This window comes from Astatotilapia calliptera, chromosome 20 (assembly GCF_964374335.1).
Source record: "Astatotilapia calliptera chromosome 20, fAstCal68.1, whole genome shotgun sequence".
NCBI lineage: Eukaryota > Metazoa > Chordata > Actinopteri > Cichliformes > Cichlidae > Astatotilapia > Astatotilapia calliptera.
Window position 1 is genome coordinate 7,202,572 of NC_137441.1, and position 272,802 is coordinate 7,475,373.

Sequence of the window (272,802 nt, forward strand, 5' to 3'; positions counted from 1 at the left end):
TTTTATAGCTTTAATTTTACCACACACACACACACACACACACACACACACACACACACACACACACACACACACACACACACACGCACACACACATAGATCTTAAGGTGACATTAGGTTCTTCAATTTTTCATATTTTCCATTTTTGGCTTAGTAAATTCAAGATGCCTAACTTGAAGCTTTGAGATATTAATTTCAATTTTCAGCTTAGCTCCCTGGCATTTACTTCTTGTTTACAATATTGACAGTAATTTCATTTAACTAACCTTTATGCTTTACTTTTTTTAAAAATTAATTATCTTTACTCTAAATATCTATTAAATTTTAATATTTTCTGTTTTAGACCACTAAAATAGACCACTGATTACTTATATCTAGCACTATTTCCACTTTTAAGATAAACCTTTGTTAGTATTTTAATGTTACTTTTAGCATTACTGTCAGTTATTTTGTAATTTTTTTTGTACAACTGTTTATCTGTTGTTGTTCTAGTCATTTAATTATACTCAAAAGCTAAAAATGTTACATTTTAGTATGTGTTTAGTTGTTTTTAAAATTGTATCTATTGCATGGGCTATGTATCAGTTTCTTTTAGTTTTTTAAAGTTTTGTCTATAAGCTAACTTTTAATTTATTGATTAATTTTAAGTGTTTAAAGATTTTTTTTTAATATTTTGCTTTTTTTTAAACTTATTTTCCATTTTTTTCTGAATCTGTGAGCTATCAATGTACAGTGCTGTGAAAACGTACATTGTATAAACAATTAAATGTTTTTTTAATGATATATTTTATTTGTTTTTGTTTTTTTTTAATATCATCAGTCAAATTCTAGACAAAGATAACCTAAGTAAATCCACAATGCAGTTTTTAAATGATGATTTTAAAAAACTCTCCACACCTGAAACCTACGTAATTTCTATGTGAAAAAGTAATTAATGATCCTTCTGGGGAAATATTCTGTTACATTCAAGCTTTCCGTTACATCTAGTGTAAAACCAACATGGCCTTTCATATAAAGTCAAGCAGACAAATATGGTGGTGGTAATTTGATGGTCTGGACAACTTGCTGTAATAGTTGAAACCATGAATTCCGAATGTTCATCAGTTTATACGCTAAACCTCAAGCACACTTGGCTTACAGCAGAATAATAATACGAAAAACAAACCCAATTCTTGCTGTTAGGAGTGGCAGAAACAGTTATAAGGTTTAGGGAGCAAACACCTTTTCACACGGGACCGCTACTTAAGTTTTTATACCACACTCCTCATACCCCCAAATCAATCCTTTTACTTTGAAAGGGCTGACCGGAAATTATCCTGTATTCCCAGTCATCCAGCGGTGTCCGGTTAGAGACAGCCTCTCTTAATTTTGACACTAACTGGAACCTCAGCTTGGACTTGGCGACTGACCTGGGTCTGTCTGGGCTTGTTTTCAGACTGAACCATCCCACACTTTGGAAAGAGAGTGTTGTGTGGTGAGCCACGTGTACAGGAACTGGATCTAGAAGAACCAGCGAAGGTCTGTTTGACTAGAAAGTTACTACTGGTATTAACAGCTAACTGGTAAGTCCAGAACTTATCTACAAATCATTTTCTGGTCATGTTTTAAGGTATTGTTAATCTCTGCGATCACTGTCTTCCTTTACTGCCGTAACAACAGTTATTTTAGTTCCTTAGCAGCGAGGGCTAACGTGTTAGCCTGCCCGTGCTAATCGTCAGTGTTTAAAAAGACATGACGAAGCTAAATTAGCATGCTAGCTGTTGTTTGCTTTACTAAAATGCTAGTGTTCGTGTAACTTTTCAGCTCCCAAATGAATATTAAGGCGGACATTAGGCAGGAACGTGAGTTTAGGCAGAGTTAAAATAAATAAATAAATAAGTAACGTTCCTGTTCGTTTGTAGCTCGGAGGGGGGGGGAGACATGTCCTTACTTACTATATAATTAAGTCTATTATTAGTTTTATAACTGATGAATTGCTAATAAGTCTGGAGTGATCTAATAAATTCGTTAAATTTATTTTGCTTTGGTGAGTTTGCTGACCAGTGTTAATTTATGATGGCGCTTGTTTGTTTAACTTTTGCGTATTTTTGCATGTTTTTTATTACTATGTGCATATCTGGTGCAGTTTTCCTCTGTTGTGTCCCCGTGGTCAATATTTCAGCAGAATAATGTACAGAAAATGGCTTTATGCATATTTCTGACAATATTTACTGGGTTTAGAAGTGGGCGTGTTTGAGTTGCGAAAGTATCGATTTGTGTCGTTGCGACACTGAAGTCGATTTTTGTTTGTTCGTTTCCCATTTTTGTATTTTTAATTTTTTTTGAAACCCTGAATGGTATTTAATTTAAAATGAGCACATGGAATATTGAATTAACCTAAATACACTAATGCAGTAAGTTTACCAGAGTAGGAGAGAATTTTAAAAAACAAAACAAAAAAAAAACTAAAATCTGAGTGATTATACTCGTCAAACAGAATAGGAAATGGGTTGTTGTCTTCAGCACTGAAACGAGCAAAGGAGAAAATGGCAACATATATATGAAGGCCTTACCAACACAGAAATGTAAACTGAATCGCTGAAAAAGCACAGCATTCATACTGATGCTCAAGAGGATGGAAGGGTACAACAGACAATGGTGGAGGCTATAATTTACATGTAGATGTTTAAATAGAGACAGAAAAGATCTCATCAAGGATCTGGATGACAACAATGTAGACTCTATATTGTAGATTAATGGGCTGAACATGGTTTTTGATTGGCAGAGCACACGTAGGGAGCTACAGACCGCCATGGAGATTAAAAAAAGAATGTGGTATTACTGGTCTGTTTGTTGTAGGGTGAAAAGAGCTTTCCATAGGCAAATGCCTACGCAAATGGATATGGCTGTGGTACCATTTAAAAAGAATAAAACACTGGTAAAAACAAAACAGGGTGATAGGATAGGGTCTGAGGAATAGAGACTCTGCCTCAGTATTGTTTATCAAATGATTTCTTGAATCTATCAACACACTTTAAACACATATAAAAACACCTTTGTCCTTTAGTTTATATTTATTGGATTTCTTGCATATAATTGTCTTAACTTATGATTTCTTTTCAGCCAGATTATGATATAAGTAAATATTTTATTTCCTCAGTTTTAGGGGTAGGGAGTAGTGGGGCCGTTTTCTAGTGTTTTCTGGCAGTATGACACCTATGACAATAACTCAACAACCTGTATTTGTTGAACGTTTAAGAAAATAGTTCTAGAATTTAAGCTGAACTAAATCTGCTGCCACCTTTCGAGGAATGGGTTTGGGATTTTAGAGAAGGGGAAATGCACATTTATATAAAGGAAAGGCAAAATTGGTGCATAAAAAAAGCAGGACAATAATTGTTATGTCTTGATTATTTTTATAGCCCTGCTTTGACCTTTCATCCAGAGGTAAACATGGCTGTTTGGAGGAAACTGTGGTGCAGAAACCTCCTGGCTGTCTCTCTGCTTTTCTGCATGCTCCTCCACATCATCGATGTGCACGCACGGCCAGCCAACATGTCGGCCTCTAAAGATAAGTCTCCATCCAGCAAAGACGAGAACGAGATTCTTCCCCCAGATCACCTGAACGGGTTGAAGATGGAGCTGGACGGCCACCTCAATAAGGACTTCCATCAGGAGGTTTTTCTGGGGAAGGAGATTGAGGAGTTTGATGAGGATTCAGAGCCGAGGAGGAACAGAAAGAAGCTTATTGAAATATTTACCAAGTAAGACGTGGTTTTAATTCACTGAATAGCACTTGAGTCACAGCATTCCTGAGCAAGATGCTCAAGCATAGCTGCAGATCAAGTTTGACGCAATAAACCAAGCATTCAAGTGTTGTTAAGTCAACGTCATCCTTCAGCTCAAAAAAGCAAAGAAATATTGACTAGTGACCAGTGTGGCTGTTCTCACAGGTGTTACAATAAAGTGTAATGTCCGCACATGCATTAAAAGAAAAAAAATGATTTAGGAGATTTAGCAGAGCTGATATAAGAGGATAAGCTTGGTTCTGGGTGAAGTATTTCTTTAAAAAAATGCAGCACTGCTATAACTTTGGAAGTAAACATAGACAGAAAGCTAAAGACTACTAACTTGGACCCAGTTTTATATGCTAATATAAACACTTTAGTTTCATTTTTCAGTTTTATTTGTCATATGCAAGTTAGCACAGGGTCAACATTGCAATGAAATGTGTTTGACGAGCAGCAGTCACTCAGCAGCATGGTACAGTAGAAGAAAATATAATAAAAAATAAATAAATAAATAGAAAAATAGTAAAGAGCAAAATATTAGAGAGACGTGGTAAAAGAGAAAAGATGACTAAATATATATGTATCTATAAATATATGTACACTAGTGATTAAATAAGAAAATCTTGAAAAGAAATATGAAAGGGGGGGCAGATGGGATATTGCACAGGAATGAGCAGCAGAAAATTACAGTATTGCACTTTTTAAATATAAATATCAATAACAATAAAGTGGAGTAACCAGTGCAGATTAAACAGAGTACTTGTGAAGCTACAAGGTAGCTTCTGAGTGCGTCCTGTGGACTGTGTTGTGTGTGTTTAAGTGTTGTGTTTGAGGTGTCGTATGGCTTGGTGGTAAAAACTGTTTTTAAGTCTTGTAGTCCGAGCAGACAGACTCCTGTAACGTCTGCCAGATGGTAACAAGGAGAACAGCTGATGTGCTGGGTGGCTGTGGTCCTTGATGATGCTGTGTGCTTTACGGAGGCATCGCTGAAGATAAATGTCCTGAATGGCAGGAAGCTGTAGGATGAGGGTTTAAATTTTTAATTGTTCTCACTAAAAGGAACATCATATTGTAGGAAGATTACATACAAAGCTTCAGACAAAAGATCATCTGAGAGGAGCCCATCCCCAACAGTTATGAATACATTGCTGCGTAGCTTGGATTACTTGCTATGAAAAATGAAAACATTGCTATGTTCCTAAGCTTAAAGTCTTAGTTAGCCTGAGAGCCATTCTTACTTGGCTCATGACATGCTGCACATAAATGGTAAAAATACAAAGCTGGAGAAGCAAAGAATGGCCGCTGATTAGTTTGCCTGTCAGTAACAAGATGAGAGCCTCGTCCAGCACAAGAAACACTTGGAGCCGGGTTGCAAGCCTTAAAATTCCAGATGTTAGGAAAAATATCCTAGGGCATGATATATGTGTACCTACTACGGTTGTTGTAGAGGTGCATTTGATTTTGTTATGTACTAGGTTGTAGTTGTGGACCCTTTTGCTGTGCTGTTTACTGCACAACATGTTTATCTGCGTAGAGGGCAAATTTCAGAAATACGAGGCAGCACAGCTGTATCCAATGAAGCAATATACTGAAGTAAAGCAAGCTTTGCACATATTTCTTCATGTAGTGGTCCTTTATTTTGAAATTAACTTAGTAAATTTCCTTTCGTTATTTGACGAATTCTCAGTAGTATAAGACCATTAATGTAAGAGGTCCCAAGGGTTGGGAAATTCCTGTGTTACAATATGACAAACAAATAATTCAACCTGATGTCTTTTCCAAGCTTTCCAAACCAGCAAATTTTGGTCATTGGGTATTGGACAGCCAGGGGTCAAACCGTGACTGCCACCCAGAATTAGATCATGGATACAAGTGGTGTAAAGTGGCTTCCTCCAAAGGACGAATGGACTCTTTAGAGAGAGTGAAGAGCTTGTTCATTCAGAAGGGAATCAAAGTAAAGTTACCCCTCTTCTAAAAGAAAAGAGCTAGGTGAGGTGGTTCAGGCATCTGACCAGGACGCCCCCTAAGCACGGATCTTTCAGCATGTCCTATTTGAAGGAGGACCCAAGGAAGACCCAGGAGATTTAGTCTCTTGTCTTGGTCCAGTCCAAGCGTCAGTAAATGTTTTTATTCGTTCATCCATCCAAAGGCAGACAACTTAAAGGCTGAATTTATTAAATGGAAGAAACTAATTTATTCTCTGGTTCTTCTGAGTCACATGATTCATGCAGCTTATCATTGTCCTGGATGTTTTTAATCTATCAGCTTAAATGGCAAGAGGAAAGATTCCTGTTCACGCCGGAGAAGCAAATTCATGATAATAATATAAAAAACAAGCATATATACTGTAAATATACAGCCAGGGTCATAAATCACTCGGTCACTTCAGGGCTAAAGTGCTTTACATGTGTGAGCCAGACAGACAAAGCCTTAGGTGGGTCATTATCATCGTTTAATTAGACGCCTAATGGAGTAGAGACGCTGCTAATGTTCAGGAACTGGAGCTAAATTGGGAACTAATTTATTATTTTAATGATTTCCTCACAGGGTCGACTTCAACAGGGACAGGAGCATAAGTGCCAAGGAGATGCAGCGCTGGATTATGGAGAAGACGGAGGAGCACTTTCAGGAAGCCAAGAAGGAGAACAAGAACAGTTTCCGTGCTGTCGATCCAGACGGCGATGGTGAGAGTCACAGACCATGTCCCAGACTTAAAAATACTTCCTGTCAGGTCAAATCTAAATTCTGATTTCATGGGTTGTGTGTAGGTCACGTGACATGGGATGAATACAGAGTGAAGTTTCTGGCCAGCAAAGGTTTCAATGAGAAAGAGATTGCAGAGAAAATAAAGAATAACGAAGATCTGAAACTGGATGAGGAAAGTAAGTTGAGTTTTTTCCCGTCGCAAGTAAAATCTGCAAAGCTCTGCTGTAAATCTGACTGTGGTGTTAATATTTATCCGATCTTCATCTCTACAGCTCAGGAGGTCCTGGAAAGCCTGAAGGACCGCTGGTTTCAGGCTGACAACCTTCCAGCTGACCAGCTGCTGAATGAGGAGGAGTTCTTGTCTTTCCTTCACCCTGAGCACAGCAGAGGCATGCTCAAGTACATGGTCAAGGAGATTGTGCGTGACTTAGGTATGTTTTACTTATAAATATTACTTTATAGTTGTACTGTCACAAGATAATGGTGTATTTACACACTGAGCAGATGTGGAGCAACCTAAGGATTAACAGACAGTCAACCTTTTAATGGCAATAAACATTTATTGCCATTGCATTAAAAAAATAAGTCAAAGAGAAGAAAATGCAACAGAAGACAAAAAGAGTAAAAATTCAGGACAACGTTATTAAACATCTTACAAAATCAACCTAAAATGGTGAGTTTTGCTAATTTTTTTTAAAAATGAGGAACTGATCTCTCAGTAAGAGGAAGTTTTTTTTTTCTACAGCACTGGGACTAAAACAGTAAAACGTTACAGTAAAGTTTACTTTAAACTTGCGTTTGAAACTGTAGTTGATTCTCTGATCTGAGGTCGGGAGGTAGCATGAAGTGTTAGGAGTACTGAGATGTAAAGTATAGCTGGACCAGGGAGTGATTTTTGAAGTAAATCTTAACCTGGGTGATTTCTGCGAGGTCTGGACTCAAGTGTTTTGTGAGGCCTCTCACTGCTTTGTACTGACTGCAGAAACCGCAGCATCATGCTGACATGTATGCAACGAGTTGTAGTAATATAATCGTGAGGAAACAAGGGTATTGAAGATTATTAAATTATTTGTAAGTGTGAGCTGTAGAGTGGTACAGATGTTTGACATGCTGGTTGGATTTCAGATTGCTTTATGTTGGTTATTAGTTGTCCGAAGTGTGGAGTGACACTAATATAGTGATAAAGACCAGTACAAAAGAGTTTTATCTGAGATCAGCTAAAGTAAATTAGAAGGCAATGTAATGAATTATAGTGTAAAGATGTGCTGCACACACACACGGCTGTTTTAAAACATCCTCAACCATGCAACTCCAGCAGTGAGTTTGGAATTGCTTTACATTATGAAATTAATGTATCCAATCAGAGAGTCGCACACCACCCTTCAGCTTGTAACCTTCTCTTTAGTATTTGGAGGGCTGATTTGGTGATTTTTTTTTTTTCTTCTCTTTTTAAGGCATTAACAGCACCATTGTGCTAAAATGTTTCGCTTCACAGTTTCTTAGATAGCAGGACAGTTCATTTGATAGAGAGAGGGACAGAGAAAAAATAGAGCAAGCCTTAGCTTTAGGCAATCACGAGACATGAGTTAACAACTTGAACTGATACAGCTCATTATTATTGTGGTCCTCTAGCTACCACGCCTAAGTTTAATAAGAGTTTCTTGAGGGTAAAATTGCTCCATGTTAAAAGAGAGCTTGAGAATGCCGCACATCAACATGGTCTCCTGAAGCCTCGTTTAATGGTTGTTTGACACAGAAACCGTGAGATGTTCAAAGCCCTGTAAACATTTATACTGATGCTTGAGGTGTGTCAGTCTCGCTGCAGTCTTCTCCTGACAGAAAAGCTACAGCATCAGCTTTCCTGGTAGAGGAACAAAAGAAGTCAAAACAGGATAATAGTTTCCTGAGTTTTTACAGCCGTTGCAGCATCTCTTTCTCTTCCTGTCATTTGGGAATCTACAGTGTGAGAACCTGCATCACTGAAATGCTGGTAAAGACCAACCTTTCAATGCACTTGTGTCTCCAACTCGGCCACACATGCACAAACTGTGCTTATCTGCTGTTGTGACCTAACCTTTGCTCCATGGCATTCATAAGGGCGGCAACAGTGCACACTCATGTACTGAGAGTCAGTCCCTCCCTACACTTCCCTTTTAGTTCAGAATCGGAGGTGAAGTTATTGTTCCCGAGGCAAACACTCCTTATTCACTAAAGGTCCCAGTGTTTGTTTGTTTTTTATCAAGAAGCTGTGTGTTGTGGAGCTGGAATAGCTTTTAAAGAAACCTGATGATGAGATGAGAAGCAACGTGGGCGACTGTGGCTCAGGTGGTAAAAACACTAAATAACATTCAGACACCTCATATAGTGGAGAAGAACTGGATAGTAATTTTATTTAGAAAGAAAATAAAAAATAAATGTATACAAGAGACGTACATGGTTTTTCCTGCTTAAAAATAACAGGTTACCTCAAACTTAACCATAGTTGAGCCACATGTAATTAAAATGAGCTTATTTTACATTATTAGATATAAGCCTGTCCATTTAATAAACAGAAATGTATTTTATTCGTGAGAAAATTTAACCCCACTTCATTAAATACTGGTTTACAATCCTTTCATCTCAGTCCTGGTGGTTTTTCTTTCACAGAGGGACTAAAGCTCTTGCATGAAAAGCATTACTGAGATATTTATTTGACAGAACTGGTTTGGTCTCTCTGTTGGCACAGACAAGCACGGTTTGTACCTGTTGGCATTTTGTCACATGGAAGTAAGCATTAACTTAGTTTTATCTAAGTGATATTTCAAGCCCAAATATAACAGGTTTTCATTTACATCCCATATGGGAAAAGAGTAAAATGTCCCGTTCCCTAATTTTCCATCTTCTCCTATAGTAAATGTTTAACGTTCTCATACTAGGATTGGCAGTTGAAAGTGGCCCCACTTGCAATTTTCTCATGCAGCGTAATGTTTACTTTTCATTTTTCTCATGAAACATAATTTTATGAACAAACAGGGCTGCTGTCATTAGGAAATCTTATACAATGTAAACATTTCAGGCAATTTTTTTGTATGTTCTTTCTTTTCCGTATGGAACTAAAAAAAAAAGAAAACGCAGTTAAAAACCAGAGGAAGGCATCAGCTAATGTAATATTTTCCTTTATTTATGTCATAATAATAGTGTCACCAGATCCCAGCAAACTAAATGTGCAGGTGTGGGATTAATGCTAGGAAGTTATTAACATAAAGATAAACACACTATGCAGGTTAGAAGTTTAACATGTGAAGGACTGAATGGCTGCAGCTTTCTCAACCAGTACTACAACAAAATACTTTTATGATCACTGTAGCTGTTAAACTGGTGTTAGGTTAGGTTTTTGTGCTGGCTCACTGTGGTGATTGTGACAGCTGATCTAAACAGTGCGCCGTATAATTCTGGGGTTTTTCTTTCAGACCAGGACAGCGATAAGAGGCTGACACTGTCGGAGTTCATTTCTTTGCCCGTGGGCACTGTGGAGAACCAGCAGGCTGCAGAGATCGAAGATGAGTGGGTCAGAGAGAGGAAGAAGGAGTTTGAGGAAGTCATTGATTCAAACCGCGATGGCATCGTAACCATGGATGAGCTGGAGGTGAGCGATGAAAAAGCAACTATAACCATGATAGATACAGAAATGATATGCAACATAATTATTTGATTGGTTTTGTTTATTTGTTTCAAATAGAAACACAATGATTGAGCTGATTAACAGAAACAACAGATCTCAACATCTCTACATAAATCAAAGCACAGAAAAGAACAAATTGATCAGTAAGGGTCCAATAATGCTCACCGGATTGATCACGTTGCACACAAACAGTCGCCACAGATCCGTACCATTACATACTAGTGATGAAGGCATGAGTACTTATGGCAGTACTCTCCACTACCACCACAATCACCACTCAGACAAAATGCCCATGTTAGTGATGGTATAAGAGGAGCAAAGATTTTGTTTCTTTTTTCTTGTTTTTTTTGTTTAGAATGCCTAAATTTTTCAAACTCTTACAGCATCTGCCTCTGTCTCTGAACTCCTGTACGTATTATATATTATTTATGTTATATATGGTAGTAAAAGGTGACTTGGTCATGCACCCATGTCTTCAACCAACGCAAGATGATAAAACTTCAGACGTGGATGCCGACCCAGAACGACACCAAACTGCAGTCACAACAGCGAGCGTAACCAGGCCATAACATAAATACTAGATATGGTAATTGAGAAGTATATAAACAATGGGAAATAAAAAAAGTAAACTAACATTAAAGATGATGGAAAAACTGAGTGAGCTCTTAAGTGTGATTTGGAGAAATTAAAATTAAATTAGTACAGGTTTTATTGTAATTTGTTGTAATCACAGTCTGCTCTGAATGAGCCCTGGGACTTCAGGGTTTGAGCTGATGTTGTCAGCAAGGTTATGCAAAGCCACCAAGCCAATTTCACAAAATGAGGTGGAGCGTGGCAGGAAGGAAGAAGCCGTGAAGTTGTTGTTCAGAGCCAGGTTACACTCCTTTAACACTTTGTTGGCAACTTGGAAAATGCCACCACTATTTTCCAATGTTTTAGCTTTTTACATTTGTCACTTTTTGTCAAGTTTTCACACATATTGTTTTATATGGTTCCACACTTGATAAAGGATTAAAGATGCGAATGAGTAAAAAAATGCAAAATACAAAAGCAAAAAATAAAAGAAACCCTTCCATTTATACTTTGAACTTTTATAATTATTACATCAAAATAAAAAGTAAATCAACGTGTGTGTATATATAAAGAAAAAGTGACTTACTGAAAAAGATAAATTACATTTAATTTCACTTTATATGTGACTTTTCCTTAAAAGTTCCAACTGCAGGTCTCCTTTATATGGCGTGTATGAAACAGCTCAATAAGATGTGGGCTGAAATATCAACATTTTATATTCTTAATTATTAACACTTTCAAAAGGAGTTGATAATTAAGCTTCTCTTCATAGTCCTTATAAATTCTCCTTCACGTCTTTTCTTGACCTCATGATGATTATCTGCGTTGTGAGTGGCTGGAAAACCTCCAACAGGAGGTATCCAGGTAGGCGTCATGGTCAGATGTACCAGCTCCCTCAGCTGGTTCTTTACAACGTGAAGGATTTAAAAACTAGTAGAGACCGAATAAAAACATTCTTACATATGTCCAACAAAATAGCTACAGCAGGTATAGCTGATATATTTTCCTGTTTCTCCGTGTTTCATCTTTCAGGAGTACATGGACCCGATGAATGAGCACAACGCTTTGAACGAGGCCAAGCAGATGATCGCTGTTGCAGACGAGAACCAGAACCATAACTTGGAGCTGGACGAGATTCTCAAGTACAGCGAGTACTTCACAGGGAGCAAGCTCATGGATTATGCCAGAAACGTACACGAGGAGTTCTGAAAACAGATCCAGCGTGAGGGACAAACCTGGAAGATTGGCGACGAGATGATCAAGATGTTCTAGTGTGCAATTCTGTATTTAAAAACCCTAGCATCAGCAGCCTTTGTCACTGCTGAGTCCAGTTAACACACTCCTCCTTCAACCCTGGACCAGTGAAGCTAACACAGTCTGCCTTTTGCGTGCCATTGGACTGTTTGAAGCGTTCTTCATTTTAAATTTAAAAGCGCTGCACCGATTCCAAAATTTATTTTTTTTTAAACCGTGAAATGTGTGTATATGAGGAATTTTCATTGCTGGTGCAGTGGTGAGAGAGACTGAGCAGCTAGGCGAGCTGTTTTTCTGCAGGATCTGTTGTCTGTATACAGTGTAAATATTCACATTTATCACACACAATGCGTCTGTCAGTGGGAAAGATAATGGTGCTGAAGGGTGTGACGCTTAGAGAGACACTAATGGAGTAAAAGCGTATATTTGTGCGACAAGATATATCACATAATTGCCCAAACTTAAGAATTTCATTTTTAGTGTAGTATAGTTCCACCGCTTTCCACAATAGGTCGAGTCCGTCCTTCCACTGTACTTAAAAACAGGGTGTTTATGTATTTAAACAGAAAAAGTAAATAAGATTAGAATAGAAATATAAGAAGAACTTAACTAAAAAATCTGTTTGTTGAAAAAGATTAATATATGAGTATATTTTGAAGGAAACTCAAAAGCAGCATCTAATCATGTCATTTCACCTGTGTCCGTTTCTAAATCTTTACTGCAACCACTCTAATTCAGACTTAATGTTTAGATGTGGAAGAAGAATACCTTATATATAAATATACATTATTATTTTAATTTATTTTTTTTTTGCATCTTTGAACGTCATGCAGACGTGTACTCATTTAGTCCTGGTGTCTTGGGTCTTATTTACCTCTTGAATCTTTAAATGCTCACAGTCGATCCATATAATTGATTTTCAGCTGCATGGACAATTATCGGATTTAACAATTTTCGCTGCATTTCTGTTTCCAGTAACCTGTGGAGTGTTGGCATCCTGCTGCAGTCTTTTCTGTCCTCTGTGCGATTGTAAAATAAGATTTATGATAAGAGAATGTGACACAGCTTTACAAAATGTACTGCAAATATGCCATAAACAATAAATATTTCTTATCAACTGATGACTGTTTGCGTTTGAGTTATGTTTATCCCCAGGCAGGAGGCAGGCCCTTTGGTCCTGGCTTTGAAAATGTACTTCAAGAACAGAAGAGGAAAGCCAAACTAAAGCACTGAGTGTTTGTCAATTTTGAACTTTGTTCAGTGGAACAAAGTTCAAACATGACCTTTTTTAGACATGGTACCTTAGGCAGATGTTGCATTTAATTACTGCGTTTCAATGTATCAGTCTGAAACCTGCATTTAAAAAGTAACTTTAAGTTAAATTTAGTCCCATTTAGTATCTTAAAGTCATTCGAACCCTTCGCTAATCTCCAAGACCCAAATCTGTCAGATTTTTCCACCAGTGTGACAAATTCTAACACAATGATGCCTCATTGTGTGTTATGTATCTAAAGCTTCTTAAAGATTATTTTATTGAAACCGTATTTGCAACAGTAACATGTAGGGGAACTCCTAGTGTTTATGTTGATGTGTTACAAAGTAACATCAGACTGGGATTTCAGTATTTGTAAAAAGATCAACTTCTGTAAATTAATATCTCTGTTCTGAGCTTTTGAGAAGAAGAATCAGAGAGAAATGTGTTGAAGAAAATCTGCCAGTGAGCAGGTTAAGTTCACAGGCTAACTCTGAGTTTAAGTAAACCCTCTTTTGTAAAACAGAAAACCCAGAGTTTCCCTCGTTTTTGAGTTAACAAACTCAGTTTTCACTAAGCCTGCTTCCTGGACCTAGGTCCTTGACTGCCGCTGGTTTTTCAATACTTTCCTCTTGTCATCATTCCCTTCCTCTCCTTCACTTTTTTTTCTTGCCCTGGCCAACTGCCTGTATCAGAAATGACCGATTCAGTAATTATCATGTTCAAAACCATGTGGGAACTTATCGTCTTCAGTCTGAAGGCTTAATTTATGCTCTGCCCCAAAAAGCTTGATGGAATTCAGGAAAAGGGCTCATGTTTAAGCTGCTCCTGTTTAACTAAATCTTCACCTGGTTTTACTAAATGCCTTTCAGTTGATTTTAACTGACCTGGACCTTTTTAAAGTTTTAGTGTTTTCTTTTTTTTTTTTTAAGGTTCAAACTCGTTTAAATCACCTTTCTTCTTCATTCTAATGCTTAGTTTGACATTCAGCAGGTTGTCTTGACCATACCGACATGCACCGAGTTGTAGCCATGTGATTGGTTGATAAAATATAATAAATGGTAAATGGCCTGTATTTATATAGCGCTTTACTAGTCCCTAAGGACCCCAAAGCGCTTTACATATCCAGTCATCCACCCATTCACACACACATTCACACACTGGTGATGGCAGCTACATTGTAGCCACAGCCACCCTGGGGCGCACTGACAGAGGCGAGGCTGCCGGACACTGGCGCCACCGGGCCCTCTGACCACCACCAGTAGGCAACGGGTGAAGTGTCTTGCCCAAGGACACAACGACCGAGACTGTCCAAGCCGGGGCTCGAACCGGCAACCTTCCGATTACAAGGCGAACTCCCAACTCTTGAGCCACGATCGCAGTTGAAAAGTTGTTTCTAACAAAGTGGCCGCCTTCTGTGCACTGTTGTATGTAATATGTGAAAGTATCGTGTTTTTAAAGCACACCTGAGGCTCGTATCCTGTTTTAATAAGGTTTTTATTGCGTATATACGGGTTAAGGTTCATTGTGTGTTCTATGTAATGTAGCACTTCACAACACAGCAGGATTGGAAGAACAACCATCATTTCACCAAACCAATGATTTGCTTAGAAGCAGTGACATACTGAACATCAATTAATTCTTATTTTTTTAATATAAATTGTCCTTGTCAGATTTGATTATTCACTATTAAAAATGCAGCACTGTGAATTTTTTAATCTAAATGGCTTCAGCTTCTACGTATGCCATACCCAATTTCATTTTATGTGCACGCTTTACTCCACAGACATCACTTCACAAGACAAGAACTTGTACATTTTCCCAGTATTATTAATGTGTTTGCCGTACAAATTAAACATTACTAATCTGTCTACAAACCAGCACGGCTGCAGATTACAAACCTCCCCTGAATGCTACTCCATGTCAGACACATGCAACCTTAATGTTAAACTAAAAAACAGACGAAAAGAAAGTCTCCTCTGATACACCTACTCTATGCAGAAATGCATCATTCAGTATACCAAACATACAAATATAGTCAAGTTAATGGCCAGTACTCAAACAATAAAAACACACAGACACATCATTATACAGTACAGTACGCTGCTTAGTCTCCATTAGCTTTTGTAATATAGTACAGATAAAACACACACATACATACAGTACATTCATAAATAAAACATAAAACACAGCAAGGTAACTTATCACAATGCGCAGACTTTTAAATTAAAAGAAAATGGTATAATTAAGTGAGGCATTTGTTTATATGTAAATGTGTCATTTAACCCATTATTTGATGAATGTGATGATTATTAATATAGCAGCATAACAGTAGAGTTCCACACAGCTTTCGTAAAATCAAAGTATTAGGTTGATATGTGACAAATAAATTACAGTCTGTAAGTAAATTTAGCTTTATCTTCTGCTTGTGTGCTCACAGCACGCTAACCTGTGACATATGACGCAAAGAAACCTCAAAGGTAGAGAATATTAAAGTAAAACTTGACGACGATTAAAATAGTAACACACTCTGGGCGGCAAAAAACAGTTGAGTTGAAGAAGAAGAAAAGTAATAAAAAGAGTCCGATCACAGTCGCCTGTGATGAGCTTGTGCTCGTCTCTAGTCGCGGTCTAAGTTTGGTCTTCATCAGTGTTCACAGGTAGGGATATTGGTTGAGTTTTCGCTGGTAAGCGGCACCGGAGCGTTGGAAAGGCTGTGCTGCCAGCTGTTGCTGCTGCTGCTGCTGCTGCTGCTGTTGATGGTTGTTGCCGTACTGTCCTGGAGCAGACCCCCCGAGGGCTAAGCTGCTGTTCTTCTGAAGCAGAGCCAAAGAGGAGTAAGCCCCGCTTGCCCTGCCATGGCGGGATGTACCGCCCTGCATCTGGTCTACAGCCTGAGACACTGAGGCCAAGGCGGCAGATGCCGGGTAGGCATACAGATTTGGCGTCGAGCCAAAGAGGGTGCTTTCGTGGAGCCGGTAGGACGAGTGGGAGGAGACGGGAGGGGGATATGTGGGCTGCCTCCTCAGGGAGCTACTGCTTGCTGTTTGCTCGTGAGAAGATGGCATCACAGACTGCTGCAGCTGAAATGAAAGACAAGAATGGCTTGTGAAGTGCAGAGTCAGTCTACAATACCTTTGGCCAGAGAATGCTAAGTAACGCCGTGCACAGAACATCATGCTGTTGAAAGCCGTTACCTGACTCAGATTCAGAGGCTGAGATCTGCTGGACGCAGCCCGCTGATTGCGCTCGGTTGTGGAATCTCCTGACCGACCAGACGCTTGTGTGGATGCCTTTTTGGACTTTACTGAGCCGCTTGTAGCTTGATCTAAAAAAAAAAAAAAAAAATACAGCCAAGTGTTAGCACTCAGAAGATCAGAAAAATCAATAAAACATAATTTTTTTCTTATTAAACTGCTGTTGAATAATCCAGTTTTGCATCTGCAGTAGCTCAATCATTTATGTGCTGCCTTTTAATAGGATGGTTCATGTACACATAGGCATGTCAACTCTAAATGTTTTTCAATCCCAAAACCAAAGAAGAATGTTGCACACAGTTTTCAAATTAAATGAGCCCCTCTGTTTGAACCGGTTTTGGACCTGAAGCTGCTGGAGCCTTGTGGGTTGTGCTTTCTCCAGGCTGGCTTTTAACTGAGGGCATGATGACTGCTAGAGACTTTGTAGGCTGAGAGGAGGTTTTGGGGCTCAGGGGGCTGCTGGTAGAGGAGTCTGAGTCATGGGAGTCGTGCACAGTCACACAGCTGATCACATTGGTTCTCTGACTTGTTCCAGAGCTGCGGGAGAAAAGAAGAAGAGTAAAAGGTTTTAAAAATAACATTTTTATTAGACACTACTAAAAGTTGGGGAAAAGAAAGCAGTGCAACATAAGGTGACCAGATTGAAAACGAGGCTCACCAGGCAGCAGGAAACTTTGTATCATCCTCATCTTCAGAGTCGCTGTGAATGGTGATGATGCTGACGGCAGGGCTTGGTGTGTCAGAGATAACAATGGGCTGAGACTGGTCACCGGCAAAGGAAGTGCTGTTGACCACATTGGTGGCTGATTGTACTGAGGACACCGGCCTGGAGGAGAGAATAAGCAGCACACTGACTGTCTTAAATCAAATATAAACATATGCGAACAATAAGGTGAGAAATGAAAAGATCGACAGGATACCTGGGTCTGCTCTCAGCGTGTCGAGCCTTTGATCTCTTGCCCTGTTGGGATCTCGAGTGAGCGGCCCCTGAGCTGTGGTTTTGAGTCCCAGTATGACGGCCAGCACCAGAGTCGTGCTGGTTAACGCTATCGTATTGGCTGCCATGGCGACCCCTACAAAGCAGAGATATCGCTTTAGTACAAGTAAGCAGTTACACTTGTGAGAGATGCTGTTCCATTTTAACTCAAAAATGAGCACCATCAGAATAAACTACCTCCAGCCTGAAGTCTGCTGACTGTCGGAGATGTGGGCTCCCATGGGTGGCTCTGGCACCACAGCCTGCCCCGGGTTGTGAATGGACATGCCAGGCATCTGTTGCCATGTGGAGGGGATTAGAATCTGCTGTGTTCCCGCTGGCCAGCCCTGCTGTGTGAGCACATGTACACAAGCATGCTGAAAAACTGTAAGAAACAGGTGTTAAGTGCAAAACAGAAATCTGAGAGAAGACTCAGTGAGCACATGCCTCTATCACTATGCCAGCTGAATAAAAGGCAGCATGGGTTCAGCTTACATATTGTTTTCAGATTTATTGCTGTGTGTAGAGAGAGATGTATTTTTAACTGCTAAAAAGGAAAGAGAAGTGATTTAACAGCTTAAAAAGAAAACATTTCACATGGATTATGATGCCAAGCATTTATGCCACATGAATCTGGGCCAAGCAAACGCTTTCTTTGTAACAACAATAATCACCAAAGCTTAGACACAGACGTGCACTGCTGTCTTCCACCAGGTGGCACCAAAGGTTTGCTGTATAAGTATGCTAGTAGGCTAATAGGTTAGTAATAAAGAGTCACAATTGTGTTTCCCACAATTATGTAGGAAAGAAGAAAAAACGGAAAAGAACTTGTCCCCTTGGACTGAAAATGTATGTCATCAAAGATTTCTTAAGCAAGACAGGAGGACCTGACTGGACACAGGCTTAAGCCAAAGGACCACTTGAGCCCCTTTTCCTCCTCGGATCGACTTGCCACGGTGAACCATGCTTTTCAGGGTTTTCCATTTAGTCATAGTACCTGGTACCAGGTTCTAAAATAGTACCTGTTCAGCCGCGGTTCCAAGCAATCTGAGCATATACTAAAAGGTGACGTTGTCAGACTGCATGCCACCAATTGGTTGGTCAGTGACGTCACTCAATCATGAGAGCATCTCATTTACGAAAATCTAAACTGCCATTTTTGAAACCTGGCAATGCTACAAAAACAACACCGTGGTCCCACAGACCGAGCAGCTGGAATATCATTGCTTCAAAGTCCACCTTTGTTGTAGGGTTTTGTGTTGCATACTAATTACGCCAAGGATGCTCGGATACATTGCTATAACAACAACCACGCACATTAGCTGGTACTTGATTGTAATGGAAAACCAGTCGATCCGAGTCGAGTCTTGGCATGCCAATCCAAGTGGGTAATGGAAAAGGGGCTTTAAAGATTGATAACATTAAATGATCTGTAATGCAGCATTTTCTGTAAGAAAACTGTAGGCATTTCATTTAAACGTTTTAAGTACAGCTGTCAAATTTAGCAATATTTCCTTCTTAAATCATAAAAAAGTAGTTGTAAATGTAAATGTAACATGAGTAACACATACTAGTAATTTAAGCATTTATAGGATCCTACCTGTGCCAGCATGCTGGGCTGGATGTGAAGAGACTGGGAGGACTGGTTCTGAGGGACTAAGGGTACTGAGTTTTCCATTCTCACTGGGTAAGCAGATGGCTTGTTAGAGGTTTGAAGACCTGCACGAATGTCAGATATGAAGAACTGGTCACAAAATATAGGTGGAAAAAGAGAGAAAACATAACTTTTTGTTTAAACTGTCCCATCATTTTTACCCTGGATGGTTGGTGGGCAAACAATAAGTGTCTGCTGGAAGGGCTCGGTCTGGGTGCAGAGCTGGGTGGGTCTGGTTTGCAGAGGAACTCCCTGCTGGGTCAGACCAGGGATGTTGATGGTGGCCTGCTGGTAGAGGCCAGGCTGATAGTTCAGCAGTGGGACATTACTACTGAGAGACAGGGACTGGCCTCCTGTAGAGGTCATCTGGAAGACACGACAAAGGAAATTTTTAAATTAATGCCTAAAAAGATGAATTGAGATTTTTACATTTTTGTATGAGAGTTGCATTTACAAGCATACAATGTCAAAGTCTTCAAGTGCCTAAAGCCAGGCTATGAATCAGAAATGGAAAAGTTTCTTTGGTGCATTCCTACATCTAGTACTTGTAAATAAGTTGTTTTTAAATGTCTCGCCGTTTGAAATGAAAGCGTCTGTACATAGAAGTGTACAAGCTAATAAATTAGCATTGTTCTACAAAATAACCAATTACATCTTCAACAGAAATTATGAATATAATCTTAAGATCAAACTGTTCCCGAGGCAGTTTAGAGAGGATCTTCTCACTTGATTGTGCTGATTAAGTTGGCTACTGAATGTGACAGTGAGGTTTGTTGCTGCACTCGGGGTGTTGTTGCTTGCAAACATATTTTTTCCGTTCTCAAAGGCGCTGCATCGGCGTTTACATATATCCATATTTTGGAAGCAGGACTTCACGCTGTGGAATAAAAACAAATACATATAAATATATACATTTAAATCAGACAGAAGCTAAACAACAGTCATCACAATCTGTAGCTTCATTTCTTTATCCACGCAGGTCTTACTGTGAGCTGTGCGGGAAGTGCAGCAGGTGGGTCATGGTAACAAATGGGTGGTTCAGCGTCTTCATAGGTGTGATCCTTTTGTCAGCGTCGAGTGTCAGCATCTTCTTCAGCAGGTCTATAAACTCCCGTCTGTCAGCCTTCTCTGCCAGGATGTCTGTGCCCTCCAGGTTTGTCATGTTCACCTGCAGGAAGTCACGGCCCATGTGACATGTTCACAGCACAAAAAAGTACCTCCTTTCAACTTTTACTAATTACTTTTCCCTGGCCTACATGGAAAACATGAGCCTGGTTCTTTACACCATGCTCCTTTAATATGCATAGCAGAACCTCTAGTAAGAAATACCAGATTATTCCCAAGGTTGTTATTTAAGTAAAAGGGAAAAGGGGAAAATATAATGCTTGTCACATTGTTGCTCATCCTGTGCATCATTTTGTTTCCCTGATTAAATGATTCAGTGTAGCTCCTGCCTTTCCAAAGCTTTTTGATGACCGAAGACAAATTAATTGATCATATTAGAGGTATCAACACAACAACAGCTATAACAGCAGGTTATGACGTGAAATGGTGTTAATGTTTGTTGGATTGTGTACTGCTATGAACTGTGTGACAGCACTGTTTCCTTTATTCATAGAGAAAGGTCCAGTGTATCCTCTGCTAAACAAGGTAATCCAAAGAAGCATTAAAGCAAGCAAAACTCAATCAGGAGAAGAAAAAGTACACGTCACAGGGGCAACTTGAACTCCTGACCACTCGCTCTGAGATCTATTTCTTATCCTATTACACATTAACACACTTAGATCACAGTTACCAAATTAGCTAAAGTCAAATGTCGGTCTATTTAACAAAAGTACAACAAAAAACAGACATATGCATTTCATTTCTTTGTTGCAATGATGCAGTTGCTGCAGTTTTTTGCTTTGTTGATATGGTCTGACTGGGGCTTTACCTGGAAACACTGTTGTTGTCTAAAATCTAGGGTATAGTTTTTGCCATCATGCCATTTTGGCTGCTGTTTGGGCCATGTTTGTGAGGGTCCTACTTTGCCCCAAAGAGGGAGCAACACTTAAAATATCTGCTTACAGCAGCTGTCTCTTAGACAGGATAACTCCTCACCTGCATCATGTCATCCAGACAGTTGAAGATGTATTTTCTTGCCTCCTTCGACTTGATGCCCATCTCTGCCTCGTGCTCTGCAGGTGTCTGCAGAAAAAGGAACCACAGCAACACTTCAGTACATGAAGTGTTTTTTCTCGTTTGGGGACTCATATCTGTGTCACCTACTTTGAGCCTCCACAGCGGGTAGCTCGAGTCAGGGCCTCGGTTGAAAAAGCGGCTGGTCTTGGTTCCTGCACTAAGGAGGTACTCTGCTGGAAGACCCTGGGTCTGAGAAATGTAGCGAATCTGAGAGAAAACAATGAAAAATAAGTATAAAATAGTGGTTAAATGATGGTTAAAATTAAAGGCACTGCCTCTTTGGTTGACAGCTGTCCCAAGACAGGCAGCTGTGTCTGATTTTTATGTAAATGTCAGTGTGTATAAGGGTGCTGCAGATGACCTGGTCATACTCTGAGGCACCGGGATAAAGGGGCCATCCTAAGAACAGCTCAGCAATGACACATCCCAAAGACCACATATCGATGGCTTCACAGAAAGGAAGGCCCAGGATAATCTCTGGAGCTCTGTAGGCCCATCAAAGCCAATAAATGTGAAGATCACAGCAAGTAATTCACAAGATATTTCATAGCTCTAGGCAAAAATGCTCACCTGTAATATCGAGACTGCAGGTAAGTTGAGCATACAGCTTTGGAAACATGGCTCGCCGAGCCGAAATCAATGACCTTCACCCTGTATGGCTGCCTCAGAGGGTCTACCAGCATGATGTTTTCAGGCTTCAGGTCAGCATGGATCAGCCCCAGGCTCTTCAGCTTCATTAGCGCGGTGGCGACCTGCTGCAGGATTGGCCGGATGCACTTGAGCATCAGAGGGCTGAACTTGCTGTGCTTCAGAAAGTCGTAAAGGTTCTGCTCCAGCATCTCAAACACAAGGCACGTGTGATTCTTGTGCTGGAAACACTCGTACGAGCGGACAAAGTTGAACTCATCGGCATTTTCCGTGCTCAGCCTGCTGAGGATACTCACCTGCAAGTAGGAGGAAGATGATATTATGTGGTAATAAACAGAAAAATGAATGCGAAAGTAACATCTTCCTTAACAGGCCAAAACATGAAGGTTCACAGAATTTATCTTCGGTACCACCAGTACTCAAAATCACATATCAGCCCTATGGCAGAAACAACACAGAGGATCAGAGAAGTCAGTAGGATTCATCCTCCAATTAAAACATATAAAACAAAACCTGTACAAAATTCTGCGGCAATCAAATAGATTGGCCACTGACTGAAATATCTAAAGTTCAGGTTATTGTATCTGTATTCCCGTAGCTGGATGTTGGCTGATCTCAACCATAACTGCCAACCATGCAGCCAGACCACTAACACTGCTTACAATATAAAGCAAATAAAAGAAACCTGCTTTTGGCTGCTCCCATTTGCACAAGGGATCACCACAGCAGGTAGCCATGCTCATTTGATTTGGCAGATTTTCATGCCGGATGCTCTTCATATTGTGTTATATTGTGAGCACAAGCGTCTCTATGGAGGTCCACGTGCCTGACAACTGCACAGGAAATATGACAGCTGTCCATGTCTACAATCTAGTATAATCCCTGCCATGTATCAGTGCTTCAATTCGCTGTAGTCTAGTCCTGAGGTAACTATTGATGTCTTATTAAAAACAAGGTGGAGGCTGACATGGTCAAACAAGCTGAAAACAGGCCAAAAGCACAAGTAGGATTGCATTTATGATGTCATATACATGCACCGCCATTCCCAATTTTCATATTATATGAAATTATATGCTAATAAAGGCTCCTTTCATCAATTTTAACAATATGTACTCACCTCAATTTGCCCTTGCCGAGCATAAGAGGGATGGTTCTTCAAGATTTTAATGGCCACTATCTCATTTGTGCCCCGCTTCCAGCATTTAGCCACCTGACCGAAGGTGCCGCGTCCCAGGAACTCGAGCACCTCGTAACTGTTGGACATGGAGCACAGGATCTCGTGCTGCACCAGCTGATAGTCGCCCTCGCTGTGGGAGTTGCTGCTCTTGGTGGTGGAGGTGGAGTGTGCTATGGACTGAGCAGTGGTGGTTCCCCCGCCACCGCCACCATTGCGGTTTGAGACCACGGGGGCGGAGAGCTCCTCCAGTATCTGCACGCTGTCGCTGCTGTCCACCTCCTCACTCTTCCTCTTCAGGCTGTACTGCTTGTGATAGAGATCGGACGGCTGGGAGGAGGACTCTGCATCCTTGATTCGCCGGCTGGAGGAGGAAGATGAAGAGGAGGATGAAGGAGGCCCGCAAAGGCTGCCCGTGCTGTCTGCCGCCCGCACCACCGTCTGCTCCCTTGAGCCGGCCGTTGGCGGGTGGACCTGGTTGGAAGTGTACACTTGGTTAAAGTTGGAGCCAGAGGTTGAGGGTGCAGCTCCCTGGGTAGGGCTCTGCTGGTAGTAACCATTGTCTCCCAGCTGGCTTGATGCATCCCAGGAGGGGTTCTCCACTTTAAGTCTCTTTGAGCGAGAGTAGGCACTGGAGGACACAGAGGGGGAGGAGAACACCTGGAGCTGCGACGCCATGTCTGTGGAGGAGCAGGAAGTGGGTTAGTTTTGTTTTAGAGCCTCTATTTATATTTGTGTGTGTGTTCTTGTATGTTACTCATTTATTTATGTTTAATTATGTGTAAACAGACAGAAGCAGTTAACTGTTTTATCCTCAAGTTTGGAGCTGCAATAATCAATCAATTAAAGAATTATCTGATTAGTGCCAAACATCAAAGGTGATCAGTGGTACTATTTACGCTTGACTTTTGACCTACTTTACATCCCATTTCCTTTATATTTTCCTCTTCTGGAGTACTTGGCAGCAAAAATCATCCTGCAGGAGTAGACTTCACCTAAGCAGGAAAATGATTCTCATATAGTCTACCTAAAATCAGGTCTTTTAAACCCCGTGACTCTTTTTTTTCCCCCCAATTTGTTTTCTATTAATTTCAACAAGTCATTGGGATGTTATTTATGATTAAAGTGGACGTATTAAACTAATTTCCGGCTCTGTATTTTTATTCTTGGATTGTAGCAGGGTAGCTATCCCTAATTCCTTAAGTCTGAAACAAGCCGATTTGATTCCCGTAAAGCAAATTTCTTCTGATTAGTGACCCCTCCCATAAAAGCAGGTGGGTGGAGCTTCCGGGCACACAACTAGAACTGTACTCTACAGATGAGCACACGTCACACAGAGCCAAGAGCAGGAAAAAAAACTGTCATGGTGAGCGTTTACAGCAGAGTGGAGATTTTGACTCACAGGAATTACTGGTACTTTTTTGAAATTCAAATAATCTGTAGGCCGATTAGGCATGAGTTTCATCAGTTAAAGTTAATTGTGAGTGACATGTTGTTGGTAACTGTTAGATATTGGGGGTGGACATTTAAATCTCCAGAACTGAAACCCGTATTTGATTGGTTTAATGAAATAAAAGGACAAAAATGATCACATTTTCACAAGAGACCTGGACTGAGCTATATACTGTTTATTATTCAGATTTGTGATATTGCATTTATTAGCACAGAAAAGTGTAATTCCAGTGTTTTGACCCAATAGAAACTATCAAGCTGGGGCTACATCTAAAACCACTTGACTTAGACATCATTAACATGTGTTTCCGCTAACTGGCAGTAACTAACCCCAGCAGCATTTTCCCAAACCTGACTGACAGTACCTGTATTTGCTGACTCTGCACACCGTTGCCTGTGTGATATTAAGGCCTCGTCATCTTCTCACCGAGCAGCTCCGTGTGGTGCAGCAGCGGGTCGGCGGAGCTGCTCGCTGCCTGCTCGGAGCTGGAAGGATGAGAGCTAACCGAGCTAACAGCCAGCTAGCTTTTTCACGAATATCTGAGTCATACCTGACTCCGATCCGCTGTCTCACATCGCGCGACAAACCCGCATTACGCTTGTCGTTTCTCTCGAAATGTCAGATAACATCCCGATGAGCACCGTCTCCGGGACACAGCTCCATCATCACAGTCTGCTCGCTCCACTTCCTGTCCTGCCGACGTAACCGGCGGCGAGATGTGACGGACGTCAACGGCCACGTGCGTCTCCTGCAGTCAAAGATCGTGTATCTCCCAAGTGTATCTCTCTTCCTTATTTTTCTATCTTTATTAGACCGATCTGGTTCTCTTTTAATTAACCCTGTGACTATATATGTATAACTACATTCGTGACATTTTCCCTGTAGTTTCTCTCTGAGTAGCACTGGTTGAACTGTCTGTCCTGGGACAACATGTCTATGTGGTGGAGGAGTCCAAGTACTTGACTGAAGACTAGTACAGAGTCTGTATACAAGAAGGGGATGAGCAGGCTCTGTTTACTAAGGAAGCCGAGATGCTTAATGTGTGCTGCAAAATGATTGAGAGTTTCTATCAGTCAGCTGTGGGGAGCAGAGTGTAGTTTTCTGTAGTTAGTCTGGCTCTGTGATTGGCAGCAAATTGTGCATTTTTGAAGCTGTGATAGAAAGGTGGACACTGAACAAACTGTTGTCCATAGTCTGTAGTCCTGACCACCCTCTGTGCCACTTGTACCTTCTTCAGTACTGGTGGAGCCTCAAGGACCTTCTATAAGGTGGTAGCACTAGGTTGTTAATGTTGTTATTAACAGTTATTTATACTGTATTATTATTATTATTATTATTATGACATGGAAACTAGTGAAAAATCATCAGATTAAGTGACTAATATACAGTATAAGTTTATAATTCTGTATGGAGGACCTGAGAAGCAACGTTCATGGCTGAAAAATTAGTCCTCCCGTGGTCGGCTGAGGCTGGCTCCAAAAGGAGTTAAATCCCCAAGTTCACAACATTAAGAAAACCGTCAGTATACACTGGATCATGAAAAAGATTATTATTATTGTTATCATTATTATATTGATGTGATTTACATTTAAATGTAAGGGTGTGGCTGCTTTCATTGACAGCTTCAGCCAACAGCTGCCAGAGAGGCCTCACCTCAGCTGAAGTCACTTAACTTGACCCCTTGACTGTCCACATTTCTCTTTTGGTGAGTGAAATTGTAGAAGTTTATATCTGTCAGATGCACTCAATACAGTTTGAAAATGCAGACGGCTAACTTTGCACTGCACTTTTTTTGTCTAAATATGGTCACTTCTGGTTCTAAAAGGAACAAACCCCACCTCCAAATGCAATGTCCAAAATCTGATAGGTGATGCCACAGTGGCTACGCCCATCTTTTTTTAAACAGTTGATGGACAGTTACCATGGAAATAAAGCATTAAATTATGATTTTATTATTTTATCTTCTTAGACAGCATTTTTAAAACATTCCATTCGTTATTTATATATTTAAAAATGTACTTTTTTAACCCATGGAAATTTAATATTGTTTTTGTACACCTTTTAAAATTAAACAATTTAGAGATAGATTATCTTTCACCCATCTATCCATTAATTTCATTACTTACAAATATATTAAACAGAAAAATAATGTGTAATCAATTCATTTATAGAAACTGAATTACTGAATTTTATAGAAACTGAATTACTGAATTTTATAGATAGATATACATCTTTATATAGAGAGAAAGATGGAGTTGGGGGTGTGTGTGTGTGTGTGTGTGTGTGTGTGTGTGTGTGTGTGTGTGTGTGTGTGTGAGAGAGAGAGAGAAAGGGCTTCACTGTATTTTTATTATTCCCTAATTAAAAAGATCAATTTGTCACACATTTTAACACAAGGAGGCGCTGTTGTCTCAGCGACAAGGAAAAACGGAGTGAGTCGAACAGACGATGTTTATTTCCATCCATCTCTCATCTTGCCTTTTCAGATATATTAGCATTTTTATTTTTGTCTCTACAGCTTGTTTACAGCATCAGAAGCACTGCGTTTTATAGTGGTACACCACAGTAGACAAAAATACATCACCAAGACTACACCAGCATAGTCGATGCAAAAACAAAGGATAAAGAGAACATGTTTCAGATCAAAACTGCTTATCAAGATGATAATAACTAATGATATTAAATTTCTTATCCTTGAAATATAATAGGAGTACATGCATGCAGTACATATACAATCAAACATACTGGAAAGTATTGATGTAATGAATCAGCAAAGAAATGATGGTTCATACAAAACAAGTGCTCAACTAACAATGTATTTATACACATATATATCTGAGAGGAAAAGACCAGCAGATCCTCATAGAACAAAACCCTATCAAAATAAAAGTTGTAACTGAACTAAAATGCATTAATTTCTTCACTTTAATGAACTTTAAATGTGACGTTTATTTATTTATGCATTTTTTGTAGCTTTCTCTGTACACAGAGAAAGCTACAAAAAATGCATAAACTGACTGTATAGTATACTGTGATGGCTGAATTTATTCAGCAGCATCAGGCTCCTCTTCTCATTGAAATCCAGCTGTGGTGAATGTTTGGAAGGCTGCATTTTTCAAGTATTTTCTCCCTCTCTCGACTCTTGAAGGACTACCTGAAGGAGTGTCGGAAGTGCAAACTCCTTCTTTTCAGCTTTTCTGGGTTGTGGGAAGCCATGTGCGAAAATTCTCGGAAGATGTCAAGGTACGTGGCGTCTCCTGATGAACAAAAAGAGAAAACACAACAGGAAATGACGATGAAAACCACAGCCCGAGACCCAAAGCTCTTTGAAGAGTCAAAACATCTTTCTAAATGAAAGTTAGGAAGGAAACAACAGAGGAGCCTTCTGAATGAAGGGCCGAGGCACCATGAAGCTTCCCCTCTTTCAACTTTCCAAATACTGAGCCTCTACTTTTCCTGTTGTCATGGTGACCGCTGAGCCCACCACCGCTACTACCACAACAAAAGCAACTCAAGTCTTTTGTGTCCGTGAGAGCTGCCAGGCTCAGAAAATTAAAAAGGGGATGAAAATTCCTGGTTTTCCCAGCTTGTTTCTGAGTCAGAGAGTTCAAGGCTCCTGGTATTTATGGAGGTTTCCTTTCCTCTATAGACATTCCTTATTGAGCTGGTTTTCCTATCTGTGTTTGGCCTTTGCTCTCAGAATATTTTACAAATGTTTGTTCCCACAGTCTTAAGAGAATTGAGGCAGTAGAAAGGATTTTGTTGCCTCTTTTTTTTTTCCTCGAATAATGAACAGAAGGATTTTTTAGTAGTACCACTTTATTAGGTACAGCTGTTAAGTTTCTTGTTCATGCAACTATCTATTCAGCCAATCACCTGGCAGCAACTCGGTGCATTTAGGCATCTAAAACCGGTCAAGATGACTTGCTGAACTTCAAACTGAGCATCACAATGAGGAAGAAAGATAATTTAAGACAGCGGTCCCCAACCTTTTTTGCGCTACGGACCGGTTTATGTCCAAAAATATTTCACGGACCGGCCTTTAAGGTGTCGCAAATTAGTACAACAAAATAAAACCAGTACCGGTACCAAAACAAAGAAGTTTTATTCATAACACATGGGAAAAGACCCAGGGAAACAGAGTTAATGATAAAAACAATAAAAACCCTGAAAACCATAAATTTCACACCCAAGCCCCAACTGTCGCGGCCCGGTACCAAACGACTCACGAACCAGTACCAGGATGGGATTTGGGGACCGCTGATTTAAGAGACTTTGAATGTGGCATGGGTTGGTCTTAGTATTTCTTTGCTGACCTGTTGGGACTTTCCCAAACAGTTAGGCTATTTCTAGAGTTTACAGAGAATGGTCATAAAAAGAGAAAATATCGAGTTATCCATACTATTTGATTATTTTGCCTGCTGAATTAATACGTTTGCTCACTTACAAAGAAATGAACAGTCTCTCATTTTTATGGTCGTCTCATATTACTGAAGAGAAATTGAATATCAACCAAAATAAATTTATTTGTTGGAATGGAAGAAACTGATTCTGTGGACTTAATGTCGCGACTTAATGAGTTGAGATCAGGAGTATCTGTTATTGATCGACTGTCTAATCAAATACTTAAATTATTCAATGATACACAATTCAGTTTATAACTTTTATATAATGTGTTGTTATTTTTATCTATCATACTGTTTAATGCACTAAACAGCCCCCCCCCCTCCAAACACACACACACACACACACACACACACACACACACACACACACACACACACACACACACACACGCCACTTCAAATATTAAATATATTAGTTATTTGCTTCATAGTTATGCTTTGTGGTAAAGTTAGTAAAGCAAGTGAAAGAAGAAATAAAGCACAGAAGAAAGAGAGAAGTTAGTGATTAGTCCGACCTTTTGTTTATTTTTTAGTATCATATTAGAAGACACAAAGAGGAAAACATAGGTAGAAGTTAGTGTTAACACACACAAGTACTGTAAATTCTGAGATGCACGTTTTTTTTTTGTTTTTGTTTTTTACAATATTACAATATTCAAAGAAATTGTACAGAAAACAGTCAAGAGACAGGAAAAAAGAAGTACAGGAAAGTTAGAAATGGCCTGTTAGAAGTTAAAGTGTTAATAGTTTTTGCGTTTATATACACAACAGTCACTGTAGACACACTGAGCTGTACAACACCTAATCCTTCAATGGCTTAATGCTTTGTCGACGACATCATTCATCTTGTAAAAACTGAGACCTTTTGGAGAGTGTTTTGGTGGTGTTGACACCACGTACTGCACAAAAAAGGAAAGGCTGAGAGACGGCATGTTTTCAAAGTGCGGAAATGAGCGAGCTACCCTTCCTGTCAATGTCATATCGTTTAAACAGTTTTACCTGGCAAATAAAAGAATGGGACTGTACAAAAATTATTAGGAAGGTTTGTGGAGTCAGAAAATAGTTGGCGGCAAAATAGTTTCTCCAACTAAATTTACTCAAAGGGGCTAAACCAGTAGCTGTAAGCATTGGGATATTACACTGTCTAAGCTTATCATAAGACTTTTTCTTTAGTGTCAATTACAAAATAACACCATTAGGCAGTAATGATGCTGAAATTCTTTCCAGTGGATAGCGTTTATATAAACTAATCTGGAAATCACAAACATCTCTACTATAATCATCTTTAGACAGTCCCAGATTGTTAAGATTCTCCATATAAAACTAAAATTGGTAAAAACATTTCTGCTCTCTAAAAGCTCTGCAAGCTTTCTTTGGTTTGAGCTAAACCCCAACAGTCTGAAGGGAGTCTGTCTGTATTTTTATGTAGGCTTTGGATAACACACTGTCGCTAACTGCAAGCTAGCAAGCGGATCAAACAAAAAGTGTTGAGCTGCCAGGTTCACTGTTCTTGTCACCCAGCCAACAGATGATTGCAGGAGAGGGTGTTCAGTCTGTTTGCATTAACTGATTTCTGCCATGGATGTCACCTCATGCACTGTTGTCGTGATTTGGTATTATATAATATGGATATTAACATTTTCCAACAATATTCAATGTTACATATTCACGTATACTGGGTACAGAACTTTAAAAATAAGCAACTGGGCTTCAGTGGACCTGGGCATCAGCCACCCATGCAATATAAACTAACAAACAATATAAGCCTAGGCGTGACACATCTGATTACCATAAACAAACATTTTAACATACAAATACTGTATATACAGTAACATGATAGTTTAGAGTGACTTATCAAAAACCTTCCAGTGTAGTTTCTCCTAAAGAATAACTCCACCAACGAGTGATTTTTATATCATATTGGGAACATTAATATCGTTCTGTGTGGTTGTGGTGTTAATCCCCCCCCACCCAAAAAAAAAAAATCTATATCCAGCTTAAAAAAATACCATCTGCCTTGCTGTTAAGCATAATACAAAAAAATACTGATTATCTGTACTGAAATAGTCATTGCACTATGGCTCTGAGAGTCCTGTCATATATTAAAAAAAATTAAAAGTGCATCATTTTGCGTTTAATGAAAAATAAAAGCTTTACTTAATCAATCTTTTAATCACTACGCAGAAATAATTCTCACATCATTTTCTCTCCATTACAGTTATTGCAGCTTCACAGTTTCCCCTCATGAAGTTATTTAAATAAAGAGTTCCTCCACTATTTTATTCTTTTATTAAATAATGGAGGTTAATTTTTGAAAAATTGATTCAGTTAAAAACAAGTAGGAAAGAGAAACTGGCTGAACCCCCCTGCGGCTGTTTTTTGTTTTGTTTTGTTTTTTTAATTATTACTGGTAAACAAACACATGCTGACTCCTGAAGGGTTTTTCCTCCTTTGGTTTCAATATTTATAAGATTTCTTTCATTTTAGTATATTTATAATTCAACCAATTTCCTATTACAGTGGCTCTTTACGCTATGCTAACTTTCAAAACATAGTTTTTCAGCATTTAAATAAAACTGCTGCCCCTAACAGCTATTTTGCTCCTGAACCATCTTCAGCTTGCTGGCTGACCTTAAAACTTTTATATCCATCAGCTTATTTGCATATGTGAGGCTGTGGATAGCATCCTGTGTACCATTTCACACTGTAGAGGTGCAAGTTTCTGGTTTGCTAATAAGATAAGAAGCTACCATATTAACGTCATAAGACCTGAACTCATCATGGCATGCATTTTTAATTTCTCTCTGCTATTTGGGCTGATTCGACCTGATGAATGTAAAAATAAAGAATTATCTTTTTACCTGATTTTGCTCTACAAGGGTCTGATATCCATATATGAGGACATTTGTTTTAAATTTTGATAGAACAGTGGCAATATAATGTCTTTGTAAGTGCATATCAGGCCCTTGTAGAGCAAAATTTAGTATAGTTAGTAGTTTTTAGTCTAGACAACCCAAAATGTGATGTCCACATATGTGGACATATGGGGACTGCAGGTCCAGGAGGTTAAAGTTATGGAAGTCTATGGAAGACATTGCTGTTGCTGTTGTACGTTCCTCACAACTTTATAGGCTCAAACTATAGTTTCAAGTAATACTGAGTAAAACTTGCATGCAGTTAATGTTGTACATGTTGGTCATTATTCAAACCATAAAACTCTATATATGACTTGTTGTCTTGACCTTGAATTGGGAATAATACCATAATGGTATTAGAAACCAAACGTTTATAACAATTAGATTGTGCATACAACAAGCTTGGGTTTGACAAGCAGATCAGATTTTCAGCTTTAAGTAGATGGCGACCATGTTTTCAATCTGCATGTGTGGAATTATGGGATTTATAGCAGTAAGTGCTGTTTGGAGTTCAAGTCCATAAGATAAAGCACAAGTCTAATGATCTCCATTTGGTAAAGTTTGGTTTCTGTGTACAACTTGTGGGATTTACACACTGACAACTGGAGACATCATATGTAAGTTGTTATTCTTACAGTAGTACATCCTAGTTCACTTTGAGGACACATGCATAGTTAGTGGTCTGTTAGTTTAAAGGTCAGCATTCACACTGTGATCACAAAATTTACATGACCGGCACCCTCACTGATAAGTCTTAAGATTTCACACGTTTTGCTGTGCTGTGCTGTGCTTTGTTTTAAACAACTTCTAAATTCCTGGGAAATCTTTAAAAGAAAGTATAGTGTGTAAAGTTAGCATATACCAAAGAGCCACGTGACAGACAAATATACAGATATCCTCATCACTTTGATCAACATCATCATTTTTCCATGGCACACATCTCTAATACAACACCTCCATGTGTCTTGGGTAGTTTTGCCATGTCTACTAGAAAAAGTAAAGAGGCTTTTACTTCAGGAACCAGCCGTGTCTAAAACAGGGAATCCCACAAAATATACACCCCGACCACATGATGAAATGAAACCTAACTCTTTTGAGTTCTTTGGTTCAGAGCTCCCTGTATCCTCTGAAACCCTCAAAGTCCTAGATTGGTCCCAAATACTCTGCTGATGACATTATTTAAGGTCCACTCCTGGCCTCATAATAACTAATAGATTTCTAACGTTTCCCTGGCAGTGATTTCTCTGCCACACCTGGCCAATTTATTTCTGTTTTTGGTCCAAACTGACATCGTTAAAAGTAGATTAGGAACATTGAGTTGCTGTTAGAACCTGAGAAGGGAGCGGCCGGCTGCTAGGTTTGCGGAGAGAAACATGACAGATGTAGAGAAGAAGAAAATTGGGTAGTAAAAAGTCTTTCAGACGAACATGAAGCCTAAGATCCCCAAACATGTGTCTTCATGCATCTATTGGCACCCCCTACATTAGTTCAACCTGACCTGATTATTATGAAGCTGCTATATTGAGACAGATAAACTCCTGAATGCATTTCTTATACTGCTGCTCAGTGGGGCTGCTGATTGGGTATTGACCTGGCTGTCCAAAGGGTCCTTCTGACTCCCGCATCTCATCGTTCATCCGGGCAAGACGCAGCCTGAAGGAAAAAATGAGAAATCAAAAAGAGGATTTAGTTATTTGAAAAACACTTAATGGACTCTATAGTGCGTAAGTAAAACAACATACAGCGTGACTATATCTGCGTTGGCTTGCTGCACAGCTATACTCAGCGGATCCTGGCCATCTTCGTCACCATCGTTCTGTGTAGCTCCTCGTTTGAGGAATAAACACACCTGCCTGGAAAGACAAAAGAAAACAAGATCAATTATAACCAGAACTCAATGGTAATCATTTTTTAAAATATTTCAACCACAAGTTAGGTCACGTTTCTTTTACACTGGATGTATCTGTAAAAGTAAGGAAGGTTTAGTCTGTTTCCTTGTTGCAACCGGGGCCCACACAAAAACTAACCAAGGGCCGTGCTTTGAGAAGCCTGGCACTATTGGAGTGAAAATATGATTTATAGCCACTTTCAGTCAAACAATGGTTTTCCCGGGAGAACAACAAGCCTGAACTTCTCATAAAAGGAAAAGTCAATTCTTTTAAATCACTCATGCATGCCTTTTAAATAGGTTTCCTGCACGAGGCTCATTGTCCTGGACAAGCTTAGCATCACTCCAACAAAGCTCGCTTTACTAAACTGTAAACCATGTGTGAAGTGGTTAGAAATGCAGCAGGGAGAGTAAAACTCCTCATGACTCACCCCGTGTGTCCCAGATACGTGGCATGATGCAGGGGCCCCCTCCCTCTCGCGTCTCTTTGGTTGACGTCAGCAGCGTTCTGGAGCAGAAACTCACAGGCAATCAATGAACCCTAAAATAAAGCAGAAGTGAAAAGATGTTTACATTGGATTATGTCATAATCAGATTTTTTGTCTAATGAAAGACCGATGCGAGAAGTTTCCAGACCTCTTCGGTCGATTCACTCACCCCGATCACAGCCTGTATGAGGGGCGTTTTTCCTTCGTCTTCCTCGTTTACTAAATTGACATCAGCTCCATGAGCTAGCGCTGCAGCCATGACGGGGAGGTTACGAGCTTTCGAGGCTTTATAGAGCAGGGCTCCGGGATGAAGATCCCTTAGGTCCTCCAGGTCTGACGTCTCTGGCTCGGCCTCCAATTCAGCCTCTCCGCTCGAGTCCTCGGACACCTCACACTCTGAGGACAGCGTAACATAACTCAGCAACAGCATACAGACATAAAAGCAGCTCGTTACAGTTCATCCCCTGGACTCACCCTCCTCTGTGACGCTGTCCACTACTGAGCCAAACACCAGGATGTCTGTGCTGCCGTCTGTACTGCCTCCCAACCCGCTGTCGCTGCTCAGACCTGCCGGACCGGGAGGCGCCACAACATGGACACATTAGTCACAGCTGTCTCTTTCAGAGCAATTAGTGTCATTTTAATGGTGCAATAGTGAACACACAATCCAAGCTCTGTATTCCCATGCTTTAAAATGTGTGGTACAAAGGTGTGAGTGTCACAGTAGGGAGTTGCTTACTTCGAGGCCCAGATCCCGTATCAAAGTAGGAGAAGAGGGAGTCCAGCTCATCGGGACAGAACAGAGATTCTCGTCTGAACTTAGCAGCTGCTATGAGAGGAACAGAAAGAAAGCTTTTATATGGTGTCTAATTTGTATGAAAAACACTGGAAAACTACATCGCTAAGCTGCATTTCACCTGACATACCTGAGGAGAAGGTGGAGGGGGAGGTGTTTCCAGGCTCCTGTCGGTATCTCCGCCGTGTTTTGGGCACCGTCGTAGCGCTGTTGTGTCTTCGGCATTTCTTCACACTCCACCGCCGCTCCGACTTCCTCTCCCCGTTGATGAGTATCTCAGTGGAGCCCAGCTTCTTCAAGAATTTCTTCTCTACATATTTTGCCTTAATCCAGGCCTCTTTTTCTTGCCTGAACAAAACCACATGACATACGACTTTTGATGTTAGTGCCTCAAAGGTCACATGTTTATAGATCAGATTAGCTGCGCTTCATCAGTTCTCACCTTGAGCTGGATGGTAATGGTTTCTTAAGACCTTTTTCTTGGCAGGAGCCTTCATAGATGTGGTTGATGACGCTGTTTCCGAGTTCACACATCAACTACGAGGAAATATGACAATGATTAGGAACTTAAAGTAATAGTTTAGGAATTATATTGGGCTTTTTGCTAAAGGGTAGCTGAGATAACCCAGATCACTCCCTTGTCTTTTTGTAAAATATAAATGCTTGCTAGCTTAGCATAAAAACTAAAAAGGGAAACTGCTAGTTTATCTAAGCTAAACAATCTCACCGTTGGTTTAACATTTCTGTTTTTAAACTAATTAAACAAACATAAAGCTCGTATTGTTTCAGAGAAACATTTTGATATACATTTTGTGTATTTTGAGTAGTTGCCTTTAGACCACAGTTAGGGCTATGCGATATGACCAAAATCTCATATCCCGATATAAGAATTCTATCATCCCGATAACGACATAAATCACAAAAATGTAACATTTTCTGTAAATTCTGTGAATCTCGGGCAGCTCGACTTGCGGGAAGTGTTTCCAGCTGTGCGTCATGTAGCTGGAGTCGAGCGTTTTAACCAATGCATGAAACTATACATTTTTAGACATAAGTTGTAAAGGCCGCCATTTTCTTCGTGAGTATTTATTACACAGCGTGCTGCGGGGAAAGCCTGTTCTAACGTTTGAGTCTAAGGTTTATTTTTTAGCACCTGTCGGCTCTTTTTTGCTTCTCATCCATAAATAATCTGCTCTTTCACGTGATTCAGTTTATTTTGAAAAGTCTCAACAGTATCTTGAGCTTTATTGTGAAAGGTTTATGTGGTACATAAACAAGCGGACACGCGATGCTGTTACCGTCGTTGTTGCTAACGACAATGCATAAAAACAGGCGCTAATCCGTCTGTAGTGTGGTTATATTAAATCTAAGAGAAAGAGAGAACTTTAAGAAATTAATATAGTCACTACAGTGACCATCAAAACAATGAAAAAATATTGCCGTAAACAGTTTATTTTGAAACAAACGATAGCGTAAAATGAAACGATAGACGTTTTTATATCGTCATCCGATACATATCGTTCTATCGAACAACCACAGTTAATATAATTTTAAATTTTTCTGTAATTTCTTAATGAATTTCAACTTTTGCCTAAATATTATGAACCAAACTGGAGTTTCCAGTTTGTTTCATATTATTTAGTTATAATAGTTTTTATTTGTTTTAGTGTTAGTGACATAGAAGCCTTTTTTTTTTTTTTACATTGATACATTATATACAATATAAAGTGGGTTATTTTATAACAACGTATTATGTTACGATATAAATACTTAAGTAATGGTCATGTAGATATCACATTCTCAAGAAACATGTTCATAAATGGTTTTGAAGATCAAAACAATTCCTGTATTTTTCTCTGTTTTAGATCATTTTATCAGTGCAAACTATCCTTTACTTTTATAAAAGTCTTATTGTTTTTATTTCAGTTAATTCAGTGTTTTTAAATCATTTTTTCCAAATAAGGTGTTCATTTTAGCTGGTTACAAGGATACTGCTTTGGAAAAAGCCAAACAAATAGGTTCCTCTTTAGTCTGACTTACTATCATATCTTATATTTTTAATGTTTATGGAGGTGTGCATGCACGACGGTCTGTTTGAACAGGTACACTCGTGTTTTAATGTGGGATTTCATCCAAACTGTGAAGCCTTTTGTCACAGTAGGTTTTAACAAGTGCTATAAGACAGTGATATCCATTTTTCATCTTCAGGTTATTCTAGTAATGTGTTAAAAACTGCCCCATGGCTGTTTAGCTGAGACTAATTGTACCTTTAATAATTCTGGTTCCCACGAGTCCAGCGTGAGTGAGCGCACCTTTGAGCAGTGAACTCCAAGACTCCTGCAAGAGAAACATATTCAGAGTCCAGAGATGTGCTGTTGATGTTCTGTAGTCAAACTGTTTAGTGCTTAAAGGGGAAGAATTTCACTTTGTTAGGACTGTAAAGCAGCAGATGGCGTCCAGCTCGACAAAACAAAAAGCAGTTTATATTCTTCTAATATGAAAAGATGCACCATGGCGTTGTGTGGTGACCTGATTTGAATCCCGGGCTCCTAATGTCATGCAAATCACTGTCTGGTATCTAGGCAACTGTTGCACGTTAGAAAAAAACTGCACTGAGCTACAAGAGGCCACGTCTGATCTCTCTGTGAGAAGAACAGTCCAAAGGAGGAGCATGAATATTCAACAGGTGGGCACACACGCATTCAGGGACGGGATTTGAGATTACATAAGCAGTGAAAATTGTGGCTGCAAAATAAACAAAACTCCTAAGGGATCAGACGCCTGAAAACGACCCTCAATGACGCCACAGTGTGATGGAATGAAACAAAAGTGCAAAGGAAGTGTCTTTCTGCAAACATGGTGCCTCCATTCAGCAGCATTACATCATATCCAGCACTGAATTCAGCTATTCAATGACTTATCACTCTGTGAAAACTCTCACTCAAGGCACGACTGATCCAATAAGCAGTGTCCTGCACTTTAATCTGTCAGCAGCGTGTGTGGCAGAACGTGCTCTCCCAACTTTAGCAGGCTGCTGGCACCTCTTCCTGTCCTCAGAGCCAGCAGCCGCCACACAGCACGAGGCAGGTTTAGAGGAAGCGCTCAGATTCTTTAAGTCCACCCTAAAGATGCTTATCGTGCTTAATTGTGCAGTTTGACATTGAGAGGCTGTTTTCACACTCTTCTTCTGTTGGGAAGTCAATATGACTATGATGACCTTCCCTTTAACGTGACACTGGCAGACTCCAATGCTAAGCTAAAAGTGACAACCTACGGAAAATATGACAAAAACAACCCAGGACTGTGGAGCTGCTGGAATACTATCAGACAAGAATGAGTCAAGGTTCCTCTTCCAGAGGACTCAGTTCCCACGTGTTTATAGACTGTAGTTAAAAGAAGAGGAGATGGTATAGTATAGTAAACATGGCCCTGTCCAAACTTTTCTGAGAATAATGCAGGCGTTTTTTCTACCTGTGGATGCCGGAGCACTCGATGCACAGCAGGATGCCGAGGTTGATTGAGGCCCAGCGAGGGTCGGCCTGACCGCAGTCGCAGCACTGCTCGTTCCCCGGCAGACACTGGATCCGCTGCAGGATGGTCTCGCCCCGGGCGCTGCGCTCCCGTGGCTCACTGGCTGAATCGATGCTGCTTGTGGATGGAGAGGCTGTTCTGTCCAGATGCTACAAACAAATGCTATCAGTTAGGACGGAATTTCATTCAATTTTAGTGAAACAAAGTATTATTTGTTATAAATTGAGAGGAAGTATGTGAAGTTGTGTCGATGTGAATTAAACTTTACAGATTAAACAAATGAGATAAAACGTTAAGTTTAAATATCCTAATAGGAACATCTGCTACGACTGGACTATTTTTTTATAACAGGTATTTTAGTCTAGGGCATTGCAGCATAATTTATTAACTGATCATAGAGCAACTGTGGGTGTTAGATAAATAGATTATAGTGGAATAAAAAGTACCATATTTGAATTAAAACATGGAAAAACATCCCATAAACAAGCATTTTTTCCCATTAATTTTGACTCACCTCTATGTAGTACGTGTCTGGGCTCTCTCTGTAGGCTGAAGCGATGCTAGCTTGAACAGCCTGAATCCACGAATGTCTTAACTTCTCAGACTCAGCCTGAAGCATACAGCTCCTGAAAGACGCCCACATTATATTCATGAATCAGAAAAAGGATTGTTGTAATATTTATGATTACCTAAAGCACAGATTAAGAAAGAATAAAGTAAAGCAAGCCACCTCCTGATGCTGTACCTGCACAGCAGTGATTTGAACAAAGCAGTCAATATTTAATTTATTTTTTTATGTGAGTTTAAATTTAGAGATACTTAGTAAATTGAAACTTTGTGATAAGTAACTTTAAAATTTGAGATATGGCCTGAATTCCTGTATTTATGACTGAGGTAGGATCTAGACCCTTGATGACCCTAAACTGGATGGATAGGATTGATTGTTGTGCAATCATTTTCTCTTTCAGCTATAAAAGTCTCACATAGATGCGTGCTAATTTTGGCTAAGATTATTACCAAGGAACAACTTCTGATGGGAAAATTCTAATCCCAATATGATGACTTCTGGCTCTAAAAAAACAACATGGTGGCAGCTAAATTACTATGTTGTGGCTTGAAAATGCAAAACGCAGAAATCAATGGGTCACTTTGCTACAGTCTATGATTATTACTAGACAAATAAACATGACACAGACACACTTTGACTTGGTGGCGTCTCTAGAGGAAAAGTTACAGGATCACCATAGTCAGACCACAGTGATCTGAGCCATTGATCCCAGTATGGTCACCAGTTTATCATTATCATGGCATCGTGCTTATTTACTTGGAGGGGGAGACGACTTCAAAGCAGAACCTCCTCTCGATGTCCTCGCATGGTTTAACAGAGCATAGCCGGAGGTCCTCCACTACCACCGTCAGAGAATCCTGCAAACACAAAAACATCTTCTCATTCCTGATATCATCAACACAGAAAACAGCCATTTTCCTTCTAGAATATACATTTTTCCTGACCAGCTGTTGGCTCCCCCTGAGGGTACACTGAGACCCGAGAGGTTAAGCATTCAGGCTAAAACAGACAGAGCAGTTTTTATTTTATGTTTATTAATCTCTGACCTGCTTAACATGCATAATTCAATGTAGATCACCATAAACAGCACTACTAAATTCTCACAAGCCACATCATCCCTAAAGAAAGCTGACATGGACTAAAGTGGACTTACCTTGAGCTTCTTCTGATAGACCAGCTGACTGTTTTGTATGGAGAACCACCGTCTAGACAGAGGGAGAGAAATAAAAACATTTGAAATGGGATGCATCACATCATCACAACCTTTTTAAGGTATTTTACTCTTTATTAGTAGTATTATAAAGTTTCTAAAGTAGGTCACCTCCTCTGTTTTTTGGATTATGTTTGGAATAACTGACTAAAATCACGGAGCCAAACAAATCTCCTGTTTTATAAAGAGATTCTCTAAGCCTTAAGAGATACAGGACCTTGACATATGGTTAAAAGCTCTGATCCCAGAGAACAAACCTTTGAGCTTCGGCTGGCTCCATCAAAGTTTGGTTGGCTGCTCTAACATATTCATCCCTCTATATTAATAAAATCTTAATAACACCATGAATTCACCTTTAACAGCTTCTGTCTCTCCTAATCTATCCTTTGCTTAGGAGAAAGAGTCAAGCAAGCCTCCAGCAGGTCCTGGTGATGTATTGACGTCACAGTTTGCGTGATTAATGCATTATGCATAGCATGAGCTAGAACTGGTCCCCACTGAGGACTCGGTTAAATGCAGAGAACACATTTCCCTACATTAATAAAAGATAACATAAAACATTTACCATGTATTTATTTACAAATGTATTAACTATGACTATGCATCTAGTCTAGAATAATTTTTTGTTCCTTCTGCTTCAGGTTTTGCATTAAGAAACTCTTTAATGGCCCATCTATGTTAAAGGAAGGTAATAAAAATGTATCTTCAAGGCTCTTTCTGACTGGAAATTCAAGATTTTATCCTCTTTAATTGAATCTGAGATTTTACTTTATAAAGACAATTCATTATATTTTCTAAATTATGTAATTAAAATGAACTACTAATAAATTCTAGTCCTATTAGTAAATAGGAATTTTCTTTATTTCTACTTAACCTTTTTCCTTCATGTAGTTCCTGCCTATTATGAAGTATTCTATTGAGCAATATATACTGAGCCTGCTTATTAATGCCATTTGTTTGGTTGTGTTTATTGTTTCGTCCATAACTACTCGTTTTTAAGATATTTTCCTAACTATTTTCTTTACTCGTCATTTCACCAAATTATTACTAGTACTTTCGATAAGTTTGTCATTTTTGTGACTTAAAATATTCCCTTTAAAACTTCACTCGGTTTTCAGAGTACCGGGGTTACCCTGGTAACCAAACTTTTCTTTATTGCGTGACATATTGTATAATGAAAGTAAAACTGCTTTGTCAGATCTCTTTGAAAAGGAGATGAGGCTTACGTAGCATAAATGTTTGTGTGGATTTTTGTAGTTACCTGTTCCAGGTCTTAAACGCATTGCTGGCCCTCTTGAACAGGTAGCCCTCCATCACCACACCATTAGGAGCATCCACGTTAAACTCCACCTTCGATTCGTCATAGGAAAAGTCCTGAAGGAGAAGAAGGGCAAAATAAATCCTGTCTGTCACAGATGGAAGCCAAAGGCCTATTTACTGCTGGCAGGGTGTCGTTTTAACCTGTTAATGGCCAAATGAGGAAAACCAAAAATTTTTCTGTAGTGAAGAGGCTGCATCTGAGGTATTCCTCAAATACCAGCATACATACTGTATACAAACCATCTGAATCATCATAACTCGTGTGATGTAGAAATGGTCACATGTGAAGCTGCATGCCTACTAACTCTGTGGCACATTGGGAACAGATGTGACTGTGATGCAGATTATTACATAAACACAGTGATTCATGTGAAATTCGCCTTCAGCCTCTTTCATGACTGCCTTTACTGCTGGCCAATGGAAAACAAAAGCAAGCAGGTATGCAGGGGTGAAGGCCAAGTCGAGGCCCTGAAGGGTTGCAGGAAGAAATCATTTAAACTTCAGTGTTTTGGTAACCTACATTCTTAAAAGTAATTTCATATGCAGCAGGACAGAATATTAACTTATCCAGTATTAAATTTCAGCTTTGCATGCATGCAGCCCGGAGAAAATAGCAGACCTAAGCGTCCCAGCAGAGCGGGTTTTAGGCTGTTTCTTGTTCAAATGTAGAGAACACATGAGCGTTTCTGCTGACGCGACCCTTCAAACTACTCTGCTGTTTCATAACAATGGGGGATATGCACACCATTAGCTTCTTGCTGCTTGTTTAAATAATAGAACAACTTGCTGCATTACACACGTCCCCGTTTTGAATATATACACATGAATGAATTCCAGAGCAGAGACAGGGACTTTGAGCGGAGTAACCAACAACTCATGGAGGCTCATAGGAAACAAAAAACAAACAAACGCACTTGAAAACTTAAAAATGAGTCATTTATAATCATTTTGTACGCACCTCCTGCCTAAGCTTCAACAAACAGTAGACATAAAATCTGTCCAACTCCCAAAACTTTCAAAAAGGACTGTACATAAGAAGGAGTCCTTCAAAATCTTTCAAACTCAAATCTGTTGCTTTCCATTTGCAATTAAAGTAAAAACTTTTACTACTTTTAGTATTATCTAACATACTTAGTTATATTATATTTACAGGATAACAGTTTTCCACAAGAAAAAGGGAAGTTAGACATCCTTTCTTTCGATGTAATTTTCAACGATAGTTACAATTACATGACAATTCAGAGTGGACAGTGACACCCCAGAACCCCCCTTTTAGCCCAGCCCATGCACAGACAGAGAACACTACAGGCACTGATATCACGGAGTCACAGTCTGCTGCAACCAGTCAACACAAATCTCGGCTAGCACCTGAGGAAACTATCACATCAGCAACTCTTTAATATGAAAAACTCATCATGTTATTTCTTTCCACATCCTCCACCACTTCTCCAAGTTTAATGAAATATAGTCAGGTAGACTTACAGTAACTTTATTAAACAAAAACAGCAATGAAACATAGCAAACATACCTTTGATTAGGCTTCCAATCAACAACACATGCCAGAAACCAAAATGAGATGACAAAATAAACCTGCTACAAATGGATGATGCAAAATTCCCACGCAAATCCACAGTTCAAAGTTTGCATGAATTTGAGCTTTTTCTGCATGACTGCATTTTCCTGTGTCCATTGCTCTTAACATTAATACGCATGTACGCATGTGTTACTGAGCATTATGACTGAGAGTTTAATCGGAGACTCTGCCAAGAGACAGCTATGTTAGAGACTAAGTAAGCTAGAGATAAAGGGAGAAAGCGACAGGATGTTATAGCACAAAGCATTTACCAGCACTGCTTCCTTTAAAGTAATAGAAAACAAGAATAAAGATGAATAGTGTGCAAAACCACCCACCAAACTACGGTCGAACCGGCAAAAGATCTTCATTCTCAAACGCTTCAAATGCTCCGATAACATTAAAATGCACAAAAAAAACTTGTAAAACGGCTCCTGAAAAGTGGATTCCTCAGAGTAAAAGCATGTCTGTCTCCGTGCTGCAGCTCTCACGCTTTGTGCTGCTGCAGTCCGATGAGTAATTCCAACACTGACATGTGTGCCTTCCACTACAGCCACCTGCCTGCCACCCTGTGAGCCTCCAGATTATGGCTAATTACCATACAGCTGCCAATGTATCCCTGGCAGGGAGGTGTGGAGGAATTGCGGACTTTGCTATGCTGTCCTGTAGCTGCTCTTGACCCTCCAAAAAAGCAAGTTTCAACTCCCTAAACACACCTCCCTTACTGAAGAGGACCCACTGAGAATCCAACAGGCAGCCAGCCAAGACCCCAAACAAATCCTACAACTGAAGGCTTGATTTACCGGCCACACTGACAGCAGCTCTGCCCACTTAAATTCCTGAAATGTAACTGATAAGCCGGCGAGAAATCAAGTCGACACAGCTTACCTGCACATCGCCGCACGCTGGAGGAAACACTGAACAAGCTCTGCACTCTGCAAGCTTTCAAATCCACAACAAAGATCATCTATTTTTAATGAAGCAACGTCACACAGACCAAAAAAAAAAACCATCAGTGAATTATTAAACAAGCAGCCGGCCTCAAAGTATTACGAGCAAATATGTAAACTGATGTGGAACAGCAGGCAGGAAAAAGAAAAAACAGATGGGAACACTGGATGATGAAAACACAGTGTCCTGATACTTCATCCACCTGCTGCTCCTGTACGCAGGTTGGTGTGCAAACCTAATACACCAAATGGTGAGCCCAGTTGGCTGTAGTGATTACACAGTCATCACTCATCTGCAGCATCCTTCTGTTCTCATTAATACTACAGTCTGACTGCTGTCATACCTGTAAGACATCTGCTTAGCCACTTCCCACTAATCCTCAACCAACCTGCTTGGTTTTTTCTACAAGTTTCCTGAACATCCTTTAAAATACTAAACTGATACTAAACAGTCTCCTGGAACTGATCTGTTATGCCAACATGAAGGAAACAACCACAACAAGACAACAACAAAGAACGGCACTGGTCACACATTAAGGTTAATGCTTTAATTGAACAATGAGCTTTAACAACATCCTCAATAGCAGATGTTGATGGATTAGCAGCTACCTAAATCCCTGACTGGGCTATAAGAAAACTTTCCTGTGGAAATAAAGCTTCTCCCCAAATACCTGGAAATTTGTCTAATGAGGTCTGAGTGTTTGGACATCATCTAATCTGAGAAAGGAGAAAAGTATTTACACAGAGCAGATCTGGGGCACCTATTACTTCAGAAAATGTTAAACGGGACAAAAAAGAATAGCCATTATTGCATTTTTTGCTTGGAATTTTAATAAGCCAATAAGTTAAGAAACAATTCTGTTTTTTTATTTAACAAGCTCTCAAGGAAAATATCATTTAACTGGAGTGACGTAACCAACTTACAGAGGAAAATATTTCATCATTACTAAATCACAAACAACCATGTGGAACACCTCATAATTAAAATAAACTTGGTGATGCATAAGGGGCAGCAGGCAGAACTCCGCTGGTTACCTAAATCTAGGATAGTAGGCAGAGCTTGGACAGGACTTCTCCATTAAACCTGTGGTTAAAAATGAATGGCTCTGGCATTTAGCTATCTGCACTGTGCAATGTGTACCCACACAGCAATAGTGACAGTTCTCAGTTGGAGTACTTTTAACTCCCTTTCTACCCCCCAGTTGCCCCTTTGCCCTGTGTAAGTTTACACAAACCTTATTGCACATGCTCAGTGTGATGAAGAAGAAAAGAGACCAAATGACAAAGTAGGCCAATACTGATCTAAAAGCAGCTGACAGTAAAAGAGGCTGAACATCCTACCCTCAAATCAAATCATCAAATGAGCTTCAGGGAAACTAGACATTAATTATTATAATGTATATAAATGAAATAACCCAGGGAATCAGTAAAAAAAAATAGAGAAGCTGACTGATTTATATTATACTTTAAAAGCACATTCTGTGGTAAAATGTTAGACCGGTGTCTATTTTAGTACACCACCATGATCTCTCTGCAGAGGCCCATGTAAGAGACAGGTTCTACATAGGCCTTTCAAGCTAACTTCAGTGTTTCTAATTGTTTCGTATAAATGATTCAGGATGCACTTCAGCTTGCCCTCAAGGCTTCAGGAGTCCAACTACAGCTGCAGAAAACTTCAAAGGAGTTTGCCAATGTTCCCTGCTAACACTGTGGGCTAAGCTGCAACCGCCTCCTCTGACACTAAAATAAAGAGGTGCTTGAAGTAGAAAAACAGAATTCACATGGGAAGACAGATGAAGGCATACTCACCTGCATGAGGGTCTGGGAGGAGATGGTGGCATTTGAAACATACAAGAAGAAGAAAAGAGAGGAGAGCATTAGCACCACCAACAGCAGACTGGTTAAAATGAGGATAATAGGCTAATCTTTCAGTTTCAGCGCGCCTCTGATTATCCTCATTACTGGATTTCCATCACTTTAGGAATGAGAAACAAAACACACCTATTGAAATAACAAAATGTTTTCATTCAGTGCGGTTTCAGCTAGTTTATTTACCACTACAGGCCCCTTGGTGATCAATGTTTGATGAAGCTTAGTGTCTAACAGATCAATAACTGGCCCCACATGCTACCCATCCCTTCCCTGTGGGTCTATCCTCAGCCCAGACCACAATGCCTGGAGGCTGACCAGAGCTGACTGACAGATGGTCACTGATCCTGGGGTCCAGACGATCCAGACCCATGCTGAAAATAAGTCTTTGTAAATTATTAAACATGCCTGCCATGCCTAACCTTGTCGATTTTGTTTTTGGGGAAATTATTAGAAAGCCAATAATACTGACAATTTAAAAAAATAAACAAGGTAAGTTATACTCTATTTACTCCAAAAGTTGGAAAATTGAGTGTCACAGCAGACACAATCAACAGAAAAAATTGCAAATTTTTGAGACAATTGAGGATTTTAAAAGGGGAAAAAGCTCAATTTTAGTTACATTAAAAGTTTATAGAAAAATGTAAAAACAAAATTAAACATTTGTGAAGCAAAAATAAATAGTAAATCAAAGAAAATACAATAGCTTAATAAAATAAAGGAAACAAGGCAAATAGTTCAACAAGGTAAAAAAAAAAAATACAGTAAAGAAGAACCTCAATTAAAATATGTTAAATATGAGAGCTCACTGAATAAAAAAATAACAATTAAGTAGTATTTAGTAGATACTACTTAATAGGATTGGTATTTTGTTATGAAACCGTAGAGTTTCTGTACATGACATTGTGGGATCGTAGCTAAAATAGTTGTTAGCTAATAATGGTAAACAACACAAAGAATTGACAGCTCTACTTAAAGGTGACAGTGTTTTGACTCTACAATATACTTGTTGCTATGCAACCAATTAAAAATAAAGACTTGATGAGATATAATGTTTAACCTGAAAAACATTTTTATTTAACCTGTGTTAAGGAATAAACCTAAGTTAGTTCAAACTATCACCTGTTAGCATGCTAATGTTAGCTTATTATCACTAGTACTAATAGCAGTTTTTGTTCACTATAGCTAGCTAGTTTATTATTCTTTACTTCTGGTTTCTATTGCACTTTTTCATGACTGCTCAGCTGCAAGTGTTTGCAGACAAGTCCACATCTTCTATACGAACTACAGACCACCGTGGCAATCTGCCTGTGATCAAAACAATCACAGGCAATGTGGCTCAGCACCCTCTGTGTGACAGATCTCACCCATTTACAGCCAGAAGACACCCAGAGGATACAGTGTTGGTAGAGTCAAGTTTTTTTTAGAGTCTTTTTATGGCACCAAAATACAACCCATACAGTCAGCACTTTACATGACTGCTTATAAATCAGCTTATAAAAGTGCTGACAGTTACCATTCACAGCAGACAACAGCAGGATTAATATCTGTTAAAACACTTAAATCTACCTGCTTTAATGCTTTAATCAATGCCTGGAGTTTGTTAGGGGGATTAATCAAACATTTCTCAGCTGCACAAGTCTAATCCTTTTCCAGCCACAACAGATCAACTGGTCCAAGTGGCAGACTGGATCTCAGAGGTGTGATATAGTATCAATGTGACTGGAAAGTCAATTTAATTGTGTATATTTTTCCCTGAGTGAATTTGAAATATTTTATTTCAATTTATTGTATCATAATCAGCTTTTATCTATTTAAATTAGTTCATATTTTACTTTTATTGCATTTAATTTTATTTCACAATATTCCATTACATATTTTCTTATTTATCTCCTTCAAACTATTTTATTTTACTCCTTCTGTTATATGTTTTTGTGGGGGGTTTTTTAATCTGAATTTCATTCATCTTTATATTATTCTGCAAATTTGAGATTTTGTTATAGTTTTTTCATATATGGCATGACAAAAAGGAAAACAGGGAAAAGGGGTAAAAAAAATCTAATCTCTGGGAAAAATTAATAAGGAAAAGCTGTAAATTTACAAAAGAACGAGTGATACAATTGCTAGGACAAAGGTTAATTTACAGAGACAGGATGAAAAAAATGGCCAATGTATATGAAAAAAAACCTAACAAATTTGTGAGAAAAGGCTATTTTGCAAATATAAAAGAAAGAAATAGGAAATTATATAACAAAAAAAGGGTTAATTTATGTGTGAAAACAGACAAAATTACCAGGGGGGAAAAAACGTGCAAATTTCTGTAATAAACTGGGAAGAAATAAACTAGCATAACATTTTTTTTTTGAAGAGAGATATTACACGATACAACGTCCCCAGAGAAATGGTGTTGTTATGTTGGCTCAGTGATGAGCACAGATGGTAACATTACAAAGCAGAAGAAACAATTTTAAATGAAAACTCCAATCCAAGACCTTTGACCTGTGACATACTTTCTTTTAAAATCAAACTTAGTTTATTAACTATGTACACGTTCTATTTAATCAATCGAGGGAAAAAAAAGAGGAACTCACCCTCTGCTGAATCGTTGCATGTTTGTGCTCCATTTCCCTCTTCTCCATGGCTGAATCAATCACCAGCTGATCCAACTTAAAAGTCAATTCACACAAAAGAAGAAAAAAATCAGTTGTTTCAGTATTCATTCTGCTGTTAAATAACTAAAATATACTGTAAATCCTGTAAATACAGTCAGAGCTGGGATGATTCAGATTAGCTGACTATAACTGAGCCTTTTCGGGTAACCGAGAGAGTCACTAAGTGGAAATTGAAATTATGTAACAGGCTGGTATCAATAGTTAAAATGAGGACCAATCAAACCAGGGTGCCTGAGGAAATGAGTGGTGGTGAGAACAATCACACCTCTCACCTCTGCAGCCAACTTCTTCATGTAGGGGTCGATCTCATCCAGCAGGTTGTAGCCCTGCTGGAACAGCGAGTACTGGGCATTCATAAATGACAGCATCTGTGTAGGAAATGAAAATTAACTTTAAGAAGTGCACAGATCCTTCATGCTTTTTTTGACTATATTAAAAGAATAAAATATCGGCTTACAGCATCTAGGATCTCAAATTTCTTCTTCGCCTGAAGTACATTGATCTGCAGAAAAAACAAAAATGAAGTGTTTATAATTAACAAGGGAGTGGTCATTCACCCCACCCACTGACATTTTGAATTATAAAAATATTTCTTACCATGAATTTGCAAATATGTCTGATTTCATATGTAAATTCTAATTTATATAAATTAATAAAACCCAGAAGATATACTAATACTAATAATGTTTTAATGCAGTCTAAGTATAATATGGTCAAAAATAACACCACTCTCCTTTAAGTCACTCAGGGTTAACATTATCTTTTAGTTGAAGCCCTTAACACTAAATATTATTTGACACAAACTATTAAGTTAACGCCCTCTGGTGGACATTATTATCTATCTATAACATGACCAACAAAAATAAACATCAGCTGGCCCTATGATGGGTTTGTTTCCTTCTCACTGCTGTAACAAACAGCCCTTATGCATCAGTTGGGACACAGAATGCAAAGCCTTTGCATTCTGTGTTCCAACTGATGCAAACCTAAGTGATATTTTGTGCTACGTTTAAGAGGTTACGTCCATATAGAGCACATCGCCCTGCAGCTTTAACCTTTTCCACCTCAAGACACTTAAAGTTAAAACTCAATAGATTAAGATGTCTAAGAGCTGTGAGAGAAAGCTGCCGGCAGACAAACTGAAGAAAGGAAAGAGGGCACGGCCATCACGGCGATCGCTCTGAATCAGTCTCCTTTTGTTCCCGCGGGCAGTCCTGGTAAACGTGTGGGCAAAATAAGCCCATGCTAAATGCGACCAGAGCAAAGCATGCGCCACTCAAGCAGAAGGGCTCTGGCAGACGTCGCTGCAGGCTGACAGGCTACATCATGGTCACTTTCTAATTGTAATGGCAACAAGAGGCTGTCTCGTGGGGGTGCAAATGAGTCTGAAGGGATTACACTGCTTCTTAAAACTTTACTCTTTTTGGGTAACTGAAACTGAAAATGATGCTCAAAATCAGTGCCTGGGTGTAGTTTTCATGATTTGTTACTCGGTACATTCTTAGATCTTAGTCCAGTGAGAGTATTTAGTACATCTTATATGTTGTCTTTTTTCTTTTTACAGTGTTTTTCTGACCTGTAGCACGTAGTCCAGAGCGAGGTGTCGGTAGCACTTGCGGGTGATGCTCAGCGCGCTAGTGGCTTCTTCGACCTCGTGAGGCTTGTTCCTGGGTGCCTGAGCGTTCTTCACCTGTGCTATTTCCATGTCCTCACGCACCCTGTCAAAGTGCTTTTTTGTCTCCTTGAATTTTCGAACATCCCTGACAAACAAAATAGAACAAAATACAAGTGAGACATTAGCGTTGCAGGTTAACGTTACGTCTGAAAAAACGTGTCTGGGCTGCAAAATGTTGTAGCCTGTTCTATATTTAAACACTTAAGAAAGGTTTTTGGGGGTAACAAGGACATGTAGGCCTTTTAAAGGTTGTGGAGTAATCCTTTTCCCACCTGTATTGAATATTTTATACATCTAAATATCTACAGGGATACTTCAGCAAATTGTAGGTTTACTTACTCTTTCACAAAATTGTGCAGCTGTTGCTTTACAGACCGCTGGGCTTGATCAAACAGGATCTGAAACAGGTCACAAATAAGACATTAGATGAAATTTATAATACTTTTAGACATTGCTAGTTCATTATTATTTATTCTTTGGCTTATGTCACCATAAAGTTATTATCACGGGATTTCATTTTGGTCATGGAAGCTGTGACCAGTAAATTTAACCAGACACTTTAGACAAGAGGACCAGAACCAGCCTGCCAAAGGGAGGGTATACATTCTGGCTTTTTCGCAGTTATCTCATATTCAATTTTACAACAATGATATCACCCATGACCAGCCATACTACCCCAATGTAATTAATATACATATATATAAACTAATAAAAAGCAAAAATATTGACAATTATACAAGGGAACAACTCTGGAAATATTACAGAAAAAAATCCTGGCTAATTTGCGAGAAGAAAACAGGAGGAAATTTACAAGAAAAAAAAATTTTTAGAGAAAAAAAAAAGGTCAAAATTTACTAATGAAATATTTGCAAATTTACAAGAAAACTGTATTTCAATTTTACAGGAAATTCTTTGGCGAATTACAGTCAAAGAAATTTAATATATCAGAAAAAAACTGCCAAAATTTATAAAACAAATCAAATAAGGATAAGTTTATGAGAGCAATGTATATAATAGATAAACTCTTAAAACAGACTATTCAATTAAACAAGAGAAGTACTTTTAGTGATTTACATTTTATCATTATTGCTTTTTATTTCCTACTCTAACATTTCTTTCATCGGGCTGGCTTAGTGTGGAAAACATCTCATTGCTCATCATCATTTTTGCAAATGCATCATTTATAAAATGTGAATGCTATTGTTTATGTGGTCCACAAAGTAAAAAGCTTTCGACAAACCAGTCAGCAGACTAATATTAGAATAACTGTAAATAAATAAGTACATATTGAAAATACCATATGTTGATGCCCAATCAAATTAGTGCAGCAAATGTATATTTATTGTATTGCGTGATGTATGAACTTAGTTCAAATGTAATGTAGCATTTCTTATTCCAAGTCTTTTGGAAGAAAGCGACAATGTTCCTATTGTGATATGACTTTCAAAGTAACCAGCAGAGGGCGACAAAGCCCAGCTGTTTTCAAAAGATGCTCGTAAATTATGGAAATCAGACATTAATGCCTGTTTGAATGAGTGGAGAGGCAATGATGCTGTGACTCAAACACCCCTGCTCCAACACAATAACATGCTGCCTTCAGTTTGGCGTTTTACATTCGAGATCCCTCCTCTTCCCTTTCATGCTCAGAGAGTACAGTCAGTGTGCAAGAGCTGCTGCTGCTAAATAGGTCACTCGGGCAGAGAGGGAGGGAGTGAGGAAGTAAGCAAGAGGGAGGAGAGGAGGATTCTGGTACAACACAACACTGCAGTCTGCATTCAGCACAGGGTACAAACCAGTCAAACTGCCAAGGCCCACGTGTCCTTACCACAACCGAGCAGTTAGACTGCTTAAAGGGTTTCACCCTCATCCCGCTAGAATAATTGGATACATGCGTTTTGGTATGGATTAGAAGATTTGAGTTTGCCAGGCTGTATAAATAGGCTTATGAGTGTTTTAACTCAGGGATTATAGGCGCGGATGATGGGAAAGACACTCTGCTATTGTTGTTGCTGTAAGCTGTGTATAGAGGGTATATGACAGACTATTAGGGTCAGTGATGGAAAAAAAAGAAGACATTGTGTTGGTGGTTGTGCAAAAACACAGTTTTTTGTTGTTGGTTTTTTTTATCTGTGGCCAATACACCAAAAATGGTCCCATAGTTCCAGCTTTTTCTCTTATATTACATTTTCTGTTTTAAAAATTTTGCAGGATTTTCATTGATAATTGTACAATTGCCACAGCCAAAATTTGCCATTTTTTTCTTGCAACATTTTTTTCCCTCCTAAATATGTCATTTTAATCTGATAAAAAAAACACGAGTTATCTCATGAATTTGCTGTTTTTTGTCACAAATTTGCCCATTTTGTTGTAAATTAACAACTTTAATCTAAAAAATAAAAAAAAGAATGTCAGAAAGATTCTACAAACTTAACTGTGGGTCAAATGGAAGTGGTACTTTTAAATGGATTCTCTTGATGCCTCAAAGAAACGTGTTTGTTTTGATGGTAGCAGCCCACCCATTCGGCACTTTGCTGTAATGCTAGTGAGGCTAGCTGAGTAACCTTTCCTGCTTCTTGGAAAGTAAAATGTTTAAAATGGCACCCTGTTTGGCAGTAAACAGGTCTGATAGTGCATATGTGGTCTGCCTGTTTCCCTGAATGTATTTTAACAAGCTCTCAGAAAAGTGAAAGTGGTAGCTGGAAGTTTGGGCCATCAGGAGCTTTCTCAAACACGTGATGCCTAAAACACGAAAATCAGCAGTGCAGTGGTGTATGGCGGTCATAAACTCTCCAGGGTTGGATTAGTTTAAGCGTCGAGCAGACAGAACTGAGGTGGACTGCGGTTTAGAGCAAACCGCAGTCTTTAAAAGTTGTGGGCTCACCCAGCACACCTCTGTGATGTTTGTGTGCGGCAGGAGAACTGCTGTGAAACTTCCTGGCTTGGGGGGAAGTGCAGCCTGTTGCATTCCGGAGCTATTTTTGTGGCAAGCTGACACCCTTGTTTCACCGGACCAACATGCATCAGGTTGTCACTGCATAATGCAAATGTAATGTAATATGGGGGTCTGGGGACTGGTTATGATTTATGAAAAATGATGGAAATTGTCAGACTGGACTTCAGAGGTTGATTCCTACCTGTCACACTTAAAAAACAGACCCAGTTTTCCGTCACTTCAACTTTAGTTTGAACCTAAAGTCACAGTGTGGAGCTTCAGACTAATAAATACAGAAAATGTGTTTTTTCCATGTTCCCATTTTTGGTTTTTATGTAGTCAGAGATAATATATTTCTGTTTTGATTGTCTCACATGGCTCCACAGAAACACTGTTTGTGGCCTTAAACTATAGTAAGCATTAGGTAATTTGGAGGGGCAGAAAAAGCTACTAAAGATCAGAAGCACTGTGACAAACCAGCTAACAGCTGGTGGTAGGTAACAGACACTGGCTTGCAAACTAGTTCAATTTACATAAATATTATGTTTTATTTAATTTACATTTTTTTCGATCTAGACTAAGAAAATACTTGGAAAGTGTAGATTTTTAATACAAGTATACGGATGCTTTATCTTTTAAACATCAAATATTGGCCTGCTATACATTAGCATGTAGTTAATATACTAACTGTACAACATCTAATTGCCATCATAACTGTATTAACAAAGCTGGGATACAAAAGACAGAATTACAACTTTTAAAAAGTATTTTTATCCTACATTTCTCATAAGTTTAGTGTTCAACAGAATACTGAATTCTCTTTTTTCATAATCTTAGTCATATATTCAGTTTTGTTAATTTTTTCAAATCTTATTTTATTACTGTTATATTATTCTATTACTGTTAGCCCTGAAACAGGCTGGTGCCCTGTCCTGGGTGTATCCACCTCTTGCCCTATGGCAGCTGAGATAGGCCCCAGCCCGCACACGGCCCTGAATTGGATAAGCATAAGAGAATGAATAGATGGATGGATGACTGTTATATATGACATTTTTACTCACTCACAGGATAAAGCCTTCAGTATAGATCTGTGGAACTTTTAACAATGTTTGTTTTTACTGTATTTTTTATTGTAACAACAAAAACTGTATGATTCTATTGTCTATCTATCGTTGCTTAATGGCATCCCACCTGACAGACCAGCCATGTTAATTATGACAGAGTGCCACTTTGTTTTGACTTGAAATCTTCTTAGCAGTTAAATGTTGAGAGCAACAGACATTTCATTTCCATATTTGACAGATAAGCACAAACTGTAGAGTTAATGTCAAACATAAGTAAGTCCAAGAGTATCTGGCACACCTTCAGCATGCTGACATCAGAGCTAAGGAATGAAATGGTTGAAGACACCATTACAAAAGACTACTGTACTGACTATCACTTTTTTAAATCCCTTCGCTGATTCCACCAGCATGTTCAGACAGAATGATGTGATTTAGTCAGTCAAGCAATTATCTCAAGCCCACTCTGTGCACAAGAACACCTTTGTCAAATCGGAGTGGGTAAAAACACACTGTTGTTTTTAGACTTTATCCAGGAAACCATGCATGCTTCGTGTCTCTAGGTTTGGATTTGACTGTGAAACTGCAAGTGCGTTGGGTAACGACTTGTGACTGAGAATACTACAGTTAATCCTCCTTTCTTACGGTCAGCAGAAATTACAAAACCAAAATGCAGCATTTGAGCCCATAAACTCCGAGCTGGGAGCCAAAGGCTGTTGTCCCACATACTTCTATACAACCAGATTACATAAAAATGGATTTAATTAAAGATGTTTTAGGCTGGAAATGCAGGACAAAAAGAAGCACTTATTTGTATGCACTATGGGAATGTTTTTCCTTTTTGGAAATTATTTGGATTGTATATGCCAATGGTTGAAGTGTGATTTGTCCAGGGCACCAATGATCTATCTCCTTGAATGCATTTATAAAGAGAGCACTGATGGTGGGTCTACTGACTTGTGCCAAACTAATCCTTTTGTTTTGGAAAGAATCTCAAACTCTGATAATAAAACTCCAAAAGGTTGATTCTGTTCATCTGGACGTATCGTTTTCAGTGGGACTACGTCCAGATGAACAGAATCAACCTTTTGGCATTTACTTACCTGGAGGATTGAGTAAGCATCAAGACATTCTGACAATGAAAATTTGGACTGAACAAAAGGACACTGTTGCTTGTGAAAAAAAACATTTGGGAAGGGTCATTTGTAAAAAAAAAAAAAAAAAAGGGGGGGATGGTCAGGGAGCAATCAAACAGGTTTTATGAGTTATTATCTAAAGACAACGGAAAAGCATTTTGTGATGCATGTCTGACAGCATGTATTAGATATTTGGCAAGTGAATATTACCCAGTAAATTACTCTAAAAATTATATTAATCCACATCAGTGTCTTTGAACTTCACTTTTTCTTTTTGTTGTGTTTTAATGTTTTGGATTTAATTCATTTCAAATTCTGAAGTATAAAATTCAGAATCTTCTTTACAAAAGTAAGTTTTTTTGCAATCACATACATCGCCCCCTGCTGACCTTTAAAGAGGATGCACATTTATGGCACTTTCCAGATCAACACGCTACACCCATTTTTTATACTGTTTAGAGTTTTTTCACATAATTTAAAGCTACAAACAGCAGCTGGTTCCTTCATTCAAAACTCTGGAAACAAGGAAAAACAGCTAAGCTAAGGCACCAGTGAAACAGGCCTAGAGACCAGTCAGTGACCCCTTTATCTAATTACTTTTGTCACTAAGAGGTTACTATGGTTGTCAAAGGTTTACATGGAAGATGCAGACTTGTCCACAAACACTTTCCACAAACTGGTCATGTATAGATTTAAAATGTGCTGGTTGGCACAGCTTTTATTTTGAAGGTGAATGTTATCCATTTCTGGCTTGTAAGTAAGTAAAGTAAGTAAAACTTTAGTTATATAGCACCTTTCAAGATAAAAATCACAAAGTGCTTCACAGAAGCTAAAACCTAAAAATAAAAATCAACCAAAAGCAAGTTTAAAAAGATGAGTTTTTAGCTTGTGGCTTGTGTCTCAACCGTTAACTTTCACTACAGCTGAGGGAGTAAGTGTGGAAGTTCTGCAGAGAAATCGGCGATTTTCATTGGAAAAAACTGCAAGGTGACCACAGCATCTGCTAGCAACCAAAGCAAACACAAAGAGGTTTTTGATGCAGCACCCTCTTAGTGACTGATTTTAACTCGTGCCAACATCGTCCAGTAACTACGCTACGTGAAGTAGCCTTTAAATTATATATCCCTTGTTAATTAATCCACTTTAAATATGCTGGTGACACCATTTTCTTTCTTTAACAGGTGAAGACATTAAGACTGTTTCAATTTTTTATGTTTGTGTGCCTTTAAAAACATGAGATGGATCCATGGGATGGATGAAACACATCACTGAAAAAACAAAGAAAGTATATTTGTTCAAGAAGACTGTTGCTGCATAGCATGGGTGATAAATAAACAGCTGTAAAAACTGATCTTAAGAAATTGAAGCATAGATCTAGTTCTGCAGCCTTATCTAGAATAATCTGGTCTGCAACGGCCAAAAAGGAAATTAAAACTACTCACAAAAATTAGAGGCAGAAATCTCTAAGGAATCTTAAAACAACAATGAGCCTTACTGCTATTTAACTTGATTTCCATGTAGTGGTGTATCTAGAAACACCGGTTGATAAAAAATAGGCTAATTCAAATTGTATTATAGCAAGCTGGTTGATTTTTTTTTTTCTTTTTGCACGAAACCCTAAACATATTTTCTCCGGACCGCAAATCCCATCCGTTTTTGCATTATGACCTCTTTCCAGTGCACAAAGATTCACTCACATCATATTCTCCCTGTGTCAGCCCTCCCCCTCATGCCTAATGTATGTTCAGAGAGTCAAACACGTGTCAATAATTTATCGAGTATTCAAATGGAGCTTTATGGCCCAATTATGTTGATGCTGCCGCCTGTGAGAAAGAAAAATCTGTTGTGAAAACTTTGAGGGGAAAAAGACTCTCAGGATTGGAGCTATACTTGGCCTGCTGGTGACATTCACACAAACAGAGCCTGTTTGTTCTGTTGTGTGGTACTGGACTGGCAATAAAGCCAAGCTATCAGGAAATGGAAGGAAGCAGGGCCAAGACTCTTTTAAACTTGTCCCGTGTATGTGCTCAGACGCCGTTTTGTATTTCCTTTCTGGATTTTAAAGGCATCCAAGTATGCCTGTGACAAGGGCGGCTGGCACTCCGTGGCCACATTTGTACCATGCCAGATATAACGGTCATCATTTCTTATTCATTGACGCTCTGCTGGAGTCCCTTGACTACATGAGCGCCACGCAGTAAAAATCACACACAGTGTCGTTTCTGAATAAAACACAAAAATACTAAATAAATTAAAAATAAATGTTCCTACACATCATTCTCATATCTCAGAGGATTCCCTTCTATCACAGGGTTTCTGCAGGATTTTTAAAAACCAACATCAATTAGTGTATTGAGATCAAACAGTGCTGAAATGATGCATTATATCTGGGTTTTTATAAGCAAGCTATAACTACTAGCTGCTCACGATTATTTAACACAATTATTAAAAGTATACTTAACAACCAAACAAACAAAAAACTTAATCTTAATTTTTGGGGATTTTCCTGAACTTTAATTATACTTCAAATGAGCAAATGAAATAAATAAATATGAAGTTAATTAAATCTGCCACAGTCTGGTGGGGAGTGAATTTGGACTTTTATGGAGAAGCAAAAGAACAGGATGTGCTGAAAGGCAAAACGGGAGATTTATTGAAAAACAGACTGTGGCACAATAATCGTTTTATCAGCACGGCCCCAGAGCCTCTTTGGTGGTAATTCATCAATACTGCTTGAACTATAACTGGAAACTAGAGCGCTTTCTTTACCTAAACTGTTGTTGCTTTCCCACCAATTCTACAAACTCATATTCAAGTATCTCATTAGAAAGATTACACATTACAAAACTTATTCTTGCATAAATTAAATTTAGAAATGAGCCCCTTTCTTTTAGATGGCCGACAAAGCTCATCTTGATTCTCCTTCTGCCTCCTTATGTGTACTTTTTTCGTTTCCCACAGGTGTGAAAAGTGTGGCTGAGCTTACACTCCAGTGTTTGTATTTGTTGAGAAGGTCATGAGGATCAAGCAGCAGGAGGTTAACGGCCGCTGTGGGGATTGAGGTTGTTAAAAGAGAGTTAATTGAGCTTAAAGTGGACTTTAAGCACAATTAACAATTCCACCTTCATATTCTCGGACTCTACTAGAGGAGATTTGCATGATTTACAGTTTAAAAATTTCCTTCTTTTTGTTATACTGCCTCCTGCCAAAAGAAGATTTTAACTGCTGGTGGATGGAGATAAAGGTTGGGACTCTCAGATGACCACAGAAGAAAGCTGTTGATCACTGACTCACAGGCGTTACCTGAACATATCCTGACTGTATTATTTGAAACTGTGGGCATCTCTAAAGTGCAACGTTTTTCTGGCATATGAAAAATGGCGCGATATGGCAGCCTCGCTTCTGTCAGTCTGCCCCAGGGCAGCTGTGGCTACAACCGTAGCTTGCCTCCACCAGTGTGTGAATGTGAGAGTGAATGAATAGTGGCATTGTAAAGCGCTTTGGGTGCCTTGAAAAGCGCTATATAAATCCAATCCATTATTATTATTATTATTATTATTATAACTGAAATACTGTGGTATTTCTGAGGGTCTGCAGAAAAACTGGACAAAAATCTGTCTATTTAAAACCATTGAACATTATTTGATCATTAAAACCTTGAATTAAACTACAAATTTGATTGCTTACTTGTGAGTGAGAAACCCAGGAGGATTTCTTTATTAGGCTTACTAAAAGGAAATGAAAAGTACCTGCCAATGGGAGATTTTAATAACCTGGCAACCGTAATTTTGTTTTTATAAATGGCCTTTAAATGAGCTGTAAAGGATAATTTAATTATTCACTAACCATTAACACAACCTTTATTAAAAGGTGCCCCGTTGGTGAGTATTTCCATATAAAAACAACCTAAGGAGACACTGTCAGTGTCTGCCTTTCAGTGTGAGCTGTATATACTGACATTAATGCAGCCACAGATGGTTTCAGTGACCATCAGTGTTAAAATAAAAGGAATAAAAGGCCCTAATGTAGCCTTAAATGCCAGTTAAAATTCGAATGATACCACTCTGTCTCAGTATAATGTATATAGAGTGCATGGCTGGCTTACCATGTGGTAGTTTATGATCTCTTGCAGGCTTTCCCCGCATTTTTCCAAGCACTCCTGCACAGAAAATAACAAAAACCAGTCTTTAACTGCACAATACATCCAGAAAAATTCTCATAATAGTCTCACGCCACAATAGTTTCATTTTTGTGAATAAAAGAAGCAAATAAAATCTGTCAGAAACTAAAACCATAATTTATATGAATTCTGCATGGAAGAAAATAAAAAGATCCACAAAGCTAAAAGTAAGTCTAAGCTGGTTAATGTCACTGAGCTGTACCATGTACAGGAAAAAGAGCTATAATTGCAGGACTGATTCATGCCATTTATTTTTATTCGTTTACAATGGAAACTACAAATATGAACAAGGCTTTAATAAGAAACTCACAATTAGTCATACAGTTGAAGCCAAAAAGGCTTTTAATAGTACTTAATGTCAGTAGCAATGAAAACAGTTCAAGACGCCGGAGTCGTGAGTCGAGCCAAGAAGTAAGTTTCCAGGCCTGATTTGATCCTCGCTGACTAATCTGTTAGTAATCAGGTTTGTTCACACAAAAACAATGTCCGAGGCTTCTCCTTGGACATTAGCTGCTTTTTGAGGCTAAAAGAGGCTGATTTTTTTTTTTTGGCTGATTTTTGAGGCTAAAACCTTCCACAACCATATCGACTAAAAGACAAATGAGGCCAATAATACCAGATTAAAGTCTGTGATGGATAAAACCGAGGCTTTGTTTCAGAATCTCACCGAGATCATTACGTCCTTCTTGCACTGCTGAGACAGATCCCGGATGCCGTTGACAAAGAGCTTGTTGGCGCTGACATAGGCCTTTCCTGCTTCGATCATTCCACTGCATAGCTTCACCAGCTGTGGACAGAAGACAGACGAGGGGTTAAATGAAAGATGTTGAAGCTTTCAACACACGCATCGTATTAGCAGGGCTGTAGTTCAGCTTAAGGAGATGACGATGGGCAGGCCTTGTATATCAGAAAGAAAAGAATCTGTATAAGGCCAAGGCCTAAAAAAAAAAAACTGGATTCATTTAAGAAGGAGAGGTCATTTTAACCGCTCTGAGCAAGTCTTGAATGGTCAAAAATAAAATAAATTAAAAGAAAGATGTTTACAGCCTGGCACAAAAATCAAGGTTGAATTTTTGATATTATCCATCTGGACACTAGAGTCTGAGGTATAACTAACTTCAGTCACAGGTGTTGCAACCACATCCGCGTGTTCACTTGCACCATCTAAGGCAGGGGTCTTGAACTCCAGGCCTCGAGGGCCGGTGTCCTTTTAGAGACCCAGGGTGAGATTTTAGATCTCACCCTGGGTCAACACACCTGAATCAAATGATTAGGTCATTACCAGGCCTCTGAAGAACTTCAAGACATGTTGAGGAGGTAATTTAGCCATTTAAATCAGCTGTGTTGGATCAAGGACACATCTAAAAACCTGCAGGACACCGGCCCTCGAGGCCTGGAGTTCGAGACCCCTGATCTAAGGGTTTTAAAAGCGATGGTGTGACAGCAACTTATCAATCACAACTCGTTAGCCAAAGACTATATCTTGGATACTTCTCCTCTCAAATGTTGACTGAAATTAGCAAATAGGCCTATAAACAGAGATTTACAGAGATCACAGGAGAGGGCTGTTTTCCTATAAATATCCTATAATAGTTCCAGTATCTATTATTGTAACTTGACTCTCTGCAGTATAACTCAGATCTAAAAAAGTAAAGTTTATTAAACAACTTATGATGGATAAACTGCAAATAAAAACATGCTATTTTCCCTTAAATGCTCGTCTAGCAAACCTCAGATGTGATGAGAAAATCCCTGCTCATGCAGTTGCACATGAATGGGGATGCGACCTGGCCAGCCAGCAAGCAAAATTAGCCTTTTCTGGTCCATCTTTCAGTTTCTTGTAAACCTAGCGAAGCATTTAATCTCAGGTTTTATCATTTACAAATATATGTACAAGTGTCTTTTTATCTATTTGCTTTATTGCTAACCTATAATAATTCAAAGAAGGGATACTGTTTGTTTATTTTATATGAATTTGCTTTTGGTTATGTTAATTTAAGTTTTAAAATTTTAGTTGAATAAAAAAAAAGAAAATTCTGGATTGAAATCTTGGCCTGGTTTTCATATGGTGTTTCCCAATTGCACAACATCGAATGACAGTTTTGCATATGAAGGTGTTGCAATGAAGACCTGCCTCCAGGTATCCATGAAGAAGAGTGTTGATGAGTTTGAGCAGGGTTAGTAGAAAGCCAGTTGACATCTAAAGAGCATATCGAAATTACAACGTTAAAATAAAATCATGGCAGCGGCATCGTGTTTGAGCGGTTAACGCTGTTGCAATACAGAAACATTCCTGGCCCAACCTGCAGGTCAGCTGGGGCCATCTATTGAGTTTGCCTGTGTGGGTTTCCTCCAGGTGATCCTCCCACAGTCCAAAGACTGGATTGCGGGTGTTAAAATTATACTGCATGTCCATGCATGTCTCTTGAATGTAAATAAAGATCGCACTTTCTCCCATGTGTCAACACCTATGTGGTAAATAGAAGTCTGCTTAACATGAGGCTCCGTGTGACCCATCACTGAGGTACGATCCACGCTTAAGGCCAGCGGTTTTTATAACTCAACATCACATGCTCGAGTCACAACACTCAAGCTTTTGTTTCTCTGCGTTTTCAGCTCGTCATCGCACCTGAGCCCCAGACGGGAATGGAGTCATCCAGCTGCATGTGTGCTGTCTATCCATCACCTGTGTTCACATATGGCAGTGTGTGCAGGTGGGCTCCGTATGTCAGCCCCTGACATCAGCTAGCCACCCTGCACGCATGTAAAAGAGCCAATGTTATCCAGGACTGGATAATGGACAGCAGACACCGGCAACTCAGCATGAATGTTTTTGTGCATTTCCAAGAACATTTTCTCTGTCAGCAGGTTTTTTCTGTCTGCTATAACGGCTGCTTTGTTTAGCTTCTGGTTTCATGAGAGGAAAATTAATCTCTTCTAATTTTTCACTCTGTGTTCTAATGCCAGGTTTTCTGCTTTTCAGCACCCGTCTTCTCCAGCAAGACTCATTTCCTCCCAGCTGCTAACCAGACATGAATCTGATGTGGCCTTTTCTTTGGTTTATAAGCAAACTCACCATTAGCCTAGCATTATGACTGAAAACAAGGCTTTACCTATCCTGCTATTAATAATATTAACAAAAAGCTTGCTAAAGCTCACCAGACAGCCAGTCTGCAGCACTCCCCATAGATTTGCAAAGAGATTTGTGTAGAGATAGACTGAACAAAAGTATAAAATTGCTTCCTGGTCTTAAAAAAAAGAAGGGGGGACTAAAAGTCCCTTAAACTTGCATCTCCCAAAGGTCTTTAAAAGCCAGAAGGGGATAACTTCAGAGCCATCAGCTCTCTTACTCTGTGCCCTCTTTAAATGCTTTCCTGATGACTCTAGGTGCATAATCACTACTTTCAAATCATACTGAAGTCTATTTTGCAAATTCTGATTATGATGGAGTCAGAAAGGAGGATTTGGTTCAGTTTCACAGTCAGCTCCACCCCTTAGTGAAGCAGAAACAGGTGAACACCTCATCACAAACCAATGGGAGGCGGTAGCTGAGTCCATCTTTCATGCGGTCTATGAGTCCCACACAGGCCTAGAAACCAGTCATTGTGTAGTCTCCAATAAGCTAGTGAGTGGTTGCTGGCTAGGTGTAACTGTTCACAAAGACAGTGCCACATCAAAAATCTCCTTGAGATTGATTTGCTGCAGTCACCCGTAATTTGCCATCAACTCACAGAACAGGAGTAAAAACTATAACACAAACCACAAACAGATATTGGTCACCATCAAAGCAAAAGCTGTGCCTTAGTCCTGCAAGCCAACCATTCAAAACAAGCTGGTTGCAGAGTTGTAGGGTTTCAAGGCAGGTCTGCAATGTAAACTACAGGTGACCTCAACAATCCCAAGGTTTTCCATGCAGCACCGTATACTTCTTTGCAACTAATCTGACCCAGTGACTGCCAGCAATGTCCAGTACTCACTTCTCAATCAGTAAGGAATTACACACTTTTCTGTCCTCTTGTGCAGCGGTCCCCAACCTTTTTTGCGCCACGGACCAGTTTAATGTCAGACGATATTTTCACGGACCGGCCTTTCAGGTGTCGCGGATAAATACAACAAAATAAAATGATATGACCAAGACAAAAGCTGTGGTATTTTGTAAATATAATAATAAATGCAAATTCACTGTGTAATTGTGTAACTTTTTTTAGCAGCATCCTCCTGAAATGTGCCAAAAACACTGAGAGTAACATCCTCCTCTCTGCCCCTTAACTCATTCACTGCCATTGACGTCTATAGACGTCAATTGAAAAACTTACGTTGACTGCCATTGACGTCTATAGACGTCAATGGCAGTCAATGTAAGTTGAACTGAAGCCCACCAGCAGTAAAAGTAGACCTGCAAGGAGGTGCAGGGTTTGCGCACGTAAGGGATTGCGCAGTGAGACAAAAATGTGGTGCAAGTCTTGTTGTGTTTCACTGCCAGCCATTTGAAAATGGCTGGCAGTGAATGAGTTAATACTCTCTGGTAGCTATGGTATGGTAACGCGTAAATATTTATTTCAAAATAAGACACACAACGACAACACGGAAAAAGAGCCAGGGAAACCGAGTTAACGATTGAAAACCCTGAAAACTATAAATTTCACACCCAAGCCTCAACTTTCGGTACGAAAGGACTCACGGACCGGTTTTTTCAAGTAACAAGTAAAGTAAGGGATTACTATTGCAAAAAAGTAATCCGATTACTGTAACTTTCCTGTTAGCACGCTGCGTTACTGTGTTACTAAACCGCGATTTTGTTTGTGAGAGTGTCTCATGACAATGACGTACGAGCGCGTGACGTCCGTGGCAGCAACAGACGTGTGCAGATCAACATGGATAATATGGAGCGTGGGAGAGAGTATGACCATGCAGCGTTTAATGCTTGGAAGTACTGACATTACTTTGAGTTTGATTCTGTAAAAAGTGACAAAAGATTAGCATCTGTGAGTGTAAGTACAAAAACATATTTTATTTTATATGCTGGAATATGCAGAAAATATGTTTAAATGTTAAACAAACCTTTTTCTACCTATATTACCCAAATCTTATCAGCTAATATTTATGTAAATATTTAGATTCACGTAAGAAGTTAGCTTTTTATGCAATTTATTATTTACCATTTTACTATGCAGTCTTATACAACTGATGATCAAATTTCATGTAAGCCTCTTTAGAGTATGTTGATGGTTAAATGCATCTTTGTGAAGACCCTGGTAGATGAATATTAATAATGACAGGAATGCCTGTGGTCTGGTATATGAACTAACAATGGAGGTTCCCAACAATGATGGCAGTAAAAGAACAGCCTGATTAGCGCTGGCTCTTTCTGACACATGCAAGTCAGAGTCAGGGTCAGGGTTAGGTTGAGAACAGCACCAGATGGACCTGTGACAGGAGCATTACAGCTGGAACATCTGGATGCCTTATTACAGGGCAACTGCACGCTCTGAAAGCCATGCAGTCTGATGTTTTCTGTAATCCCCATCTTGCACTGCTGCCACGTCACGTTTCAGCAAACCTGAGCTGAACTCTTCAACTGGGCCGAGCAACAATACCCCGTCCATTATGCTAGCAATGTTAGCACTAAGGGATTAGGCACTACACAGTGATATAATCCTGTGTGTAATAGGCAGGCCGTGGCTAAGGTCTGCCGCAACTCAATATAGTGTGACAAAATGTGGAAAGAGACCAAAATTCCTCTTTTTCAGCCATTAGTTCTGCAGTATTTCTACCAATCAGGGCTGCAGTCAGTGTATGTTTGCAAGGATTCCCTCATTAATAATTAAAAACATAAAACATGGGATAGGCTTCTTTGGCACACTAGGTGGGCTTCTCCAAATGTTTCTAATTTACAACAGAGTTTGGTTTTTTAAAGGGGAAAAAAAGATGATTTTATACTTCTGCAAATGTGCAAACTGAGATATTTCTGCTAAAAATATAGTTGAGATGCTCTCATGGAGAGAGGTGCATGCACGGCTGTGTAACTCTGTGGATGGCAGCAGTGTAAAAGATTGCTTTGCTTCACTTTTAAACTATCCAAACACGCAGTTCTGATAGTTCAGATTTTAACATAAATATTAACAAAATATTGACTTTTAAGTATAAAAATTCTCCTTGTAAGAAAAAAAGAGAAAAACAGAAAATAACTTGTTTTTTTTAATCTTCCTAAATATATGACTGGCATCATTTAGAAAAGAAAGAAATTGTCTTTACAAAGTCTTTCAGAAAAATCTGCAATAGAGATTTCTAATTTAAGAGTTTCAGATCACCTTTTTGATTGAATTTTAAGGGAAAAAAAATCACAATCTTTAAGACTGGACGATTTAGCTGAAAAAATGTTGCAAGTGAACGTTTAGTATCAGCAATCTTACAGCTTGCCACACTGACACTTAATGCCATGACCTCATTATGTTTGCTTTTCTAAAAAAAAAAAAAACCACACACACACCAAAAAACGTTGGTGCCCCTAAGCTTCATAAAACCGGACTGGCTTCTTTAAGGCGGCAGGTCTTGTGCCTTCAGGTGTGCTCGGGGCTGAGTTTCTGTTTCATTTATTCTGAACACGTTTTTGAAAAAGCTATTGAAACTTGGCCTGGTTTCTGTTTACTGCTTATAGAGCAAGAAAAACAAAGAAAGTACTGACAGCGTGGACTGGGAAAACTGAAAACATTATAGAACGCTTACTTTGTTTATCCAATATTGTTTTCAGTCTTTCATTCGCAATAACTTCTTTATGGAAAGAAGCAAAGGCAAGACACAAGTAGAAGTAAAAAGAAAGCCCACAGACATAAATATTAAGACAATTTACACTACATTTTTCCCTTTCACAACATCTTACAGCATCATCTTTGTATGTTAACTAGTTAACTAGAAGAACCGTCTTACCTTATCTAGTTTTGCCTCGATCTCCACCACCTCTGTTTCTACCTCATCAATATTCGCCCTGAAAAATAAAAGCAGGAAAAATCCATTATTACACGTGTGGTAATGTGTAACAAATTGAATTATGTTAACTTATTGGAAAACAGTTGATCTGCAATAGTCTTATTATTCCCCACATTCCCAGAAATGAAACAGAGTTTTGCGGAGCCAGGCGAGACTCCGGGTGTGTTTTTAATGAGCGAGACGCCATCCTGGGAGCAGCTCAGCTCTGTCAAAACAAAGTGATAGACATGGTCTCTCCGCAGCGAGGGGAACATAGCTGTCTGGCTCATCACACAACCCCCAGTCCACCTACTCACTGTCAACACTGAAACCGCACCCAGCCGCATCTGGAGCTCCCCTCTCCACCCTTGAGAGACGTGTGATTTACACCCAGAGGCAGCATGACACAGGCCTTATGAACACCACTCAGAGGCTCCTCCGCATGCTGAGGTCATGTCAGAGTATGTGCGCTGCAAGCACGTCTACGTTCACCGCCCTTATGTGCCGCTCATCTGTTACGGTATGTGCTTCCTGTTGCTGATGGTTTAAATATGATCTACAGCCAGCTTCTTCATGTAGTCACATTTTCCAATTTTTAGCGTGAACCCCAGGGATGGAAATGTTGGTCAGTCGGTCAGACTGGATCTCTTGTTCCAGGCAACACAAATATCCAAGCAGCTGTACAGTTATCTATGAGGCCTAGAGCACACACACTGTTAAAACTTGGCTTTACCGCCAAATACCAGCAGAACTAATTACACCCAAATTCTGTGTTTGCAGATGGCTGAGCACAGCTGATTTGTCCTGTTTGGGATTTCAAATCTGGGAGAACTGGCTCATCCAGTGCTAGTGTGCAATTTGGAAGTGCTGTGTGTTGAAGTCTTCCTTCACTGTTTAATGATAAGGACTTGTTGGATGCCTGGTTGCTCAATTTAACCACCTTTACAAGCAAATGTGCATTACTGCTCACCCCTAAAGACTCAAAATCGTTTGTTGCTTTAATGCACGTTGAGCCAAAATGAAAAAAGGGAGTGACGTTTTGGAATTATCCAGTGGAGTTAAAACGCACAAGGTAAGCATACAAGTCAAACTACCATTAGCATCAGTCTACCCAAGCGCAAGCATGTCTGCCATCTTGAGCCGCCCGTCAGAAATCGAATGTGTTCATAGTTGATGTGAATATCTACAGACTTAGAGGGAAAGCAGTAAACAACAGGTGTTGTTTGCATGGCAAATTTGTATAGCAAGGTCGAGATGGAGGGCAGGAGGTGTGAGAGCGAGGGAAAAGAAAAAAGATGTCTGACAATTCACACTTTTTTTTTTTTTTTTTTTTTTTTTTTACACACAGGACTCCTTTTCCAAATTTTATATCAATGTTGTATTACGAATCACACAGCAGCTCCATCAGATTGCAGTCGTGGCTGGCAGAATAGACATCTCCGACTCATTTCTTCCTCTCTGGCCACTGGTGGATTAATCCGCTTGAACAAGCTCATGGGACGGAGGATGGCACATGTTCTCCAACCCCCACAGCTTCTACTCCCTTAATATGGAACCGAGAGGATTGGGGGAGAGAAATGCTCCAGAGAGGAAATGTCTGTCAAAAGCTCTAACTCGTGCAGAATGGAAACATGCATTACCTAAATAATCAATACCATATTATTCCACATGTGGACACGTGCTGTTGTAACCTCAACTGATCTCCTGCTGAACGGCTCTGAGCCCAACCACGCCCAGGGATTATCTGCCAGTGAGCGAAACTGTTTTCATTGCTGATGTCATTTTAGAAGCTGCTCTTTTTAAAAAATGTGATAGTGCAGCGCTTAGCAGGCGCTCGCTTTTCAAAAGGCTAGTTCTCCTCATGTGTTCATGGCTCCAGCAGTTCTTGGGACTGATTTTAATGTCATGTTTTATTTGCAAATGTCCACAGAAGAGTTTAGATGCTTAGGGTGGTTTTTTTTTATAATAATCGACTACTTGTGAGTTATTAAGAAACGAGATAAGGTTAAAAATAGATAGCAGCTGTTCTAGCAGACTTGCTGCCCTAAAAAAAGTAGTTAACTTCTCAGGGTGATTGGTGAGGTGGATCGTGAGGTGTATTGTATTTTGGGCCATGTCTGCTGCGGTAAAGCAACAGATGAACCTGAAGGAGAAGCTTTTGATTTACCAATCCATCATGTTGTAACCCTCAACTATGGTCATGTGCTCTCAGAAGTAACCAATCTCATTATTTTGGAGTAACCAAAACAATGAGGCTGTTGTGAGAAAGGGTGCTTGTGGGAAATGTAATTATGTACTCATGCTTTCATTTTTTCATTGTCGGTAGAGAGGATTAGAAAGCTATGCTTAAACTTGGGTGATTTTGTTTAGAGTGCTGAAGTGGGGAAGACCGCAGGCAGGACAGTTGAAGGGGGGGTACAATGGGCGGGACACCAAACCCATAAGACTGTGTTGACTTCCAGTTGTGAGCCAGACCTCGCTAGACGTAGTGGGGGTAGGCTAGTTAGCTAGGTCTCCGGATCCATCTGTATTTTATTTATTTTAAGCGCAAATAAAGACGTCTGATTTTGGAAGTAAAAGTTTCCGCCTGATCGCTACCATCAAAAAGAATCCGTGAAATCGGCGTACTTCAACACTGTGAATATAAGGGTCTCTGTTTCTTCGAGTCTAAAGGAATCCCAATCAGGGGAAGACCAGAGCTCGCTGAAAAGATTGTATGTTTCATTTTGTCCAAGATTCAAGATTGATGAAGGATGGGTGGATGGATGTTCAGATGATCCTTCATGTGGTGAGAGTAGAAGCTGTGGTTATCAAGGTCGACCACTGGGCTTAGGCCAACCCTTCAAACCAGCTTATTTTTCATTATGGCTTTATCTGCTACTCATTATTTAAATCCACTAACTGATTATTGGATAAAATACAGAAAAATACTGGGGGAAAAAATGCCTACCACAAAATTTACAATGGGACATCTGAACTGTTTGATGAGATAAACCAAAGAAGATTTACTTCTGCTCAATTTAAGTTTTCTTCTTCTCTTCACGACATACAAGGCGAGTTCAGGATCAAAAATGGGTCGGAAAATTAAAACCAACGTGCCATTTATTTATATCCTACTGCTGTCACTAGTTCTGTGTCTACAGTTTAAAACTAAATGTCAAAACTGAAAATTAAAAGCTGAAAATACCTTCTGCTGGCTCACCTGCAGTACCATGATAGTCCCCACACTTTTGGAAATCACAGGTTAGTCAATGTAATGTTTGTAGGTTTTGTCTAATAAATAGAAATCTGTGATGTTTAGCCCTGCCTGACGGGGGGTCAACTTAGGCCAGGCTTTCAAAACGCTGGCAAAAACCCTGATCATGGAAAATGAAAACCTCAGAATGTTTGGCATGATAACAAATGACTGAAACTAACCAAGTGTTTCAGTTCCAGTCTGTTGGGCAAAGTGGAAAAATCCTCTCAAAACATCGTGTACACAAACACAAAAGATGCCACAAACATTAAACCTCAGTTACGCTGGTCTAACAACACCATAATGTGAACAATGTGTGTCTTGCAGTGATGGACGAGTTTCGGGTACAGCGTGGTGACACCCCAGCTAGCCGTCCCAGATGTGCAGAGACCGGCTCGTAGGACAGCTGCTCCCTCCAAGCTGTATCCCCCCCCACTCCCCTTTTTTTCTGAATGCACACGCCTCCTATAATACATGCAGATGGAGCCTCGGGCCTGTAGCCACGGTAACCGTCTCTTAAGTGGGCCGCAGAAGTCCCTGATGTGCTTGTGAGCTGACCCTCATTCACACCAAGAGGAGCGGGGAAGCCAAATAGTGCCTTACGCGACTCATTACAGGGCTGGAGCGACAAGAGACCACCTCCATTAAAACCTCATCGGGAGCCCATTAAACAGCAGTACATCCAGATGTGGTTCACACAGACGCCACCAATCAACTCACGTAAACACGGCGCTCCTTAATGGCTGATTAAGACCCAACAGCAACACCCACAGTACATTTAAAACACGTCGTCTAAAACATTCATCCGACATGAAGCCGTGTAGTTAAGCCACGGTGTAAAAACATAATAAACACAGAGATTGTGCTGAGCAAGCTGCAGGTCTGGTGGTTTCTGGCTGGTGGCGTGCTGACTGGGCATCCAGGGGAGAGGCTGAGGTGCCTTTTACTGGCCCAAAGTCACAGAACACCTCTGTTTCTCGTTAATTCGAGAACCACTGCACGTCTTAACCAGTTCCACCTGATGCTAAACGGAGATCTTTTGAAATTCTGGAAGGTAAATAAGTGTGATGTCCATGCTGGCCAGCTGTTTTGTGGTTTAAAGTATCTTCTCAGGGAAAATGTTTTCAGTTCAGACAGCAGTGGTGGAAAATTTTAGTCACATCCTTCACTTAAACCAGGTTATTTTTGTGTCCACCTTTGGGTTCTGAGGTTAAGATGTCAGTTCAGCTGGTCTCTAACTATGTCTTAGTCGTGTACCGAGGTTATTTGGAGCTTTTTATCTCAAGAACAGCTGCTGCAGCAGCTTAAGAGCAGAGACCGTGATCCAAAACAGGAAAACAATAAGCTGAAATGCTAATGCAAGAGCTGCAGATTGAAGCGATAATTCTCTTTACAACAACCTTTCTCTCTAATCATATTCCACTGAAAACATTACATAAACATTACAGTGAAATAACATGTTTGTTACAAGTAAATGAAAGGAAACAGTCAGATTAGTAACATGTACATCACAATCATTCTAGACCTCAGCTGTCAAACGTGTGGTTTGGGGACCAGAACCAATCCACCAGACGTTCCAATTCAGCCCACTGAAAATTACAGGAAAGTTTAATTGGTAAAGATGTGTGAATCCCTCACCAAAGGCAAAACAGACACACAGGACACCGAGCGAAACAACACAAACACAACCTGTTTGAACAGGTGAGTTTTAAGCTGCTCTTTATAGGCTGTCACAGAGTCACGGGTGCAAAGAGAGAGTGGGAAGCTGTTCCGAAGTTTGGAAGTTAAAATTTGGAAGTCCCAATCACCCTCAGTTACACAGAATCACAGGAAGGCTCTTATCCAGGGATCCGAGAACCTGGTTTGGAGAAAAGTGGGAACCAAGATTTTAAACTGAAATCTACATCCAACAGGAAGCCAGTGCAAAAGTTTCAAAAATAGGGTGATATGTAAAGATTTATGGCAGTAAGTTAGTCAGTTTACCTGTGATGATTGTTTACTGTTGCTATGACAATCACAACAGCAAAAACATCCATCAAAATGTCAGGAACGCCTGCCATCAAGCATTGAATGAACATCAGTGTGAATCCTGACTTACTGTTACAAGCCTGGACATTTAAACATTTAGACAACCTAATCCACAAATCACCACATCCCAACAGCTCCTCTCACGAGTGGTGGGTCCCCAGCAGGATGGACTCATTTGAAATGAGTCCTGCCAACCACCACGTGTCTCAGCTGGCTTTGAAACACCTATTTGCACTTGTAATATGAATAATATGCAGGATCTTAACCTGTCAAGTATTCAGTATAAAAAGTCCTCAAATAAATGTGAGAGAAAATGTATTTTTACAGGTTTGCAGTAACACAACAAAGGAATGGAGATGAAGGAATACCTTCAGCGTTAGTTAAAATGTATTGTTTTGGCTGCAGTGTGTGAAGCTGTGTGTGATGCTGATGAGCATTCATATCAGAGAGGGTTGTGTTTTGGAGGGAGAAACTGAGGCAGAGCCACCTGGTGGTCTGGGCGGACAGCAAGCAGGTGGGATGCTAAAGAGACTGCAAACACTGGGTGCATGTAATGACCCCTAAAATTCAACCAGACCGACAAGCGTCTTCCAGCTGGGGCAAAACCTGCGGCTAAACCTCCAGACAGCAAGCCCACTGGGAGGATGAATTAGCCACTGAGTGATGAAGCAGTGTCAGCACACAGCTGTGCAATAGACCCACTGTTATCTTTGAGTGATCATCAACAATCAGCACACTCTTCAGCATGTCCGCATCATCATTCAAACCCCAGTGAAGCGCGGAGGAAAGGTGGGGTCGGATGAAGGAGTGGAAACGAGGGACTGGAGACGGCACGAGCGTATCTGTAAGTCTGTCTGAAGGCGCGGTGATGGAGCACTTTCTGTCTGGAGAAACTGCATTTTGTCACAATATTGATTGCTTTAGTGCCCTAATTGAGGCTGGACTGCATGGCTGAATGGTTGATTATTGGAGGAGGGAGGGTGAGTGTACTCAGCATACCCCCTTCAGCTACAACTTAGGTTATTTTTAGCTGCATGGCTCCTAATGCCCTCTGCCCTCCCCCCCTCTTGCTCTTCCAGACCACTCACTGCGTGAGCTAAAAGCAAGATCACAGAGTCACCCCTGGCTATGCCATGCTGACCATTAAATATAAATCTACACAGTCCATTTTCAGAGCTCTAACTCAAAAATAACTTCCCCTGAGAGATGACTGGCAGGACTTTCAAACTGTGGATTTCTCCCAATGCTGGAGCACTGAGTGTCCTCTACTGCAGCCTTTCTAAAAACCAAAAACACTAGAGCTAGAGATAATAAGATGTTCTGTTCTGCAAATGATAGCTTTTCCTTTTTAAAATTGATTATTTTTAATGTGATGTTATTTCAGTTTTTAAAGACTGCTTTGCAAAAATAATGCATTAGTTGGAGGCGGCGATGGATGGCAAGACGATGGTCAGACACCAGGTTTTTTGGTGTCAGTTTCTAGTATTTAATTTGTATTTTATCTATTTAGCAGATCTGAATCTGTGCAATGCATCAATACAGTCGCTTCAAACTAAGATGACAAAAACCAGGTGGTTTTCATAAGGGCTCGCCACAGAAGGTACCTCCATATGTTTGATTTAGCAGATGTTTCGCATCGGATGCCCTTCCCACCCCAATGGGATGTGTCTCCTCCCATAATAAAACCAAGGGATCTTTCGCTTGTTAGGCCATATTACCAAGAGTCAAAGTTGTAAAATGGAAGTCCACAAACTAATCAGTGATGTCATGGTGATTAAACCTATCATTTGTTTACAATTACTGAACTAAACTGACAAGTACACATACATGACCACAGGCAAAGTTCTGTCTGAACATTTTCTCCTTCTCATGAATCACCATGTTGGAAGAATGCTACATTTTTTCCCGTGATATGTTATTTGAGTTGGGACTATTATTGCTGTGTGACACATAAAGCTGAGGAGGAATAGAAGCAGCCAATGAGTAAGTCGGAGTAAGCAAGCGACCTACAACTACAACCAATGATGCATTCACCAACCAAAACCCTGTGACCTCCGTAGAGATTTTTGTATTCATACAGTTGGTGTCACATTTATTTCATCTTTTACCAAGACTTGTGCTTTTCTACGGTCTGCAGTAACCCAATTATTTACGGTGCAGAGGGAGTTCAGATGTTTGCAGTAAAACCCTTCCCAACATATGTTCAAAGCCCTGACTATTGTTTCATAAGCCTTGCCTTTATTTTCCACTTGAAAGCTTAGATGTGTCACTCATACTTAAACTGAACGGCTTTCTGTTCTCCGACAGCTCAGCTCAAATTTCTGCCACAGACTGTGCTGACTGCGTCGCCGCATTAAACCCCCAAACCCTCTTCAGGAACACACATCTGTGCTAATGGCTTCGCAAAAGTGACGTGTCTGCTGCAGCGATAATGACTCATTTATGCTTCAATTGCAGCATCGCTGAAAGTAGAGATTTAGTTACATGTACTGGATGTGTGAGCTGTCACTGGGTTAACGTGGATGTATCCAGATAGGAGCACGTTCAGGGCATACTCTGCAAGTGAAGGGAAGCGTTCACCCCCACCACCAAATATCTGTTTTATAGCCAAATAGCTGAGTGGCAACCATTCACCAACTCTGGCAGACAGACTGCCCTCCAAGCCCACCCACTCATTTAGTGGGTTAATACAGAGATCACCAAACGATTTCAAGTCTCTGATCTTTGCCTCTGTGTATGGAAACTCGCTGGTGTCAAGTTCAGGGAAGGCACGGACCATTAAAATGCAATTAATCAATAAAACAATAATAACAAATGGACTATGTTAGTCAGCTCAAGATCAAAACTGATATCAGATCCAAATATTGAATCCCCAGCTTCAGTGCATGTTCTTTTATTAATTATATTGAGTTTCATTCTTTGAAAACTTTGTTTCTACTCTTCACTGTCAAAAAAGATGTTAACAGTGGGCGTTGGAATTAAGGATGTTGGTGTTTCTTTAGTTAAAAAGACCAGTATAAACATTAGACATTGTTGACATTAAGCAGATTTTAATTTAGTGAGTGTGAGCTACTACTTTTGTTTTATTCTATTATTTCACTGCTGTAAAAGCCAAATTCCTCTGCAGGTATCACATTTTTAAGTTCTGAAGGTGAAGATAAGTATTTTGCTCCAGGGGACACCTGAACTAACAGATCCAGCGGGATAAGCTTCAGGATGCTGGTTATTTGGGATCGCAGGGGCTCAGTGAAGCCCAAAGAAAGGCAGACTGAGTTAAAGCTGCTCTGTGAGTGTCAGAGCCTCTCATATGATCGTCTATCATCCGTTCCTCCCTTATGACTTCACTGTAAAGAATTCACCAGAGCCAAAACTCTGATAAGATGTCAGGAACTTATCGCACTGTATGCATGTGGAGCCCAGCTGAGCTCACTGCTAATAGGCCGCCATCAGATCTCCGCTGAGACCACTGAGAGACGTCTGGCCCAGAAACAAAGGCCAGGAGAAGCAAAAGAGAAAGGTGAAGAGATAGGGAGGATATCTGGACTGCACACGACCTCTCCAAAACCAACACCTGATGTTTTCTCTAGCCAAGTGGGATAGAGTCTGGCTGCCTCAGATGACCAGTCTGCCTGCTGTGGCTGAACTTTTGCTCGTCTGCTCCCTCCACCATCACCACCACTTCCTCCTCCTTTTCCTCTGTCTCTGCCAGACCCATGCCAGCTCTCCCTCATTCGTGCTTGCATTGGCTGTGTGATACTCCTCCGAACACCACAGACCACAGCACATAAATCCTGAGGGAAGCAGCACGAAGCTTGAAGCTTCTCCTCAGAAAGAGATGGAAAGGCACAGCGAAAAATATTCAGCGTAGAAAGAAACTAAAGAAGATTCAAACAGAAGCATTAACGACTTTTTGAATGCCAACAGTAATACCACAGGGACTCATTTATACTAGCATTTGCATTTTTTTTTTATATAAGACCATCTCACTGTCAGAAACTATAAATATTCACTGTTTCTTTAATATTTTTTTAAATTCTGAAATGGCAATTACATCTTCATTTGGTCCCTCTGACTCCACAGGAAAAACCACAGGTAATTAAAAAAGTTCACAAAAAAGCAAATTCAACTTTTATTGCTGGTTTTTGATCCAGCTGTGGTTAGAGACGGCCATCCATCATAATTTACTCTCCAAGTCTTGGTGAGCGATCTCGTCTACAGTGATGATATAAAAGATAGATGATGTTGCCACATCCACACACAGTCTAATGGTCTCACAGCTCGGAACACATACACACTTTTTCTTTTAAAACATACAACTTAATACCACTTTACCCGACTTACATGATATCTATTCACTTCTATCTGCAAGCCTGCCAACATATGTGGACTATCTGCAAATCTGTATTAAAACTGTCTATTTTACAATGTTACATTTTTTTAAAAAGTGAAAAATATTATGTAAAACCATAAAACTGAGGTATTAGTGTTTATGTGTTTTTCCCATATCTATTTGTATTCAGTGTGTTAGCTCCTCCGGTCTTTATTTTTGGTGAAATCTGATTTAAATCATCCTCTCTTTAGTATCATAATGGTTATTTTTAGACTTCAAAAATGTCTCTACAAGGCCTTAGAAGGTTTCATACAACTTTTACACTTCTGACAGTGGCTAAACTGGCTTCATCTGCAAAATTACTGGAAAAACAAGACTGCAAGAACAAAAACGCCAACACATAAGCCAATCAAACTTTGCAAGCTGTGCATGACAGATTCTGATTTTTTATGCTCTCTCTCTCTTCCGTTAGTCTGTTATGTCCTGCTGGACCTTGAAGAATGCGTGCATATTTTCAGAGCTTCCCTTGGTGAGAGACTTGAGCTCTGATGCTGTCCATCGGCCAGCTGATCACAGGCAGCAAAGCGACAACGCAAACAGGCAGGGAAACACAGAGCAGGGGATAAAATTCCCACATAATCTGAGCAGATGAATCCCATCTTCTCAATGCTGCACGACAACAGAGAGACTCTTCAGCAGAAACATTCAAATCAAGCAACACTCCTGCAGCCAAGTGTTGCATTTATATCCTGCCAAAATGAAGGATGAAAATCAGTATGTATCTCATAACAAAGCATGAGATAAAATAAGAGGACTAGTTCGGCGTTTTAGGATTTTTTTTTTCCTGCTGATCTTGCAAAGCTTTAGATTTTTTTTAAAGCCTAGTCATTTTGAAAGCTGTGTCTTTCCTTTGTTCCCTGGTTTCTCCTCTATTTTAACACTCTCAAGTTTCTCTTTACTCACTCCAGTCACTGCATACAATTATAACCATCTACCAATGTAACCTGGCCACCCAAAGCCTGATTAAGTGGACGGGTCTTCACATATACATGCTAGTTTGACCATGAAAGAATTATTTTGCTGTCTTAGCTACTGCTTCATCACTTCACCTCCTCTACCTGCAAAGACAGAGTAAAGTGAGACTTTATAGAACAGAAACTATACAGTTTTATCTTTAAATTCTAATATTTCAATTCCACTACTGTATAAATAGAACCCAAGCCTTTTTATTGCAGCTCAAGAGGTAGAGCAGGTTATCTACTAATCAGAAGGTTGCTGGTTCAATCCCTGCCTGCTCCAGTCTGCATGCTTTGGGCAAGATACTAAACCCTGAATTGCTCCCAATATGTTCATCACAGTGTGAATGTTAGATATAAAGCACTTAGGCTGAAAAAGCATATATGCATATATATATATATATATTATAGATTATCATGATTATGAATAGTTTCTTCCAGTAATTAGCCACAATCATGCAGCCCTGCTCTACATAATTAAAATAGATCAACCGATTTCAAACTTGTTATTAAATCATCAGATACTTGCAGACCATGAACCACCTCCTGTTAACAGTTGAAGAAAAGTCAAGAGATCACTAACGTCAGTACAAGTCGTCCTCTGGGAACCACAAACGTCCGTTTAATATTTCATGGCAATCAAGCCAACAGATGTTAAGATATTTCAGTGGACCAGCTGTTAACCAATTACACTTCCAGTATAACTATATAACAGGCGATTTTTTAACATTTGAATGTAACACTTGCTCAGAAAGAGCTGCACCTTATTCACACTTAAGAGTAAGCACTGACTGCCAAACCCCGACCCCGCCGTGACCTCTGAGCAGCTGCCCTCGGCCCTCTTCTGCAGCACAGAGGGACTCAAAGACAAGAGCAGGGCTCGTCTGCCAAAGAAACGGGAACGTCACGGCATATCTCCTCCGTTTGCTTCACAGCTGCGCAGAAAAAACAGCTGAGGTAGCCTTTCCCGCTCTTTCTGAAATCACGCTCGCTCAAATTCGTAACCGTCTGCTTGAACACATCCGCGAGGACGCCGTGCCGACACACTCCTAACAAAGACATCTACACATTTTGGACTAAAGGAAAAAAACATGTTAAAGGCAGTCAGAATAATTACCACATGATAAAAGGCTCTTTCATGTACAAAATATGCAAATATGTCAAGTACAGCTGCCTCACTCTCATTGAAGTCATCCTCTGAGATTCTTCTAATAAGGAAAATAACGTTTCCATTTATAACTCGTCTGGCTCGCGGACTTGCGCCAAAGAGAAATGGCAAAACATCTGGATTATCTAATTTTAGCTTCTTCTCAGACAGATTAATGTTAGGGTACACAAACCTGAGTTATTAGCTGGATTTCAGGGCTGAAGACTTGCATCAAGAGTGTGTAAAAGCACAGCCCCGAAATCCACAATTATAACCCTGAAAGTCTCTCTCCTGTTACATCGGATCCGTGATGGTTTTCTTTCCCGTGTCAGCCTTTCCACTAATATTTCAAAGCTTTAACTGCAGGTCAGCTTTGGAACAGACGTCTCCTGCACAATATCTCCTTTCATTCTGCAGTCAGACAGCTGGATGGATTTCAGCACTGAAGACAGTCAGGAGAGAGTGTCTAAAAGCAACATCACATCTCCATCATACATCTGACTGTGGATCTCTCGCTTTTGCCTTTACGAAAAACATCTTTTCAGAGACTCCTGATCTATTTGGATAACCTGAAGGGAAGCAGTCAGATACCACGTGTGTTCACTGGTACTGCTGAGTAAGCTCAGATTATTTCCAAATACATGAGCAATAAGGAGGCTCTTGAACCTACCAGCAGCTCCAGAATCAATTTCTCTGATCAGGGCTTGAGCTTGTATATAAAGCTGATGACTGTACAAGAAAGTGAAGCCAAACTAGGCCCAGTGTTTCTCTCAAACAGACTGGACGAGTGTATTTTGTGACTCATTTTAGCATTTCTTTCACCTGGCTTTTATTCTGAAATTTGATGGCTAACAAACTAGTTCCAGAGTTTTTATAGTTTGGCATTTTTAAATAAGTATAGTTTTACTGTTAGTTTTAGTCTCCTCAGTTAATATTAATATATAACTAAAATATTTTATGATATCTAATACCCCCCGGCTAGCTCCAGCTCTTCCTATCTCATGTTTCCCCGCAAACTGGCTGGACACGTAGCTAATGTTGTGCTCATGAATGTCATTGGGTTGCTGTCCAGAAAGTCTATCGCCCTGCAAACGGCGCTTCTCTAACGTCGCTGACAGCGGTTCTTGTTCTGTGAGCTAGAACGCCGCCCAAACCAGAACCTTCAGCAGGTGAAGAGCAGCTCAGAGAGACTTAAGTGAACTAGGACTACTGCCTGCAGTTGCAAGTTACTTGCTGTGGGAGTTGTGTATTAAACCTACACAACTGGCAAAAAGCAATGCCAGCATTTATACTTACGTACGTATTGCTTTACAGTTTTGCAGACAAAACATTTGTTGGCAGTGGAAAGTGTCTGCCCCACCCAATGTCAAACAAATCCACTTAAAAAAAAAATCAAAGATGTTTATAACTACAGAAAGTAGTTCAATTTAGCTGAAAGAAAAGAACAAAACAAATAATATATATATTATACTGTAAGGTGCTTAATAAAGGATAAACCATCTGTATCATTTTCAAACCACATGAAGAAAATACAAAAGAAATGTATAAACCACCATAAAAACTAAAATTAGTCTTTACACACTGTACGACACATCACACCTTTAAGGCTCTTAAAAACCTCTGGAGCTTTGAGGTTAGAAACCCATTAGCTTCCTAATAATATCCCTAGTCTTTAGGGATATTATCTGAAGTCACTGAAGCGTATAAACACAACAACAGACTCAGAGAGGAAGAGAAGATGAGGTCCATCTACAAATGTAACCACCAATTTCAGCGTCCGGTATTTACAGTCGATTTGGAAGCAGACATGTTTCGAACTTCCCGCTGACAGCGCTGTTCTTGGAGAAGGGAGACAATGAACGGGAACGGAGCCAGCGAGTCCCGCGTGACCTTGACTTGTTGCAGGTCGGTGGTGAAGCTATTCTAGGGATTTCATAAACAATACGCTCCCACTTTGCTCGTAATACATGAGCGCACAACAATGCAGGTTTCACTCTCAGCGCTGTAATGGATAAAACACAAGTGTGAGAGCAAAACCACCGCTGCGCGCCGACGACCAGCGCAGTGTGATGCAACAGCCTGCGAACACACTTCAGCAAATGTCACAAAGAAATTAACACACCACATTATCTTTCTGTTCTTCTGACGCTGTGGTCTAGTGATCCCAAAATGGGAAAAAAATTAAATGTGAACAGTTAAGTATTCATTCATAAGGATGAAACTACAGGACAGAAGGAAGCTGTAATAACCTTAAAATATTTAGCCTCCAGTTTTTAGCTTAATCTGGCAATTGCAACGCTACAGTCTACCTTTTATGAAAGTTCACACCCATGGCCATATTCAAACTATAAAGATTTCGGTCTCTGGTTAAATATCACCATCACTTTAAAATCCCATGTAGAACACATATCACAAAAATTGAAGACATACATTGGAGTTTTGCTGCTCACCACAGTGGATCATCTGCATGTCTAGCATCCTCCCCTGCCACACCCACCCTCACCATGTCCTCCTTCATTACATCCGTGAATCTTTTCTGTGTTTTTCCTCTTTTCCAACCAGCTGGAAACCTGGTTGGAAATGGTCGGTTTAATTCTAGACTGAACTGGTGGAAACACTCTGATCAGCTGCTAAATCAACTGACCTCTTCTTTGAATGGATGCCAACATCACTTTCTTGTATTCACCTGAAACCTTGCTGCGTTGAAGATTAAGTTGACTGCAGGTTTAAAAGTGTCACCACTGCACAATTAGAAAAAAGTGGCTGCAATTAGCTTTTTAACAAGCTAATTGCTTGTTAAAAAGTTTAGCCACCATGCACAATGCAGCGCCTGCTCCATACATCCCCCTTCAGCTCTGAGGGTGGGAAGGGGGTCATACAATTAGGCCACCACAGCCCAAGGGGGAAATGGCAACAGTCACATAGGGGGAAATGTGACACAGATTAACCCTTTCAGTAGAACTCCACCCCTATTTCAGGAGCTGGCCTACAAGTTCTTCCTGTGCATCATAAAGGGGAAATGGACAGCCTCGGATTGAGTGTTTATTATTACATAGGAGGCAAGAGGATATGTGTGACGTCACAAGAGTATTGTACAACCGTCTGGGAAGGAGGGACAGGCCAAAAAAAGGTCAGGATACGTGAGGTCTGGGATGGCGGCGTAGGTTTATACTAACTCAGGGTGGTCCGAGATGACTGCAACACACAAAAATCTCAATGAAGATATTTGGGATGCAGGAGACTAAAGAAAGTCAACACACACACACGCACACACACACACTGAGAGGCCTGAGTTGTGAGAAACGTCCTGGACAATGTTCCATTGAAGGGAGGAAGACAATAAAGCCTACAGATGTGCTGCTTCTCTCAGCCTTTTTCTAGGCAGCATACCAGGCTGTCGGAGTAAAATACCAGCACAGAATAGCTCACAGAAAGCCAAACCTACAGTGCAACACCCTGACATTTTGGTGAAATAGCTGAAATCCCCCTAGTGAAAATCCCTACACAGGCGTGATGTGTCCGGCTGTGACAGGGCTGAGCTGGGAGTCTTCCCAGCATTTTTGTGGGTTAAACATGCAGCTTGGCTTCCACTAGAAAGACATACCAGACGTGTGAAGCATTCAGCTCCTTCCTGTCTAGAAGCTTGAGAGATGGTGCTTACAGAAACAGCAGCTTCGACACGGCTTATGCTCACATCCTTTTCAGGCTGCACAGACTTTAACTGGGCTGTCTGATGTCTTAGTTTTAATCCAGAAATCCACAAAAAAAAGAATTAGCTTATTGACAGACAGTCAAAGATAACAGGAGAGCTGTCACTTCCTGCGAGGTTTCCCCCAGGTGTTTCCTATGCACCGTGTCAGCAACATGCCCCTTACGTCACTCTGGACCCTCTTAACCTAACCCTGCCCATGAACCTGAAAGTTGAGGTGACCGTCAGCGGTGATTTAACCAGACCATGACACTGCCAGCAAGGAAGCATAGACAAAGGCAGGCAGGGTACAGGGTTTGTTCTGCTATTCAGATGTGAAAAAGTCACACAGACCCGCAATCCAACAGCAATTCAGCGAAGTGCAGCGTGGTGGGACAGTTGTCTGCGCTCAGTTAACAATGCAGAAACAAGGCACTGAATACAGCCCCCCGGAGAATCGCAGCATTGCCAGCTCTGCCAGACTCAGAGCGACGAAAGAAAAGAGCAGAATTACACAGTTTTGTGAGAAAACGAGGAGAGAAAAAAATGAAGCCGAGTCACGGCTCATTGGCCTCTTCGGCAAACTCAACTCTCAGAGGTGAGCCGCAAACAAGCATGGAAAACAGTGAGAAAACAATGAAAAATGAGTAAAGTGGAATGCAAAATACTGACTGCGCTGTTGGTTTAGCAAAGGTCAGTGAAATAATGTGACAGTTGGTGGTTTAGTGACTGGAGATTAGGTGGGTAATACAACAAATTCTGCAACAGAGTCGGGTTAGTAGGTCGTCTGACGCCAGTAAATGTGACAGGAGTCAGAGAAAAAGCACAACTTTTAAACATTTCTACACTTTTCTTCATTATCAAAGCTAAACCAGTGATAGCGGTCAGTACATTAATGCCGATGGCAGGAAAACAGAGACCATGATTAGAGATGAGCTGAAAAGAAAGGATTGAGTATTAAAGTCAATTTTTAAGCTGTGCATCTGCAAGCTGCTTTGCAACCCACCACTGCCCCAGCTCCTATTTCATGATATATGTGATTTAGGCTACGTCTACACTAATCTGGTCGTCTAAAAACGCTCCGCATCCACACTATCATTTTCAATCGTTTCCGAACAGTTGTTCATCCACACTGAAACGACTGAAAACGCTTGCGTTGCTGTATTGCACATGCGTGAAACGTAAGACGATTCGGCCTGTCTCATTTCTGTCTGCCGTTTATTTACTTTCCAGCTCTTTGAAACTTTGTTTTTTAAATGGACTAACAATGAGGTGGAGTGTTGCTGCAAGTAACACAAAAGTAAAAAGTTGCAAAAGCGAGTGAGAATTAAAGAATTTGAAGAAAAGCTATCTGGCGCATGTACAAACTGATATTAATCTTTAACAATAATTGCAGGTTAGTCAACCAGAAAATGAACCAACTGATCTACACAAAGCCAAAAAAAATTACAAATCCTCACTTTAAGGATTTGAGAGTGTGTTTCTTCAGTCACAGCAGTTTTGTTGGAGTGCAAAAAGGAAAACTCCGTCTTCTCCTTTTGCTCCTCGGTGGACTTTTAAGTTTTATTACTGCTGGAAGATATTTAAGAGATTTACGTTGTGAATCAGAGCTAGGTGTCATAACCGAAGACTCAGCAACATCCTCACACACATCGTCTCCCCAGCGTTTTGCCCTTTATGCTGAACCTGCTTTCAATATTTCAGCAAACTGACGTACTTCCTGAACCGTCCCCAGACCCTGTTCTGGTCCAGGCGTGACCAGAAGTCTACCCCCGCACACATGGGAAGGCAAGGGAGGACGGAAAGGGAAGAAAAGGGGAGAGTATGAGGCAGGGAGTGAGAGGGATGGAGCAAATCAAAAACAGATGCTTGTACACGTGTGATTCAGCATTGCAAATCTGAGCCGAGTCGAAGCCCAGCGAATTCCTCCTGCGTCTACTTTTCACACTGTCGGGGTAACAGCTTCGTATTTTCGTTGGATGTGCAGTCACTTTTCATTCCTTGGGTAGCGACAAACAGCCACAGCTGCACTGTGAAATTCCCACTACAGTCGATAACATTATCCTATGTAGCTGTGAGCTGATGTTCACACACCTGGAAGCCACCCAGCCAGGGAGGCTTTCCATGCAGCCCGGTCATCAGGGGAGCCATTATAGAGACATGACATTAAACAGAGAAAGCTCTCCAGTCACATCTTTCTATCTGTCCTATTAAACCTCAGTTAAAATCTCTGTGAAGCTTATTTTATGTGTAAAGAATTCAGTGATAAAAAATCCCTAATATGGGTTATCATGTCTGCTTTCTGTGAGTCTGCTGACAAATGACGCAGAGCCATAAGCTCACAGCCAAACCCAGAGGACAGCTCCTCACATGCTGCTGCTTTCCACTGGAGGGCAAGTTTAAAAAAAAAAAAATAGCATATCAAAAACACAGCTGACGCACGACAGGCCACAAGATCGAAGCAGGTCAACCGCCACACGCTGAGGACATTAGGTATTTCTGATTGTCTGTCATTAAGAGATCAATTTTGGATGGCAAAGCAGATTTTTATCATCCAAACCTTTTGTCATTTTTCTGTATTGCCCAATCATGAGCGAAGGCATTAAAAAAAAAAGAATACCAAGAAAAAAATCCATGATGTAAAATATTTTTATGCTTTTTACACCCCGTTTCAGTAAAACTGACACAGCATTTCAAAAAAAGATCAATCATGGTCAAACATGGTGGTGGCAGTGTAATGTCTGGGGTTGCTTTGCTGCGTGAGGATCTGAACAACTCGTCATAATTGATGGAACCAGAAAATCCTGAAGGAGAATGACGGGACATCCATTCGTCCAAGTTCACCTCTGAATGGCTCAATACAAAATCAAGGTTTTTAAGTGGCCCAATCACTGCAAAGTTCAGAAGGAAATTAGATTCAAATGTTTTGCCGGACCTTAAACAAGTTGTTTCTGCTTAAAAACCCTCAAATGTCGCAAGACTAAACAACTCTGCAAAGAACACTGGGCCAAAATTTCTCAACAGTGTTGTGAAAAACTCTTTGCCAGTTATCTCAAACACTTGATTACAGTTCTTGCTGCCAAGGGTGACACAACCAGTAATTAGGATTGGGGGGCAATTAGTTTTTAAACACAGGGCCAGGTAGGTTTGGATAGCTACCTGGTTTTTAAATGATGGAATCATCATTTAAAAACTCGGGAAAACCGCTGTAAATTGTTCAATAAGTGTAAAAAAGTGCAAACAGAACCATCACATTCAAAAGTGCTTTATCTGATTTAAACGAATCACTGGAAAGCAAAACAACCTTATTGCAGACTTTGTGTATTCAAATCAAAGTGGCTGTTTAGCATTCATTAAACTAATTTTCCAGCTGCTAAGTGAACTCCAGAAACATTTCTCCTTTTGCTACTTTTCTCCTCCACAAAGCCCCAGAAACTGTTTTTTCTTTTTAAATCTAATTAAGTCTTTCCATTTAGAATTGCTTAATCCATGAACCCCAGCAAAGTTGATCTAAAAATGTGAGCTGTTGTCCACATTTTAAACAAACTGAATCATCCTTTCTCAAGATTTTTACTTTTCAGTCTGTCCAGTTATTTTTTAAATATATTGTTGGGGCAGAAAAACTGGAAGAAAGACCAGTGGGATTATATACAGCAAATCAGAGTGGATTCATACCCATGCCTCTACATTTCTCTTTTGGTATATAGGTCGCCTTCTCAACCTGGTAAGCTAAACCAGCACCCAGCTAGTTGGTTTTAAATACATTTGATTTCTGAGCACATCTTAGAAAACAGCTTAAACTGGCTGCTTAGCTTAAAGTTAGGTAACAGTTAACCAGATCCAGTTATTACAAAAGGTCCACAAAGTTTAGCATTTCAGCATTTAATTAGGACATTTAATTTGCTTAATTTGTCCAGATGCTGCCATGTAGGAACTTCATTTAGCTGTCGCGTAACTGCTATTTCTTGAACTGAGCAGATGTCGAACTTTGAATAACCCAAAATAAGACAACCCACTAACTGGCGATAGTTGTGTTAAGCTGTGAGCTTCCAAATTGAAATTAAATGGATTTGGTTTGTTTCTTCTGACAAAAGCGGCATGTTTTTATGCTAACTGGCTGCTAGGCACACTTTCGTACTTTGAGCTTAAACAGACACCCAAAAGTGATGCTAATCCTCTCATCTTACTCCTGGACGGAAAGCAAACGAGACCATTAATTCCTTTAATGTGAAGTGAAAGCAATAAAAAAAGAGAGAAAGAGACAGATGAGAAAAGAGAGGAAGAAAAAGCCACGCCGCTGTCCTCACAAATTACGCCGGCCTGTGCTGCAGTACATCCGACAGCTGGAATTCACAGTGTGATTAATCCAACAGGAACGTTATCCAGATTATTTATATTAACTCAAAGTTATAGTCCATTTCAAACAGCGCTGAGTCACACTGAAGCCCAGGAAGAGCTGAAGGTGAGTAGATGAAACTAGTGCATATTTCTCTATTGCTAGTGACACAGGTTACATAAGTTTTCACTGTTTCCCTTAATTTTTTTGGATGTTTCCCGTCATGTTTTTTCTCTTTGCCAACAGTTGAACAAACACATGATGCGGACTGTCTCTGGGCAAATTGGATCCCTTCTCCTGCATATCAGGGGAAAAGTTGATTTTCTCTTGAAAATTGTACGAGACATCTGATATCTGCAGACATAAAGAATTAGCATCAGATGTTCCATAATCCAATCTGTTGGGAAAAACAAATGCCAAGTTGTGAGAGGTTCTGTTGACCCACACTGTGAAGTAAGACCAAAGGCTGGGATTATCAGCATAAAAAGCTGCTCAGTGTCTGTGTGATCCTGTGCTTACTGGCCCAGCTCTTGTTTTCCATCTCTCCTGGCTCGCATTAGTCATTGCTTTTGCCGCGGGTTGCGCAAGGAATACTAATCTCAATTTACTACAACTCATCCATCATTTAGTTGCCACAGTGCTGATTCAACGTCTGCGGCGCAGCACGGTCAACCTGCGGAAACACCGGGCGGCTGATCTGAAAGCGAATCGAGAGGAACTGAGCAGCTGTGAGGTCGGGCTATTAGATTTCATTGCACTTGATAAACTGTCCGTGCTCTTGGTCTCTCCTGGCCGTGCAAGCGGCTCTGGGCCTTTGTAATCTCTCGGGACAGATCAGCACAGCACTCGGTATGCGGCGCCCTGCTTTTCACGGCTCTTTGTGTGCACAGTGTGTGAAACGTCTTGCTTTTCATTAAAATGAAATGAGGGGGACAGACGAGCGGCCTCCTTCGACACAAAAGGCACAAAAGGGGTGACATCATCTCTGCATCACAAATAGGTTTTACCAGGGATTCAATTCCATTTACACAAATCATCAATTAACTTTCAGGATTTAGACGCAGAAATAGTCTAACTTAGGTATGCAAGAGGGGTTGGCAACCTTTACTATCAAAGGAGAATTTGGGCCACATTGTAGCCAAAAAACAAGAATCAAAAACGAGAATCAAACGCATATTTATCCTTTTTAATATATACTATTGAGGTCTGTACCATCAGGTGGCTTTGACGTGCAATTCAGTTGGTGAAATATTCACTTTCTCCTTTGACTCAATGTGTGACGAGCAAGAGGCAGGTCTGACTGCGAAACCACACCCTCAGTGTCACCAGCTAATAGGCAGGTGATTGACAAATTACCCTCCTCTCTTTCTTTCCTTACTAAATATAAAGTCTTGAGCAGTCAGTCAAGTTCAAAAGAGACCCATTCAGCTGCTGTGTGACCTTTTCTTTTTCACAGGTCGTCATTAGCTGCCTGACAGCGACACATCCAATCACAGAGTAACAGAGCATCCCTCCGGCTTATCCACCACGGCACCAACACTGCGTCAAGTTCAAGGACTGTGTGCTCGTATTTGGCTTATCTCCACCTCTCACAGTAACACTGCTATCCAACTCCCAGTGTGAGAAGGCATCATCAGTTTTAATTTGCCCATCTTTATATTCATCGAATGGTCTGAACTGGTGAAAGAGATCTAACATAAAGAGACCTCCATCGGAACTTTAAATTTAAAACCAAAGCTTTTAATACCACAAGGAAAACAAAATTAAGCTCCCTCTGTAATAATAAAACAACTTTGAGCTTTTCTTCAATAAAGCAAAAAAGGTGATCTCAGGTCAAGCACTGCAAAAGCAGTCCGTCTCCTGAGCTCTGTCTTACAGATGTGTTTATCTGCTGCTTTTGTGTTTGCAGAGACATATTTCTCCTTTAATAATCCACCTTCCTGCGGCTGCTCTCCTGATGCTTTGGAGCATGCAAGAGCTCTTCATCTGGTCTCATTTTAAAAAGATAAAAGCCTCTCCAGCTAATAGCGCTGCACATTCTCAACAGGAGGGCAGCAACGATGCAATTATAAAGCCATATTTCCCTGTGTATCATCAGATCTGTTTTTGATGACACCATTTGGATATTAAGCCTGCAGGTGTGTCACCTCGATGTTGAGTTTTTGAGCGGGCAAAATGTGGGGCAATCCCTGATTAAGACACGCATCCAACCTACTGCTCTGTGCTGACTTAATCCACTGTCATTTTCATTACCTGCAACACGCAGAGCTGCTGCCCTTAACAAGACGGTGAAAAAAGCTGAAAGCAAACATCACTGAGCTTTCTCGACATGTGAATCAAGCGCATAGACTTAAAATTAGAACAGCAGAACCAACTTACATTAATGCTGGGGAAGCTGGCAGAAAAGGATCTAATGTACGACTCTCACAGGGAAGTCATTAAACTGAACTTCATGTTTCCACATGAGCATAAATATACAATAAGATACACAAGAGACGATGTAAATTAATAATAAACTAAGGTTGTGTTAGGAAATGGAACTGACGGGGAGCAGGTGGTTATCAGTGAAGTTTTTTTGTTTTTTTTTCTTTTACAATTATGGCGCGTTCCCCACCCTCGATTGGCCGGGAGTCACCATTCTGGGAGGAGCACTCTTGGCTGAGCACAAAGGCCACTGACACAGATTCAAGATGGAAGCGGGTCAGTCGGAAATAGAGCAGAAGCAACAAGACCATGCCGGAGAAATCCCTTCCAGCAGCTGGAGAAGTAGAAACACAAGCTTGCAAAACACAAAGATGATCCGTCACAGTCGTGAACCGAGACGCCTGGATTCATCGTGACACAGAGCATTTAAGATGATTCTGATACCATTAAGAATTTAAAAAACCTTGCAATTATAAAGATTTATTAATTCATGACAGAGCAGCAAGAGCAGACCCAGATATTTTAAAATCAGGGTGTTGAAAGGGTCTTTTACACACGAATCAGTATGCACCAGGAATATCAATCAAACACCAGCTGAAGAAGCAGAGCTGGTGATACATTAAAGGCCATTGGTGAAAATTACTTTCATTTAACTTGCTGACTTATTTCTCAATTAGCCATCTGTTCTCTAAAATGACAAAGGAACTGTGATCATTTACTGTATAAATAAGCTGTTATAATTGAGCACAACTCAACACGACATCTTCAAACGCATCAAATCTGGGACATAAAGCAAAGGCTTATGACAGCTGACTAAAACCTAATGAGCAAAGCTCTACATGGGCTAACACCAACCTAACATGCATGTCTTCAGACTGTGTGAGGAAGAGAAACTAGACAGGCATGTGGAGAACAAGCAAACTCCAGCTCCAGCTCCCTTTTTAAAATAAATTGCATAAAAGCAGTGAAGCTTTAGTGCACTGGATGTAAATTTGCATGCAGTTACTACACTGTGGAGTCTTCATTATCCTTAGAATCAAATCCAAATCACTGAGAACTTGTTGCTCAGACTATAAAAGGATCTGCTAAACAATGTTTTATTATTTACTAAACTCTCTACTAAACCGAGGCAGTTAATTCTAAAAGACTGTGACATCCTCTCTCCCCTTATCCCGTCATCTGACTGTGTCACACATTCATCTGTTCACTCGTTTTCTCACAGACGCTATGAGACTCAGAAGCAGGGAGCGCCACAGGTCACTGGCCTTGGATTCCCCGCCTGCCGGGGCTCTCTGCTCTGCTGTGACTCAAAGCAAGCCCCTCATCACGACAGCAGCCTTGTCTCAGCTCGCCGCCCCCAGCTGTTGACATGGGAGGGGAAGAAGGATCATCTGGACTCTTTGCCCTGGGCCATTTTGACGCAGAGAAAAGAGTCTGTTTCTCAGCGGAAGCAAGAATCTTGCTGGACAATGGTCATATTTTTCTGAAGGACTGGAAGCTCACTGGAACGGACGCGCCAAAAAACCCGCCAAATCGCAAAACAGCCATTAATGAAACATCCTTTTAGCTTTCGGTAAACTTCTTAAGACTAAAGGATGTGTTAACTATAAGAGTCCTAATGTTAATTTTTCCTAAAAGTTCAACTAATGTCTGACATTTAGAAAGTCTAGTTAAATAATCACCAAAATATTTGCGATTATAATTTCTGCCATCGTCACGCAGTCGTAATGTGTGAGAAATACTGGGATCAAATTTCTTTTGTGAAAAGAATAAAGGAACACTCATGTGTTTGACTCTCAGCTCTCTCAGTCTGTGACGTCAGACTAACACATCAGTGAGGAGAAAACAGCTCAAACGTTGCTCATTGCCAGTAACATGCCAGAGTAAACACAAACAGAGGGCCTCGTGCTGCAGTGCAATCCTCACAGACCGGTCCAGATGTGTAGAGCATCGCTGGCTGCAGTCTCACATCTGTCCTGAGAGTGAAGGCAACATTTGTCAAAGAGATTTTAATTCTTCATATTATTTGATGAAATCAAAACTATGTGATATTTGTGTCTGATAGGACTTTCAGATGTGTCATGTTGGGTGATTATAAACACATAAATGTGTGATTAGGAACATTCACAGCTTTACGCCTTCACCAGTGTAGGTGCCAGGTATAAACAAACAACAGCATCTGAAAACTGTGTGTGAGATAACAGCTGTACAGGCTGTAATGGTCTCCATCTTTTCATCTGTCACTTTGCCTCATGCAGTCCAGAAATAAAGAGGGAGGCTATCATCAGGGTTGAGCAGTTTGGAGACAAAGTTAGAAATGCAAGGTTGAGATGGTTTGGACATGTGCAGAGGAAATATAGTGGACAAAGGATGTTGGATATGGAGCTGCCAGGCAGAGGGAAAGGAGGAAAACTTGGATGATGTGAAGGAGGGCATGCAGAGGGTCGTTGTGACAGAGGAAGATGTTAGTGAGAGTGAGTTGGAGACAGATGATTCTCACTGATTCACCCTTTAAGAGAGATGCTGAAAGAAAAAGAAAGCTGCACCAAGTTTGCACGATATGTTTGTCTTATTCTAAACTGGCAATTTTTGTGATTTGTGATTTCCACATCACGTTGGCATTTAAACCTGTTTAAATAACAGATTTAAACACAAAAATTGAAGTTTGATCCATCATTCGTCCAATCAATCCACTGCCTTAAATGTCCAAACCATTTCACCCTCGCTTCTCTAAAATGTACAAAAGCAACCTGTTTTGGTCTTTGAAACTAATTACCCACCTCATAGCATCTTCAACAAAGAAAGAAAGAACAAACTGGTCTCCTCATGTCGGTAGTCCACAAACCAGAACATTCTGTGACAGTGGTTACGTACATCTTTTGTATACAGTCTATGTATGCATTTCAGGTTAGGCTACTTTTCTTGCAAGTGTGAAAACAGCACATTAAAGTGGAAGAAGAAGAACCTGACTGTCTGCAGTTTTTGCTCCACTAGCTAATCCATTAATAAGTCATCCAACCTTGAGCTGGGAAACCGAGAAGGCAGCCAAGTGTCAGAGATAATACTTCAAAACTTATTTCCTGCATGATTTTACACGTGTGGGAGGCAGGAATGAATCACGCAAGTCCCAAATGTAAAAAAGACCCGATTTCCCTGCTGCTTCCTCCCAGTCATCCACCTCCAGGGTTGTTACATAACACAGCATACTGTAGCTCCGCTTTTAGCTCCACAAAAGAGCCGTTTGAATGGTGTCTGAAAACACTGTTACAGGCTTCAGCGCCTGCGAGAACATACGTTTACTTTACTTCTTTCAGCATCTCTTCTAGTCATTTAAACATCCTGGGCAGCAGATAAAAGACTCTCCACGCACTGTAAACTGGAGGACGGCTCACTTATGAGAACATCTCTCTGCAGCAGGAAAGGAAAATCTGAAAACATGTGCAGCATAAAAAGGGGAGGAGGTACATTTTCACTCCATATCGGCAGATAGGAGATAACTTTATCCACCCATTCATGACCCAGTGAGGCTTCTCCGAGCTCTGAATAATGAGGACGGTGGCTGTTTAACATGCAGCTTGTCTCGCTGTGGCCTCGCCGCACTGCTTTGCATATGAAACGAGGAGGGAGAAGGTCGTGATGTGCCTTCCTCCGGCTCCAGATGGGAGTCATTAAGGTGCTGCTGCCAAGTCGGGAAGTCTTTGATTTGGAAGCAGAGATTTTATCTCAGGGAGCAAACAGTAAAGTTCAGTGAAGTATATTCACTGTAGTAGACTTTTAAGGTACTTTAAATGAGAATTTCCATTTCAGAAGGAAGTGCTGCACATTTATCAGAGAGATTTTGCAATAAGCTTTTAAATCACAGCATACTCTATGGCAAAGAATCCCCGTTATTACAGCTGAGGCCCATAACAATAAAATGTATTTATTTATTTAAGCAGATTAGATAGGATTACACAAAAGTTGAAGAAGTTAGTCTGTGCAACTATTTGGTTTTTAACTACCCATCCTCTTTTTGCACCTTTTTCTATAGTCTGACTTCACATTTTTGAAAATCTAGCACAAAAGAAAATCAGATCACATCATGTTCCTGCATCATGTCCCACATAGCCTTGTTACATACGAGCAACAGAAATTCAACAAGTTGCATTCATTAAAAAATCTGCAAGAGACAAACTAACTCTGCAGGATTAAAATATACCCAGTACCTAACTTTTGACTGCATTTGCCTGATTTCAACTTGCACTGTTTTTACTTTGATGCACTGGTACTTCATCTCTGAGTATGTCTAAGTATCTTTCAGCACTGCACTGGAGGGGGAAATGACCCTGATTCCCCTCCCCATCTGACCGGCTCTTGACTCTGTTGGAAGCACAGGACCAGGTTTGCTCTTGACTCTGTTGGAAACACAGGACCAGGTTTAGATGTGGGTGTAGAAAATTCCTTACTTATTTATGTAACCTTTGGAGGACCCCTGTCAGGGGCTTTGGCATAGTCTGTGTGGAAACCTTCAGTTTCCTCTGATCCAGGGATCCCCTACACAATCAGACAGTCTATTCGATCATTTACCTGATTGCTGTAGTGAACGTTTGCTGCTTTTCCTTCTCTTATAAGAAAATTAAACTATTTCAGACCAGTAATCAGCTAATCGGAACATAAATGGGAAGGAGCTCATTCATTATGGAAATCAGTACAGATGATGCCAGGCTCTTGATTAATTCTCGAAAGCTTCGCAGTATTTCCCCTAAAAACATTTAATTGCTTCAGGGGCGGGATAATGATATCTTAGATGTCAAATGGATGCTAATGAATTGAAAACTGGCGCTGTGAGCTCAGATATCAGGAGCTTCAGAGTCAGCCCATGTGACAACTCATGTGGCTGCGTTGCTCATCGTTATCATCGTGCTTACTGTAAGAAACGATGCTGGAAAAAAATGCGCACAGTCTGAATGACGCTCCAAACTGGGATTGTAATCTAGCATGTACCAAATAAAAGTGCTGATCACTGTGACAAACCAGCGTGGCGCATTTTAATCTGAGAAAACACATGTTAAGATTTAGGGGGGGAAACACCAGCAAATATGGATAGAATTAATGCGTTCAACAGTTCAAGGAGACATTTAGGATACTGAGTTCTCTGCTCTCACCTAAACCGGGGGGAATCTTTAATGCAGTCCTCAAAATCCACCGTCATCTTGGACTGGATTGGAGTTTTCCACGAGGTTAAAACACGGATTTCATCTCCTGGGAGGATTAAAGTAGAGATGCAAGTTAGTCCACAGCGATCCTGTCTGCGTCTCCTGCTCCTGCAGCAGACCGTAGCTCGCTGACTCGCTCAGTCCTGCTCTGCTGATCCTGAGCCGCTTCACTCAGTACTAAACCCGTTGATGCCTTCAGTGGCTCCTCACAAACTCGGATTTTAGAGCTTCAAGGTGCTGAAAAACACAGTCACGCGGTTTTCATATAGAACGAGTGCTTTAATTTAAACTTGGGGTACTACTTAAATATAAAATATTATTATTATTATTATTATTATTATTATTATTATTATTATTATTATTATTATTATTATTATTATTATTATTATTATTATCAAATATAATAATAATAAGAATAATTAGTAAAATTAGTAGTTGTAGAAGCGGAGGGAATGTTTCAACCAACATTGAAAGGAGGAAGGGCAATGATTTGTTCTTATCTCCTAATTTTGATTTGCTTACATACAACTGGCAACAAAAAAATGAACAAAAAAATATCTTTTCTTCAGTTTCAGTTGTTTTCAGTGGCAGAAATAGGCTTCCATAAATTGCTAATTGTGGAAATTATAAGTCATCATTCTCATGCAAGTCATATCTGGTAACCACTATGCATATTTATTGAATTATATTTATATTATTATCTTAAATTCAGAAAGTCACATGAATCCAAACAGATAAATGTAGCAGATTCAAAAGTGAAATATTTGCTGATAGAAGAAATTTAAAAAATTAAAATAAAGAAATTCAAATGTAATCACATGGTGCAGCACTAGAGGAAATGCACAGTACTTTCCACCACTGTGAATAGTTGCAGCTTTTAATTATTTTTCAGATTTTCTGTAATCTAAAAATAAAATTCTATGTAAATGAGAACTTATAGCTACAGAGGTGAGACTGACTCAGCATCACCGATCTACAGCATCATATTCATGTAACAATGAATTCTTTTACTTGGTCTTCTCACTTTAGGTAACATAAAGTCCTGTAGTGCAAAATTCTTTATTAGGTTTTAGTAGCAATATTTGCTGCTAAGCTCAGTTTTCACAAAAATTCAGTATCAGTTCAATTGCAAACTGTTGATGCAGTAAAATATCTACACAGAACTGTTTTCCATGAAAGAAGAAGCCTCAAGGCTATTAGGTCTGAACACCATGCAATAGCTCTGAAGTTCATCATATCACAGTCAGAGGTTTATAGTAGATAGTAACAACACTGTTAATTTAAGGAAGTAGCATTACCAAAATGTAGGTACAAATTTTTATGTAACGCAAAATAATGGTTTCATGACTGAAAAAAATAACCACCAGAGTTTTGTAGAGAATAACAGATTGTCTAAGGAGATGTACCCAATTTCCAAGTATATGTTTTTCTTTTCTTTCTTTCTTTCTTTCTTTCTTTCTTTCTTTCTTTCTTTCTTTCTTTCTTTCTTTCAATATCAAAATGTAAATGTTACAGTAAATTTGAAGTTTTGACAGCTGTACAATATTGTTTCAACAGCAATTCGTAACAGCTTTACTATGTTCGGTGTAACTTGAAAGCAACATCGCTGACGTCACATTCCAACTTGAATTGAATGAACTAGACAACAATACACCGGCCAAAAAGATTGCAACATTTTCATTATATTTATATTAAAATTTAACAAAAAAGGAAAAACGGAAAAAAAAGAAACATTGAAATATGTAGGTAACTGTAGTACCTAATAACAATGATAATGTTCATCTTAATCCAGTTCTTAAATTTCCACAAAATCCCAAATGTTGGGATACTTTTAAACACTATCTAACAAAACTAGCTTAAATAAAGCAAAATAGAACATGAGAAAACAAAATAGCTTAAAAAAATTAAAACAATTACAAAAAAGAAAGGAGTTAATTTTTTAAAAACAATCTTTAATTAAATAATTACAAATATAAAGTAAAATGTATTCAAACAGGAGTTCAGTAATTCAAATCTAAAGAAAATATGATAAAGATAAACATAAGTTAAAAATACATAATAATAATAATAATAATAATAATGATGATGATGATAATAATGATGGTAATAAAGAGCTCAGTAAGTAAAAAATATAAATAACATAAACTAAAAATAAAAAACATACATAGTGAAGTAAAATAGATCATTAAATAATAAAGGAAAATAAAACAGAACATATCTGCGTTACTAACTGTAGTGCAGAAAAAGTGCACAGCAAATGTTAGATGACATTACAGTGGATATTACAGTGCAATGGAATGTAAAGTCTTGTGGCCAGTGCAATAAATAAAAATAAAAGAAGATTTTTTAAAAACTGATAGTCCTGTGTTATATGTATATTCATCAGAGAATTGGGATGAAAGTATTTTTATATTCTCTGGTGAGCAGATGGTGAATAAGCAAACGCCCACAGTAGGTTTGGTTATAATTTCTCTTAACTTCCACACTTTTGATGAATTATGGTTTGTTTTCATATCAACTAATCATATTTTGTCAAAGCTGCAAAATCTATATCATGTAAATTCAAAAGAGCACTTTACAATGGCCTTTAATCCTGTATCCCACAACTTCGTTTTTCCCATGCAGCTCTTAAATGACTCTCTGTTAAGTACTTCCACTTCCTAAGCAAGCCTATTATAAATGCACAGGAAATGGGAAAGCTTGGAGAAAGAGCGCCTGTTTGGGATTTCTCTGCAGGTTTTCACTAAGCACCATTGTTCCTCCTATCCTGGCTTTAAAAAGGCTGCCGCTCAGGCCATGAATGGAGATGATCTCACTCTTGGGAAGAAATGGCATCATCTTTTAGCAGGAATGACAGAGACATCAGGTCTTCAAGCACTTTGGTTCAGAATGAAATACTACTGTATGCATTGCCATGAACTTCAGAACAGACATTTATATTCTCCATATAAATAATCCTACTGCTTTTGGCAGTCCACTGCCTATTCATGTGTTATAATCATGACATTACCATTTTTATTGATTGAGTAAATCACATGCATGAAGCCCCCACCCCCCACCCCCAAACAAAGAATATATATATATATATATATATACATATATATATGATGGTCCTTGACTTTCCAGCTAGAAGCATGTGTTTCCATTTATCTTGTGGAAAATCTGCTCTATAAAAACTATGTAAAGATGTAACAATAGTCACATTCCCCACACTGACTGGTGACTCTTTGACTTTTTGTTTAGTAAGACAAGTAATTAATTGAATGAACTTTTACCTCAAATTTTTCTCATCATTGGACTGGTACCACAGTTTTAAAGATATTCGTGGTCATCTCAACAGGTGATCCAGGTGATATATATAAAAATATGTATTTTTTTTGCCCCCCCCCCCTTTTTTTTCTTTGCCCTTCATCACTATTCCTCTTCCCCGCTGTCTTTGTTTCCCTCCCTCCCCCCGTCATGTCTGTCCCGTCTGTAACAACTGAAAATAAAATAAAATAAATAAATTTAAAAAATAGATTAAAAAAAACTAGTTTGTCCAATATTTTAAAAAATAGATATCTAAAAGGACATTTAGCTGCACGTCACATAGCAGGAACATGCATTTAGCCATGTAGACATAGTCAAGATGACCTGCTGAGGTCTGAACTGAGCATCAGAATGGGGAAGAAAGGTGATTTGAGTGCCTTTGAACATGGCATTGTTGTTGTTTCTTTTGCCTTGTAAATTTTGAATTTTTACTTTTTATGTAAAGCTTACTTCGTCCATCATGCTTATGAATATGATTATTGATTTTATCTTCTACTTCAGCTTGAGTAAAGAAGATTTCATGGTTCACGAAAGTCCTCATCAACTTTGTCTCAGTTTTCTCAGTCTTTGCCTTACCCCCGAGCTCCTTTTACTAATCTGAGATCAAAGCACTCCCCTCCTTCTGAAGCTGTTGAGTCAGCAGTTGGCTGATCCCAAAATGCAGACTGCTGGAGAAACTTAACAGCAAACTTGGTAGCACACATATTTTCTAGACTGTTCTGGGTTTTATTATAACATCACACGATCTTGGTAGGTGATGCATATGAGCACAGGCTTTCCTTTGAAAAAGTGTGATGAAGTAATAAGTACAAATTTAGGAAAATATGCTTATTAAAGTTCTGTACTAGCTGGATGAGAGGATATCCCTATTAAATGTTATTAAATATTAAGTAATAGCAGCAGGTGCTTAGCCTCAGCTCAGTTTCCTTAAGGTCAAACACAGAAAACAAACTGAGCACGTATGAGGGATTTTGTATGGGAATCAAAAATGCACCTAGATGGTAGCAGTTGGTTGGTTTCTCTCTTAGTGCCACCATGAAGTTCAGATTTTGTTAAGGTTCATCACTGAAATTAATTAAAATGTTCACGCTGCACCATTATTAGATTCAATTTTAAATTTGTTGTGTATTTTACAATAGCTTATACAATAAATTAAATAATGAACATTATGATGACCATGATAACTCAGACTCTAAGTTTTTATATTTACATTTTTTAAAGCTTTTTCATGTTTAGTACATATACTTTTGTGCAACCAAGTGCAACCACAATTGTGTGTTGCACTCGAGGCTAAGTTATCTTCTTTGGTTTCTTAGTGTTTTAGCTCATTAGCTAGGTAGTATGAGTAAATGTACACCACTAAAGAATGTATTTATTTATTTATTTTGTTGTCCATTGGTGAAATATTTGATTAGGTACCCAAAAGTTTCAACTTACTGAGAAGTAACTCAAAAATTAAAGATACATGACAAGTTAAAATTTTGACATAAACTAGCAGAGATTTTGAGATTTTCAGTACCTTTTTTAAGTAGTAGAAACAAACATCCATACATCTACTACCATCATCAAGACAAACTTATTTAGATTATCTATAGAATACTAACCTACATTGGACATTAATTGTGACTACCTGCTAAATATTAACATGCTAGGACGTTTATGTTAGCAAACCATGTTTTCTAAGATATAACCTTGTATTGAAACAGTGGTTGGGAGACTGTTTTCTATATCTTTACACTAAAGCTCAATACCTATCAGTACTTAATTCTAATTTTAGATATTAAACAACTTAGACATCTTCTTATGGTGCAACCTCAAAATCAAAGGCTAATTTCGCATATGCTAATTAACAAATTTATCCTCACTCACTGAACTTTAGCAATGAGCACAGTGATATTATCTTAAATATTTATATATTGTTTTAGTTAGCATGCTAACTTGGTCAGAAGCTGTCCTGAATTAAAAATGAATTCATATTAAAGGGGAAAAAACGAATAGAAATCAGTAAAAGTGATAATGGCATGGTCTTCAGAACTGACAGTTTGCTAACCAAGCATGCTAACATTAGCTGACTTAGCACACCACTGTTTTTATATAAATATAGTGACTTCAGGTTCCAAAGAAACTCTAACATAGTGACTGTGCAGAAATGTTGCTTATGTCCCTGTTTTATATAGAGTTGAAGAATTTGTCATCATATTTTCTCATCATTATTTCTTTGTGCAATGCACCAGTACCACTGGCATCAAAGTATGCCAAGAGCATGATGCTACTGCCACCATGTCTGACAGCTGGTAAAGTGTCCTTAGGTTTGAAACCTCCAACATTATTCCTCCAAGCATGCTTCTTGTCTGGGCCAGATAGCTCAGTCTTGTTCTCACTGTAAAGCTTTACTACGGAAAGTACTTGGCACAAATTTAGTTGTCCTTAAAGGTGTTGATTTTGGCCTAACTTTTTGGTCAGACCTTGGCAAAGTGGTGACACATCTCGATGTTAGGATCTGCATGTGGCAGGGCGTGGTCTGTGGCGCCACTGTGGGGAGGCTGACACACCTGAGCGGCATCAACAATTACGCCTCACCTGCATTTAAGAAGATTGAACACGGAGTCCTGTTGCTGTTGTTGTTGTTGGTGTGTGACTGACAGCTGAAAAACTGTGGCCAAGTACTGTTGAAACAGCAACCAAACCGATCTGAATAAGCTATAATCTTATGAAACCTTCATAACCCAAAAAACAAGAGCAATAAAACCTCTAAAACCTTTAAAATAGGGCAAAGGCACCAAATTTTGCCCCGCAGTTGTCCAAGCTATTTTCATCAGACGTGACTCTCTTCATGTTTTTTTCTGTCCCACTGAAACTACATGGTTCTAACCATTATTTTCCACAGGTCTTGTTAGCCCCAGATAAAATGAGCAGGGACAACACCAGGATGCCCGCAGCGGTGAGCTTTCAATGGCTGTACCTTTATATTTTAATTAGAGTTATGAAAGTGGTATTGACCTTAATCTAAGATAAGTGCATTTTCCAAAATGTCAAACTCTTCTTTTATGATTTGGATGATGAGATTTATGGGCAGATTACAAGCCATCATATCAGTAGTAGACTCTTCATGTTTCATCTCCCGTTGCCAACTCTGTGTGGCATGTACCAGGAGCAGGGATGAGTCCTGCCTCTGTGCAGGGAGGCAGGGAGCCGTCGGCTCCCATTTTTGCTTCCATCGCAGACTCGCTCTTTGCAGACATAAGCACCACTGCGGCATCTCCAGGAGAGACATGTGGGTCTCTGGGATGCTGACCTACTTTTTCTCCCCTTTTTTGGTCTGCTGGAGAGAGTCTCTCTGCTGAGCACACAGCTTGTAACACTACAGATGAGACATGTACAAATGCCGCATGGATGTTTTGTATTATGCATGCATATCTTCTCAGCGCACTTACTTAAAATTTTAAATTCATTTTAATCTTGCACTAGAAATGCTGTGCTCATACTAATTGCGTACTGGCATGATGTATAATACAGTATTTGTGTGTTACTGTCATCTGGCTTCTTTATCCAGCGTAAAAAGAAAGAGGTTAAAACTGAAATTTTGCAGTTTGATATTTTAGGCAAAATGTCGACATTTTCTTCAAATTAGACATAAAGATTGATAGTATGCTTACATTTGTATGTTGAAAAAAAGCCAGAAAATATGATAAAAAAAAATCAGTGGCTGCCCCTGAAATATTACCCAGAGAGCCAATCAGCAGCTGAATTGTAAAACATGTTATTGTGGTGGTGAGTTCTGCTGTATTTTTGACCTTTCCGTAAGTCATCGTATGTATTGTGAATTATCGTGGCATTTTTTTAGTGTTGTCATCAGATGAGCACAGACATAGATTGTGTTAACGCTCAGGATCGAGCTTTTAATAAAGCTGTGAAACTAAAACCTTGGAGGAAAATACAACCCTCTTAAGTCTCATTTAACGCAATGTCAGCAAAACCTTTTAGGCATGTTTTTATCTGACTTGACAGGTGATTTCATATATACAGTTGTTATGTCCCAGTGAGCACTGAACTTACAGGGAAGGCAGATATGTGACATATGACCTTTGTGAGTTTGAGGTGCTCTTTGCCAGAAGCTGTTTACAGTCACTCTGAGATCACTGCTGAGTTATTTAACAGTCCTGCCAATGCACATTAACCCGGGAACTTGACATCTCATCCCGAGTGCTTCTCTCTGTCACCTCTAGCTGTGAGACACCTCCCTGCATGTGTTCAAATCCATCGCTGTTGTTCAGGTAAAATACCACGGAAGATATTCTGAATTTTCTTTATATTTAGACTGTTCTCTATTAAGTTCACGATGACCTATAAATGTGGATCATTTACAACCCACTCAAGAATTATATTACAAATTTGTGGACACGAACAGGACAAAGCCAAAGATTCGTCTACGACACTCTTCAATGCAGCACATTGGGCAAATATAGATACTAAATATGAATAGATATAAAATACAATGAAGTCCAACAATGTTCAAGATAAACCCTGATTACATTGTGATGTTTCTGTACTTAAAGGCCACTTTAAATTTAGTCTTATTCCTATTCACGGCATGGTCTACAGCTTTTGTTGGGTCATTTTGAGCTTTCTGTTGGGACTGCTTAGTTCATAGTTCTAGTTTCTCTAGACTCTGTTTAGATTTAACTTCATGCTACTTCTGTAAACCAGTTGTAGGGGGATGCAAATTAGTCACTTGATTCGTTGATGTTTCTTAACATACTCCAGAGAACATTAAAAACGAACTAAAGCTATCACAAGACCGATTAAAAAAATCGGTAAGACTCTCTACATAAAAAGATGTTTATGAATTGTTTTAAAGTGGACATGAAAAACTACATTACTAATCTCTGACTCTCTTCCACAGCATGTCTTTATCCTGTCATCCTTCTCTCACCCCAACTGGTCAGGCAGATGGCCCCGCCCCTCTCTGAGCCTGGTTCTGCCGGAGGTTTCTTCCTGTCAAAAAGGAGTTTTTCCTTCCCACTGTCGCAAAAGTGCTTGCTCATTAGGGGTCATATGATTTTTGGGTTATTCTCTGTATGTATTATTGTAGGGTCTACCTTACAATACAAAGTGCCTTGAGGTGACTTTTGTTGTGATTTGGCGCTATATAAATAAAACTGAATTGAACTGAATGTACTAATGACTAATTTACACCACGGAGCTCAGCTCTCAAAAACTGATATGGATGTGATACTGTTCATGTTGCTGGATTTAGGAAATAAGTGCTTAAAATTAAAGTTTTAAGAACATGTTTAGCTCCATCTTCTGTCAGGACAGAACATGACATCGTGGGTTGGTTGTGGTCAGTAGACTTATATTAGTTTATGTTAGCTGACTAGTAACAGAAAATAAGGACACTAAAACTAAAAATCACTCTAAGGGGATCACTTTTGTATTCAATTCAATTCAATTTTATTTATATAGTGCCAAATCACAACAACAGTCACCTCAATGCGCTTTATATTGTACAGTAGATCCTACAATAATAGATACAGAGAAAAACCCACCAATTATATGACCACCAATGAGCAAGCACTTTGGCAACAGTGGGAAGGAAAAACTCCCTTTTAACAGGAAGAAACCTCCGGCTCAGGCAGAACCATCTGCTGTGACCAGTTGGGGTGATATAACCAAAGTTGAAATGGGGTGGTACATTCCTGTAATACCAATATATATCATAAGATGGTGCAGTGAGTCAAAGTAACCTTTATTTAACCACATACATGATTAAGAGCAGTTTGGGTATAGGTTCAAAATTAAATATTAGAAGTTAAAAGAACAGCAGCAAACACCTGGAAACAGTTAAATACACCCACTGGTAAAACACTGCCTTCTGCTGGTGAAGGTTTGAGTGGCGTTTTGCAGAGGGCGATTACAAAAAGTACCTTTAAGATCATAGCATACTCAAAAACAGAGTTTCAGTGAGTAATTAGACGATTTGACCTTGGTTCTATTTCATGTTAATCGTCTTAGGGTAAGCCTAATTGCTTAAGGAATCGCAGGCTTTACAGTGCAAAGCCCTTTAGTTCTGCAGCTTTTCATCTACTGCAGTCTGTTCCTGTCAGTGATTCCCCGTGAGGGAGAGAGTGACAGGATATCATTACAAGAGGAGAAGGTGAGTGTTGGGTCAGGGATGGAACTTTAAACAAAGGAAAATACTCTTCAGGAAGTCTGTTTCACTGAGTCAGCTGGACTTAAGTCAGGTATTCCGAGCAATCCACATCATCACCACAAAGTATGAGGCCATCAGGGACTGGGTCATCCAGAGTCACACGGGTCAAACACTGTCATATACGTCATCTCAGCAGAAAAGCTGACCTCTTTAGAAAAAATAATTATTGCACTAGAGCTTGGGTCACTAGGTAGCCATTTCATGTTTTCCCTGTGCCCATATGGTTCCTCTTCAGGTCTTCCTGTTTCCTACCACAATACGAAGACATGCAAATCATGTTAATAAGATGTGCACATGCACAGTTATGTCTCTCTACGTTGGTCCTATGATGGGCCAACAATCTGTCCCTACACCTTACTTCACCCCAAAGCCAGCTGAGAGGCAACTTGGTCATCTGATCATAGAATCAACAGTCTTATTTTAAATCCAGAGGTGAACATTTTTTCTTGTGCTAGACTTGTGTAGAATCATTGAATTAAAGCTAAAAGTCTTGATTGCTGAGATCCACTGTGGTGCTCTACAGAGGCAGTATTACAGAAATTATGTTATTAAAAGCCTCAAAGCCTAGCCGCTGTTTTAAAGTGTCCTTTTGATTTTGAATTGCTGTATGCCACTAAACTTTCTTCAACTTATCAGCATAAAATCAGAAATCCTATTGTTCAATCCCACAAACCGTATTAATATCACTGAGAGTTCTCTTGGCCCCTTGTCTACTAATGCAAAGCTCATTGCCAAAAACACAGGAGTTCAATTTGGTTAACTTTGAACCACAATAAATACATTAATAAAACCAATGTTTTCAAACTCAAAACTAGAGAAAGTCATTCCAACATTTATTTTCTCAAGACCTAATTACAGCAGCTCCCTCGTCTTTGGCATGAATGAAAAATCTCTCTCTCCTCCATCTGGTTCAGAAAGCAGCAGCTCAGCTGCAAACTGATTTTTGGAGACAGTGTCACATTTAGGCCCTTCTGGCAAAAGTCAAGACCATGTTTTTGCTATCAGAGACCCTTCACTTTTAAACAAACTGCCCGAGGAGATTAGGCTTGGAAATTAAATAAACTCCTTTAAATCACCTCTTAAAAGACACTTTTAAAGACTTGCTTTGATGTGGTTCCACATGTTTTACTTGGGAAGGGGATGAAGCAGCATGAAGCTCAGATAATGGATGAAGTGGACAGTTTTCAGTGATTTCAACAGTAGGTTTCAAGTTTCAGGTTCTGTTTTAAGTAGCAAATTTTAAAACAACAGACGTTAGACCAAATTGCTTTATAGGTACACTCTCATGCAAACTAAAATGAGGAACAATAAATCCTTAAAATCTATTTAAAACTTCACACATTTCCAGGAATAAAGAAGTTCTTAATCTATAAAGAAGATTTAGAACCCTACAAGGTTGACCCTACAGTAATACATACAGGGAACAACCTAAAAATCATATGACCCCCTATGAGCAAGCACTTTGGCGACAGTGGGAAGTAAAAACTCCCTTTTAACAGGAAGAAACCTCCAGCAGAACCAGGCTCAGGGAGGGGTGGGGCCATCTGCCACGACCTGTTGGGGTGAGAAAAGGATGACAGGACTAAAGACATGCTGGCTTATCACAGCACACAGCTGCAACATGTACACAATGGTCTACAAAACATAATTAAATAGCACCATACCTCTGCTCAGGTGGTCAGTGCCTCACCTCGCAAGAGCCGTAGTGGGTTGTGACATCTCCTCCAGACCTCAAAAAGCGGAAACTGCATTTGTAGGTCATGACATCACTTCCAACCAGCTGCATAAGTTTGTGGATTTATCACCAAATACCTACGGTAGGTAGTGGCATCATCTCAAGACAAAGTGCTGTGTCAGTTTGGGCATCATCTCCAGACAGAGGCCACTGCTGCAAGAGATTGTGGCATTTCCCTCTAACAGAGACAGCTACTGTGGTGGGTCATTGCATCACCTCCAAACACCAGTAGGTTGTAGTATTATCACCAAATAGCTGTGGCAGGTTGGGCATCAATTCTGGACAGAGGCAGCTGCAGCAACAGATCATGGCATCGCCCCAAACAGCACTAGCTGGTCATGACATCTCCCTAAAACAGAGACAGCTGCTGCGGGAGTTTGTGGTATCACTGCAAACAGCCAATGCAGGTCTTGGCATCATCCTCAAACCACAGCATGCACCAAAAATGATTGAGGGCTGTCCTCTAAGTGCCACAGTCAGCTGCCGCTGCCACGTTTTGACCCCATCTTTGCTCCTGCAAAGCTCTGTGTAAGACAAACACACAACCATGGTGGTCCCTCAAGGCAGTCAAATAGAAGGTTCTCCAAGTCTCTAACTACATTTCCATGGTCTGAATTGAGTTGCTGTGCAAAATAAAGGAGGTCAAATATCTCCGGGTCTTGTTCACAAGTAAAGTGACATTGATGTGTGGATAAGTGCAGCGTCAGCAGTAAAGCGGAAGGCAAAGCTTTCCAGCTGCCGTCCTTGTTCCAACACTCATAAAGTCACGAGCTTTGGGAGAAAGAATGCAGACACCAAGCGCCAAAATAAGCTTCCTCTTCAGGGTGGCCCTAAGAGACTCTATGACGAGCAGAGTTATTTCTCCTTTTTGCTGAACACTGTCAGTTCATGCCTCTTGGTTGCTTTCCATTGGAACTTGATCCTTCCAAATGGTCAGATACCTGAGGGTAGACCCAGAAGATAATGAAGAAATACTACATCTCCAAGGATGTCTTAGCCTAGATATTTAGAATAAAATGTATGAATATGGATTTGATGTTATGAGAGCTTTAGAGGCGCTGCTAGTTGGATTTTGTTACCTTTTAAGAAAACTGTTTCATGAATAATGCATGTAGCTGCTCCCCAACGAGCCAAAGGTGCTTATCTAAGTAAGGTTATACAAACAAACAAAATGAGTGCTTTTCTGTGTACATTTTGTCTAACACACCTCATGACATCTCGGTCAGTATATTTTGCCCATTTCATCAGTTCTGCTCAGCAAACACGCCTGAACAATGTTTTTGTTTTTCCCTGCTCGTTGTTTTGGGGGGGAAAGTAGGGCAAGAAATGCTGCAGGCTCATATAAGTCCCCGGCCTTTGAACACACACACTCACACACACACGGATCAAACGAACACGGATACATGAGCTCTAATAACTTCACTCTGATATCGTCACAGTGGAATGAAGTAAAGGGATGGCTAAGCAGGTTATGTTAGTGGAATGATTTCATTTTTTTCTTCCATCTCTGTGACTGTTTTCACGTATTCTGCTCTGAGGACATCAAAGGATGGATTTAATATCAAATGACCACATGGGTGTGAGTGTGTCTGCAAGATTTTGAGGAGACAGGGAGGCTGGTGTTGCTAGGTGATGGCTTGGCGCTACTGAGGGAGGCGGGATGAGACATGATCAGAGGAAATTCTTGCTATTGAAGTCTGAGCCTCTGACTCTCCAACACCTCTGCTGGCTGAGGTCCACCTGACTGATGTGCCCATGAGGTGCTCTTAAAAGCAGACAAGATGCACTTTATTTATCCAAAAGTCAGGTAATTCCTTTGTCACAGTAGTTAAAAATGAACCATAATATGAATTTAAATACAAACTTTGAGTAATAATAAATGCAAGAAAGAAAAAAAAAGCACAATTTATGTAATAGCTTACTAAATGTAGTGAAAACAGAATAGCAAATATAAAATGAAATTAAAATTGTGCTTTTTTTTCCAGGTCAATTAAGAAAAAAAAACTAAACCTCGGACGTGTTGAATGATTTAAATTTACATACATTAGCTTTAAAACACCCCGTGAGTTCAGGTCTAAGACAAGTGGTTTCAGGTAATCAATCGAAGCCAGCTTTCCTCTGATTGGCTGTTCCTTGCAAACAGAAGGTTGGTACAGAAAGTGGGTGGAGCCTCTTTTTTCACAGTGAGAGCTGCGTGCCTTAAATGGGATCCACTCTTAGTGACGTCCCGCAAATCTAAGAGTAGGTTTAAAAGAAAAAAAGGACTAATGGCATTCATAAGTGCAAACTCACATACATCTATCAAAAGACATAACAGTTCAAACACTGAGCTGCTATGTCTGCTCCCAGATTGACACTTTGATGTGAATTTCAGATATTTTAGACTCCCAGAGACTGGCTTCAAAGTTTTTCAGTTCACAGAGTTGTTGCGTCAGACACATGAAACCTGCAGACACCACCACTGAAGGAGTCATGGAGATTACTTGTACACCCACTGACCTCGTATTTGCAATAAACAATATATGACAGGAAATAAGGAAAAGCATAATATTTTGTCTTAAATCATTAAACCATTGGCTTTTGCTTGACATCGTGAGTCAAGCTCGACCATTGGGGAATAATTTATTTATTTAATTAGAGATTCACAGTGACCAGAAGAATCCCACTGACCTTTAATATCCCATGATTTCTCCTTCAGCACCATGATTAAGTGAACTGTCAGGACCACTACATAAAGGTTACCCTCTCAGTGAATTGTAAAAATCTTGGGATGTCATGTAACTTCATAACCACAAGGGGGCATTGTTGCCTCACCGCTGCTGTAAAACTGGTTTCCTTTGAGCTTAAAAGCTGGTGAAAGAAAAGTGAGGAAATATTTTATTTTTAGCATAACTGTGGGTACATATTAATCCATGGGTGTGTTTGTAGAGTTACAGCTCTGTCTGGTATTTAACTCGGACTGATTATGTCTTTAGAGAAGACACAGAGGCAAAGAGCTGATATCTGTTGAATTTTTTTGTAAACTTTACCTCAAAAGGTTTGCACAGTTTTTCTGTGGTTATGAAGTGCCCTGTAAAATATTTGCCCTCTTCCTGATTTCTTAGGGGATTTTTTTCACACATTTGTCACACTTCCATGTGCAGATCATCAAACAAAAGCTACCTGGCTGTATCTAAAAAAGTAATTTTCTCCTAAATCTAATAATTTGTCGCCACTCTTGTAACAAGAACTGCCGTCCTGAAGCCATGAAGCAACCCCAGACCATCACACTACACATGTTTGACTGTTGCTATGACATTTTTATTAAATCATGTGTTAGTGTTAACTTTTCAGTCCACAGAATATTTTTCCTATGTCTTGGGAATCATCAGGATGTTTTTTGGCATACGATGAGCCTTTATGCTCTTTTTGATCAGCAGTAATTTTCACTACTCTCCTATGGATGCCATTTTTGTTCAGCAGCTTTCTTATTGTTGAATAATGAACTTTGACCTTAAATGAGGTGAGCGAGGTCTGCAGTTCTTTAGTTGTTGTTCCGGTTTCTTTTATGACCTCATGGACAAGTAATTTTGGAAGGTCGGCCGCTCATGAGAAGGTTCACTGCCGCTCCAAGTTTTCTCCATTTGTGGATAATGGCTACTGTGGTTTGCTGGGGTCACAAACTTGGGGCATCGTTGTCTACCACACAAGAGCTATAAGCAAATATTATTTGCCCCACTCATAATTTAGAACAATCTAAAAAACATTAACATAATATTTCTCCAACAGAGAGTTAGATTTTTGTCATTGCTCAATGTTATATGGTAATTGTATCGTCTTGATGCATTCTCAATCATCCAGGAAAGTAAATCTCCAAAAAGTTGATTCTGTTCATCTGGACGTAGCGTTTTGTGGGAGAAACGTTTCGTCACTCATCCAAGTGACTTCTTCAGTCTCAGCTGACTGCAGGTTTCGCCAAATCTTATAACCAGTGAGAATTTGCATAATTAAGATTAAGGAACTGACCCCCCAGCCCATTGCTCCTTCAGTGGGCTGGTTTCAGTCATTATGCAAATGTACTGTTTATAAGATTGGGGAAACCTGCAGTCAGCTGAGACTGAAGAAGTCACTTGGATGAGTGACGAAACGTTTCTCCCACAAAACGCGACGTCCAGATGAACAGAATCAACTTTTTGGAGATTTGGTAAATTTCCAAATGGAAAAATACGTTTTCAATAATGTTGAAAAACAAAACCAAAAAACAACAGATAATGAAAAACATTTATTGAAAGTTTGGTGGTTTTAAAAAACTGTATAGAAAACAGCTTCCCTGAAAGTTGAACCGCCTGGGCTGTACCAAAACTGTAGCCTCTTGCGCTTGAACTGTATCTCAGCAAATACAATGCTGCCACCTTGTGGTCACTTGTAGCACCTGGGTCTTTAATGGCGATATCCACACTCTGGATCCAGACTCTTCTAGATTTTGAGAAACGTCTTCAGGACCTAAAGCTGTCTGATCGATGTAATGTTACGACTGAGGCTCTTTCTTCATTTCACAGCGTTAAGCTGCATTTGTGGTAACCCATGACTGAAGAAGATAATAGCTTCAAACAGGATTCTAGTGCTTGTTTTTGTTTCTTCACATGTGAGGTATCAATTCATTTCTTCAAGGGAGCACAATTAGGACCTAACTGTAACATCTACTCTTTACTTGTAGCAGTTTATAAAAAGATGAAATTAATATTGAGCAGAATTGATTTCAGCTCATTGGTGCAACCCTCCACAAAAATCCGAGTTTTCTACATGGCAATTTGGGAAAATGAATTGCCCACCCCTGCTCTAGATCATAGACTGGTGCAGTTTTGCTATTTAAACTATGACATATCCCATGATCCAGCTACTCAGAGTTTGTCGTAGAGCTAGAGATAAATTATACAGATTTGAACATTAAATTGTGACACTTAGAGAGGGTATAAAGCGGATATGGTCTTGAAGCATTCATGTGGTTATTTCTTGTACTTGGAAAATTACGAGGGGTCACAAATACAGTATTCATAGTATGAATTTTACACGACCTCATTACTGTACTAAAAGCTGATTCTGATCAGGTGAGACGGAGCGACTTTTCTTCTTTCACTTGTCAGCAATGCAGAGTTTAGGCTGCACGTTTCCTCCTCCCCTTCTTTCTTCTCTTTATCTCTGAAACATACATTCACATGCGTTATACAAGCAAATGTGAAAATGTGAGTCTTCGCATCTCAGCATCTCAGCATCACAGCACCACAGCACTGACAGTTGTTTACTTACTGACTGAAGTATGGCTGCTTTCACTCTGATTATGAGCTTTATCAGTTGGGACTGGAGGCTTTGATGCCCTCAGCAGATATTTTGGTACATGCTGAAAAATAAGAAACATTTACAGAGTTCAAGAACAGCTTCATGGGAAGATTAATTTATGATGTGGCAACTTATAATTACATGAATGCATTTTTTTTTTTTTTTTGCCAAATCCATCTTTGAAAAAAACAGCACAGTCTGACATCCTCCTCTCTGATGCATGAATGTTTAAAACAATGTCTTAATTGAAGTCATGCACCATGAAATGTTTTATAGCACATTAATTCTTTTTAATATTTTATTTTTATTTTTGCATATGAAAATGTGCAAAAGAGGGATAGTGGATATACTGGACAAAGGATGTTGACTATGGAGCAGCCAGGAAAGAGATGAAGGGGAAGATCACGAAGAAGCTTCATGGATGTAGTGACAGCAGACATGCAGATGATCTGCTGTGAAGATGCCAAAGCGGCGCAGCTGAGAAGAAGAGACAAAATAAAAATGTAGAGAAAAAATGGAGGCAATCCCACGCAGTAAACAGTCAGGCCAGCTGGGAGTCGAATCGTGGACTCGCTGCCGAGGGCGATCGAGTTACCCAAGCAGAATAATCTTTGGTATTTTGTATTGTTTTCAGTTTGTTTTATGGTTTTAAGATATGTGACAAAAAAGATATGGAAACATTTAAGCTCAATTTCAGCTCCACATGTTTTTCCTCTACTTGAGTTCAAGGATCACAGTGCACAAACTTATTTATGATGTCCTGAGCTTCAGTTCATCCTTTGTCTAAAAAAGCGGTTTCAGCTCCTCCCCCTTTAAGGCCAACCTCTCTTTAAGCCAGATTTCTTGTGATTGGCTGTCAACAGAAGGTTTTGACAGCAGGGTGACAGGGGCTTTTTCAGAACATGTAGAGCAGCCTGAAGCCAGAGCTTCTGGGGCTCAGCTGACTTAACTAGCTTGACTTGGGGAACCTACTTACTAGTTACTTTTGGGAAAACCCACAAATAGTGTCACGCAAAAGTTAGTGAGAGGAGGAAAAGTGCGCCCGATAGCTGACATATTTACTCTCCTCTAAGCCCATTCAAAGTTGAATCATAGTCCTCAGCCTGCCCACAGACGACGACAATGAGCTTGTTCTCCATGTCTGATTGCTGGAATCCTGTTTTCAGCCTTTATTTGTTGAATTCATACTGAATTATGTCGCTGCAATGATTACATCTACTTTTTTCTTGGTTTTTTTATATTACTTTTTGCTTGTTGATATTGCAGAGACTAAATCCTACACCAATACCAGGTCTCAGTTTTTCTAAAACTGAGTAAGTGCATCAGCAATAAAAATTAATTGGCAGTATTTAGAAGTACTGTAGCATATAACATGAGGCTGGGAATTACCAAGGAGGGCAGCAAGAACATCAGCAGGTGCATGGGAGGATGTGATCAAAGGTTTCCAGTCAGAGGGTAAGGCAAGCAGGACTTTTATAGATACGTGCAAATTTGTGATTATTTCTATAAAAAGGTTCAAGGCCTCAGCCCAAAAGAGTTGCAATTCATCACACAGATATCCACTGATGCATATACTTCTGGGTCTACTAAACCTACAAGGAAACTGTACCATAGCATCACATCACTGAACAACTACACTGCAAACTGTGAAACAATGATGTGAGAAAGACGTAAATGGTAAATGGCTTATACAGCGCCTTTCTACTGTAAGCTGGCAGCAAGCAAAAACAAAGGAAAACATTAAACTGCACGTACAGTTGTGAACTGCACTGCTAAACTCTTGCACATTTTTTTATTTTCTTTTGCAAGTCAGGGGCTGCCAAAGTAATTTCGTTTTGTTTTTTCAAAACAAATTGTCAGTACAAATTCTGAATCTGCATCTCCATACCCTGAAACAGTTAACATATTCTATACATCTCCACAAAAGCACATCTTTCCATTTAAATATGCAGAAGTTTTCCCCCTTCTCCTTTTAGAATGCATAATCTTGCATTGACTCGTGCTTCAAATGACGACCTGTTGTTCGGTTTCTTAATTTGTTTTGGTTTTTTGGTTTTTTTGCATTGCAGAAAAAGCAATTTGCAGGACTCTGAAGCTTGAACTTTTGGGATATAAGGCATATTCGTACATACTATTGTAAATGAGTATCCAGTATTCCAACAATATCTATATTTAAAAATGTTTTTTAAAGGAACAAAATAAGGAAAAGAATGACAGTTTCTTACTCTAAACTTTTTTTTTTGTTTAGATAGGACCAGCAGCAGCTGCCCTGTTCTTCACCAACAGGCCTACTATAGACGTGTGTGCAGATGCTTGACAGGTGGAAACATCTTCATGCACCAACATTAGTGGCATATCTTCAGGAAAAAAAACAGTGAGCAGAGTAGAAAGTGTGGTTAAACACCGCTGCGCTGCTCATACAGTAACAAGTATGCACTGCACGATTGTTAACATCAGAGAAACCACGATCGAGGTCTTCTCTTCCTGAGTGTCTAACACCTGGTAACTTAAGTTAAGTAAGTGTCCTTTGCTCTTACTTTTATTTTGGAGTCCTTCAACTTTACAACAAACCATCCACAAACACACAAAGAAAAACTAAAACATCACATTAAACAGGGTCTAGGTGCTAGATTTGTGTGCATCAGTACATCCTGTTTTAAGGGTCACATGCTTCAGATATGTCCTTATTTAAAGTGCACTGTTATTAAATAATTGTGATGAACTGTTTGTGAGACAATAGTCCTAATGAAGACTTCAATTATCTGAATCTTTTCCTCAGTGTTTATAGGATGAATGTCGTTCTCTTCACTGTAATAGTGACAGAAAATGTGCTTCCTTTGTGCTGGAAGCCAAACTCTAGTGGACAATGGAAACGAAATATATTCAGCTCACTTTAAAAGATGCCTATGTCTTTACTTTTTTAGAAAAAGGATTCTTATCTTTGCAATACACGATATTTACAATTTAGCTTGTAATTTGCATTAAGCCTCAATCACACAGGTCTAGGAACCAGTTGGTGACCCTTGGCAACCGGTTCCTCCCGTTGCCAGGGAAAATATGCATTCCCTGATTAGCTGGTGAATGGTTGCTGGAGGTTGCTGGGTAAAACTGGCTGCAAAGAGAGTGCTGCAGCAAAAAATGAAAAATTGTGAGAAACGTTTGACCTCAAAGAAAAATTGTGTTTTTCCCAATTCATCAATAACAACAACAGTTCTTTGAATAGAAGCAGTCTGCGTAATACTGAACCCACCCAGGAGGTTTGTGGTCCATAGCTTGGCCTGCTGCCGCCTCTGTTCTGGATTCTTGCGCTGCGTCGCCGTTCGGTGGAGCTGCTGGGCCGATTTGTGGAGGAGGGCCGAAGACGACTGCTGGTAGAGGGAATTTCTTCCACTTCAGCCAGGAGATCTGTAAGTTCTCCATCACTGATCTCCTCCTCTGTCAGGGAGCTTTCTGTACAGCAACAAGTTCACAGAAATAAATGTGCTTTTAAAAAAAAGGAAACACTGAACGCTGAAACACTTTAACTTTGTTAAGAAAAGTGTTATATAAATAAAGTATTTATATACTTTATTTATACTTAAATAAAGTAAGTACACCCATGTGATAATGCCATCATGTGATAATGCCTGAGTTTTTGGTGCTTTACATTGTACTTACAACAGGTGTCTTACCTGCTGTTTCTGTGTATGACTGGTCGCTGTTTTTTTTGGCAGGAATGATACATCGTTTAGCCACAGTTCAGTTGTGTGTATGCAATCTGCTAATGGCCAAAGCAATTGCAAGGGGTTTTTGGTGCAGCACCGTATACATTTTTGGGATTAATTTCACTTATCAACAGCTTAAACCTCCAGCAACAAGCAAGCTGGGTAATTTTCTCCTGGTGACTGGTGCTTCCTGAGAGTACCGGTCCAGATCTGATTTCAAACTGACAGCTATTGATATTAACAGGATCATAAACATAATGTACTGATGTACATTTTTGCCCTCTTGAGAGGAAAAACTAACATTTCTTATTACTGACACTGACCTTTGCTGCTCTTCTCTTCTGTTGCTGATTTTGTTTGCTATTGATAGGGCTGTGCGACATGACCAATGCACAAAACCATATTTTTATGGCCCTAGCAGGGCCTCCAACAGAGATTGCCCTTGTGTGGGTGTGTCCCGCCATCTCTCCTGCCTCAGGTGCCACTTTTTTTGTACAGCTGACTCCCATCAGCAATTAGAAGTACTTAAAGCCAGAGAAAGGTGAGCTCTAGTGTCAGAAACCCATGTTGGGTTGCAGCTAGTGAGCTGTGCGTGTTTGGTGACTAATCCTTTTTTACTTACTTTTCAGTTTACTGACCAACACCTGAGTTTTGGTTTGTTTCTTTAAATGGTGATAGCAGCTTGACCATCTCTTTTAATTCAGTTATTAATAGAAGCATTAAAAAACCTCTTTAATTTAACCATTCTGCCTGTCTCCTTCATCCCCTGGACCTTTTTAGGGGAACGCAACACATACATTTATAAATATATGTTGTAATGGCCGCTATCTCGTTATCTTCCTGAGTCTTTATTAAATGGCGTGCCGCTGGGAAAAGCCTGCTCTGACATTTGAGTTTTATTTTGAGCACAAAATAAACGACAGAGTGAAAAGATAAGTGTTTTAATATTGTTAGTCGATATATTTCATCACATCGCACAGGCCTAGTTATTGGTTTAAACTTAGTAAAATGTCATGTAAGTGCATATAAGGAACATAACATTTTTAATGGCTCATTATTCTAGCCGTGAACCTTTAACTACACACTTTTACCTGTAACATGAGCAGTCACTGCACACTCGGGACAAACCCAGTCACCTTCAGGTCTCGTGTTTAACGTTGGTCTCAAGCAGTGCATATGATAACTGGAAAGAAAAAAATGTAGTTCTGTACATATGAGCACCAGCTGGGACACATGCAAAACATGAGTGGCGCTATTCAAAAAGCATCACAGGGTGGAATCACGACAAATCAAAACATGTGAAATCATACCCTGAATCACAGAGTATGCACACCAGAAGCCGGTGCCTCCGGTCTCCACGACCACATTCCTCACAGATAACCGCAGCACTGCTCCTCTCCTCTTCATCACCACCATCTTCATTTTTTCGTACGCTCACTTTGATCTGGGGAAGCACAAATACCTCAGCCCACTGTTCACATATATAATGCTGGATTTCCATATGCCACCTCCATCAAACCTTTTTTTGAACGTCGTCTCCAGGGCTCCGTCTCTGGTAGATTAAGGTAAAACTGATGCGATCCACTGGGCAAGTGTTAGCTGTCTGAAAATCAATAGAAAGAAAAGAAATCTGTGAACACAGCAGTGTCTTAAAATTTCATTCACATATGTTTGTAACTACTCACTATCACTTTGGAAAAAGTGAAAACAGTGGAAAAAACACAATTCTCAACACATTACATTACTTATATTTGGCCAACAGCATAGAACTTCATTTACAACAATTTGCAAAAATTATTTTATCAATAAAAAAAATAAATCAAATCTAAAATTCTCACCTTTAAATTGTTAAAATGATTAACCGCATTAACATTATGTTCAGTCTGTGTCAGAAGAAGCCTTTTTGTTTATATTGTTTTTATGCTGTGCATGCACCCTTTTACCCAAGCGAACTTTCCTATTTTCCATCAAATGAGCTGGTATGGCTCTTAAAGAATGTTAAACAACATTTACGACTTTAAAGTATCTGTGAAAGGTGAGTGGAGTTTACCTGGGACCACTGGAGAATACATTCAAGGCAAAAGACGTGCTGGCAGTTCTCCAGAGAGCCCACAGTCTGCTTCTCAAAGGGATTCAGGCAAATGTAGCATTTCACTGAATCACACATCAAATCTTCGCTTTCTGCACCAGCTGTATTCAACACAGGGGATCTATCCATCTGTTTGTATCAGTTGAAACCTTTACTATCAATATGACTGATGTCCGCAATACCTTACTGCTTACACACCGTTAAAACGGAACAGTTATAACCAAACTCCATTTCAGTGGTTTCTTACAAAGAGTCACTGATCGACCACAACAGCAGGTCAGCTAGCATTAGCCGCTACTATCATTTCCTGCTGCCGCGTTAATATAAATATATATCAAAATATGTGTAGCCTCATTATTAAGTGATTCGTTCTTTACTTAACTTGTGTGACAGGACATCAATTATATTTAGCCCGTAAAATTAAATCTGTAGCTTCTTTACTACTGAACTATTTTCATGTTCCCCGCTACCCGTGAAAACATCCGGTCCTTTTCTTTCAGAATAAGAGCGGTTAATCGCGCTTGGTCTCTTTCACTTCCTGTAGTAAAGAGATAGTTATCTTAGAAACCAACTTTTACAAAATAAAAAAAATAGTAATTGAAAAAACCGGAATGATCAGTGAATGCCCCTCTGAAGTTTGAAACATTAGTAGAAAATATTGTGTTATATTCTGAATCCCTACTGATTCAGCTGACCCTGCAGAAACATACAGCATGCTCAATCCCGCCTATAAGAGTAATAATAATAATAATGATAATAATAAAACAACAACAACAACAACAACAATAATAATAATAATAATAATAATAATAATAATAATAATAATAATAATAATAATAATAATACACTTTATTCGAAAGTGCTTTTCAGAACACTCAAGGACAATGTACACAGCAGAATAATAAAAGCAACATAAAAACAAGCAGTTTACACAATCATAAAAGCATAAGACATAAAACAAATTTAAAATAGCAGTGTGGGGAGGTTATGTGGGATAAGCTATTTTGAACAAGTGAGTTTTGAGTCTGGACTTAAGGAGAGAGAAGGAAGTAATATTTCTTAAATCAGGAGGTAGGGAATTCCAGAGTCAAGGAGCAGAGCAGCTGAAGGCCCTGCTCCCCATGGTGGCAAGACGGGCAAGACGGGGAGAGGGGACAGATAGAGAAAGAGAAGAAGAAGATCTGAGACACCGAGATGGGATGGTGATCTGAACCAGATCAGAGTTATGGAGGGGAGAGATGATGAATAGTACCATCTACATTAGTCAAAGAGGTCTGCAGTATGCATCAGTGGGCAAGATACTGAACCCTGAGTTGCCTCTGATACATCTCCCAATGTTTTAAACTGACAGAAAAATAAAACTGTATTTTGGAAGTCATTATTTTTCAAGACAGAAACGTGGGACTACCTTGCACTCTCTTTACTGTGTTTTGACAACTGACTCAAATCAGTCATTGGGCTATGAGTCCTTAAGGTCATGGAAAGGAGAGCTTTTGCTTTACAGTGTGTTGGCTTTGTGTTTGTGTCTGTTCATGCCTACTCAGTGAAGAGGAGCTTTGGGCCATTTCACCTTCTGACTAGCTTTCATTTTGTGACTAACTTCTAGGGTTTTCATCTGTGCTCTTTGGTGGGTATAGTGGCTTGGCTGTCTCTTTCAGTTTAATAATAACAAAAAGAAACTATATTTCAGTCTGAATTTTTCCTAATTATAGTCTGCAGTATGTATCAGTGGGCAAGATTATGAACCTCAAGTTGCCCCCGATACATTTGTGTGACTGAGGGTATCAGAATGTTGGAAAATTAGCTTAGGCATAAAACTGGGTTCTCAATTAGAGTACAAAAGTACTATATAATTATCCAGTAATGGGTAAAGCTGGATCCCTGAAGTGTGTGAACAGTTAGTTTTTAATATTTCACCCACTTATGGTGACTGCAGACAAAAATGTGTGCTTCACACAAAGAGATGATATGAATAGCAGCACTTATACCATATATTCACTTCCTTAAAAAAAACCCAAAACAACAGGCTCTATCACTTTTTGCACCCTGTTGTGATACAGACAGTCTGCAATCATCTGAAATGAAAAACAAGATAAACTTGCAACATAAAGATGCAAAGATGTCATTCTTACTACAGGGCACACTGCAGATTACTCAAACCTTGTTAATGAGAGCTTTCAGTTTACAGTTTGCAAGAATGATTTAAATCACGTTTTCCTTTACCATCATGAGTCACTGGGTGTATAATGATGCAGTTTCATTTAGTCAGTTTCACCTATTTAACACTGAAACTACTACACAGGCTAGAATGGATGTGTGTAGAATGGTTTGATTTGTCAGAAACGTCCATTCCAAAGGTTGTACAAATAAGTAAAATTTAAAAAACATTTTTATCTGCATGGCAAGCCTTCAGGTACAATATGAGAGAAAGTGAAAGATGTTTGTGTGTTTTGCAATATTAAAAGAAAAACCACAACACCAATATGGCAACTCTCAAAGAATGTAAAAACTCCATCCAGCCTGATGGAAATGTTGTCAAATTGTGGGGGAAGACTGAACAGCAAATTTCCATTCACTGCAACACTTTGTATATTTTTATAGTATGTAAATGATGCTTTTGGACTGACGCGAAAATGTTCTGCTTGTTTTACACATGCAGTACTAAGCTAACACATTAAAAATACAATCAAAAATAACCACAAGCTGTTAAGCTGTATACATTTACACTGACGAGGGTGGGTGATAAAAGTACACTGTAGACCGTCATGCTTTGGTTTCCTGTGCCTGTCTCTTTGAAACAGGAAACTACACTGTCTGAGCAAAAACCAGCATGTTACATACCCTCTGTAGTCAGAGAGAAGCAGCACAAACAGGAGGTTTCATCGCGTTTTTGGTCTGCATTTTCTGCATGTGGATATCAAACGGAGTCCATAAACGACTTGGTGAGCAATTTTATATATTAATGATAATATTCCACATATATACATAATTTTAGTAATTTATCTATCAAAAAAAGACTTTAGAAAATGTTTCACAAAACCTGCCGAGATTGTAAAAAAAATCTCTGTTCTCTTAAACTTTACAGCAGAAAAGTAAAAATTATTAAACATCTAAGAACACTTTGTCATCGTTTATTATTGAAGATGATTTACTTTATTCGTTTAATTTGTGGACGGTGACTTTCTGCCTTGTTATGCTTCACTTTTGTTAATTTCTTGAATAAGTTAAGTATAAAATCCTAAATTACTCTTTGTTTTAATAAACCAGATGAAAGCGTTTTCTGGAGCAACAACAACGTGTTAAAAGCAGAATCTACTTTAAATGTTTCTGATCAGCTTGTGTTTGCTGTTGTGTGGAACTGAAAGTGGAAAAACTCTGAATGGAAATGTGTGTGTGTTTGTGTTGCAGGAGACAAACTGTGATGCTTCATTTTTGAGAACCATCCTACGCTTCTTTTGATATGACCAAGAAAAATACCAACCTGCCATGATGAATGTGACAAACGATGACTGCAACATCCAAACGCAAGAGTACGAGTATCATCTATTCCCGGCCGTCTACATCCTCGCCTTGCTTGTGGGTTTGCCGGGTAACCTGGCAGCCCTTTTCGTCTTCACCTTTAAGATCACTCACCGCACGGCCTTCAGTATCTACATCAGCAACCTGGCGGTGGCGGACATCATCATCCTTTGCGTTCTTCCCTTTCGGATCCACTACCACATAAACAGGAACAACTGGCAGTTCGGGGACTTCACCTGCCGCCTCACAGGGACTCTCTACTACGCCAACATTTACATGAGTATCTGCTTCATGACATGTATCTGCGTGGACCGCTATATGGCCACGGTGCACCCGCACAATTACCTGAGGATGCGGAGCCCCTGGTGCGCTCTGATTGCGAGCGTGGTGCTCTGGTGCGCTGTCGGAGTGGCCATCCTGGTCTTCATACTCATGGGGCCTCTGAAAACCAACTCAGACAATTCTCAAAACCTCAGTTGTTTTGAAAATTTCGCCAAGATAGAATGGGACACTCGTCTGGGGCCATACAGCATACTGGGCCTCGTCTTTGGCTCCTTGGTGCCCACCATAATCATCCTAGTGTGTTACCCGCTGGCCGTGAGGCGCATTTCCCTGATCCGAACTAGAACAGCCCAAAAAGCTGTGAGGGTCATCTACACCATTCTAGTTATCATGCTGCTCTGCTTCCTGCCTAACCACATTGTGTACTTGCTGCACCTCCTTTACCGCTGGGAGATGATCCAAAACTGCTCCTTTGGCAGAGCCATCTACAACGCCCGGCGGATCACCATGGCGCTCATCACCCTCAACACATGTCTTGACCCTGTGCTCTACTATGTCACCACCAGCCACTGCCACTGGGAGCGATTAAAGATGACATGGCTGTGGGGAGCGGTGAGCCGGAGGAGGGGGGTTTATACCATCGCAGTGAACTGAGGACGGGGGCAACAACACACTTACTGTAAATACAGCTGTAAATAAATAAGACTCTATATAAGTGTCATTATCACTGGACATGTAACTGGAGGACTGCAAAGACTTTTCGATAAAAGTGTTTATTTGTGCATCAAAATAAAGGGATAAAACAGAATTCAAATGGTCTTTTTTTCCTCAAACTGAGTCAATAATACGAAAAAAGCCTCTGTGTGTTACATGTATAAAGGCAGCAGCTCTTTTGTTGAAGTTTACATGTAGACATTTCAGTTTCTCTGCACTTGCATGGAGATTTTAACTAAAAATGAGCTTCTTCTAGTGTGAATGTCCTTTGAGGCTAAAAGTTGCTTCAGCAGATTCCAGATGGAAGACCCTTTTTCAGCAGGGATGAGAGGAAGCTCCCCAGGTCCTCATCCTGACGAAAGATAAGAAAACAAACCAAACATTTTAGGGAAATAAGAAAGTTAGCATCATGTTTGTGCTTGGCACAAATTAGATTTAAGGAAGTAGCTCAGGGGTTTCCAAACTTTTAACCTCATCGGGGTTTTCCAGCCTCATATAGGGCCTGGCTATACATGAAAGTATGATTGGTCTGCGTACAGTTAAGCACAAATAGCCTGAAATACAGGGAATGCACATACTTCTATCAGGTAACACGATGCTTTGCAAATCAATAAATAAAAGCCCCAAATATTTGAAATAAAATTCTCATGATTTTCTTTTGAAGAAGGCCAAAACCTCGTTCACAGATGGAAACCTTACTTATAGGTCCTTAACATTAGAGAATAACACCTGCCACAGATTTAAAAAAAAGATGAAAATAGCAATTAAAAACATAAATTGTTTCTTACTCTGGTCCATCTTATTATGACTAACTCGTGCTAAGCTCCACTGATAAATTACAGTGAATTTGCTCTGTAGCTAATGATTCTTGTTTGTTAACAATTAATCTTCAATTATATTTTATAATAATTAGATTGTTAATTAGACCAAATGAAAAGAAAAATGCTCATCAAAATGTCCTAAACACCAGAGTTGTTCAGTTTTAATAGACATTACAGACTGAAAAGAAAACCATGACATTTGAGAAGGTGAAACAAAAACATGGTAAAACATATTATTTTACAAACTATTTAATATATTTACCATTCAAATTATCTAGTATATGTGTATTTATCCTTTAAACGTCTTAATTTTAGTCAACCTCTGAAGCACACCTCATTGGATTTCATTTCATGGATTAGTAACAACATTCCTACAATCAACTTCGAAAAGACCACATTTTAAAAAACACTCCAAAGGGAATCTAACCAATAATTACATTTTGAATCTTACATTAATACACTGTCGACACATCTTCCACTTGTTTTTTAGAGGGTGGTATCTTCATAGGAATTATTTGGCTTCAAACCTCCCCTGCACGGTTTGATACTTCATCTTTACTGTGTTTTCATAGAATGTGCAAATAAGTCAAATTAAACATAAAATAATATTAAAACAGTAATTTTATAATAATTTTACTGTTAGTCACTCAGGCTTTATTTATATAACACTTTTAAAATAAAATGCAATTTAGAGCACTTCACAAGCAACTGATTCATCGTCTATAACTAAGTAAGCGGAGGTTACCACTACAACTCACCCGGTTGAGTTGGTAACCCATTGTACTGAAGACTAGAACCCTTACTGCAGATACCTGGAATTGAGTCTACATGTCTTATGTGCCATTTCTCTTCCATTTGTCTACTTTTTTCTCCGATTTTGTCCTGTCCTGTCAAAATGAAGGCTAAAATTCCCCAAATCTCCCCCTCCAAGACCTCCTGCACATGATCTTTTGCAATTCATAAATAACATTAATTGTTCAGCGCAAGTCTTATTACACCCATACTTTTCCTGTCATCAAAAGGATCCTTCAGCCTTCTTCCTTGAGGTTCTCTAAAGTTCTCAATTACACCTCAACTACTAATCAAAGAGATTCGATATGTTAAGTCATCAAAAACTGTAAAAATAAAAACTTTCTTAGTTGAACCTGTGCAACACCACTTGAAGTTGCAAGACATAAAAGATATAAGAAAGAGGCATAAAATGCACAGTAGAATATTTTGTTTTTTTTACCCGCTGCTCTTTGCACGGAACGCACAAAACCACAGAAACCTCTTTTCTTCTTTCCACTGTGACGGAGTTTAACAGGCTGGTTTCCCCACCTTCTACTTTCCCCTTATTCTCACTTTCAAAGCCCCTACTCTCATACTGTCCACCTACGCGACTGTTTTCACTCCCCCTGGCTGAACTGCTCACCATCAGGCCTGTGTAGGCACATCTTAACAGAAGAACTGTCATCTCCTGAGCACTGCGGTCCCAATTTTACTTGAGTCCATCACTGATAAGGATCTAGGACAGTAAACCATGATATTTACATTAACCTTTATCAATCTTCTTGCACTCATTGCGGTCACAATGGATCCCTTGTTTCACGTGCCAAAATAAATCACATCTTGCAAATACAGTTGGCCTCGTTCTTGATATGAGCTGTCGGACTGCACTGTAACTCTTTGAATATTTCTGCTGCATGCATTAGTGTGACCCAGCTTTAATTCACTTGTACACCTTTAAAAAAATATTTACAAAATTCACAGTTCACCAACTTGAAAAACTGGAAAAATCCAGATAAAGTTACTAGAATTTAAAATTCCTTAGGAGCTGTACAAGACTATTGGGGGAAAAAAAAGCAGGAAATAAATTATACCAGAAGCAAAGAAAACGTCCCTCACAGAGCTCAGTGACTTCAGATCAGGAAGATTAATGCCAGATTTAGACCAGATCCTTTAGGTGTGTTTTGGTGGTATTTCATAGCGAACCGTTAGCCTCCACAGCCCCACACATACAAACTAACACACACACACATGGTGTTCGACAACAACTAAATCCAACCTTGACTTGCTTCTAATTTTATCAGATGAAATCCAAACACACACTTTTAGTTCTACCACATCACATTTGTTGGAATAAACTTGTGTAAACTTCCCCGAGTGCAGTGAGTCACCAGTTCTATTTAACAGGAAGAGTTAAGTTTAATATCAAACACCTCCGAAACTACTGAGTCTTTAACACTTGCAAAGGTTAACATTTGAGACCAATCTCATCCTAAAACCCTGAGTGTGACATTTACGTGCTCACTCTTTGGACCAGAAGACATCGTGATTTAGAAATGACTTGTAAACACATTTGTTTTGCATCTCCCTTTCTTTTTCTAGCAGTCTTTCTACTTATTGTTTTATTTTAATTTATTTATTTTCTCTAAATGATTTTTATTTCTTTCAAAGAAAAAAAAAAAATAAAGCGAGTTTACATTAACGTTTAAGAGGAAACTGGAAACTCATTCATTTAAGAAGAAGGTGCAAAAAGGCATGACCGGAAAAACTCTATTCAACTGCAGCATCAAGAACAGAAATATGACATTTATATTTGTTTTTTGTATTAATTTCAGTGAAGGTACTTTCCATGGCATGACACCCCACCAGAGGTGCAGAAAGGAAACCTTGTTGCCACTTTCCACTGCACTTTGTGACACTTACTTTTGCTTTTCTTTTGGATAGGGCGACTATATTATGTACTGAGCTACAGAAAGCTATCAGTCTAATCATCTTTAGCTGATTTTAGTCTGTGTTAGGTTTGTTTATTGGTAAATTACTACATGTTAATGGAAAAAAAGAAATTATAAACAAGGTTACAACTAAATATAATGTTACCCACAACGAGAATATTTACAGGTCAGAGCAGGTCATCCAAGCCTTTATGTCTTCAAGATCTGCTGTTGTTTAATCTGTAGTTTAAAGTTTGGAGTTGGCTGAAGTAAAATTGTAAATATTTATTATGCTTGAGTTCTGCACATCTAATTCTGTAAGACAATAAGAAGACTGGAATTACCAAAACTTTACAACTACGTCTAATCCACAGAGCTGGAGGATGCTCAAGTTGTTTTTCAAATATCACACGCAACTTCTTTCATTTCCTTAAAATGTGTGTCAGTGCAGCGATGATTTTAGCCACCATTAAGACCACATTTATATTTGTTAACCTATAAAGAAATAGACCTTAACACTACAACTCTCGGGGACTGTCATTTTTACCCCATCCTGCAACTACAGGAGCAGCAAAAAGTTATTTCTTGAAGAAGTTGGTAATTTCTATCTATTTTTTGTAATTAGAAGTAATATATTTAAGACTATGTTTTAGGGGTTTTACTAATGATTTTGATTATTTCACTACAGACTGCAAAGTTACACTGACCAACCTTGTGTTGTTGATGGATTACCTCAGATGTTCCCCAGACTGAAGTCTGGTTCATTTTCAGCATCTTTTTCCTGCCATGTCATCTCTGCTCATCGGGAATCTCACATGAACTTTTATTGAGGGGAAAAAAATCCCCCAGCCTCACTATGCTAATGTGTTTATATATCCTAACCAAAGCTCTGTAGCTAGCCACCAGGTAGCACACCATTATATATTAGTGTCTTCATTTAAGTCCAAAGTGATACCAGAGCTGTGCGTTTTAGTTTTTTAGAAATCCCTCAGTCAGAACATTGCGTATCATCTCGCCTTGAGGCGACTTTTGTTGTGATTTGGCGCTATATAAATAAAATTGAATTGAATTGAATAGATTGAAACAATCGAGCTAACACCCTGCCAACTTCTAACTCTGTTACTTTGTAAATCCTCTTTTTCATGGATGCCTGGATGATAACTTTGTTGTAACACCTGGAAGAGCAGCCGCTCTGATCATTTTACTGAAGATTAAAGAATCTGGACCGTTTTTAACTCTCAGTGATGCCACAGTGTTTGTTTGAATCTGGGAACTGAAGAAGAGTTTGGACCCAGAAAGAGCTAATGACGTCAGACTTAAGAGGTGGATTAGCTAAGACAGCTGGATAAAGGAAAGATTTTTTAAGTAAAGGCTCAATTATAACCTGTTAATAAAGATCAAGCGATCATATATAATCTTCCGACATATTAAGTCAGTATAACTTTTTAAATTGCAATATGAGGCCCTATTTGGACCTCTTTAAAATGTTTAGTACCTCCTCTCAATTTTTAAGTCCAAAAAAAATGGCATAAAATCTCCTGTACACTATATACATTATATCTCATGTTACATGTCTATCTTCTGTTTTCCAGCATCCTGTTGTTCCTTCACAGAATTTCATTGGAAAATTATTTCATATCTCAAAACAGTGATTCAATAACTAGATGATTAGGGGAACTACCAGGCTTCGACTGCATAGGCAGTCCTCTAATGTATCTTTTTACCACCCCACTGTATGTCTATCAGTTCTCTATCTTGTTGCTGTTCAGAGCATTTAAAAGAATAAATAATAACGAAACGCTCCAAAAATAATGTCCATGTTTTCACCTGGTAACTCCAGGAAAGCAGCAGGACTTTGGTGTTGGAGTCTTCGGCAGAGGAGGAGACTTTGATGACGATAGACTCCACGATGACTGTGCCATCAGGGAGGTGCTGGATGGTGTAGCCTTTTAACACACTGAGGCAAAGAAAAGCAAAATGATCTAATTTGATAATTATACTGAGAGAAATCAAGCAGACTTTAGAACAAGCAGATAATAAGGCCGACACATTCGCACTAATCATTAGCTAGTGGCAGACTAGTGACCTCACTCTCACCTCTTAAGGTGCGTGTAGATTCTGTGGAGCGTGTCGGCGTCGCTGTGTGGATCCTGGAGCTGCACGTGGCAGGTGAACCGTAACTGATGCTCATTGAGGCCCAGCTCCTTCAGGGCCTGCTCTGATGATACCAGCTTCAGACTCTGTGTAGTGAAAGCCACAAGGGGGTAATTATCATTATACAGTAAATAATAACTGAGCAACTGCACGCCACAAATGAAAGGGATACAGCTGCCAGTTTATTAGGTACATAGATCTAAAGTTAAACCACACAACGTGATGCAACGTTACTGAAATATATCAAAGCAAGTTCTAAAATAACTAGACACAAAATTGAGTCCTCTTAAAGGTAGATCTTGATCTTCATGTATATTTTGGCGTTTCAAAAAAATTAGAATCTAAAAACATGTTATAAACCATGAAGCTTACGTTTTCCTTCATGATGAGCGTTCCGTGCATGGTGCGAGGTTTTTTGGGATCAGGCAGCGGCCCTACAGCACAGCAAATAAGATACATCATTGTATAAACTGCTACTTGTGGTCAAAATGAACAAAACAGTGAACAACAATACAAGTCCTGCAACAAAGGCTGTCAGTAGGGTGAAGTTCAAGAAAAGTGAGCAAACCTATATTAACCTCTTTGAACTAGAGAGGTGGTCTGCTGAGGAAGTTTCATAGGTTAGTGAGGTAAACTGAGGGTAAAGGGTGTCACAAAGGTAGTTTTAACATAGATCACCATGGTAACTTATGCTGAACATGTAGACTGGTCTGGAGAAGGTTCAGCGTTTCAGTTAGAAGCTGTCTGGAAGCGCCACATGAATTCACAAGTTTAATGATTTCCTGCCAGCATTCTGCCTCTTCATTATTCTTTTATTTGAGGTTCCAGGGCTGACTTTTTCTACTTTATGTTTTTTATTGTCCGTCACCCATTCCTCTGACACATGTCTGACAGATGCAGGCGGAGCTCAATCTGTCAATTCTGTGTAGAATTAGAGCAAAACGGTGCATCAAAGGCCCCTTTTCCATGTGATCTTTTGTGCAGAAAGCCTGGGTTAACACAAAAGGTTGCTAGCCAGTGTTGCAACTGGGGTTTCAGGTATCATCAAGCCAGCAAACACAAAGAAAGCCTGGTTACGTTGAACTTGATTTATAGTACACCTCTCTGGAGGCCAGGCACTATTGCTTATAAAACCAGTGCCATTTTGAAAGGTTTACCAAGGAGGGTGCTTTCACTGAAGAGGCACCTTCTATAACTAGAATGAATGTGGCATTTGTTTGACTTCCTTTATAGTGAATCAAATTGTGTTAAATTGTAGTTTAATGTAAAGAATGTTTATAGCATTTAATGTATTTATTTATTTTTACTGATGAAGTAAAATTGTTAATATTTGCTTCAGTTGAGCAGTAACCTCACTCTGTATTAGTGGTAAGATGAGTTATCTTAATAGAAAATCCTCCCGAGTGTCCACAGTTAGCTCTGTGGACACTCGGGAGGATTTTCTATTTTTGTATTAGGTTGTTCATTTTGGCCTCACAGTTTGAAGTGGTTACTCACAACACTTGGGGATATTTTTATTCCAGGTGGACATTAGAAAGAACAGCCCAAGGCTTATGGGGCAAATAATTCAACATCTAATTGGAATTAGATGTTGAATCTTTTAATATGACAAGTTGTTTTCAAATCTCATGAGCTACAACAAACAGATTGGCCACCATTAATCCCACATTTCACATTTTAGAAAATGAGTACAATGACCATCTGTTTCTTTTTTAATATGTACAGACATACTTTTAGTTTCTGTGCATTTATATATTTTACTCTTGCAGAAGTACTCATATTTTTTTTAATGAATGACCATTTATGACCGTAAGTCTTTTACCTCGTTATCACGGTATACTTCTGATCAGGAACTGAAGATTTACACTTACTAACTCCAAAAGAGAAAATGCACTAAAGTCTAAAATACCAGGAACTGGGACAAAATTCAGCAGTTCTTGGAAATCTTAAAAACTAGGTGACAGTTATACAGTCATAAAGCTGCTGCTGTTGTAATGTCCCCACTTACTTAAATGACATTTGCCATTACCACAGCTAATGTGGGTCACAATTCTGAATGGAGGTGGCACAAAAGGTGAACAACTGTCTTCTGCCAACCAATCTCAGGACAAATAAAGCTAAATCTGAAGTGAAACTAAGTAGGCACATTGCACCTAAACCATTATTACCACAGAAAACAAGTTACCTCCAAGAGCCATCTCCCTCTTCAGTAGGTTTAGTGAGATATCAACGGGAACGCTAGGGTTTGTGGTCACAGTCGTTGTCTCTCCATTAGCGGGCATGTAACAGTCGATACCTGTCATTAAAAGAAGGGAAGCATTAAATGTGAGCATGTTTAACTGATTTTAAGCTTTACTGATGAGCGGACGGTCTGCACTCACTGAACTCCTGCTCGATCTTCCCCTTTAGGAACTCCATTTTTACCGCCTCTCCGTGCACGAGCAGCATGTTGCGAGGCTCTGCCATGCGAATGAGCTGCATGATTCCTTTGGCGTCTGCATGTGCACTGAACGACATGTACTCAACCTGCAGCTTCACATCCAACTGTAAGAATCACAGAGAGATTTAGAGGCAATGTAGAGCGTTGGCTATGCTGATCAGAGACCTTACAGGATATTAAAGAAGACATTATTGCCTTCAGGTGGTGCAACTAAGCTTAGTTTAAAAAGTAGGGCTAGTTTCACAAAAATATTTAAAAGAGGTCTAACCCAACAGAACAATCTTTCTAATGCAACTTAGTTTCTTAGGCTAATCTAACTTAGCTTACTCAAAAGCAATAAAGAATGGCTCATTTAACCTAAAAAAGACACATTTTACTTCCATGCTAACTTTAGGAATGGTAATAATGGGTGACATTTATCTATAAGCAACAGTCAATAACAAAACAATAAAAACAAAACTTTTGTGGAAAATGTTATAGGTGTATCGTCCTTGTAACAGTGGAATTCTTCTAAATGATTGACAGTTTCTGCAAAGATAAACAGATAATCAGTAAGATACTGCCACCTCGGCAATCATTTTTTTCACCTTTAAAAAATAAAATCTTATTTATGACTATGCAGTTTTCTGTAATGGATGAATTTAGGTATCTATCTGAAGTCTGACTATTTTGTTAAACTAAACTATAGTCAGTCAAGGTCTGCTGTTGAAAAACCAGATACATGACACATTACCAAAAAACTTATTGATAATAACCATAACAATTAAAAACTAAAAATATATCACATTATTGTTGTTTTTTGGTAATAACTGTGTAATGATGTGACAGGGCTCATATGTAACACAGCAGGCTTCATCAGTCTATTAAAGTGATGGTGATCTGTTACTCAGGTCAAGGTCACTTAAAAGTTTATGTGGTTTAAACCTTAGAGCTCAGTACATATACTATGCACATGATAGTGCTGTGCCATATAATATTCTCTGCAATAATACCAGTATAAACCTTTATGGGATATAAAAGTGTCATATTGTTACGCGTTTACATTATCTGAGAAAATCTCACAGATGTCTGACATCTGTATCAGCCCCGTGTCCACTTCCAAGGACAATTTAGTAAAAAGGGAGCTACTTCAGCGATCTTTAACAAAGCACAGGGGTTTGTGGAATACGTAAGGAAAGTCTTCCTGCCAAAAGCGAAAACAACAAACTTCTTTCACCCAAATAAACGTTATCGTTATAAAAGCTACCGTGGATTTTATGAAGGAACACGAGGAAGAGATGCTAGCAGGTGGTGATGAACAGCACCGAAGTAAACAAATGACTCAGCCAAGCAAGAACAAACAGTGGATGGAAATTACTGATGCGGTTACATGGAGCCTCGATCCAAAAAAACATCGACCCAAGTTACGACACCCAGGGTAAAAAATAATTTTCAATTTCAGTTTTATTATGTTGCCATGTTACACTTTTCCACTGAAAACACTACTACTGCTTTGTGCTTTCATTTGACTTACGGTGTGTCTGTCTATATACTGCTGCACCACTCTATAATGCTGCTGCTGGCACCTTGTGGCAATATCTTCACACTTTGAATCAGGTAGTCTATCATCAGTGACAGGCGCTAAATGGAAAAGGAGGATGGAAAATGCCCTTCATTTTTTATTTATTTAAATACTGCCACCTGCAAGCTGCACTCAAACAAATGTTTTTCTCTTTGAAAGTGGTATTGCATATTTCCTTCAAATATTGCGATACACTTTTGAGGCTATATCGCCCAACCCTAAGATACGGCACAGACAAACATGAGTGTGGCCCAGTAAAACTGTCTTTTCATGCTACTGTTGAAGGTTTTGTGAGAAAAACAACTGAAATGAAAGACAGACGTGCAGACAACAGCATTAGCCACTACACTCACATGTAGTGCGAAGTGGTCAGAAAATATAATTGTGTGCATGCTTGAAAGGGACCATAACAAGCTTCAGATGTTTTTTTCCCCCAACATACATATATATATTATATATATATATATATATATATATATATATATATATATATATATATATATATATACACACATACATACATATATATATATATACATATATATATATATATACATATATATATATATATATATATATATATATATATATATACATATATATATATATATATATATATATATATATATATATATACATATATATATATATATATATATATATATATATATATATATATATATATATATATATATATATATATATATATATATATATATACATACACATACACATACATATATATATACACATACATACATATATATATATATATATACACATACATACATACATACATACATACATATATATATATATATATATATATATATATATATATATATATATATATATATATATATATATATATATATATATATATATTTATCAATAGGCCAGAAAGAACAGGTACATGTAGAAGCCTTTTTGTGTAAGGTAAAACTGACCAATTGCCTTAAATATATGCAGACTAGCGGTGGTTATGTTTACAGCTACTGGCCAGAGGCCCATTTTGAGCCTTTAGTGGTTCTGTTAGACAGAGACAAGATAGCAAGTCCGGTTTTTAATCTTTAAGCTAAACTAACATCTTCCCAGCTGTAAATGACTATTTAAGTGGTAATACTTGCTCATCTAAACTCTCCTCAATATAATGGAAAATTTGGAATCACTCATTTTAAGATCTTTGCTACAACCGAGTTCACAGAAAAATGAGACTGGATGGAACGACTGAGGAGGATGTGAATAAACGATGTGACTTTATCTGCTCACCCCCTAATTTTTTTTTCCATCATGAGAATATAAAGTAAGTCTTACCGTTGCTCTGCCTTCCATCTCCAGTTTCCTTTGCCCATTTAGGATTTTGTGACCGATTGTTCCCTGTACACAGTAGCCAGGCATGATAACCTAAAAAAAAACAACACAAAAGCACACCTTTTAGGTTTTAAGTGTTACAGATTTCAAAAACGCTGTCCACTTCCTTACAATACTCACCATGTTCTTCTCATTGCCAGCCCATTTCTTGAATATCTGCAAAGACTGACCTGCATGCAACATACCCGGTGTTGCAAACACCACCTGAAAGTGTCCACATTATTTTACTTCACTGCACTTTGACCTCTTCAGTGAGAAACTTCGCATACTTTTGATGTACAATGGGACTCACCATAGGACCGGGATTATCGGCGTAGGAGCGATCAAAAGCCTTGATGTGCTTAAATTCAAACATGTTTCTCTGTACAAAGGTTTTTCGAATCTTCTGATTGGTCCACGTTATGAAAAGCTTGTAGTAATGATTGGCTTTCTCTGTCAGTCCAGTGGAGAAGTAGATTGGGGCCTTCAGGTTCATTCTCTCCCTGTGTGGTGAGAGGGGGCAATTAGAGCGTCTGTCCAAAGAGCCAGTGAAGAAGTTAATGTGCCACATTTATTCTATCAAGCTTAATAAATTGAATACAGCTACTTTAGGGAGCTGTCCAGACAAATATCAGCCCTTTTTGTATTGTAATCATGTGCAATTACTCTACACTGAAAGGACTTTTTATTTAATTGGAATGTCAACAATTATGTGCTAGAAAAATTGCCTTTATCTGATATCATTCAGCCAGAGAACAGACCGCGATTATCTTCACGCATCACTGTCTTTGCTCTCTTCTTTCTAGCTTTCACAGAGACTTCCTCCCTTTTTAATAGAACCCATACAGCAAACAGAGATAAAAGGCACACTTGCTAATGCTTCTGAAGAGTCTTTTAAAACAGATCTGTACCAAAATGTTTCCAGCAGGATGCAGAGTTCTTGTGCTCGACCGAGGGCGAAAACTGGAATAAGAACCTGGAAGGTTGGGAAGAAAAAAAAGATCTTAGAAAATATATAATACTAAGATGAAGAAAACCCGACTACTCGCAAAAAATGCAATATTCAATAAACTTTAACCGTTACCTTTCCTCCTCTTTCTATGCTTTCATGAACTTTCTTCAGAAAGTCCCGCTCTCTGCACCTCTTTGAGTCACGGATGGTGGTGGCGTATGTAGACTCAGAGATGAGGATGTCTGGGCGACACTTATCGATCCACGCGGCACTGTGAATTTACAACACCAGCATTATGAAACTGTCACAGTCAAAAGCTTGGAAAAACCTAAGAATTAAAAGATGTTTTAATTATAATTTTCTATTTTTTAATTAGGGAATAAAACTAAAGACATCAAAACAAATAAATGAACAAATGTGGATTTATACAGTCGGCGCTAGAGGTTTAAACAAAGTGTGTATTTAATGTATGTGTAGAAAAAGTTAAGGCAATGGACTTAAAAATTCTCTCTAATGGCCAGCTATACAACCCAGACATTCAATGTCCAGGAAAACTTTCTTTTCTTGTTACTGCTGAATGTCTTGTAAGCTAACCAACTGAAACAAAAAGCGAGACATGCAGACAACAACATCACCCACTCATCTATGCTATTATCTTGTGGTCAGATTATGTAATCATATGCATGTCTAATAGTGACGTTGGTGCTTTCCTCCCTTATATATGTAGTTATTAGGCCACAAAGATACATGCACAGTTGTTTTTTAGGTGAAGGTAACAGACATTTGAATCATTTTGAGCTTTTTTGTACTGCTGCTTATGCTAAACTAAGACCTTCCTGGCTCCAGGTTGATATTTAAGTAGTACTGATTTGGTCATTTAAACATCCTTGAAGACAGTGGAAAGTCTGGAGCTACATCTTTCATAATCTATGCAACCCAATCCTAAAGATTACATTGCTTTATACCCCTTTTGACTACAGCGGGGCTTACACTTTACAAAATAAACAAGCTGTACTCAGTAAGACTTTAAGCTAACATAGAAAGGTCATAGATCAAGTGAGCAGTAAGTATGTGTGACTGCAATACATTGGTACAGATATATGCCCTTTAGTGCTGAGTAACAGACTAAAATAGTAAACTTTCGTTGACCAAAACTGAAGCATAAACATCTTGGACAGTCTGTCCCAAACAGGAAGCCATAATATTTCAAGTTCAATCAAAATGCCGTGGCAGCCGTGCCATTTTTAAATATGTCACCAACAGTGTCCCTCACTCGCCTGTAACTAAAATCTGACATTGGGACCCATTCGACCGAAGTCATGATTCTGACTCAGCTAATGCCTATTTCTTGTATTTCTTAGTCCAGGCAGTACTTCTCTTCTAATTAGTCTCCCTCAGTAGTATATACACAGCGTCCTCCCTGCAGCTTATGTGGAGATCTGTCGCTGACTGAACTTTGGGAAGCATTGATGTGCCTTCTGATCTGAGCTGCTATTAATTGGTGAAGTCTGAGCCCCTAATGAACATTTTCTGCAGCAGAGGTGACTCTTAAGTCTGTCTCTCCTAAGGCAGTCCTCACAAGAAACCGTTTCATCTGGGTGTTTGATGTTTAAAAGTTGTTTATATTTTCTGGTCTCACTCACCTTCATGTCTTAAATACTTAAAAGTGACTTTCTGTTCACTTTACTTGTTTGATTAAGGGTTGCTTTTAATACCTGCAGCGGTCAAATAGGGCTATTTACCCACTCACCCCTCTGTTGGGGATCCCTTTCCATGAATGACTGCATCAATGCAGCATACTGTGCAAGTGATCAGCTTGTGGCACTTAAGCTCATCTGCATGAATAAGGTATTTCTCAGCTTCCTTTCTCAAGTCATGTAAGTTGGCTGGCCAATCAAGGACAGTAATGTCATGATTAGCAAACCTTTTAGTAGTAGTTTTGGCACTGTGGTCAGTTGCTAAGTCCTGCTGCAAAAGGAAATCTGCTTCTAATAATACATTTACCCTTTAAATAAGCTCAGTGAGATCCCAGCTTTGATTTTTTTTTAACACTGTTTAGAACAAACAGACCGGCCTCTATTGAATATTGAAATTTATTACTGAAAACCTCCCCATATAGTTGAATAGTTTAGTACAACTAACACGTTCTTTAATAGTTTTTATGTTTTCAGTTGCTGTGTTGACCCCTAAAAGGGTGTAGTCAAAAGAAGAAAAGGATTCAAGCTTAAAAAAGAAACAGAATTAATAAAATAAAGCCATGGGATTCCAAAATTACAGCTTATTTTTCAACTTCTGATCATTTTTTTGATCCAGAAGTTATTTTATTTCGCATCGCTTGTGAAAAAAGCAATTTAACGGATGTACAAGCCATTAATGGAGGGTCAACCTCAACACGCAAATTGTCAGAAGAATAAAATTACTGAATGAAAGCAAGAAAGAAATACTGCATCTTAGGCTTTTCCGCAGATCAGAGTTAACCCTTGGAGATCCCTAAAAAAGACATCCACCTTGGTCCCTAATGGTCTTTTTTAGGGATCTCCAAGGGTTAAGATTTTAGGAACGACTCAAAGTAAGGTTTTAAGAAATTCAAAATGGGCACTGGCAGTCTTAAATTTGTAAATGTATGATCTATTTTTTAAAGAGTTAAATAACTAAAAGAAAAACCTCAAACAAGTAGGTTCACTTACCCTAAATGCCTGTCCGGTGTCATGTTATAGTCACCCTAAAATAAAAAGAAATTATTCTCAGATTGCACTTGATAAATTCACCTACTGTGACAGAGTGCACACTTGTTTACACTCACAGTGTAGACCACAGACTCTGATCCCACTTTGATGTGAACCATAGCAGCTCCCAGGACATGGCCTGCATAGTACGCCTTGATCTCCAGCTCATCATCCACCTGCCACCAGCACAAAACAGCTTGAATTGCCATCAAAAGAGAAGAAGCAGCTGGCGCAGAAGCAACTATTAGACATGTGTGCGTGTGTGGTCAAAAATGATGTCAGCACTGCACCTGGACAGTCTGGTGCAGGTTCAAAGGAATCACTTTCTTCATGCAGTCCTTGATCATCTGCGAAGTGAAGAAGTTGGTTTCTCCCTTTTTGTCAACGGTGATCTTCCGGAAATCTTCCAGTAAAATGGGGCAAATGGCTTTGGTGGGATGGGTCATGTAGATGGGTCCATCATAGCCCACCATCTCACTCATGTAGGGCAGAGCACCACAGTGGTCCAAGTGGAAATGGCTGAAAAACGTAGAAAGGTGTACTATGTTCCACACATGGTTGAGATTATTTAAAAAAAGGTGCAATATGAAGAACATAACAAATAAGACAACAAACCTGATGATCAAACAGTCCAAGAAATCTGTCAGACGCCCGTTCTGTGTTATATAAGAAAAGTCTGGGAAACGTCTCTGCAATGATAAAACAATCTGTTATAGGACTGTTACTGAATGGAAATCATCTTCTTTCAAAGGTAGAAAACAGTGCATTTAAAAAGGAGAGTCTCTTTCTTAGAAGGACTGTTTCATAATAGCTGTGTTTAAAATGCATTCCAAGTCAGAATGTACAGAAATACCAGCAGTTTGCACAGAGAAGCCCAGCCCACCTCTGCCAGCTTGGTCATACCTTTACTGCCAATGTAAGCGTTGAATAACAGAGTCCCACGTCACCCAGTGTCTGGGTATTGTGAACTGTCATTTAGTGCGCAGACACAAACGATATTCACTGTGCGTTCCCTGACTCAAAGCTGCAAGGAAGCAACCCTCTCATCCATTGGGGAAAACCTCAACGTACAGGTAGGGAACACAAGCTGTCTGCTCTCACCTACTGTAGGGCAACTCAAGAGGTTCCATTGCCTGAGCTACTCGCTGAGGTGAGTCCAACTATATCAAGTTTGAATCTCTCATCCTCACACACCAACTCAGGCTCCTTCTCCACCCAAAAAGTGATGTTCCATATACCACAAGCTAGTTTTGGAAACCAGGGATCGTCAGACCTCAGACCACCGTCTGATCCACCAACCCCCTATGGCCCCTCTTTGTCCTTTTATTGCAAAAAATTTGATGGTAAGGACTAAAGACAGTCCAAGACAGTAACAACTGTGTTATACTGCTAACACATCATCGGTTCTTCGAAAACATCCCGCTGACAGCAGGCTAACACAAAAATACGAAGAACCCAAAGTTATGTTCAAGCTGAGTGAATGCAGACGCAGGCCCAGCAGGTAGAGCCTGATTTTCAACATGTAACGAAAGCATTGATGAGCAGTCAGACTCTTCTCTCTATCTTCTTAAGTAGAATCACTGTGGTGACCCCCTTTAAGCCTCTTTGGGCTGATTTTCAATTTTACTTTGTGTTATTGTTGATTTTAAATAAGAAATATCATTAGTGTCCTCATTAGGATAGGTGTTTGTGTCAGTGTGTGGGACTAATCCTAATGAAAATCTTAACTTCTTCAGACCTGCCTCCTGTCTTTTTGTCAGCAGATCTCACTACAGTCTTGTAAACCTTCCCAGTGTAAAACAGCCTAGTTGGTGTTAACTTTTGCTGTCATATTTGAAACACTTCTGTTTCACTTTAGAGTCTTTTATTTTGCCAAAGTCTCATGTAGGGTTTTGATTTGGGATTCTTGTCAGTATGCTATGTGCAGGGTGCTTATAACTACCAATAAGATAAAGGAAACCAATAAGGGTAAAAAAAAAAAGAAAAAAGCTTTTGCTATAACAAATGCATTATGTCACTCACATCATCGTTGTAGCCCATGTGCATCCCACAGTCCAGCATTATGTTTTTGCCTCCGATGGAGACGAGGATGCAGCTCCTGCCCACATCCTGTCCAGCACCTTGGAAAGGCAGGACAGAAGATAAAAGTTCAGAATTACACTCCTTTAGTAATGGTAGTAAACACACAAGTGCGCAGCGGTAGGATTTAAAGGCTAAGTAGCATCACCAAATACAAACAAATCCCGAAGTGGTTTCTTTTCATAGCAAGGCAAATACTTATATAGATCTTAAAAGTTTTCCAGCTCATGTACAATATGAATGTTGACGGAACTGAGGCGCTAGCTAGCTAGCATCTGTACTCACCGAGTGGCGTTACTTTTATTTCAGGCATGCTTTCTCATTGGGCAGCCTTTTTTTTATATACACAGGTAAATGACACCAAGGTTACCTAAACGTCCAGGCTCTGTCAGCTGAAAATAACTTCTGAATTATATAGGAAAGTTTATTGTGTGTAGCTTTAAAACATGCAGCTAATATTATGCACTGACTTTATTTTTTAGCAGCGTTGGGCTAACACGCAAGACTTCCGGCCAGTGCTTTCACAATAAAACTCCCTTGCTACGAAAGCCTGCAGAAAACACAGGTGGAAAGGTTTTGAAGACTATTTCCATATCTCATTTTGATAATCTATACTTCCTTTCAAGCAAACCTTGAAAACAAATTCAACTATCTATATTCCTTCAAAAATACTATGTCTTCCACTTTTAATTATACTGAACTGATAGATGTGTGAATAGATTTTCAGCATAAGGAATATGACACCTCTAAAAATGATTAACCAAGAAAAAGTGGCATCACGTAGTCTGGATAGCACTAAGAATGAAAGGGGAGGTTTACAACATGCTAATAAGACCTGCTATGGTTTGGAAACTGAAACGGGGTCACAGGATAACTGGCCACAGTGATATTTAAAGTCCTCTCATCCTGCCTTGCCCCTTCTTACTCTTTGCTTACTTATTATGCTTCACTGCCTACACACCAGCTACCATTTCATGTGACATTTCAGGTAGCAATTCACTCGTCTGGAGCTCTTTTTGACCTAATTTCAGCACTGCCTAGGGATTTCAGGTGCATTCATTTATAAAAGTTCATTTCTGGCATACAAAGGCTATGCTGTTTGTCACTTTTTATTTTCCACACATCAGTGACGTTTATGCAACAAAACTATTTGTTTAAGTGCGGCGGGATCATGGTTTGGGTTATAATAACTTCTTTCAACAAGTCTAATAAGCAATCAAGGTACAAATTTCCCTTGCTTTTATTTTGAAGATAAAGTCGCCAATTTAGAGCCTGCGCAGTAGAACCGGATAAGAACAGACAGGATCTGTCGCTTCACGGTGTCGAGAAAAAGAAATGCGTAATTTTCCTTTCAATTTTAACTTTTCTTGTAGGTGACGAGTTCACTTCTTGATCGTTTACCACAGGGCTTACATTTTTACACAGTTCCGGTTTGTTTGTAGCCCCGAAATACATTTTTTCATTCATTTTTACGTGCCTGTTTGTGTCATTTGCACTTCCTGGTAGAAACCATGGCAGGCTCAGAAGACCAGAAGTTCTCCCTCCAGGAGGTCCTAGACACTTTTAAGTTGTGTCTGTCGGAAAATAAAGAAGTCTATCTAGAACAGTACGTCGCTGGATGGCGTGGGCTTGTAAAGTAAGTGGTTTGGTGGTCCAAATATTCTCTGTGTGTTCTTACATCAGTGTAGAAGTAAAGTAAGGCGAGCAGATCACAGCAAGGTAAATGTAGGACAGAGAGCGTTTACTATAAGCTAAGATCAAGTCTTGAGATTTATATCTGATCCAGCTGACTCTTCATCTATTTAAAAAAAAAAAAAAAAAAAAAGATTAACTTTCGTATGTTTAATGAATAAAAAAGTGTCACCTTCATGCCATGAAAACTTTCCAGGTTACAGACCCTCAAAGAACATAGGGATAGGCTAAAATTTTCTTTTTAATTAATTATTTTATGAGTCCTTGCAGCTTCATAATTACAGGAGATATCCACAGATTTGAAAAACACATTAAAGCTCTGTTCAAAAACAAATAAATTGTAAAACCTGAAATCAAACCCCCCTTTTGTTCAATTCTGTTTTCTGATTCCAACTTTGTGCCTCAGTATCATGTCTCCTTTCCCTCAGCCCTAACTGCTTGCACCAGATGGCTGCCCCTGACTGAGCCTGGTTCTCCCTTTTAACAGGTTTCTTCCTGTTACAAGGAAATGTTCTTTCCCACTGCTGCCAAAATGCTTGTTCATAGGGGGTTGTCTGATTGTTGGGGTTTCTCTGTATTATTGTAGGATTACTGTACCTTATAGTTTTAGGCACTTTAAGGTGATTTTTTTTGTGATTTAAATAAATAAAATTGGATTGTATTGAAAGTTATATTGTAGTTTCAATTGCAAAACTACAACAGTCAAATGTCTGTGAAACAAGGGTCATCACAGGCTGAGATAGGTGGCTGATCAAAACAGGTTATAGCATATGAAAGGGTCTACTTTACCTACAGACTGATTCCAGAATCATATTCCTGGTAATAGTGTGCCTTCTTGGCTAGGGCTAGGTCTCTGTGGAAAAAGAGATTTTATTCTCAGTGGACTTTCTGGTTTTTAAAAAAAAAAAAAAAAAAAATCAAAATGTGATGACAGAAGCAGGCCGACAAGTATTTGCAAAGCTGGTAATGCTAGCATGAGTGTTCCCCTTTAAAAGCTCCATGTTTTTCTTATATAAGAGCAATTAAAAGATCCAATAGAAAAAAGAAACAAATACCAGAGCTGTATAGTGAGAGTTTTGACGGAGAGTATAGTTTGGACTCTTTTCAATTAGGAAAAAATGAAAGTAAAGGAATCAAAGGCAACACAATAGCATTACGAAACAGGCTGAGGCACAATAACTGCATCTTGATAATATTTTAGAAATGACTGGAATTTGTAATTATAATTGAAATTCAAATTGCAGCGGCTTTCATAAATGTTGCATTTTTATTGTAAAAAGTATGAAATATTTTTGCAGCAGGAACAGCATAAAAGGGAAAGAGTTGAGCTTCAGCTCTGGTCTGTGAGTGAATTCTTGGAATTTCTCATGTGAACTGAACCGATTATAATTTGCAGGCATTTAGAATTTACTGCCGTAATAGTAGACCAAAAGGACACCCAGGTGTTAACTGAGTGTGTTTTTACTCCTTGTAATAGGTTTCTGAACAGCTTGGGAAGTGTCTTTGGCTTCATTTCTAAGGATGCTGTCAGCAAGATCCAGATCCTTGTGAATTATATGAATGGTGAGAACGCTTCTCACTATGCTACTGTGCAGTCGATGGTAAAATACGAACTGGACAATAATCTCGTGGATGTGAACAAGAAAGGAAGCCACCCAGAGTCTGGCTGTCGTACTCTGCTGAGGCTCCACCGCGCTCTGAGATGGCTGGAGCTCTTCCTGGATCGCCTGCGCACCAGCACAGAAGACAGTAAAACATCTGCCCTGTGTGCAGAGGCCTACAACGAGTCCCTCGCCCAGCACCATCCGTGGATGATCCGTAAGGCTGCGGGCATGGCCTTCCTCGTGCTTCCTGGCCGCCAAACCTTTTTCGAAGTAATGAATGTTGGCCCACCTGAGCAGGTTGTGGCCAAGCTGGGGGAGGCCCTACCTCTCATCTCTGAGGTGTACCAGATCACAGAGGACCTATATGCTCAACATAACATGCTTGATTTACCTTAGAAGCAAGAAGTGCTAATATCTGACACGTCATACTTTATATAATTAAATATTTGTAACTTGTCCTTGGTGAAAGGCTGCTGAACAAGATGCTTCTGCTGCTTGGTGAAGGATTGACATAATTAGCTGTAATACCACTAAGATTAATTTTGAAACTACTGTATACATGTTTTAACATAAAATTCTGTACATTTTCCTCCAAGTAATGGACCTTTGAATGTATTTTTATTAACTCATCTTTTGCTTTTAAATCAACAGTTCCCAGTCTAGGGTCAGCAATCATTTACAGTATATTAATTAATATTAATATATTGTTTGTAGTTAACTCAGATTTTGAAGATTTTACATTTTTAGACAGAAATATATAATTTAAAAAGCTGCACCTTTTAAACTTTTGACCATCCACCCATCAATCTTTCTGAGTAAATGAGCCCAGCCATCTCTCAGAGGAAGGTTAAACATGTAGGATAAGATCCTGTTGGTTTAATTCTTATAATATTTAACAGAATAAAATCCTTCTTCTAAAATAACCAATCTTAAATAATAAAAATCAGTTTATTATTTCTTTTTAAATCCTTAAGGACTTTTTGACTTGGTTTTTAATTTAGTTTAAAATTGCAATTAGATCTTTATACGGTATTTGAAAAAGAAACTGATCCTGAATTTACCTTAAATCCCTTCATTAGTTAGAATTTTTTTTTTTTTAAGTAAAGCTGCTGGAGAAACACTCTTAGACAATAAATTAATAAAAGTTAAAATCTAAAAGAGTTTTTAGACAGAATTTCAATTTTCAATTCTCTCCCAACAGTCAAGATTTAGAAAACAACACGGCAAAATAACTACTTCTATTAAAGCGTAAATGACAATACTGATACAAAGAACTACAAACAATACAAAACAATGTCTTTTTCTTCAATTCTAAAAGGCTTTTCATACAGTTTACAATACCACCTTAATAAATGGACTACACAACACTGCTTTACCTGGGAATGCTGTAAGTTGATTTTTAAGTTACTTGTAAGCACACATTGTGTCGCTTCGTCTGGTCTACCCTCCCTTGTCTCCTATTATTCAAGGAGTTCCCCAGGGCTCCATATTAGGACCACTATATATAACTTTTCCATTAATTTCCGTTAATTTATTAAATGCTGCGTTCTGTTTTTATTCAGTCATCTATTGTTATAAATTATTTACTGTTATCATTTACTGTTTAACTCCTTCAGTAGTACAGACCCTGGAATTTCTGCACTCATTCTTTGATGTTCTCATTTGATCTCATTGTGACTGTTCTAACCTCAGTAACACTTTTTACTTTGATTTAAAAAAGAAAATCTGAATTAATGAAATAAAAGGAAATATTGATCTGCTTGAAGTTTTCGGATGGAGGATGTTCAAATTACAGTTTTCCATTGTGGTCATGTTTGGGAATAGCTGCTCTGGATTGTTTTGTTTTTTTTAAATTAATTTAAAAATATGAAGGGAACTACAGTGGGTCCCTGAAGTCTTGGGCTCCCGTTTAAAGCTGCTGTTTTTGCAACAACATTTATTCAAAGGAAATAAACCAAGTTTGCATTTTGGATTTGAGATTTCAGCATTAAGAAGTAATGAAGAAACAATGAAATGACAAATTAATTAGAAGTGAACAAATGTTTGGCTCTCAGATATGAAAACAGGCTGAAGAGATTTAATATCTTAAGAGGATTAACAGAAAAGTTATTTACTGGCATGATGATGATATTTTGTAATGCTTAAAAGACCAAACATTTAATTGGGGAAACATGACACAAAGTAATAATGAATAATAGTGAGGTATACCAATTATGAAAATTGTATGGAATAAAGTAAACTGTTACGTCAGTTTTTCAGCTGCCATGCAGTATTTAATCCAGTGTTAAAATGTTGAACCTTCTGTTGCTGGTAATCATTATTAATGACCTTTCTATTTAGATATATTACAAAATATTCCATAAATATGGGATGATGATATATTACAAATGCAAATGGACAAACATACTTAATTGGGAAACAGCATGTTGTAAATCATTGATTAAAAAGGTTTAACTCTGTACATTGTTGTTTTCCATAAATTCATATCACTTCAGTGTTTTACTACACATCTGATTTAGGTTTTTTCTTGTTAAATGAAGATTTGTATTTTTGTTTGTATTTTTGTATTTTTGTTACATGCAAATGTTTATTTATGTCCACATGAACAAATGTTTTGCATTATGAATTGATTTATGATTAATGTACAAATATTATGATAGAATATAGCATTGTATTTGGAACAAGCATGTTCTGTATTCTGTGTTATTATTCACTCAAACATGTAATAAACATTGCAGGTGAAAAAAGACAGATGTTCCCGTTTGGCCGTGAAGGATGTACTTAAGGTTTCTTATTTTGTGAATTAAACTTTGTCATGTGATTTTTTTTGATTTTAGAAAATAAGTCATTGTAAGTGCAGCCATCTCACTGTCCTTAAACAGCATCTTGAAGGTGACAGAAATGAACACATATCATTACTATGAGACTAAATACACTCACCGGCCACTTTGTTGGGTACACCTGTTCATCTACACATTAATGCAAATGTTTACTCAACCAATCACATGGCAGCAACTAAATGCATTTATGCATATAGACAAGATGATCAGCTATAATTCAATCTGAGCATCAGAATGGGGATGAAAGGTGATTTAAGTGACTTTGAATATGACATGATTGTTGGTGCCATATGGGTTGATTTGAGTATTACAGAAACTGCTGATCTGCTGGGATTTTCCCACACCACAGAGAATGGTCTGGAAAAGAGAAAATTGATTGATGATTAAGGCTAAGGATATTTTTCCTACATTATTTTATTTTAGGTAGTTTTGCGAGAACACATTATTGTTTCAGTTAGTTTTGGTTTTGATTATAGTGAACACTTTTTCAAACCTAATTTTAGCTTTTAGCTCACTAAACAATAAAATAAGCTTGCCACCTTCTGTTTGCATTAATGTATGAAGCTGCAGTTGCATGTTTCCAACAGCAGGGGACTCCCACTCTCCAACCACAGGTTGTCAAGGCAACCAGAGTGTCATGGCAACGTTGCTGACGCTTGAGAAAGGACTTAATACCCAAACTGGGAAGTAAAGCGCACAAACGCTAATTTAACTTGTTGACCGGCTACGGAAGCGTACATTTATACGTTTAACCAGTGCGATAGTTTTTAAAAGCTGTGCTCATAGCCTTTAGAACAATATAAACTTTCTTTACTCTTTTTTGTAAAGCACTTACGCCGAAACACAGCTGGAAATCTTCAAAGCAGCGGATCTTCGATGCATCTAACAAGGCCAAAATCCTCTAAGGGGCGAAGCAGACCTGCTGTAGACAGCTCACTGTATCCAGGGGAGGCGAACAGCATCCACAGGGAGCCGGGGTCTCCTGAGTTCCGCAGGCCGGACAGAAACCTTCGCTCCCGGTCTCAGCCCGTCATGTTGCAAGCTAACCACCTGAGCCAAGAGGAAGTTTTGCACATGCTGCAGCGTACTCCTGCTGCTCCGCCACAGTCCTTAAACAAGTACAAAGTCCTTCCGTCAATAGAGAAGAGAAGGCAGTCAGAGGTGAGCCTGCACAAAGACGTGTACAACCTTAACCTAGCAAAGGATGGTGATGATGTGACCAAGGTCTGCAGCCCCAGTGATTCAACGGCAGAAGCTGGCAGTGGCAGTTTGCTTCTTGCTGTAAGAGCTCCATGCGGAAGGAGGTTTCAGCAGCCCTTTGACCCCACACACACTCTGCTAACAGTGAAAGCCAGTGCAGAGGCCAGGTTTGGAACCAGGTATGAAGATGCTTGCATTGAGACCATGGAGGTGCCACGCAGGACCTTTAGAGACCTGCGTATGACTCTGGCACAGTGTGCCATTCCTAACAGATCCGTGCTGTGCATCTCTCAGAAAACTGACACTATGGGGGGACAGGAGTAATATGTGTTCTTTGAGGTCTGTAACTGTGCATTTTGTAGCTTCACTTGGATATCTGAACTTCACTGTGCAAAGTTTAAAAGGCTTCTTTCGCACCAATCTGTAGCCTCTAAGATTTTTAATGCCAAACTTCGTCCAATATGCACCTTACTCAAGTAAAATTAAACTTCTCGTGCTCAGGATCTGTGTAGCAGAAGAGATGTTTTTCTGCATTGTGTTCATGAACCTGCACGGAGTTGTGATTCTTCAGAGTACTTTGAGATTATATACATTTCAGGATGTATAAATAAATGTTTCATAACTCTGGAAGCTCAATGAGCAAATGGGGTTATATATTTGGAAAATAAAATATTCACAACGACGTTGATTCTCAAAAATGATTTAGGTGGTCTTTACGCATGTAAAAGCTCAGTTTTGCAATCTACATTTAATAAATTTTAGTATAGCTCCTTTCAATTTGTTTTCCCAAAGTGTTCATTAAAACTAACTTATCATAATCAAGTTTTATTATTAAATGGAGGAAAGTAATCTTTTGAATCATTTGATTAAATTTAAATTAATAAAATGTATCCTTTTTCCAGGCAGTTCATGGCATGGGCAAGCAAGTATAACATCTTCCAAAAAAATAAGTTTAATGACAAAGTAAAATGGTAGAAGTTTTACATTCATGTCTGCAGTATATACCGTTTATATTTAGAGTTCAGGGTGCCTCACATCCCACTAAATGATATTTACTAGTTTAATTGCTTCAGTAAGATTTTGCAAGCTGGAATTGTACAGCCTGCTCCTGAAGGCATCATCAAAACCTTATTACTCAGGTGTACTCATTAAAATGTAAGCTATTAGAACCACGCCAAGGAACTTGGGAGTTTTTCACCAGAGAACTTTTGAATCCATTTAAATTGCTTGTGTGTTTGACTTCACAGAAATGGTAGTCAACACCAAAGTGAGTCAATTAGTCTGCTTAACTGAAAATACAGTTTTAAATTTTAAATAAAATTATGCTCAAATGTGTTTCAACAAACTCATAATACCATTTGTGCCAACTCTGGAAAATTTATTGAAACAATCACACAGTAAAGTTAAAGGGGGAAAAAGCTATCAGGTCTCTCCCTCTGTCTCTCTTTTTATTAACTTATTTTTTAAACTTTAAGTCATCTTCTCAGCAGGCTTTAACAAGATTTTTTTTTTTTAAATCCACAAAAAAAAAAAAAAAAAAACCTCAGCAACATCCTCACATGAAATTATGACTCCCGCTACAGTAAGACAGGCATTTTAAACTTTTAAAATGCTTTAAGCCACTCAAGGATAATTGATCAAACTCAAGTCATGCAAACATCTATACTAACTACATTAATATTTCACTGCACAAATAAATGAAAGAACACTGCAATCCAACACTCCTGTATGCTTTAAGGTGACGTCAGTGAACAAAGGCAAACAAAATCAAAGTGCAAACTTTGTTTGGCACAGTTAACACACGCATGCATCTGTAAACAATAAAAGTGCAAACAATAAATCCTTGGGGGAAGGGGGGTCATTAACATTTTAGGCAACATGTCTGGTTGTTGCAACTTCAGCTTATCAGGTTCTCCATTTCCTCCAGATTGGAGGTGTCAAGTTTGATGATTTTCCTGTCTGTAGGTGAAAGGAAAAAAAGAGGATGCGTCATTAGGATCTGGATTCTCTCAATTGTATCAAGCTCGAGTAAAAAAAATGGAACATACCGAAATGCATCTCAATCTGTTTTATAATGTCCATGCTGTGCTCGCTGTCCACCATATTAACAGCAAATCCACGTCGGCCAAAACGGCCGGTACGGCCAATGCGGTGAAGGTATGTATCATTGTCAGCATTCCCGTCCAGATCAACTGGGAGTTCGAAGTTCACCACCAAAGACACCTGTTCCACATCAATACCTGCAATCCATGTAAGCAAAATAGTAAGTGCTGGATAGGGCTGTTCGATATAACGATATATATTGGATGACGATATAAAAAAGCCTATTGTTTCATTTTACGCTATTGTTTGTTTTGTGGTGTCGCAAAATAAACTGTTTACGGCAATATTTTTTCATCATTTTGATGGTCATTGTAGTGACTATATTAATTTCTTAAAGTTCTCTCTTTCGCTTATATTTTATATAACCACACTACGAACGGACAAGCGCCTGTTTTTATGCACTGTCGTTAGCAACAACGATGGTAAAACCTTCGCTTGTCCGCTTGTTTATTTTCCACATAAACCTTTCACAATAAAGCTCAAGATCCTGTTGAGACTTAAAAAAAAAAAAAAACCCTGAATCATGTGAAAGAGTATGCAGAGTATTTATGGATGAGAAGCAAAAAAGAGCCGTCAGGTGCTAAAAAATAAACCTTAGACTCAAACATTAGAACAGGCTTTTCTCCGCAGCACGCTATGTAATAAATACTCAAAGAAAACAGCGGCCGGTGCAACTTATGTCTAAAAATGCATCCTTTAATAAATCTGTTTTTTTTAAAACACTCGACTCCAGGTACACGACGCCCAGCTGGAAACACTTTCCGCAAGTCAAGCTGCCCGAGATTCACAGAAAATGTTAAATCTTTGTGATTTATATCGTTATCGGGACGATAGATGTCTTATATCGGGATATGAGATTTTGGTCATATCGCACAGCCCTAGTGCTGATGGACATGGACTTCAGGGATCAACAGTGGTTAAAGTGATCTACACTGGCTCACTGATAAAAAAAAAAAAAAAAAAAAAGGTTTTAGACAATTTCCCCACTGATGGATTAAATAATAAACATTTTAATAAACCGAATCTGCCTCACTTTAAAATAGACGTGTCCACCTCTAGCTCTACATTAATGGGTGCACACTTACCACCATTGGTATCAATCATTGGCAATCAACTCTCACTTAATAGCCTTCTTACCTCTTGAGCACACATTCGTGGTCACAAGCACTTTCTCTTTGCCGCTCCTGAAGCGTTCAATGACAGCAGCTCGCTGCTCCACTGTCATTTCACCACTTAGCAATGCCACCTGATGGCCCTCTTTGGTCAGACTTTCTGTCAGCCAGGCAGCCATCTTTCGGGTCTAAAGAAAGAGGGTAAGAAAAGAAGTTATAACCACTCATACTTACAATTTAGCCACTAAGGGTTTGGGGTTTTTTGGGTGGGTGGGGTGGTGGTGTGTGTGTGTGTGTGTGTGTGTGTGTGTGTGTGTGGGGGGGGTGTTGATGAACAGTGCTGACCAAAAGTGTTGTGCTTGTGTCACATTTCTCCCCTCAATTTTAATAGCACTCTAGTTTTCACACAGTCATACTTACTTTCTACATCTCATTCACTGACATATACCAACATTTGCACCACTCAACAGGTCATTTTTAATACGGACAAGCAGGGAGAGGCACAGGTGGGTCCTCTACATCCCATTTTTCTACACCCTGCCTGGTGCCAGGTTTGGCTGGCCCTGGGGATAGGTTGACTGAATCCCGGGATCACTGTTGGCTTTTTTGCTTTTTACCCCTTAGCTTTAATAGCTCATCGCTCCTTCAGCCAGGTGAGTTAAAACTGATCATTTATTAAGTGAAAAGGTCACACGAGTCTGCTTTTTCTAAGCTCCAGCTTCCTACCTAGAGCTACAAGCAACCACAGCCTGAAAAAAAGGATATTTCCTCTGTCAACAAAAACACCGTGTCTTGCAGCCAAATAAACTCGGGGCTCATCATGCACTATTACTCTACTACTAGTACTGGTGTCTTCAGCTACACTTTATCCGTAGATTAAAATTTAGGATACTAACTTACTGACATAAAACCCTTCTTTTTGTGAGCTCTCTCCTTCTCACGAGTTACAGTGCTTTCAGTGCCAAATTAAAACCATTAAATCATAGTTTTTGTTAAGCAGCTTTGAAAACACCTGACTTACCTTGCAAAAGATCATGGCCTGTGCAATGGTAAGGGCCCCGTATAGATTGCAGAGTGCCGTGAACTTGTCCTCCTTCTCTTTGCAGTTCACATAGAACTGTTTGATTGTATCCAGAGTCTCCTCCTCACGCTTTAGCCGGATTATATTAGGTTCAGAAACAATTTGCTCTGCAAACCTCCACACAGAGTCCTCAAATGTTGCAGAGAAAAAGAGCATCTGACAGTTCATCGGCAGCTGTCTGCATAAGTGTGGAGACAAAGTGTGACAAAAAACACTTGTTTAAACAAACAACAAAGAATGTTAAGTCATTAGACCTCTCTTTTCAGTTTATTGTTGTGTGTACATTGGTATATTGAGACGGAGGAATGTTAATGTGGCTTTTGATATAACTGATTAACAAGTGTTCCCTGTAGTACATTTTTACATTAAAAGAAACATAAGGTTCCTGAGATAAACCAGACTGATCTTAGTGGAAAGCAGAGCAGCACGTTGAAGCTGGTACTGCAGGGTTCAAAACTGTGCAAACTATTAAATGTAATACAGAGATGGCATGTGTGAATAAAATATATTAATCAACAAAGAAAAGGCTGATGATGCCAGCAGTAAAAAATAAATTAATAAAAATGACAAAGTTGTAGTTCATGGTGGAGCTGCAGCCTCTCCTCTCGCACTCACAAAAACACATGCAGCAAATCTGAGGCCAGTGACAAAGGGGATTTCCAGAGTCGAACAGAAGGGTTCACTGTGACTACAATTAGAATCAAAAGAGGACTGTGGTGGAAAATTTTACATTTGTGCTTCCATAACATAACACGATTAAAAGAAATTATTTTTTGTATGCTGGTCTTTAAGAGTTCCTTCCTGTGAGAACAAAGTCTTCATGTTGCTTGGCTCACATCTAAAAATGTTAGCTTGCCCTTTTTGCTGTGAATCATACTTTATATATGTATGCATGCATGTATATATTATTATCAATCTCCACTTTGATGGGCCACCTGCTCAACAAGTTTAAATATGAAGCGATCTTTTCACTGACACTCAAGCAAAAAATGCTGTTTAAGAAAAAGTTAAAACGACAGGATTGTATGCAGATATAAATATAGCGGATATCATGTTAACTTGGCTGCCAGCTTACATCGTCTCTGCTCGCTCTTTAATGAGTTTTAAATGATGTGAAGTCCTCTCCATGACCCCTTTTAAACTCATCCCTGCATGCTTCAGGTTATCACACAGACACAGAGGGAAAACTGCTGTCAGCTCTTGCAAAGCATTTTGTGACATCAGATTTAAAGACTGCGTTTTTATTCTAATTTGTTCTTTATTAGCTTTGTCGCCGCAAGAAGGAAATCAAAGGTGTATGGGAGGAGGTGAAAAGACTCCTCTACTCACACAGGTGGTTCAATAAACAATACTTATTTACAGATGTTCTCATTGCGATTTTAGGAACAAGCACTGATGCTGTAGACTAGAACAATATTTCTTCTCGTCCACCTTCACTATTATCTTGGTAATAATGCTGGCTCTTTGCAGACTGCCATGTGTGTTTAAGAGGAGAAGCTTCAAATACAACAGGATCATCTTCATTCCCGCTGTGTTATGAAACTTTGTTGAGAAAAGCACAAGTTGCCTAAGCCGAATCCTTTTTCCCACATCTCTCTCCCACAAGTAAAATCCACGTGCATGTATATTTAAGTACAAATGTGAGTGGAACGCCTGCACTGTGGCATCAACCAGTGCTGTCTTCTTACTGTGTTTTCAACACCAACAACAGGTTCTGTAGTTCAGAGGTATATCTTTTATTTTTAAAACTGGCAACTGAATAAATTTTTAGTGAAGATTCGTGCCACTTTGGTGGAAATAAAGTTACTGGCCACAATAAGCCAGAAGCAGGCTAATCTACCTACCTGATGTGCTTTTGTTGGTTAAGCTGAACCTACTATGACTGATAAAATGAACTATGACATTATAGATTATGGCACCAAATACTAAGCAATTAAAAACCTGCTTCAGGTGAACTGTACTGCATGCCATATTTACCAGCCAGTGTTTGTTATTGTAAAACTCTGGAAATAAAAATATGAACATAAAGACCGAAAGGAGTGCACCTGTGGATTCGAATGCTCTGGTCCCGGTGGCCCTGGGTGGCGATCATCACATCAGCCTCATCCAGCACAAACATAGTGATCTTTTTGGGGTCAATGAGCTTGTACTTGGTGCACCAGTCGTGGACTGTGCCCGGTGTACCAATGACAATCTGCTGTTGCAACTTGGCTCCTCGCTCCACTGAACACAATGCAGAGAGTCACGCAGTGAACACAGACTGGTGACTAGAAATCTTTTCTTCAGAAGAGAGTACAAACACTATCACATTCTTACTTCTATTTCCCCGAATGGCATATGCCAGCTTCACATCTGGACAAAATTTCCCCATTTGCTCAATGACTTGACCAGTCTGCAATGCGAGCTCGTACGTCGGTGCGATGCAAAGGCACTAAAAGAAATTTTTTTTGACCTAGTGAATACATTTCAGGGTCTGATAAAAGGATACCAGCTGTCTCAAGAGATTGAAAATGCTGTGATACTCTGAGGATGTTCTGCTTACCTGAGTCCACTTATTGTCAGGGTTTACATGGCTGAGCATGGCCAGAGAAAATGCAGCAGTTTTACCTGTGCCAGACTGCGACTGTGCAATCAGATTCTGAGGTCTGAAAGCAGAAAAAAGTAGACATGAAGAAATGAATAAATCACAGAAAAACCCGATGTGCTGAAGATTTGAAAGGGTTTTTAAAATTTTGACTGCTTAGATTTTTTTTTTTTTAATCATTACAACAGGACAAAAGTCCATTTAAAAAAAAAAAAAAGAAAGAAAAAAAAAATCACAAACTAAAGTTTTATTAAGTAAAAACCAAAAAAACCAAAACATACCCCATGTCCTCAAGCCTCACCTGCTGAAGCCAGGGTTCCAACACACAAAAAAATGTGCATAAACATGTTTATTTATTCCCACCATTGTTTCAATTATTTGTTGTCAGCAGATTAGACTTGTGACCCTTTCATCGCGTAACAGCTGACAACAAGCTGACTAAACAACAACAAGCTGTTATAGGCTTACAAAATAATGCCTGCTAATGTTGGGCTTGAGTGTCCTATAATTTACCATTTCCTTCTGATAAACAGTTGTATTACATTTCCACATCTTATGGGAGATTATTCGCAAAGTGTCCCAGTCCAACAGCGCTGAATTCGTCAAAATCGGCTAACAGCATTTATCAGAGGCAAAAAAGCAGTGCTGTCACAATACTAGAATTCAAAGTCAATACCAATACCCAGGAAATTATTCGATACCATTATTTAACGCCACACACAAGATTTTAACCCAATTTTTTTTGAGCCCATCCTGCAACACCATCCTAACATCAGAACCAACAACCACCTTTATATATAAATAAAGTAAAAACAATATAAAAGACTAATAAGGGCAGAAAAGTATGTCACATACCATTATGGTAGCAGGTATAAATTTTGGGCCATTGTACACTATATGCAAAAAAGAAAATTAATGGTTGTTCTTTTATAGATAATTGTGAAGCTTTTATGCAGCCATGACACTAAACAAGTATTTTATTCTTTTTTCTCGACTCGGTCATTTAATTTTCCATGATTTGCTGGTTTGGAAGTCTTAAAAATAGAAGCAAACTTGGGGGGTGAATTGTCAAGCTGTGCCCTTAATGACTTTTTGCATCTGTATGAGCTTCTCAAAGGCACAGATCATCGTTTTGGAACCTCAGCTTCTCTTACATGTTGAGTTCCAGATGTTTCAATCAGGGCTTAGGTTTAGTCTCCCAAAGGCAGCAGAAGTAGATCCAGCCTGTTATTTACTCCATCTGCTCTTGTTTTTAAGAAACATTTTAAACAGTTGTCTTCCATTAATTGTGGCAACAGTTATGTACTTTGTTTTTTTCATGGCCAACTGTATGTATGCATTTTGCTAGACTGTCTGTACAGCATTTGTTAATTTAAGGTTCCTATATGCAAGGATCTGTTAAAGAGTAATTAAATATTAAAATATTAATAAAATAGTGTAACTTTTTGGCACAAGGCACCATTATAAATGAACACAAGTGTGACATCCACACACATCTTTAAGATGAAAAAAGGCAAATGGTTAACATTTTTCTGAAATAACTTAAAATTGCTGTTAAATAAATCTCTTAGAATATTTATCAAGTTAATTGTTTTGGCACAAATTCAAAATTAGTGAATATGAACTCACAGCTGTGCCAGCACAATGGGCAGCTAGCCAACTAGCATTACCCAGCATGTCTTTTGGTGGTGTAATTTTCTAAGTGAGCAATTATCAGTATTAAAAATAGGTAATGTTTTTTTTTTTTTTTTAAATCACTATGCCCCATTTTTCCCCTGATGAAGTGTGTTATTTTTAAGTTATTAATTGCTGTAATGTAGTAATTTATTTATTTCATATGATTAGAAAAGTGAGAGAAAAATACATTTAACACAGGACCCCACAGGAACCGTTTCTCAGCCCTAAAAGTGGTCAATAATGCAAAATACACAATAATGTAAACCACTTGAAAAACCACAGTGCACGTTTTTTCTGGCCACTGGAAATTATGACTGTACGCCCTTAACACCATTTGTTGAGATGACAGTAGAGCTGGGCGATAGAACGATAACGATATGTATCGCGATATAACTTTTACTCGATAGAGAAATTAAGCTATCGCGATAGACCTCGCCGCTCTTGTCCTCTAAAAAAAAAAAAAAAAAAAAAAAAAAAAAAAAAAAGGTCAGCCAATCCAAATTAAGCAGCGCAGAGCCGAACCAATCACAGCCGCAGCGTCACGTCGCGTGACTTGTTACGTACAGCACAAGTGCCAAGCCTTTGGGAAACAGCCAGCGGGTAATGGAGCCAGCGCGTAATGGAGGAAATGAGTGTGCCGACTAGAAAAATCAACCGAGCGTGACCGAAGAGAAAACAGATGATGGTTCCAATGCCGGAGAGATTGTCGAACGGAAGAGCCATAGAAGTTCCGTAGTGTGAAGGTATTTCGGCTATTTCAAGTCTGACAAAAACAGAGTAGCGTGCACTGTAAATGTGCCGAAAGCAAGTCACACTGTGCGCCACGTTATTGTTTCGGTGCAATGAATTTCTACAATACTGTTACTGTTAATTCTACTCTCTGCAGTGTTTAAATGCTTACATATACACACAGTTACTGTCCGTCCACACATACGACTCTGTTCTGCTTCTATGCCCCAGCTTTGTTTACTTTTTCCCACCGAGGCTTCTAGACTTCTGATTGGCCAACATTTCTGCACGGTTAGGAATCTAGCGCCACCTGCTGCTTTGGCATGTTCATAGCAGCGTTTTCCTTCATTTCTGCCTTTATGTGTGGACGGGATTATTTTTTAAAACGAAAACGGAAAATCTCCGTTTTCAAAAATACCCGTGTACGTGTGGACGTAGCCTCAGTCTCTGACTGGAAGCGCTAATTCGTCATTCGGCTTTTGTCAGACTAAAGTAACTGTTAAAACTGTTTGAAAAGCTAAGCTATACAACAAGGAGAGATTGAGAATTTCCTTTTAGTTCTCAGTTTATTTGATATTGACAAAGGTTAGTCAGTTTTGTCTGTTCTTCTGTAAAACAAACTAAGATTTATTTTTAGAATTAATATTTTGTTTCTAAGTGGAATTGACAATTTAGTCTGTTTCGTTTGTTCTATTTTGAAACTTAAACGCTTTAGCGGCTGCCTTTTGTGTAGTTTGCAATATTTGCCTTTATTTATCTGAAAAAGTCTCATGTTCCTTAAGTACATCTACCCTGTTGAACTTATTATGGGAAATAAATATTTAAATAAAAACAAGCTGCTGATTATTTCACATTTTACTTGTGAGCAACGGCACATTTAAATCTTACAAATATAGTTATTTGGCTTATATCGTGATAGATATCGTTATCGCCTGAAATGAAAAAAACATATCGTGATATGAAAAAATCTCATATCGCCCAGCTCTAGATGACAGCAAAGAGATGTCCATTAAAGTGCCATTATTATCAACCTGATAATTTACTGAGAAAAAAAAACTACTATAAATTATAAAAGAGCACGCTACTGTAACATTTACGAATTTAAAACAGGCAGATACTTGGGATTCTCCCCTCAAACAACTTAACTGTTTTCAGTCAATAAATCAAACAGATTTCTCCCTTCGCTACTAAAACAGATGACTAAAAATCTGACTTATTATAGTGTTGCATTTTCTAACTAGTAGTCATTTTCCTTTTCCATTCATTTTCTTCCACTTATCAGGGTCATGGCAGGGCTGGAGCCTATTCAAGCTACCACTGGGCGAGAGGCAGGGTACACCCTGGACAGGTTACCAATATGAGGCAGGGTTAAAACAGCATTAGTCCCATTTTCATTTTGTTTTCAACTGAATTTGCCATTTCAGTTTAGTTTTTATTGTTTTGATGTTCGGATACTTGTCAAAGGCAAGATCTAAGAGGTTCAGAATAGCAAATACAATAAAACAACACTTTGAGAAGGCAGCTTACTCATTATCACTCACGGCCTCATATAATTAACAAGAATCTCCACCAGAGCCTCACCAAGCTCAACAAACTGGACAAAACAAACAAACACTAAAATTAAATGGAATTCCCTTGTATCTTTGAACTTCATGTAAATCAACAAATACAAATTTGAAACGTAGTTTTTTTTTTTATAAACAGACTTACGGCTGTGCCAACATCATAGGCAAAGCGTTTTCCTGGATCCTTGATGGTCTGTTAAAGCCCATATTGTACACCCCCTTCAGCAACTCAGGCTTCCTATTAAAAATACAAAATAAGGTAATTTTATAAAAGTAACACACAAAGCAAACGAGCATGATGGAAGTTTTCCTTGCAGACTCACAGTCTCAGCTCCTCAAAGGTCTTCACCGAGTACAGTGGAGAGTTGGGGTCCGCCTGCAGGACCTCCACCTGGTTTCTGTTCCTCACCAGTGAGCGGCGGATTAGTTTGTTCAGCAGAGACTGCTCGGCCAGGTTGACTCGCTCCTCTCTCCATCCTCCATTTCCGGCCTTCACGGGCATGATATTCCCTACACAGGTGGCAATACCAGCAACCACCATGACAGCACAATCATAAGTTAGCAGTTAATTTAGTTAGATGTGATTTTAAGGAGGAAAAACGAATAGTTAAGTTACCGTTTATGTCTCCTATCACGTTGCGTGGACCACGAACTCCACTGACTTTTTTGGAAAAGTCAAGCTGGTGAAAAAAACAAAATATGTTTGAAATTTTTTTGGCGCAAATAACGCAGCAGTGACAGCGAAGTCAGCGTTAAGCTAGCTAGTTAGCACGCGTTTTGACCCAACAGTTTGGAAGTTGTTGGGTAACCTTTAAAAGTTACCTGTGAGGATGTAGCCTCCTGAACATCCACTGCAGCTGCCCAAGAGTTTTGGGACATTTTCAGGCAGTTTTTGTGTAGTTTTTTTTCCGAGACGAGCAACCTTTTTTCTTTTTGTGCAAAAGTTTGATGTCAGCATGAGCGATGTGCGTGAGCGCGCCGCTGTCCCGACCTGAACCAACCGCAACCTGCTGCTGGACCACGCGTGTCGCATTCACAAGCGTTGGAAATATTGACTATATTAAAACTTCAGCCCACAGACGCAACTAATCAAAGCAAAAACAAGCTGAGTAGTGGTGCTTTTGCAGCTTTTCGTTTTGAAGCCAATTCTTTGACGTTTCTTTAGGTAAAATGTGTGAGAGAGCTTTTAATCAAGTCCCATCCACAGATAGTTTATAATGTGATAAATATTTCTAGTAACTGCGCCATTTTCATCTTTCTTTTTGTGTGATACAAGAAAGTAATTTTTTCCACAAGTTTGGAGAAACATTTCGTTTGTTTGTTTTGAACTTTTAACGCTTAAATACAAGCCACGATACGTTTACGCACTTTCTGAGTGATACGTGAATGCACCACAATGAACTTACTGACACACCCTTCATAGAAGATGCAACCAATTACTGCGCATCGACAGGTATTTTAAATTTTATCACTTAAACTGCTAAATGCAAAAATACAGCACTTTATAACGTAAACGTGTGTTTACATACGTAATGTTTTAGTGCTAGTTTACTAAATGCGACTATTTTAATGTAAAGTAACATTCATTATTTTCAAGCTAAGGTTCGTGTTAAAGTTTACAAATAGATGGCAACGCACTACATATTTAAATTTAATTTAAATATTTTCTAAAGATCCATATTTTCTAAAGATCCTTGTTAAATTAATGTTAATTTAATCCGTATAGGCTATTAAGGGCACTTCAAGACACTTAAATTTACATGTTTATATTAAAGGGTTTTTTTCACACCGAAACGACCGTAAAGCAAGTCTGCAGTTACCAATTATATGCACTTTGGTTTACAAATTACTTATGTTTTTGATAAATTGATTTTTCATGAGCCCTACTACAGACTGGCAACCTGTACAGGGTGTACCCCATCACTTGTCCTATGGCAGCTGGGATAGGCTCCCAGGGACTTCCATTCAGCCCCAGTGGATGAATGGAATCAGAAACATCAGGGTGGATACATGTAATTAATGTTGGACAAGAAATGACACCAACCTCTCCCACAGGGGAACTGTAGAAAAGGGGAGAGGCCAAAGTGGTACCCCAAATTTATAGGGTTGCACCAAAGAGGAAGAAGAAAAGGATGAGGAGGGGCTCTAACTGATAATGAAGATAATTACAGGTTTGGAGGTCCTAAAAGTCAAGTATACCAGGAACAGTTTGGGGTTTAGAACACATTTTGTGTAATTATAACAATATGTAATTTATGACCCAGTTACATGTGTGAGATGGACGATTCCTCTAATTCATGAGTCAGTCATTTAAATAATTTTTCAGTGCAAAACTAGAGATGGTTTTATCAGCTTCTCAAGTGTGAGGATTTGCCTATTTTTTTGGTATCTTGTGTCTTTAGAAAGTGGCCAAAATAAGCAACCAACATTTGGGATTTTCTGACATCTTATAGATCAAACGATTAACTGAAGGATTAATCAAGTTGAAAGATGACAGAAGCAGTTTTTATTTTTGCAAAAGAAAAGCTTTTGGATTGACGTGGGGTTTTCCTTTACCATTCATGCCATGTGGATGTGAGAAATAGAGAAAGAGAGGTCGAGAAACAGATAGAAAGGAAAGCACGAGGGAAGGGGGGAGGAGGAGGGAGCTTTATTGGCTGCAGGTTAATTCAATTTGGAGGCGGATGTTGAGTTTCAGCCAACCCACACGCACACACGCACACAGACAACGATCTACATGTTTGCAACTATAGTAAAATGATTTTATAATGACATATTAATTGTCATGGTAACCTCAAGCAGAAAACAGATGGATGTAACAGAGTGATCGCAAAACAGAGAGACAGCCAAACGCCCACACTGGGTTAAAAACATTAAGGGCTTTCCAATCGCACCACAGGAGAGATTCTAGGTGATACGAGGGAGACCTGTAACGCTGTATTTCCCACCTCTCTGCTCCTGGTGTTACAGTACATGTCAGGCACTGATCTCATGTTATTAAAGAGGATACCTAACACACTGTCATCGAGGGCTTGAATGAGTGGGTGGTGCTTTGAATGGGGATGGGAAGGGGGATGTTTGGACCCTGTGTCTCAGTCCCTCTCTCTCTTTCTGTCTGTCTCTCTCTGAAACTCCAGCGTCCACACAGTCAAGAAGAGGAGGAGGAGGAGAGAATAAATGAAACAGTTTTTGCAACCACATGTTGCTGATTGAGCCGCTGCAGCAGCTACCCTTTCTTTCTTGTGGCCGCTGCATGTGTAGTTTCCATCACCTGTGGCCACACTCCTATTTCCTCTACGCCACAGAGAGAGAACAAAAAAGGGGCATCTGAGAGAGGTGGAGGAGGAGGATATCTTTCACGACAAGTGGACTTCTGATAGAGAGAAAAAGAGAGAGCGAGAGGGAGCTTACTGCATGCCAAGTTAACGCAAATGAAAGGTAAGATAATGAGAGATCAAAAAAAAGGGGATCTGCATATCAGATATGTTTTCATGCTGCAGAGTGTCTCTCTGATGGCCCACATCTCAAACAAGCCTGTCATTTGTTTTAAATGAAGAAAAAAGGTCAGCCAGTGTGATGATGATTAAAACTGCCAGTGCTGCGTCTCAGTGTAAACAGACTGCGTTTCAACAGGTGGTTTTCCACAGCATCCGCTCTCTGATTCGACACTAATGAGTTCAGAGGACGCTTGCATTGCTGATAGAAAATGTTCAGAGTTGATGGCAAACCCCAGAGCGTGGCTGGAAGATTCATGTGACTGAGTCAATCAGGAGAGAAGCATCCTGGGACTGCCACTTTTTAACACTAATTACTATAAAGTGAGGACCCTAAAGAGACAGATGCTCACTAGGCGCACTGAAGTGAAGCTTTTTAGATTGACTTTTGAAGAATAAGAACCTATTCCATGACAGTAATGCTTTATTTCCAAGTAACTTGTGATTTTATAAATATACGTTGATGTGATTTCTCCTTGTAGTGTTTCTTAGATTGACATTTCAGTAACAGAAAATGAATCTTTTGCAGTCTTGATTTTTCACTTTCTAATCTATAGAGTGACATATATGTATGTATAAAAATATCTATCTATCTATCTATCTATCTATCTATCTATCTATCTATCTATCTATCTATCTATCTATCTATCTATCTATCTATCTATATGTGTGTGTGTGTGTGTGTGTGTGTTTGTGTGTTTGTGTGTGTGTGTGTGTGTATTCCTTCTCAGTCAGTGGTTTACTGAGCACATGATGGCAGTGTTGAGACAGACGAACACAAATGCATCTCTGACCTTTTCTTCGCAATAAACAACCATGTGGCACCTTAAAACCTAGTTGGACAATTTCAAATACTAATCAAATCTGTTTTGTGATTCTCACGGGCGTCCAATGTAGTCAGAGAGTGTGGATGTTGTGCCTGAAGTTTGAATTTACTTAATTTTTATACGATTTTATGGTTTGTGTGACCAAAAAGTGCAATCAGCCCCTCTATCACAAATGAATGCACACTTGGAGATGTTACTGGTCAGTCTGCAGGCAAGCAAGCAGAGCTGTCTCTATGGATATTGCTTTCGTCACAATGCTTCCCATCAAGCCTGTGCTAAGCTCTGGTCATGCAGCAGATGCAGACCCTTCACAGCACATAACCAAGATTTCTGGTGGAGGAGACACCATTAACGATGAAGCACAGCCCAAAAGAAACACAATTTTATTGAATACTTACCTAAATAATTAGCAGTGCTGTTTTCCTTTGCGAGTATATTTAAAGCACGTGAAATTTCTTTTTTCATGTCTCATAGCACACAATGCAGTTCCCTGTCTTCTCGAGCTACAGCATATCACTGTTGTGTTGCAAAAAATGATGGTGCTTTAATTGTGTTCTGCTGCTGACCTTTTCCTGAAATGTCCTAAACACCTGTGCCAATTTACCTTAGGCGTTGTGTTTTTGCATCCTATCAAAAAAAAAAGAAAAAAGAGAAGCTCCGATCATGTAAAAAATGTGCTGTGCTGAACTGACATCTAGGTAGCCCCTTTCAGATCTAGTTTTTAGTAAGAATCTGTGATATGTTTTAGTGTTACTGCTGGGAAAGCAAGCAATAAAATATAAGATTAGAACAAAGATAAGAATAGAGAGAACACCAAAGCGTTCAAATTTGAGAGATAATACAGAAATATATGTTCTAGCTTCATATTGGTCAAATCTTGGCAGCTACAACCAAATTGAGCTATAGATGTAAGAACTTTTTGAATTATTTAACAAGGCTGCACATGCTAACTAGCGGTATATGCATTTGCTAGTGGCAGCTAGCAGCTAATTGACTTAATTGACTTGTTACTGTTGTAGCAAACAGATGCCAAGTTCCTCAATTCGGTAGCCATTATTGAGCTCACTAGTTTGAGAGAGGCTAGCTACATGTCAATGTGGGAAATTCCATCATGACATTAATAATTCTATTTTTTTTTTTTAAATTTCAACCTTAATACCAATAGTTCAGATTTTAAGTTTCAAATTTTTCTGTTATATTCACATACCACTGGAATATCATTAGCAGTAATGAAATAGTTAATATAGTTAAGTGGATACATGTCTATGTACATATACATATACATACAGAGAGGCAGTGGGTAAGGGTCCAGCAATTTCAGTACAAGTGCAAGGTATTTAGATTTTCAGCAGCTCAGTAGCCAGATGGCTTGCTGGTATAAACTGTCCATCATCATCAGTACAGGAGTATCAAGCAGATCTTGATGCTCCTGTATGAGTCAGTCACATCCATACCTTGCTAGGATTTTCTAGCTTCAAATGACCAAAGGGGAGATTTGAAAATGCTAAGCTTCAATGTCCATCTATTTTATTACTACATTGCACATAGATATATGTACATACTTACATACCTAATTCTCCCCATTTGCAAATGTTTTATGACTGATGAACGTTTTCTTTTCCCACCAGCATCCTAAAACCACCACAATGCCTGGACTCATTAACAAGGAGAACCGGGGCGCTCTGCCACTCAGTGTGTCTGACATCAGTTCCTGTGTCAGGGGTTACACTTTGGCTCTGACAGCTTCTATGACCTATGAAAATATTGAGGATCATGCAATTGAAGGTGAGCGAGACTCATTTGTCATTTCAGTAATTTGATGGCTCACCACTTTCGGCCAATTTAGATTAACCGCATGCTCTTTTAGGCACTTGTAAAATTCATTATTATCGACTGAATAGGAAATGCTTGGTTGGTGTGTCTGGATAAAGCTCTTTCTTATTTTTGTTTTGTGTCTCTCTCTTACTGTCTTTTAGGGATCTTCATTTATCCACTGGAGGAAAATTCTATTGTTGTAGGCTTCGAGGCTATGATATCTAGTCAGATTATAACACTTCAGATCAAAGACAAGGCAAAAATCGACGACTGTTATCTGGATTGCTGCGGCACTTCTAATGGAGCTCTCCAGAGTGGCAGCGGTAAGACCAAGCAGCTCTAATCAATACTGTTATATTAGCAAAAGATCAAATGAGATGAGTGAAAGTTAAAGGTGTTCAAGTTGAGGAAACCACTGAGAAGCATTACTCCAGTCTGCAACTCCCTGCCAGCTTTGTGGAGTGGTTTAGGCTCGTTTATATCTTTGAATTGGTTTCACAGCTGCAGTTATAGGGTGTGTTTTGTTATCTTTCAGAAACCCCACATTTCCTCTTTGGTAATCCCTACCAGATGATGCCAGAGCAGCTAAAAGCCAGATATTTCCCTCGGGAGCTGGTGGAGACCAAAGCAGAGTAGTTATTGGATTCAAGTCATTAGACCTCCAAAAAACAAAATAAGATCAAAATATATCAGTCATGTCACCACAAGGGGTAGTACTTAACCTGTCAGGCCCTGTGAAATATGCATGGTACAATATTTGCTTTTGCTCTGGGGGGAGCTTCCTGCAGTCAACAAATGGGCTTCAGGTGCATTAGCATGTATGAGGGGACGCAAAATTTACCATGTAACAGTGGATGTAGCATCCAGCTTTGTACTAAGCATGGGAAGTCAGTTTATGCTCCACCCGGCTGCTTCAAGCTTGATCATTCTTTGCTTAGATAACAGAAAAGATTTCTGCTCTCCCTTTTTTCTCCATTGATAATCAAGTGAAGCAAACTGCGTCATTACTTGAAAAAACAAAACAAAACAGAGATACTGAAAGTGACTGACATTCAATTTTGAAGTAACCCTAAAGATTTTTCAATGCCCAGCATTAGGATTGTGCTTAAAGTCCTGTGCTTAGGAAAGGTGTACATTGGAGTCAAGAGACGTAAGTGAGATTTTATACATCAATCAATCAGTAGGACTAATTGTTTTAGAAAGAAAAAAGGGATAATTCAAGAAAGTAATTTGTTGTAAGAAAACGGTTGAACAGTTTTGTTTAATATTTTATACATGCAGGATCGTAGTTACTGTGGTTATAGTTTAAAAATCTGCTGTTTCCCCTTCTAACAGGACACATAGTGATGGATGAGGATTTTGAGAGGACCGTGTTAGTAGTTAACCTTGGGATCATCCCTCCCATGGAGACGGTCCACATTTTGGTCAGTACCTCCTCTGAGCTTTCCACTCTGCCAAGTGGGGGCATCAGAGTCTCATCTCCACCTGTGTGTACGCCCCGGGTGCAGAGGTCCATCAACGAGGAACAGGGACTGTCCCCAAACTTCTCCAGAACGTAAGAAAGTTGAAGAACAGCAGAAATCACTGTCTGGTTGGCTTAAGATGGTATATTTCTAAATGGCATCTGGCACTTTAGGCTCTTTAAACTCCAGTTCTCATACTTCTATATGGTTTTAACATATCTATAATTTTCCCACTTTTAGGCGGGACAGACAGACCTCTGCTTCAAGTCCTCATGACCAAACTCCCAACACACCTCAGCTTTGGTTGGCTTTATTGCTGGAGGAGGAGGCCATCAACTCCATGGACTATGAGTTTAATTTCCAGCTTGAGATACGAGCTCCCTATCTCCTCGCAGGTCCGTCAAATTTCTCTCATGAGAATTTCTTGAAAGTGCATCTGTCTGCAGTAAGAAGCAGCACATTAAGATGATTACTGCAGTGAAGTGTGAAAAACACGTGTTTGCAGAGATTTGATCCTGCTATATATTTTCACCGACTCTTCTAAAAGAGGGGGACTTGGCCTAGCATAGACTATACAGAATGCTACACAGCTAGCATGGATTTTTGTTCTAGTACCAGCAATTCTGAAGCTCTTGAATGAGCCTACAAATATTAAAATATCAAGTGGGCACTAATGCTTGACTAAGCTTGTGTCTCACCATAAAGTTCTGAGATATCTAGTTATGACTAACTAGATATCGCTGGTTTTGCTGGTTTCATTGTGTTTTTTTGTTTTCTTTTTTTATTATCCTGGGCTAAACTTAAGTCTCATGAATGAAGCTTCATATTTAATCCACAGATTTGAAATTAGTACATTCTCTTATTATGTACGGTAAGTATTAAAAGAGAACAAATTGACCATTATTATAGGCAGGCAACCAAATTAAGCTCTGGACAGTTCTGGCGGATCTGCTAATCTCAGCCAACATTAGCTGATGGCTCAGCAGGTACCGCTGTGCACATCCATTTGGCAAGTTACATAGCCCTCTATTTAAGCTGCTGTAGTCTGCCTACAGTTGCAGCACATCTGCAGGCCTGCTTTCATGCTCTACCTGACTTAATATGTTTTGCTACTGAAGATGTTCTGTTCTTTAGTGGCTTCAGTTTAGAGGACTAACAACTTGTTATTTGATCTGCTGTGGATGATGCTCTGCGCAGGTGTGGAGAGCCCTTCTCACGCCATCCGAGCTGATGCAGATCCTCTGGCCCGCTCTGCTACCAGCATTGTAATCACTCTGGCAGACAAGTACACTTATGACTACCCGGTCGTAATCCTCATCTACCCAAGCGGTAAGTCTTCAACTTAAAAACAGCCCCACAATTTTGTTCTTCCACCCTCAAGTAAAACAAAACCAAAAAAAAGTTACTTCAGCTCTGTGAGACTTTTACTGCAGCCCATAATAAGATCAGTGAAAAGGTGATTCACTGCCTCACGTTGTGTTTGTGAGTGCCTCTTCAGGAAAAAGGTCTTCTGTTATTAATGTATGACATGCCAGTAGAGCCAGACTCTGCCGTGTGGGTGGGTATTGTCAGTTTTCTGGTTCTTGTATTTCCCTCACCGTTGTCTTAACCTGCAGTGTGTGTGTGTGGGCCGTTTGTCTCCCAGAGGGAGGAACGAGCCCCGCTCAAACTGATCCAATAGGCCTCTTATGAAGGCTTTGTTCACAAACAGACCTGCGGCCAGAGTCGGGCAATTTAATTCATCTCATACGAGTGCTGCAGTTTCAATCACAACATGGACGCTCAGCCAGACCAGAGAGATGGAGGAAATTGAGGTGCAACAGGAAAAGAGGAACAGTTGGGTTTCATCATCAGCTTGGTTGATTAATTGCCTAATTGTGTCAACTTATTGCTGAGTTTCTGAAAGGTTCAACCTTTAAATTTAAGGATTTTAATACTTCATGTATTGGAAATTAATATCTGATTTATGACCAGAGAAAAATGCATATTAACAAAAATCATAAGAAATGAAAAAGTATTTCCAAATGTTATTTTCTATCAATAAACTGAGCTTATCAGCAGCATAAAATGGATGGATGAAAGGATGGGTCTCTCAACCAAGAAAATATCTAATTAATTGAACTTCCTCATGAATTTTAATGTCAGAAGTTTTCTTTAATAACACAAAAGCGCTTTTCTCTCATTGTCTGCAGAAAGCTAGAAAAACATTTTGGGCATTTTAGATATGCTTTAGATAAGCTTTTTCAAGACCTGCAAAGTCTATGCAGAGAAGAAAAATAACAGTTGAAATCCCCAAGATTTGCACAGATGCCTGAGCATCGTTTCTTTTTTTTTTTATCTGTCACCTCTCAATCCTAACAGTAACACAATGTGTCTGGTTCAGAGGGAGAGGAACCAAACACATATAGGTGCAAGTTTAAAGAACACAATATAAATAAATATTACCAACCAACCCATCTGAGAATTGGTTAGAATTTCAGCACTTTAAAGGAATAATTTAACCGTGGAAAGACCTCCTACGTATATGAACATATATTAGGAGATTTACAGGTTTTGAAAGAATATACAATGTCTGACCCAGCTATGTGATCATTTCCAGAGGAAGTGTTTATTTAAAGAGTTACAGTTCATCGCTGAAACTGCTCTAGTGAAGGATACTGAAGATCTTTGTGCTTGACCTTGTGCTTGATCTTTGTGGAGCGCATTACCATTGATCACATTTTGCTGCAGAGACAATGAGTCTGCAGGGTTTTGTGCATGCTTCTCAGTATCATATTGTGGTCTTCCATTTTTCCCGCCTACCTAGCAGCTTCATATTCAGCATCCTTTGTTTCATATACTGTATTCACTATCCCTCCTCTGCACATGTCCAAACCATCCTCGACTACCAGGCTTTGTCTCCAAACCGTTCATCCTCAGTTGTCCCTCTGATACACTAATTTGTAATCCTGTCCATGCTGGTGACTCCCAGAGAAAATCTCATCATCTGCAACCCTGCCACCTTCAGCTTAGCCTCGTGTCTTTCTGTTAGTACAACCATCTCCAAACCAACCATCATAGCAGGACTCACTACCATCTTGCAAATCTTTCCTTTCATTCTTCCCTTTCTATCTTTCTGACTCTCGTCTCCACCTGCTCCACCCTGCCTGCAGTCTCATCTTTATCTCTTTCTTCATTGTGCACTGTCTATTGCTTTGGTTGTTCCCCTCCAGGGATTTAAACTCATCTGCCTTCACTGTCTCCACTCCCTGCAGCTTCTCTGTTACAACTATACCTATAAAAACAAGATGATGCAAATGAATTTGTTAAACTACAGACATGTCTTAAGGATATAAAAGCCTGTGTGACCTGTAATTTTCTACTCATAATTTCCCTCTTTTCATTAATAAGCCACTACTCCATGTCATGAACTTTTATTCTTTCTATCGTTTGTATTTGGACCCTGGTCTCTCTGTTAGTTGTTCATAGGAAATCATGTGATTGTTGTGTTGCTTTCTTCAATATTTTGAGACGACTGCTGTTTTGAATTGGTGGTATATAAATAAAACTTAAAGTAGCACTTATCATGTGTAGATTTGCATATAATGATTTTGATACAGGGACAATAAGGATACCTGCAGTAGTACATCTTATTGCTTATTGTGAATGATACCCTGGAGCATTACTCTGTAAGTGGTATTTTATGCTTATAACTCTAGATGGTGGTGGTTTACATTTTAAATGATGTGTTGGGCAATGTTGTTGCCATAAAATATGAAAGGATAGGGCGATAGAAAGTACGAGACACAAAAGGGAAGAATGAGGAAAAAAGTAATAAGGCCAAGACAGTGAAAATCTGTATTTTTAGATTTCCGCACTTTCCTTCCCTTCAGCTTCAGACATTGTCCATCTGCTTCATAATCTTGTCTGAGGCATTTATAGTAATGTCTTTGCCATGACCAACTGTGCCACTTTAGAGCCTCATGTGCCGCATGTGCTCATTGAGAACGGGGACATGACACAGGAGGAGTATGATGAGTATCTTCACAGCCGGAGCGATTTCATCAAGGCCACCAAGAAGGACTCCAGCAATGAGAGGAAAGTGAGTGTCCATGGCATGAGCACCACACCTGAACTGATAAGCACAATATCACACTGCTTTCATTTTGAGCATGATATCACAAATATTTCCCTGTGAAAAATATTATTTATTTGGCTATTTGTTGCAATTTAGTGTTGTATAATACAATGATATTACGCACTGCGGTTTCAAAATAGGGTTGAATTGGCTCCTGTGTGGCATAAATACTGAAACTTCCTTTTGTATTATGAAACTTTATTAAAGTTGGCAGGTAAACTATGACAGAGATTTTTTATTTAAACTGATCTAACGACAGTAAGTGCCTTAAAACCCAGACAGGTAAAGGAAAACCTCTACTGTGTTCTTTTTGTTATATTATACAGTTTGTTTAAAGAAATTTGTGTGATAATCAGCATTGCTGAAAATCACACTATAATTAAATGTATATGTTAAAACATTAAATTTAGTATCTTAAACCAAGCTTAATGCTGAAAAGCTACTACTCCAAAGCTAAGATGGTATTAAATACTACTCAGTTACGCTAGTTAGCCATAACTTTAACCTTTTTGTGAGACCAATCTGCAGGAACAGACTGTGTGCAGTGTGAATAGTGGACCCAAATGCAGACGAACGAGTCTTTATTACAGCTGATTACATGAATGCAAAAGCAAAGCAACACAAACTGTGGCAAGAAATAAGCTAAAACATAAACTGGAAAAGCTAGGAATTACTATAACAACTATGAACATGATTTTGAGCAGGAGGACGAGAGAGACTATGAGACCAAGAAACATAAACATGCCCTGAACAAAACCCTGGAAACCTGACGAGATGTGGTGGGAGGTAACACAGACGACCTGACAAATACTGAAAGAAAACAGACTAAATAGACACAGGAGGGGGTCAGAGTGGAAACACATGGGGAAACAGCTGGCACAAATAATCATAATGACACATAAGTAAAACAAAACACACTGAACATGGAGACACCTGACTCTTCAAAATAAAACAGGAAAACACTGAGACACGTAGACATGACACCACAGGCTTGACAACACAGACAAGAAATACACGAGACTAACAAAGAAGACCTAGGTGAAACATAACTAGTATAAACTCAAAGCAAACGAATAATAATCCTATAACTCTACATTATCTCAAGATATAGCATAAGAACATAAACTGAAAACACTGACATTTTGTCACTCATGATTACTTCCCTGCCCTTAAAACTTGTACACAGTTAGCCGTTCCAACAGGACAACAATCCCAAACGCATAAGAAATGGATAAAGAAGGCTGACATTAAACTTTTAGAATAGCCTTCACAAAGACCAAAGAATATGGTTCTATTAAAAAATTATGGACTATACTTAAATGCCAGGTGTTTGCTAGGAAACCAACCAATTTCAATGAATTCTACCAATTCTGCCAGAAGCTTGTTGATGTCTACCAGAAGCATCTGGTCTAGGTGGAATCTGCTAAGGGACATTTAACCATATTAGTGGCAGTATTTGTATATATTTGAACCTGTGTGTGCACTTTTGACCCTGTGTGGATTATGGAAAATCCCAAATAAATTCAAATAAGTCCATCAAACTCTTGTTTTTTAGAGTCATTAAAGATGAATATTGTACAATTATTCCTTTGCTGGAAAAAGAACAGTTCAACTCCAGCTATGTTGAGCTTTTGCCATCCAGTCAGTTAGGAAGCATCTAACTGATGCTTCATTCTAATATGTAATTAAAGCACTGCTAACTAAATGTTTAAACTAAAACAGATAATATTTTTATGTTAAATAGCAAAAATCTGGGTCCATAGTAAGTAGATAAAAAGGCTCGTCTTTTGAGTGGCTACTTCGGTCGTTGCTGTGCTTTTTTTTGGAAGTCGAATTTCCCAGAGGAACCCACCCGAGGGATTAATAAAGTTCTATCTTATCTTATCTTATCTTATCTTATCTTATCTTATCTTATCTTATCTTATCTTATCTTATCTTAAATAACTGTTAATTGGTAGTACTAAGTGTACCTACACAGTAAACATCTGGTTAAAAGAAACATGCGATTCTTCTTTTGTGAGCTTTGCTTGGAGATAAAGCACAACATAATTTAGGTAAAAGACAAAGTGTTATTTGATAATGAACAAAGAGAGACTTCTCTGGGCTTCAGCTCGTTAGCTCCACTTTCACTGCTGCGCCCCTGGTCATGCATGTGTCCATTCGCGTCTCAGCTATGATGAGGTTGTTAAGTGACCAGCAGCAAACAGGAGGAGGAGGAGAGAGCACTTAGCCATAAAAATGTGTTTCTATGGAAACACTCCAAAGGCTCTGCACAGTCTGCTTTGACTTTTCCAGCACATATACATAGAATAATTGATGTGATTCTTCTACTGACCTGATAACTTGTCACCTTTCTTGCTTCTTCAAACCTTTAATTAAAGCCTGAGCAAAATTGTCAGTCAAACCGAACCCCATTTAATTCATGCTTCTGTTTTGCTGCCTTTATAGGTAGATATAATTCACAAGAGACTCCATAAGGATATCCTCCACAACCCTGTGGTTATGTTGAACTTCTGCCCTGACCTCAAGTCCATTTGCTCTGACTTGAGGAAGGTTCACGGCGAATTCATCTTCCTCATCGACCGCAGCGGCAGCATGAGCGGGGTTAACATCAACCGTGTGAAGGTATTTTAATCTCAATGCGCCATGCGTTGCTATAAAGGTGATCTGCGAGCAAACATTAAGATGCATGCTGATTTACATATAAATTACACACCGTATCACATGCCATCAAGAGTTTTTTCATTAAAAAGTATTACAGTTGATGTCAAACACATCAATATACATTTTCCAAAGAGATTAAATGCAAAGTTAATCAATCACATGTCGTCAAATAGCTTTTTAAGCTCAAGGTCTTAGTGTTTCTGCTATCTGTGAAGATTGTATGTGCTTAATCAGCTGTAGGAAGGCATGCATTCAAGGATATTGATCGTACAAATCATTCACTATCCGCCCATCTTCCAGTTGCTAGGATTTGAAGTCTAATCGGTCTTCAATAGGCTACCTATAAAGCTAACTCAGGGTCATTCAAGGTGGATATATTTTTTACCATGTTTATTTGGCTGCTTGTGCACTGAATGTGTCCTGCGATGTGATGCTGGCAGGTGTGCATTTGTGACTCATACCCTGGGTTTTATTGAAGGTGTTACTACACAGTCTGGGCTTAAGACCAAGGTGAGCCTGACTGCGATATAATGAATATTTACCAAGAAGTACTGCAGAATAGCTTTTAATACATCTATAAAATTGGAACATTATATTTCTGTTTCTGAACCTGAAGGAATGTTTTATTGGAGATTGTGCAGTCGATGAGGTATTTGTGATATCCACCTGAACAGAGGTTGAGATAAGTGGTATTCTTCTAGAAACGGCTCCTCTCCTGTAGAAAAGGCGGTGATGGACGAAATGATTCTGTATGATGGCTCTCACTCCTCTCAGGCAAAATCTGCCGTGGAGCACTGACAGCTGTGTAGAGCACATGCTTCCATTTAACCACGCATTAAGCAGAGGAGTGTTTTATTTTTTGCTTTTAGAATTTCAGATTTCACATCAGTCTTTGTTCAGGTCAGGAACTAATGCTGCTCTCGGTCTTTTTTTGTAGGATGCCATGGTGGTTAATCTGAAGAGCCTGGTGCCTGGCTGCGTTTTCAATGTCGTAGGATTTGGATCTACATTTAAATCACTATTCACGACAAGCCAAAGCTACGAGGAGGTAATGCTGCTCTTTATAACGATAATGAGATAATCATAGCTAGTTTATCGGTCATGGGTTGTAGAACCCAGACAAAGCCTTCAGGGGCAGGAAGTAGGGTAACACTGTGCAGCTCAGAGTGGACATAAGTATGTGTGCGCTTAAACGCCACATAGCCAAATATACAGATTCTACCTTGAAGATGAATGTAACCTCTGGATCTAACTTGTTACCCAGCGTAACAAGTCAATTCAAAGCCATAAGCTATGAAGATTTTTGTGGAATATGGTAAAAAGATGTACAAGTTAATGGACAGAATCCAATTGAAAACTCCTTACAAGACTAAACAGCAACTGAAATTAGTATCAATAACAGTTTTAAAGGTTCTAACTTTCTTTAACTCTCTTTGTACTTACTTGGTGAAAAAGCTGGTAATGTTGCATTCAGTTAAAACAATCAAAATGCCTCTTGGGATCAGGTATATGTCCTTCTCACTCACTATTGTTGGGATTTAGTTGGCCAAGCTTTAAAAACCAAAACTGTTACTTCAGCCAGGCCGAAAACATGTTTGTTTCTGCATTAAAGTTAAGCATTTTAACACATAAGTCTATGGGACTCACTTTTGGATCTAGCTTCAAGCGGCCATTTGAGGAACTGCAGCTTTTAGGACACTTTTCTGCATTGCCCTTGTTTTTTAGCCCAGTGGATACATCTTGTGTTTTTTTCCCTTCCTCCAAAGGAGCTCAGTGCTGTAGCCACCCACCAGAAGGCTATCAACATATTTTGGCTTCACTTCTAGGAGCTGTCATGTCTTGACAGCTCAACAAAACATCAGACATCCCCATACACAATCCACACAAACAGTGTTTTTTTTTAACAATGAATCTCATTGTTCTTAACATTAAGCAGGAGGATATTTTTACATCAAACTCCAAATTAGTTTCTCCATGGCAAAGTCTAACAATCCCTGAATCACAGCCCTGATTAAGCCTAAGGACTTAAACTGTAGTTTACCTTTTATTTTGAAGGCTTTTATGATTCACTTTGAGCAATCTTTATGAAACAGCCAGCTCATTTTAGCTTCAGTGCTGATTAATAACTGCTCAAATCTCAGAAATAATACAACCCTGTCTTCTTATTTTAACACAAACAGTTTTTTCTGACTTGAATAAATATAGATCTTTGCATTTTGTGTGTTGTGTGAGTACAGCAGCATTATGTCTTGAATTAACATCTTATTTTCATGATCCAGGATGCCCTGGCCATTGCTTGCGAGTATGTTAGAAAGATAAGAGCTGACATGGGGGGGACGAACATCCTGGCACCGCTCACATGGATCCTGAGGCAGCCTTTGATCAGTGGACACCCCCGCCTGCTCTTCCTGCTCACAGACGGTGCTGTCAGTAACACGGGCAAAATTATCGATCTGGTCCGCAGTCATGCACGCTACATCAGGCAAGTATTAATGTTAACACACGCTGAATGTTAGACAGAATAACGAATAGCATTATTAGGGATATCTTCACTGTAAAACCTGTTCTGGTTTCCAGACATATACAAGCAACCCATTTGATGCTAAAGACACTATGCTGTTGTAATAAATCCTTGCTTCTTATGCAGATAGCAAATGTGGAGCTTGCCTATACTATAAAATCACATCTCAGGGTTAAATGTAGGACCTGATTCTGCAGCTGTAATCCTTTCAAAATGAAATCTGGCAACATGCAGCTTGTGTTATTTCATTTCAGCTTCGAATTCTGATTAAAAACCAACAACAAGTCAGTGTGAATGAGGAATTAAAAAAGAAAGAAAGGAAGCATGTGAACACCGGGTTGAGCTGCCGAGTGAGAGGGAGCACCAGTGGAACAATAGACCTGCAGTATGCTGGGAAATCATTTTATTTTGCCACCTGCATCTAAGTCTCACACTGAAAAAATCCTGTCCTGAGTCACTCTGGACATAATTGACTTTTGTCTACTCCCTTTTAATGGATGCCTCCCCCCAGACGATTGCATTAGGCACACGGAGCTTGACCAAACCATCAGCACTTCCTGGGCTGTAATCGCTCTAGGCTTGCAAATAAGAGGCGCCATTCAGAAACAGGCACAAACAACGATCAATCTACATTTTTGTGAATCCACGATGGATTTTTAACTGTGTCGAGGGAGAAATTTCTTTTTTCAGTCTGCACTCTCTGATTTAATTAAAAATGCAAGCTGGTGCAATGAAATTAGGCAGCTCATCCCTCTGTGGAAAATGAAATATGAATTGTAAAATCGTTTGCTATCAGCCAATCTGCCTGGAGAACTATTTCGACTTCAGTTTCACCAGAAGATATTGTAGGCTTTTACATAAAGCTACTGAAGAATTATATTATTTCTAGTTCATAAATGTCTTTGCAGCATCTCGTTAGTTGTCTTTGTGTTGTGCTCGCATTTTGGGAAGACGCTTGCTGTCATGCTCGTGTGTTTCGTGAGCTATTCGTGGAGCTGCAGTGTTTAATGTCTTTGTGCAGATGTTTTACGTTCGGCATAGGACAGAATGCTTGCAGGAGGCTGGTGCAGGGGCTGGCGACAGTTTCCAAAGGAACAGCGGAGTTTCTCGCTGACGGAGAAAGGCTTCAGCCCAAGGTACTAATTTCCAGCTTTGTGTTGCTCCAAGCACCAAGTGTCCGCCACTGATACCAATTAGGAAATCATATCTCAGAGACACAATTCACTTTATGTTTTGGTCAGAGAGAAGCTGGCTTTTATAGTGGAAAGTCTTTTTTAGTTGGCTTGTTTTCACTCCACAGATGATAAAGTCCCTGAAGAAAACCATGTCTCCTGTACTCAGCGACATTTCCATCGAATGGCTCTTTCCTGAAACCAAAGAAGTGCTGCTCTCCCCTGTGGGCAACACTTTTCTGTTTCCAGGGGACAGTCTGATTGGCTACAGCGTGGTTTGTGATGCCACCCGCTATCACGACAACCCCAAATCTGTAAGACACCTCTTAAAAAGTGACAAATGACAGCATGCGTGTTGATATTCTGTTTTGTAAACACTTCAGAAAAGGAACATCAGATCACACCATGTTTTTCTTGTGTTTATGTTCAGTGTGATAAATCATTTAATCATTGAAGTAAATCCTGATGGAGATATATAAAAATATAAAAGCAGCTCTAAGGAAGCTTTTAATCAAACCTTGTGAAAAAGTCTCTTTTTGCATGTGTCACCTACTCAAAATCGAAACAGGATAAGAGGAGGCGATACAGCATGATGCGCTCTGTTGAGTCAGCCAGCTCAGTGTTTTACCACTCTCAAGAAGAGGACCCAGTGAAGACAGCTGGTGACAATCTGGGTTCACACAGGGAGGGCCATTCTGGAACTCTGTATGATTCCTACCAGGACTCCATGATAGACAGCAGCCCTGTCGGCACAGACCATGACCCCATGGGTAAGAACTTACGGCAGAAATGAGTGGTTGACTCCTGAATGAGGGGATTTCTGTTTTTCTAAACTATAGGTTTGCAGAATGTCAATTTGTGTGCTCCTATTCTTGCAAATTGCTGTAATTTAGGTGTAACTATGATTTCCATCCCAACTGCTGAAGTGGTGTGTTAGTCAGACTAAAATGTGTGTTATATGATTGACAGGAAATTTTGCACAGGTATTCACGGAACCCACAGGATGAGTCATATTGAATTTTATGATCCTTTGACATTTTTCATCCAGCGCTGCTATGAGGTTTATATTTGTGGTTTTGATTGAAATGCCTTGACAGCTGTTGGATGGATTGCCCTCAAATTTAGTGCAGACATTAATGTCATCCTGAAGGTTTTTTTTTTTTTTTTTTAATATTTTTATTGAGAGACAAGTGTACAGTAGTTTACAATGACAACACAATCTGTTCCCCTCACATATTTTTTAGTTTTTCTTACATGAACAGACACAATAACACACACACAGGCACACCTACACACACGCTTAAGTAAACAAACAAAACAAAACCTAATAAGAAACCCAAAACAAACACAAACCCCAAAAGGGGGGAAAAAAAAAAAAAAAAAAAAAAATAAAAGGGGGGGGGGGGGGGGGGGGAAAGAGACATGATATTAATCAGCTGGTAGAGCGTTTAATGACTTGCAATAGTCCACGAAGGGGCCCCAGATAGAATAAAATTCTTTGTATTTGCCCTTCGCCACAAGGCCTATCTTTTGCAATTTAAGAGATGACATCACATCTCTAAACCAAAAAGAAACTGAAGGTGGCTTTGAAGATTTCCAAAGGAGTAAGATGCAACGTCTAGCCAAAAGTGATGTAAAGGCTAATATTTTGAAGTGTGTAGGGTCGGTTAGACCAGTGTTGACTGGAAGCCCAAAAACAGCTAGAAAAGGGTCCATGCAGATTTGGGTCCCAAGAGCTTTGGAAAGAATAACTGAATACTGACTCCAGAAGCCATGGAGTCTTGGGCACAGAAAGAACATATGGCCTAGGTCACATGGGGTGGCATGACATCTCTCACACTGATCCATCACTTGTGGGTAAATCTCAGACAGACGAGACTTTGAATAGTAAACCCTGTACAACACCTTGAACTGGATGAGTTGTAACCTGGCACAGGACGTACTATAACGGACATTGGATACTGCTTTCTCCCATTGCTGATCCGAAAAAATTATTCCTAACTCCTGCTCCCAAGCCCTCCTAATTTTAGCAACGGAATGGACATTTAAATCCATAAGTTGTTTATATATTAAAGATATAATTGACTTCTTATTGGGTTTAAGGGATAAGAATTCCTCCCATGGTTGGACATTTGGGAGAAGAGGGTAGGAGGGGAAGAGAGCAGAAGTGCAATGCCGTGCCTGAAAATAACGGAATAGATTGGTAGCCGGAAGATTTGTTTCTGAACACAGGTCTAAAAAAGTTAAGAAAGTGCCATCTTTATAGAGATCCTTAAATGTATTAATACCATGACGCTTCCACTGTACATAGGTACCATCAATGAGGCCAGGAGTAAACAGATGGTTCTGCGTGATGGGCATGTGTACTGATGCAGAGATGTACTTAAAATGACTCCTGAATTGTGACCAGACCCTTAGGCTAGACTGTACCACGGGATTTTGGGTGAAATGAGAAGGCTTAAGTGGTAGTGGAGAGAATAATAAAGCTTCTAAGGATGAGGAAGTGCACGACAGGCGTTCCAGTTTGCACCACAGCAGGTCTTGAGATTCAAGCCAATGGGTCAATTTGTGAACATGAGAGGACCAATAGTAAAATAAAAAGTTAGGCAAGGCAAGACCACCATCAAATGTCAGTCTCTGTAATAATGATTTCCTCACCCTGGGGTGTTTCCCTCCCCACAAAAACGATGTAACTAGCTGGTCTAACTTTTTGAAAAAAGCTTTAGGTAAAAATATAGGAATACTCTGAAACAGAAATAACAATCGAGGCAAAATGTTCATCTTTACAGCATTGATCCGACCAATTAGGGACAAAGGTAGCGATTTCCATCTCTGAAAATCTGATTGAATTTGAGTCATTAAAGGGGAGAAATTGGAAGAGTATAGAGAAGACAAAGTACGAGTCATGTTAACTCCCAAATATTTAAAGCCAGCAGGGCTAAGTCTAAAAGGAATGTCAGATTGTTTAAGTGTAAGACTTAAAGAATTTATGGGGAAACATTCACTTTTAAGAAGATTTATTTTGTAACCTGACAGAGAGCCGAACTTATTTAGTAGAGACACAATCGATGGTATGCTAGATAAGGGATCAGAAACATATAGAAGCAGGTCATCTGCATATAAAGACAATTTTACGTCAAGGCCTGACCGGGAAATACCACGAAAATGAGGAAGGGCCTTCAAAGCTACAGATAGGGGTTCAATTACAATAGCAAAAAGTAGGGGGGACAGGGGGCAACCCTGTCTCGTCCCGCGTGACAATGAGAAGTAGCCAGAGGAAACACCATTTGTATAGACACTGGCTTGGGGTGCCCTGTACAACAGTCGAATCCATGAAATGAATCTGTCCTTGAAACCAAATCTTTGCAAGACCGCAAAGAGAAAGCTCCACTCTACACGATCGAAAGCTTTCTCAGCATCAAGTGAGATAACTACTTCTGGATTAGTGGTTGAGTGTTGGGAAAGAATGACATTCAAAAGCGTGCGGACATTAAAGAACAGCTGGCGGCCTTTAATAAAGCCATTCTGTTCATCTGAAATAATAGTAGGAAGAACCTTTTCAAGGCGAATTGCTAAAATTTTAGCCAAGACTTTAACATCAACATTCAGCAGTGAAATAGGCCTATACGAGGTGCAAGACGTAGGATCCTTACCCTTCTTTAAGAGAACAGTAATTAGTGCTTGAGACAATGTAGGGGGCAATAGACCACGTTCAAAAGATTCATTATACACTGAAAGAAGTAGTGGGGCTAACTTGTCTATAAAAGTTTTTAAAAATTCAACTGAAAACCCGTCAGGTCCTGGTGCCTTACCATTGTGCATGGTCTTGATTGCATGCACAATTTCATCCAGCCTAAGAGGGGCATCTAATTGTTCAGCTATAACAGGATCGACAGTGGGCATTGTAAGACCGTTAAAAAAAGAATCCATCTCTGAGGCGTCAGCAGCAGATTCAGATTCATATAGGGAGGAATAGTACGTCTTAAACACCTCGTTTACTTCCTTTGAATCAGAGACCGAGTTGCCTGCCGCATCTTTAATCTGGGAAATTAATCGAGACGAGGCCTGACGTTTTAACTGATGGGCCAAAAGCCTTCTGGGCTTATCACCATATTCATAATAAGTCGCACGCGCACGAAGTAAAAGACGTTCAGCATCTGCCGTAGAAAGTAAATCAAATTCAGTCTGCAAGTCAAGTCGTCTTTTATGCAAATCGGGAGTGGGACTGTCAACAACCTGTCTATCTATGTCACAAATTTGTGTAGTCAAAGTTTGAAGTTTGGCTTTGTGGCTTTTAGTGGAATGGGCAGAGAAAGAAATTATTTGCCCACGCACATATGCCTTAAGAGATTCCCAAAGCAATGACCTCGTAACAGTATTGCTGTCGTTAAACACCATAAATTCATCAATTGCGGATTTGATAAAGGTAACAAACCCCTCATCCGAAAGCAACAAAGAGTTAAATCTCCAGGGTGAGGAAAAAGAGGACTGGGCTATGAGCTTGATGTCAACGCTAAGTGGTGCGTGATCGGAAATGACAATAGGATGATATGTAGATGACAGTACTTTTGGAATAAGGGAACCGTCCACAAAAAAATAATCAATCCGCGAAAAGGACTGATGTACCTGAGAAAAGAAAGAGTACGCTCTGGCAGTAGGGTTAGAAAACCTCCAGGGATCTACAAAACCATTCTGAGACATAAACTCAGAAATAGACTTGGACATAGAGGATTGGGTCAGGGTCCGAGGATTCGAACGATCTAAGGCAGGATCAATAACACAGTTTAGGTCACCACCCAATATCAAAAGATGAGTATCAAGGGAAGGGAGACTACTCAAAAGTGCATCTGTAAAACCTGGATTATCAAAATTTGGCGCATACACATTGACTAAGAGGACGGGTACATTGTACATGGTGCCTACAACAACCAAATACCTCCCGTTTTTGTCAGCTTTAATCTCAGAGGCTGTAAACTGTACCCTTCTGTTTATTAAGATCGCCACCCCCCTGGCTTTTGAATTAAACATTGAATGGAAAGTATGACCCACCCATGGGCACCTGAGCCTAAGATGATCCCGATCTCGCAAATGGGTCTCTTGCAAAAACATTACATCACTCTTTAAACGTTTAAGATGCGTAAATATTTTAGATCGTTTAATTGGGCTATTCATACCTTTGACATTCCAAGTTAAAAATCTAATACCACTATTGCCTAAGGACTGACCTGAAGTGCTGATCATTGCAGAAAGACAAAAGAGAAAATACTTATTTCTTCACCCCCAAAGAAAGAACAAGTGGGAAAAACACACTCACACAAACACACAACGCAAACCCACAACAACAAAAGTACAGCTTCAGAATAAAAATAATAATAACACGTCAAACACACCCACCCGCCTCCCCCCTGCACAGCAAAAGCCCCCATCCCCAAACGACGGAGACGGCAGTGCACGCTCCCACCCGGAGCAATCTGAACAAAAACGCTCCCGACTACGAAACGAACCGTGTCAAACCAAAGCTCCAACAGAGTCTTTTCTCAATAGATTAAAAGGCACAAATAAAATAAAAATAACCCAATTATATTTTACTATTAGACAGGTAAAACAAAACAAGTGTTTGGCAGAGTAACAAACTTAGCTTACCACAATGATGTTTGGATTAGGATCATACGCTATTTCAAACAGACAAACATTGTCCTGCTATATCTTTTATCTTGTGGTTATTGTCTTAATATATTCCTTGGCCTCATCTGGCGAGACGAAGTCGCGCTGCATTCCTTGATAAGTGATCCGTAGTCTTGCCGGATAGAGGATCCCAAATCGGACTCCCTGAATGCCGCGAAGCTGGCGACGGACCTCATTGAAAGCCGCACGGGCCCGCGCTGTCTTAGCGGTGTGGTCGGGGAACACAGAAATGGTCATATTATTTATCTGCACTCTCTGCAGCTCCCTGGCCTTCTGGAGAATCCTAGCACAGTCCGCGTAATAGTGCAGCCTCACAACCACAGCACGGGGACGTTCACCGGTGTTAGGTTTGGGGGCCAAAGTTCGGTGGGCTCTGTCTACAAGCGGCTCCTTCCCAAGCTGAAATGCCTCCATCAACAGCACGGACACATCTGTAGCGGACAGGACGTTCTCCTCTGGCACACCAACAATGCGTATATTATTGCGGCGAGACCTGGACTCCAAATCCTCGCATTTATTCTCCAATTTGGCCAACTCCTTTGACATCGCATCAACTTTGGCTTGGAGGTGGACAATATCATCTGTACATGTGGAGAGAGACTGCTCCATCCCCGTAACCGTGCTCCTGAGGCCAGCGAATTCCTGCCGCATGGTAGTTATATCTGAGGAAAGATCCGTTTTTAGTTGCTGTATGTCGGACCTGATAGACGTGAGATTCTCCGCAAACGCTGCCGTCAGTTCCTTTTTAAACAGTGATGAAATTTCTTCACGAAGTTCAGAGAGGAGTTCAGCCTTCGTGAATTTTTCCGTATCGACGAGCGGCGTGTCGGGTGACCCAGGCCGTGGCGAAGTTTTACCACGAGGCGGGGATGCAGTGTTAGCAGCAGGCCGCAAGTTCGGCTGAGAGGTGCTTGCGCTCTTATTAACCTTACGCGACATTGTAAACACAAAAGGCAAAAACAGTCTTGTCTCGGAACTATACAAAAAGAAAAAAACCCGTCAAAAAGTGCCTGGAAATGCTAGATAATAACTAGACTCTGCAGGAGCTACGCTCGGTGCGACCTACGCCATAGTCACATAAACCGGAAGTCCATCCTGAAGGTTTTTAATAGCTGTAGGTGTCCTTTAACTTTCTATAAGGTTAAAAACAATTTGTCTAGTACTTTGCTTTATCACCGAAAACAAGCAAAACTATTCCCAAACCCACCAGTCTAATTATACCTCGAAGTGTAGGAGGTGAGTGTGCTGATACGCTAATCTAATGGTTCTCAAATGTTTTCTGGCATGTCCCACTTTGGAAGCTGAAAAAAAGTTCATCCCACACGTCACAATTTTTATTGATTGCAATGAACAAAGGATCCATGTTTTATTACATTTTACTTAAATAAAAGTGCAAATCAGCACAGACTCACCTTAGTTTCACTTTATAGATTTTACCTGGCTGTTTATGATGGCTGCCCAACAGTTTGAGAACAACTGCATGAATCCAAGCATGGTAATATTGCCATTTTTGGCAAGTTGCTATGTGCCTGTGAAGGTTCGCAGTCATCCAGGTCGTCGTAGTCTAAGGAGCTTGGAAAGAAAAGTATCTGGACTTCTTTAAGTTTTCTTGAAGATGTTTCACTTCTTATCTGAGAAGCTTCTTCAGTTCTAAGCGCAATTGGTGGAGAATCCTCGATTTTAAGCCTTATGGGAGTGTCCACAAGAGGGTCATGGACCCCCTATTGATCTTCTACCTAACCATGAGCCAAGGTGTGAAAACGAGTGTAGTTCACAATCAGCCAAGGTTTCAGGTGAACCCATTGTGATGAGGTCAAAAGGCCCAGGATGTTAGTGGGTGTTGAGGTTTCTTGGAAGGGATCTCAAAACTGGATTATAGATGGCAAACAGTTGGTGCCTCAGTTCAAAGATGGTCATTCACAGTGGACATAGATGGCTTCTTTCACTCCTCTTTCAAACCGTCTGTCTTCTCTGTCCAAAATGTGAACATTCGCATCCTCAAAAGAGTGACCTTTATCCTTTAGATGCAGATGGACCGCCGAGTCTTGTCCCTTGGAGGCGGCTCTTCTATGTTGTGCCGTGCATTTATGAAGTGGCTGTTTGGTCTCTCCAATGTAGAGGTCTGAGCTTTCCTCGCTGCGCTGTACAGCATACACTACGTTGTTAAATTTGTGAACTAATCAGATAGTTTTAAAAGAGCTCAAAGTAGGGCGGTTGTTCCCAGACTATGGGGCATAAAACCTGCAGTAGGAGTTCTGCAGTAAGGCTAAGCAAGAATGATGCATTGCCCTGCACTGCCAGAAAGGCAGGGAGTAGTTTGTAAAAGGAATGCCAGGTTAATATCAAGCAGATGATGAATCATTTTACAAATACCAAAACAAACACTATAACATATGGAGAGCCTTAATCTTACCATTGGCTTACCCACACGGTGGGTAATGAAGAGAGAACACAGTGTGCTCAGAGTCTCAATATATTAGCTTCTGACAGCACAAAGCTGAGAAAGGTAGGACGCCAGCTGAAGCCTTTGTTTGTCTATTTTTTTTTCTAATGTTGTATTTCATTTTTACTTTACAGCGAGTGCTTTGTCTATAAATCAGGGAGTTTGCAACCAGGGATGTAAGTGTGTTTAGGTCCATTGGAAACAAATGTGGTGAACTTGGCATTTTGATTTAGTAATTACCATTTCAGTGTGGTGGAACCTACAATTATGTGTTTCACGGTGTTGTGAATTCGTTATCTTTGTAATTTTGCGGGCTTTTTTCATTTTTGAACAAAACATCAGGTTTAGATAAGACATCACCGAGAAGGCGTGCCTATAGTACCAACCAGATATCAGACTACAACCCAGCAAAGAAGGTCTACACTCCCAGTGACTCCAGCTCTGTGGTGGTGAAGAATCCACTGAGGAGAGCCAAAGTCCAGGAGCTGATAGGCCAGATGAGCCCTGAATATGATGCACAGTGGAGGAATGACTACCAGGTGAGCTTTAACAGTAGCAGCTTCCTTTTTAGTTTGCGTTTTAACTGATTTAACGGCTGAAACATGAGCACAAAAATAAACCACTATCAGCTGTACAGGCAGGAGACTTTGATGATGATGGAGTTGTCATGATGTCATTGTATAGAAATTGATATTTATATTCAGACCCTGCTGACAATTAAACCGAGTCTTGTCTGGACTGAAGTATAATCAAGGACGCACTAATGCGCTCTCTTCAGTAATGAAGGGCAAAATTTATGAATTGCAATTAAGTCCGACTATTACTCGGGGAGCGTGTCAGTATAACTAAGCAGAATTCACTGGACTGTAAAGAAATTATCTTCTCTTGTGAATCCAGTTGAGGATTCAATATATTCTTGCTTGATTAACTGAGTAAATATAGCACATTTCAATTTTCTGCACAAATTAAAAGACTAATATAAAAGATTTGGAACCCTCGGGCTTTTTACACTAATCAAAAACTCAATGCTGCGATGGCCATTCTTCCTTTGTTACGCTGACATTTTCTAAACTAGAAAATTGTCAGTTGCCCTGTTGCAATACAACGCATGGTTTGCAGAGTCCTTATGTAATTATTCCCTTGAAAGCCCCCTGAAACCTGAGCCTGAGTGAGCACACAGAAATGACCAGAATTACAATTAGTAGGCGAGGTTGCAAACCTTATTAGACCTGTGATAAGACCAGGGTCTTTCGAATTAAAACTCCTTCTATTGTTTTCAGCCGCAGCTGGCAAGTCTGGGTACCACATCTACCAGGGGGCGTTCTGCCAGCTGTCACAAGCCGCTCCTTCAACAGGAGCTCTTTCTGCAGCAGGAAGCCGACTCTGAGCATCATTTTCATCCCCAGCCACAGGACGATCCTCCGCCCAGCGGCGGCAACGTGACGCCTGTGTCTCGCAATGCTGCCAGGGAAGATGGATCCAGATCTTCCACAGACAGCCCATCTCTTGGGAGCATTGGAGACACAGGTGAGAGGGAAAGTAGAATTGTTTTGCATTAGTAGAAATCTCTAAAAGAAAGTAAACATTTTGAAGCTGGCCTGATTTTTATAGTGTAGCAGCTAATGGGTTGAATGCGGAGTGCATCGTTTTAGAGGGGCTTAATTACAAATGCACTGTAGCAGTAAATTAACAGAGTTAGAGAGCTAGAGGAGAACATAACCTCCATCTGTACAAATATATGACTTACGGTGAGAAATTGGCTAGGGCAGAACGGTGGTTAGCACTGTTGCTCCACTGCAAGAAGGTCCTGGGTTTGAATCTAGAGCTGGAGTTAGATAAATATTGGCTAAACTGGCTGTAGATGTGAATGTGAGTATGTATGGTTGTCTTTTTCTGTGTTGACCATGTTAAAAAAACATATTTATTTTTTAAAACATGTTTAAAAGGGGATGTTCATATTCAGAGGGAACCGTGCCACCTTAAAATGATGGACCTGTCCATAGTTTACTTGGACTGTGGTACACATGTAGGGCCAGCACAGAGCTCCAGTGCTGCATCAACAACAGTTTAAGCCATAAAAAACACAAAACAAACAAAGGACAAACCTATAAAATGTCTTTATTAAGTAATTAACAAATATGTAAGAGGTCAGTGTGTCACCGCTTCCCCAATAAAGCCACCAAATGCTGAAATGCATGAGACCTATGTTCTGTAAGAGCCTGGGTTGGCACCAGAGCTGGATGGGCGATCGACTTTGATAGAGGCACATTTGATTCAGCTCACTTTGCTGTTTCATTAAAAAAGAGAAACGTGAACACAATTTAAAAAGATGCTTAAGAAGCATAGTATAAAAACAAGAGACGTTTTATGATGAGACAGAAGTAGATTAATGAACTCATCACATACGAGGTCACTGACTGTGAGCACAGAATATACTCAGAATATTAAGATTTGTTTTGCAATTTTCAGGTCAAATCATGCTGTAAAGCCAGCTGCACAAGCTGATGAATAACCTCTTTTTAGTTCCAAAGAGACACATGAGGGCTACTTCCCAAACTCTTGACTTACATAGGCCCATCCACTCCAAAAAACTCCAGTGTTCTTGTTAGTTAGTGACCACAATTGGAGCACATGTACTAAGCTGCTATTACCCAAACAATTGACTTGAGCTTGAGCTGCAATACCTAATTAGACATGAGAGTGTTTTAACTTTTTCATTATCAAAACTGTACTTGTAGTTGCAAAAGTATGTCAGTAGAATTCAACCGAATTCAAAAAGTGACCTTTTTTGGATAGGCTTGGATCCCAAAAGTCCATAATGTTGATGTTGGCAAGAGTGCATTTAAAAAGCTTGTGTGTGCACATGAAAGAGAGAGGGATAAACATATATGAAATGTGCTACAAAAGCTGAGATGCTGAGATGTGACATGTTTGCAGCTTGGATTGTTAAGGGCAGTGTCAACACAGGCCAGCAGGGAGTCAGGAGAATAGCATGCTCAAGCATGGCATGAGGTAAACATGATCGTAAATCGAAGCTCTGACACTCAATTCACGGGAAGAGCAGGAAATGTTTTTCAATGTCTGGGGACAAAGCACAAAATTATCTAGGAGATGAATGATAAACAGAAGAGGTAGAGTTTTAGAAAACAGTTATTAAAGTAGAAAATCAAGCAGACAGAAGAGCTTTGGAAACAGGAAATAAATTAATTCAGCACAAATTCAGTTCCATACGAGCAGCAGCAGGTAATAAGCTTAAGAGAAATAAGAGGTCCTCGCACGGTGGGATTGATAAATCCACATCAAATCTTGCTCCTGCGATGTTTCAGATGGTTATGGACACCAGTTGTGCCGAGCAGAAACCCCACAGGATACCCACGCTGCACATCTGGATGCTGCCAACCAGCACAAAGGTGACTGCAAGGCTGTGGTGTCTGGACTGCTGTGCGGAAAACCAATGAAGTGGGAGGTTGTGTTTGATATCGAGCCCTTTCTGAATGGCCGTGAACGTGAGGAAAAGGTTCACGAGGAGCTGTGGAACGAGACCTTCCACCACCTGGCCGGCCGCTCCATCATCAACGACTTTGAGCACATGGCCGATAAGGAGTGTGAGATTGAACACGGTGAGCTCTATGGGGATTCCAGTGTTTAGAAGGAGACGGGGGTAAATTTTAAGATTAAAAGACTTTGCAGCAGTAGGCCTCCTGCTAATTCAGATTTGATATTTGGCTGTCTGTCGTCTGGTTTTGGCATTTTAGATATAAAACTTTTCACGAATAGTTTGACATTTTGTCTTTCTCACTTTCTCACCAAAAGCTTTTAGAGAGGACTAACATCACTGTCGTGTCTATCCATTAGATACAGTGTTAGGTGGTATGAGGTCCTTTAGAGATCCTGTTATGGGATTTTTTTCCCTTTGCATGGAGCCAAGTGAGCTGTTTCTTCCTCTTTCCAAAGCAGTGTAAATTTTCTGATTTACTTCCTTACCCGAAAGTAAATAAGTATATGTCATTTATAATTTACTAATGTTTGGAATGATTTTATTTGATGTTATATAGTATTATATATAATGCTCATTGTGTTTCACAGGGTCTGGCAGGAAGTACCAGTTATACGGTATTCACACCAGCAAAGCCTGCAATATACTGAGCAAATACACAGCGTTTGTTCCCATTGACCTGGACACAAATGAGTATTTGCAGACATGTATTGAATACTTAAACCCTGGTAAGTAACACAAATTAGGTGTGACAAGGTTCCCTTAAAAAATGTTCAATCAGCTGCTTATTTTTTTAGAAGACTGCTGCTGTGCCTGACACAGCAATCTAAAGTGTGATATTTTTAGAAATGCCTTTTCTTTTCTTTTGCAGAGCATTTAGAAGAAAATATCAATGTCATTCTAACATCTCGCTGTCAAATATGAAGCATGAGATGAAAAAAAGGAAACTTCCTATGGCATTTATAGTCATTTTTTCTAAAACATCAGTCTGAAAGAGTATCTAGCCTTGATATGGGTATTTCAGGCACAGCTCATTGACATAGCCGCATTAACATCACACACTGGTTTCAGTATCCACATTTTGAGGATTAAGCATTAGTATTTTGGCTACTATCATATTTCTTTTGGAGCCAGACGCCTGTACAATCCACAGAGACCAAAAACATTTTGTGTACCAAGCTGTAAATGCTGTAAATATACTCAGAATAACAGTTTAACATGTAAGTCTTGGAGCCAGCTTTAAGTGACACCTGAGGTACTTTAGTTTTTAGCACGTCTATGGTGGCTTCATTTTTTTCAGCTCCTGTGGTTGCCCCTTGTTTGAACCTTTCGCTTGTGAAAAGCAGTCAGTCAGAAGAAACCTGTCTTAAAGGAATCTTTGCCTTTTAAAGGAAGACGTGCTAACACGACATGTTTCAGACAGTCAGTGACCTGGAGAGCTGCAGTAAAGCTCACTATTGGGTTAACTGGGATTAACTTGAAGTGTGAATTATGCAAAGCTGCTCCAGGAGAGTCCAGAGCTGGAATTCAGCATGATAGGCTACCAAGAGCCCAGAAGCGATTTGGCAAATAGAGATCATTAACTATAAATTAAAGTAAGTGGCATGTAGCAGAAACAGACAAACAAACAAGACAAACTTGTGATTTAAAGTGGGTGGATACAAAATAACCAGGTAGCCTCAACCAGTCAAGCCTCTACCAATGGGAGTAACAGATATCTTTAGTAAACATAGGATGGCATGTAAAAGGGGCTGCTTGCACAACCAGAGTGACGGAAAAGAGAGTGAGTAAATTTGTGGCAAAAGATTTTGTGGGCAGCAATCTACTAAAATAATTCAAATAATAAAAACAATCACTACTTCCTCCAGTTGAACATGGTAAATTTTACTCTTATTAAACAAAACCACCATGAGTGAGTGGGGCAATGTACACCATATTATTTTAAACTTCTTACCTAATTATATATACTTTTTTTCTTAAAATATCTGCATGCATCTATTATACTGATACTGGTTCCTTTCCTTTTCCTGTAAAATGCACTAATGTAATTTATAATTTACTATTTTCATTCATGTTTATGCAGAAAGGGATCATTTATACTCTATAAATACAGGATAGAAACCCCCAAGAATTCTGCAACAATGGATTTTGTTAGCCATGACTGACTGCAAGACATCGCAATGTAATAATTCAAAGTTGAAAATTACAGTAAAATCAAAGCCTATAATGTTGAAAAACATATTGTTGCCACACCACATTACCAGCATGTCCAAAAAACCTCCCCAAAATCTGTGAAGCAGGTTTAAAAAAATAATGGTAGAGAACATTTTCATGATTAAATTTCATGTCTAGAGTTTAAGTCCCTCTTCTGGTTACTTAAAGGTTAAAATGTGTCTATGCAGCTTAAATTATCCCATGTTTATAATAAAGTGCAGATTTCTTTCTGTCTGAATTACACATCAGATGCCCACAGCAGGCTTAAAAAATGTCTCACGATCAAAAATTTGTTTTCAGGTGATGGTCTGAAGAGGAACTCACACCCCAGCTCTCGCTCAGGGAGCAGAAAGAACAGAGGTTACTCCATCGGGCTTGGCCGCTCTCAGTCTGGCGGCATGTCGGAGGAAGTCGAAGATGTCCTGCTGCACAACAGTAGGCTGCATTTTTTATTCTTGGCTCACATTTCAGTCCTAGGGAAGGCACTTTCATTTCAATAGCCAGCTAGAGATAAAGTAGAAAGAAATGAGACATGAAGAGGTCTTTTATTCTGATGCAAGCATGGAGTATATGATCAAAGGAAGCAGTTACAGGAGCATTATTCAATGAGGAAAGAATAAGAATCATATTTATTAACTGAAATCTTGGTTCATTCAACAAGGGAAAGGTTTCAATCTTGCTTCACCAGCTCTGGGAGCTGTGAGATGTTGAGCTCGAAAAGCCGAGTGCTACTTTACATTAAAAATAATCCAGCTTCAGCAAAGGGTCACAACATTTTAAACTGATTTTTCAGTGGTGGCATAGCAACAGCGGGAGCTAAGACGAGCACGCCACTCGAACATCTGCTAGGCACTGCCGGTCAAAAAAAGAACGTGCACAGATACAGATGAGTTGCATCAGCATTATTAGACAGATACCACCCTTTTTCCACAAAAGAATGACCTCTTAGGTTTGGAATGATAAGAAATAAAACTGAGCACAGCTGACAGTTAAAATCCTTTTCATCATCGTCTCAGGTGGAGAAGACGGCGTCTCTCCGTGCAGCACCCCCTCCTCCGCCGGCTGGGAGAAGTGTAGCTTTGCGGAGGGTAAGTGTTACACATCAAACGGTCAGTGAGTTTGCTGTGCCCCCTCAATTTTCCCTCCACGAAGACCTTTGACATGCACTGTCTGGCACTTTGTTGTCGTTTTCTCTGCGGCGCGGCCGCACTGGTCCAAATGAGAAACATGAGATTATTGACATTTTTAGTCCCTGTGCTTGTCAGTGACGACAGAAGTCGACAGAATTTGGTGGCTTGTATTGACAAATGCCGTCTGGATCTTATTTGGAAAAAAATAAAGAAACAAACAAGAAGAGTTTCACCTGGAGAGGAGAGGCAGCTATGTCTTCTGCTGTCACTTATATATCAGTGGGTGTTTTTCAGGCATTTATTATTTCACACTTAGGAGGGAAAACTAAATAAGGTGAAAAAAATGCACTCCCTCACTTCTCTTTTTTCCCTTGGCTAACTCTGCCTCTCTTTGTGTCTTGCTGTCTCCAAGTCTCCCAGAGGAGTCCCTCTGTGACCTCCGACCAATCACAGAAATCGGTGGAAAGCCTTTTTTCTGCCAGGTGGGTGATTGGAGGCTTGCTGGCTGAATTAATGTGCTGAGGCTGTGCTACCACTACATTAGGAACTAAATGGGTATTACAATTCGACTACTTCACAGGGCAGAAAATATTCTTAACATCATCTTTATCCATTCCTGTCAGCTGATTTTGGCTTTTAGCGTAAGATGTATTGAGGTTAATGTATCAGTTGAATGCAGGGTATCATTAGCTGTGACCCTGAACTGAGTTACAATTTCTTCTCCTCAACACAAAGAGTCCACAGCCATGCTTGCAGCTCTGCCAGGATGTGTTTAGAGCTGAGACACCTAGGTTATACAATGTGCTGATGCCTGCGCAGAGTGAAACACTGTTCAAATGAATGAAAGAAAGAGGCCAGATGGCATAACTGTAAAAAATATACAATATTTTCAGCTGGTCTCTAATGGAAAATCTCCATAGCACTGGATAAAAACTGACTGATTGAAATAGCTGAGTGAAGTCTGACTTTTGCTCACCTCATCACAAGTGGCCAATCATGTAAGTTAGAAATTTTTTTAAAAAAAAGTGTTTGGCTGGAGGAGGAAAGATTTGGAGGTTTGCTAAAGGTGTTACTTCTGGGAGAGTATACCACTCTTGCAGCTAGAACATATGTGCTGGCTGATGTGTAGAAAGTATTCTCTGAATCAACTCAAATTGTGACCTGATTTTGGTGTTAAATAACAGGTTAAAAGAGAAAGTTACTTAGATACAACCATACTTAATGGACAATGGAGATTTGTTAAAACGAGCAGTCAAGTTCAACATCTAAATATAACAGATTTAGCCATACGGGCAAATTTTTGTCTGCAGTTGCTTGCAGGTTAACATTATTCTTTACTAGTGAAGAAAAACCAAAAGTACAAAAGGATCTGTGCGCCGATAAGAGACAAAATCATGTAAATGTTGAGACATTTTGCAAAGAAAATAATTTGAGATTATGTATATAAGTCAGATAAAGCCACTGCTACATCACTCACAGAATCTAAGCTGAGCATGTTGGTCTTACCCATATTACTGTAGTTAGATCAAATGTTGAAGCTGATGGGTGAACATGATATACTGCATTCTCAAATGAAATAACTCTGAAATCATAAGGTAGCCGTGCCCTAAGGCATACCCTGCATTTTTGTCTCTTTTTTGACCTCACATGGGTACAGTGGGTTATATGTGTTTTTATAAAATACAATATAAATGTTATAAAGTTTGTTACATAAATATTTGGAAATTTTGGGTAATCTTGCATCTCTACGTCCCCACAGTGGAAATTTAATGAAGAAGTGCTTGAACTTTAAGCTTATTTCAAGGGTTTAACAAAAGTATTGCATGAACGATTTATAAATTACAGTCACATAGACTCAAAAGTAACTGGACAAACTAATATAATTTTAAATATAAGAATTGTTTGTAATACTTGAATGAAAATAATTTGCAATCAGTAGACTGCATAATGTCTAAGACCATGAAAATGGGTCTCTTTGCCTTTGGTTTTGTATTTAATAACTAATAGTTTAATAAGAGATGGTGTCTTTGAGTGCAAACAGGTGGATATACAATTTCTCTGCTTAGAGAAGCTCCTTGATTGCTTTTGCAGTAGGTTTTGGGTCACTTTCCACTTGCACTGCGAAGCGCTGTCTGATCACTTATACAGCATTAGGCTAAATTGGAACAAGGTATATTGCTGTGCTATTTTTTCCAAGTATTAAAACCTTAAATGATGTTAGTTTGCCTAATTATTTTTGAGCCTTTATGCATCAAAAATGTAATTTGTAAATAGTGGTTTACAAAACCTTTGTAAAACCCAAAGGTGAGAGTGTGCAGCGTTTGATTTCAAATCCACAATGATGGAGTACAGAGAGAAAATTAGAAATTACAGAAACACTTTCACCAAGACTTTAAACTAGTGATTGAGACCATAAACTCACGAGGACAGTGTTTACAGAGCTCATAAAAAAGTGAGCCGTGTTGTTATTTTCTCATAGATTTCTATACAGTTGTACTACTTCAGGAGTTGCCCCCTAATGGTCATATAAAGGAATGCAGATATAAGGCAATTCTTCACTGATTTGACTTTTTATACCTTGAGGGTAGTTCCCCTTAAAATGTATGTGGTCTGTGCAGTTTCATATCAATCCAATAAACAGTCATTGGAGATATTTCTGCATAGACGAAGACATTTTCCATCCCTAGAAATGGAGATGCCCAGAGGCTAAAAAAACCTCATTACCTGTAAAAAAAGAATTTCCCATTTTTTATTGGGTTATAAAACATGTAAACTTTTACATAAAAGAAAAGAAAGAAGTTGTTGCCATTCTTTTCCTTCACAATCAGTGGATTACACCTAATGGTGGTTTGTGTTTCACATACTTTACACTGTAATTTACTTCTGCACCCCCCTCTCCTCTTTAAGGCTGGCCCTCAGCAGGACTCGTCTGCTAACTCGAGCTGCCAAAGGATTCATGTGTCGATCTCACAGCAAGTCTGGTGATTCAATTGGAGAGAGCGACAACGAGAACAAAGACTACATTCCTCTGGTGGGCTGCAGATCTTTACATGTGAATGTTTTTTTTAACGTACACTAACTCGAGCTGACAGAGACTGTGAATCTGTCAGAGGCTGTTTAGACAGAGCGAACAATGAGTTCGCTCGTTTATGCTGCTTTGAAGAGCCCTGAGGCGTAAGGTGCACAGCATGTAAGCATGCTGTATTGTAGATTTAAATGTAGCGTGTCTGTAGTCTGACATTATATACACTCAGAATAAAAGAGACTTAAATGAAATTTCTTTCTGTGTTGCAAAAGAAATGGGTATGATTGATGGATTAATAGGGTGCTTATAATATGAGCATTTAATATTATAAGACCATGACCCTCACTTCCACTAACCAAGACCTTAAAGGGAGCTCTAATTGTTCAGCACATGGCACATTGTCCGTATATTGTTTGGCACTTCCCAGATTCAGTGGAATAAAGTATGTGTCAGAAATGAATAGCTGTAGAATAAAAGATATGTAGAATAGCTGACCATGAAATGATTTCCTCTTCTTGTAACAGCGAGGAATCCTTGGTCAGAGCATCTCACAACAAGCTGTTGAGTGGAGCAGAAAAAACCCCACATTGCAGAAGAACATCATGAATATGAATCAGCTGTGGACTTGCTCCCTTAGTCCTTATTTTCTATTGATACGCATAAAGACAAACACACAGTCTGCCAACTGAAACTGATTTTAGATGCTCTCCAAATACATGCTGCCCTCTGCTTCACTGCTGAAGGATTAAAGACTGCAGTAACTAAACAAATTAAATAATTTTCTGTACAGGTGTTGTTGCAGTTGGCTTGTGGTGCATTTCCCCTGGACGCAGCTCTGTGCGATGCCATTAATGTGCCCATGGACAAGCTAAAGTGGACGTCCCCCTTCACCAGTCACCGCACCAGCCTGGGCCACTTGTCTCACTCCAGCAGCCGCCGCGCTGAGAGTGCTGATGACGGATGCAGATCACCGTTTGAGCAAGAAACATATCAGCAGCCTGCAGATCACACCGCAGGCATTCACAGCCTGTCTCATCTGTCCAGGAGCACCTGGACGGATGCTGGTCCCTCCTCGTTAGCGAGCCCATCTGCCGCTGCCAATCCCCCGCTCTCCACACTCTCCCGGGTGGATAGTGCACAGAGCTCTGGGTCAGGGGGCTTGGAAACACCATCGCCTGTAGAAAGCATGGTGTGGGCTACAGCGGTGGCCCTTGCCTGGCTGGAGCATAGCTCTGCCAACTATTTTATAGAATGGGAACTGGTAGCCGCCAAGGCCAGCATGTGGCTGAGTGAGCAGGACATCCCAGAGGGCCGAGATTTAGCATCAGTGAAGGCTGCTGCCAATCAGCTCTTCATCATCCTCAGACACTGGGATGAAAACCTGCAACTGAACATGCTCTGTTACAACCCTAACAGCGTCTGAGGCCTGTCAGTCCAAGACTGCAAGTACTCAAACCCTAACGATACTATGCTAACTGAGGCCATGCTATTCTCTGATCAGCAGTTTGTCCTCTGGAGTCTGATTTTGCGTTGCAGTTGTGAACAATGTGTGTTTTCTTCTGTTTGTGTGCTGTTCCTCCAAACATATCACAGGCTCTTCAGAGGAACTACAGTGTGTGCAAGCTGTTACCTCGCTGGTGCCATATGCTGTATCTGGATCACTATTAGCAATGGAACTATCCGAGTTATGCCACTGATTTGAGTTTGAAAGAGAAGAATGCCAGTGTTAAATTTGTAGCATGCCATCAACCATCATCATCTGAGAAAAGCTATTACTGTCATCACATTGATGTAACAAGGAGAATGCTGCAAAACTATGGTAAGATCAACTGTTCCACTAATTAGTACACGCCATTTTTACAACAGTACAACCTTTTCTGAATTGTTTGGATTGTGCTGAGGGGAAACAAATGTTGAAAATAATAATCTGGTTACTTGCCCTCAGTACTGGCACTCTTTTCTAATGCTCGGTGCCATTACATTGTTAGTACTATTTGCCATTTTTGCAGTTTAATTGTAGCAGAGAAAGAAAAATATGCAAAAAGCTAGAGAAAATATGACATAGGTTAACAATTTGTTTGAAAAAAAAAATATGTGGTATATGTGGGGAAATGTGTGTATCTCTCTAGCATGTGATTTACTGTCTATATTTCATACAGTTTTTATTTTCCCGTACCTGATTATAACTGTTTTAGAGTATAAGATTTATTATTTCTTTTACTTAAAAACAAAAACACAGATGTGGAGCTGGATGCACCAGCGGTTTGCAGGTTCAGAATTATCCTCATAAGCTGAAGGTTTGCTAAGTAATAAGGAAATTTACACTAATTTAACTCTAATTCACACAGAGATCTTCCCTGTAATTTACCAGGTTTAACTGCTGTAAGCTGACATAAGCATTGTTATTAATCTGCTAGAATAAAAAAGTGATTACGCTTTAAGAGGTTTTTCTAAATGAAGCTTCTCAAAAAATAGCACGAAACCTACAGAAATAATTAGGCTTTTAGCACTAAGGACCACACTTGACTTAAAATATATCAAAAGCATTATATAGACAAAAGCATTGGGCCATGCCTCTTAAACTTTGAATTCAGGTGCCTTTTAAAATGGCTCATTCTAAAGAACCCACTGAATTCAAGCATGGTACTGTAACAGGATGTCATATCTGCAATAAGTCAGTTTGTGAAATTTCTTCCCTTCTTGCTGATTCCGAATCAGCTGTAAGTGGTATTATTGCAAAGTGGATGTGATTAAGAGCCACAGCAGCTCATACAAAGTGGCAGACCATGTAAAGATGCAGAGTGGGATGGCTGAGTGCTGAAGTGCATAGTGCATAAAGTGGCAAACACGGTGCTGACTTAATACCTGTAGAGATCCAAACCTCCACTGACATCAGCACAAACCCTGTGTGCTGAGAGCTTCAAGGCATGGATTCAATGACCAAGGAGCTCCTGTAGGAGGGGATTTGTATTTCTGCATTAATAAATCAGTGCTGTACATGCATCATAACTGCGAGCTGTTCTGTAAACCTACGCTGTAACCTTTGCCATAACCTGACATGCTGCTCCCTGGAAATGTAACTACACGCCCCGTTGATGTAGCCCTCCCCTGTTGTAATTGGTCCGTTCAGGGAATCCTCCCCTGAGTTTCTGGTGACCTTGCTGTGGTTTTTGAATGAATCAATGGAGGCATGTGCATACAACCACGAATGTGGACGTTGGGCTCTACAAGGATTCACTGCAAAAGTCTAAATCAGTCTAAATCAGCCGTAATGTGTAGTTGGCCCAGTTATTTTGTCCATGTTGTGTTTTTATGCACTACATAAAGATGTAGGAAATACAATAGTAATTGCTAGTAGTATGGTATAACAGGCAATAAAGGAAGCTAAAAGTTATTCTGTGATACTGGCTGGAGCACACCTGTCTGTAAACATAGCCGTCATCTTTATCTCAGTGTTATAGCTCTTAATTTTCATTATTGGGTCTTGCACAGTTGCAAACTGAAAAACTCGGACCATAAAAAGAGAGACAGACAGATAGAAACAGCCAAATTACTAGAAATTAGTTGCACATCCTGCTGACATCATAATCACATATAAACATATCTATATATATGCACAATTAAATTCAATACTTTTCTTTCCCCAGAAAGAGCTTTACTTTATAAGTTATGTTATTTGAATACAGATTTTTTATTTCAAAGAACAACTCACATTTGAAAACACTGTTTTAATATGAAATCACTCCCAAAACTATAATACAAATTCTGGAGAGATCCCACTGTGGACTACAGGTGGATGCTGGGGTGTTGTAGAGTTGAAACCAGTAGACATCAATGCAGGGTTAGATGGTAAGTTCTGCATCTTAAATGGGCTGCCAATTTGGGAGTATGTGTTAGGTATATGATGGGAGAGCGAGGCATGTTATGTGTGCACGATGCAATCCTTAATGAGTTTTCAGGATTTAGTTGACTTAAATATTTTTTTATTGGAAACTATTTATTTGCACATTATAAAGCAAAATCAAAAACGGTTAAACCCACTTGTAATGATCTATAATTTAATTATCACTTATGTTGGACCTTGGATTTGCAAACAGCTGGTGCTGCCTACTCCCCAATAATATGTACAGTGACCAAAAGTCCTGCTCCTGAAATCAAAGATGAATGGCCCCTGCTAATTATCACTGTCAAAGCTTCTTTACCTCAAGTGCCTAAACAAGGTTTAAATCAGCTGAAAATGTAAAACCTGTTCATTGCAGTAACAATTGGTTCATTTAAAAATATATACACAGTCGATACCCTTCTTTCTGCCTTTTTTATTCTTCCTTTTCAGTCCATTTGAGCATGTTTCAGTATTAATTTTCTATTTTTTCCCCCTCGTTGCAGTGTTGCTTTACTCAGGTATTCCTTTTTCCACTCAGGCTGAGTTGCATACGTCCGTCTGCATGAGCACAGGTGTTTATGTTATGGTGTTTGATGATTCAATTGCCACATTGGAGGCAGTAGTGCAGTATTTCCCTCTCTGAACTGAGAAATACAATGTAGATGTCATATAGTAATATTTTTGTCCTGTAATTGCAGTATTTAGTGCAGCTGTAATTGAAATAAGTATTTTTTATGTACCGAGTCAGGTGTATGGTGCAGTATCTTTCAACTTGCTGTTCGTGCCTTTATAAATGATTGTTAACTGTTTGAGGCTGCTGAAAGCTTTTGCTGTGTCTTTATAATTGTGAATGCTCTGACCAGCTCTGAAGGTGCATGTAATAAAGTAAGTCTACAACCAAAGAGCTGGGGCTCAAGTCATTATTGTTCCTCTGCTACCATGAAGGCAGACCTCATGGACTAATACTGTGACCCTTGTCTTTTTAAGGATCTCCTGCTATGCTGATAATTCCAGGTTTACCCATCGGTTTGTCTCACTAATCTTCCTCCAAAATGAAGGAAGCACAAATGTCAATTACCAGTGGAGATGTCCATTTTGCATATACTTTATGGTGACTGGACAGTAAGTGCTGTGGGGCAAACAAACATGAACAATTTTTATGTTGATATATTGGCCAGTAATGGCTTTAGAGAAATGTCATCAAATCAAATCATATCATGTAAGTACACCACAGAGAGCACTCGATGAGCTGAGGGAAGCCACTGATTTCCTGGGCTTCCTACCTGCAGGAAATTCTATATTAATAGACATACGATTATTGCCAATATTATAAAAATGTAACCTGTAGTCAAGTACCACAATAAAGCTCTACAGAACATCTTCAGTCACATTGGTCTCACAGCCCTGTCTGACTGTGGCCTGCTGTTTATTTCAGTACATCAGAAAATTACTTGGAAACATGACACCACGGTGGCCATAAACCAGCTGTGAAATGGAGAGATTTTATTAGCGAAAAAGGATACGTGTTGCACAATGTGAAGAATTAAACTGGGAAAAAAGTAACTCTGTATGTACCTCTAAACCTATCAGTATAATGATCACCCAGCCACAAGTAAGAGCCCCACAGAGGTGCTCTTCAAAAGGAAAATCAGAAGGAAGCTCCCAGAAATATTACCGTCACAAAAAGATTTGGAGACAAGACACAAAAATCCTTAAAAAAAAAAATCAATGGTCTACACAGGCAACAACACAGGGCAAAAATACCACCTACGACCCTACAACTAAAACACAAGGTTTTACACCTTATACATATGACCAGGATGCTACAGCTGATTAGATTTTGTGAATGGAAACAAACCTAGAAGCTAGAAACCTTTCTGGTCGTGCACTATTAGAGGTCACTTATTTAGAATGATGGTCCATGATGGTACTTTTATGTGTTCATCAGTTTTGACAAGGTCTCCAACACCACTGGATGAAATGCATGATGGATGGATCAACAGAAAGACCAGATGCATTTCTCAGGTCCCGTGTCAGGTCTTTGCTGTATTTCCACCTGATAGCTCTCTTGTTGCAAACATCCTATTTGATGCCTGTCAAAATGTGTTATTTTTGACACTTTTTTGTATATTCAGCTAAAGAAATTTGGACAAATTATGTGCAGGCTGCTAGTAACAAAGATACACTTTATTTAATTGGTTGTTTGCTAAATTGCTTGTTATGTGTAGAAACAATGCTGCTTCATCCCTTCAAATTACAAAAAAGGCTTTTTATGCACACTTGACAGGAGAAAAATGAGAACGTTTGGAGAAAGGGAGCAAAGTTGTTGGACTTCATGGTAAGTTTGGACAACATGCTTCTATAACTTGGTTCCAGCTGATAGTTGCACTCATCCTGCTGGTTGCTAGGGGCTAACGTTTGTATGAGTAATGATACATTAACAGCAACTGGAAAATGAAATTTTGCTCTTGCTTTGACTATAAATGCACTCTGTAAACTTACGTTTGGAGAGCAGTCTATTAAAAACTCTTTGGGCTTCACAACATTTTCCCATCACTGAACTGAAGTCAAGGTGACCTGAGCTACACTGGTTGTATTCCTTCCCCCGAGTGACACGGTACAAGTCTCATTAACAACAAAAAGCAGCCATAATGTGGGTCCTTGAAATCAAAGAGGGTGATAGTAATTAGGATGACAAGGCACCATTTACACCATCCACACTATTACAAGGTAAAACAAGCCTGGCGTGAGAGGCAGAGGGCGCATGAACGAGAAATGGGGGACGAGAGGGCCAGCGAACGGAGCACCGGGTAAGAAAAATGAAAGCTCATTACTGCTGCGCTAATAACCGTCTTCACCCCTGTTTGAGAGATCAAACAAGACTCAAAGAGTTCCTGACATTGTGGAGTGCTTTGAAGAGCATGCACACAAAAACCCGTATTTAGATCACGATATTTTCTCAGGTGTGTTGTGATATTACGCAGCACGCCTTGATTCCAACAACAGACACGCACACACATTAAAATCACCTTAGAAAAGTTTGGACTGTGTCCTGTGTGTTGGTCCTGTTGCTAAGCTACTGACTATAATGCATGTGAAAATGTGTTGTTTGAACTAATCTTCTGTTATTTCATTTACAGTCCTATATATAGATTAGAATGTAGCATGACATGATCAGTGAGAACAGTGGTGGGTTTTACAAACATAACGCTGATGGGAGCCAAAGATTCATTTAGATTCAGGCTGGAAAGCATCAAAGTGCTCATTTAGCTCGACATGCACATCCATCTTCATGTTTTTTCCCCGCAGGTCCATTTACTCAACATCTTCAGTGACAATTATTCTGTTACATTCCAGCTACTTAAACTCGTCTGGCTTTAGAAAGGAGGCTTATGTCTGATTTAATCCAGGCCACTATATCACAGCAGTTTAAACTGGACATAAATAGCATACAGAGCAAACATAAGTAATTGCAGTGTTGGGCTGATGCTGGCCTAGAGGCAGGTCGTGGGGCACAATAAATGACTAGTGTCTCAGCTTTGGGGTGCAGAACTTAAGATCGCGATTAGCAGTTGCTGTGCTACGTTTTCATTGCATAGCAACTGTTAGTAAGTGTCTATCTTTTTCTCAGTAATTTATGTTTATTAACCTCAATGTAACAGTCAATCCAGGACTAAACTTTGAGCCACAGTAGAGTCGCGCTGTTGATAAATTATTTAATATTTATTTAATGGATTATTTATTGTTAAGATGACCACATGAGGAAACTAAATGTTTATGTATACACACATTGGCCACTTTATTAAGTACACCTGTTTGCTAATGCAAATATCTAATTGGCCTATCACGGTCAAGATGACCTACCGAAATTCAAACCAAGCATCAGAATGGAAAAAAAGGGATTTAAGTGACACTGAATATTTCATGGTTCTTAGTGCCAGATTGCCTTGTCTAAGTATTTCAGACACCGCTGATCTACTACAACCATCTCAAGGGTTTACAGAGAATGAGTCAAAGAAAATGAGCAGTAGTTCTATTTGTGAAAATGCCTTGTTGATGTCAGAAGTCAGAGGAGATTATCCAGACTGCTTTGAGGTGGTAGGAAGTATATGGGAACAGTAACTCATGTCGAACATTAAAGGAGATGGGTTGCAGCAGCAGGAGACCACACCGAGTGACATTCCTATCAGCTGGCAGGAAACTGAGGTTACAGTTCACACTGACTCACATTCACACTCACAAAAATCAGACAAAATAAGATTGAAAAATGATGCTTGTTCTAATGAGTCTCCATTTCTGCTGGCACATTAAGAATTTGGTGTAAAAACATGAAAGCATGGATCCATCCCGCCTTATATGAATGGTTCAGGCTGCTGGAAGTGGTGCAATAATTATCACTTTGCAAGTGAAGAACAAATATTTTCTTTGAATGAAACTTTCTCAACTCCTCTGCTAGAACAGTATATTAATGACAAAGGTGGATTTTGATTTCATAGCCCTGAAATCCTCATATTTTCATGTCCCATTTTTTGTCCCAATAACTGATGTCAGATGTTTTTCCAGCTGCTATTCTGTGTGGTAGTGATCCCTGAATTTCAGCAGGAATGCACTGATTGGCACATTTCTTTTGGAAGCACATTTCTTGCGAGATGGGCACGTACTCTGTCATTTCATGTCATATTCTGCTATGCGCATGATTGAAAAATAACTGCTGAAAAACTTTCCCACCCACTTCGTCCATTCTCAGTCTTTATTGAAACTGCTTTTGCCATTCTTTGGGGTGGTTTCTGCTATTTTCTGCGAAACTCTCCTTTCAAAGTCGGGAAAAATGGGTTACAGGTTAGCCTCCACTTAGGCAATGATGACAGCCTTCCCTGCTTTTCTTCACAGCCATTAGATACAAACCAGACTTTAGAAAAATGTCTTTCTTGCAGTCTTGACTCTCGAAAACTAGATTCAATCAAAATCTGGGACAATGTCTGAATGTGTGCAGAATAAGAGACAGAAATGCTGCGTTCCCAGCGATTTGATGTAACCTCGACCCTTCATGAAAATGATCAACAAAAAGTGGTGCAGATCATTTCAGTGTTTATTACAAGTACATTAATAGTTTCACAAGTTGAACAAATCTGCTTCTTGTCGAAGTGTTGCCTTGAATGAAAAACTTTGGTCAGAGAAACACTAAACAAGGATGAAGAAAAAACGTACATGGGATCATCTCTCTAGCAGGAAAAAGAACCCCCAAAATAATAAGCTGTATGTTCCCTTTTCTTAAAAATTGCAACCTTTCTACTGAAATGTTATTTCTCATCAGTGGTGAAAAACACACATTTTGTAGCCCGTTTCTGAGGGTTGTAGTTTCAGTATGGTAAATATTTGTTTGTTGCTGACAAAGAACAGCACAGAGGCTCTGAACATGGCAGCACAAGAACAGCCCCTCAGCAGATCCATAGAGGAAGGCAATTTCGCACCGCAGCAATTTCCTAATGTTGTAAACCTCAACATCTGGCAATAAACCCATTCTGATTCTGATCAACCCCAACCACAGGTCCCAAGACTGTGCTAAGGTGCCCCAGAGACTGTCCAGCACATGTAAGATGCAGTTGGGGCAATCTACACCGAGTCACAACCAAAAGTCTGGGATAGTGGTAAGTAAATGGCAACTTCTAATCCATATTTGGCAACATTTGTTCCACATATGGATCAGAAATTTCCAAGCTGTTATGGGAGATGGTACCAAAAATGGCTGAGAGCAAAAGATCCTTTGGGACTTAAAATTACAAACAGACAAGCAGCTGGTGGCCAATCAATCAGAAACAGTGGTGACTGAAGATTTCCAGTTCGCTGGACGTGGAGTCCCAGTTAACTGGAGCAGAAGTGGAAGGTAAAGCACAAAGGGGTCACAAATCACGCCAGGAACTAAAATTCAACAAGAATCCAGGAACATCCAAATTTGGGTGCGTCAGTAATAATATGAGCAATACAAAACATAATATAAAGCCTCCGTTCACTAGAAAAGTACTTATACTTTAAATAACTTCAAGTTTATTGAGCTAATAATGCTAAAATGCATGAATATTTACGTAAAACTATAAATACAAGACTTTCCTTTTATTGGAAAAAAGTGTTTTTGCATTGTGCTTCTTATACAGTACTGCCTGTGAAACATACAGCAGTCCCAGTACTGTAGTTTCAGCTTGATATAAAAAAGGAAGAAATAGGAAGCATAATACAAATGACAGAAATCAGAATAACATCGCAGGCAGAAATGATTAGTAAATCTCTCTCATTTGAGGTGCAGAAACCGTGAAGGTTTTGATTAACCTTGTTTTTATTGCAATGTACCAGCCATTTACTGAGAATATTTGATTCTTTTGATGTAGTAGCACTCAAATACTTGAACTGAACTGTGTGTCACCATGTCTGGAGGCTAACCGCATCCTAAAAGAAAAAGAAATCAATCCACTGCCTTCCCAGTTAATAACACTTCTCAGGAAAAAAAGGAGCTCTAAAGCAATTCAAGGTTTCCTCTCTCTAATAAGGCACTAGCAGAGAAAAATGCCATTTCCACTTATTATAAAGAATAAGATAAGTTTTATGAAGTACAAATGTGATACTCAGAAGTCTAGGGTGTAATTTGTCTGATTATTTATACAGTCTGAGAAAAACATATCAGACATGTTATTTGAATCAGGGCCAGCTGGCGCCTGAGCAGGAAAACGCGATCTTTTAAATGGCAAATTTCATTTATAAAATCTACTCTTGGCTGCTCCCTTCTTCACATGAGGCCACACCAGCAGGCAGCTCCACATATTTGATTAGGCAGATGCTTACACTGGATGCCCTTCCTGACACAAGGCGTTTGTGACTTCTCAAAGGATCAAACCAGAGAGCTTTGGTTAGTTAGGGGAATGTGTAAACCACTGCCCGCTGTAGCCTCCCACCTCAGAGTGCAGCAATCATTTCACTTCCATCAATAAGCCTGTGTGAAGCCCTCACGGTGCGCTTCTTGCACAGTCCTCATGCCGCATTGACATTCAAAACTCTTAAGCGGGAAATAATAGAAGGAATGTCTTTGATGGTTCCCTCACTGTCAGAACGACGACTGCCCCTGATGCTAAAAGCACTGCACGACTCGACTGATGGGTTTCCATGGTGTTGAACCAGCGCTGCTGCTTTCATGTTTGCAGCAAAAAAGAAAAGGGTTGTTTGTTAATGTACCACTATTAGATGAACAATAATGTTCTTACAGATGTGATCTTTTGGTATCATTGCTTGTTTTTTTTAAGCTACATTTAAAAATAAAGTCTGTGTGGTTAAAAAAAAGTCTCGTAGCAACGATTTAAAACTGAAAAGTTCAGAGAAATAACAGAAGTTTTTGTCTTTAAGTCACACTGAACAGCAGTCTTTAGCAGTTAGAGTTTCCTTGTGAAATGACAACATTAAAGAGTTACAGAGTGGGACATCTATTAAAGCGAGAGCAGCATTTAAGATGTTTAGCTCAGATGTTCATCCCAGCAGTGATCTTTGGTTTCAGTTATTTCTGTTTTTAAATCTTCTGTGCTCCACAGACCGTTTGTGATTTTGAGGCTCCTCTGAGCTTACTTCCTGTTTTATTTTGAAGGTTAATTCCTCATGTGTTTAGAGATGTTAGATGAAGTTCACCTGTACATTATTGTCATATATTACTCCATGTAGTCCTCGGTACCCCATCTGAATGCACATCCTCAGTTTCTCTCCTCTTTTTGTAGTTCCTTTGCTCTACAGATGCAAACAGAAGAAGATGTGATAAAGGAGATGAGTCGAGGCAGTAGGTTTTTAAAATATATATATATATATATATATATATATATATACACACACACACATATACATATAATGTGACAAGATAATATCTTTTCTAATCACATAGATAAACAGTGTAGGACCCATAATTTGATTGTCTTTAAGAAATGAAACAATATGTGTTTAAAAAGCGCAAATTGCCTTCTCCCCTTGGTTTTTAAAAAAATACCTCTCATATCATGTGAAGGTAAAAAAAAAAGTATTTTTAAAGACTACACCTGTACATCGCCAACAGTGCTTCTCTTGACAGTCCTTTCTCCTCCAGATGCATTTTAGGAATTGAGATATCATTCAAAATGGCATACTGGGACTGATTTCTGGTCACAGACACGAGGAAGGAGGAGAAGAGGAGGCACAAATTAAAGAAATGAGAAAAGCCTGCAGTCTCTGATCTTTCAGTCTTTCCATTCCTTGTGTTTGATTTTCTGTCATCTTTTTTTCATTGATCCTATTTGCATTTTTGTGCTGTGTTTTCCCTGCCATTTCTGTGCAACACTTTGTTCCGCATCAGTAGTCACTAAAAAGAACACGCCTCCAAATGTTTCCCCATTTAAAGAAATGCTTTTTGAAAACAAAGAGATAATCACCCTGTGCTTTCTGCGGAAAAATATACCATTTCAACAATTTTGTTCATGTTTTCCCACATTCAGTAAATACACTTTAATTATATGACATTATGTTATATGACATTTTAAATTATATTACCATTTGTAGATCACTGTGAATGTAGAAAGAAAGCACCACACTGGTCAACTGCTATTCACTGGTAGGATCTGTCAAGTGTGCCATATCACCCAGCAGGAGCTGAAAGTCTAATGAGTCTAATGAAGGTCTAAATCAAACATTATTATCTCTTGCTGAATTTCCAAATAATTTTTAAGCACTTTGTTTACTATACATTACATTTGGGGTTTTTATAGCCAAATAAAAGTGATTGTTACAATGTGTACTCTTAGTTCAAATTGCAAGCCAGGATAAAAGCAGAGTGTAAAGTCTTTGCCAAATCAAACAGGTGGCTCATCGGTAAGATTTCCATCCCGGATCAGTGAGGATATCGGTTAGGACAAAAGAGAGGGGAAAGGCATGTTTAGAGGAAGTGAGTGAGAAGGTGAAGTATAAACGTGGAGGTGAAGGCTTCTTTCTTGGTCTGTATCCTCACAGTGCATGACAATGTGAACATCACTGTTGACAGTAATGCTGGTGCTCAAGCATTTTCCCATTGCAGGCTTGAGCCTTGGTAGCATCTAGTCCGACATATCTAATACTAGAAAAACTAATCTTTCTATACTTGGTTATTCCCTTTTTATATTTCAGTTACTGTTAAAACCAAACTCATACTCTTACCTTCTTCTGCTGCATCCACAGATCAAAGCATTTCTTATGAACCACATTTACCGTGATGTTCATTTTTGTAATCAGTCAAAATGTGGAATATAGTCTCACCACGTAGTAACATGATAGAAAAATGCCACATGTAAATCTTTTTGGGCACCAGGAGTGTCCAAACTAAAACTTACAGCACTGCCAATCTGGAGTGAACCAAAGCTGTCCACTGACAGAAAAACTGACAAACCTACAATCGCATTCCTGCAGAAACACACTGCAAACATGTAAATGTCAACAGTAACACTGCAAGAAAAAAAATAGCATCATGAATATTTGTAAGCCAGTTACAGGCCGGGTGGTAAAGTGAGCTTTTAGGGGCCATCAGTACATTCAGCAGGAAGGAGTGGATAATGCTCTCTCTGCTCAATTACACTGTATGTCTGACATTTAGCTCAGGTTTCTTTAGAGACCATCCAGCATTGGCTCAATCCTTGAAAATAAATATCTGTGGACTGGCTGCTGAATACTAATCTAATGATAATGCCAAAGCTCCAATCTAATGTTAAATAATACATTTGAGGTTTCATGGCATCAAGTGGGAGGACAAAATTAGATTTTTTCCCTTTCTGTGAATAATACAGATAAATTTGAAAACACAAAGGGCATTTTTATGTGCTCAAATTGCTGTAAGATGGCTTCCTCTGGAGGCACATATGAATCCCTGCTGGTCTGAAATTGAACCGTGCACAAGCATTTTCTCCTACTTCTGATCTAACATTTTGATTTTCAGTTTCACTGACTAAAATTGAATACAGTCATGCATTTGTCAGCGAAATGATAGTTTCATACCTTTACCTGGCCTCAAGATGAAACCTTTTGGAGCTCTAAAATGAAACAGCCAAATGAATAAAGGCACGATTCATCTGGTATAAGGAGGCAAACAGAATCCTACAAACTGCAGCTGGATTTGCACTATTCAGAAAATAACTATAATTCAGCTTTAGCAGTCACATTTTTATGCCTATTCATGCTCTTTAATTCCAAGATCTGAATCACTGGTTTCCCTCACAGGCCAATACCTCCCTCTCCTGGCAGAAATCTCCACCAGCTGACTAATAACAAAAGTGAAAAACCCTTTTGCTTTTGCTCCTTTTGTATTTAACGAGGTTTCAGCTGCAAACAGTCAGCAAGTTGATTTCAGCTCCAGCGGTCGGCGGCTATTATGTTTTCACATGTTGTCCCTGCACTGTTCTCAAGCTGCCACTCTCTGTACTGTGGCTGAATGCACTAAAGCCCAAGCACCCGCTGCACGCCTCTTTATTAGCAGTCATCCAGAGGAAAGCAAAGAAAGAACACGACAGGGTAAGCTCGATCCCAGTCTTCAGAACAAGGACAGAAAGTTGTACAATTATCCCCCCCGTCACCCACCTTCCTCTCTGCGGTGTGAATTACAGCCTTTGGTCTGCCTCCTCCGCACAGATCACAACCTGGAATGAACTGCCAGACCTTACCAGTGCTAAAACAATACGACTTTAAAAGTGTCCTGCTATGCTTTTCCTCATCTACTGTCATAAATGTGCTGTTACACCAATGGGTGCTGGTATTAAACATGAGATCAATGCATGTGCGACAGATCCCAGCGAGCTAAAAGCTCAGCCAACTGCTCTTAATGCTCAGCCTCAAACTGTTTTTTCTACTCCTGTCTCTCTATGGAGTCCAAAAAAGCTTTTCAAAGAAAAATATTTCATTGTCACTGGAAACTGTGCGACTCTTCTTCGAATAGTACCCCCCTACCCCAAACTGCTCTCGAATGACAGTGTGAAGTTGTACCACACTTTATCTGGCGCCGTTTGCACTGGACCTAGTTTATTTTTAGTTTCTGCAAGAAAACGTTTTAATAGCTGTACTTGTCTTTAGACTTGCATGTTTCTCAAGTTTGCACAGTAACATCTACTATCACTATATCCTCACACGCTTCGAGTCACAGGCATAGTTTGTTTAAAGGTTCAGTATGCTGACAAAAATACTACTTTTTGTCATATTTGCTCAAACCGTTGCTATGTTCCAATAGTATGAATACAACAGAGATCACCTCATATGACACCTCTTGAATACCATTTGCAAGGATCAACCATGCCTGAATGAAAACAACCAATCAGAGCGGCACCTCCAACACACTATCAATAACTACTTGTGCCCATGCAGAGCAGCGCCCCCATGTTCAGCATATGGTCTCACTCAATCTAGTGCAGTTTCTGTGGGAGAAGGAGAAGTTTCAGAAATTCATAGGCTGAAAAACAACAGGCAGCAGTAATGAAGTCTCTGCAAACAGCTTGTAGGTGCCTTATCACCACCTTCTGGCAGTAGTACTATATTATCTTCTACCAGGCACCCATAAAAACAAGGGAAACAAGGGAAATACATAAAGTTTTACTGATTTTAATATTAGATAATAGAGCAGGGCGATATGACCAAAAATATCTATCACGATATAAATTTTAAAATTTGCGATAACGATATAACTGACGATATAATTGACACTAGACAAAATACTTTACAACTCCACAACTTTAGTGCAAAAAACCCCATTAATGTATTTTCACTTAAACAAGCAGCTGTTTTTTTTATGTGCATTGAAGTTATATAAAAAATTTACAGTGCAAATTCCTTGCTGACATTTTAACCAAAAGGTATTTCCAGTGGAAATTGGCCGACATATCCTCAGCATAACCATGTATAATATCCACAACTTAAAAAGAGGTTACACACACACACACAATATGGTAATATTATGTTGAAGCACAGTACATATCATACGTATCACTCCGCGAGGCTCCTGCCTAATATAGCCATAATGCTCCGGCAATCCATCAAGCGGTCCGGGTTCGTAGCTTAGCAAAGTCGTACTAAAACATTTGACAGATTTTCGAGCGCCGTGTACATAAAATCGTTTCGAGGTCAGTAAACACAACCAGAATTCATGCATAAGGCACACGGGATTATAAGGGGCACTGTCGATTTTCAGAAAAAAAAATATCAAAGGATTGATTTTAAGTGTGCCGTATTTTCCAAACAACACGGTAATAACGACGGCCCGCTAGCATGCTCTACCAAAAATAGTGCTTTGTTGTGTATCTGACGGACGAAAGCCAAACCAGTTCCACACCACTGAAGTTGCAGCATTTTTACAAACCAATTCTGGTTCATCCGTTTCATTTAACGATCCATGTTCGCTCTTCTCATTCTGCGTCGCCGCCATGTGCGTATGTAAACCTAGGCACTGCGTATGCGCGTTTTACCCATATTCTATCGCGATATTTCATTTTCCTATCGTTGCCCAAAATTACACCGGTATTACCGTGAACGGTATGATATAGCCCAGCCCTATTAGATAAGCCTATCCCAGCTGCCTTAGGGCGAGAGGAAGGGTACACTCTGGAGAGGTTGCAGGGCTAACACACAGACAAAGACAACCAGTCGCACTCACGTTCACACCTATGGGCAATTTAGAGTTTCCAATTAACCTTTACCCACTAACTGCATGTCTTTGGACTGTGGGAGGAAGCCGGAGTACCCAGAGAGAACCAGACCTTCTTGCTGTGAGGCAACAGTGCTAACCACCGTGCTGCCCAAAATTACACCGTGATGTAATTTAATATTTTAATAGCCAAAAAAATCTCGCTTACAAGCCAATTGTAAGCAAGATGGCTAAAAAACACTGTAAAAACCTTATACATGAACTAAAACTATCAACAGAATTCACAGAAGCTTTGACTTTATGTCCACAACATGTTTGTTTTGTTTGGAACAGATAAGTGAAACTTTTCTAGTTATACAGGCAATTGGGATTAGGAATTGGTGGGAAAGAAAGGTTAAACAGCAGCATCCACTATTAAAACACTGCCCTCTGGGTGGTCAAAGTTTTCTTTAAACCTTTAGATGCTAATGACAAAAAGTATCTTTATAAAAGACGACAGCTTTAAATGTGGAGGAGCTAAATCAGCTTGTTTCTGACAGTGAAGAAACTGAGCAGCTGCACCAAGGTCCAGTATGAGATAAATAATTTCGACCATTGAATTATGTAAAGCTACTTTAATAGAGCCAAAGAATAAACACAGAGCTAGAAATGACCACAACACATTCCCTTAAAAAATGCTAGCAGGAAAACAAAACAAATTAAGATAAGCAAAATGAGCCCGTTTCCCAAAAGCACCTCAAGGCTAAGCTTATTGGATTATCCACATCAATAACAAAAAAAGTTTCCCAAATGCAAAATAACTTACAGACATTCTTAGAGATACTCAAACATTGAAGTGTGCCTTCTGCTCTGGCTGTGAAAGGCTGCAGAAGGGCCTGGGAGGGGTTTTAACTGCAGCTTTTATTGCTTATGCTAATTTCTAAGCCCTGTGATGATCTTTCAGAGACACAGATGAAAAGCAGCTATATTTTGTACGACGCCCATTTTCTCTTTGTAGCAAATTAATGTAATAACATGAAACAGAATCAAACCGTAACCGGCGATTGACACTTTTAATTTGACTTTTCTGACTAATAAAACACTTTTTTGTTTTGTTGAGTGTCACGTACTTGCACGAATGACAGGAAGATGTTGATAATAAGTGCTAAAATGCATATATTTATAGAAGTGCTGTGACTTAATCTTAACTAATTTCCTAAGGGTGTTGGTGTAATTTGGCAACAAGCAGAGAAAGCCGTTGACAACTGCACTTGAAGCTGTGTTTTCTCACTGAACAATCACAAATGTTTCTACAACATTCAAGCTTTTTAACTGATAAACCCCATTTTTATCCGCCTCAGAAAATGCTTTCAGAGACTTAGATTATCAGGAAGCAGGGCCAAGATCTGTGAGAGTGTGAGCACACAAAGACCTCATTTTCACTCTGAACATGACAGGAGGAAAATCCATTTTCTCAATCAAGATGAATTTCCAGTTTTCAATTCTGATTTGAACATTTGATTGGAGCTGTAAATGCACTATTATTCAGCACAGAGATTTGCCGCAGGAAAAGCAGAAACAAGTGCCTGTTTTAAGCCTGAAAAGGCAGTTTTTGAAAGATAATCTTCAAGGTATACAATGGCTGCAACAGGCTGAGAGGACTCTAGCACTTTAGCTGTTGTAAAGAGGCACCACCCTGTCTATAGATGCCCTGCAAATGGGGCATTTCTTTGGCTCTGGCAGGGCCTCGTAGCACTGGCTGCAGGTACACACATGACCACACTCTAGAAACACGCAGGAGCGATCCTGGCTCAGGCAGACAGTGCAGCTGGTGGGGGATATGCTGCTTTCCTCTATGTTAAGTTCACGCAAACGCTTCCTCTGTTGTTCCTTGAACTCCTCAAGTATGCTTCTCTCCTTCTTGCTCTGTCTGCGATGCATGTATTGCTTCCACAGGATGTAGAGGAGCGTGGAGCAGGCAGCCATGCCGAACACAATCGCCAGAATCCTCCAGAGTCTAACGCTGGTCCCCTGCTTCCGCAGGAGAGACTCGTAGTCCAGCCGAGTGAGGAAATAACAGAAGCCCTGTTTGGGTGGTTGGAGCTTAATCAGGTTGTTATCCAGGACCAGCTCTCCGACTCCTGTGATGCTGTCACCCACACGCAGCATCTCCTCGGTTTCGTGGATGCCTTTTGGTCGCTCCCCGCTGATGAAGTGACCAATAACACTGGACAAGGATTGGACTGTGGGGTGGAAGTTCTCGTAGGTGGTCTCCAGATCCAACTCCGCTGCATCTAACGGGCGTATAACTCGGACTGTGGAAGCGATATCGTCATCATGTGACCCGAGGGCAAAGGGAACTGTGTTAATGCGCTGATGGATGATTTTCTCTGTGCTGTTCCTGTGTGGAAACATTACATTACATTGATTTATAATCACTATCCATGCATCAGAAAACAGCAACAGTCCAAAGCTCAGCTTATAAAGACAAACAACCATATTTTGGGCTTTTTTTCTTTTTTTTTTGATTATTAGCTCTTTATTTAAGCTCCAGTGTATTTTAAATAGTTTCTTTGCATGACAATAATAATCTCAGATTATTCGGCAATTTTCTTATAATCAAATTATGTAAAACTGCCATATAAACATTTTTCAAAGCTTTTAAAAGAATCATTTAAAAAGATATTTAAGAGTTTCAAGTGCAAATGACTTTTTAAGTCATTTTTCTCTGTCTTGTTTTTTCCGACGTGTAGGGTAGATTTAATAAGAAGGATATAGGTCAGTAATGGACAGTCATTGCTTTTGCCTCAGCCTGTCAGTCACTGCTACAAAATCTGAGGACCTCATGCGTTCTTTGCACACTGCCTTTGTAATATGCAATGACCTAATGAACTTGAGGCAATTTTGGGAGATTCAAGCTGGTATTTTTTTCCACAGTTACTGAAAATACTCAATTACTTCGGCTGAAAAGCATGCACGCCCAACACTTGTTTTAATGCACTGCACTTTTATCCCTTGCACAGAGTATGCTTTGGACAAGAGATATCTGAGTGTGAAGGCAAAACTGGATTTTACTAGTCGATCAACACTCCTGCCCTCACCTGTGACCATGACATGTGGGTAGAGACTGAAAGAATAAGAAGATCGTGAGAATAAGAATAAGAAGGAGAAAAGCTTTCTCCGCTCTGACTCTCTTAGAGACAGGGGAAAAGAGTAGAGCTGCAACTCATCCTCAATGAAAAGAGCCAGTTTGAGGTGGTTTGGGCATCTGACTAGGACGCTTTCTAAGTGAGACATTTCAGGCAAGTCCAACTGCGAGGAGACCGAAAGGCAGACCAGGACATGGTTGAGAGATTATGTCTCTCAGATAGCCTTGAAAGGGCATCTCTGCTTAGACTGCCACCCATTCGACTCAGTTAAGTAGCAGAAAATGGATGCTGGGACTCACTAAACAGTTGGCAGCAGTTTTTCTTTTCCCTGAATATTTGGTCATGCCTGTGAAAAAAAGTTATTAGAGAAGAAGGTGACTTCAGCATGAAATAAGCTCAATTTAGTTACCAGAGTATTTGGCTCTTGAGTTGTTTAGCAGGCTGCTGTCTGCGTCAGCGTTACCATCTGCTCTCCCTCTAACTACAACACTGACACAACTGTTTTTCCCAACGGCGAAACGTCAGCATGTAATCCTGTTCTCCGTCTACGTTTATGAATGAATTTGATAACTGCATGCCATCATTAAACCAAAAATCACTTAGCATAAATAGTTCCGTTTTTTAAATTAAAAAACAGATGTTTGGTGTGGAAAACAGAAAATGTTATTTATTTCAGCTGAATAACAAAACATTCAGACTGTCTGTAAAAAAACATATTTATTTAACCTCTTACCATATGTGAGTGGTGCGGTTCCACACCATCTTCTCCTCCTTCAGCGTCAGCCTCTCAATGACACCTTTGCAGTTATCGACAAACTGGCTGTTTAGTGTTTCCTTCACAGATCTCACCACACCTGCAGTGTGCAATAAATAAGTGTCAATTATTTTTCAGGACTCCCAATAAAAATAAAAGTTACTTTATTTAGGTTTTCCGCACGGCTCAGCAAACCTTCTATGACGGCATATGGGATACATCTTCCAGGAGTTTCAGACAGGATGGTTTTCAAATCTTGGTCATGGGAGACTTTCTTTGCTTCCTGTAGAATAAAAATAAATATATACTAAAAATGTAAGGAATTTTCACCCTGCATATGATAAACAGAGAAATGCAGAAATATGTCTGACCTTTAATCTGGCAACTATTGTAGCTCTGCTTCTGTAAATGGAATAGAAGAATGCGGTCAGAGCCGAGCTTGTGGCTAAAACCACAATCTGTGCCGTTGAGGGCTTCCCACTGGAGTCCATCCTGAAATCTACAGCATTGAAGGTCGCTGTGAGAGAGGAGATGAACACATCAGGAAGTTATCATTCATGTCAGTCCAATAGGCCACAACTGTCAGAGTTTGACCTACAAAGTAGTTCCTGGAACTCACTAAAAGACACTTTAGCCACGGAAAAATGATCAGCATTGTAATATTTTTAAGCACACTGAAGATGAAAAGAAAATGCATAGATTTCTGTTGAATAAAGCAACAGACTCTTTGCTTTTACTTTCCACAGTCCGATCAACCACAAATGTTGGAAATTGTCCATTTACAAAGCCACCACAAAGTGCAATTTCCATTTTCTGCACTTGAACTCCATATTATAGGATACCATTGTTTTTACTCCAAAACATTCAATTAGACTCCACAATATGGACACCCTACAAATAGTTTTGACTGTGCAGCAGTTCAAACTACCAATAAACCACATTTACTATGAGATTACAAAGAGCAGGAAATCCTCACAACTCAAAATTTTAAAGGAATTTTCCGCCAATCAATCTCAAAGGTCTTGTTTGTTCTACCAAAAATCTAAACATATTTAGATTTTTTAAATATATATTTAAAAAATAAACATAAAATATATGACTTGGGAGTTCAGTCCTGAGCTACACACGTGGTGGAGACTGTCATGTCCTGTGGGGCACGGCAGCTGCTCTGTGGGAGAGAAGGCAACTCTGCTGAGGTGGTGGAAGCTGCACAGAGGATGGTTGGATGCTGCCTTGCCGCCACCACCACTACTACAGACATCTACACCAGCAGAGTCAGTAAGACTGCTGAACTCTAGTGGTCCCAGCCAAAGGTAACACCACTTGTGTCTTTGAACTATACACTTTTTGTTTTTATTTATACTAAAGAACACTGTCAAATTGTTTTAGGGTGCTTGCTTCTGTTTCTTTTCTCTCATTCTTGTTGGCTTTAACCAGGACCTCAGCGAAAAAAATAATTTCACCTCATGTGAGTATGTGTTGCAATGACAATAAAAATCCGTAAATATATGCAGACTTTCGCCACTGCTGTTGCTAAAAATCTACCGAAACAGGAACGTCAGAGCAAAGGTTGCGTGGCATCTCGTTACAACTTAGAGCAAATTTCAAATAGGATCATCTCACAAATAAAGCACATTGAAACTACCCATAATTGAATGCGTGTAGATAAATACTTTTGAAAAAGTCCCGTCTGCGGCTCCCTAATGTTTTGCTTTTCTCCTTTTCATATCTAAATGGACTGGAAACCGCTCACAGCTTAAACGGTAAATATATAGTTTATGGTTACTCCAGTCTGGACACTAAAATAGCCCCCATTAACTAACACGACAAGCAAGTTAGCTTCAGCAAACACAACATTACTCAGTGCTAACAATTAAATCATCAGCTTACATGGTAATATCAGTCTTTGTCAGTAAATATCCTTTCGTTTAAAGCGAAGTCGTTAGCTGGAGTGTTGACTAAAGTTATCATTTCCTTCACTTCCTTAACTGACATTACTAGCTAGCTTGGCTAAATTAGCAGTTTGCTAGCTATGCCTTGACTGGAAATGAAAGGACGGCTGAGACATTTGTTTGAAATAAGCTGCAGCCGTCACATAAGGAGACAACTAAAAGCAGCTTTAACGGACTGTCCAGCCACACATTTACACTCGATTTCCTGTCAACAAACCTGAAACAACAGCAGTCTCCACAGCTAAGCCAACACCAACACCGGGAAAGACACCGACGTGCACTTTGCCTCCCCACCAGTAGATGGCAGTGTGGCAGCGTACATCTATTCGTGAAGTGAACTTGACGGCCATACCAGCTCCTATCCAAGGTTAAATAAAACTAAAGTAAAAACTAGAAGGAAAAAAACAAAACAAAACAAAACAAAAATAAAACAAACAAAAACATTTTAGATACCGAAATAAAAAAACAACAACAAACAGACGTTGCAACTCGACAACAACAAACTGAAATTATATTAAATGCTTACAAAACTAGATAATATAAAAATTGTACATGCTTTAGTCTTTATCAGTGTAGCCAAATCTGTCAAGCATCAGGAGGCTTTGGTGTATTTCTTTAGTGAGACTGGAATGTTTATATGACATTAAAAGCATCTCATCTATATCTGAATCTGACTTCTTCCACATTATAGTCATAAAAATGCTCAAAATTACACTGAAATTGGACTAATTTAATAATAAAAACTAACATGAAATGCGCATAATCACTCTGGAAATTAACAGAAACTAAAGTGAACTGAAAAGAAAAAAGAAAAAAAATCATCTACTCAAAAGGTTAATTGAAACAAAAAGCCAAGGTTAAACTCAAGAGCTAAAATGTCAATAGACATAATTCTATGCAAATGAAACATTAAAATCAATCAGAACAAACAAACAAACAAAAAAAGAGAGCAACAGAAAAAGCGCATCTATAAAAAACGTGTTTTAATAAGTGAAGTTAATATGAAAGCCTTATCTCCAACAGCAGATTTTCCCATAGCTGGGGCAGAAGCAGGGTCACCTTTAGATTTAAGCCCCAGAGAAGCCCCACTTGAGATTCAGGATTTCTGCTTTAGAAGTGATCAGTGCAATTTTGTGCAAAAAAATTCTAAAACAAACAGAGATCCAGTGGAAGGAAGCCACGATTTGGGTGTTTGAAAACCCAGTAAGAAGCTGAGCTGCTGAATTCTATTTGAGGTGAGATCGAGAGCCACTTTTCCTCAGTGCCATAAAGAGGGAGTTGCAGTAGTCAGATCTAAACAAAACAAGTATGTCAGCAACTGTTATGTTTTTACTAGACATTGTGTTTACCTTAGCTAAGGCACTGAGACCTATTTTTCCAGCAATAAAGTGCAGCTTTGATTTTCCCCCCTTTTTTTGTATAGGGACAAGCAGCACTGATGGCACTGATGCCATCTGATAGCCACGGGTCTTTAAAATGCATTAAAATCTGCAACAAACTAGAGACAAACAAGCATAGACTACATACATGCATACAAACATAATGACAGCTTTGGGCGTGCCAGTCATGCAAATTCTAAACATTAAAATGAATGTTAGTTACACATCCTCTCATTATATCTCCTTTAGGCCTGCCGCTGATCTGATTTCTTTTTTAATGTTCCTGGTGTTGTTCTGCTCGTGTCTTTTAATTCTCCTGCTGCACCATGAACATTCTAGTGCTGCTGCAGAGGACATAAAGTCAGTGCTACAGTTAAAAAAAAGATATATATTCCAGTCCATAAAGATGTGAAGGTGTACCCAAAAGCCTCCTGGAGGGTAGGAGGGCTTCCTCGCCCTGGGGTGACCCTCTCTGCCTGCAGTTTATCCAAGGCTGCATACAAATTGTGTTTTCTCGGCTAGCATTAATGGCACTCTTTAACCATGACTTTGGGTCATCTTATAAATCATTTCAGTATTTTTTTTTTTTTTTTTTTGAATACACATTTCAAGATGGCGGCGCACGTAGTTGCAGCAGCTCAGTGTTCTATACACTCATGCACACACTTACATTTGGATAAAACAAACAAAACAAAAACAGAGACAGTGGCTGTCAGACAAAATTAAGTCCAGTGTGAGTCAGTAGATTTATAACAGTAAGTCCAGTAGAATGGGTACGCCTTTTGTTTTGATGGATTTCTCCTTAAGAACCATATTTCAACTAAATGACCAAATTATCTTTTGTTGTATATTGCCTCTTTGCACTTTCCCATTGCATCATGTGCTTGGTGTATTTCTAGTGTGTTGTGGTTTCAGTTGGCACAGTTTGTAGCAGGAGGCTCTTTAGCCTGAAAAGCCATGCCCTGCTTACTCAAGCTGAATCTATCAGATAAAGAGAAGAGCTTTGATGAGGCAAAAATCATTGGAATTAGGTGCAATACTGAAACTTAGTGCATTGGGTGTATTGAATACATTTATACATTTTCAGATCATTTTTTTTGGCTACTCTGTATATCTCTAATCATTTCTGAGTCTTTGTTTTTAAACCAGGTCAACCAGCTGTCAAAACCACCCTGTACAGCAATCCATTAAAATGGTGGTACTGCACAGTGTTGGAGTGAATTGCCTGAAAAAACATCAGCCAGTTTCACTCAATAAAAGTGCTGCTATCAGAGCAAGCAGAGCTTTGGATTAAAAAAAAGGCTGTTTTCACACGTTTGATGCTGCTGGTTGAAACAGCATTTTAAAAGAATTTGGGTCATGCTGGGTTGAATAAAGTGGAAATCCTATAAAAACAGTGAAACTGCAGAAAAGCAGTTGATTTTGTAAACACGGTATCAGAGTTCTTTAAAGGCGTTTTTTTTAAACTACTTTTATGATGTCTACCTAAAGTCATCTCAAATATAAAACTATGAAGCAATGATAAAAAGTTGCAAGATAAAATCCCTGCTGGTATTTTGTCCTTTTTAGATACTTGGGTTTGTTTCTTATGGATCTGATGTCACTCAGAGCTCTGTCCACTCAGTAAATGCACATCTAGTGTTTACTCCTGTTTCTTTTCACTGTCTCTCCTTGCCTTTGGGATGTTTTACGACTTCTTCATTTGTGGGAGAAATAAGAAGAAATGGATGTAGCCACCACGATGTCACCTTTTGGCTAATTATTTGTTTTTTTTAATAATACAGAGAAAACCCAGAGAAAGCAATCAAAAGACCCCCCCAGGAGCAAGTAATTGGTGACAGTGGAAAGGAAAAACTCCCTTTTAATAGGAAGGAATCTCCAGCAGCCATCTGCTACAACTGGTTGGGGGTGAGAGAAAGAAGACAGAACCAAAGACACTGTGAAAGAGTGCCAGAGCTTAATAATGTTTACTGAAATCATAGAAAGGGAATGTTGGTATATTTTTTTCATGAACTTTGCAACAACCGGCCTTCCTCTTTGCAACCAGAGGAGTCACCACCTGCTGGCTTCATTTTTTAGATCTGAAAGCTACATTTATCTTTCATACAGTCTTTCATCTTATAGAAATGAGCAACCTAAACTCCTGGGCTGTTTCTTTCCTCTGTTCAGTTACTAAGAACTCGTCCTCCACCCTCCAACATGAAAGATAGCTTTCTTCATCCTTTTACAATATATTTATCTATTTATGTTTAGTGAAACAAAGGTCTGCATTTACAATTTCATTTTGCAACTTTGTAAGTCCGAACTAAAAATCTGTCTTCTGCCTTCAAATAATGTATAATTCTTATTCATATGATCAATTCCTGTTATCTTGCACTCAGCTCATTTCACATCAGTAATTATTTGCCAGACACACCGCACAGAAATGCTCATTGTAATTATTCAGATGGGCTGTTTAAAACGTAATGAATGAAGGAAAGCAGCAGGTGCAACAGCCTTTAATGGTGCATTTCTTTTTACTCGTCTAATCTTTACATTCACTAACTGCATTTACTTCTTGAAATGTCCCTGAAATGCACTTCATCCTTTTAGCGTCCCTTTTAAAATCTTAAAAATTCAGCAAAGTGAAAGCAAAATCTGTCACAGAAAACTCCCGTGGCTGAATCAGTCTGACATAATCAACCTGACATCTGAATGATCAGCCTTCACAAAGTCAGGGAGCTTTGCTTCTCTCGGGAAAAGTTGCAGCCTTATTTTCAACCTCAACAAAAGAGCAGGGATGTCCTGGGGGAGTTCTTTTCAACATTAGTCACCTTATTTTGTGGAGAGAATCTACCTTTCTATTACCCCCCTCTGCCCATGTAAGACTACCTCATTTTGTTTGTGTCAGTCACAGAAAGACTTCCGTTCAAATGCCAGCCTGACACATTCACATTAATTTCAAACAGACAGAAATAGAGATAGCAGATGGAGGCAGCAGCTTTATAGGAGGAGTACTAGAGGCGAGAAGAACATTGTATGTGTCCTCTTGATGCTGCACCGCTGAAAGGACGACATTTGGAATTTGCTGCGACTGATTCAGAGAAGCCTGGCATTTTGCCTGCCTGTGCAAAAGCCACAACACCCTTCCTTTTCACTGTTACACAGCAGGCACATTCATTTATTGTAATACTCTTTCAAACTTACAGTAACTTACAGGTGCTGAAATTACAATATACAACTGCAGAAGTAACCACTCGACCTTTGAAATGTCCAAATACTCACATGTGGTTGGAGGAGTGTCTCACTAAATTAAAGACAATATCAGTTAGAAGTCTTTTTCTTTTTACTCTTCAGTAAAGTGCCTTCATTGACAAAAAATATTTGGTGTTAATAAGCTAATCAAAAATTAGCAAACAATCAAAAGATTTGAAGAATTTAAATGTAAAACATGTTTGGAATACTAACTGCTTTTACTTCTGCACATGCATACAGGCTGCTTATTCATCCACTGAAAAGCATATTATTTGAGAAAAACACTGAAATGAGCCGGCGTTCTGCAGCCGGAGGACTGCTTTGAGCATTACTCAAGAGGAGCACAGGATGTATAATGAATGTAGCTGGCAATGACTTTATTGTGGTGTCTCACATATATTTTGCCCTTGAAAGCATGAAAAGGTTTTAGCTGCAACATGCAATGAAACACTAGTATTCCTGATACCGCTGAATATACTGGTATGCATAATGTGCAGTTATCATAGTGCGAATATGAGATGAAGGAAAATGCAACATCCAAAATGTGGTTTAAAAATAAATGAACATTTCAGGAAAATGCTGCATGTTTATGTCCATATTACAGCTAACATGAAGATCAATAGTAATCTTACACACTCACGGGACACTTTATTAGGTAAAACTGCATTTTAATGCAAATGCATCAGGCATGTAGGCATGGTTTAAACAACCTGATGAAGTTCAAACTGAGCATCAGAGGGAGGACAAAGGTTTAAATAACTTTGAATGTGGCATGGGTGTGTTGCATGTTTAACAGGCAGGCGTTAGCTGATGCAGACACTGAAGGAGACAGAACTAAGTTTCAAACAAAAAGCGAGCCTTTTATTGTGGCCGATAACATAAGAACAAAAATAAAGTGAACGGTAAAACTAAACTAAAACCTAAACTGGGAGAACTATGATAACAGACCAGGAACATATGAAAAACTAAAACATGGAACATGACCTGAGCAGAATCATGACATACATGAAACTTAACGGAGGAAACACAAACAACCCGACAAAGACTGAATGACAACACACAGACTGAATACACACAGGAGGTGATCAGGGGAAGTGGAAATACAGTGGAAACAGCTGAAACAAATGAACATAATGACACCTCAGGGGAAGAGTAAAACTAAGCACGCTGAACATGGAAACACCAGACTTTCAAAATAAAACAGGAAACATTGAGAGACTTAGACATGGCACACAAGCTTGACAACATGAAGCACGCAAACAAGGAACACATGACATATTGACAGAGAAGACAAGAAACTACAAATGAATCAGGAATGATAGAAGGAACAAAACTAGAATGAAACACAACCAAACCCTAAGCACTGAGCATATATTCAATATAAGAAATCAAAAAATACAAAATGAACTCAAAATGCTGGGTCACAGCAGAAACTCAAATAACCACTTGTCACAACCAAACTATGAAGCAGAGCATCTCTGTTGCTGACCGTGTGTCAGGGTCTCTGAGTATTGGATCGCAGGTTTTCTGTAAATGATTATTCTGTTAACTTCTGAGAATCATTTCTTTTTTGCATTTTTCTAATAATAGTATTTCTTTATATTTATATTTCTCTGGGTTTAGTTCTTTTGAACATCCAGTTCTGTTAACAGTTACAGTTTTGGTTTATATTCAGTTCATTGAGTTTCTATGTATTCCTGCCTCTCATTTGTTCTGTGTCTTTAGTCTCTGTTTTTGTGTTTTGTTACTTCCTGTTTTTATTGTTGTCGTCTGGTGTCTTTAGTTTACTTCCATCTGAGTCATTATGTTAAGTATCCTCAGCTGTGTTCCCACCTGCTACTTTCCCCCTCATTATCTGAGGTGTTGTGTCTACACATATTATTATGTGTAGACACAACACTGGTTAGGCACATTTTATGATTGAATGATTCACAGGACAGTGCTAAAGGGATGAGACGAATAAATGAAAAACATTCCTCTAAAAATGGACACAAATGAGTAAAAAAACAGCCAATGCCAAAGAAAATCTTTGAAAGAGTCTCAGAAAGTCTGTTGCTCAAGACCACTTTAAAAAACTTACAAGAAAGTCTAGCTCAGAGGAACAAATATTAAAGTAATGAGGGATGGTTCAAGACTTTTGCCCAGTGTTGGGTATAGCAGAAATGAAAGACATACATTATAGGTCCCCTTTAAAAAGCATATGAACAGATATCAGACTCCTCATATGTCTCATTATTTATTTATTTTCTTGTGCTAAGAATCCACATCCAGATACTTAAAATAATTCTAATTAACATGTATTAATTAGCCCTTGCTTCTAATGTCTTGGCTAATTGCCTCATTATTTTTGCCTTATTTTTTCACTGACCTTTAAAACAACCACTTACTGCAGCACAGCACTCTTCCACTTCTATAGTGCAGGATTAAACGAGGGGGAGTTGACCTGCATGTCTCCTGTGACTGTCCCCTTCTACTGAGCAAGGACGGGAATAAGCCTCCTTTCTATAATGTCCTGCACGTTCCCTCTTCATTAAACTATGATTCACTTGAACTGAATTACGTATTCAGCCAAAGCTAGAGAATCTATAGTATGGAAATTAGGTGATATTGATTTTCATCCCTTGAGGCTTTTACTTCCTGTTTTTGTAAACAAAGAAAAGGCTTCAGCTCTACCAAACATTCTGTAATGCTACTTTGTCATTTTTTGTCAGACTAATTTTTGATTGGCCGTGGGTGTGTTATTGATAGCGGCAGTCTGATGCGTGAAAAACACAGCAGCCTTTCTGTCACTATTCCCTCTCGCGCTTTCTTTAAGCTACGGCTGCCTGCATTGCTGTCGCCCTCACGTACAACCATAAATCAGCCATGTAAGAGCTGGGCCCCTCTCTGCCAGACCCTGCACATTGATTACACTGCACTGGGTAAGTGTAGCGTGATGAAGAGAGAGCCCAATTCAATTAGGCTGCCTTGCTAGACAGAAATACGTAGAATATGTTGGCCTGGATAAAAGAATGTCTTCTGTCGAAACTGAGGATAAGGAAAAAGAATTTCAGAGGTGAGGCAGGGATGTCGCTTAGGGAAAGTAATTGGTTTGCTACGATAACCTTCTGCACCCTGGATTGCTTGTGAGTTGATAACTGATGCACATTTTCAAGGGTAGAAGAGAAAGTGATATGATGATGATAAAAGATTTGTTTTTTATTTCCTGCAACTAACAGCGAATAAACACATTTTAATCAACCTTAGGTCAAAGTCTGCTTGCAAATCTTCTGACTTTGTCGATCTCAGTTTGAACAGATTTCAAGAAGATACATTGTAACTTCTTAAGTGAACCCAGCTTTTTTCCTCTTGTACACAGCAAAATCTCCAGTGTTAAATTAACACTGGAGAGTGTCTATATGGGTCCACACCTCTGAGTGGTAAATACAACACTGTTGAGTGTTAAATTAACACTTTTGACAGTGTTATATGTTTACAAGTAACCTAGTCAGTTTTGAAGATTAACAATGGCTAACACTGAGCAGTGCTGATTTTCTAAAACTGGAATATTTCTAACATTTTGAGTTATTTTATTTTCCTTGGCTGCTTATCAAATTCAGGGTAGCATAGGGGACTGGGGCCTGGAGTTTTTCTAAGTTAAATTCTAGCCTTTTATTAGTACATTACAGGACAGCTCATTTGTATTACAGAACTGGACCTCTCAACTTTGATTATTTAGAGCACGTTTAATGCAGTTAGTAAAACAAGACTTCTTTTGTGTTTAATTGTACAAACAGTCCATCCTCCAGTTTTGGTAAGCAATAAAAAATGATTTTGGGACTTTTTAGCTTTCAGGGTGATAGAGGCATAAAGACAGGAAAGCTGGAGAAAGACATGCAGCAAATGTATTAAGGCAGGTTTGAACTTGGGTCTCTGGATTAGCCTTACAGTATATGGATCACCTGCTCTACCCGGGGAACTAAACCAGCACCCTCAGTAAGTATTGTTTGTATTCTGTTTGAACTAATTAGCAGTCCTTGCACTTGCACCGTGTTAACCATGCTGGTTAGCATTAACTGATCAGTTCATTTTGTTCCACCCTGACACTATGAAGGTTAAAGGCTCATGTTAGACTGATTTTTTGTCATAACACAGTTACTTTGCATTATCCAGTAAGTATAATATTAAGTGTATTATTTTATATATTGTATCTATTTTGGACACATCTACTATTTGTTACATTGCCACATATGTTTTAGCAAATGTTTTACTTTTATTTGCCTGGGCAAATAAAAGTGCATGAAAAGTTCACAGGAAACAGTTCAGCAGTTCTAAAACTAAAAGTCGAATATAAGTCTAAAAGTCCAATATTAAACTTGAATGCAGACAGATATTTAAAAAATGCACCACACTCTGTCTGAGAGCAGTTCATACATTAACCAAAATAAGAGCAATGGGTGAAAAAAAGAGAAAAGTTGTTGCAGTTTCACTAAAAGCTGAAGGACTGAAACATATGCCACATGATAAAGAGACTAAACACGTATTACACTAATTGCACTTAAGTGCATTCTTGTATGGGATGATAACTCACGCAAGTCAATACTTAATACACAAATCCATTTCTTTAAAATCATGATGGATCTTTTCAGTTTAGTACATCAGCATCTGAGAGGTGATTTATGGGACCAAAGATGCTTGGATAAGGCCTCTCAATCAGACTGTCTTTGGTAACTCAAGGAGTTAATTCTGGATCAGATCCAGTCTTCATTCACTAAATGTCCAACATCTCTTAATCATTTGACCCACTGTGGTCTCCTACGTGGTGACTGCTCAAGCATTTCTAAGCCCATTAACTCAGTTTCAACAATCCCAAGTCTTCCCTTTCAGTAAGCATTCAGAGACAGCTTGGATGCACTTAATTTTGCTCTTGTAGTTATAATAAGAGGGATTTATGTGTGTTAATAATAATAATAATAATAATAATAATAATAATAATAATGGATACTTTATTGATCCCCATGGGGAAATTACTTGTTTTTCTCTGCATTTGACCCATTCACTCAGTGAAGCAGTGGGCAGCCCACTAAGCAGGCGCCCGGGGAGCAGTGTGTAGGGACGGTACCTTGCTCAGGGGTACGCCTCTAAAGCTGTTCAATCTGTTTCTCCCCGCGTGCTTTTTTTAATTCACTGCACACACGACGGGTGGAAAGAGGGACATTTATTTCCCAGTGTTGCCACAGTAACAATTTTCTAAGCTAAGAACTTCATCCACCATGTACACGTGACAGCTCAGTCCATTCTGCCCAGCACAGCTTGCTGGCAGACACATATGATACTTATTTTGATTCATTGAAGCAGAGTCATCCAGCCAGTAAACAGATGTCTGGACACAATGTGGTGATGTCGGACAGATGTTCATGCATTTTCATCTTAGCCATGTCCACAGAACAGAGCTGAAACCTGGAAGTGTTGTTTACATACTACTAATGTGCAGAACACAATACATTTACATTTATAAGAGACATGTTTTTGACAACATAATAAAGGACAATAAATGCATCTACCAAAAGGTTGATTCTCTTCATTTTATACCTTATCATTGCTTCACTGACGCTGCATTCAGATTATTAATAACCTTTGTTCAGGGTTTATTTGTATGGGTGGAGCAAATAGCACTTATTCACCTCCTCTTAACAAAAGCTAGACTTGCTGTTCTCACCAATGGAAATACACTCACTGGCCACTTCATTACTTACACCTTGAGAGTACTGGGTTGGACCCCGGTTTTGCCTTCAGGACTGCCTCAGTCCTTTGTGCCACAGATTCACAGTGCTGGAAATATTTCTCAGAGATTTTGAGCTATATTTACATGACAGCATCACACAGTTGCTGCAGATTTGTTGCTGTACATCAAAGACGAATCTCTTGTTTCACCAGATCACAAAGATGCTCTACTGTATTGAGACCCGGTGACTGTGGAGGCCACTTGAGTACAATGAGCTCACTGTGATGTTAAAAAAAACAGTTGTAGATGATTTGAGCTTTGTGACGTGGTGTGCAAAGAAAGTACCCCCACATCACTGCACCACCATCACCAACCTGACTGTTGATGCAAGGCAGGATGGACACCATTTATGACTACACCAGCAACTGGAATTGAGACTCATCAGACCAACATTTTTCCAATCTTTTATTGTCAAAATTTTGGTGAGCCATGCAAATTGTGATGTCAGTTTCCTGTTTTTAGCTGACTTCTCCTCACGGATTATTTTTTTTCTCTTTTTAAGACTTAAAGTTACTTAAATCACCTGTATTCCCCATTCAATGATGACATCAACGGGTTTACAGCCTGATACCTGAATAGTTTGACAGCTCTTGGGGGATTTATTTTAAAACTTACCTGTTTTGCAATTTTTAAAATTACCTCTGGTAATTTGAGTCACTGCACAGTCCTTTCTAACCTTTTGTGGTATTTGTGCCTTTTGGAATAGTTTGATAGAATTATGTATTATGGTGTGCACTGTAGTACAGCCTGTCCAAGAAGTTTGTCCTTGCAATGCAATATATTAATTATTTATATACAGTTATTAATAAATAGTCTGTGGTCATATATGGAGCTTTAGCTGCATCCTACACCATGCCAACATGTTCAAAATTTCATTTTTGACACTTACATAGTTACTTTTGTAACTTAGCATGCTACCAATTCTTAATTAGCACTAAACAGCTGTGGTCAGTGAGAATATCTTTTTTTTGGTGTTATACTGGCCCAAATATTTTCAACAAGTAGAAATGTGACTTGATGAGGATGATGGTAAAAAGAAATTCCAGGGATTATCAGAGTCATTTGGATTCATCATCAGGGTTCATGGCCAATCCATCTGGTTGTGATATTCCACAAAATAAGTTACATTTAGTCCTGGGATAGAAAAGGTCAGGTTAATGGGGTTAATCCTTGAAAGTTTGCACCGATTTTCAGTCACTGCTGAAAATTTTTTTTCCAGCAAACCGTCCGGTGGGTGTTACCGTCCATCGAGTCTTTCTGCTAAAGTGGATGAAAGGTGAACACTGACCTGGAGTCTGAAAGTGGTAGTGTTGACCCTTTTCAACATTTTTAACATCTATAAAACAAAGGCTATATTCAGAATATGGACTGCTCTTATCTCACTGCTGACAAAATGTTTCTATTGATCCTTAAAAGTACAGAAAAAATCTAAGTGTGTAGATATAATTTGTGAAATAAGAACGAACTACTAAATGTATTAAGCAGGCATCCATTAAAGCATGACATATAGACATTTTCAGTTACAAAAATAATGGGATTCTGTATTTCAAAAGCATAATTTAGTGCTTATCAGCTGTTTTGGAGTTTTGGAAACTTGCTCTGTCTTTGAAAATGTTTTTAATTATGCAGTAATATCACTCAAACAGAATTTTTAAGTCCAATCCTAATTAGCCTCACTATTATATCTCAGATATCGTTGCATAATATACAGTGAGCGACTCAGCTGTGGAAGGAAAATTCTGCTAGTTTATGTCTGAAGTGAACTGCTGATGTAAACAAACCTTTGACAGGATTAAATGGCCTTACAAATTTATCTAGTCTTAAAAGAGGGGTTAGAATCATTCCAGAAATAAGGGGTCTTCACTGTGCAACACTTGCAACATCGATCCAAAACACTTGCATCCTCAAGCTGTTAATAGGATAAGATAATTCCGCTGATCCTGCTTAAACAAATCACACTTAACAAGTGACTTTTACAACTCATTTAATAAGTAGTTACCTAAGAGGGAATACTTGTTTTTCTCATGTTTACAAGAAACATAGATAGAGTGATAGCTCAGTGCAAAGCTGGATGGATAAATAGTGCTTTGGGACTGAGCCATTTGGAAACAAAACAATAAAGCAGGGAGGGGGTTGAGAGTGCCCGAGTGCCGGGCTAAGGATCCTGCACTGATCAGCGCTGCATGATGCAGAAAACAGATGAGAAAGAGGAGGAGGAGGAGAGGAAGGAGGAGCGAACTGGGAACAGACTGGCTGAGGCTCGCAGCTCTCAGTCTCTTCTCTGTGCTTCGCCAAGCAGCTTCTCTGTGCTTTCCTCTTTCTCTCTCGCCCACATCGGCTTTAATACTCTTCTTGCCTGAGCTTACAAGAGGAAACGTAGCAACAGAGGGGCTCGCTCACTCGCTCGCACCAACTTCGCCCACGCCATGCTGCCCTGGAGAAGGAATAAGTTTGTTCTGGTGGAGGATGAGGCGAAGAGTAAACCCAAGAGCCTGGGGACTGGACTGACATACCACTCCATCCTCTCTTCTCTGCTGCGCTCCTGTCCTGACTTGCTACCTGACTGCCCCTTTGACTGGGTGGGTAGCATCTTCCACACAAAACGGCAAAAGGTTGAACTGAATAAAGAAGAGCCGGTTTATAATGTGCGCTACTTGGGAAGTGTGGTCACCATTACGGCAAAGGGAGATGGCTGCACCCAGGAGGCGGTGGCCAAAATCTGGGCGAGGAGCAACTATGGGGACCAGAGTGTCAAGATGAGGTTAACAGTGGGACCACAAGGGATCCGGATGAGTGCCGACAAATCCGGGAAAAAGAAACCCATCCATCTTTACTCCCTGAACAGGATCACTTATTGCACCGCTGACCCGTGCCGGCCCAAGATCCTGGCTTGGATTTATAGGCACCAGGTCAAGAACATGGCGGTGGTGCTCCGGTGTCACGCAGTCCTGGTTAGTAAGTCGGAGAAGGCCCAGGCAATCGCCCACAGCCTCTACCAGAATGCCACCTCCGCCTTCAGCGAGTTCAAGCGGCTGAAGCGTCAGAGTGATTTCCGGCACTGCCAGCAGCAGCTGCTCGGTGAGGAGGCAGTGCCCCTGATGCCTCTGAGGAGGCTGCTGAACGGGCAGTGCCACTACAGACCGCCTGCCGACAACCCCGGGACTGCCACCCGTCTCTGCTCCATCACAGAGGAAGAGGAAGAGGAGGAGGAATGTGAGAAGGAGAGCAAAGATAGAAAGGAAGAGGTGAAGGAAGCGGAGGAGGATGTAAAGGAGCAGCAGGACAAACAGAAGGTTTTAACGACAAACACAGACCCGACTCAGTTATTATCAAAGTTGGACATTGGGGATATTGCTCGACTGGAGCAGTGCCAAATCAACTTTGTCAGTGACAGCAACAACAATACATTTACCTTTATAACCTCTCTGGTGTGACTGTAACACAGTTTAAAGAGTGCAATTCTGCACTACAATGACACATTCCTCTCTCTGCCCTTCACTGGTACCCCACTCAGGCTCCCTCCTGCCCCAACCATGTAATGCAAAGTGTTTACCAGAAACTTCTCCAACTTACCGGGTGGACAAGAAGAGGCAGACGATCGTTTGTGGGAGTAATTCCTACTCTGCCCGGATGCCTCGGATTCGGGCTTGACTGTAGCAGTTTGGGAAACTGCATGTTTACACAGGAGGGCTGGTGATGCACAGACTAACAGCAGCACAATGACAAATGAGGACACTGGGTTCAGAAAACACGGGAGTGCTGAGAGACGCTGAGATCGCTGACATTTGTGTCACATATTGATTGCAGCACCGATCAGGATGTAATTAGTAGACCTCTGTCTCTTATTTTTGTGAGTATATTTCAAGCCTCGTTTGTAAACAGGGTCATTTTTTGGACTGACTTGTGATATTTTTCAGGGAGGTTCTTTGTAAATTTGTGTAACTTTTCTAAAATGACAATCCTCATTAAAATGACTCGCAGACTGACCTTTCCCAGCGAAGAAGTTTATTACGGTTTTACTAATGATAGCAGCCGACTAATGAATAAGGCTATAATTTAGGAGGCAAGCCATTGAGTCGACATGTTTATTGCTGCCATTTGTTAAGGTCCTTATCATTTATGCATGACAAGTCAGCAGTAACCTTTTTCGTGCTGAGCTATTGTCTTTTTTCTCATGACATCTTTGATCCTTTGGCTTTTAAAATGAACACTGTGATAAATGCGTGACCAGGGACTATTACATAACTGTTCATGCAGCATTGATTAATTCTTATAATGCATCTTTTAAAATATATATTTATGATTTGCTAAAGCAAAAACAAACTGTTTGCCACTGCTCTGCCCGTCTTAGTTTTGCTAATGCAGTTTTTCCATGAGCCCTTGCAAAAATGCAAATGACCCTCACTATTGAACACAAGTGTTTGAAATATGACTGTAGCTGATTTCCTGTTGATAATATCTGTGCTACTGTCCCAAGATGCATTGTGATTACTATGAGATGAAGCTATTTATTTTCCAAATATGATGAATAAAAATTACCCTTGCTTGGGTTTCCTTCTTGAATCTCAGGAGGAGTGTATTTCAAGATGGTATCAAAGAGATTATTCAAATGAATGCAACTGCTCAGCATTCCACTAGTGTACATTTGCATGTTTGTGATGTGAAAATATGTCTTACCATCACGTCAAACACAAGAGAACAGCCTATTTACATCCGATTAATCTGCTTTCAAACTGTATAGAAGGATAAATAAATGTTTTTGCCACAGAAAAGACAACTTTCAGCTGCCAGTTTCATTAGATGTTAATGTGGTTTGATAAATTTCTGCAAGCCTCGCAGTGGCTCTGCATCACTTAACCCTAAGGGGAGCAATTAATCAGCGGGCTGAATTGTTCAGAAAAGGAACATAAAGCACCTGCCTCGACAGGACGGCTGTCAGGCTCCGACAGTAACGAGTGATCCAAAACGGGGACCAATAAGTTGACTTACTAATCAAGCATATTGCTGCCAAAATCAGCTATTTCTAATGAAGGAAGAGAGTTTAACCGGGTTTACTGGGATGATATGTAACTATACCATGTTTGGATTATATCACCATAAAAATAATAAATATATTAACGTTGAAAAGCTAGTAACAGTTAAACAATTCATGAATTCATGTCAGGTATCAAACATCAAAAGCCGTTTGAGCTGACTTTTCTCATTAGAGATTCTACTTTTGAAGAGGAATGGCTTCGACTTTATTGCTGCATGAGAAAGCAAAACCATTTGGAGTTGGGTTGAATTACTGAGACGGATTGCTGGAACATTTGAGATCAATAATTTTCTTTTCTTGAAATGAACTACCTCGGAAATAGAAGATGATCTCATGTCAGGAGATGGAAGATAAAGGATTCATTTGTCCTTGCAACAAATCCATTCATAGGAGAGATTACGGAATACTTTCATTTATGTGATTTTTTCCCCTGCATTTTAATACTCAGACACACAAAACACAACGCAATAAAGTCACACTGACATTCTGCTATGGGGTGGTTAAGCAGAGGAACCACTGTGTTTTTACGCAAACACAACTCTTGTCAGGCAAACATAAGAGAGGGAGCAGATGGCAGCAGCAAGGTGCACGCTGAGCTTTATCACACTCGTCTTCCAGAATAACAAGGGCTCAAGCCCATATCCGGAGCTTGTTATGTTTTGTCACATCGTCAGCCGCAGGAGATGCTCTTTAAAAACATAAAATCTAATCAAACCCAGCAGACCTGGGCCTGTCAAGTATTACATATAACCAAGCTGTGCCATTTTACAGCAGGGTGTCTGAGGAGATCCAAATAGCTGCTTCCGCCTGCACACATCTGTTCTTAGTCTTTCTCATCCTCATGCAGTGTCTGTGAGGCAAACACAAGGGTGTGTGACAGTACCACAGGCCTGCATGTCTCCACCACGACGAGGAGGAACAGAGGAATAAAATATTGTGTCCCAAAGTAGCTGGCGGCAGGCAGCAGTCCATTTTATTCCAGGGAGTAATGTGCAAAAAAACCTCCCAAAAAATAACCACACACACACAGCTTCCCCAAGAGCATGACAAAGAGGAAGAACAGTCCACAAAGCCCAAGGAAGGACACTGTGAATCACCGAGACGTTGGCCAGTACTGGGAGAAATGAACAATAATGAAACTTTATGAAATATAGCTGTAGGCAGCAGTGAGGAGGGACAAGCAGTTCAGCAGGGCACAGTCACTATGGCAACTTTTTCTGATCGTGTTAAAAGCCTGTCTGTAAGCACTGACAAGAAAACCATGGACTGGTGCTGGCATGAGGTCACCCAGTCATTTTGGGAGTCTGCATTTTGTAGTCTCAGTGTTAGCAATTTATGGTGGCAAAGGTGACTGTGGTTTGACAAAAGGGTGGAGTGGAGTTATCAGATAACACTTGCAAGCTTAGTTAGCAAGCAGCATCCACGAAACGTACACATAGAAGCACCTACTTGCTAATTAGTAACACACCACAACTGAGGCACAAGTTTATTGGATGGGCTGTACCACATCACACTCCAGAGGCAACATAAACATGGATGAGTGGTCCAGTTCATTAAGCTGACTGGCTACCAGTGCTGTGAATACAGCAAGTAAAAGGGGCAGTATTGCCAATGCCAACACTGATACTGATAGTGTTAACGTATAAAGGCCGCTTATGCAGTGGAGATTGTTGTGTTATCACTTATGAAATGAATAATCATGATTTTGCAAATTATGAAGTTTATTGGTGTAATTTTTACTTTCCACAATAATTAGTTAACATAGTAAAAGACACCATTCAGCTTTTCATGTATTTTGAAACTGCTCTTGTGCCTGTCTGTAAAGGGTCAGCATGTACTGTAGGTTAAAAAAAACAAGCAGAAATAGACAGAGTAAACAAAAAGGTTTGGACTTTTTTCATAGTACATTTTGAGGTATATCTTTTTTCATTTCCAAATAAATGATTCCTTTAACGAGTCAGCGGGCTACACACTGAACTTAGAGGGTAGCAACAAAATATCGATACTATCGCACTGTATCGATCCAATCAGACACCAGGATTAGCATTAATACTATCGATATTTGAATTGTTCCGCCCACCTCCACTGGTTAAGCCCATATAGACATGTATGGGCTTCAGCTTCCCGTGTAAAGGCACCTCGCAATCAAAGCAAACACACCTTAAGCCAAAAGAAAATTGAAACGTAATTGTAAAACATTCTCGTACTGTTCACTTGTTATTGTGGGGTTCTTTGTGCCCAGTTATAAATACTTTTAATGATGATAATTCTACTTTTGAAAACAGTGATCTGCAGGAATTAGCTAAGTTTTGAGTTTTAGCATTTCTCTGTTGGCTGCATTTTAAAAACGTATTTCTAGTCCTAATGTTGCTCCGTGGTAGAAAAAATAATAGTATTTCAACAAAATGCAAATTAAACTAATTTGGGGGTCCAGTCTTAACAAGTAGTGCAGATATGTGCCAATTTGGGGACAAATAATCAAACTTTGTGAAAACGTTGAAAGTCTTTTCAATCCTGTGTGGTGAAAATTGATATAAAATACAAATAGATCTGTGCACACCTCCAATTTTGACCCTTTGGTTGCACTAGATTGCTTGGTGGCATTGACCCAATTTATTGTGCCAAGTTAGTCTTAAAGTTTCACAAAAAGGCACCTTTAAAGGTACCATCTGAATCTCAGTTATCTATTAATATCATCAGATTTCCTTTGACCTTTCTCACAGCTATGACATTTGAAGAAATGTTGCATCACATTGTTCCAATACATTAGTTGCAGCTATCTTACTAAAATGAACTTGATTAAAGGAAACATGAAGACAGCTTTAAATCACATCATATTTTCCATGCAAAAGGCTCTCTCCAAGATCCCAAAGTATTTCACCTTGTGATTTGTTTTGATTAATAAAAACCTGACTGCAGTATTTCCTCTGGCAAAACTAAAAGACACCATTGAAAATAACATTTCACAAAACATATTTTCTTGCTGGATTCATTACTGTCTCTTGAGACGTGTGACTGGAAACATCCACAGGTACCTTTTTTGCTTGGTGAAGACCTCAGCTGTGGTGGTTGTTTGTTTGCCCAGGTAGATAGAACAACAATGACACCTATCCACACTCAAAAACAAAACTCAATAAGTGACAAGTGAAGTTCAGTCAAATAGCATTTTTCAGTTCTATAAGAGAAAAGACCTGAAAAAAGTGTTATTTTTGCAGTTAAACTGCAGTGTATGCTTGCTTGCCAGAGCTTCCCTCTGAGACCCGTGGATGTATTAAACAGAGCTGCATTGCCTGCCTCACCAGCCAAAAGTTTTCCAGTTACTGGGTTTGCTCCCATGGTTTCCAGTCCACTGCACAAATGCTTTAGCATTTTCCTGAATATAAAACTCATTTTACAGGCACTGTGGAGGTTTTACAAATATGCAACTCTGTGGATTAAAAATCATTGCAAAAATGGTTAAGAGACATACCAAAACCAGTGGGAAAACTTTTTTTTGTGGTCACTGGGACACACTGTGTCCCACTGATCTCCACTTCTTTCAGTACATATGTGATAACAGATTCATGCAACGATTAGTAAAAATCACTTCCTCATTTGCTGTTGTTTTCATTTCTACAGCTGTTTCTTTGCCTGAAATCAGGCAAATCATCATGAAAATGTTGGTGCTCACTAAACAACCCATGCTGCTCCAGAGACCGCGCCTTATTATCTGCTGCTGTCATTCTGCAGTTGCAGGGAGTTTACAAGTTCAAATGATCACAGCTAACAAGCATCATTCCCCCTACTGTGCAAATCTTATAACACCTTCTGAGAAAAATAGTTGCATATCTAGCAAGTTTCAGATGAGATGTGGTGGGTTTTGCCGCTCAGCATCACTGTCAGTATCACACTGAAGCCCTCAAACAACAAAAATGCACTGCAAGATGCACATTCAGGATTTTTCTTATAACTGCAACGATTTGTGTTTAATATTGCAAGATACAGCTGCCCCACAAGATCCTAAAGTGAACCAGAACTTGGTAGAATAAACTATCAAATAATCTCTTGAAACCACCACAACTGTTGTTCTTGAGTATAAACGGTCTCCTGGGAAAACAACATAAAAAAACAAAAAACCTGGAGTGTCAGTGAGGAGACCTGTACAACTATTTAACTCAGGAGTGCACGGATTCGTTTAGGCCATGTAATACCTACAGTTTTATAGTTTTCCCTCAAAAATATAATCAACAATAACATCTTTGTCATTTCACATGGACAACAAAATTGGATACAACTATATCATTGCAAGGTCAAAAGAGGTTTAAAAGTGTGACTATATAATATGCATAAAAAGTCAAAAAATTATACAAGTCTCTAAAAGTAATTATAAAAATGAAAGTAAAATAAATGGTAAATGGTAAATGGCCTGTATTTATATAGCGCTTTACTAGTCCCTAAGGACCCCAAAGCGCTTTACATATCCAGTCATCCACCCATTCACACACACATTCACACACTGGTGATGGTAAGCTACATTGTAGCCACAGCCACCCTGGGGCGCCCTGTAAAAAACACATTATACCACATATATAACATATTTCATATTCAACAATTCTAAAAACAAACATTTTGTCTCAAGAAATGTGGCCAAATGCACATCACGGACTATAAATGCTTTTTCTCTAGAAGGGTGTTTTCTTTTTCATTTTTCCCAGATTCATGGCCATGTGTGTGCTTTGCTGCTCCTGCCCGCACTACTTTATTGAAACTCAGCCTTCCCAACTAATTAACATGACATTTGCCATATTGGAAAAATTGCCCCTTTAAGATTATGTTTAATAATGTTACACAAAGGAGAAACAACACTGGGGAATGTAATAATAACCCTGTCACACACCACCTGACGTCTTTATACCACACAGTCGGAGGAATGCAGGAAGGCTGCACAAATTACTCGTGCATTGACGTCACAGGAGAGCCATTACAAGGACTAATTATGAAATCAATAACCCAGGAGCATAGGTTTGTGCTTCGAAAGTGTTCTTTTATGGCACCCAATTTGAGGCCGTGCTGCTTACGTCCTTGCAGGATCTGCAATTGCTTTGGAGTCATTGTGATTGTGCGTCTGCTTCACTGATTGCAATAGTGAGATCGAGTTACATGCTGAGTCAGTCTTGTATTACGCCTGTGATGTATGCTGTTTGAGTTGCATCGTGACATCAGCGGCGATCACAGAAAAACAGTTTTGGAAAGAGTGAAATAAAAAAAGGTATTTGAAGGAATATTTTAATGTTCTGAGAAATCCACTAATATACTTCACAAGACAGGTGAAAATATCAATACTAGAGTGATTTAGCAGCAGGGAATTCAGGCTAAAAGCCTTTGAAAGTTACCTCAGAAAAAAGAAACAGATGGACAGATGAACTGATGGGCATGTTTGAATTTATTTCTAAATTGGGTGTTATAACTCACATATTTCGCAGTACCATACGTAACTTAATTCTGGGGTTTCTCCCATTTTAATGAGAAACAGATTAAATTTTTAAAAATTTGTTTGAGTACACAAACAGGCTTCTAGCAATCTAATCCTTGAACATTAAAAGGCACAGAACAGAAGTCTCATATTAAACTAAATGTTGCACGCAGTTTAGTGATGAATATGTTTTCAGTGCTGGGCTAGAGGTATTCAGTGTAATATTTTAGTCAAATAAATGGATCCCTCCAGTCATAAAAGGTAGGTGAAGCTTCCTGCTTTGAAAAGTGAGCCAGTCTAGAATTGCCTTAAACTGCATTTCTACTGCCCAGCAGAGGATTTGCAAAAAATACGTTAGATTGTGTTGCAGTCTATTAGAAATTCTCCCTTCTGCTTACTTATTTGTGACTTCAGCAAACATTTCCACGATGATCTGATTCTCTAGTTTCAAGTCTTACTTTTTTTCATTTGAATATTATAGTCACATTTATAGCCATAAAGGAGGAGACACAGAGTATGTTTTATGGTGCGCCTGCCTTGTGATTGACAATTTACTACACATGCCTTCAGAGTCGTCAGTTTCTCAAACTGATTTAGCCCTCGCTCAAAGTTTGAGGTTCAAAAGAATAAGCTGTGATAAAAATGCTTTGCTCTCAGAATTCACACCCTTTGCATGTCTGACATGTGCTTTGTACTCTCTGTAAAGCAGGGCAAAAAAGCTGTGTGACACACAAGTAGGGCGTCTGTTTGCCAGTTTGTTTTAGTGCTTACAAACTTAGAACTGGGTATTTTGTAAAATTTCTGTCATCTGTAATCAAAAGGATAAAAGGAAGTTGTTCCTCCCCACCATCACTGAGGGCTTGCTCATGTGGGACTGTTGGATTTGCTCTCTAATCTTTACGACCCAGAGTGCCTTGAAACGACTGTTATGCACTGCACTCAATATACACTCCTTCTTTCAGTTGCTCCCAGCTATAAGGGGTTGCCACATTTGATCATCTACCTCCATCTGAACCTATAGATTCCTCTTCAGTCACACCAAACCTCTGCATGTTACTACAGCCATGAACCTTCTCTTCAATCTTTCACTTTTCCTTCTTCCTGGCAGCTTAATATGCAAGGCCCTTTGTCCAGCATATCCACTATCCCTCCTGTCCAAATGCCCAAACCATCTCAGCGAAGCCTCTAACTTTGTCTCCATAACGCTCGACCTGAGCTGTCCCTCCGATATATCCATTTCGACTCCTGCCCATCTTTTTTGTCAGTGCCTCCCAGACATACATCATAGCATCATCTTGTAAACCTTCTTTTTCACTCTTGCTCCTGTCCTCCCACCAAAAATCACCCCTGACACTCATCTCCACCCACTCCACCCTGTCAGCACTTTCTTCTATACCTGCCTTGTGCATAGTCTGTTGCTTTTGATGTTTGAACTCAGGTTCTTAAACTCATTTACCTTCACAATCTCTACCCATGCATGCGGAGCTTTTCACATGTCTCTGTCATTTATTTTCTTTCTAGTGCATACCTCCACCTCTCCAGGGACTCTTCCACCCACTCCAACTCTCACTACAGATTGTCGTCTGCAAACATCATAGTCTGTTAAGACCTGCCTGACCTCACCTGTCAACCTGTCCATCCCATCACCACCACTGCAAACAAAAAAGGGGCTCAGAATCGATCGCTAAAGTAATCCCACCGCCATCTTGAGCCCATCTGTCACTCCTACCACACACCTCACTACTGTGTGGCTGTCCCCATGCAATCACTAAACACTACACTACAATATACACTCACTAACAGTTTATTAGGTACACCCGTTCAACTGCTTCCTTTAAATGCAAATATAATCAAGATGACCTGTTGAAGTTCAAACTGAGCATCAGAATCAGTGGGAAAAAAGAATTTAAGTAACTCGGAGGTTGTTGGTTAGAGGAGAAATGCCAGACTGTTTGGGCTCATGGAAAGCTCAAATATAGATAAATCTCTAAATGCAAAACATTTTCAACATTTAAGAAGATGAGCTACAGCAGCAGAAGACCACGCTGGGTGCAAATCCTGTTAGCTAAGTGTCACGGTACTGGGTGTAATTGTAGTTTAAGTTATATTCTTGGATTTGTTGTTTTTCATTGTTTTGGTTCTCTTTATTGTTTTCTGCTTGTGTTATATTTAATCTCCCTGGTCTTTATTTTTCTGTCACGGTGCCTTCCCTGTGTTCCACAGTTAGTTACTCTTGTCTCCGTATTTCTGGTTCCCTAGTCTGTCATGGCTCCATGTCACAGTGTCAAGTCCACGTCTTTGTGCATGTTTCTTGTTTCCTGTTTTACTCTGACAGTCTCGCATCCCATGCTCAGTGTTTTCAGTTTTGCTTCCTCCCTGTTTTTTTAATTCCCTCGTTACTCCCTTGTGTATTTAATCCCTGTGTTTTCCTCTGTCTGTTGTTGTGTTGTCACCCCACATTGCTGTGTGTTTCTCTGTGCTCCTAGTTTCCCTTGTTGTTTCTTGTCTGCTCCTAGTTTCTAGTTTCCTTGTTTCCTAAGTTGTTAGTTTCCTAGTTTCTAGTGTTTTAGGTTCTCTTTCCTTTTCAACTGTTTGTATTACCTGAATTTTGTTACAGCATTAAAGCTGGCTTCCTGAGTTCACTCCTTTGTTGTTCGTGAGTCCTGCATTTGGATCCTTCATCCTGTCTGTCACACAGCACTAAATGTGACACTGAGAACAGAAAGATAAGGTTACAGTACACATGGGCTCACATTTCCAGCACCTTGTTGAATCTGTGCAAAAAAGAATTAAGGCAGCTCTCCAAAACAGCAATAGGAAGGTGTAACTAAACAAAGAACATGTATAAATACAATTTAATAGAATGGAAAGAAGAAAATGCTCATTGTATACTATTACACTTCTACTTTGGGTCTTGGTATTGTTTTATTTTACTTCCAGCACATTTACGCCATGCTACACTGCATCTCCTGACTGCATTGGTAACAAACAAGGGTAACACTATGTAATATGACCTGGAATCTAACATTGGGCAAACATTTTTATAGCTGATTTCCTTTTTTCTGTCTACTTTAATTGGCTTCTGGTAGTATAGCTTATCAATCATTTTTGAAAACCTTTTTCTTAAAGAAGCATGTTAGGGAGAGTTTACCGTCAATCAAATTGAGTCTGCTGCATTTCTCACGTCTTTCCTTTTATGTTTCCTACCTCTGATTATTAACATTGACCAAGATTTAAAGATCATGTGAACTTTCTGCAGAGGTAGAATATTCCAGTCATGTTATTTGTTCGTCTTCTAAAGGCATTTTATATTTAGCTCTTAGAAAACACTAGGGGGCAACCGGAAAGTAATGCACTGCAATTATCATCAAACTCACCGCTATTTGCAGGAACAGCGGAGGTGTACTTGTCATTATACCTGTGGCTCTCCGAGTTCAGTCTGATGCAGCATTTTTAGCTCTTTGATGTCTCAGTGAAAGGCATGACTAATGTAATGACCCAGCAGAAGCACAGTGGAGAAAGTTTTATGAAACAGAAAGAAACAAGGCTCTATCAGAAGGAAGAAAACATCCCTATTTACCCCTTAAGCATTTTGGTGGACGGTGAAGAGGCAATCAGTCCAACATCCATTTGTTTCCCAGTTTTCTATTACCTAGGGAATGGAGAAACAAGGCACGAGAGAGCAATCACTTAGGCACATATGCACACACACACACAATCGAACACACACAAGCAGTCATGAAAGAAACTGGGCCAAGACAAACAAATACACATAGAAGGCTGAGGGCATTTCATTTAAGTAGACAGTGTTTGAGGATGAGATAAGGCTTTTTTTTTGTCTATTTGATGATCTACAGAGAGTGGCAGGTAGATAAAAGGGGCAGTGGAGTGTGTGGATTTGGCCGGCATGTGAGTGGGTTGGCACATGACACAGGAGCCAGTTTATGGATATAAGCCAGCCATGGCCACAGTACCTGAATAAACAAGGATGCACAAAAACAAACAGGCTGGACCTCTGCAGCCTATTAGAGAGGACACTCCAGGGGTACAGATTTATTTTCGGCATCACTACACTGATGATCAAATTTCAGCATCAGTACCTGATGACTGATTTTTATTCATTTATCTCATTAAAGAAAAACCCCCACAAACACTACACACAACTAGAGAAAACAAATGCATGGATTTGTGAGTACAGGTGTAACGTGAAGTTTATTCATGCATTTTATCTGAATATATTAAATGGAATGCATAAATTAGTAACACTCTCAGTAGAAAGATGTAAAAGTATCCCTTAAATAATTAGAGCACTTCAGTTGCTGGATGTAATTGATGAAATCTTAAAAATATTTAATTATATTTTTAAGTGGTCAGTTTAGGCTGTTTTTCCCTTTTTAAACTCGCTGACATTTTAATCAACTGCATGAAAAGGTGGCCTTGATCTAATGAGGTCTAATTGTTAAGCTAACAATGAAGCAAACATCATTTGATTATGTTGTGCTCTGCAAGTACTGCCTTAACTGGATTATAATACATAATAACATTTTATTATTAAAAAGAGAGGCATGACTACAATTTTTGACTCGTTGTTGTTGTTGACATGTACAGTCGACATCAGAGTGCTTGTCTTTTTTATTTTTCTAGTAAAATCAAAATATGATGACCCTCTGAAAGTTAGGTAATGCATGCAAAAGCCAGATAGGGTCAGACATGATATGCAATGACTTCCCCCCCCCCATGCATCTTTAGTATTTGTTGAGCCAAATCCATAGCTTAGATGTCTGAAATATTTGGCATGAAAAGAGACATTTAAATTTTTTTTAAATAAAATCCATATGGAGGTGCAAGGCATAAATCAGGCTATCAACATTACCATCAGTCTCACTGATGCCACCTCTGGAATAAATGGAGATATGACGGTGATTTCCCTTTTACAGCTTCTTCCATAGCTTGGACAAAGTGGCTTGATTAAGGGAGTAATCAAAACATTCTACCTAGCCACCAAAAACCCCTCCAAAATATCAGAAAAATTGATAACTGAATCGAAATCTTTAAATTACCGCTATCATTCAAAGAAATCCATAACAGTCTGTCTTCATAACAGTCCGACATGTGCAATAAAGCTCAAAGATGAAACACATTGCACTGAAACAGAACTAGAGATTCATTGCCTGAAGATTTTTTAAGCATAATGCTGGCTCGCATTGATTTTTTTGGGGGTTGCTTTGTTTTTCTTTTAGGATGCAGTGGGCTGGAGAGGTCTGTGGGTTGGTTGCAGCCCTCAGGATGTATTTTGTATTTGTGCATTATATAGCAAAAGTCAGACGCCTACCTCAACAGAGTCCTTTTGATGTGGAGTAGTAGCAACTGTACTCCAAGCCTCTCCTGATGACTGAGCTCCTCACACTAAGTCCAAGGATGAGCCCAGGCACTCTTTGGAGGAAGCCCCTTCATGCTGCCTGTTAGCTTCACCCTTTGTACAAATCTTTCCACATGCTCAGATTTTTCACAGGCTACAACATTTGATTGATGGTGGCACAAAAAGTGAGGAGGTCACAGTAATTCAGCTGGATTGATGATTCTCAGTGTGCAAAATTCAATCCAATAGCCAGTCCATCTAATAGCTATTATGGATATTTAGGCCAGTATTGCCAAGCCGAGGGCCACAGTGCTGCTGTCATGACTTAGAAGTGAAATAAGGCTAAGCCTCTGGGCAGTTTTGAACTCTCTGGATACTTTTTTTGAATCCGTTCAACCCTTTTTAGAGCTAAAAATTAAATTAAATCCCAGAAATTAATTGGTATTTAATAACACATAATCACGAGAATTTAAATATTTTCTTAGGCAATTTCCTTGAGACTAATGACTCCCTAAACAGAGGGTTCATTTGGATGACCCCATTTGGCATTTTAAGATGCATGACAAATCCTCTCACTCCCTAAGACAGTGCACTTGTTCAGATGGTATCAGGAGAATGTCATTATAAAACCTGCCAATCTTGGGGGGCGGGCGGCAACTAGACAGTGTAACCTTGAAGCTTAAGGAGATAAAATTGGCGATATTTATGGAGTAGCAAGCGTTTGGCATGGAGACTTTATGGGGTGACAGAAACTAAAAAAGACTTTCAGCTTGGAAATATGGTGAAAGTGCAAACTCTCAAACACTGAGCTATAAAGGAGCTGTCACTGCTTTGCTGACTAATGTGTCTTTTTGTTTCGGTCTTGGAACAAATAACTTTACTGCTTTTTAATCTGGCTGCTTTGCTTTTGTCTGCAGAATGAGCAGTTTGAGAGATTGCGGTAGCTGCAGGCAATATGAAAACTCTTTGTGCTTGGGTTTAGTCGGGTTTAATCCATCCCTGATGCAATCAAACATGACTATTGCTAAACATGACACACTTCAGAAAAACAACCTTGCCATTACCCATCTAACAGTGGAAGTTGGCAACCCTACAAACACATTTAGCAGGGTAAAAAAAAAAAAGCCATCAGCAGCTGTGACTTGGGGAGGCAGCACAGAAAGCTGTGGGGGCTGAGAGAAAACGGAGGGAAGTGCAGGGGCGGCTAGCAGCAGCTGGGTGTAATTGGTCTGTTACCAATACTGTGTCCTCCCGGGGCTACTGGTTTCGTACAGTGGCACAGCTGTTTGTTTCTTACTTTAAGGGCATATAATTAATTTTTGACCTTCTCATCTATGCCACATTTCCTTCCCATCTTTACAACTTCTATAGCTTCGAGTGTTTTAATTAGCTTTACAGAGTTTGCATGCTTTGTCGAGCCCTTATTAGGTTGTGTAGGCCATACTCATTCATAGTGTTGTATCATTACTCAGTAAAAGTAATGTATTACATAGTATTACTCATTACTTTAAAAAAGTGATATGTTACCAGAGTTATTTAGTCCCTGTAGAAAGTAATGTGTTACACGGCTCATCAAATATGGAACATGGCCTGAGATGCACTGTCTCATAATTACCACTTAACATAGACCTTAGGCTACTATCCTGCACAATATCCAAAGATATTATCCTAAGATCATCATTTTAATGCTTTTTAATGTTTAAGCCAATAGCAAGTTGTTAGCGAGCCACAACAAACAGGACTTCAGTGAAAAAAGTTTTTAGCGCTTGTTGTTTTGTTTGCTTGCAAAGTGTTATTGTTTCGTCTGCAGAATTTTTCATTTTTGCAGATGCTTGCAAAGAGTTGATGTTGTGTGTGGATAGTTGTTTCTGGCTTGGGCTCAGTTTGCACTGCGGGCAATAAAAATAAAAGCAATATTAATATCTCCTCTCCTTTTTAGGAATGCATTCGGATGACATAGACAGCATGTTTTTCAAAAGCAGAGAGCTGCACAACCATGAGAGAGCATGGAAACTCTAGGGACCTACCTGGGTTTGAACCCTAACTAATGAGCCACACTGCCGCCATTATTCTCCTCCACATATAACATGAGATTGTATTTGATTTGATTGTATTTTTTTTAGTCCACCCTTTGTCCAGATGATTAAAGAACATTTGTACAGTAATGCATTAACATTACCACCTTACAGAAAAATGTTCCACCCAGCAGTGCTCATTGTCTGCTTGTAAGATAATGAAGCATTCATGAAAACCTTTTAATCATTTCTTAATAAGGTCGCTTTTATTTTTCTGATTATTATAATTTTTTTTTATAGATGAATAGTAAATGCTTATTTCAAGATGGTTAATAGAAACAACTTATCAAGCACTTCAACATTTCTTATTTTTTAGCTGGGATTAGCACTCTAAATCACCTTGGTACTTCCCTCTAAAATCTTCACCACAGATAAAGGAAAGCTGTAACATCACAAAGGTTTATGTCAGGCCAAACGCTTTACAATATTGGTTTTATTTTTAGCATCAGTGCATCACGCATATCTGCTTGAATGTTCAAACGTCTATAAATTCATCAGATCTCCTTACAGGCTCTCCCCCAGCTCACACTCATTGGCTATGTTTTACTTTCTATTCAAGTGAACGTCCTTGTATCCATTTTGTCTGTTATCTCACCACCACAACATCACACAGCAACACTGTTCTGAAAATGTTGACAAGCACTGGAGGGGAATACTGATGTAGTCGCCAAAAGGAATGCGGGCACACACACACACACACACACACACACACACACACACACACACACACACACACACACACACACACACACACACACACACACACACACACACATTCTAATTCATGTATAAAGCTCATCAGCTCCTGTGCATGAGTTAGGGGAACAAACGTCACCACAGATGATTCAGGGAAAAAAGATCCCTGAATATCCTCCAGCCACCTGCAGATGCTGTGCTTGAGTTCTTTCATCAAGGGCCTTCATTACCTTTCCCAGGTAGAACATGTTGCAGCTGTTGCCTTGATTTGACTTAAAGTTAAACTGAAACTCAACTGATTTTCTTTTCTTTTTCTTTTTAGCATGCATAGACTCGTGTTTAGCACAGCAGTCTCCTTTTTATTGGTTTGTTGTGACGACATCAAATGATAACCAAAAGGCTAATTGGTTTCCTAACTGGATTAATGCATTTTTGGCAGCTACAAATTAAACATTCACAGCATGTCCACGTTTGTTACTCTGTAACAATCTATGTGTATGATTATGTTTGAGCAGAAAGTCTATTACGTTTAATATAATACATATCTTATGCAAGATCCCAAGTTTTGCGAGATGTCGCAAAAGTTCATCTTCATTTCCCCCCCCCTCCAATGTACCTTGCGGGGCTCCGTAACTTTTTCTTGTTGCATGTGCATGATGTCCTCTTGTGGGAACTCTCTTGACTGCAGGAAACACTCTAAATCCTCCTCCATGTCTACTCCGTGGACCCTTCTGTACGGACAGAAACAGAACTGCTATCAAAAAGTAGTGGGATCTTTTGCAAGATCTCACAAAAGTAACATGGGATCTCGCAAAAGTTCATCTTTATTTTTTTTTCTCCATTGTACCTTGCGGTGCTCCATAGAAGTTAACTATAAACTGGGAGTCCATGGGGATTGATTCACTTAGGAGCTAGCCTCAAGTTTCCACTGGAAGATTTACATTTATGCACTAGCTTCAGTTTCTAGCTTCAGACCTTCCCATTTGATATACTTGTCAAACTACATATGAAAAAAAACACACTCAAAAATGGGGGGAAAAAATTAACCCTTGGTTGGTTCCTGACCAGTACTGATCATTTTGTGAGAAGACTAATTCACCTCATATGAGCTTCAAAACTGGAAAATGACCCCAGAAAATAAGTTTTATCTCCTTCACAAGTAGACTGCATCAAAATAACAACTCGTAACACTAGCTGTAAGGTTTCCTTTGGAAATGGTAAATGAGGAGGATCAATGAGTCTTCTTCATAGCTCAGAGCTGCTCTTCACACTTCAAACACAGCCATGGGTAAAATTAATATCTTTACCCTCATGAATGGAAACTAGACTTGTCACTTTTATCAGCTTCAGAGACACAAGACAAATGAGTAGGAGGGGATCTGAAATATTCAGTTAGGTACGTATTAGAAAGCCACGGTGTTTAATATTCTGCTTTGCAAGAAGGGAAACAGTCAGTGCCGGTGTAAAGTATGAGTGGGAAAGAAAAGTCAGAATGAGGATGATTGATAAGGCAGTGATAGAAAGGGAGAAACAGTAAAAGATGCAGAAAATTAATTTACCAGAAATTAACTTTCTTTTTGATTTGATTCAAATTTCTGTTTAAACCCACAACTTCTTTCTAAAAGCTGAGCCTGTCCTCAGGCAACGCTTTCTCTTTGGCAGACTGATACTTTCCTTTGATGTACAAGTACTCAGCTACTGTAGATCCACACTGTCGTAGCTCTGCCCTGCTGTATCTGCTCTGTTCCTCCACACTGATGCATGAAAAAGAAAGTGAAAAAGGGGATTTAATGGCAATTTTTAATGGGCCAATCTAATGAAATGAAATAGCCGGGTCACTTATGTAACAGTCATTATTGCATTCAGAGTGTTTGAGTGTCTGAATTATGCACAGAACACCTACAGTAAGTGCAATGTGAAAGAGCTTTTTAAGGATGACATTTGTGTCTCAATTCGGAGAGCACAACAGGGCATTCTTATGAACACAGAAAAAGACGCCTTCCAGGTAAATCGATTTTCTATGGAAATCATCCTGCAAAGGATCATTTAATTCAAATACAAATTTATTCAATACTTCAGAGGGCTACAGTCAAGGCAAAACAGAAATGCAGTATAGAGAATTTGTTGCTGTTCATCATTTTTGCTGGTAAGATTTGTAAGAACGTTCTGGTTAAGACTGAAAAGATTAATACGTTACGGCAGAGAAAGTTAGCTTTTGGTAATCGCAACATGAAAAACTATGTAGAAAAATCAGGGTTGTTTTTGCTCAGATTTAAACCTACAATAGAAGTGACAATGGCAATTGCTTTAGCTACTTAGCTGCAGCACAAACGATTATATCATGTTTCCTATGGTGATATGGTAAACTTACAACTTACACAATAATGGCTTTTAGACACTTCCAGATCAATGGGGAACTCGCAAGGCTAATAAAATGAAACCACCAAAAAACTGCAGTTCTCTGAATGGCCACTTGAGGCTCGCTCCAAAAGCAACTCTTAGGTTAAATTGCCCAGCTAAATAGCAGAAATAAACATGTTTACAGTGGTAAATAAAAAACAATCTTTTTAAACCTGACAGGTGATGTTGGTGTCTTTTGGACTGTTTTCAATGGCCCAAAAGGTTGCTGGTTTTGTTTTGGTAAGTCAAGTTAATATCTTTTTTTAAACTGTTGCGATAACAAGCAGATATCTGTGTTCATGCATTTTAAAGTTGGAGTTTGTGGATGCAGTTTGTGTCAGGGTATGTGTTTCTATGTCCGTGTGTACTGCTGTCACTTCTAGCTGTTAACAATTGGCCTGGCCTGATTGATTTCACCTGTGTTATATTTCCCTGTTCTCAATCACACTCCTGTGTTCAATCTGTTAATCTCCCAGCAGTGTGTATATATAACCCCCAGCGTCCTTTGTGTCTTCACAGATTGTCTCGTTCAGGTTCTTTGAATCTTTTATGTACAGTTGCAGTTCTAGTCTGGATACAGATGGTCTTTGCAGCTGTGCACCCTTATCACCTTGTAATAATTATTTGATATCTTCACTTGCCATACTTTGTATGATATGACTTTTTCTGTTATACAAAATAGAATTTTGAGAGTAAATAGAAGCAATGAGCTCAGTGTGAGGTTATGTGATAATTATTTGTGTTTTTTTGTCTCGATAAACATTCTCTTTGAAAATTCAGACCTATTGACTTTCACAATCTTTCAGTTATTGCCACTTTAGGTATTTTTTTCTATCACTTTTCAGAAAGAGCAAAATCTTTTCTGCACTGTAAGATGCTTGGACATTAGATGAGTATCATATAAGTCTGTGCACCAATATCTATAATTTTCTTCTACTTGTTTCCTCTCTGCATTGTGGCTCTCTGCCTCTTTATTTAAAACAGTGCTTTTTGCTTGGCTTCTCATGCAGATGAAATTACATCTGTAGATACTGGGCAAGCAAGATATCCTGTAGGCCAGGCAGGTTCAGCGTGGCCAAGAATCATCTCCCTTTAGCAATCAACCAGCATTTGCTCGGCAGTGTCCGTTTAGCTTCCAGGGGACTCTTGAGTCAAAGGCAGCTGCTGATCTGTGCTCAGCAGCCACAGAGCTGTGAACGTCTGCAGTCTGCATGCTCGCTGCCTTGGAGTATAAAACAGACAGAAATATCATTATCTAATGCAGAACACATCCAGAGTCTCATTTAAAGAAGAAAGCCTGAGTTTAGATGCAGTACCACACAGTTTTGTCTCATTACTCATAAAAAACACAGGAAAATAAATGAATGTATAAATGTAATGGTGAAATGCTCACAATAATATGATAATATCTGATGTTTGAGTTGCTAGCAGAAACAAGTCAAGTCCATTGGCCAAGCTGATGTGCTGATGTGCTTTGCAGTTCCAAAGCTTAGGTGCTACAAACTGAAAAGCATGGTTGTCCCAGGATTTCAAACAAGAGACTGAACCAGATCTGATCAGATGACCAGAGAGTTTAATTCTTGCAATAAGGTCTCAGCACATCTCCAGTAGAGGTTGGAAAAGCAAGAATGTATGAGCTCCAAGTTGAAGATGTGTTGGGGATGACTGAGAAATTGGTGCGAAAACTAAGTTACAGTAAAGTAGATAGGAGAAAATTAACTATGTACTAACAGTCCCAAGGTATTGATTGACTGTTGAAGGTTTTAATACAGTTTTTTTTTTTAAATTTTAGATGATGACTTTCCTTGGCTCTAACCAGATCAGATAGCTGATGTAATGACAGCCCTCTTTAGAAGCTATTGAGCTGAAATTGAGGAAATTTAAAGACATCTAATTCACCGAGATTGGAGAGGCTCTTAAGGTTGTCAGGCTTGTTAAAGCTGTCATCAGTATAGCAATGGTCAGAAAGACTATTGAAGCTGTTGAGTAGACAATCTACAGGTAACACATCATGAAAACACAAGTGGTCCAAGGACGAACCACTGATGTCGCAAAGAGAAGAAATGTAAACTTTGAAGGTTGTTAGGTAAGTATGATGAAAACCAATTAAGAGTAGTGGCAGAGATGACAACCCAGTTCAATAATCATGTCCTTCTAAGTCGATCAGAATAGCGTGATCAATAGTGTAGGTACGCTGCAGGCATGCCAAGCATAAGTAAAATAGAATATTCAGCTTTATCTGAGCATAGAAGGATGTCATTAGTTATGTTGAGTAATGAGCCCAAGCTTTTTCCAGAATTTTAGCAATTTAAAGAAGTTTTGAAATCAGTGATAGGCGACGAGGGGGTTTTAAGCATAGTGAAGACACTGGCTGAAGTAGTCAAAGATGTAAACAGATGAGAGAGATGGATTGATAATTGAGAGAAGATGGGGAAAATTTGGTAGGCATGATGTCAGATGTGCAAGAAGTGCACTCATGAGTAACTTTACCCAGAACATCAGTCATGGAAATCAGATTAAACTGGAGTGACAGAACAGGATGAGTAACTTGGTCAAGTTGATTTAGGCTTCGCTGAAACGTGTTACAGTTGGTGAAACAAATAACATGGTGACAATGTCTAAATTACTCCAAGCTTCTTTTTTCAGTTTTTTTTAAATATATAAATTGGCACATATTGAATGACATCAATAATAACAACCAACCAAACATCTGGCCTCTAATACAAAGCATGAAATACAATGCAAAATGTGCCAGTACTAGCAGGGCAAACATAAAACATCACAGAATTCTTATTCAGAAAGTTTTTATAGAAAATATTGTGAAAACTTAATGAGAAAAACACTCCAGTGACCTCAATCTGCAGCTGAAAACTTGCTAGAGTTACCAAAAAAAAGCCTCAGTAGTAACATCTGTTCGTGCCACATCGACAGCAGCTCTGCCTGGAGTGAAATCAAAGTTTAAGCCCGTACCTCACCACATCCATCCTGTTAAGGAGGGTGGGCCACAGTTATACACCAAAAGCACTCACTTTAAAATTTCATCGACTAAAGAAAAAAAAAATCTGTGTCAAAAACCACAGTAATTGTCAGGAATCTGACAGAGAGAGATAAAGTGAGCTGCTATTCACTGGATTTTTTTATTCATTTTTTAAATTTTTTATTTGCTGGCAGTTTATTTGAACCTATTTAGGTTTTTTTAGTTATGCACACGAAAAACAATTACTTCCAATCATGCGAGGGAAGGACAGAGTTGCAGGATGTGCCACTAACAAGGTGTTTAGCAGGAGAAAATGAATTCTACTGTGCACACTGCAAGCTGCCTGAAGTCTTCATTACTTATTCCCCTGCACTGTTTGCTGAGAAGCGGAGAGAACACTACATCCTCTGTAAAGACCTGAGAAGGTCTCATTTATCTGGTGGGTAAGGTGGGATAGGTACACTAGTGTCATAGGAATACATAAATTAGCATAATTGTGATTTTCTTGCAGTCCTGGATGTAGGCAAAGTATTTTCTTAAAGCGTATACAAGTTAAAAGAAAAGCTGGAACCCAAAGACCCAGTGCCTCCATCTGTGCAATCATCAAGGGACCGAAACTCAGAGCTGTTTCACTAATAATTAATGCATAGAAGGATTTGAGGGACTCAGAGTTTAGCTGAGTCTCTTACATTCAAATGAGCTTTTATTTTATTTTTTAACCACAGTGCTCGAGGCTTTGATCTCAACAAAAAAAAAACATCCACATTTCCACCAGATTTTTCCTCTCGCTGTCAGAGAAGCAGATGTAGGATTTGTCTTTTTTGTTGTTTTTTAAAATTAACGCCGGCTTAATTTTAAGTGTCTTTCTAACATTGAACTGTCTTTAAAGCGCCTTGAAGTGAGTATTGAAACAAAAAATTAAGTGGTTCTTCTCTGTTCATGTAACACTTAACAATAGTCCACATTTAATTCATATTGAACTAAATTGTAGAATTTACATACAATTTAGTTCAATATGAGCAGTATATGTAAATTTTAAGGTTTCTGTTGTGGTCATGCTTTTCAAGATTATTTTCTAATCTGTGTAACATGTTTCACATTTTCCACAAGGAACGGCTGAAGCAGTCTTTCCTTCCTGAACTTGACAGTCTTCAGACAGAAACATGTATAGAAAGAATCAATTATTAGATCATGAAATTGCCCCAGTTCTACATTACTGCAGGCACTAATGTCAGCTTAGGTAATGGAAAAAGAAGCGGCTTTGTATTATGATGGAATCAATGTAAAACTAAAAAAGTAATAATTAAATTTGCTGTACATAATACTGTAAAAAAGAGATCTAAAGATATTGGAAGTTAAAAATGGAACTTTTAAGATGGTTAAAAATAATCCAGATGACGTGTTCTGCTTTATATGAGAAATTAATTAACCTCCGAGATAATGAACATGACACCCAGCTAATCTGAATTCATTTGATTAGTAATACTTCTCCATTGTTGGCTATTCTAATCAGTGGATTAGCAGTCTGTGAGAATTTGAGGAAGTCCTGGGAAGCTATTAGTTGGTGTGGAGGCTCCGTGTCAGCTCACTGCAGAAGAAATTGGATCCGAAGGATTTACCTGATTGCAGCGGCTTGGGGGTAATGAGAACCTTTTAAAATGAGATTGCCTTTGGGTGGGAGCATTGCCTGAGGGCCTAACCTCTGTCGCTGTCCCTTACTCAGCTCTACCAGCACTGCAGATGCTTTCAGTCATTGCCTCTAGCTCACACTCCTCAGATGGAATAAACACACCTGCCTGTCATGGCCTCAAAAAAGCCCAACCCAGGCAACCTCCATTTACTGGGTCTGCTGTAAATTCAGCAGCAGTCATATCAGTGCCCAGCAGTGGCTGTGGCTCAGCTAATCTCCTGAAGCTTTAAACAATGTGTTTGTCAGATGCAGCGCGTGCCAAGCCCCTCAGCTAAGCCGAGTCTCAAAGCGACAAATGATCCCCAGCAACACTCGTATCTCTCCTCTGTTGTTTTGTATCCAGATGTGGAGTGGAGAAATGTGTGGCAAAGCATCAGTGCAATGCAAGAAGTGCTTGAAGCAAGTCAGTTACAACAAAGTAACCCAGTTCCTCCATCTTTAACCAGTGTTAGCTGTGTGGCATTGGTCGGTCTGTTTACGACTAAATAACATCGATATTCATGGTGTCCAGAGAACAAAACATAATGTCTTTTATTGATTTTTGACTTTTCCTCTAGCAGCACCTTGAGTTCCATTTGTCTACTGTTTCCACTTTGCATTTGTCCAGTGAAATTTAAGGAAATTAGATAAAGAAAACCTTTCCCCAAAGAATGAATCCTCCTGCTTCTAACATTCTGCACAGCCAACCCAGTCTGATTACAAATGATAAACTAGTCACTAAAGTACACTTTTTTTTTTTAACATTCAGGTCAACTTTGGAGGTTTTGTCTTGAAATCAATTGAAAAAAATAGCAACCAAGTAGTTTCATAATTTAATTATTTTAGAGCCTAAACTAAATAGAGTGTATAACGTGTATAATGAAATTGTGAAAGAGCTTTGCAAAAATTACTACTCACTAATATCAATGAACTGAAGCAACGTTGCAGGAGAGTGGGCTAAAATCCTCTACAGTGTGAGAGGCTGATAAAGTAAATAATAGCACAGTGTAATATGTTATGTTGTTGCTCCTGATATAACTAGAGTCGAGTTTTCACAGTTACTCTGGTTATTGCATCGTCCACCATTTCTGCCACCTGGGGAACTTGCCAGTTGCCACCGAGGGAAAACAAAAGCACTATCTTCTTCCTGATATCGAGACTTTATTTTTCTGGGACATCTTGTACCCAGTGACAGAACTGCACAATGAAAGTGAGGCTTATAGGGAACATATCCTAATGCCGATGGGGTCAGTATCCTACGGCTATTACACTGCACAAACAACTTTTCATCTAGCACCATCATCAGGTCAAAGTTTCAATCATCTTGATTGTGGTTTATGATCCGGTACCTGCAAAACAAATTATATTGCAGTTAAATAAAGCTGTTACTGAAGGTGATTATGATACCTGTTTAAAAGAACCATCAGCCTAAATAAAACCTTTATGGAGCTGCTATCTTGGCTGTAACTCGTGTTACATCATTTACGTATTTATATAATGTTAATTCATGTGTTTCACTCCTTGAAAATGAAGCATATGTTTCTTTTTCTCCTCCTATATCACATGAACATGTTGAAGGGCAATGGGGAGGCAGGCTGAAGATGAGGTGCCAGAGCCATTAGATAAATCAGATGGGCAGAATCCAGGGAGAGGAAGGTTATGGTGTAAATTTCCCAGCGTGTGAAAGCAATGCCTCCCACACTTGACATGGTTAATCATGAAGCTCTCACTGACGTCCATAAATATCCCCACATTAGTCAGTTCTCACCACCCCGGCGTTCTGCGTGAGACGCGTGGATGCAACGTGACTCCATAAAAAAATTAGCAGCCGTTATGTCCACGCAAGTTGATACACTGAAGCCATTAGACGTGTTCTATTTATGACTGTCGTTGTGGAAGAATGCCTCTCATCCTCACCCTCTGTGAAGGAAATTAAAGCTGGCTGACGATATGAAAGTCTGGCTGTGGCTGACGACTCCTCGGGGAGAATGCTGAGCGGGAATGTTTGCCACTCTTTTAAATCATAACAACTTCATGGACAGTTTTTAAAAACAGCGAAGAGCGAGCTTCAACGATATGACAACATCACAGAACTCAACAGGCTTTCTTTTAATAAGTATCTTGCCTTCATTACAGTGATATCAAGCTTAGTTCATTTCATACAACTCATTAAACGTCACACACTACGTGGTAAAATTTGATAATTCACCTGTAATTTCTACTTTTTAAACCAACAACAAACTTAACTTTGAATTTTGCTGGTGTAGTTCCCGTATTGTGTCTTTGTATTCTGGGTAATAAGACAGTTAAAGTCAGAGGGCTGTCTAACTGCTTTAACTTGGGAACGCATCCTACTCCAATATGTGGAGTATTAACCGAGCATGTTCTACGATAGCAGTAAACCTTCACTGCACTGCATCCAAAATGAAGACCCCTTTACTGTGAAGCCCTGGTGCCGCTGCTAATCAGAAAGAATGAACTTGAAATGAAATAGAACTAATTCTATTTTGCATGCATCTCTCGAAAAAGAGATCCCAACACTTATAATTACTTAATCAACAGTAATTAACCCCTCAGCTATGAACAGTAATTAATACACAAAGTTAATTTTACTAGATAAGCACATTAAGGTGTGCATCTAAGAGAAAGACTAAATTTACAGCGTTTTCTCATGCAAATGCAAACCAACTTAAAGATGCTGTTTTGATACTGTGCAGATTCTGTGATCATCATGTTTTGGTATAATATTAAGTTTAACCCTTGTATGGTGTTCGGGTCTGTGAGACCCGTGTTCAGTTTTTTCAAAAGAAAAATTAAACAATTAATTATTTTTTCACGTGTAAATGTGTTGTGTCTTTCCACTCACTCCACTTGATTATAACTGATTTATTTATAACATTTTATATAAAAGAAAAACGAGAAGCACATTAATTCATAAATGTGATCTAACAAAGGTAAAGGGAAAAAATTAACCATGTTTGCTGTTCATATGTCTTGCAATTGGGATGAAGTAAACATCTGTTGAGTAATTTAACATAAAATTGTTTGATAGTGTTAATTTGGAAAGCCAAAACTCTAGCGGGTCCACCAGACCCATGAACACTGGCTGAGTAACAAAAATACGAACACCACACAAGGGTTAAGCCATAAGCATTACAGCATGTCTATCTGTTCAACTTGGAAACATTAAAGACGCTTTTTCTAAACTTGCTACAGTAGTGGAGCAACATAGATTTGCCTATCGAAGCATTTAAAAGGATCAGATTGTTTTACTGATGTCACCATGGTAACACATAGAAAGCTGAAAACCTGATCCGTCGCAGTAATTATATTTGTCAGTTTTCACTGGGAAATTTATGTAAATAAGATTTCGGTGCCGATGTACAGTAGCCACCTGGGACAGCGAGGACAGTGACTTGCCTGTTAGAGCTGAGATTGAAAATCTTCAGCTCTCCTTTACAGAGTAAAACCCTCCTGAGATGACTGGATGAAAAAATAATAAGTAGGCATCGCTCTAATTGTTCCATACACAGTGAGCTTTTATGGACCCTTACTACCTTTGAGCCCTTCAAATCCCAAAGTGCGCTGTTCATTAAAAATCTGCCTCCAAAAAGGCCTCTTAAACCAGTCTCTGAGTCAACATCAGACACACGAATCTCACAGCTTCAGTCCAGCCAAACATGCAGTACTTCTTATGTTCTTCAGTGACAGCAGCAACACTTTGAAGATTATATGGAAGAATGTTGTTTTGACTTCTTATATTATAATAAAGTTCTGAAAGCTGTTATATCAAACCTCTACAGGACTTCACAGTGCTTAAAATCTATTTATTTTTTATTTTTTGTTGTCTTTTTGCTAGCTTCTGACTTTCCTTCCTATGAGTATAAATCTTATCCTCATTATGGAAAAAACAAACAAAGTTATGACCATTTCTACTAACAACTCTCCAATACAATAAAAGCTTGCGAGGTTACACCTTACCTATCACCTAATGTCACAAAATAATAATTATTATAAATTTCAGCTAACCAGTCACCAAATATTCAAAAGATTTTATACACAATTACAGACGCCTCTTTTGAGGAGGTCATTGTGCATGACATCATGAAGGTGTAGTAACCCATTTTAGGACTGTATGTATAAAGAGAGAGATACGGTATATTGTCTCAGCCTAAGTGTAATTTTATTTCAATATTGTTAACAATTTCATCCCTTGTGGCCAAAAACGACTACAATAGTTAAGAAGAAATGTAGATAAGATGTTTTACAGGATAATTTAAAAAAAAAAAAGAGAGACCGTGTTCACTCTTTCTCGTGCCATTTTCTAATCTCTGTAGGGTTTCTTTTTGTTTTTTGTAAATTAAACCTAATACTAACACTCATGTGCAGAGGCTCAGGAACCATGTGAGTAGGCCCCCTCTTTGACTCAAGTATTCACTTCTTGCTTATTGCCATTTTTGGACACACAGCCCAGGATGGTTCCTCTTTAGAGAGAGCTTTAGAGTGACCCCAGGAAAAATTAAGCCAACAGTACAAAGAAAACTCCCTCGGAATGCTGTTGAAGCTCTGCCGGAGGTGTGCGTTGAAGATCTCGCGGACTGGGGCCTCTGCTAGACGTTCCCAGCACACCCTCACTACGCGTTTAGGTGCACCAGGTCTGTCCAGCGTCTTCCCCCGCCACCTGATCCAACTCACCACCAGGTGGTGATCAGTTGACAGCTCAGCCCCTCTCTTTACCCGAGTGTCCAGAACATATGGTCGCAGGTCTGCTGATACGATTACAAAATCGATCATCGACCTATGGCCTAGAGCGTCCTGGTGCCACGTGCACTTATGGACACTCTTATGTTCGAACAGGGTGTTCGTTATGGCCAAACTGTGATTAGCACAGAAGTCCAATAACAGAGCATCGCTCGGGTTCAGATCAGGGAGGCCGTTCCTCCCAATCACGCCCCTCCAGGTCTCGCTGTCGTTACCCACGTGAGCATTGAAGTCTCCCAGCAGGACAACAGAGTCTCCAGGTGGAGCACCCTCCAGCAACCCCCCCCCCCCCCCCCCCCCCAGGGACTCTAAGAAGGCTGGGTACTCTGAACTGCCACTCGGCGCATAAGCGCAGATGACAGTCAGGACCCGTTCCCCGACCCTAAGGCGCAGGGAACAAACCCTCTCGTCCACCGGGAAAAACCCCAACGTACCGGCAGCAAGCCGAGGGGATATTAGGATACCCACCCCAGCCCGCCGCCTCTCACCAAGGGCAACTCCAGACTGAGACAGAGTCCAGCCCCTCTCCAGGAGACTGGTTCCAGAGCCCAAGCCATGTGTAGAGGTGAGCCCGACTATATCTAGTCGGTACCTCTCAACCTCACGCACTAACTCAGGCTCCTTCCCCACCAGAGAGGTGACATTCCATGTCCCTATTGCCAGTCTTGGCAGCCGGGGGTCAGTCCGCCAGGGCCTCCGCTCCTGGCCGCCACCCGGCACACAATGCACCCGACCCCTATGGCGCCTCCTGCGGGTGGTGGGCCTGCGGGAGGATGGGCCCATGTCTCCTCTTCGGGCTGTGCCCGGCCGGGCCCCATGGACTAAGGCCCGGCCACCAGACGCTCGCCCTCGGGCACCCTCCCCGGGCCTGGCTCCAGGGCGAGGCCCCGGTAACCCTATCCCGGGCAGGGTAAACTGTTCCCCTCGGTTTCCTTTTCATAAGGGTCTTATGAATCGCTCTTTGTCTGGTCCCTCACCCAGGGCCAATTTGCCATGGGAGACCCTACCAGGGGGCAAAAGCCCCCAGACAACATAGCCCCTGGGATCCCTGTGACACACAAACCCCTCCACCACGATAAGGTAGCGATTCAAGGAGGAGGGAGACTGGGGACATTGAGTCCGAATGGACCATGTTCAGCGTCTCCATTGCCGAAGCTGCTGCATTGAGCTGCGGCCGCAAGGTGGTTGGTGCCTGCCGTGGTGGTAATCCCCGAACCAAATGGTGGACACCAGAGGTGAAGGGAGCCACTAGGCTGAAGAAGGAGTCCTATCGGGCTTGGTTAGCCTGTGGGACTCCGGAGGCAGCCGACAGGTATCGACAGGCCAAGCGGAATGCGGCTCGGGCAGTGGCTGAAGCAAAAACTCGGGTGTGGGAGGAGTTCGGAGAGGCCATGGAAAAAGACTTTCGGACTGCCTCGAAGAGATTCTGGCAAACCGTCAGACGTCTCAGGAGGGGAAAGCGGTGCTCTACCTGCACTGTGTATAGTGCTGGCGGAGCGCTGCTGACGTCGACTGAGAAAATTGTCAGGCGGTGGAAGGAATACTTCGAGGACCTCCTTAATCCCACTGACACGTCTTCCGAGGAGGAAGCAGAGTCTGGGGATGAGGGGAATGACCCGCCAATTTCCGGGGGCGAGGTCACCGAGGCAGTTAAACAACTCCTTGGTGGCAGAGCCCCTGGTGTTGATGAGATCCGCCCCGAGTTCCTGAAGGCTCTGGACGTTGTAGGGCTGTCCTGGTTGACACGCCTCTGCAATGTTGCGTGGAGATCAGGGGCAGTACCTGTGGACTGGCAGACCGGGGTGGTGGTCCCCATCTTTAAGAAAGGGGACCGGAGGGTGTGTTCCAACTACAGGGGGATCAAACTCCTCAGCCTCCCTGGGAAAGTCTATGCCAGGGTGCTGGAAAGGAGAGTTCGTCCGTTAGTCGAACCTCGGATACAGGAGGAACAATGCGGTTTTCGTCCTGGTCGCGGAACACTGGACCAGCTCTTTATCCTCTCCAGGATACTTGAGGGTGCATGTGAGTTTGCCCAACCAGTCTACATGTGTTTTGTGGACTTGGAGAAGGCATTCGACCGTGTCCCTCGGGGTGTCCTGTGGGAGGTGTTGCGGGAATATGGGGTGTCTGGCCCATTGCTACGGGCCATTCGATCCCTATACAACCGTTGCAAGAGCTTGGTTCGCATTGCCGGCAATAAGTCGGACTCGTTCCCGGTGGGTGATGGGCTCCGCCAGGGCTGCCCTTTGTCTCCGGTTCTGTTCATAATTTTTATGGACAGGATTTCTAGGCGCAGCCAAGTGGCGGAGGGCTTTCGCTTTGGTGGCCTCAGAATCTCATCTCTGATTTTTGCAGATGATGTGGTTCTGTTGGCTTCATCGGGTGAGGGCCTCCAGCTCGCACTGGAACGGTTCGCAGCCGAGTGTGAAGCAGCGGGAATGAGGATCAGCACCTCCAAATCTGAGGCCATGGTTCTCAGCCGGAAAAGGGTGGAGTGCCCACTCCAGGTCGGGGATGAGTTCCTGCCCCAAGTGGAGGAGTTCAAGTATCTCGGGGTCTTGTTCGCGAGTGATGGGAGAAGGGAGCCGGAGATCGACAGACGGATTGGGGCTGCAGCTGCAGTAATGCGGACGCTGCACCGGTCCGTCGTGGTGAAGAGGGAGCTGAGTGTAAAAGCGAAGCTCTCAATTTACCGGTCGATCTACGTCCCTACCCTCACCTATGGCCACGAGCTGTGGGTAGTGACCGAAAGAACGAGATCGCGGATACAAGCGGCAGAAATGAGCTTCCTCCGAAGGGTGGCTGGCCTCTCCCTTAGAGATAGGGTGAGAAGTTCGGCCATCCGGGAGGGGCTCAGAGTAGAGCAGCTGCTGCTCCACATCGAAAGGAGCCAGCTGAGGTGGTTCGGGCATCTGACAAGGATGCCCCCTGGGCGCCTCCTGGGTGAGGTGTTCCAGGCATGTCCCACCGGGAGGAGGCCCCGGGGCAGACCCAGGACACGCTGGAGAGATTATATCTCTCGGCTGGCCTGGGAACGCCTTGGTATTCCCCCGGATAAGCTGGAGGAGGTGGCTGGGGAGAGGGAGGTCTGGGCCTCTTTGCTTAGGCTGCTGCCCCCGCGACCCGGCCCCGGACAAAGCGGATGAGGATGGATGGATGAGGATGGTACAAAGAAAACTTGAGGGTGGCCTCCCAAAGTGAGCAAGTCTCCATATGCGCATATGTTCAAAATTCCAGCTTTTGTTTTTAAGTAACTTGACCAACACTGCTGACTACACATCATGCTGAGATATGCTGTTTTCTGCTGTTAACTCTTTATGAATCATCTTTTTGGTGCATGAATGATATTTTTTGCCTGTCAAACTGTAGTATCTTTGGTATTTTTAATAGTTTCAAGTAAAGAAAAGGACAAATTATGTGATTTTGCAAAAGGTTGCTTGTAACAAATTACCTAAAGATATAAAATGAAACAAATTCCTTTCAAAATTGCGATGTGTAAACATACACTAACACTAACACTGGGTCATTGCTTGATTTATGTCCTATTTATATGCAAAGCATAACAAAAAGCAAACAAACAAAAAACAAGTTCCTCTAAAAATGATTATACACAAAAAACTGAACTTGCTCAAGACCCCTTTAAAAATGATTTGGATATTTGGAAGGAAAATATAAAGAAAGAAGAGGCGCCAACACTTTTGCTGTACTGTATAGGAGTCAGTATTTAGTAACAAGCTTTTGGGAGCTTTTAAGTCAGACCTCGTAGAAGACATTTAGTTACAAAAAATGACTATGAATTCCTCTTAAAACTCAGATTTGTGCTCATTTTGCAACACATGAGCTTTTTCTGCTACAGATTTCCCTTACTTGGAATAAACAGAATTTCGTACAATGATGATGTTCTCAGACAGTAAATATACATTGCTATGCAACGTCAAGCTTTTTTTCCATCACAAAATATGTAAGGAGGGTACGAAGTCAGAAAATTAGTAATGAATCTAAAACTTGCATATATTAAGCAAGTTTTAGAGTAGTTCAGAAAGCTATCTTTCTGAACTACTCCATTCATATAATCCCAACAGAGCACTTAGATCGTCCAATCACAGGCTCCTAGCACAACCTAGGACTCGAATGAAGTCGAGAGGTGACCGGGCCTTTGCATCCGTGGCACCTAGACTCTGGAATAACCTCCCTGTTCATATTCGTACTGCCGAGTCTATCCAGTCTTTTAAATCACGTCTTAAAACTTATTTTTTTACTTTGGCTTTTGATTCTGTCTAGTTGGCTGGTCTAGCTTGTTGTGTTGTTACCTGTTGTTTGTTGTCCTCTTTTATTGTTTGTTTTAACTGTCTCATGCTTTTACTGACTGTGAAGCACTATGGTCAACACTGTTGTTTTAATATGTGCTATATAAATAAATTTTGATTGATTGATTGATTAACTAATGTCTTCCAACAATTTTTCCAGAGCAAATAAGATAAGCTGTCTTTATTTAACCAAGTAAATCAGCAACTGAGGAAAAAGCTGCTAATTTGTTTATTGAATTTTCAACCACCAAATATTTATACAACTAAGGTGCATGAATCAGAGGTCTCATTGGAGAGGCTCCGCTTATGTAAGAGCAGATAATGAAAAAGCACAAAAGCATTTAGGGATACGCTTCCATCCACATTGTATGTTTGAGAACATCATAAATGGATAATGTTCTTCAACATTAGATAGATGCTGATGTGTGACTGACATGCAGAAATGAACATTTCAGAGAAAAAAACAGGACGAAAACAAGCTGAGTAACATCAGCTACACTGCGTCATCTAATTTGTTGATATTCTCTGTTGTTTATTCCAGATCAAATAGGACCAGCTGTCTATATTTTAACTGAGCAATTACCCTTTATTGATTCTAAACTGGTTTTATTATTACTTGCAAGAATAAAATGTTTTCTTGTGTGATCTTTGCTATAGCTATTGTTTGTTTTTGTCTGACTCCACCATTCTTATCAGCTGTTGGCCTTCTTCCAGCTGCTTTAATGGAATTAAACATACTCAAACAACATAAACTGTAACGTATTATTGCTTTACAACACCCCGTGGGCATCTTTTTCCTACATTCAGAGCACAAAAGTGTGGGCTCTCGTAGCATTATCTTTCATGTACCTTGTAAAATGCAATTAACCACATGCAGCTGATAGTGTAGTGTAGTCTAGATTTCCCCATTATCCTAACTGTTGACTCATGGTTGAACTCTTTCATTATTCTTTTTATTTCAAGGGCAAAATGTTTCATCATTGGCATATGGTAACCGTTGCACTGGGAGGGTGAACTCAGCACCGCTCCCTGAGGAAAACTCAGCCGACTTCTTTATTAAAATTCCAACCACCAAATATTTATACAACTAAGGTGCATGAATCACAGGTCTCGGCAGAGAAGCTCCGCTTATGTAAGAGCGAATAATAAAAGAGCAGAAAAGCATTTGGGGGATAAGCTTCCATCCGTTCATCTATATTTTTGACTGAACAGGGTCTAAATCTGTCTGATGGTATGAAGGAAACAATAACAGCACTCATCTGCACAATAATAGCAATGCTGAAAAGGAAAGAGAGGAGATTGACCAAACAAGACGAGATTTGGGAATGAGCTTTAGCAGCTACAATGTTACATAAAAAGGAAATAGGTCAGGAAAAATGAAATCTGTAGTGGGAATCTTTCCTCAGAGTATGCATAAAGAGGAAGCAAACTTCTGAGCCTCGTGGTTGTTTTGATGAAACACAAGAGAGTGACTGGCTGAAATATGATACGGTTAAATCATGCTAGCTAACGACCGTGAGCATGAACACAGCCAGAAGCACAGAGTGGACCTGTAGCTGCATTAAATATTTAAATGTAGTCACATCAGCTTACTTCAGCCACACTTTGACAGAAAACACTGTTTTTTACTTGCCGTTGCATAATAAACTGTATTTCTTTGTCCTTCTCTGTTTAAGAAGAGACAAATACACACATCTAGTTCTATTTTTGTGGCTTGCCGAGTTGTGCGGATGTGCTCTGAATGTGACAGTTTGTTTCTTCTCGTGCTTGAACTCCAAACTGTTGAATTTCTCTGCCTCAGTAAGAGAAGAAAGAGCATTTTGCATTTCAATTTAGCAGCTGGTAATTAAGTTACACTCCTCTGTTAAGCTGAGCTCAGTTGTAGATTAAAAAAAATCAAGACGATTCCCCTCATTCAAGTCCTCACTTACCTAAAGATGAAAAAGATCATGCTCTAATAATAATGATAATAATAATATTCATGTCAGGGATTAATTACTGTTTCGAAAGACTCATTTTCATCTCATTTAATCTCAAACCCCGAGGTCAAGATGTGCTATCAGCTGTATGACAAGGCAAGTTTTTAAATGAGTATTTAGATGCTAGCTGTTTGCGTGTGTAGATCCAATCATTTCTCCTGATGAAGACTGTGCTTCACGCTGGTTGATGACAGTTGATTTATTTATTTATATGGCTGGTGGAGGAGAAAGCGAGAGCGCAGCGAACTAATTTTCATTATGATAATTCCTCCCAACGCAGTGTGACATGTCATTAAACAGAAACCTGTCTAGTCTGTCATTTTTACTAGATGCAACACTGATACCATGTCAGCTGCCAGAGTAGTTAAGAAACTTTGTGCCATTGTGGGTTGATTTGGAACACACTTTAAATCACATGTGCTCAATGTAAATCATTAAAACCTTGTTAAAACTGTCTTTAATTATTTTGGGCATGGAATTTTTTTTCCTCAATACTTTCTGCAATGTGATACTTGCCTAAAATGCAAAAATTTCTCTCTTTTTATTTTTTGTGTTCCTAAATAAAAATCTTACCTTTTACTAAAAAGGGGGGATTTCAGACAGAAGAATATGCAGCCATACTAGCTGCTGGTGTTTTAATACTAATGATTTTTACCATGTTTAAAGGTACATGTTAAAATTTGGTAAACACAAGAACACTTAAATCTAATTGGTGTTTCAACTTAAAGAAGCTGGTTATGGCTCCAAAATCATCAATAATGAAACTTTTGTTCTAAATTTCTTCCAGTAGTTTTCTAAAAAGCATTTCACTGGACACCAGTGGAAAGTGGTGAACAATTTTCCCTAACCTAGAATCATACCGCTGTGAACAAAACTGCTAAATACAGAGTAAAGAGACTTTTTATTTTTATTTATTTTGGCTGTCTGAAGATAATATGCTGAACTGGGTTTTCAACAAGGGGGATCTTCATTTTGGAGAGCTGTGACTTAGACTGGGTCATAAAAGGACACCTCTGTTATGCAGCTGGAGTTTGTCGATATATTTTTTGTGAATTTAGGACTGACTGTATAATAAAATTTACCGCATGATCATTTTGGTTCCTTAGCGTATCGCTGCAGGACAATAAAGTTTAATAACAGAACAGTGAAAAGGTCACAAAGCGAGTGAAAAAGTAACTTTATGTACATCACACTCTTTCACTTCATTATATACTGGCCTGAGTGGAGTGTTGATCCTGTTGCTAAATGATCCTCGATGGATTTCCACCAACTGTCCAGTTTCACAGGCTAGACTTCTATTAAAAAGCAGCAGCTGGAAAATGAGCAATCTGAGTGAAGGAGCCCAAGTGAGACATTAATGTTGAGGGTGGGAAAGAAGAATGGTTTGCAATTTTCTTCTCCAACCTCACACATGCACACACACATACAAACACACTATGTGTTTTAATCTGCAGTGGCTGCACAACAGAGACAAGACATAAATACAGCTATAAAACAGAAACTCATTGCCTAGAGAAAGTAGGATGCAGCTAACCAACTTTCCGAAGTGTTAATTTTATTAGCTGTATGTTATGGGAACTGTGGGAGGACATTAAGTTTTTCAAACGACTTGATTTAGAAATTTCTTTTTCATCTATTGGTGAATCTGCTGGGCATTTTTCTTGGCCTTCAGACAATAATTCTGATTGCTACAGTGCCGAACGGTACAGGCAAAAAACCCAAACGGCTTTTATTTAAGTTTGGTAGAATTTTATTTTGAAGGAAATGCAGCAAAACCCAAGCACTAGAAGGAAAAACCGGGCAACAGATAAGGTGACTTCATCGCACGCTGCCAAAGCAAAGGGTCAAAATAAATAACCACAAAATTCATTTTTGGGTTGCAAATTTTGAAATTGTGATGGCTTAGTGTGTGTGTGTGTGTGTGTGTGTGTGTGTGTGTGTGTGTGTGTGTGTGTGTGTGTGTGTGTGTGTGTGTGTGTGTGTGTGTGTGTGTGTAGGAAAAAGTAAATAAAGAGCCTGTGAACTGGCAATTGATGTCTGCGTGTCTGTTGAATATGCCCAGCCACGGGTACAGTGTCCTCTTTCACTGCTGCCGGAATGCACCAGCCACGGTACTACTGGCCACCTGATACAAAATCCATGGAGGACACTGGAGGAGTGATCGGTAGCATATGTTGCAGGTTTATTAGCCATGAGATCCTTGTCTATGTCTTATTTGGATTATGTGTTTGAATTCTCTCTCTTTTTTTACTTGCTGATTCATTTCACTTGAAAGACATAGAGGTTAAGTTTATAAAAACGATGATGTTTTGAATTAAACATAAAACCACTAACATTGCAACCTGCCGCCAAAGGACACCTTCTGCATAACTTGACGAAAACAGGGCTGAAAGATATGCAGCAAAGATTCAGTTAGACATGTTCACATCTTGCTGAAAACAAGAGTTTCTGTTTGTTACAAGCAGAGGCTGATGAGCCTTCTTGTGTGACCTTCAAATGTACTTTCTGTGGTACGTAGTCTCTCTGACCCAGATGATAAAGGATAATTCTAATTGGAGATTGGGAGCATGGCCAATAGAGTCTCATAGTTTTATCTTTTGGAGGGTAATATTTCTGTGGATTTGTCTGAAATGCGAGAAAGGTCATGCAGACAAAAAGAGACTTTGAATAAAAATAAAGGAGACGAAGACAAAGCTTCTTTGAACAGTGATAGAGTGGAAAACCAATCATCTCTATTCAGTTTTGGGGACACAAACTGTTTTCACTGCCAGAAAACATCAATTTCATGAAATCAAATACATTGATCTATGTGCTTTGGATAACAGACCTTCGTCATGAGTAAAAGGGAAACATCCACGTTGTGAGCACTGCATAGAAAACAAGTTTCTGGTGGCGATCAGCTGCCAAAAAGAACCTCTGTGAATTTCGCAAAAGAAGGCCTTTTCAGAAACAGTAGACAGAAGATAGTGAATTTAATTTACACTAGATCAATACTCTCTTTGTTCGGTTTCAGCACATTAAGACTACAGCAGATTAAGAGAGCATCACTGCTTTCCAGTGTATTCACCGAGGAAGCTGAACCAGCAATATTCCAGCAGCTTCATATTTCAGCACAGTGTGCAGCATTTAGAAAGACCACAGTACCTCTATATAACCGCTTTTCAAATTAAAAACACTGAGAGCAGCTTGAGCTGGTAGCTCAGGGCTCAAATAAATTAAGCTGTCAGTGGTCACTTTGAGTGACTCCCAGGTTTACAGGCAGTTTTTCTGCAGTAACAGATGCTGCTTCTCTGTCAGAGCTCTCTGGAAGCACATGACAAGTGAAGAAAACCTTGGGGTAAACACAGCGTTCTCACAGCTAGCGCAGAGTATGATGAAAGGACATGATGGAGTCATGAATGCTCCCCGAGGTGGCTGCAGTTTTCCACTTAATGATGATATTATAGCAGTTGGCTGTAATGCCTTGGTACAGACTTCAGAATCCACAGCAGATCAAACCAAACTCACATTGTTTTTAGCTGCAACATAAGCAGCTATAATGAATATCTTAAAGAAAAACAAACAAATATATGATCCAATGACGGTGTAAAAATGCTTGCTTGCAGTTAAAAAGCTAGAGGGAAATATTCAAATCTGCTACTTTCACAATGATTTTCTTCCCATAACTTTCTTGCTCATATTCCATCATTTTTAGAAGTGGCAGATCATCACTAAGTACACGGATTTTAACATTTAAAAAGAATCTGTTATCCATCCATCTTTGAACATTTTTTTCAGTGTTGCCATGGGTCTGAAGCATGTCCTAGCTGTCACAGGGCCAGGCAGGGTACACCCTGGATAGGTCGCCAGCCTATCGCAGAAGGACAAAGACAACTATTCATGTTTACAATCACACTTGTGGCCAATTTGAAATTACCAGTTAACCTTATATTCATGTGTTTAAACTACCCAGAGAGAACAGAACAAACACTGTAGCACGGAAATGTGCTAGTTGTCCAAATCGACAAATGTAAAATACAGTTAATCTCACTTTAACCAAATATACTCCAATCTCACGTATCCAGCGCCTTTGAGACCTTCAATTTACTTCAAAGAATGAATGCAGTGAAAATACCGGAAGCTCACACAGACAGAGGGTTTAAGAACAGGACTGTCAGCTTGTAGTGGCGAACATACATTGTTGATCCTAATGAGCACACCTCACTAATGAAGGCATCAGCCCTGTTGTGTCTCCAGTGGCACACTGGGCAATGTTGCTCCTACTGCTGCAGATGCTTTTGTTTTCATCGTTTCATTTGACTTCTTAAGTAGCCTCTGGCAGATAATGAATCTTAGTACAATGCTGTTTAATCTGGCAAATAATTCTTGTTTATAGGCAACTGTTACAGATTATTTCCACATTTAGCTTTGTTTTTATCAGGAGTGTTAAGCCTCATTAGACTAGGAGCTTTAAGCGGATTCAATTGCCCATGAAACCAGTGCAGTCTGTGCGTCCTCTGAAACTGCCTAAAATTATTCTTGAATCAGGTAACATCACTTACTTTTGGACTTTATGCAAGGAGACTTGTTTGTAGCTGCGAAGTAGGGCAACAGTTGGCCTGGATGCTGAATACTTAATAGAAGGCTATCTTGGCAGTGAATCTGTCCATACTGTATGCAAGTCACTGAATGAATTAACTGGTAATCAAGTGTCATTATGAAGTGCCTAAGAGTGCTGCTACATTAAGCAGACGTCACAAAGTTGGAAAACTCTTCAGTACATTATTAAATGATCTTTATGTAACCTTGTCAATTATGTTCCCTCTGCTCTTCTGATAAAAACATCTAAAGTAGTCTTTTATTTGTCTAAAGAAGGAACTGTACTGCATCTGCACTGCAGAAGAAGATATAGCTGAAATGAAAACACAACATTTTTTTAAAAAGTAGTGTGGCATACAAACCATGTAAGCTGATTTTATAAATATTATTACCATACGAGTATGTCATAAAAAGCACAGAAGTCATTAATTTATGGGAAAGTGTTTTAACCCTTTTTGTGGATTTTTTTTTAGCTAGTTTCTTTTAGCTGTCTTGTTTCAAAACTTTAGGCTTGCTTAAAACTCCCAAACCAATATTAAAAAAATTATTTGTTTGTTTACTTACAGGCCTCACAAGGGGTGTCATGGTGCTGTCTTCCACAGATTGCTCTCTTTCTGCATTCAAAAAAACCTCCAACTACGAGCCCGTGCATCACCCTGGGGCTCTGCGGCCTCACAACACCTGACTCTGCTGGGCAAATAGCCAGGCAGTAACCTGGATCCTGAACCTTCAGATCAGGCTGGTTTTTTCCAATATTTAATCAGTCTCTTTCACCATATTGATCACCCCCTCTGCTCTACGAGTAATCACCAGCTGGCAGCAAAGAGGGGATGACAGCAGTTCTTGCATTCTGCATATGGATGAGATTTAATCTGTCTGCCATCTCCAACTGGAAGTGTTATCTGGCGGCCGGGAGCACAGGAGCGGAAATGACTTGTTCTGTTCAATCACTGTTCTCTCTCGAACCAGGTCTTTTGGACAGAACCAAGACCTAAAAGATTTAGTTTTTTACAGACGCTCACACAAAGAGGAGGCCGCCGCTTTGATGAGCCTGATCCACTTTGAGTTTCAAGGCAACAGCCTTATCTCTGGCTCTGCTTCATTTTCCGAGTGACAGAGATAATTCTCTTCAGTGTTTCAAGTTGCTGGATCACCCTTGACATTGCAGTTCTGCAGAGCGAGCTTGACACCCACTCTCCGGCTGGCAGTCTGCAGAGAGTCGCATGATGAAACCAGCTCAGACTCAAATGTGACACCCCATGTGCTCTCTGACACTGGATCGAATGTATTTCTTTCCTGCAACACTAAAGAAGCTTGCTAAAGTAAAGCTTCTCTGTGGGGAGCTCCATTGAACATTCAGACTGTTTGCCAAGTTCATTTAAGATTCTGTCTGAGCGTTTCAACTTCAAAAATAAATTCTGGACCAATCCACAGCACACCCACCAATCACTGTCAAATCCTCCCTTGCTTCTCTTTGCACGACAGCTCTGGAGATCTCTTCTCTGTCTCCCTCCTAGATTTGGATGGAAGCGTGATTATGGTCTTCTCTGAGTGGCAGCATCAATTTAACGCAGTAGATCTTCAGAGACCAGAAGATTAATTGCCCCACTTTGTCCTCTTGTTACCTTTTAAGTTACACAATTTCAACTTTGTTTAGTTTCATGGATGTCAAAGCAAAAGTCTCTTGGCCCTCTGTTAACTAAGGGCTTTTCTCTCTCTTCTCTCTTCTCCTCACAACAATGCTGCTGGTGTAATCACTATTGTCTAATCAAAACATTTCAGTAGCTGTGTGAACATTTAGCTAGAGTGCATTATTTAGTGCGGCTGGATGTTCTCTTCTTCTGTGCAATGTGTCCTGTACACTGGAGGCAAACAAAACAAGAGCGAGATGTAAAACAGCATTGTTGCCTTTATAGTTTGTTGTTATATAAAATCAGAGCTCAGCGCTAAATCAGACAGTAGACACGGATGGGTATTATTAAAACTGAAGGCGTGACAGTTACTCTCATCCACTGGCATAAGAAGCCTTGTGGCTTGTTTGAAACATGCTGTCAACTCAGATATGATTGGTTGGTTTGTTTAATCTCATCTCATCGCCCCCCTCTGACACCAGCTCTCTTATTCTACCACACACATCCTCCATTTGCACCCCAAATGTTGTCTTTCTCACCATCTGACATTGACGCGTAATACAAGCGTGACATGAGCGTCACTTCTGCTGTGTCAAGTTTTAAATTAACACAGTTGCATACTTTGACTGCTTGTAGAAGTGATCAACAGCTATGTACCTCAATGATTTTTTGCTTAGTGGTTTAAGAAGCACTTAGATCCCTTACATAAGAAGAGTAATTTAAAATAAAAATGTTCAGTATGCAATTTCACCAATATGGGCTCTGATAGTATTCTATGCATTACCTGCTTATTCACACAAATATTGAATCAACCAATAAATTTGCAGCAATCCAGTGTATGTAGACATTATCGAGATAATCTGCTTAAGTTCAAACCAAGCATCAGAAAGGAAGAGGATTTTAGTGACTTTGAATGTGACGCAGTTGTCAGTGCCAGATGGGCTGGTTGGAGCATTTCAAAAACTGATGATTCACTGGGAGTTTCCCATGATAAAAAGGAAACTGAGCAGCAGTTTCCTGGTTTAAAATGCCTCGTTGATGCCAGAGGTCAGAGGAGAATGGTTAGACTGCTTCAAGCTGATAGGAATAAACAGTAACTCAAATAACCACACATCAGTGGTATGTAGACGACTACCTCTGACACACAACATGCTGACACCCTGCAGCAGATGAACTACACCAGAAGACCACACCGGGTGTCATTCCTGTCAGCTCAGGACAGGAAACTGAAGCTACAGTTCAATATTGGACAGTAGAAGATTGGAAAAGCATTTCCTGATCAAAGTTTGATGGCTGCTTCCAGCATATTAACACAGATCATCTCAGACTGGTTTATTGAACATGACAATGAGTTAGTTCACTGCACTCGAATGGCCTTGTTTAATCTGTGCTGTAATGGACTGAGGCAAAAGGAGGTCCAGACTAGTACCAGTAAGATGTACCTAAAATAATTTTGGAACGTTCATATTAAACATGGTCATAGCTTCAAATAATTAGGAACAAATTCAGTAGAGTCCAAGAATCAGAATATAGAGTCAGAAATGAACATAACAGGCCCCTTTTGCTGCTTGGGAACAAATCTGTCTAATCAAATACTGACTTAGGTACTACAGATATGATATCTATATATACTAAAGATATAGGAGATAAAATCTTAATTTGCTAAATATATAGTAGATTACTTATGAGGGTTGTGATTAAAGAGTAATGTGCAGCAAATATCTGCTATAGTTTTACATTCATTCCATCATGATCAACAGTTAGGAGACTTCAGAAATTCCATAAAATCACAAAGATTCTTTGTTTTCTGAAATATTTTTATAATTAGTTACATTTTTTGTTGTATTCACAACATATTTTTTTTATTTAGTATGTGTTCTATTTGTTTTTTATAGCACATTTCTGTATTTCCTTGTGTTTTCTGTATTGCCACAATGTTTCATTCAACTGTGAAAACATGATTTTAAAAAAAATGTTAGCCGCTATTTAAGCTATTTAAACGAGATCAGAACTCAAAATTGGCTGTCTCATAATTACTCCAACTATTCCAACTATTTATATTTCTCTGAAACTTTCCATTATAGAATTACTAAAGAAAACTACTGGTTCAATAATAATAATAATAATGGCAGATTGACAGAAGCGAGGCTGCCATATCGCACCATCGGACCCTCTGGCCGGTTCAAAAAAGTTATACATATATACAAAATTTCAGTAAATCTATTCCATTATTTTCCACCCAGTGAGTACACATAAAGGCATACACAACAATATACAAGTGATGCTTCCACAAGTCAGTCTATCTTGTCATCACTTTGTAAAGAGGTGGGGGAATAATGTCAGTGTGCTCTGATCTGAAGCTTTGGGGGGTTATCAGCCATATACTCTCAGCAGAACAAAGCATAGCCTCTCTTTGATGGCAGCCCTAAGTTAGGAAACATGATTAAAGTGCTCTACTTTCTGTTAAATTCTCTGAGGGGAAACTTGATAAATCTACTGAGCACTAAAAGGACATGGAAGGGAGCAGAGGCAAGAAAAAAAAATAAGTGGGAGGATTGAAGCAGTAGCTTTTCAAAGTCTATCTCATCATTCAGTCTTTACTTGTTATAAGAGCAGAGAAGCATTTTCCTGCCTGCACTCAATAATCGGTTAACAAATAAAGTTATTAAAATGTGTGTGAAATTGTTACACCAAAGAATCTTCTCACAGATTCTTGAAATGGATGAAAACGTGTCTCTCATTCTCTGTGCTAAATGCTTTGCATGAAAGTCGTGGTGCTGTTATTTGCAATTATCATCCAGGTCCTCTTTCTAAATGCTAATCATTTTTTATTTTTCCTGCGCCTCAAACCATTTCAGATTGTCTGTCTGACATTTTACATTGTACTTGTGCCTCAGACTCTTTCTGTAAATGTTTCCACTTTGTCTGAGTGAACTAATTGATGTGTGCAGCTGAACAGATGTCTTTTGTCTTAACGTTTGTGCATTATGTAACCACGATAATCCCCCACATCTAGGTGGTATAGGCAATTTGATGATGATGGGCAGCTACACCTGCAGTGTTTTTCCCAAATCGCAATAGGCCTGCACTGTAGAGTTTTAAAAATGCACACTCACACTGCAGGCTCACTGTAAGACACTGTATTTATATTTCAGAGGAAAAAAGTGGAAAGACTCATTTTATATAGGATATATTGAGCCATTTAGAGCCATTTGATTACATGAGGGTGTATTTCCTGCTCTTGTCATTCAGTATAGCACATTCCTGACTCCATAAACTTTGAGAGTTTTTAGTATTCAGGTCTGCTCTCCCAGGTGTGTACTGCCAAAGCTGTCAGGATGCGACACTTGAGAAATTCATCACCATTTAGCTCCAAACACTTTTCAAAGAAACAGCCCATATTTTAGGTGGTTGTAAAATCTCCCAGAATATCAGCAGAAATATTAGCAGATCTCATTTAAATGAAGAATTCTGCCTTCTAAAAATTGTGTAACCATAATCAATAACTTATTTCCTATAATAGCTAATGGCTCACTCTTAGGTGAACCATTAGCTATTATAGGAATCATTAGAGGCTTCTCTAAACAACTAACTCTCCCAGAGCTGTATTTTGTAGAGTGGAAGTAGTCTGAACTCGAGCGGCTCATTCAGTCACCCAGCCTACTCATTATCCAGTGAATCTGTGCTCCTGTTCAAGACCAGCATCTATTTTTGGTACCAAATAGAATGTTATCACTATAAGAAGCAACTATGAGAGAATGCCTGACTGCACAGTAATAAAGGCAGGCTATTTTCTGATAGCCCCTCTGTCCGTGTCTGTATATAAATGTTTGCACATTGTTGTAACGATTATCCTGTATAAAATAGGGGGGAAAAAACATAATTCAAGCTTTGCCTCTGAGCCAATTATTCCATCTTCTGCATATTTTACACATGCTTCTTGTCCCAGATTCAAAAAAGCCCCCTGGCTGAAGTCATGTTAAAGAATTAAGGAGAGATTTATTTATTTTTAAATAAAGTATGAACTGTCTTCAGGGTCAAAAGAGAAAGAAAAGAAGAAGAAAGAAAGCCAAAAGAGGTTGTTTTTGAAGTTGAGTGACTCTGGTTTTGTTGAGAGGACTGCACAATAATCCCGTCACGTTTTCATCTCAGCTTCTGTCATGGCTTGAAGCTTCCTGGCATCCCACTGAACTCGAACAGTTGTCTGGCCTCCAAGACTCTGCACCTGAGCAATAATAAGTACCAGGAACATTCAGGTAACAAAGGCTATTCCTGTGCTGTTCCTTCCCCCTTCTGCTTTTTCCATCTAATAGAGGAGTACTAGCAATGTAAAGACACCTTTCAGAACTTTTACTTTTTTAAATATACATAATAATTTAAATTCAGAAAGATGATGTAACAGGTTTAAGTGCAGACACAACACTTCAGAGGAAAGGCTTATTATAATCAGAGAGGAGGCGAAGAGGAGGAAGTGCCAGCAGGCCTGAACCTCATCTGTTGTTTTTCTATTCATTATGCTTTAATGATCAAATGCCCCCTGGTGGTTCAGATAAGTCATGTGCATTTTAAAACCTCTGTCATCTCTTATAAATAGCTACGTTTTTTTTTCTTTTCTGTTGTGAGTTGTTGCGAGTTCCTCTTATCTGTCTGCATTTATCTTCAAAAAGGTTCCTGAGTCTCAGCAATAGGTCCAGATAGGACAGTGCATGCATGCATGGCTCAAGACTATCACTGGGTTGCCAACAGTCACATTTCTGCCAAGTCTTTAAAATGTTCGTGATTTCACAATAGTGACACAATTACAATGTGTAAAATATCACTATTAAATGTCAGCAGATTCCATACTGCAGTCAACGTAATTCTGTTTTCTTAACCCTCCCAATTCAAATGCATAATCACAGCTATGGTGGATGCTGTAGGACAAGCAAATCTGGCTGCCGTTCATCTGTAGAGAATTCAGGCTGTCATTCTGTTTTTCATCTCACCTGTCAGGTGCCCACATATTTTTATAGTAGTGGAGGCTGTAAATCCTTGTGAAAGGAATAGATGAGTCGATAAAGTTCACTTTTCTTTAATGACAGCAATAATGAGCTGAGTTGTTGAAGAAATTTCTGTCAGTAAATGCTGCT

At 39.5% G+C, this 272,802-nt stretch overlaps 12 protein-coding genes and 1 long non-coding RNA gene across 22 annotated transcripts; 7 read left to right on the forward strand and 6 right to left on the reverse strand.

Annotated features, from left to right (window-relative positions):
• The first annotated feature begins 1,311 nt into the window (after positions 1-1,311).
• On the forward strand, positions 1,312-13,085 carry sdf4 (stromal cell derived factor 4). 3 transcript variants are annotated; one of them, XM_026154189.2, is made up of 7 exons: positions 1,312-1,562; positions 3,402-3,743; positions 6,318-6,454; positions 6,539-6,652; positions 6,749-6,907; positions 9,926-10,101; positions 11,743-13,085. In XM_026154189.2, exons 2-7 carry the CDS (start codon positions 3,433-3,435, stop codon positions 11,917-11,919), a joined length of 1,074 nt encoding a protein of 357 aa, XP_026009974.2. In that variant the 5' UTR covers positions 1,312-1,562; positions 3,402-3,432; the 3' UTR covers positions 11,920-13,085. The 3 variants fall into 3 exon arrangements, with proteins under 3 accessions (XP_026009974.2, XP_026009977.2, XP_026009976.2); XM_026154192.2 differs by having other exon boundaries at positions 1,319-1,518; XM_026154191.2 differs by having other exon boundaries at positions 1,324-1,562; positions 3,425-3,743.
• A 1,609-nt stretch (positions 13,086-14,694) lies between these two features.
• On the reverse strand, positions 14,695-25,271 carry hipk1a (homeodomain interacting protein kinase 1a). 2 transcript variants are annotated; one of them, XM_026154495.2, is made up of 16 exons: positions 24,924-25,271; positions 23,050-23,786; positions 21,855-22,228; positions 21,646-21,769; positions 21,372-21,491; positions 21,204-21,290; positions 20,090-20,271; positions 19,830-19,980; positions 19,265-19,469; positions 19,050-19,168; positions 17,648-17,796; positions 17,394-17,546; positions 17,132-17,299; positions 16,817-17,010; positions 16,414-16,544; positions 14,695-16,299 (listed from the first exon to the last, which is right to left on the reverse strand). In XM_026154495.2, the coding sequence occupies exons 2-16, from the start codon at positions 23,782-23,784 to the stop codon at positions 15,871-15,873; spliced, it is 3,321 nt and encodes a 1,106-aa protein (XP_026010280.2). In that variant the 5' UTR covers positions 23,785-23,786; positions 24,924-25,271; the 3' UTR covers positions 14,695-15,870. The 2 variants fall into 2 exon arrangements, with proteins under 2 accessions (XP_026010280.2, XP_026010279.2); XM_026154494.2 differs by having other exon boundaries at positions 17,648-17,799.
• Positions 24,435-27,307, forward strand: LOC145423251 (uncharacterized). Its single transcript, XR_013904341.1, has 2 exons — positions 24,435-24,519; positions 25,182-27,307. It is a non-coding gene; the product is annotated as an uncharacterized LOC145423251 (long non-coding RNA).
• Positions 26,993-94,252, reverse strand: acap3a (ArfGAP with coiled-coil, ankyrin repeat and PH domains 3a). 3 transcript variants are annotated; one of them, XM_080295517.1, is made up of 25 exons: positions 94,044-94,252; positions 66,657-66,714; positions 60,397-60,516; positions 59,655-59,708; positions 50,760-50,818; positions 50,322-50,505; positions 49,203-49,247; positions 49,018-49,113; positions 48,665-48,739; positions 46,014-46,025; positions 41,623-41,735; positions 40,305-40,356; positions 39,908-40,008; positions 39,098-39,209; positions 38,524-38,732; positions 37,320-37,389; positions 35,495-35,589; positions 35,183-35,400; positions 34,996-35,082; positions 34,731-34,823; positions 34,426-34,652; positions 34,200-34,309; positions 33,623-33,733; positions 33,472-33,533; positions 26,993-27,816 (listed from the first exon to the last, which is right to left on the reverse strand). In XM_080295517.1, the coding sequence occupies exons 1-25, from the start codon at positions 94,088-94,090 to the stop codon at positions 27,710-27,712; spliced, it is 2,517 nt and encodes an 838-aa protein (XP_080151643.1). In that variant the 5' UTR covers positions 94,091-94,252; the 3' UTR covers positions 26,993-27,709. The 3 variants fall into 3 exon arrangements, with proteins under 3 accessions (XP_080151643.1, XP_026009098.1, XP_080151644.1); XM_026153313.2 differs by having other exon boundaries at positions 34,996-35,085; XM_080295518.1 differs by having other exon boundaries at positions 33,379-33,533; positions 34,996-35,085.
• A 15,348-nt stretch (positions 94,253-109,600) lies between these two features.
• On the reverse strand, positions 109,601-116,959 carry LOC113013897 (PHD and RING finger domain-containing protein 1-like). Of its 3 annotated transcripts, XM_026155125.2 has the most exons (7): positions 116,423-116,959; positions 115,892-115,975; positions 115,683-115,816; positions 115,464-115,555; positions 113,919-114,118; positions 110,639-110,729; positions 109,601-110,530 (listed from the first exon to the last, which is right to left on the reverse strand). In XM_026155125.2, exons 1-7 carry the CDS (start codon positions 116,588-116,590, stop codon positions 110,487-110,489), a joined length of 813 nt encoding a protein of 270 aa, XP_026010910.2. In that variant the 5' UTR covers positions 116,591-116,959; the 3' UTR covers positions 109,601-110,486. The 3 variants fall into 3 exon arrangements, with proteins under 3 accessions (XP_026010910.2, XP_080151028.1, XP_026010909.2); XM_080294902.1 differs by lacking the exons at positions 109,601-110,530; positions 110,639-110,729 and adding an exon at positions 110,956-111,145; XM_026155124.2 differs by lacking the exons at positions 109,601-110,530; positions 110,639-110,729 and adding an exon at positions 113,533-113,794.
• A 2,321-nt stretch (positions 116,960-119,280) lies between these two features.
• On the forward strand, positions 119,281-121,070 carry LOC113013551 (lysophosphatidic acid receptor 6). Its single transcript, XM_026154557.2, has 2 exons — positions 119,281-119,403; positions 119,870-121,070. Exon 2 carries the CDS (start codon positions 119,948-119,950, stop codon positions 120,914-120,916), a length of 969 nt encoding a protein of 322 aa, XP_026010342.1. The 5' UTR covers positions 119,281-119,403; positions 119,870-119,947; the 3' UTR covers positions 120,917-121,070.
• On the reverse strand, positions 121,020-138,264 carry ints11 (integrator complex subunit 11). Its single transcript, XM_026154555.2, has 17 exons — positions 138,044-138,264; positions 137,702-137,799; positions 136,295-136,368; positions 135,970-136,198; positions 135,757-135,855; positions 135,641-135,675; positions 133,086-133,224; positions 132,913-132,977; positions 132,315-132,504; positions 132,143-132,226; positions 131,966-132,055; positions 129,032-129,194; positions 128,836-128,946; positions 127,023-127,084; positions 126,594-126,736; positions 126,324-126,453; positions 121,020-121,328 (listed from the first exon to the last, which is right to left on the reverse strand). Exons 1-17 carry the CDS (start codon positions 138,069-138,071, stop codon positions 121,263-121,265), a joined length of 1,806 nt encoding a protein of 601 aa, XP_026010340.1. The 5' UTR covers positions 138,072-138,264; the 3' UTR covers positions 121,020-121,262.
• Positions 138,265-138,982: 718 nt separating this feature from the next.
• cptp (ceramide-1-phosphate transfer protein) lies at positions 138,983-141,649 on the forward strand. Of its 2 annotated transcripts, none has more exons than XM_026155219.2 (3): positions 138,983-139,097; positions 139,265-139,394; positions 140,928-141,649. In XM_026155219.2, the coding sequence occupies exons 1-3, from the start codon at positions 139,094-139,096 to the stop codon at positions 141,448-141,450; spliced, it is 657 nt and encodes a 218-aa protein (XP_026011004.1). In that variant the 5' UTR covers positions 138,983-139,093; the 3' UTR covers positions 141,451-141,649. The 2 variants fall into 2 exon arrangements, with proteins under 2 accessions (XP_026011004.1, XP_026011005.1); XM_026155220.2 differs by having other exon boundaries at positions 139,008-139,127.
• A 2,871-nt stretch (positions 141,650-144,520) lies between these two features.
• Positions 144,521-145,792, forward strand: ubxn10 (UBX domain protein 10). Its single transcript, XM_026154648.2, has one exon. It carries the CDS (start codon positions 144,771-144,773, stop codon positions 145,416-145,418), a length of 648 nt encoding a protein of 215 aa, XP_026010433.1. The 5' UTR covers positions 144,521-144,770; the 3' UTR covers positions 145,419-145,792.
• A 659-nt stretch (positions 145,793-146,451) lies between these two features.
• ddx19a (DEAD-box helicase 19a) lies at positions 146,452-157,011 on the reverse strand. Its single transcript, XM_026153570.2, has 11 exons — positions 156,768-157,011; positions 156,562-156,625; positions 156,269-156,455; positions 156,091-156,183; positions 151,933-152,035; positions 151,707-151,821; positions 151,436-151,613; positions 149,331-149,568; positions 148,335-148,497; positions 147,143-147,334; positions 146,452-147,053 (listed from the first exon to the last, which is right to left on the reverse strand). The coding sequence occupies exons 1-11, from the start codon at positions 156,822-156,824 to the stop codon at positions 146,992-146,994; spliced, it is 1,452 nt and encodes a 483-aa protein (XP_026009355.1). The 5' UTR covers positions 156,825-157,011; the 3' UTR covers positions 146,452-146,991.
• A 2,083-nt stretch (positions 157,012-159,094) lies between these two features.
• vwa5b1 (von Willebrand factor A domain containing 5B1) lies at positions 159,095-196,796 on the forward strand. The gene is made up of 22 exons (XM_026153569.2): positions 159,095-159,383; positions 161,895-162,051; positions 162,243-162,404; positions 163,417-163,636; positions 163,785-163,939; positions 164,742-164,873; positions 167,501-167,625; positions 170,110-170,286; positions 171,263-171,373; positions 172,605-172,807; positions 173,868-173,982; positions 174,147-174,332; positions 174,587-174,788; positions 182,489-182,685; positions 183,427-183,673; positions 185,473-185,766; positions 186,233-186,370; positions 188,157-188,291; positions 188,873-188,944; positions 189,399-189,468; positions 191,894-192,017; positions 192,802-196,796. The coding sequence occupies exons 2-22, from the start codon at positions 161,913-161,915 to the stop codon at positions 193,432-193,434; spliced, it is 3,837 nt and encodes a 1,278-aa protein (XP_026009354.1). The 5' UTR covers positions 159,095-159,383; positions 161,895-161,912; the 3' UTR covers positions 193,435-196,796.
• Positions 196,797-209,142: 12,346 nt separating this feature from the next.
• On the reverse strand, positions 209,143-214,875 carry mul1 (mitochondrial E3 ubiquitin protein ligase 1). 2 transcript variants are annotated; one of them, XM_026155077.2, is made up of 5 exons: positions 214,595-214,875; positions 212,797-212,942; positions 212,621-212,708; positions 212,405-212,525; positions 209,143-210,923 (listed from the first exon to the last, which is right to left on the reverse strand). In XM_026155077.2, exons 1-5 carry the CDS (start codon positions 214,725-214,727, stop codon positions 210,194-210,196), a joined length of 1,218 nt encoding a protein of 405 aa, XP_026010862.2. In that variant the 5' UTR covers positions 214,728-214,875; the 3' UTR covers positions 209,143-210,193. The 2 variants fall into 2 exon arrangements, with proteins under 2 accessions (XP_026010862.2, XP_026010863.1); XM_026155078.2 differs by lacking the exon at positions 214,595-214,875 and adding an exon at positions 214,316-214,457.
• Positions 214,876-226,951: 12,076 nt separating this feature from the next.
• On the forward strand, positions 226,952-229,317 carry fam43b (family with sequence similarity 43 member B). The gene has a single exon (XM_026154268.2). It carries the CDS (start codon positions 227,181-227,183, stop codon positions 228,186-228,188), a length of 1,008 nt encoding a protein of 335 aa, XP_026010053.1. The 5' UTR covers positions 226,952-227,180; the 3' UTR covers positions 228,189-229,317.
• The last annotated feature ends 43,485 nt before the right edge of the window (positions 229,318-272,802 follow it).

Bases quoted from the DNA above. Each gene is read 5' to 3' on its own strand.
- sdf4 (XM_026154189.2), top strand. From the start codon at position 3,433: ATGGCTGTTTGGAGGAAACTGTGGTGCAGAAACCTCCTGGCTGTCTCT. The intron at 6,455-6,538 runs GTGAGAGTCACA...GGTTGTGTGTAG, and splicing joins TGTCGATCCAGACGGCGATG to GTCACGTGACATGGGATGAA. The intron at 6,653-6,748 runs GTAAGTTGAGTT...TCATCTCTACAG, and splicing joins TCTGAAACTGGATGAGGAAA to CTCAGGAGGTCCTGGAAAGC.
- hipk1a (XM_026154494.2), bottom strand. From the start codon at position 23,784: ATGGCGTCGCAGCTCCAGGTGTTCTCCTCCCCCTCTGTGTCCTCCAGT. The intron at 21,770-21,854 runs GTGAGCATTTTT...ATGGGCCTACAG, and splicing joins CTGCAGTCTCGATATTACAG to AGCTCCAGAGATTATCCTGG. The intron at 19,981-20,089 runs GTAAGACCTGCG...TTTATTCCACAG, and splicing joins CACTTCCCGCACAGCTCACA to CGTGAAGTCCTGCTTCCAAA.
- acap3a (XM_026153313.2), bottom strand. From the start codon at position 94,090: ATGACGGTGGATTTTGAGGACTGCATTAAAGATTCCCCCCGGTTTAG. The intron at 50,819-59,654 runs GTAAGCCAGCCA...GACCTGTTTCAG, and splicing joins AGATCATAAACTACCACATG to ATCCTGTTTGATCAAGCCCA. The intron at 38,733-39,097 runs GTGAGTCAAAAT...ATTTGTTTGTAG, and splicing joins CAGACACGTACTACATAGAG to CATCTGGACAGAACAGCCTC.
- LOC113013897 (XM_026155124.2), bottom strand. From the start codon at position 116,590: ATGGATAGATCCCCTGTGTTGAATACAGCTGGTGCAGAAAGCGAAGAT. The intron at 115,976-116,422 runs GTAAACTCCACT...ATTGATTTTCAG, and splicing joins GTATTCTCCAGTGGTCCCAG to ACAGCTAACACTTGCCCAGT. The intron at 114,119-115,463 runs GTAAAAGTGTGT...GTTGCTGTACAG, and splicing joins AGTGACTGCTCATGTTACAG to AAAGCTCCCTGACAGAGGAG.
- LOC113013551 (XM_026154557.2), top strand. From the start codon at position 119,948: ATGATGAATGTGACAAACGATGACTGCAACATCCAAACGCAAGAGTAC.
- ints11 (XM_026154555.2), bottom strand. From the start codon at position 138,071: ATGCCTGAAATAAAAGTAACGCCACTCG. The intron at 135,676-135,756 runs GTGAGTGTAAAC...TTTTTATTTTAG, and splicing joins CAGAGTCTGTGGTCTACACT to GGTGACTATAACATGACACC. The intron at 127,085-128,835 runs GTAACTTGTTTT...GCTGTGCTGTAG, and splicing joins GAGGGAGATGGCTCTTGGAG to GGCCGCTGCCTGATCCCAAA.
- cptp (XM_026155219.2), top strand. The intron at 139,395-140,927 runs GTAAGTGGTTTG...TCCTTGTAATAG, and splicing joins GGATGGCGTGGGCTTGTAAA to GTTTCTGAACAGCTTGGGAA.
- ubxn10 (XM_026154648.2), top strand. From the start codon at position 144,771: ATGCATCTAACAAGGCCAAAATCCTCTAAGGGGCGAAGCAGACCTGCT.
- ddx19a (XM_026153570.2), bottom strand. From the start codon at position 156,824: ATGTCCCAAAACTCTTGGGCAGCTGCAGTGGATGTTCAGGAGGCTACA. The intron at 152,036-156,090 runs GTAAGTCTGTTT...TTCTGCTTTCAG, and splicing joins CCTATGATGTTGGCACAGCC to ACCTCAGAATCTGATTGCAC. The intron at 147,335-148,334 runs GTAAGAAGGCTA...CATGGATTGCAG, and splicing joins CACGAATGTGTGCTCAAGAG to GTATTGATGTGGAACAGGTG.
- vwa5b1 (XM_026153569.2), top strand. From the start codon at position 161,913: ATGCCTGGACTCATTAACAAGGAGAACCGGGGCGCTCTGCCACTCAGT. The intron at 164,874-167,500 runs GTAAGTCTTCAA...GTGCCACTTTAG, and splicing joins AATCCTCATCTACCCAAGCG to AGCCTCATGTGCCGCATGTG. The intron at 173,983-174,146 runs GTACTAATTTCC...TTCACTCCACAG, and splicing joins GAGAAAGGCTTCAGCCCAAG to ATGATAAAGTCCCTGAAGAA.
- mul1 (XM_026155077.2), bottom strand. From the start codon at position 214,727: ATGGCCGTCAAGTTCACTTCACGAATAGATGTACGCTGCCACACTGCC. The intron at 212,526-212,620 runs GTTTGCTGAGCC...TGCACACTGCAG, and splicing joins CCCATATGCCGTCATAGAAG to GTGTGGTGAGATCTGTGAAG. The intron at 210,924-212,404 runs GTAAGAGGTTAA...GTTTCCACACAG, and splicing joins AACCGCACCACTCACATATG to GAACAGCACAGAGAAAATCA.
- fam43b (XM_026154268.2), top strand. From the start codon at position 227,181: ATGCTGCCCTGGAGAAGGAATAAGTTTGTTCTGGTGGAGGATGAGGCG.